The 243,793-nt window shown below is 32.6% G+C and overlaps 5 protein-coding genes and 2 long non-coding RNA genes across 10 annotated transcripts; 4 read left to right on the top strand and 3 right to left on the bottom strand.

Moving 5' to 3' along the window:
* The first annotated feature begins 13,007 nt into the window (after positions 1 to 13,007).
* On the top strand, positions 13,008 to 79,353 carry LOC126882988 (carotenoid isomerooxygenase). Of its 3 annotated transcripts, XM_050648136.1 has the most exons (13): positions 13,009 to 13,239; positions 28,270 to 28,372; positions 33,027 to 33,138; positions 41,825 to 41,971; positions 42,682 to 42,881; positions 50,992 to 51,072; positions 52,998 to 53,087; positions 60,969 to 61,093; positions 62,628 to 62,804; positions 67,291 to 67,519; positions 71,421 to 71,482; positions 71,540 to 71,638; positions 79,027 to 79,353. In XM_050648136.1, exons 1-13 carry the CDS (start codon positions 13,105 to 13,107, stop codon positions 79,201 to 79,203), a joined length of 1,737 nt encoding a protein of 578 aa, XP_050504093.1. In that variant the 5' UTR covers positions 13,009 to 13,104; the 3' UTR covers positions 79,204 to 79,353. The 3 variants fall into 3 exon arrangements, with proteins under 3 accessions (XP_050504094.1, XP_050504093.1, XP_050504095.1); XM_050648137.1 differs by lacking the exon at positions 50,992 to 51,072 and having other exon boundaries at positions 13,008 to 13,239; XM_050648138.1 differs by lacking the exon at positions 33,027 to 33,138 and having other exon boundaries at positions 13,015 to 13,239.
* A 15,027-nt stretch (positions 79,354 to 94,380) lies between these two features.
* LOC126882984 (probable phospholipid-transporting ATPase IIB) lies at positions 94,381 to 170,100 on the bottom strand. Of its 2 annotated transcripts, none has more exons than XM_050648129.1 (16): positions 169,680 to 170,100; positions 158,138 to 158,396; positions 151,380 to 151,529; positions 148,849 to 149,103; positions 136,769 to 136,871; positions 134,045 to 134,252; positions 133,550 to 133,772; positions 124,837 to 124,999; positions 120,400 to 120,653; positions 110,999 to 111,175; positions 107,747 to 107,996; positions 105,325 to 105,533; positions 101,546 to 101,905; positions 97,614 to 97,752; positions 97,195 to 97,398; positions 94,381 to 94,993 (listed from the first exon to the last, which is right to left on the bottom strand). In XM_050648129.1, exons 1-16 carry the CDS (start codon positions 169,823 to 169,825, stop codon positions 94,860 to 94,862), a joined length of 3,234 nt encoding a protein of 1,077 aa, XP_050504086.1. In that variant the 5' UTR covers positions 169,826 to 170,100; the 3' UTR covers positions 94,381 to 94,859. The 2 variants fall into 2 exon arrangements, with proteins under 2 accessions (XP_050504086.1, XP_050504087.1); XM_050648130.1 differs by lacking the exon at positions 169,680 to 170,100 and adding an exon at positions 168,921 to 169,167.
* Positions 169,237 to 184,400, top strand: LOC126883001 (uncharacterized). The gene is made up of 3 exons (XR_007697450.1): positions 169,237 to 169,599; positions 182,929 to 182,985; positions 184,254 to 184,400. It is a non-coding gene; the product is annotated as an uncharacterized LOC126883001 (long non-coding RNA).
* On the bottom strand, positions 174,370 to 189,036 carry LOC126882991 (MYG1 protein). Its single transcript, XM_050648141.1, has 6 exons — positions 188,888 to 189,036; positions 188,676 to 188,835; positions 188,486 to 188,625; positions 183,143 to 183,473; positions 181,171 to 181,412; positions 174,370 to 174,733 (listed from the first exon to the last, which is right to left on the bottom strand). The coding sequence occupies exons 1-6, from the start codon at positions 188,956 to 188,958 to the stop codon at positions 174,556 to 174,558; spliced, it is 1,122 nt and encodes a 373-aa protein (XP_050504098.1). The 5' UTR covers positions 188,959 to 189,036; the 3' UTR covers positions 174,370 to 174,555.
* Positions 189,037 to 189,303: 267 nt separating this feature from the next.
* On the top strand, positions 189,304 to 208,380 carry LOC126882989 (ubiquitin carboxyl-terminal hydrolase calypso). Its single transcript, XM_050648139.1, has 4 exons — positions 189,304 to 190,268; positions 196,924 to 197,236; positions 203,329 to 203,558; positions 207,230 to 208,380. Exons 1-4 carry the CDS (start codon positions 189,384 to 189,386, stop codon positions 207,446 to 207,448), a joined length of 1,647 nt encoding a protein of 548 aa, XP_050504096.1. The 5' UTR covers positions 189,304 to 189,383; the 3' UTR covers positions 207,449 to 208,380.
* Positions 208,381 to 212,928: 4,548 nt separating this feature from the next.
* On the bottom strand, positions 212,929 to 217,489 carry LOC126883000 (uncharacterized). The gene is made up of 2 exons (XR_007697449.1): positions 217,146 to 217,489; positions 212,929 to 213,359 (listed from the first exon to the last, which is right to left on the bottom strand). It is a non-coding gene; the product is annotated as an uncharacterized LOC126883000 (long non-coding RNA).
* A 178-nt stretch (positions 217,490 to 217,667) lies between these two features.
* On the top strand, positions 217,668 to 240,810 carry LOC126882985 (serine/arginine repetitive matrix protein 2-like). Its single transcript, XM_050648131.1, has 4 exons — positions 217,668 to 219,789; positions 219,848 to 219,908; positions 239,748 to 239,789; positions 239,969 to 240,810. The coding sequence occupies exons 1-4, from the start codon at positions 218,188 to 218,190 to the stop codon at positions 240,658 to 240,660; spliced, it is 2,397 nt and encodes a 798-aa protein (XP_050504088.1). The 5' UTR covers positions 217,668 to 218,187; the 3' UTR covers positions 240,661 to 240,810.
* Positions 240,811 to 243,793: the final 2,983 nt, after the last annotated feature.

A 243,793-nucleotide genomic window follows, 5' to 3' on the forward strand; every position in this document is an offset into this window, starting at 1 on the left:
TTCATTTTTTAACTTTTGAAGATCCTAATACAATTTTATAATATAATTTTTATAATAAAATCATCATACAGTACCTCGTATCACCTTTCATTCTATTTACTTTTTCTTCGATTTGTATACAAAATGAGAAAAAGACACACGAAAAACTAAAATTTCAGAAATACATTTAAAAAGGAACTTGTTCTTATTTATTAATATTATTTTTACAGACATTTTCTTTCATGCATCTGTATCGATATATACAGGAAATCTCAGCTTTTTACATCTACAAAGTCTTTAGAACATTAATAAAAACCCTCCTTCACAAACCCTGACAGGAAAGATGGAGCCAAACAGAAGCAAAACTAAAAATTATCAAACCAGATGTTGCTTCTGCTTTACTACCAGTTCCAGCTCAATAAGACATGACCAAGTAGTCCTCAACAGATTGCGGTTAGGTCATACAAAACTCACACATGGATACATCATTTCCAAGGATCCTCAGCCGATGTGCCACAACTGCCAAATCCCAACTTCAGTACAACATAATATAATAATAGACTGTCCAGTGTATTCAACAACAAGATCCACAGCGAAAATACATCCCAATCTGAAAGAAGCTTTAACAGAAGACATTAGTGAAACAATAAACTATCTTAAAAATTGTAAACTTTCACAACATGTATTTTTAAAAATTGCTATGCAAATATGTCATGTATAAAAACTATTTCTAAAATAAAATAAACCACCCCGCTAATAACCCTAGGGGTTGATGCGGTTAAAAAAAAAGTCTTTAGAGCAACTTTTACAGTTACAACATGGTATCACTAAGTCTGTTCTTGGAGGCATTAAAATTAAAACTTTTTGGGGCTTCAGAGTCTCATTATCTATATGATATCTATATAAAAGTGGATATCAATATCTCATTACCGTGCTATTACTTGCACATTACGCGCGAACCTTTTCGCTGTGAGCCGGATCTTGCGCCTCAGAGCGCGCTATTAAAATATTGATATCGTGGCCAAAAATAAACTTACGCACATTTTCCTAAGCTCAAAATGTTTCTTTTCAGTCCTTTCTTTCAGACTTTGTAAACCTCATTTACATTCGTAGAAGCCGAGTTACGGTCGAAAAACCTTCAAAAACTACTTATTTTTCAATTTGCATTAGGCACTAATTTTACAATATCTTAAATTCTAATTATTGGATTTAAATTTGGTAAACGCCATTTTCTTTGTTTTTTATTAAGCGCCATTTTCTTTGTAATTTATTAGAAAAATTTTTGTTTATGTCTTTTAGTTTATGATTTAGAGCCTTATAAGCAATCTAATTGTTTATAACAATTTTTTGTCCCCACCCTTAGTCCAGAAAGCCACTGCGCATCCGCTAGGAAAAATATTCCGATTCGGATTTTTTGCACAAAAAGGACCCCTTTTAACAAATTTGCACGTTGCCAGGACCAAAAGTGGGTCAAAAATTTTTTTAAAGTTTTTTTTTTGTTTTTTTCCTAAAATTATTATTTTTTGCATAGAACAAAGTTTTTTTAGGTTTTTTGGATCATTCCAAACAGAAAAGGTCTTTAGTGACTTTTCTCTAAAGTTGATAGTTTTTGACATATAAGCGATTAAAAATTGAAAAATTGCGAAATCGACCATTTTAAAACTTCAAAAACTATTAGGTCTGGATCCCGCATATGAAAAAAAAGTTGATTAATAGCAAGCTGAAAATTTGTTAATAGCTTAAGGGTGTCTAGTAGGATAAACTTTGATATATGGGAACACTGGAAGAGGGGCAGTTTTAATTGTGGAACAGGTTAAAAATTTGGAACGGTCAGACCACAAAAACGGCACATTTATTTTGTCCGACAGAATAGACTTAAACTCTCCGAACAGAGATTAAACTCTCATGCAAAAATCAGACTGCTATTTATCACCTGTCATAATTCCTGCCATTTGACATATTCTACATGTTCCACTCATTAAAACGCCCATTTGGTGATAAATAGCAGTCTGATTTTTGCACGAGAGTTTAATCTCTGTTCGGAGAGTTTAAGTTTGTTCTGTCGGACAAAATACATGTGCCGTTTTTGTGGTCTGACCGTTCCAAATTTTTAACCCGTTCCACAATTAAAACTGCTCCTGTTCCAGTGTTCTCATATATCAAAGTTTGTCAGACTAGACACCCTTAAGCTATTAACAAATTTTCAGCTTGCTATTAATCAACTTTTTTTCATACGCTGGATCCAGACCTATATGTGAAAAACTTAAAATTTGAATGTTGTCAAGGTAGGTAGATATTCTTTAAACATCGATTGATGAAATTCCGAAGAGTTTTTTGCAATACAGTATTCAAAACTCCTTTGTTTTTTAATTTCTAACCACGCGGGCGCGACACTATTTTCCACCGTTGCATGTGTATACAGTATGGTGCAAATGAATGGAATAAATTCGTTATTTCGTAAACCGGCGGCTTTAAGGAAAAATACCGAAACAGGTCGATTTTTATTTTTAGGTTATGATATTGTGGCATATATGGTATACTAGTGACGTCATCCGTCTGGGCGTGATGACGTAATCGATAATTTTTTTTAATGAGAATAGGGGTCGTGTGGTAGCTCATTTGAAAGGTTCTTCAATTCTCTATTCAGTAATGTAAATGATTATATAAATGTTTATATTACTGAATAGAGAATTGAAGAACCTTTCAAATGAGCTAGCACACGACCCCTATTCTCATTTAAAAAAAATGATCGATTACGTCATGACGCCCAGATGGAAGCTTTATTCGAATTTATTCCTTTCATTTGCACCATACTGTCGGTGGAAAATATTGTCGCACACGCTTGATTAGCAATTAAAAAACAAAGGAGTTTTGAATATTGTATTGCAAAAAACTCTTCGGGATTTCATCAATCGGATTTCATGTTTAAAGAATATATTCCTACCTTGGCAACATTCAAATTTTCAGTTTTTCACATAGTTTTTGAGGGTTAAAAATGGCCGATTTCGCAATTTTTCAATTTTTAATCGCTTATATGTCAAAAACTATCAACTTTAGAGAAATGTCACTAAAGACCTTTTCTGTTTGGAATGATCCAAAAAACCTAAAAAACATTGTTCCATGCAAAAAAAATTTTGGAAAAAAACAAAAAAAAAACGTTTAAAAAATTGTTGACCCACTTTTGGTCCTGGCAACATGCAAATTTGTTAAAAGGGGTAACCTTTTTGAGTAAGATTGTGCAAAAAATCCGAATCGGAATATTTTCCTAGCGGATGCGCAGTGACTTTCTGGAGTACCTCGAAATTCGTAATCAGCAGCCAAAAATTCATAAGAAACCGTTGAGTTTGCCCATCAGAATTGAAAAGGCTACGTTGACGTAGCTGGCGCCTAGACTAATAGTGTGATATAAACCTAAACAAACAACAATTGAGTGGTGGTGGTGTACTGATCTACGTCAGAAGATCTATTCGGTCCCAAATGATAAACATATCACATCAGAACGTGGAACAATTGTTTATTTCATGTGAGTACAATGCATCAAAACTTATCATTTCAGGAGTTGATATTCCACCAAACATGCCTGGATTAGTATACACCTCTCATTGTGAAACAGTAGAGGATGTTCTACAAAGATTTCCAGCACAAAATTTTTATATTTTTGGAGATTATAATCTTCCCGAAGCTATATGGTCAAACGATGAATATGGTTTGCAGGTTGTGTGTCCTGGAACTTCTTCAGCTATCCATATTGCCCAAACTTTTGGTTTTCTTCAGTTATTTCAAAGGATAAGTATTCCTAACAGCAGAAACATTTTCTTGGATCTTATGTTCACAAACGATAAAAGTGTTGAGGTACTGTTAGGAAATTACTCTATTCTAAACAGCAGTTTACATCATGCTAGTTATGAGTGTAGTTTAAGAGATATTCACAAAAAACAGGTAGACGACAGCCTCTTCTGCCAGGATCTGTACTATGATTTCAATAACGCCAATTATGTGGGTTTAAATACTTTTTTAGCTGGAATTAACTGGGAGCAGTGTTTGTCTCGTCTTGATTTAGATTTAGCTGTTGATTACTTCTATGAAATTTTAGCTTTTGGTATTGCTTCATTTGCACCTGTGAAAAAATACCAAACCAGCACTTATCCTAGGTGGTTTTCAAGGGAACTAAGACAGCTTATTTCTCAAAAAAGGAGAGCACACTACACCTATATTCAGTCCAGATCTCAGGCTGACCTCAATATTTTTACTAGACTGCGTTCAGAATGCAAAAAAGTTCGGGAGGTTTGTTGGTCTCAGTATATCTCATTGATGGATATAGAACTCAAATCAAATCCTAGATACTTTTGGAGGTACATAAAGGACTTAAAAACCAACCATTCTCTTCCCCAAACAATAATATACGGCGAGGATAAAGCAAATGATGGGCAAGAGATTGTTGATTTGTTCAAAAAGTACTTCCAAACAGTGTACACCCCAAGTAACCCAGAGAACAAACTAGACCTTGGAACACCCACAAATATTTACCAAAACTATAAGTTTTCGGATATTTCTACAAAAGAAATATACGAAAAAATATCTCTTTTACCTAGTAAAAATACCCTTGGTCCCGACGGTGTTTCAAGTAGCCTGTTAAAATATTGTGTATGTACCCTTGTGGTTCCACTAAGTTTATTATTTAATAAGTCTTTAAGATCCTCAATTTTTCCTGAAAAATGGAAGGATAGTTTTATCACGCCCATCTTTAAAAGTGGGAACAAAAACGATGTTACGAACTACAGGAGTGTATGCATTCAATCATCACTTCCAAAATTGTTTAACAGTATTATCAGCGACCAATTAAACTGGATGTGTCGTGGGCTAATAAATAAGAATCAGCATGGCTTCTGTTCAGGTAGTTCAACTCTAACTAATCTGTTACCATATCAATCAAAAATAATTAAAGCTTTGGAAGAATTCAAGCAAGTTGATGCAGTTTACACAGATTTTTCAAAGGCTTTCGATCAAGTAGACCATAATATTTTTCTCAGGAGATTATTTGATATAGGGTTTGATGTTTCGGCTGTAGGTTGGATCAAAAGTTTATTGTCAGAGCGTAGACAGATGGTCAAAATAGGTGCTTTTAAATCGGATGCAATATGTGTAACTTCTGGTGTTCCCCAAGGGGGGCACTGTTCCCCAATGTTTTTCAATCTGTTTGTGGACTCAATTTTTGATTGTTTTGAAAACAGTGAAGGTCTCGCTTTTGCTGATGATTTCAAAGCCTACAGAATAATGAATTGCCAAACTGATCAACAACTGCTGCAGGACGATCTTGACAGATTAACGCAGTGGTGTCACATTAATAAATTAAACCTAAATATACCAAAATGTTGTCTAATTAGTTTTTTTAAGGGTTCCAGAAAATATGACACTTCTTACGAACTGTGTGGGCAACCATTAAAAACTGTATCAAAAATAAAAGACTTGGGAGTAATTTTCGACAAAAATTTAACATTTGTCGATCATATTAACTCTGTCACAATACAGTCATCCAAAATGTTGGGTTTCATCGTGAGAAATTGTAGACATTTTTCTGTTGTCACGGTCCCAGGCCGGCTCTGTCCACAACAGAAGCTGTCGCGACGAACTGTCTGCGGGTGAGAGAAGCGTGTCTACCTAATTTGATTTATGATGTTCCATCCTTTTCTGGTATATTCCATTTCAACATAACAATTGCTTTCCAACTAATGTTTACCTTTTTTTGATGTTTCTGGAACTCAGTAGAAATTGTATGTAACTATATAAACAGACATTTTTAGAATTAGGCAGTCAGTTAATATATTCGACGCGATATATTGTTTTATTGTTTGATCGGTTTGCTGAAATGTATGTATTTTTAAAGTAGATAAGTCGTATTTGTAAATAAATTAAATGTTAGAAAGTGTAAAATAAATTAGATATTGTTGTTAAATAAGTGTTAATTGTAAGTGTTATAAATAAACAATTTCAAGTAAGTCTTTTATTTATTTAATAATAATTAAAAGTCAATTCGCGTAATATTTCCTAAAAAAACGTAACAAAATGGTGCAGAAGTGAGGATACTTGAAATACATAAATTTAACGTAAATTTTCGGTTTAAATAGAGTGTGGAACTTTTAAAAATAAATAAAATATAAATCGTAATAAATAAAGTGTGTGACAATGTCTTCACAACATAAGAAAATCACTGAATTGATCGTTAAGGAGCTCCGCAATTAGTTAGAAGAGAGAGACATGGACACTACTGGGAAAAAGGCTGATCTAGTCGAACGTCTAAAGAACGCTCTTCAAGAAGAGGGCCAAGATCCAGAAACCTATTTGTTTGAAGACAAGCATGCTGCTGTGATCTCATCGATTTCGAAGGTTTCGACAGACATTACATCGTTAGAGAGCAAAGTTTCTAGTGAAATCTCCCAAGTTTCGACAGACATTACATCGCTGGAGAACAAAGTTTCAACAGAGATCACATCGTTAGAGAAAAAGGTTTCTAGTGAAATTTCCCAAGTTTCCTCGGATGTTTTGAAGGTTTCGACAGACATTGCATCATTAGAGAAGAAAGTTTCGGGTGATATTTCATCCCTTGACAGCAAAATGACTAACGAGATCTCTAAAGTCACTTCGGATTTTGACGACAAGATATCGTCCATAAAATCTACCTTTGAAGAAAAGATCAAGGAAATAGAAAAGAAACTGGAGGAAACGGAAAAAGTGGACAAAGTGGTGGAACCCATCTTAACAGATATTAAAGATGATGAAACCAAATACAAGTTGGAGCCACGGTCGATAGTTGAAGGGAGTGTAGGTCATGCTCGTGTTAAGGTGCCAAATTTCGACGGAAAGTCATCATGGAACAACTACATGAAACAGTTCGAATCGGCGGCCAGAGCGAACGGATGGTCCGAAAAAGAAAAAGCTGTAAACCTCACTATTGCTCTTCGAGGCGACGCTTTGGATGTCCTCCAGACCATAGCCGTAGAGGAGACAGATGACTTCGAGCAGCTTAAAAAGAGACTGAATATGCGATACGGACACGAACATTTAGAGCATGTCTATCAGTCGCAGTTTAAAAATCGAAGACAAAAGAAAGATGAAGCTCTTCAAGAATACGAGGTCGATATTGCCAGGTTGGTACGATATGCATATCCAACAGCTCCCGAAGACATGATGGAAAAGTTGGCTGTTCAAACATTCATTGATGGCCTTCGTGATCATGAAATGCAAAGAACACTGCGATTAGCTCGTCACAAGACGCTGGTTGATGTCTTGTCTGCCGCCCTCGAATACGAATCAGCTACCCAGGCCTCTGGCGGGTACAGTAAAGTTAGGACTGTGAAAGAGGAAGAGGATGAAGACAAACTGGACCAGATTGTCAATATGATAAAGGGCATTTCCTACAAGAAAACAAAGACCATAAGGTGCTGGAATTGTGGGGAAATGGGACACGTACGGAGTTCATGTAAGTACCCTAGGTACAATAACAGTCAAGAGACTCACCAGCAGGAAAACTAGAACGGGTCGGCCTTAGGGGGGCAGCTTCGACCCGCAACTTTTCCAAAGACCCTCTCATACTAATAGCTTCTTTGAAATGTCGTGAAGATAGTGTATATGTGGATGGAGAAATAAATGGTAAAAAGTATACATTGTTGGTGGATACCGGAGCGACCAGGACCATTATACGACCGTCAGTTTTAAACAGCCGTAAGAAACTCTTACCAACGAGGTTGCGACTGCGGACTGCCACAGGTGAAAACGCCAACACCCATGGAGAAATCCAGATACAATTAGGGATTGGAGCAGAAAAGTTCGTCCATACTGTCATAGTTGCAGACATCGAAGAAGATGTTATATTAGGAATGGACGTAATGAATTTGCATGGATTTCAATTGGATTTTAAGAATAGGGTAATCAAAGTTGGCAACGAGGAGGTATTTCTTCATCCACATGATGACAGAACTGTGCTAGCAGCCATTAAAGAAGATACAGTTGTGCCTGCGAGGAGTGAAACGATCATCGTAGCGCGGCTACAGGGAACTGTAGAAGAAGGAACGCCTGTTATGATGGAGCCATGGAACGACGACGAGGAGGTTGGCCGAGGAATCATAATTGGAAAGGAATTGGTTACTTCTGCTAAAGAAATTCCCGTGAGATTGATTAATGTCAATGACTACCCGGTGACCATCAAGAAGGAAACAAAAGTAGGAACTTGTGTACCCGTGACGTCCATAATCCGTCAGACAACAACATCAGATAATTCCAACGACAAGTTCGACCAAATGGTTGTAGTTGCAGGCCAATCTCTGAATCAAGTGGAGAAAAGGAAATTAAGGGAATTTCTTAGGCAATATCGTGACATATTCGTACCGAAAGGAGGAAAGACAGGAAGAACGACAGTTGTCAAACATAAAATTGACACTGGTACCGCTAGGCCAATTCGTCAATCAGCTCGACGATTACCACAGGCGAAGAGAGAGGAAGCTGAAAGGATTGTTCAAGAAATGAAGAAAGACGGGGTGATAGAAACTTCTACGAGCCCATGGGTCTCTCCGGTGGTCCTGGTCAAGAAGAAAGATGGAACTACGAGGTTCTGTTTGGACTACCGTTTGTTGAACAATGTTACCAAGAAAGATAGTTATCCTCTGCCTCGGATCGACGACACGTTGGACACATTAGCTGGAAGTAAATTGTTTTCTACGTTGGACTTGAAGTCTGGATATTGGCAGGTAGAAATGGATCCAGTGGACAAAGAGAAGACGGCCTTTACGACAGGATCTGGATTATGGGAATTCAACGTTATGCCGTTTGGACTCTGTAACGCTCCTGCGACATTTGAGAGGCTTATGGAAAATGTGTTGAGAGGGTTATCTTGGAAAACGTGCCTGGTGTATTTAGACGACATAATCGTTTTGGGAGAGACGTTTGAAGACCACCTGAAGAATTTAGAAGACGTCTTTAATCGACTTAAAGCTGCCCAGTTAATGTTAAATCCCAAGAAATGCCAGTTATTTCAAAGAAAAGTCAATTATTTAGGTCATATAGTCAGCAAAGAAGGAGTGGCCGTGGATAAAGGAAAAATCGATTCCATTAAGGAATGGCCTGAACCAACTGATAAACATCAAGTGAGAAGTTTTCTGGGACTATGTACTTACTACCGGAGGTTCATTAAGAAGTTTGCAGATATCGCTAAGCCATTAACGCGACTTACAGAGGAAGCAAGAGATTATTGCTGGGATGGAGACTGCCAAACGGCCTTTGAAACTTTGAAGAGGCATTTAATTACAGCGCCAATATTAGGGTATCCACTACCAGAAGGAGAGTTCATCTTAGATACGGATGCAAGTAATGTGGGAATTGGAGGAGTGCTGTCGCAGATCCAAGGAGGACAGGAACGAGTCCTTGGATATTTTAGTAAAGTGCTTTCAAAACCTGAACGAAATTATTGCGTCACGAGAAGAGAACTTCTAGCAGTAGTAAAATCAGTGGAACACTTCTATCAATACCTCTACGGAAGGAAGTTTCTAATCCGAACCGACCATGCCGCCCTTAAATGGTTAATGCAGTTTAAGAATCCAGAGGGTCAGATAGCCAGATGGATTGAACGACTTCAAGAATATGATTTCAAGATCGAGCATCGGGCCGGAGTTAGCCACAGAAACGCTGATTCTCTATCTAGAAGACCGTGTCCAGCAGAATGTTCCCATTGCAACAAAACAGAGTCAAAGGAAGCAGCAGTACTAAGAACAACAGTGGTCAACGACGAGTGGACGCCTACCAAGATCAAGGAAGAACAAGAAAAATATCCAGTTTTACAGAAGATTCGAAAATGGAAAGAAGAAAATCGTCGACCATCTTGGCAAGAAATATCAAGCCTAGGCTCAGCAGTTAAGACGTATTGGGCCCAGTGGGACTCATTTATCTTGGAAGACAGCTTGCTTAAACGAGTAATAGAAAATGATGATGGTTCGGTGAGGAGAACACAGTTGGTGATTCCAAAGAGCAGAGTAGCCGAAGTACTTCGTCAGTTACACGACAGTCCATCAGGAGGGCATTTTGGTGTAAAGAAGACCCTTCAGAGAATTCGGGAACGATTTTATTGGATGAAGAGTTCCGACGATGTGAAGGACTGGTGTAAGAAATGTACTACCTGTGCTACAAGTAACGGGCCCTACCGGAAAAGAAAGGCTCCTATGAGACAGTACAATGTTGGAAGTCCGTTTGAAAGAATAGCTTTGGATATTGCCGGGCCATTTCCAGAAAGTGACAATGGATGCAAATACATGTTGGTGGTAATGGATTACTTCACGAAGTGGGTGGAGATCTTCGCAATTCCAGACCAGAAGGCCGCCACTATTGCAGATGTGTTAATCAAAGACTGCATCAGCCGATTTGGAGTACCTCTGGAGATCCATAGTGACCAAGGAAGGAACTTTGAGAGCGATCTATTTCAAGGAATCTGTGATAAACTAGGCATGAAGAAGACAAGAACCACGGCCTATCACCCGCAATCGGATGGAATGGTGGAGCGTATGAATAGGACAGTTGGCAAGTATTTGACAAAGATGGTGTCCAATCATCAACGAGACTGGGACCAGTACCTTCCGTTCTTCGCAATGGCCTATAGATCTGCTGTTAATGAATCAACTGGCCAAACACCAGCAAAAGTCCTATTTGGACGTGAGATGCGTCTACCCTGTGATCTAGAGTTTGGATGTCGACCTGGAGAAGATGTTGCTGGTGAGGATTACGTGAATGAATTGCGAAGAAGAATGGACGATATACATGAGTTGGTCCGTTCTAATCTTCAGATCGCTAGCGACCGAATGAAGAAACGATACGATACCCAAGCCGAGAGGGGATGTTTCAAGGAGAACGACAAAGTCTGGCTTTATAATCCAAAGAAGCGAACAGGTTGCTCTCCCAAGTTGCAGCAGTTCTGGGAAGGTCCGTACCTCATTGTCAAGAAAATCAATGACGTTATCTACCGAATAAGCAAGATTCCTAGGGGAAAGCCGATGATAGTCCACCATAACCGGTTGGCGCCGTACGAGGGAGACCACGACGTAGATGAAGAAGTGGAAGTCAACCAAGTTCGAGAAATACCTGACCTTACCTTTGAAGAGTTCATGGGTGCCTACGGAGGTACCGGTAAAGCAAGACATGGTGTTACCAATGAAGAAAAGCGAGATCTACTCGCACTTCCCGATGACTATTCACTGGCCCATACCATCCCGGCCAGTATCAAAGACACACGAGGGTTGGCATTCGCCTTCCGAAGGAAGTTTGGTCGAGTTGCAGAACTTCAATGCCAACTGCCAGCTCCTGGTAAAGCATTGAAACTCCAAGATGCATCACGTTACCTATTCTATCTGGTAACAAAAGACACTGTCCATGACCAACCTACCTACCAAGATGTATGGGATGCATTAATTCAATTGAGAGAGCACGTGTTGGAGTCCGACGTGCAAAAGTTAGCCATGCCAAAGTTAGAATGCCGCCAATTAGACTGGAGAGTTATCCGAAATATGGTAGAAGAAATTTTTAAAGACACCGAGGTCCGGGTGTTGCAATCCGCATAGTTACTGGTGCGGAGCGAAGACCGTCCCCTGTCACTTTTATACAACTGGGAGTTGTAAAAGAGGGTCCAGTTGCAGATACCAGCATCCAGTTCCAGTCCCGACAAGGTTCCAGGAGGAACCATCTTTTGAGGAGGGGGCAATGTCACGGTCCCAGGCCGGCTCTGTCCACAACAGAAGCTGTCGCGACGAACTGTCTGCGGGTGAGAGAAGCGTGTCTACCTAATTTGATTTATGATGTTCCATCCTTTTCTGGTATATTCCATTTCAACATAACAATTGCTTTCCAACTAATGTTTACCTTTTTTTGATGTTTCTGGAACTCAGTAGAAATTGTATGTAACTATATAAACAGACATTTTTAGAATTAGGCAGTCAGTTTATATATTCGACGCGATATATTGTTTTATTGTTTGATCGGTTTGCTGAAATGTATGTATTTTTAAAGTAGATAAGTCGTATTTGTAAATAAATTAAATGTTAGAAAGTGTAAAATAAATTAGATATTGTTGTTAAATAAGTGTTAATTGTAAGTGTTATAAATAAACAATTTCAAGTAAGTCTTTTATTTATTTAATAATAATTAAAAGTCAATTCGCGTAATATTTCCTAAAAAAACGTAACACTGTTGACACTGTCAGAAGCCTTTACTCTTCATTAGTCAGATCTAAACTTGAGTATGGATCAGTGGTGTGGTCTCCTTACCAAGCTGTCCATAAATATACTGTAGAAAAGGTTCAGCATAAGTTTCTACGATTCAAATTATATATTGGGATCTCTGAATTTGAAAACACTTTCAGAAAGGAGAATCTGTGCTGGATTGAATTTTTTGCATAAAATTGTTACAGGGAAAATTGATAGTGCTGAATTGTTGGAGTCGGTTAACATTGAGATTGTCACACGAAATAGGAGACATAACTACTCTTCTTTTCATATACCCTATCATCGAACAAATTATGGTATGAATTTGCCCATAGAAAGATACTCGAGATATTATGTTAACCAACCTCATTTGGAAATATTTGATGTCTGAGAGTGGGTTCAGGGCTCAATTTAATAGAATCAATTTCATAGAAAAATTAATACTTTAGTTTAGTGTAAAACTTTAATTATAAATTTAGGGTTGTAATGTTAATTGTTGGTTGTTTGAACATTGTTGCAGGTTGAATTATTTTTTTTGTTTTTTGATTATATTTTTTTCTCAATCTATTACATACAACTTACATTTTACTATTTGTTAATTGTAACTGTTAATGGGGTTTTCCCGTAATATTAATAAATAAATAAATAAAAATAAATAAACAATAAATATTTATTTTGAGAAAAGTGAGCATTTGCCTAAACCGTTCCTGTACAAATTAACAAAATCTTTTAAGAGCGCATTAAAAAAAAATCAATAATAGGATGTCCTGCTATTATATAAATTAGATTAGGAACGTACATAATATCATAATCGGTCATCATTGTCTTACAATCCATCGTTTTGAACGGATGTAAATTAAGTTCGATGTACACGTGAAAATTTTCAACAAAAATGAACTCAAGTGATTTTTTAAATTCGAAAGAAGAATCAGAAAAGTCAGGTAGTTGTACTCCGATATTTTCTTGGTCGCCGCTGCCACAAAGAAGAAATCTGGGTTGTATCAAACAAGAAAATAAAGACTTTAAGGTAAATTGCTTTCAATATTTCAGAAAATATAATATAGTTTTAGTGTTTTTCTTCTTCTTCCTGCTTCCTTAATAGGCTCGCGTCTGTTCCACCGGACGTGTCGGATGTCTCCTCATCAGATATACAGGTTGTCACTCCATCTCTTCTTTGTGTTGTTCTGAAGCTATTTCCTTGTGGCATTTTTAAAATTAACTATTTAGATGGGAAGTAAGCCACAATTAAATTGAAAAACATAATTTCATTAACGTTTCGACGCCCAAATCGGGTGTCGTTGTCAAAATACAAAATACTACTAAATTAAACAAAAATGTTATTGCTTAGCAAAAAATTCTTCTAATAATTTATTTAATCCGACTCATTTATATCGGCAATTCAGACATATATTATACATTTTAAAGTAGACGACTTTAAAATGATATTGCCAATATTGATGAGTTGCGTTCCTGGGACGACTTTACTAAAAGATAGTTCATTCGATTACATGAAATCAATCCCAACTCAAGAATATCCGCCACAAAAAAATCATAGCATGTGATCTGTCTTTAAAAACACAACCAAATGCAACGGTGACAGTAAAATTCTCGCGTTAGAGATTCCATAGTAAATCACGTGGAAAAACCAGGAAAAAACCTCGCAATAAGAGAAAAAATGTTAATAATCATCAAATGAATTGTTTCCAGACTGAATATTACAAAATAATGGCCAAAAGATTAAAATTTTATAGATATTGGAATGAATTTTTAAAAAATTTAAAGTCAATGTCCGTGAAAAAGCAGCCCACATCGACAAGTAGCTAGAAGTGGGATATACAGTGTGTCCCCGAAAATAGTGCGTTCCTTTAAGGTGTGGATATAATACACAATTTAGAACAAAAAAGTCTTATAACATTTTTTCCTAAAGTTAACCGTTTCCAAAAAAATTACATTGTTCTCCATATGAGTAAATTTTTATTTTCATAAATTTATATTACCTGGTACCTAACGGCGTAGAAGAACCTGTGACTGTGAAATTTAATCTAATGGAACCCCTTGTTTATTTACTATTTGAGTTGTGATTTTTAGCATCCCTACTCATACTCGTCCCTAGATGTAGGTACCTACTTGCAAAATAATTATTTCTTGCTTTAATAATGTGGCAAAATTGGCATTTTTGAAACATTTTGGTTTGTTTGATATAAGGGGACCAGGACGGGGTGAAAAATGTAAACACTCGCCATTTGGTTGATATTTATATTTTTACTTTACTACCTACCAGATACAAATGACCTACAAACCTACCATTTTTAAATGTGTCAACCTTTAGGGCTTGTTTATATGCAGGCGGTTTTCCAACGTCGACTGCGCGGTTTACCTGTTTTACTTAATCTCACCCTAATGCCGCCTTTGAAGTTTCACCCTAATACCAAGGAAAATAGGGGGAAAACAGGTTAATCGCGACGTTTACGTTGTCAAACCGCCCTATATGAACAAGGCCTTAGATTTTGTGTTGCGCGGTGTTGCCAGACTTCAAGTTACATATCAAAATGTATTTTCGTTTTTTGGCCAAACGGCTGAATTTAGAAAAAAATGTTATAAGACTTTTTTGCTCCACATTGTGCCTTTTATCTATACCTTTAAGGAACGCACTATTTTCGGGGACACCCTGTATTTAACTACATTAATGACGTGATAAGTTTTTAAAAAAAGAAGATGTAAATAAGTAGTAGAAAAAAAATTAAAATTTTTAGAAGAAAAAAAATTATTTTAATAGTTTACAGAAACACAAATGAATGTAACAAGGATATGAAAAAAAAATCATGTTGTGGTGCTATGAATATATTATAAAGAAATTATGTAGTTATAAATTATAAATTTGTCTTGTTTCCGCAGTGTAAGTCATAATTGGCCTAACTAGGCCTACTGTCCTATAAATCTTGGCCTCTGTTTCTGTCTGTAGATGTGTGTTGCGGCAGATATTGTGTTTGCTATTATGTTGGCTTTGTTTATTTGTTGGGCAACTTCCGCTTCTGTATTTCCATAACTGTGCATTAGTACTCCCAAGTAGCTGATACTTCTTTCTTGCTGAATTATTTTGCTGTCCACTTCCAGTTTGCACCTTATTGGATCTTTAGAGATTACCATACTTTTTGTTTTATTTGGTGATATTATCATGTTGAACTTTCTTGCTGTTTTCGTGTTGATAAAGATAAATAATTAGATATTTTAAGTTTGGTTGTCCATTTCCGCGACAGCCTAACATGCGAGCGGTTTACCCCTCAAAAGACCCTTAGAAACAGAATATACAATATACCGACTATTTTTTTGCATTTCCAATGCACCAAACCTTTTTTATTCGATTCTATATATTTTTCTAAGACCGCACCTACAATGGATCCATTTTTCTCCGATCCGATCAGATCAGATCCGATCCGATCCGATAGGCGGCACCTACACAGAGCCGTGTGGTACATCTTTTCAATATGATGCAAGTCTTCGAAGTGCCGCCCCTTAAATGTTATTGAAACAAACTTTTATTTTAATTAAATGAAACTACACAAAATGAACGAAAACTTTTATTTTAAAAACAAAACATACTTTAAGTTAAATAAAATATGTACCCTTCTGACTTTAATTTTGACAAACTCGTCAATCAGATTGGTGTAATCTAGTGGGAATAGATAGGTGTAGCAGCTAGTGAGAACTCTATTGAAATAAGTGCTAATTTTTTTAGTTTTGTTTGTCTCATGGAACTTTTTAAACAACTTTTAGTAAAACATGAAGAGAAGTATCCATAGGTATTACTCAAATGTGTTCTCGAGGTAACCAGTTACAAAATAACTCTGGTTCCTCTACATGCTGAAGTTCTTCAAGATTGTACTATACAATAAGAACAAAATGCTATAAATAGCTACATATTAATGATGAAGTGTGTGCATCTCTATACTATATAATGTAAACTAGCTGATTCTTCCTCCTTCCTGTTTTCTGGTCAGTCCGTTGTTTTCTATGTCCTGTATTTAAGCTGATGATGGCTTGTAAAAGCCGAAACGCGTCCTTTTATGTTTTTTAACAATAATAAATAACCTTGTGGTACCTCTTCGAGTTTTTTTGTAACTGGTTAACTTTTAGTAATTGTTAATTTTGAATAACTTCTTTCTCTACTAGCTTCCGAGACAGGGAGTGTTAATAAAATTCTTAGTGATACAACTACATTAATGGATATAAAGAAATTAGCTCATTTTGGCACAAATATGTAGTTCAAAACCTCTAAAGGTATCATTTGGGATATATGTATCACGCAATTCTTCTAGAAGATCATTGGTCAATTCTTTTGATCAATTTTTTTTTCTATTGAAAGTATTGAATGAAGATTCATACAATATTTTTTAGTGCTTTTTCATCTATTTCCCTCAATTTAAAAATATATAAAAATTTTAAATTTTTATTATGAGTTTCTAGAAGCATCTGAGAGATGTGGTCTGGAATAACCCATATATGAGAATGGATAACAAAGTTAGAATTTATAAAACTTGCATCAGCACTGTTATGACCTATGGTATTGAATCAAGATAAGACACCAATAAAACCAAAATCATGCTACGAACAGCCGAAATGAAGATACTAAGAGCAACAGTAGGGAAGACAAGAAGGGATAGACTAGGCATAGACGAAGAGAATGGTTCAGTTATGTAAAAAGGATGGAGGAGCACAGACTACCAAGAATTGCGCTAGAAGGAAAACCAGCTGGCTAGCATCCACCGGGGAGACCACCAAAAAGATGGAGAGATAGCTGGCAGTCTACCTCTCAAGAAATACTTCAACGTCGGAATTAACAGATCGACAGATCTACAACAAGTATAAGAAGAAGTTTCTAGAAGCAAAAATTGACCAATCAAAGAATTAACGGCAATGTCTAAAATATAGATGAACAAAATTATTTTAAATTTAGCTTCATCTAGCTCGTCCACACATTTTTCTTAATCAAATTAACGCTTTTTTCTCCTGGCTCGAATTTCATTTTCAGCTGGAAATTCGGAACTTATATCAAGATTTTCCGCAATTTCATTAAATTTTTATTTGGTCATTAGTCATATTGTCTGTAACTTTTTATTTTTTCTATAGTTTCTGACAACATTTTTACACAATCTGACAATTTTTTTTATTTTACTGATTATGCCGATGCCGCCCCTCTTGTGATGCCGCCTGATGCTACTGCCTCGCCGCATCAAAGCACCACACGGCCCTGCACCTACATTGGATCCGTATTTCTCTGATCCGATCCGACCACCGACCACCGACAATGAGTTCCGATGAAGATGTGTTAATGTGTTGGTTGTTGTTGGAAAACAACGTTCTTAAAAGACGTAGAAAAAAACGTAGATGGATGCATACATTTAATAAAGACAGATCTGAAAGCGTCGTTTTCACGCTACGTCTTATTGTACGTTTTGTGTGTCATGCAAAACGTACGACAAAACGTACGTTTTGTGAATAAGCGGAATTAATTTTTTCGATTCGACAAGACGTATGTTTTGCTGTTTTCACGCTACGTCTTATTGTACGTTTTGTGTGTCGACAAGACGTACGTTTTGTTTTACACGCCACATTATACAGGGTGTAACGAAAATACAGGTCATAAATTTAACCATATATTCTGGGACCAAAAATAGTTTGATTGAACCTAACTTACCTTAGTACAAATGTGCATATAAAAAAAGTTACAACCCTTTGAAGTTACAAAATGAAAATCGATTTTTTTCAATATATCGAAAACTATTAAAGTTTTTTTATTTAAAATGGACATATAACATTCTTATGACAGTAGCATCTCAAGAAAAAATTATAGGGAAATTTGGACACCCTATAAAAATTTTATGGGGGTTTAGTTCCTTTAAACCCCCCAAACTTTTGTGTACGTTCCAATTAAATTATTATTGTAGTACCATTACTTAAACACAATATTTCTAAAACTTTTTTGGCTCTTAGTACTTTTTCGAAAAGTCAGTTTTTATTGAGATATTTTAAATATTTGTCAAATCCACCACATATTTGTATATGGTTAAGTACGATTATGGATATTTAGGAATAATATGAAAAATTATTGTATGATTTACATTTTTAGGTATATTTTGAACCGTATTAAAAAAGAAGCCATATCTCGATAAAAGGTGCGTTCTCGAAAAAATACAAAGAGGCAAAAAAGTTTTAAAAACATTTTGTTTAACTAATGGTATCGCAGTAATAGTTTAATTGGAGCGTACACAAACATTTGGGGGGTTTAAAGGAATAAAACCCCCATAAAATTTTTATGTAAACATATTAAAAAAGAAGCTGCAACTCGATAAAAACTGCCTTATCGAAAAAATACGAAGAGCCAAAAAAGTTTTAAAAATATTGAATTTAACTAACGGTATCACAATAATAATTTAATTGAAACGTACAGAAAAGTTTGGGGGGATTTAAGGGAACAAAACCCCCATAAAATTTTTATGGGGAGCACAAATTGAACTATAATTTTTCTTTAAGATGATCCTGTCATAAGAATGCCACATATCTATTTTCGATAAAAAATCTCTAATAGTTTTCGATATATTCGAAAAAATCGATTTTTATTTTGTAACTTCAAAGGGCTATAACTTTTTTTCTGTGCATATTTGTACTAAGGTAAGTTAGGTTCATTCGAACTATTTTGGGTCCCAGAATATGTGATTTAATTTATGACCTGTATTTTTGTTACACCCTGTATACTGGACAAAACGTACGGGCGACGCTAGGAAAATATTCCAACAATGCATCTGACCATTTTGTAGTAGTGCAGCCGATATGTGAAACAATTGTGCATTTAATGATAGAAGTATACAGGATGAGGCAGATAACTGGCCTATTAGAAATATCTCGAGAACTAAAAGCAACAGAATCATGAAAATTTGAATTAAGAGGTTTTGAAGAGTCATCTATTTAATGAAAATATTTTCATCTATTTGCCGGTTATACCGGAAGTTGCTTATAATTTCGTTTTTTTAAATGGGACACCCTGTATATTTTTACATTTTTGGATTCTCTTCGATGTCTTCTTTCTTAAAATATGAGGTTTTGTAATGTTATACATGGTATTTTAAAAGATAATTACGTTTTTGTATTAATTTCGTAGCAACATTCACACCCTGTAGAATTGTAGTAGTTTGACATATAAAACACCACTTACGATCAAATGATTTTTAATATAGTCTACTATTGTTAAGAATCATTAGTATAGCTAAATTTTTAATTTTAGTATACAGTATCAGGGTTGGTCGAAACTCGGAATGAGTATTTTCTGAGTTTTCTTAAATGTAACACCCTGTATTTTAGTATTGTAATGAAATGATATTTTATGGTACTTTTTTATTTCTTAAGCATTCCCTATACCTAACTGCTTTAATTTGTGCTTAATTGTTAATCGCACCAACAATCTTAACTACGTAGGTATTCTGATAGCTAAACCATTATTGGTAATTTTAAGGATTAGTCTGGATTAATATGTATTTATTTCTGAAAAATTATTTGTGATTGAATTTTTTCACGACCAACCTAATAAAATTTTACATATTTTTTGTTGCAATTAATGTTTAGCTTGAATCACCAATAACTCACAAATTAAAGCAATTAGGTATAGGGAATACTTATAAAATAAAAAAGTACCATGAAATATCATTTCATTACAATACTAAAATACAGGGTGTTCCATTTAAGAAAACTCAGAAAATATTCATTCCGAGTTTCGACCAACCCTGTAAAGAAATGAGAGTTTTTGGTTACACTTTTTTATTAAACGTATTCGACACAATTAACAACTGAAAATGGATACCGGTTACACACAACCTTTCTGTTTCGAAGCTTGGACTGTAATGCTATTGCGTCTCGCAGGACACATTCGCGCGCTCTATGCGGCAGTTAGACCCAAAAACAGGTTTGAATAAACTGGTAAGCTTACATTTTAGTATATCCATAAAAACGACTATTTGTACAAATAGAAATAAATGTAAAACGGAACAAACCCTGTATACTAAAATTTCAAAATTAGCTCTACTAATATTTCTTAACAATAGTAGACTATATTAAAAATCACTTGAACGTAAGCAGAGTTTTTAATGTCAAACTGTTACAATTCTACAGGGTGTGAATGTTGCTACGAAATTGATAAAAAAACGTAAATATCTTTTAAAATACCCTGTATAATATTACAAAACCTCATATTTTAAGAAAGAAGATATTGAGGAGAATCCAAAAATATAAAAATATACAGGGTGTCCCATTTAAAAAACGAAGTTATAAGCAACTTCCGGTATAACCGGAAGTTGCAAAGAGATGAAAATATTTTCATTTAATAGATCATCCTTCAAAACCCCTATGTTCCAATTTTCATGATTCTGTTGCCTTTAGTTCTCGAGATATTTCTAATAGGCCAGTTATCTGCCTCACCCTATATAAATTGGACGACATACACTGCACATATAAAGGTTCAAATTTTGATATGAGACCATCTCATATTTTGCCTTTTACAAAAATGGCGGGCATTCAAAATGGCGACTATACATATGTGAGTAATAACACGATAACTTTTGAACGAAAAGTCCGATTTCAGCCAAATTTGGCATCATGGTTTTTTTTTATGACTAAGATCGAGGTCTTGAACCGGTAGAATCGATTTACCAGAAGTTGTGTTTTTACTGTTTTTTATGTACAAAATGTTGTTTTTTTCAATTCTTTCACCCAGTATATACTAATTTTTCAAAAAGGTAGTACCGCCATTGAAAAGAGTGTAAAAATATTTTTAGTAAATATTTTAAACTGTTTAGTTATGTTAATTACCATTTAATAAATGCATAACGTATGTTCACATGTACCTATGTGCGGCAGATTCATTTTGAATGCCCGCCATTTTTGTAAAAGACAAAATCTGAGATGGCCTTATATCTAAATTTGAATCTTTATATATGTAGTATGTGTGGTCCAAATTACATGCTTCTACCCATTAAATGCACAATAATTATTCTAATATTATTTGCTCGAATCTGCCGCACATAGGTTCATAGGTACATGTGAAGAAACGTTATGCATTTATTAATTGGTAATTAACATAACTAAAGAGTACAAAATATTTCCTAAAAAATATTTTTACGCTCTTTTCAACGCCGTGCCGGTATTACCTTTTTGAAAAATTAATATATACAGGGTGAAAGGCTTGAAAAACAAACAATATATTTTTTACAAAAAAAATCAGGAAAAACACAACTTCTGGTATACCGATTCTTCCGGTTCAAGACTTTGGTCTTACACATAAAAAAACTTCATACCAAATTTGGTTAAAATCGGACTTTTCGTTCAAAAGTTATCGTGATATTAGTCACATACAGGGCCTATTTTACCACTAGGCCCGTGAGGCACCTGCCTCGGGCCCGCATTTTAAAGGGGCCCGGAAAGATCACCAAAAAAATTCTTATTGCAATAACAAAATAAATTTTCAAAATGCTTTCATTTTACGACAGAAAATGATAAATTTTTATTTTAAAAATTTTAAAAATTTATTTAAAAACAGCTCCGCTGTTTTTCAAGCGACTTCACTTGTCACAAGTACATCTCCGTCATCTCCTATAGAAAACGACAATATCAATTAACCCTTTTCCTAGCGATATGGGGATTGGCCAAAACATTTAAATATGGAATTTCAATAATATTGTATAAATAATCGACCGAACCAATAATATTGATAAAATTAGTGAATGTGTTATTTACAAAACTGGATAATAGATAATAAAACCAGACATTTGCAAAGAGCGATTTTTTCTATGAGTGTACAGTTCGGTGTGCACAGATCGGAAAAAATTATTTGAAAAAGTTGTTACAAATATTATTATAACCACATACCAAATTTTATGACAAAATTCGTACTTTTAATATTTCATTATTTGCAGTGGCAGTGAGGACCCTTGAACTTAATTGGCTGGCCCGAGATGCATCTCGAGACTGCTGAGAAGAATTTTAGGGTCCTGACTACAAGTACTGAAAAAACTAAAATTGTGAATTTTGTCATGCAATTTAGTATATGGGGTTAGAATAATGTTTGGAACAACTTTTTCAAATAATTTTTTCCGATATCTCTAACAAGCAAAATATCGAAAATGTATCCTGTTTGAGGAGTCGCAGTAGGCTGTGTTTAAAACTTAAATTTCAGCTGATGTGTCGTAAAAAATGTGAACATTTCACCTGCCTGACTGTGCAAAACTTCAAATCCTGTACATTATTTTGATAGCCGACATGGACATATATAGAGCTGTCTTCATCTTAAATACAACACACTGTATTTAAACAATGTTTAATTGTTTAAATATAAATTTTATTTATTGTTAATAAAAATTTAAATTTCTAGTACAACTATATTTCTATTAAATAATTAATTCATTTAAAAAAGTTATTATTATTATTAAATCATATTTAGGGGCCCGAAAATTGTGTAGTGCCTCGGGCCTGATTTGAAGTAAAATAGGCTCTGGTCACATATGTATAGTCGCCATTTTGAACGCCCGCCATTTTTGTAAAAGAAAAAATCTGAGATGGCCTCATATCTAAATTTGAACTTTGTATGCGTAGTATTACGCAAGGGAATAATTGTGTATATATACGTGTATTTAATTATGCAAGGGAAGATACAAGGGAAGAGAAACCCAGGACGACGCAAAATATCCTGGCTAATAAATTTGAGAGAGTGGTTTGGTTGCAGTCATTAGAATTGTTCAGAAGTGCGGCTAATAAAGTTAAAATAGCGATGATGATTTCCAACCTCCGATAGTGGAAGGAACCTGAAGAAGATGCGTAGTATTGTGGTCCAAATTTTATGCTTCTACCATTAAATGCACAATAATTCTTATAATATTTGCACGAATCTGCCGAATATAGGTAGGTACATGTGAAGATAAGTTATGCATTTATTAAATGGTAATTAAAATAACTAAAAAATTCAAAATATTTCCTAAAAAATATTTTTACGCTCTTTTCAACGCCGTGCCGGTATTACCTTTTTGAAAAATTAATATATACAGGGTGAAAGAATTGAAAAAAAACAACATATTTTTATATAAGAAAACAGGAAAAACGCAACTTCTGGTAAACCGATTCTTCCGGTTCAAGAGCTTAGTCTTATACACCAAAAAGAGAACCCATATACCAAATTTGGTTGAAGTCGGACTTTTCGTTCAAAAGTTATCGTGGTATTAGTCACATATGTACCTATCGTCGCCATTTTGAATGCCCGCAATTTTTGTAAAGGGTAATCTGAGATGGCCTCATATCTAATTTTGAACTTTTATATGTGTAGTATATTATGTAGTCCAAATTATATGCTTATATCATTAAATGCACAATTCTTATAATATTTGAACGAATCTGCCGCCCTAATCTATTGCTATGAAATCACGTTGTTATTGTTAAATTCCAGTTTTTGCTTGTTTATTTTGGATATGAGATTATTTTTTTGGACTTAATTGAGAGAATAACAACTAAGTTTTTTTCGTTTATTTATTATTTATTACTATATACATATACCTAAATATATAGTTATTTAGTAGGTAATGCAGTACCGGCCCTAGAGTATAAGGTGCCCGCCTGCAAAACTGACATAGGCATCCTTAGTTTTTTTATTATTTATTTCAATTTTGCTAATATGTTTCAATTAACTTTAATTAGATAGATAAATAGATAGATCTTTAAAAGATAAAGTTTTTCAATCCTATTAATATTGAATAATAACAATAATAATATTGAAAAATATTAAAAATATTACTAAAAGATTTTTAAATTGAAAACTTATTGGTATATTTCCCTGGTGACACCTCCAAGGCTTCTACAATTTGCAAGCCAAATGGATGCTGCAGTGAAGACAAAAGGGAAGAAATTCTACACTATGCAATTCACAACCCCAGTCTGCAGCTTGGTAAAGTTCCAACGGAAAATGCACCTAGTTACTCCACGGAGTAATACTACTATAAAATAAAAATATATACCATTTTTATTCAGTTGCAATGCGAGGCCAAAAATGTCTTAATTTTTACTTAGATTAGAGAGCGCAACCAGCAGTCTTATCGACGATTTCACCTCTTGTTAGAGGCTCTTTCAGAGAATGCATAGGTTGCTTTTCTCTAATCCAGTAAATTTTTCGACATATACTAGTCCCACACTGCAACTGAGGTGAATGGATAAGGTGACTAGCGTCATCTGGGAATTGAAAGATAAAGTTTTTCAATCCTAATAGCAACATTAATAATATTGAATACATTTCCCTGGTGACACCTCCAAGGCTTCTACAATTTGCAAGCCAAATGGATGCTGCAGTGAAGACAAAAGGGAAGGAATTCTACACTATGCAATTCACAACCCCCGTCTGGGGGGAATTGCATAGTGTAGAATTCCTTCCATTTTGTCTTCACTGCAGCATCCATTTGGCATGCAAATTGTAGAAGCCTTGGAGGTGTCACCAGGAAATGTATCAATAAGTTTTCAATTTAAAAATCTTTAAGTAATATTTTTAATATTTTTCAATATTATTAATGTTGCTATTAGGATTGAAAAACTTTATCTTTCAATTGCCAGATGACGCTAGTCACCTAATCCATTCACCTCAGTTGCAGTGTGGGACTAGTATATGTCGAAAAATTTACTGGATTAGAGAAAAGCAACCTATGCATTCTCTGAAGAGCCTCTAACAAGAGGTAAAATCGTCGATAAGAGTGCTGGTTGCACTCTCTAATCTAAGTAAAAATTAAGACATTTTTGGCCTCGCATTGCAACTGAATAAAAATGGTACACATTTTTATTTTATAGTAGTATTACTCCGTGGAGTAACTAGGTGCATTTTCCGTTGGAACTTTACCAAGCTGCAGACGGGGGTTGTGAATTGCATAGTGTAGAATTCCTTCCCTTTTGTCTTCACTGCAGCATCCATTTGGCTTGCAAATTGTAGAAGCCTTGGAGGTGTCACCAGGGAAATGTACCAATAAGTTTTCAATTTAAAAATCTTTTAGTAATATTTTTAATATTTTTCAATATTATTAATGTTGCTATTAGGATTGAAAAACTTTATCTTTCAATTGCCAGATGACGCTAGTCACCTAATCCATTCACCTCAGTTGCAGTGTGGGACTAATATATGTCGAAAAATTTACTGGATTAGAGAAAAGCAACCTTGGCATTCTCTGAAGAGCCTCTAACAAGAGGTGAAATCGTCGATAAGAGTGCTGGTTGCGCTCTCTAATTTAAGTAAAAATTAAGACATTTTTGGCCTCACATTGCAACTGAATAAAAATGGTATACATTTTTATTAGATAGATCTTTATTTGAAGTAGGAAAAACCTAATATACATAAATTAAGACCAAAATTACAATATGAACTTATGCTATACATAAAAAGTTATTTGTTACAGGTAATCACAATGTTGAAGTAAGTTACCTATGACATAAAATCATAGGTAATATAATATATAATAAAATAAAAAATATATATATAAAACATAAAGTCAACAAAAAGGTACATCATAACAAAGACACATACATTGAAAAAAGATAACTCTAAAATTTGCAGTTATATTTTCACAAATCTTTTATACTTATATTTCCTTAATTCACTTTTAAATCCTAAAAATGACTTACAATCTTTCAAATGCATGGGTAGTTCACATAGGCGCCCATACCCATCGGGGGGGGGGGGCGTGGTCCCCCTGGCATTTTGGTTGTTTTAAACTGTATATAGTTACTCAAAGTGTACAAAATGTAATGTGCAAAATCTTCACGTCTTCACAATCTTCCCCCTAAAAATTTTTATATGGGCGCCCATGGTAGTTCATTATATTCTTGAGAACTCCTAAATCATAAAGATGACATTGAATTAGTTAGATTAACTCTGTTTTACATAAATGTTGTTTTTATTTTTTATTTCTTGTGTCATGGTCATGAAAACAAATAAATAAGCTGGTGAAAATAAGGTGGATCTAAGCAGTTAATTATTTTATAAATTAACAACATTATAAAATAGTACAGTCTCTGTTTATATTCATATCAGATCTTTTGTAGCTGGAATATTGTATGCGCCACTCATTTTTACGGCGTTTAGCGGTTTTTTATTCTTGTATCAGGAGTTTTTCAAAGTTATTTATAAACTAAATGTATAAACATAAAGTTGAATGCAATGTTTCTCGATTACACGTTAAGCTTTATAAATGGTCGCCTTTGTCGCATTATCTCCCAAATGATCTAATGTCCATCGAATGTACACTAGATTTTTTTTCTATTCGAAATATATTGAAAAAAATATTGGGATGGCCGGTAAATGAACTCGGATTGCCCGTTGCCAGATTAAATTAGCGTCGTAACCACTACAACTACATAAACCATTTAGGGAATAATCGTTAATTGGATTATACTTTTGTAGCTTAATAACTTCTAGACGGCTTAACCGATTTTGTTCACTAAACATGAGTTTGAAACGTATTGACAAGTAGTATCTTATGCATCTAAGGTCAAGTACGATAACTGAAGCTATTACAGGAATTATTGAGCTTGAAAAACCGTTTTTCCCATAAGAAATAGATTTGATCATACTTATGAAGCCTATAACTTAAAAATTCGAATTTTTCCGGATATAAGGTATACACCGTTAGATTCGTCTAGAGTCCTTCTACAAACGCTCAGTTATCATATCAGATCTTTTGTAGCTGGAATATTGTATGCGCCACTCATTTTTACGGCGTTTAGCGGTTTTTTATTCTTGTATACCTACCTTTTACCAGGACAAAATTTTTTTATAAAATTTTACTTTTAATTCACTTGACACGACACCGCCCGGCACCCTGTGTATGTGTTATAAGGACCTCTTTTTAAGTAGGTTTGTACAAAAAATCTAATCGAAATAGTTTCGCTAACGTGGGCGACGGTACAGTTGGACTATAGCGCTAATTGTTAATAATTAAAAATAGCAGCTTTGTAATAAAATAATAACAAAAATCTCTCCAGGACCTTGAAGAAGGGGTTTGAAACTTGATTTGGTCACTTTTTGAATTTCATAATAATAATTTTTAATTGAGTTATTAAGACTTGAAAGTGGCTATTTTCGCATTTTTCAAATTTTTAATCGCATATAACTCGACAACAATCAATTTTAGAGAAAAATGACAATTGACCTTTTTTGCTCAGAATGACCCAAATTATCTGAAAAAATATTGTTCGAAACGAAAAAACTATTTTGGTGAATTTGTTTAAAAAAAAATTGTTTAAACAATTTTTCGACCACGGCACCGCCCGGCACTCTGTGGATATGTTATAAGGACCTCTTTTTGAGTAAGTTTGTGCAAAAAAATCGAATCGGAATAATTTCGCTAGCAAGGGCGACAATACTGGCCGGTCTAACGACGGTTACTTTAATAAAATTTTTAATGCTATTACAAAATTTGGAAGAGATAAATGATTTGAGATTATAAATTTTAAAATTTTTAATGGATTTTCTGGTATTGTTACATTTGTACTAAAGATATCTTTATACTTAGGTATATCAAATTTTCTTTGCGGGCTATGTAGTTTTTGTCGTCACTGTAAGTCAACTGTCTTTGTTGTCACCCTGAGTCAAAATTATTTATAAATTATTATTTACAATGTTTTCTTAAGTCTCCTTTATTTAACTCAAACAGAGTGCATAAAAAGCTAAAGCTATAAGATGATTTTCTATTCTAAAGTCAAAACGTTTAGTAAGAGTAAGCATAAAGCAGTATTATAGTCGCTTCGTTAAATTCAGACACAACTGGCTAGTGATTTTAGTAAGTAACTTTGCCAATTTGGCAAAATTGGCAAATTTTAGAATTTTGACCAGAATTTTAAACTACATACTACTTTAGCCATTTGTTTTCTGCTCTGAGCTTGACCCATAGACTACTAGATCATTCACGGTGAAGTGAGTGCCATTCATAAGTATCGCCTGATTAATTTTAACTGAAAAAAAAACTTAATTGTTTATAATCTACACTTGTTTCAGTCTGAAGATAAATCGGAACGATTATATCCTAACACTGATGCTACAGTTTGGTTGAGATCATGCGAAGAAGAAATTACAAAACCAATAATAGGAAACGTTACAGGTACCTAAAGTTGTGCTCAATACGGAGAGCAATGGATTGTATCCTCGCTCCGACCCTTGCTCCCTGGTATTTATATTCGTTATATTCGTGAATTCTCGCATTTAAAATAATGTATTTATAATTATTTGTATCCTTATTGATCGAGTCACTAGAGAATGCTCCAATAACGGACTTAACATAAATGCAACAAAGACAAAGTTACTTGTGGTTAGTAAACAAGACGTCGGCCCTATGCAACTAATTGTCAGTGATGAATCAATAACAAAAGTTAACCATTTTAAATACCTAGGATGTTGGATAAACGAGACACTAAATCCGGATGAAGAAATTAAAACTCGTATAGAAATTGCAAGAGGAGCATTTATGAAACTTAGATCTATTCTGAGCAACTCTCAGCTGAATTTACAACTAAGAATCAAGTTCCTAAAATGTTATGTGTATCCTGTATTACTATATGGATGTGAAACCTGGATCATGAAGGTTAACATGATGAACAAATTAGAAGCCTTTGAGATGTGGTCGTATCGTAGAATGCTCAGAATATCTTGGGTTCAACGCATTTCAAACAGAGAAGTCTTAAACAGAGTAGGTCAAGGCAAAGGTGACTTAATGAAGATGATAAAAAAGAGAAAACTTGAATATCTGGGGCATATAATGAGAGGTAGCATATACAGGATGCTGCAGTTAATACTCAATGGAAAGATCGACGGAAAAAGAGGAATTGGTCGAAAGAAATATTCATGGCTCCGAAACCTTCGTCAATGGACTGGCTTATCAGCAGATCAATTGTTACATGCCGCACAAGATCGAGAACGATATCGGCAAATTGTTATGGAAGCTACCCACGCCTAAAAATTTGGGCACGGTACTTAAAGAAGAAGAAGATTTATTTTACATAGCGATCGATAATATAGTTTCGATCGCTATGTAAAATAAATACATTATTTTAAATGCGAGAATTTACGAATATAAATACCAGGGAGCGAGGATACAATCCATTGCTCTCCGTAGTGAGCAAACCCTTAGTGTAAATTATAGTGTTTTCGCAATCGCCACGGAGTAATTGTAGAAGCAGGCAGTTTCAGGTATGAGTGCTATATTATTATTATTTCCAGGGTAATGCCCTGTAAATATGTAGGAGAGACCTGGGAGACTTTGGACACGAGGAGACAATGGACGCATTCATATTTCCCGCTCTATTAGTAGCACGTGAATTTTAGTTCCTAGCGTTGCCAGACGTAGGTACGATAATTATCGTATTTGTACTTACGATAATTAAAGGTATTGTACGATGTACGATCAATAATGAATAAATGTACGATAATTTCTGAATATTGATTAAAAAAATATATACTGAAAACTGAAGTACCGCGGAACGGCGGTACCGCGGAACGGCGACTGCTAAACTGTGTTAAAAGTCGATTTCAAACCTACAGATGAAATGATAAAATCTATGACATCCTTTAAAATGTATGGACAAAAGCAATTAGAAGATCAAGGTCAGGAAGAATTACAAGGAGAAATTATTTTTGAAATTTTAACTGAACAAGAATAAGTTGTTATTTTTTTTGTTTTGTGTTAGGTATGTTTATTCAATAAAATAATTTTAAAATTACATTAACCCTAACCTTAACCCATTAATTAACCAGCCTTCGATGACGTGCTAACACCCTGCTAAAATAGAATCTACCGAAATTTGACGATTTCTACTGAAAAATTTAGGGCGGTTGGTTGTACGATAAAATCATTTGAAAAACGATAATTTCTGCAGCCTTGTACAATATTTTCGTCTTGATCATCTGGCAACACGTCCTTCCTTATATGGCGCACGTGCATTAGCTGTTACATTGTTAACTGTATGCCGATCGACCGTGCGAAATTGGAGAAATTTTTGAAAAAATAATATCTGTTTTCGGTAAGTCTGATGTCATTTTGGATTCTCATATTGCAAGGCACAAGGCATATTTTGATCATTGATATAGGGAGACATCTCATATTTTGTACGGTGCTCCTTAAATGTTTACTTTTTGAGGTTATCCCATAATAACTGATAACTGCTCAAATACCATCACCTTGACTAATATTTTTGAAGTAATATTTTGTGCATACAAAGTAGACAATGGACAGTGTCCAAAGTCACCTACGAACTTGCCATTTACCTATTTATTATTTTGAATATTTAATAATTTCAACATGCTGAACATTTATGTAAAAAAAAACAGAAAGAGATTTCGATCCGGAGGTTACGAAACGAGCTGTCAATGATGTATTAATTAATAACATGAGCATAAGGAGAAGCGCAGCTCATAATGAAGTTCAAAAAGCAGACTTGCTATGTATGTAAAAAGGGCAAAAGATGTTGGTACCAAGCACATGGAATTTAAACCCGACTTTTGTAAAAGCCAAATCCTCACTCCTAATATGGAGATAGCATTAGAAGAATATTTACTCAAATCTGGCACCTGGCATTTGAATATGCTTCTATAAACTCAAGAAAGGTACCTAACAAATGGGAAGTGGACAAGATGGCGTCAGAGTCTTGGTTCACCAACTTTATGCGCCGACATCCGAAGCTATCAGTGAGAAAGCCCGAGGCAACGAGTTTGGCTAGAATTACCACAAGACTAATGTGGAAATTTTCCAAAACAAGTTACAAGATGTCTTCGGTCGGTATTCCTTTACACCAGCCCAAATTTATAATCTGGATGAGGTAATTTCGACTTTTCATGATTAAGAAAAGAATATTGTCATTTTACTTTCTCTTTCAGACGGGCGTCACAACTTTGCAGAGGGTTCAGAAGATCGTGGGAAAAAAAGGCGAGCATCAGATCGGAAAAGTGATTTCTAGAGAGAGAGGTGAACTAATGACTCATGTTGGGATAATTGGTTCAGATGGGAAAGCTCTACCACCTGTATGGATTGTTCCGCGCCATAGGTTTGACACTGCTAGGATGATGAATGGAATTTCCAGTGATAGCCCTATGGGGTTAGCATATTCCAGTGGCTGGATGACCTGCGACAACTTTCTGAAGGTGTTGAAACATTTTGTGAAGCACGTTAAATGTAACTCAGATGACCGTGTTCTGCTAATCATAGGCCACTGAAGGCCGTTGAGTTCTGCAGGGATAATGGGATTGTCATCCTCACCCTTACACCGCACACATCCAACAAACTCCAACCATTGGACAGGACAGTTTTTGGCCTATTTAAGACTTTCTTCATGGGGATAGGGCAGCTAATCCAGTGAACATCAAGTCTGGATTTAGGTGCACGGGGATTGTTCCATTTGACCGAAACATATTCGGCGAAGAGGAATTTTTATCTTCTGCAGTTACGGATCGCCCGATATCTGAGCCTGTCAATGTACATTCTGCAACTATAGCTATGGACCACTAGGCGACGTTGGACTCAAATGACAGGTCCCTAACTACTGCAGTCGTACTGCGATCAGAGAATGAATCACCCAACGTAACACCGTGTTCTTCAAAGCAAGCCGAACGTACCTTCATATCTCCAGAGATCATTCAGCCTTTCCCAAAAACGCCTGCTAGAAAAGGAAATTCGAATAGAGGAAGAAAACCCGGCTGGTGCATGATTGCAACGGACACCCCAGAGAAAATTTTACTTGATGAGAAGATTAAACAAAAAGAAGATAAGATTCAAGCAAAAAAGGGGAAAGTTGTTACAAGGAAAGTTTTGCAGGATGAGTCATCTGAGGATGAAAGGAATCTGTTAGAATACGCAGATCATTCTTCATAGGATAGTTTCGACTCTAAAGAAGATTGGGAGGATAGAGATATTTCTAAAGGCGACTATACTTGCGTTCGAAAATGCGTTGCACTTGTTGATGACATATTTGAGAAGGGATATGAAGTAAGATTTCTTAAGAGAAATATTCCGTTAAAACAATTTTTACCTCCGAGTCCGCGGCTATAGTTGGCTTCAAAGAAGTTGTGGCTGTACTGCCAAAACCAATTGAGGACAACAGGCCAAGATTTCAAGGAATGGTCTATTTTAACATTGATTTGACGGAGTTCAGTTTGCAATAACTTGTTTCACTGAATTTTAGGATCAAGATCAATATTTTTTAATCAAGATCAATATTTTTACTTTTATTTATTATATACTTTTTGAGATCAGGTTTAGTTAACAGAAAAATATATATTCGCTTTAAAACATAAATATTTTTAATATCCTTCCACTGTCCAATTTCTCCCTGACTCTAGTCCATTATCTCCTCGGGTGAAGGATACGCTAATAATTTTGATTGCTCTTAAGATTTTGGAATGAGACTATGGAAACAGGACAGCAGTTAATCAAGGTATACAACGAAATCGTCGTCGTTGTTTAAATAGCATTTTTAGGAATTTCAGGGCTTCTAATGTAAAAAGTGGCCAAAGTCTCCCAGGTCTCCCCTATTGATATTATATTGTTATATTTTCCAACACCTGTGGGCACACTGGCACAGATGAAAGTCAAATTCACAACATTTTTAGCAGCAGACTCTATTAAAACGCATATTTTGTTTGAGCCGCCTGTGCTGTCAAGTTCCTTCAAATTTTGATTTAGGTATTACTCAGTCTCGATTACGAAAAGATTATAGATCATTCTCTAAACTATGTAGTATAGTGTAATGAGTTTGGAATATGTTCAGGTATTATTCCTAATTGGTTGAACGGATCTCTTATAAGGAATGGACCAGGTTCCTTAAAAGTTGGACGTGAGGAGTTTACTCATCTGTTCGATAGTTCAGCTCTACTTCATAGGTAAGAACATTATGTTTCTTTACAGTTTGGGTCTTTAAGTAAAACTTTAAAATTCTTGTTTATTCATGTTTGTTCTTTTGAATAGCATATGAAACATACCTCATTATTTAGCAACGATATTCCTTGTTATTGATCGTTTTCTTCTTATTAAAGGAAAAAGGACAAGTACTTGAGAATCATTATGTAAGGATTATAGTTCTCGAGATGGAGTTTTCACAACAAATTCGATTGAAAATGTTTGGTTGAGGCTTTTATAACAGAGGATCTCACCATTAGTATATTACAGGATACCAGCTTTGGAGCTTCGTCGTTATATAGGTACCATTTCTATGTCTATACTGATACCTCGACATCGAGCTCTCCGGCATGTAATAGAGCTATTAAACGAACTATTAACTTCGGTGATATTATAGCAAACAGTGATTCTGATGAAGATATTTATAGCTAGGATAGATTATAGCCACCAAAAATAACAATTTTTCACACCACAACTAAATTTTTGACGCAGCAACATTGCATTCGGAAAAAGCATGAGTATCTACAACAAGCCTATTACGACACGTATCCATGCACGTATCCATACAAAGGCGAACCCCGCTCCGTGTAGCAGCTCCACACAGGGCCGCCGAGAGGGATGAGCGGGCCCCGGCAAGAAGTGACGAACGGACCCCCGGCAAAAAGTGAAGAGCCAAAAAAATTGTTCTACTTTTATAGAAATAAAATTATCAATAGTAAAAATATAGTCCGTCCGCTATAACTTTTCCCATGCGGTACGATTCATTTTCAATCAAATTAAGTCAAAACAGAAAGTGAAACGTACGCCGATGTGTGTAGTATATAGTATACAGTATACAAAATGTATATACACATCGACGTTCGTTTCAATTTATGTTTTGACTTAATTTGATTGAAAATGAATCGTACCGCATGGGAAAAGTTATAGCGGACGGACTATATGTAATAAGAAACATTTAAAATATAAATTTGATTAAATTTTGATTATATTTATAATAGTGAAAATATTTATAATACAGGTGCTTTTCGAGTTTTCTGATTGGAAAAGATGTTTATAACTTTCGAAAAATCTCATGATTTTCATTCCAAATCATTCTCAATGCACAAAGTTGATATGCGAGTTAACCAATCCTGTTTCATTGTATGTAGATATCACAGCCTTTATGCGGGAAAGAAAACTAAAGGATCTTTTCTCTTCTGCGACTGTCACCGGCAATGTGCAAAATATTCTTAACGCAATAACGACGTTAGGAAATAATGAATCTAATTTGTGATGTTTAATTTTATTAAGTAAATCTATTGGAGAAATTGCAGGGAAAGATTCAAGGAAGGCGCAGCATAGGTAAAAGAAAAATGTCCTGGCGGAGAAATCTCAGAAAATGGTTTGGATCCTGCTCAACTGAACTCTTTCGGGCTGTAGTGTCAAAAGTTAGAATAGCAATGATGATTGCCAATCTTCGTCGCGGAAATGGCACGTAAAGAAGAAGATTGGAGAAAGTTGAGATTTACCAATATTATCCTTGTATATCGCTCTCAAATGAAAAATTTCATCTATCAATTCTTCACTGATGTCTTCTTTATAAAACTCGCCGCGCAATATATCAATTTTTTTCTTAATATTCTCGTCATCGTCATCTCGGAATGTCCACAAAATGTTAAATAGCGAATGCATTTCATTTGCCGCATTAAATATTCTGGTTAAAGTGCTTATTATTTGACAACATTAAATAGTTCACAGTGAAATATTGCGTCGGGCTCAAAATTATCAGTAGTAATTGCACAAGAGCTCTAAAATTATTGAATTTTTCCCGAGTGTCACTTTGGCAGTTTTAATTTCACGAGCCGAAGGCGAGTGAAATTATGTCAAAGTGTCACGAGGGCAAAAATTCTATATTAATTTTAGAGTTCGAGTGCAATTTGTTGCGATTATTTCATGAATAAAACTGTTTAAAACCAAAATTTTATTGTAATTTATATATGTAAGTACCAATTAGTGAAATTAAACACACAGTTGTTATAAATATGTATTTGACGGTTGAAAGTCATCACTTTTATAATTTTTAAAACATTTGTCATTAATGTCACTGAATGTATTTTTTCGTAGCAACGAAGGGCATCTGACGTAATATGCTTACGGGAGATTATCAAAAATTATCACCTTAATTTGCATGTCTGTAGCTTTCTATTGGTCAGAATCTCCTATGAATGAAATAATCAGTCACATCACTACTAGGCCCAGGCAATTATCAAAAAATCTCACAGGCTTCTTGCGCCGTTTTTCTTTATTTGATTTAAATTCTGGATTTATTCCATAATTGTTGGTAACTAATTTAGATTCTCCAACAATGGAAGACCTGATCCCTTCAGATTCTGACCCTTTATATTCTTCAATGAATTTTTTATTTTTTGTAAATCTTCTAGAAGCCCTGATATATTTTTAATCTCCATATCCATAGTTATCTGACTGCACTGCAGCATTTGACTTCTGTGATTTATTGCTGTTAAAATTTTACACCAAATCAACTAAAGGTTATGTTAAATATAGCCGAGGATTAATTAAACGTATTATGGACATAAAGTAAAGAGCAAAAAAAACGGAAAATATTACGTCTTTGGTCTGGTCGACGCCGGGCCCCTTACATCGCCGGGCCCCGGTAAAATGTACCGGCTGTACCACCCTCTCGGCGGCCCTGAGCTCCACATAGTGGATACGTCGGGGAACCCCGCTCGAAACTCACCCTCTTCGATCCAACCGGTTTGCGCTCGGACCGAAAATTGAAGACGGTGACTAATACATCTGGAGGGATTTCAAAGTGGAAAATTTGAGAAGTGTCAGTAGCGTACTGTAGTGCACAGTGAACGTTTGACTTTTTGTTACATTTAGTGAATAGTCGAAATTTTTCACTGGAAAGCGTAGTTATAGAACTCTATTATTATTATTGTTATACAGATATTATATTTCGTTATTTCTAGGTGAGTACATTATACAGTTAGCTGTGACATATTTATTGATTTAAAATACTTCTTGTCTTAAATTAAATCATGAAATGACAAGTAAACACATTAAATGCATTGTAAAGTTTAATACAAAACGATTAAGAATTAGATTTCTAATCAAAAAAATCAATAATTAATTATTACATTGTAATAAAGCAAAACCATTAAGTAATACTTATTATTTTTAATCGGAAAAGTAAATAATTATTAATGATTGTATTATCAATAATTAATTTTGAAAATAACGAAAATTTCGAAAAGTGTATATAACATGGGCCGATAAATAATTTTAAAATGGGTCCAGATAGTGTTAAAAACTTTTGTCGCTTGATTCAAAGTTAAGGTAAGAAATATTGTTCATTATGGCCTTTCAATTTTTGATCAAATTTCCTGGGTAATAAAGCAACATTCAATAATTAAAATGCGTTAATTGACATTTCATAGACGTTGTTAAACACAGAAATTAAAACATGTAATAATAATAAAACTCGGCAATATTAATGAAAGTATATTTTTCTGTATTTATAGAATAAAAATGGATGCGGCTGCTGGCACAAGTACGACAAAATCTCATCGACATAAACCACTGTCAAAAGCTGAGAAATAAATCGTGTGGAAAGTGTATGATGGGCTTAAGAAAACACATCCTACAAGGGAAGCTGTAGATCGCTGTTCGTTCTGAAAAGTTGAAAGAATAGGGAACTTGCATAAATTTTTAAATTCGAAAAAAATGTTATAAATCACAACACAACATAATTTAAAACATGTATCAAAGATAAAAAAGTTTTGTTTGTCTTTCGTTTGGCCCCTAAAGACGATTAAAAATTCAAATTAAAACAGGTGGTCCAAAACGCATCGTGACGTCACTTGGTTTTACATTTACATTTTTCCAATAAAGTAAACAGAATTTTAAATTAGACGTTATAAACGTCAGTAGAAAATACATTTATGTGACGTTACAAGTGTTTTTGATCGTTTGAACTATTCATAGAAAAATTCGTACTTTTACAAAATGGTTTTATTTTCAATAGTAAACCTTCGTTCCTTTCCTTCAAAAACAGTATACAACTACAATTTTAACAAACTGGTATATTATTATTACAATGACATACCTACGATAAATGTCATTAGAATATAAATATTTTTGACTTATTCCACGACGATGAGCTTGCCAAATACCCAAGTAGGTGGAGGCCAATAAACTAAAGAAGGAGAAGAAGAATATACCTAAATATAAGGTTGTGTCTAGGTATACGTTACCGTGTACGCAAATAAAAAAGTTAGAGTGTCAGTGATTTCTTATTTTTTATTTGTTTAGTGTTTGTTTTTAAATTAACTACGGAGTGTGGACAATTATTTAGTTATTTTAATAAGTTTAAGAACATTTTAAAATAGTACGAAAAAGATAAGAGACTATAAATTAATATATATTTTTTTTAGTTATAAATGAAATAGTATGTATTACCGTAAAAGATTAAAATAAAAAGAGGACCTAAAGCTTTCACAATAATAATTAACTTGTTCTGAAGCTATTATCCTTGTGGCATTTTTGTAATCAACTATTCTAAACGGGAACTAAGCCACAATTTAACCAAAAAATGATTTTAATAACGTTTCGACGTCGTTGTAAAAATACAAAATATTATTAAATTAAACAAAAATGATGTTGCTTAGTAAAAAATTTTTCTAATAATTTATTTAATCTGACTAATTTTTGTATTTTGACAATGACATCCGATTTGGACGTCGAAACGTTAATAAAATCATTTTTTTAGTTAAATTGTGGCTTATTTCCCATTTAGAATAGTTGATTATAATAATTAACTTACGTATAAAAATTATTTTAACAATATTTTGTACGTGTTATGTCAACTAAATACATATATTTATTTTGCTAACCTAAATATATACTTTAATATATACATTGATTTATTACAATTAAGTTTGAAACATCTAAATAGTTCTGCTTCCCTTTCTTTAACAAATATTTTTCTATCAAACACACGCTCAACATATCAAAATAGCATGTACCAAAATATACAGTCACTGCGCACGCTAAATAATAACGTCACTGGCTTGATGAAGTTTAATTTGCGTGTACATACCTAACTTTTTTATTTGCGTACACGTTAGCGTGTACCTAGACACAGCGAAATATAACCATAATAATAACTAATGTAAAACTATGTGACGTCACGGGTCGTTTGAACTATTTTATACCGCTGAAGACTTTAAATACGTATTTCTAAGTTATTACGAGTTTTTGAAGTGTGAAATTTTAGAAATCTCATTTTTAAACAAAACTGAACATTATTATGCAATAAAAAAAATTGTGCAAGTTCCCTATTGTGCGTGAATTAAAAAGCACAGAAACTTTAAGTGCGCCAAAAACTCGCCAGCGTGGACGAAGATCTTTTCATTTAATTGAATCGCCAATGAATATAATCCGGAGGACTGTACATACGTTCTTTTTAGAAAATAAGTTTCCAACTATCAAAAGTGTCAAGTTGACTTTCAGAGCTAATGAAAAATACGTTCATATTCCTCAAATTCCAAATCGAATATTTTAACCTGAAATAACCGAAAAATGAAGAACTTTTTGGGGAAAACTCATTACAACTTTTTTAAATAAAAAAATCTTTATTTTCGTTTTATAAAAAAAATCTAACATCAAAAGTAAACAAGTTACGCTTAAAATAAAGTTGCTCTCTTTTCTTCGGTAAACAATGGGGAACTTGCACATTTTTTTTTTATTACATAATAATGTTCAGTTTTGTATAAAAATGAGATTTCCAAAATTTCCCGGTTCAAAAACTCATAATAACTTAGAAACACAAATTTAAAGTCTTCTTTATTTTAAAGTAGTTCAGACGGCCCGTGACGTCACATAGTTTTACATTAGTTTTTTATATGGTTATATCAGTGATGTGGGAGCATAGAGTTATATATTAGCATAGAGAGAGTATCTTTCAGAGCGAAGTGACGACACCATCTTTTTTATTTGGATTAGTGCTGTTTCACTCTTACGCATAGTAAAGCTGCTACAGTTGTCCTCCTCTTCCGTGCCTATATTCACACTGAATGTCATCATAGATTTTCGATACAATGTGTTAGAAAGAGATGCAGCAAACCAGTCCATGAGATCTTGTCGTCAGGAAGCGCGGAAGGTAGGCTCTCTCTATGTTAATATATACCTCTATGTGTGGGAGGGTTATATGTAAGTATATTCTTCTTCTTCTTCTTCTTTAGTTTATTGGCCTCCACCTACTTGGGTATTTGGCCACAGCATCGTCGCGAAATATGGGAAAATATTTATATTGTAATGACATTTTTTGATCACTATACTTAATAGGAAGTGTGTACCTACTAAGTTTTATCGTTAAATACTTATGAGAATAATAATCAGAATAAAATCACAGTACAAAATTAGTAGGTATAATGGGAGTATAATATACATAATATATGTACTTACTTATCTGCTTTAACTCCCCGAACTTCTCCGACGGAAAAATTTTCACTCTTTTGAAAATATGTAGCCACCATACAAATAATCAACTATAGGTAAGTTATCAGACTGCCCTTTACAAAAACCCTCTTCGGTCATTTTAAAAAATATATCTTAAAAACACTCAAATATATCAGAAATAGAAATTATCAAATATATTTATAAAACTTAGTGTCAGTGTCAAAACGAATGCCAAACCTATGAGGAAACTTACACATTTTTTATTACGTAATATTATTCAGTTTCCTTTAAAAATAATATTTCCAAACTTTCACGCGGTAAAACCTCATAATAACTTAGAAGATAATTTAAAATATATATATTTTTTTCTGTTTTCTGGCCTTGGTTTAGAAGAACCCTTAGCCAATGTAAAATAGTTCAAACGATCAAAAACGCTTGTGACGTTACATAACTGTATTTTCTACTGACGTTTATAGTGTCTAATTTAAAATTGTATACAATTTTGTTTACTTTGTTGGTGCAGAATGTACATGCACAACTATATGACGTCACTATGCGTTTTGGACCACCTGTTTTAATTTGAATTTTTAATCGTCTTTAGGGGCCAAACGAAAGACAAACAAAACTTTTTTTATCTTTGATACATGTTTTAAATTATGTTCTGTTGTGATTTATAACATTTTTTTCGAATTTAAAAATTTATGCAAGTTCCCTATTGGGAAATTCACCCCCTAATTAGCATCTCACTAATCACGAGTGTATGCAAATTTAGAAACACCAAATCTTAACCAATTTTTGTCTTACAAAAAAAAACAAAAAAATACAAAATGTTCAGAAAAGTAAAGCCGACATTTTTTATTCTTTAAGATTTTTGGTATCTCCATCAATTTTTAAGTTATTATGAAAAAAAATTTTTTTCAAAATTTAAATTTTTAAAAATTTTATTTTAAAATCAAATTTTTTCAAAAATAAGCACTTTGAATCGATGAAACTTACAGATCATATACACAAATCATAAGTAAAGTAACTCGTGAAGCGGTAACAATTAATTTCATTCAAGTTGCTAATTGGGGGATGATATTCCCGATTTTATTTTGCCAAAACAAAAGGGACCAACTTTATTTTGAGCGTCACTTGCTTAGATTTAATGTTAGAAACTTTTTTCAAAACAGGAATAAAGATTTTTTTAAACACTTTAAAAGAGTTTTAATGAGTTTTCCCCAAAAATTGCTTTATTTTTTAGATATTTCACGCTGAAATAGTCTATTTGGAATTTGGCCCAAATAAACCTATTTTTCATTATCTATAACTCTATTCTATTAGGTCTAGAAACCTTATGTATAAATACACCATTTTTTAAAAAATTTTTACGGGCTATATTTTTTCAAAGAACGTTTTTTCGATAAAATACTCACTTTTTGAATTATTTGCGAAAACCGTCTAAAAACGTGGATATTCTGTTGAAAAATGAACATATTTACTCGCAAATAACTCGAAAAGTATTGACTTGAAGAAAAATCTCTATAGAACAAAAGTTGCTTAAAATTAGTCAGTTTATCCATTTCCGGACTTATTTTCGACATATATTTTTTAATCCCCGAGAGGGGGTGAAAATCACCCCAGTGCAAAAGCACACATCGGCACGATATCACTTTTAAGCACACATCGGCACGATATCACTTTTTTCTGGCATATTAGCTATGCATACGCCAAATTTCATGTCAATCGAAGCGGTTATTTAAAATTTACAGCAAAAACCGTGAAATAATGCACTATAAGCTTATTTTTTTGTGATCTTTTGAAATACGCAAACGGATTTTGAAAATTTCAATGTACAATATACAGGGTGTTGTTTCAAGATCACAATGACTATATTTTTTGTTATTAGGATCTGGATTTTTCTTGTGATTAGTAGTTGGTTCGTTTGGGCTCTAAATGAAACATATGTGTACCATATGATAAAAATATGTATACAAGGTGGTGCTAAAGTTATGGATTCAGAAAGAAATGGGCAAAATCGATAAAACACCTTCTAACTCAGTTATAAAAACCTTTAGAGCCAATAAACGTGGTATATCGAGAACCACCTCAGTGACCTCTATTCACCGTTTAAGTATTTCCGTTTCCCAATGAAACACCTGTAGATATTTTGACATAGCTTCGCGTATATTCATTATCTGATTTTTTTTAAAACGAATTTTTTTTCAGATTTGGAATAAAATACGGCAAAGTAGAATATTCATGTCGTTTCGTACAATCAGAAGTATTCAAACAGAATTGGGCAGCCAACAGAATAGTAAAATGTGAATTTGGTACTAAAATTGTTGAAGATCCGTGTCATTCAATTTTTAAAAGGTAAAATATATTTCTATAGTCCGTCCCACCTTGACGTTACAGTATAGGCACGTATAGGGAACATAGGCAATGCAGTCCTTATGAGAGTTTTTAGCGCGGTGATGCCGATTTTATCAAAAAAAATTGTAATCGAACATTAGAGAGATCAAATTAAAACTGTTTTAGAAAGACAATCTACAATTTTAGGATTCGTATGGGTTTAAGTTTATTTGATATACTATAGTTATTACGCATATTTATGAATCCTAAAATTGTAGATTGTCTTTCTAAAACAGTTTTCATTTTATCTCTCGATTACAAATTCTTTTTGATAAAATCGGCATCACCGCGATAAAAACTCTCATAAGGACTGCATTGCCTATGTTCCCTATACTGTAAAGTCAAGGTGTACGTTCTATATGTGTCTATGTTCCCTATAGTACGCTATTATTTGACAGATGCATTTTTGTGCGATATTTAAATAAATCAAATTTAATACGACCAATGCTCAACAAAATAATGTGGTACAGTAGGAGGTACTGTAGACTGCGCGTAATCACTAAGATAAGAAGGGGTACTAACATTCATTTTGTAGATTATACCTAATTTGTTTTAAAACTTATGGTATTCTTGTTATTTAACTCATAAAAATAATTATCTTTAAGGCCAGTAAAAAAATCTGACACCAACACGTTGTTGATTAGTTGTATCAGATAAACTTTGGGTTTCAGAATAGCAGCTGTTTTCCAAGATTCATCAGATAATTCCATGATCTCAGTATATCCATTCGGTGATGAGCTATATGCTTTTGGAGAAACACCTCAAATACATAAAATTAATCCCGATACACTAGAAACCGAAGATAAAGTTGCCGTTAATGATTATGTATCTATAGTTCATCATACGTCGCATCCTCATGTTTTAAACGATGGTAAGTTAATGTAATGTCTTGATTTTCTTACTTAAAGTTGATTATTAGAATATATTATTTGCTAGATATATATTATTTGCTAGATATATAAACTTACGTGCATAGAAATCGGCCCACTTAAAAATTTGGTCATTTTTGATGTCTCATATTTTCTAAACCTGTTGGCCGATTTAAGTGATTTTTTGAACATGTTATAGCCCGATTCTTTAACAATACCACTGTAATAATATTGTTGCTAAACAGTTAAATTTTCATTGTATACCGGGTGTACCAATCAAACTGTGTTTATTCTCAAAGTTCGCATTACCCTGTGGAATAATTTAGCATTTATAAAATACTGAAATTAAAACCCAACTATAGCCTTAGGTTTTCTTAACATTCTGTTTTTTGATTCATTCGTTTATGTTGGATAATAAAAAAGTTAGGTCCTTTAACAACTAGACATGTTATTCATCAATACACGGTGCTTCTAAATAAATGCGACAAACTTTAAGGGGTAATTCTGCATGAAAAAATAATGACAGTTGGCTTTATAAACGTATGTCTGCAAATGTTTCGTTTCCGAGATACGGGATGTTGAATTTTTTCTTACAAACTGACGATTTATTTATTGCTTTAAAACCAGTTGGGATATGAAAATAAAATTTGGTAGGTTTTAAGAGATAGTTATTACGGATTTTTTGACACAAAATTAAGAATTGAATATTCACCATTGGCGTACATATGGGTAATACGATCGGTCATATTACCCGTATGCGCGCCAATGGTGAATATTAAATTCTTAATTTTATGTCAAAAAATCCGCAGTAACTATCTCTTAAAACCTACCAAATTTCATTTGCATATCTCAACTGGTTTTAAAGCAATAAATAAATCGTCAGATTGTAAGAAAAAATTCAACATCCCGTATCTCGCAAACGAAACATTTGCGAACAAACGTTTATCAAGTTAATAAACCGGGAGATATTAACAGAAGTTCAACCACGATTTTCTAAGTCCTGCCCTTTGCAATACTGGAAGGTTAGAGAAGGTACTTACAATTTGTGAAAAAATCCACGGGTTTCCTGTGACATTTTTCTGTGAAAATTAGATTTTCCATGAATAAAAAAATTGGGAGTTGCGATGAATTTTTAAGTCCTGCCATATCCATAGAATAACAGGATACTATCTATTTTATGAAGAACATTTTTTGGGCAGGACGGTCGCAAAAGGACTAAGGGAGTATACATATATACAAACATGTAATGAAAATAATGAAATTTTCGTGATTTTCTAAGTCCTGCCAACTTAATAAATTAATTATATTTATTTCAAAATGACCAAAAAAATATTGGCATGACGTCACCTAATGTTTAACTGCACTTGTTTCTTGGAAAATTTTGTATAAAATTTTCACTCTGGTTCCGTGATTTTCTAAGTCATAAAATAAATTTTGTTACAAAATAAATAATTTCAGTATACATTATGCAAAATGGCAGGATGTTTAGTTACACCTTTTTTACTATATATAGTTAAAAAATTTGTAAGAAAATTCGTGGAAAATTACACGATTTTCTAAGTCATGCCATTTCGCACATATCTCAAGAAGGATAATATTCTTTTTCTCATGATCATCTTTCAGTGCGTCACAGTTTTTCGATTTCTCTCTAACGCATTAAATTGTATGTGACAGAAAAAAAGGCACGTCTGGGAATACTTCGGTAATTATTCTAGTTCGGTGATTATTCTAGTTGTCGATAGATGGCGCCATAATCAAAAAAGAATTATTTATTAAATAAAATAATAATATTATCAATATAATCTGTACAATTTATAAGACTATACAAATGAAAGAAAATACCATTTTATAAATGCAATAGACACAATTGATTTGGTTTTATTCCAAATTGAAAACAAAATTTGACAACTGTCAGATTTAACTAAAATGTCACGTTAGAATAAATGTCATAAATGTGTATTATCACGGACTTACCTTTTTTTCTATAATTTGTGACGCACTGAAAAATGTTCATGAAAAGGAGAATATAAATCTATTTTCAAAGAGGCAGGATGGTTGTATAGTTATTTCGTATAAAAAAATTAAATTATCTGTCTGTAAAATTATTTCAGGGTGTTATACAAACATATTCATATCACCACATTTGTCTTGAGTCATACCATGTCGAGTATGCTTAAAAAACACTAATCTAAAACCGTTTACAACTTTACAAATGTCATCAGACCATCTGGTTGGCGGACGACCTCTACTTCGATATGCTTCTTCTAGAAGAAGCATATCGAAGTCTTGTAATTAGTTTCTTTAAAATAGCTGCAGAACGCTTTTATTTGGAGAAACGAAAACTGGTACACTTATTTATCTTCCAGAGGTCAATTGTCAAATGTCAATTATCAATTGTCAATTTTTAGTATCGGTCATAGGGGTCCGTTTGGGTACGGAAACGGATATATTATCGAATAACTTTTCTGTCTAACTTTTAAGCATCTCTGACACTGGATTATTGAATTCTGGGATAGTTTTGTACTAAAAGGTACTTTTGCTTTAACTCAGAAGAATACGCAGTGTTCTAGAAAAATCGATGTAAAAAAATTTTCGTTTTTTGGTTTTTTGAGTTTAAAAGAATTTAGAAAAATTCTATTTAGAAAAACGAAAACTGCTACGTTTATTTCTCTTCCAGAGATGAATCGATTTTATCAATTGTGAATTAATAGTACTGGTCAGTGGTCATAGGCCTCCGTCTATTTAAAAGTACGCCCACCAATGAAACGAGTGTGATTCATGTGCCTGAAACTTTTTTATCTTCGAGAGCCCCCACACCAAAGAAACATGAAACATAAAACATGAAACGTAAAACACGTTTCATGAAAATAAAACACAGTTAAACAAATAGAAGTCCGCACACACAAGAAGCGAGTGTGATTCATGCACATATAACATTTTTATCTTGGTGAAATCTGTTTCAGGAAAGAGATCGTGTTGTATTTTTCGGTTTCAGTTTCATTGTTTTGGACAGTTAATTACGTGCATAATGTGAATTCCGACCAAGAATTTAATATTGCATTGGTTTCTGCTGTAAAGTAGAACGAAGAGTTGTACAATTATAACCTGGAGAGGTACTCGAATAGGTAATGATAAGAAAATATCAGTTTTCTTTAAACCAGGACCCACAATAAAACAATGTAGATGTTTGAATACTCAGTCTATAAAATGATTTAAATTTGGGAAGATGATTACTTAGTTCGTTTGCAACCAAATACGTACTATGGTTATGATGTTGAGCAGTAATAAAAAGTTGCCACAAGAGTAACAACCTCGTCATCATTACTTTCCATTGTTGGCTATACAAATTTTCATTTTGTTTCTTTGATTAGTATATAATATGAAACGGTTTCGTCCTTCACAATTCATTTTGTTTCATGTTTTACGTTTTATGTTTTTATTTCACGTTTCTTTGATCTGCGGCCTCCCTTAGACAGTAATAAAGGTTTGCCATGACAGCAACGACCTCGTCATAACTTTCCATTGTCGACTATACAAATTTTATTTTTGTTTCTTCGATTAGTATATCACATGAAATCAAATGTTTTTTCACAATTTATTTGTTTCTTATTTCAAGTTTCATGTTTCACGTCTCATGTTTCACGTTTTATGTTATTTTAATCTGCCTTAGGAAGCATTTTCAGATTAGGTGAATTGTGTTAAATTGCCGTAAAATTATCTGAGGAATCTCCGGTCGTCATTTGTTACGAGTTTCTGGACACCCTGTATGTTGTTAGTGGTTATACCGAATTTAAAATTAAATAATTAATTATAATTAATTAAAAAAATTAGATATTAATTCAAAGAAGACATGTGATTAAGAAATATGTTTTATTGTTTTAATTAAGTAACACAAAATTAATTAATTTATGAATTCAACACAAAATTTAAAATAAATAAAAAATAAAAATATATATAAATTAGTCATTTTCGTCACATTGCTCTTCTGCATCCTGATTATACCTAGTATCTGCTTCAGTAAAATCACACTCCTGTTCATCAGTCACCTCGAGCACTAGGTAACGATCTGTTCTAATGTGACATTCTTGTTCAGAAACCCCAAAAACCACCTGAGTAATCTGTCTGTATCAATTTACTGCCGAAATTAATATATAAATATGGTATAGAAAATGCTTAGCAAATAAAAAGGTACCATAAAATATCATTTTATTATAATACTAAAATACAGGGTGTCCCATTTAAGAAAACTCAGAAAATAGTCATTCCGACTTTCAAGTTTCAACCAACCCCGTATACTAAAATTAAACATTTTGGTATACTATTATTAACTGACAATAGTAGACTATATTAAAAATCGTTTAAACATAAATTAATAGAAGTTTGGATATCAAATCACTAACAATATGTATAGGGTGTGAATGTTCCTACTAAATTAAAAAAAAAACGTAATTATATTTTAAACTACCTCGTATAATATTTCGAAACACTATATTTTATTAAAGAGAACATCGAGTAGAATCCAAAAATGTAAAAATATACAGGGTATTCCATTTAAAAAAACATAAATTTTTGTCACCCTGTGAAAACGGGTAGCCCTGTATATTAGAAAATACTGTTAAATTATAGTCCTATCTGTGGCACATGTCTTACCTACATAACTTTTTTCGTATATCTTACGACAAACGAGTAATTGGACTAGCCCACACTAATGCCCCACCCTGTATACAAAATAACCATAAAACCATCCTGCCTCTTTGTATATAGACTTATATTAAGATTCTTGAAACATGTGCAAAATGGCATGACTTAGAAAATCGTTGACTTTTTCACGAATTTTCTTACAAATCTAGGACTCCTGCCGTCTTACAAGAACCGTTTAACCCTCCTGCCGAGTACCGAAAAGGTATTGATTGTATTTGAGTATTATAACTTTTTTAAAGGCAGGACTTAGAAAATCACGGAATCAGGGTGAAAATTTTCCGCAGAATTTTCCAAGGGACAAGTATACTTAAACATTAGGAGACGTCATGCCAATATTTTTTTTGATTATTTTGAAATAAATATGTTTAGTTTATTAAGTTGGCAGGACTTAGAAAATCATGAAAATTTCATTATTTTCATTACATGTTTGTATACATATATACTCCGTTACCCCGTTTGCAACCCTCCTGCCCAAAAAATTTTCTTCATAAAATCGATAGTATCCTGTCTATCTACGGATATGGCAGGACTTAGAAATTCATCGCAAAACCCTATTTTTATTTTTTGGGAAAATCTAATTTTTACAGGAAAATGTCACAGGAAATTTGTGGATGTTTCCACAGATTGTAAGTACATCGTCTACCCTTCCAGTATTGCAAAAGGCAGGACTTAGAAAATCGTGGCTGAACTTCTGTATAATATCTCCCAGTCTATAACTGTCATTATTTTTTCATGCAGAATTACCCCTTAAAGTTTGTCGCACTTATTTAGAAACACTGTGTATTGATGAAGAACATGTCTAGTTGTTAAAGTACCTAACTTTTTTATTATCCAACATAAATGAATGAATCAAAAACAGAATGTTAAGTAAAGCAGAGGCTAGAGTTGGGTTTTAATTTCAGTATTTTATATATGCTAGAATATTCCACAGGGTGATGCGAACTTTGAGGAAAAAACACTGTTTGATTGGTACACCCGGTATACAATGAAAATTTATCTGTTTAGCAACAATATCATTACAGTGGTATTGTTAAATAATCGTGCTACAACATGTTCAAGAAATCATTTAAATCGGCCAACTGGTTTAGGAGATACGAGTCCTCAAAAATGGCCAAATTTTTAAGTGGGCCGATTTCTATGCACGTAAGTTTATTATTTGCTAGTTGATATTATGTAGAAAATACGAGGTTTTTAGTTGCTTATGGAAAAAAAAGAAAACAAACATATACAAAGATGGCATCTCAAAAGTGTATATTTCAAAAATTTGACGATTTGAGCGGGGCGTAAGAAAATGGGCGAGTAACAAAATTTCACAAAAAAAATCGAATATTTCGCGAAATGCACGTCAGATCGAAAAACTAAAAAATACGTGTTCAATATTTTTCAAAAATATATCGAATGATACAAAACACGACCCCCACGAAGAGGGGTGGGGGGTAATTTTAAAGTTTTAAATACGAACCCCGCGATATTTCTCGAAATGAACATCAAATCGAAAAACTGAAAAATATACGTATTCAATATTTTTGAAAAATCTATTGAATGGCACCAAACACGACCCCCCACAGAGGTGGGGTAGAGGGCTACTTTAAAATCTTAAATGGGAGCCCTCATTTTTATTGCAGATTTGGATTCTTTACTTAAAAATAAGTAACTTTTATTCGAGACATTTTTTCGAATTATGGATAGATGGCGCTATAATCGTAAAAAACGATTGTTGGAAATGGAAAACTAATTTAAAAAATGGAAAGTCCCCCACTTTTTGGAAAACTTTACTTAATTTTTTTTTGGTTTTAGGTCCTAATCTTTACAACCCAATAAGTCCTCATAACGTTCGAATAACTGCAAATTTAGCATACTTTCCTCCCCTACTATAGGATTCATCAGCCTAATAACGACAATAATTGTGTCTATTTAACAGTGCCATTTATAAAAAAGGAACATTAAGTCACCTGCATCAGCTTCATTTATTTTCTGTGCCAAGTATGTTGTAGGGATGCAATTTCTAATCTAGTACAGTAAAAACTATATCCTTGAGATATTGTTTAGTACTTGAACTACATTCCAAATTAACATAACATAAGATTGCTACTCCTGCCGCTTCAGTCCTAACACGTTTTCACACTTCTTCTTTTCTGTATCAGCACTGATATCGTTTTATGATTTTTTAAATAGTTTTAATAGGTAGATATATGTATTATATGATTGATAGTTGTTTATCTTGATGAAGATGATTAAATAATTTCGCTGATTTTGTTGCACCTTTTCTATTTTCAAAAAATATGGAAATAATTTCAAAGCGTTCTGCCATAGAATAGCGTTAACTTTAAGGGGGAATTCGGCATGAAAAAATAATGACAGTTGGCTTAATAAACGTATGTCTGCAAATGTTTCCTTTCCGAGATACGGGATGTTGAATTTTTTCTGACAAACTGACGATTTATTTATTGCTTTAAAACCAGTTGAGATATGAAAATAGAATTTGGTAGGTTTTAAGAGATAGTTATTGCGGATTTTTTGACACAAAATTAAGAATTTCGAACGAATTAAAAAATTCTTTTTTAATATTTCTGTTTAGCCCTATCAAAGAACAATCTGACCCAAAAAAAAATAAAGGAAGGATGAAAATTTGGGAATAGGTAGTTGAAATTGTCTATTATTATATAAGAAAAAGTTTACAATTTTACACCCGCTCCATTTTACAAAAATGGAGGGGAATACCCCTTCTCGGGGGTGAAAAAATACGCATTCAAAATAAGTTCGTAATTAGATAAAATGACTAATTCTAAGCAACTTTTGTTCTTATTTGCGAGTTATTTGCGAGTGAATATATATTCATTTTTAACAACAAAAAACATGTTTTTCGACGGTTTTTCGCAAATAACTCAAAAAGTAAGTATTTTATCGAAAAAGATATTCTTAGTAAAAATATAGCTATAAATAGTGAAAAGAATGGTGTACGCATGAAGTCTGTATATCCAGTAGAAGCGGAGTTGTAACTTAAATTAAAGTTGTAATTTAAAAAAGATACGTAACAGACGGGTTTTGAACTCAGGACATCTTGATCTCCAGTCTACCACTCTGCCACTGAGCCACCACGTATCGATTCGTTAACGTACTTTAAAATGGTATTTAAATGTCATTGCATTAGTCACATTTTTAAAATGGTTTGAAAGTAAAAAAAATCAATTTATCCATATAATAGCAATTAAATATTGCATTGTTAGCTAATTCTGAGCTATTCTGAAAAGGAGCTTTCAGGTGCCTAGGAAACATAACTGTAAAATGGATTACAAAATTTGTGGAGATAGTGACAAAGACCAAGCCAAGTGTATTTTAAAAAATTTATATAAAACTAGATTTTTTCTCTTATACCTTTTACTTGCTATAAATAAGTTTTTTTATGTCCAGGTACAATCTACAATTTGGGATTGTCGGTGCGACCTACAGGACTTTACCACAGTATTGTTGAATTTCAAAAGAATGAAAATGGTAATTATGGACGTATTTACTATAAATTATTGTATTAGTGGAGTCACTGAAGGTTTTCACCTCCGATTTCGTTGAACCTGCATCGATTTTCATTGAAAATTGGTGAGTAATTAGAAGATACTTCAAGGAACAAAGGTGACATGATGTCAACTTGCGCTTTTACCCTGGGGGTAGATGCCACCCATTCTCGGGGGCGAAACAAAATTTTTTTTATTAAAAATAATACCAGAAATCGATAAAGGGGCAACTTCTAAGCAAAATTTGTTTTATCAAGTTATTAACATAAATCAATACTTTTTGAGTTATTAAATATCAAAGATTTATTTTTTCTTAAAAAAATGCATGTTTTAAAGCTGTTTTCACGTATTACTCAAAAACTATAAGCTTTTGTAAAAATGTTATTATTACCAAAATTAAACATAATAAAAAATTTAATACACTCCGCACTTAAAGAACTAAACTAATGTTATTTCAAAGTGAGTTATGGGTAATTGAATGTATATTTTTTTCGACGAGTACTCAAATCTAAGTATTCAAGCTTACATAACGGGAAAACGAAGCATTTTATAGAATATACTTGTTGAGCACTTGTCAAAGTACTTCGGAATACCTATCAAATGAGCTCCAGTATAAGTTAATAGCATCAAAATTAAGCAAGTTATGATGAAAATAAGAGAACCCTTTCGATTTTTTTAGGAAAAAGTGAAAAATAAACTATACGCCATTTCCACAAAAATTTGTAGTAATCCTCACAAGGATTTCTTTAGGTTAACATAGTTAATGATTTCAACAATTTTTATCGGTTTAGAATGCATATTTTTGAAAAAAAGATATAATTTAAAAAAATCAGAATTTTTAAAATTATCGTACTTTTCATTTTCTTTTGATAATAACTCCAAAAATACTCAAGAGGCCTAAAAAATGACATATAACTAAATTTTATTTTTTTCTGCTCCAAATGCTTTATCCATTTTACTATTTCCTTAGAGTAAAAAATAACCGAGATAGAAACGTTTAAAATTTCAAGTTTGCTGCGAGAACCATGTAACCGGGGCCATTTAACTTTTTATTTTTAAAAAAAGTAAGAGGTTTAACATACTAAATTCGACGTTTTTTAATAGCTCTTGGAATCATCTTTTAATTAGTTTTTAGGTGAACCTGATATCTGAAAAATTAACGGAGTTATTTACAAAAAACAACAATAACATTTTTTGGAAAAAATTTTAAAAGATAAATTTTGAAAAAAATTTGGTGCATAAATTTTAATGCTATCAACTTGTTCGAGGGCTTATTTGATATATATTTCTAAGAACTTTGACAAATGTTTAATAAGTTTATGTTATAAAATGCCATTTTCCCGGTATTTAATGAATACTTAGATTTGGGTACTCGACGAAAGAAATATACATTCAATTACCTATAACTCACTTCTAGTTAACACTGAAAGGTTTTTCTAGTAAAGAGTTTATTTGATTTTTTATTGGCCTCAATTTTGATAATAGTAACTTTTTTGTAAAAACTTATAGCCTTTGAGTTATTTATGAAAAATCGGTTAACAACATGCATTTTTCTCACGAAAAATTAAAATCTTTGATCTTTAATAAATCAAAAGTTTTGATTTATTTTAATAACTCTATATAAAAAATTTTGCTTATAATTTGTCCTTCTATCGAATTGTGGGGTTATTTTTAATTAAATAATTTTCACCCCCCAGGAGGGGTGACATCCACCCCCAGGGTAAAAGCGCAGGTTGGCACCATATCACCTTTGTTCTTTGAGATATCCTCTAAACACTCACCAATTTTCATGCAAATCGATGGAGGTTCAACGAAATCGGAGGTAATAGCTTACACCCACCTTCAGTGACTGCACTATATCTCATTGTGATCAAATCATTTTAAATTATTGTGATCAAAATATTGTAGGATCCGGTAAACAAATGTTTGAAGAAGCCCAGATAGTAGCATCAATTTCTGCAAGATGGCAACTGAATCCATCATACATGCATACTTTTGGTAAGATACATTATTATCTTTAGTCTACTGGTAAGATCGTAGTTAAACCTATTAGGTAGTATTTTAGGTAATAGATTAAAAGAAAATATACAGTGATGGCATGCTAATAACCGGCAAAATAACGCAAAAGATGGAAAACATATTAAGAGCAAACAATAGCGATCAACAGTCAGAAATATGTTAGTATGTGGAAATTACTCTATAACTAAATAAAATATTGAAAAAGGAGCCTGTACCGCCATTAAGAAAGACAAAAAAATACACTTTCTTCAAATAAACTTTTTTATCCCGTGCCTAGATTTTGTGTCACATTGGAACTACTAAAAATCGATTTTTTTATAACAAGAAATCGAACGTCACTGATTTGGCAACATTTCGTTTCGCGCCTATGTCTATAATAGTTATTTATGAAACAGTTCGTGAAGTATGCTTTTTGCGAACGCACGCGATTTTTAGAGCACGAGCGACAACGGAGCGAGTGCTATACATCGCGTAAGTTCGCAAAAAGTACTTCACGCACAGTTTCATATAATATTTTATCTACGATAAACAAATAAAAAAACTGTAACTCTTCGTCACTTTTCTATTCTACAATTTTTAGAACTTTGACATTTAAAAATCTTAACTACTTTCAAACCACAAAACTATCAAAAATTTTGTTATAAGTCATTGCTCATATTGTCATCACCATGAAATCGTGAAATCGAAATATACATCACGAGTATATGAAAGTGTGCCAAAAAACCCATTAAAAGTGCGAAAAAGTAAATCCCATTTAAAATACATTGTTACTTCACGCACACTTTAAACCCTTCACGCACTGCTATCCTGAATGACAGTTTTCACAAACTAAAAACTTATATGTACATAATATGACATAGAGTAGATAAAAATTATTTTATCTACTCTATATGTCATATTATGTATAAGTTTTTAGTTTGTGAAAAGTGAAAACTGTCATTATAGATAGCAGTGCGTGAAGTGTTTAAAGTGTGCGTGAAGTAACAATGTATTTTAAATGGGACTTACTTTTTGGCACTGTTTTTAACACACTTTCATATAATCAAATATCCTTAACATTCGCGTTGTTATGGTGATGACATAATGAGCAATAAATTACGACAAAAGTTTTGACAGTTTTGTGGTTTGAAAGTAGTTAGGATTTTTAAATGTCAAAGTTCTTTATTTATTTATTTATTTATTTATTTATTCACGGGCAAGCCCTATTCCGATATAAATTTTACAGTGTTCTAAATTATATAACATAATTATACAATTATATAACATTAATGTTAACCAATTATATAACATAAACTATCGTGATATAACATATAACCAAGTGGTTTGAGAAAAAATAACTCGTATGAGTAATACAGTTACAAAAAAGAAAGAAAAAAAGAATAAGATAACATTAGGTCAGTACAATTACAAACAAAAGATATCACCTAAATCAATTCGGAAATGTTGTAAGGTATAACGGTTTTAAGTTATCTAATACATACAGGTCATGTAACACTAATCACAATACAAAAGCTCTGGCCGAAAATATTAAAAAGTTAAAAAGTTAGGGAAGAAATTAATTTTTTAAAGCGGGAAACTGATATATTAAAAATTTCGAGGTTATTTAATGAGTTAGCTAATCGAAGAGTTCTAGGAATAAATGTGTTGTAAGAATAATTGAATCTATGAAAAGAGACATAAAAGGTTTGCACCTGCCTAGTCGAACGACTGGGGACAAATAGAGATATTTTGGAGAGAAGTTCGGGGCAGTTACACAGCCCGTTGATAATTTTAAATAAAATAATTAAGTCTCTTTGTTTTCTGCGTACCTCAAGAGGAGGTAAGTTCAGTATGCGCTCTAATACAGAATAGTCATAGTATACATGCAACTTACTGGCAGTATATCTCAGAAAATTGTGTTGGACAGCCTCAATCTTCAGTTTATGAGTAAAGTAATAGGGGGACCAAATTGTGGAACAGTAATCGAAATGAGATCTAACCAGGGAGAAATAAAGAGATTTAATAGCTGAGATGTTTGTAAAGTCTCTAGTGGTTCTTTTTATAAAGCCAAGCATCTTCATAGACTTCTGTATTGTACTGTAAATGTGTGATTTATAGCTAAGGGCGGAGTCAAGGATCACACCTAGATCCCTAGTTTCAGAGGCAGAATGTAAGGTCAGATTATTTATACTATATTCGAAGATGATTGGATGATGAGTTCGGTGGAAACGAAGAATATGGCATTTGGATGCATTCAAACACATACCATTTTGCATACACCAGTTAGATAGGCGATCAATATCACCTTGTAGACTAAGTGAATCAGCCTCAGATGTGATTATTTTAAAACATTTTAAATCATCAGCGAATAAAAAAGTTTCACTTACTTGGAAACAGGGTATTAGATCATTGATAAATATATTAAACAACAGAGGTCCCAAGTGTGATCCCTGTGGTACACCTGAGTTAACAGAGATGGTATGAGAATAGTGATGATTAACCCTGACAATTTGCGATCTTTGCGTAAGATAGCTCTTGAGCCACTTCAATATAAGGCCATCAACTCCGTATAAATAAAGTTTATGAATCAAGAGCTCATGATTAACTTTGTCGAAAGCTTTGGAAAAGTCAGTATACACAGAGTCAACTTGTAAACCCCTCTCAAGAGCATCTGTCAAAAAATCAACATATGTTATGAGACCCAATTCTGCTGATTTTTTGGATGTAAATCCAAATTGTTGGGCCCCTATAATTGGCGAGAAGTCATAACTTAAATAATCGGAAATAATGCTCTCAAAAACTTTAGGAATAGCACTAAGAATACAAATGGGACGATAGTTACCTATATCCGATTTTCGACCTGATTTATATATTGGAGTGACATAAGAGTTTTTCCAGTAGTCTGGAAATTCCCCTGTTGATAAAGACTTATTAAATATATAAAAAAGTGGGCGCGATAGAATGAAGCTGAATGTTTTAAGGAAAGTGGGGGGAATTCCATCAGGACCAGGACCTTTGTTGGTATTGAGTTCAGACAGTTTTTCGTAGATTTTTGAAATTTCAATGTGATAATTAGACACATTAACCAAAGGTGAAATCTGGGTTACATGCGGATGTAAGGATTGGTTAGTATAGACGGAAGAGAATTGGTTAGCAAAAAGATTAGCAATATCAGTTCCATTGAAGGCAGTACGATCTCCAAGAGTCATTGTATTAGGTATAGCGTTATTTTCCCTTTTACTACTTACAAATTTCCAAAAGGATTTAACGTTATTAACAATAGAATGTTCGGTACGTTGAATGTAATCAGCAACACTGTCTTGATAAAAATTTACATCTAGTTCTTAAGTTACTAAATGCTGCATAACTTTCTGGACACCTTGTGCTCTTATATATCTTGTGCACTGATTTCTTCTCGTGAAGCAACTTCTTCAGCTCAGAGGAGTACCAGCATGAATATTTCTTATCACAGATTTTTTTTAGCGGAACAAAACAATCAATGATGGAATAAAAAATGTCGTAAAATACAGAAACCATGTCAGAGAGTACTTTTCCTTGAAGTGCACCATCCCAATTAATTGCTTGAAGGGATGAACGAATTGCTGCATAGTCAGCATGAACAAAGTCATAATAATACTCTTCACCAGATAAATGATCATTTGTGATTTTGAGTGGCAAACTGCATTCAAGCGGAGGATGATGTGTGTCCACTGGAATTAAAGTGTCGATAGCCTTCAATACATCAATACCCAATGGAGATAAAATGAGATCAAGCGTAACTCCTCTATCGTTGGTTATTTCGTTGGTCTGGAAGAGATTGAAAAAAGCACAGATATTGGATATAGTTTCAATAGAATCAGCTTCAGATTGTGTAGCTGTAGGCTGAGGAGAAGCAACGGAACAATAATCATCGACATCCCAAACTGCAGATGGAAGATTAAAATCACCCAATAGAAAAAGGTTTGCTCTATCATATTGCTCGCTTATAGTGATAAGCTGTTCAAAGTACGATTGGTATAAAGTAGCTATAGATTTAGGTGGAAAATATACTGTACCGTATACTGTATATCTAAAAATTGTAGAATAGAAAAGTGACGAAGGGTTACAGTTTTTTTATTTGTTTATCGTAGATAAAATATTATATGAAACTGTGCGTGAAGTACTTTTTGCCAACTTACGCGATGTATAGCACTCGCTCCGTTGTCGCTCGTGCTCTAAAAATCATCGCGTGCGTTCGCAAAAAGCATACTTCACGAACTGTTTCATAAATAACTAGTTTTTGATAGTATAAACGTCACTGTCAGTGTCGAATTACCGACGCACTGTTACCTCGCTTTTGAAAGTTCGCAGAACTTTCGCAATCTTGGACCGCGTTTGTTGCTACCTGTTGATAGCTATTGTGTGCTCTCAAGTTGTGAGATAAAAAGAAATGAAACTAGTGGAGGTGGGAAATTTAGCGATAAAACCTATAAATTTATATTATATTTATTGTATAGCTTTCTCTTTAATTTTGTATACCTATTATAATCTAATTTTTCGTGTCTTCACTTCGCATTTCATTATTATTTAATGCTGGTTTAAATTAGCGACCAGTGCCACAAAAACAGAAGCAAGATGCTTTTCTGTTAAAGTACAGTGCGTCCATAAAGTAACGCATAAATTCGTTATTTCGTAAACCGGTTACTTTAAGGAAAATTCCCGAAACAGGTCGATTTTTATTTTTAAATTACGATTTTTTGGCATATATATCATACTAGTGACGTCATCTATCTGGGCGTGATGACGTAATCGATGATTTTTTTAAATAAGAATAGGGGTCATGTGATAGCTCATTTGAAAGGGTATTCAATTTTCTATCCAATAATATAAACATTAACATAATTATTTATACAGTGTGTTCAAAACACATTTTTTTAATTAAAATAAGTGAGACAAAAAGAAGAATATAATGTAATTATTTTCATTTACTACTGTCAGTAAACAGAAAAAAAATTTATTTGACAAATAAACATTGTTTTTCGCTTAAACGAAATGTTTAAACTGCCAAGCGACAAGTGGGTGTCAGCTTTAACATGAAATTATTCAAAAAACAATATTTATTTCTGAAATAAAATTTTTTTTTCTGTTTTCTGACAACAGTAAAACGTATTTTGAATTAAATAAATTACGTACATTCTTCTTTTTGTCTCAAATATTTTAATTAAAAAAATGTTTTTTTGAACACTCTGTATAAATAATTAGGTTAATGTTTATATTAGTGAATAGAGAATTGAATACCCTTTCAAATAAGCTATCACATGACCCATATTCTCATTTAAAAAAATCATCGATTACGTCGTCGCGCCCAGATGGATGACGTCACTAGTATGATATATATGCCAAAAAATCTGAATCTAAAAATAAAAATCGACCCGTTTCAGGATTTTTCATTAATGTCGCTGGTTTACGAAATAATGAATTTATGCGTTACTTTATGGACGCACTGTATGTGTTATTCTTCACAGAATACGACACAACAAAAAAACAGGACGCAGGACAAGGGGAATTACTTTTAAGTTATCGATTTTTAAATACAGCACCTAGAGACTTGCTACTTTTTGCATTGTGTTCAGGATGATGTCAGGAAAAAGTTTAGCTACTATATAAAAATGGGTGGAAATGCATAATTGCATTTTAACCCTCCGTTAGTCGCGCGGTCTACGATCGTAGACCACTCTCCTTTAAGTGGTCTGCAATTCCAGAAAACTGCACATACGCCCCCATCCCGCTTAGTAGCTGTCACTTCATACTAATACTTCCAACTTAATTTAATATTCAGTTTGGTAAACGCCGCCGATCTGTTTGCATTATTTTTTTACCATTATTCAAAGAGCACTGGTCTACAACTGTAGACCGCGCGACTAAACGCGTTCCAGTTTTTAGTTGTGTTATATAAAGCTAATTGTAGCCTGCTGTGTATATAAAGCTAATAACATAAATGAAAAAGTTTCAAGAAGCGACTTTATTGAGGGGACTAATCAAATCCCAAATTGAATATGGATCAACTATACCTTCACTGCTAAGTTAACTTAGGCATTCTGCACACGAAGCGTATCGTCATAGACGCGTATAAGTTTCGTCATACAGCGACGATTCCTTTACGCCTTAAAATCCGCAAACGATTCGAGTTGCAAGCGGCATGTGATCGTCTTGTTTTAAGGTTTTCCATGCTTTTACAGTAGTTGCAAAGATGTTAAGTGATGAAGAGGACTTACATTTGTTAAATTATCTTCGCCACCGCAAAAAAAAGAAAGAGGAAATTTTGGGTGCATCTTTATATCTACAAAAACTACAACATAAGGTTATTTATTACCGCCAAAGAGTTGTCGGAAGATGACTCTAAATTCCACACATTTTTCTGGGGTACTCTTGTTTGGGTTTTATTATATAAACACTGATAATTTTCAATCAGTTGGACAAAATTTAATATTTGATCCGCCATTCTCATAAAATTCCGTCAAAAAAGGTGTTCTAACACTCAAGCGTACTACAAGCGACTGACATCGTTGTACGCCTGGCGGCGGCTTGAAGCTTGTCTGCATTGACGATTCCTTTGCCGCTTACGCTTCGTGTACAGTATTCCATAAAGACACAAGTGAGCAGCACGAAAGCGTATGCTTTTCGTACGACGCGTCGCATCTAATAGGCGTCTATGACGATACGCTTCGTGTGCATTATGCCTAGACGACGAGCTCGCGTACTGCCCGGAGTTCAAAAAGTCGTACCCCTCCCCCTAATATTCCAACAAATTACGTGGGATGATGTTGTATTGGTCCACGTACTTCGTATTTGCAATAAGTCAACAAGAAGGTCATGCCAAAAATGTGACAAATTTGGCTGCAAGGATCATCTTAGGGACATTTGTAGTGAATGTTTGACGGACTAAAATTGTGCCAGTTTTACCATTTAATAGTTTTGTTCTTTGTTTACTTTTTTGTTCTGTTCTTTATTATTCATCACTATTGGTCATTTTGTAAGTTCAAAGATAAAAACGATTTGTGTTTTTTACTAGATTGAGCTTATTTTTGTGACCATTTTCATTAACTTGCGAATAAAGACCCAAAAAATCATGACCTCGTCTTTAACTTTACCACTGTCAAAATGACGAAAGCCAAGAAACAAAACATGTCTAATATCGAAGTACAGACATAGATAAACTGTTATTAACCATTAATTTGTTAATTTTGTCAAAATCCGGTATTATACGACAAAAAACTATTGGTCTACAAACGTAGACCGCGCGACTAAGCTCGTCCGCAATAACCGCGCGACTAACGTAGGGTTAAAATGCATCCAAAAGTGCATAAACATGTCAAAATAAGCATATTAAGGGCCAGATTTTGTTACACGGAAGTTTTTGGGGTCGCTGAATACAACTACGCCATCAGAACTGATCTCCCGACCTCCGGAGCATCTGGTGCCCAGGGTCACTCGTCATTTTATGGAGTTTCGAGGGTTTTCGGCATTAAATTGATGCAAATATATTACTAGGGCGGTTTTTGGGGTTGCTGACTCCACTTTTCCTGGCGATTGCTGTTATTCATTTGCTTGTGCTTTTCTTGTTTTTATGTGGTTTTTCTATACTGTTGTAAAGTCCTAGATAATATTTTTGTGTGAACGTAAGGGGATCTCATTCCTGCTGCTTGTCGTTTAGTTCCATTAGTTTTTTTTTTAATTAATGGTTTCTGTTTTGCTAGTGAAGGTCTCAGGCATTTTATTTTTTTATTTCTTTCTATTAGAGTTACGATTTGTTTTTTTGCTTCTTTCGTTTCATAGTATATAGGTATTTATGTAAACGTATGTATCTATACGTGTATATTTCATATAAATACTTAATTTCAGGCATAACAGAAAATTATTATATATTAGTAGAGCAACCTTTAAGCATTTCTGTTCCAAGAATATTTTTATCGAAATTTAATAATGGACCACTTGCCGATTGTTTTAGATGGTACCATGATGAATATGTAAGTTTTAGAGCACTATCTTTACAATTTATCTATTCAGTTCATTAAAAATAACAGTATCTGTATCTGTGATATGAGTTATCAAAAAAAGATTTTATAAAAAACTCTTAATTAAACTCTTAAAAAAATCTTAATTATTATATTTCTTCACTGTCTTCACATGTTTCTATTTTGTGGCTATATAGTATGTACATGTTACATCTAAAGTCGGGTACACATATGCAAGCCGAACTGTTCGCGTGCAGTTTGTTGAAAATTGATTTAGAGCGATTTATTTATTTATCCATGGAAAGCGACGAATCATGACTTGTGAGAAGTTTATATAAATGATTCATTTAATTTCTAATTTGGATATTGATTACATTGCGTTTCTCACGTTTCTTATCTCTTTCAAGTCAGGAAGGAACACGTCATTTACAGAATCTCGATACGACGACACGTACAGACAATATCGCTGCATATGTCTTTCAAATTGAACTGAGTGTTCGTCCCAAAAACCGACAGGCCGTGGATCGTGACGAGCGACGAACGAACAGCTCGCAAACGGTTCGTCCCGCCGCGCGCCGTACAAATTATACGAATATAGCGTTCGCACAGTTCGACTCGCATATGTGTCTTAGACCGTAACAGTCTTCCACCATGGCTTAGCTTCTCTGTCTTTCAGAAACTTGATTTGATGATTGTCATTTCGTTGTTCATCGAGCCTAAAATATCTTAATTATTCTTCCTTTTCTTCTTAATTTTTTTAGATTGTTGACGATCATCATGACTATATATATTTTGTTCACAGCTGCTCTAAAAAACTGGTTATATGAGCAATTAAACTATGGGCCATTCCACGAACATACGCCTGTTTTGGATTACTTCAACAACGAATATTTTACTGTGCAACATAAGAAGTACGAAAGTAAATGGCGCTAATAATTATTCCAATAAACAACAATGTAATTTGCAATTTACTTTCGTTCTTCTTATTTTGCACAGTAAAATATTCGTTGTCGAAGTAATCCAAAACAGGCGTATGTTTGTGGAATAGGGTATACACCCTGAGATTGCGTAGCCATGACAGTCGTCATTTTCCAACGCTACGCTTTCCTAAAATCTTTCCCTGTATGATATTCTGCAAAAGCTGGTATTTTGTTCCTTTTATCACGTGGCCAACGTATTATAGTTTTCGTATCTTGTTTTAATTATGCAGTACTGTCTCTTCTGAAAGTCTTTATTCAAAAAACATTCAAAATTTATACATACTTTGAGTCATTAAAATAAACGAATCTATTTGTGTGAATGTATCATTTTTCTTTTATTAGAAGAGTTTTACATACAATGTTTTATTCCATGGTAGAACGTAGGTCCTTGCTGTGTTAAGTTTTCATAAAGCCTTTGTTTTATATAATTTGTTACTTCTTTTTTCTATTATGATTAAGTATAAAACTGTCAACAAGACAGCGCACGCGTACTTATATTGTGTTAGATATTAATAATAATCAACAAAAGCATCTATTAAGTAATTGATTAAAATTTAATGTTTTAGACAAGAATATCCGTAATATCAAGATCTACCAACAAAATATTTAAGACCTATTTGGCTGAAGCATTTTTTTATCTGCATATAATTAACCAATATGAGTTTGAGAATCATTTAGTTTTGGACATTTGTATGTATAATGACCCTGCTATGTTGGATTGCATGTACGTTGAAGCAATGAAGGTTTGTAATATTGCTTTTATTATGATAAGTACTAGTACACTTTAGAAGACCAAAAATAAGCATTCTTTTCAAGATTTTTTTTCTCAGAACCTTTATTAGAAATGAACATAAAACTTTTTACATATTAATATCTAACTCTTACAGAATACAAAAAATATATCTTTTTTCATTTATGCACGTACACTAATATTGTAGAGGGCGCCAAAGTCGAGGCCTCGAAAAAAGTAGTTCCGATGGCGGACAGTTAATCTCAGGATTGGAATCTCTAAAACAAAAAAATCGTACGGCATTTGAAAAAGGAAGGTTTCTTACGTGACAATTTATCACAGTTAGTGAAAAATTTCGCAAAAGAAAGATTTTACGGTAATTTGAAAAGTTTTTGTGAAAAAATCGCCTGTTTTTCATGGTTAAAAATATTTATTTTTTATTTTTGGTCAAATTGTGGTAAATTGTCACGTAAGAAACCTTCCTTTTTCAAATGCAGTACGATTTTTTTGTTTCAGATATGCCAATCCTGAAATTAACTGTCTGCCATCATTTTTTGTGAGTGCGATCAATGCACTCTGCGCCCTCTACAATATTAGTGTACTTGCATAAATGAAAAAAGATATATTTTTGTACTCTCTAAGAGTTAGATATTAATATGTAAAAAGTTTTATGTTCACTTCTAATAAAGGTTCTGAGAAAAAAAACTTGAAAAAAATGCTTATTTTTGGTTTTTTAAAGTATATTAGTACCTTAACATATACTTTTAACACTTTTATTTTATATATCTACCTATCCTATTTATCGACCGTTTTACGTTACGTAGTTTCTTATTCTTCAGATACCCTGTCCGATGATGGGAACGTTTATATTAACATGGCAATTCTGAACTTGCTTACTGCACTTCTGAATAGTTCGACCGATGCGAGCCCGAACTACTTCCGTTAACTTTGGAGCCACCCACGAATGTCTTCTTGGGCCTAGCCCTCGCCTGCTGTCTATTTTTCTTTGGATCATCAATTGGAGTACGCGGTACTGCCTCAACATTATGTGGCCCAGATATCCAAGTTTTCTTTGTTTAATGTGCTCATGATTTCTTCATCTTTTTCAGTTCTGTGGATTACCTCCATGTTGGTGACATGTTCGGTCCAGCATATATGAAGAATGTCCAGGCTTCCATACCATATAGCAAAATCGGAAAAATGTAGCCTATTACTAGTCGTAGTGTTAGAGGAAAGAACAAATTGTTGCTTATGAGGAGCTTTTTCATATTATTAAATGCTGTTTTCATATTGTTTTCATATTGTTAAATGCTGATCATAATCCTCTTGTAGCACAATTACGAGTCAGACTAAAAACCTTAATCCAGAAACAGAATAACAAAAGATTAGATATGGATCAACTTAGAAATTCCGAGATAAAAGTCAAGCTTACTAATAGCATTAATAGTAATGTTGCATTAACAACAATACTGATGATATTGAAAGAGACTGGATCAACTTAAGGGACGCTATATGCAACGGTGCGAAAGAAGTAATTGGGGACTACGAGCGGAAGAAGAAGAACGAATGGATGACAGATGAAATATTACACCTCATGGACAGAAGGAGGGAAAATAAGAATAATCCCGAACAATATAAAGAACTGGATAGAACTGTCAGCAGAAAGATAAAAGAATCCAAAGAAAAATGGTTACAAGAAAAATGTCAAGAGATAGAAGAGCTAGAACGAAGACATGATAGTTTTAACATGCATAAAAAGATCAAGGAGTTTACTTATACTTACAAGAAAAAACAGTTTGGTAAGTTAATAGACGAGAACAACAAACTTATTGTAGATAAAGAAGAACAGTTACAGACTTGGGCAATTTACATAAAAGATTTGTTTACGGATTATCGTCATATTTCTACGAACACTCTTGATCTGAATGGACCAAAAATATTGAAAAGTGAGGTGATAAAAGCTATAGATCAAACGAAAGATGGGAAAGCAACAGGATGCGATGAAATACCAGTCGAATTTTTAAAAGTTTTTAACGAGAACAACGTGAATGTAGTATTGGAACTGTTTAATAAGATATACGATACTGGTCAAATTCCATCGGACTGGTTGAAATCTACATTTGTGCCCCTTCCTAAGAAATCCAATTCTAAGACGTGTAGCGAATATCGCCTTATAAGTTTAATGAGTCACACTCTTAAAGTATTCTTGCGTATTATCCATTCCAGAATACGAGCAAAATTAGAACACAGCATAAGTAAAACACAGTTCGGTTTTAGATGCAGTTTTGGAACAAGAGAGCCCCTATTTGCAATACAAGTCTTGATTCAAAAATGTCTGGATCAACAGAAAGATGTTTACACCTGTTTTATCGACTATGAGAAAGCATTCGATACTATCAAACATGACAAACCCATAGAACTATTACATCTTTCAGGACTTGACACTAAGGACATCCAAATTATAAAAAATCTATATTGGAATCAAACAGCCCACATAAAGAATGGACATATGGTGAGTGAAAACATAACCATTTCTAGAGGGGTTAGATAGGGCTGTATTCTTTCGCCACTGCTTTTCAACCTGTACACGGAACAAATATTTCTAGAGGCACTGGAAGAGGACAATGAGGGCATCAAGATTAATGGCGTACCAATAAGTAATTTTCGATATGCAGATGATACTGTTATACTGGCCGATAACATCGAAGATTTACAGATAATGCTAAATAGAGTAAATACAACTGGCAACCGATTTGGACTGAAGATCAATAGAAAGAAAACTAAATTTATGGTGATCAGTAAAAAGAACATTCAACATATCGACCTGAATATTGAAGCCGAACATATTGAAAGAGTACACCGATTTAAATATCTGGGATATACAGTAAATGATAAGTGGGGCCCAGACGTAGAGATTAGGATCCGAATTGAAATAGCAAGATCCAAATTCATAAAAATGAGAAAGCTCTTAAGCAACCGCAACCTAAGCGTTAACCTTCGATGGCGCGCCACGAAATGCTACGTACTCTCTACGCTACTTTACGGAGTAGAAGGGTGGACGTTAACAGCAGCAACTATAAAGAAGTTAGCGGCTCTAGAAATGTGGCTGTATCGACGCATACTGAGAATACCTTGGACAGACAGAGTGACTAACACAGAGGTATTGAGACGAATGGGTAAAGAGGTGGAATTGTTAACAACTGTTAAAAGGAGGAAAGCGTCATACCTGGGCCATGTGTTCCGTAATGTGAAGTACAATCTGCTACAGCTTCTCGTGGAAGGCAAGATTGAAGGTAGAAGAGGTTTGGACAGAAAGAAGAAATCCTGGCTGAGAAACTTGAGAGAATGGTTTCAAATACCAGAAGCTGCGAACATAATACATGCGGCACAAAACAGAGAAACCTATCGTTTGATGGTCGCCAACCTTCGGTAGAAGACGGCACATAAAGAAGAAATGCTGTTTTAGCTCATTCTATTCTCGCCTTAATTTCTGTCGGCTGTTCCCATTTTGCATTTACGTTGGTACCAAGGTATACATAAGATTCTACATGGTCAATTAGTATGTTGTTTATCCGTAACTGTCGAGCAGGTTGTTGCTTTTTGCTTATCAGCATCCACTTTGTCTCTTGAAATTGAGGCTCAGGTCATAGTCTTAACTGACTGTATTAACCCTTTCCATCGCCTGTTGTCATTGATCGCTGCTACTGGCAAGGATCACCGTGTCATCGGCATATCTTATGTTGTTTGTTAACTCAGCGTTTATTTGTATGCCCTCTGTGGCATTTTCTGTTTGCTGCTTTATTTTTCCAATTTGGGATTTTAATTTCTGTCTTTTTCAATATCCTGCTTACACCTTCTTTTTGTCCCACTTTCCTTCTTTTCCCCTATTCCTCCCGTTAGTATTCTTTTAGATAGTCTCGAGTTTGGCATATTTTGGATATGTCCCAACCATCTCAGTATTTGTAATTTTATGATCCATATGATATTCGGTTCTCCATAAATCTTCTCTAGTTCTATACCTATTTGGTCGTTTTATCCAAATTTCATTCCATAGTTCTCCTGATACTTTTCTTTCTTTGGAGCTTGATTTGTTCTAATTTGTTCATCGTCCAATTTCACTGGCATATGATGTTATACGTATTATTGGTGCCTTATATTCTTATCTTGGCCCTTCTACATAGATATGGTTTTACTTCTTAATAACTTAATAGGGCAAAGATCCAACGATTACTAGCCATAATTTTTGCTTGGATTTCTTCCTTCATATTTAGTGTCCTAGTGAATGTCGCTCCTAGTACTGGAATCTTTCTACTTCTTCGAATATAATAATACTGTTATAGTAATGTTGAGTCAAAACATATTAGGTATATATTTTTTCAAAGTGTGGAGTCCTACAGAACTACATTGAGAGTACTATAAAAATTAATAACGTTTACTGTCAAAAGTACTATAATAAATAAATAACTTTTAAGATTAACTAATTACGTTTATATTTGCAGACAATGCAAACAAACCCAGATTATGCAAAAATGTTCAGAGGTAGACCGGGAAGATTTGTGTTGCCTCTGAACTCCAATTCAAATACAGATAAAACCAAAAATTTAGTTGGGATAAAAAATACAAGAGCCAAAGCGTATTATATGTCCGATGGAAACATATTTGTTAAGCCAGAAAAACTTTGCGATTTGGGTTGTGAGACTCCCAGAATACATTACGAAAAATATCTTGGTAAGTTCTTTAGTCTGATTAAAACAATTTTAATGTTTTGGAAATATTATTTTTATTCTATATATTATGTACCTATTTGAAATTATGAATTTTTTGTTTAACTTTAAAATTTAAACATTAATTTAATATTTTATATAAGATATGCAACCTAATGAAGTCGAGCTATTTATTATCAGATTGGTTTCTTCAATAACGATTTCGTTTTAATACACCTTACTATTTTGTAGCAAAGTTAAGCTTTAATGCCAACTCTTGTCCTTGTACTGAACTTTCGTCTTTAGCATTCATTGTTCTTATATCTTCTTCTACATCATCCAGCCATCTTCTACACCTAGGCCATAGTGGTGTCCCGTTATATAGTTATCCTAATAGTTAGGTATTATATATTTCAATAAAGTGAGGCGACACGTATGTACCTACTCTTAATATAAATACTTACTAATATTATATTATTTAGTTATATTATATTGAGAAGAGTCCCTCTCTATTACCCGTTGTGCATTCAAAATTTGATATTAATATGCCTAATTCTTCATTTATTTCTACCCTGTACTTCCATTATTCTATTTAGTTGTGGTGCCGTTTTTTGACATATTTATATTTCATCGTACTACCATATTTGTGGTCTTCTTAGATTCCTTTCTCATTATACAGTCTTCATTTAAAAATATACGTATCTACTCCGTCTGTTATCCTCTGGTCTTGCAATTTGTCCTTTAAACTTCCACGTTTGTGACTTTTTCTGTTGTCACTTTTGATGTATTTCTTATCTAGTCTTAAGTTAGCTCAACTACAAATAACGGCAAACTTATGAGACAATAATTCTGAAGGTGCGTGTTATCACGTTTTTTGTACACTCTTTTTGGTTACTCTCTTCTTGAAAGAACAAGTTATAGGTATATTCGTTTCAATTTCTGAAATAATATTTCTCCATATTATCATTTAGATTATGACATTATCCTCACCTGGGGGTTTACTACTTTCGTGAATAGATATTTCGCGGGTTTCTTATAATTTTTTTAATGCCCCAGTCGGAATAACATTGCAATCTGTTCACTGGTGGAACAAATAACAATGAGTAACTTAATTTTAACCTAACTACATTTTTCTAAGCTAAAATCTTACTCATCAGTATTTTTTTAGGTTATATTAGCATTTCGCCTAATTACACTGCAATTAATGTGTACACTACCGCACTACACTAGCTCATATGGTTTAGTACCGCACTATGCGCACTATACTAGCTCATATGGTTTAGTTCTTTTGAGTCGTCTGGTCTGGTTCTTGTTGTCAAGTAGCTGGAGGGTCTCAACACTCACGTGACAATGGAGCCTATCTTCGTGGTTCCGGGCAAGTTTAGATATGGTCTGTCTAACGGTGTCGATCCCAGGATCATTGTGGATGATACTGTTTCTAATGTACCAGCGGGCATCTACGATGTTCCTTAGTACCTTATAGGCCTGGATCACGCGTACCAAAAAAAGTTGAGTAATAGCAAGCTGAAAATTTGTTAGTAATAGCTTAATGGTGTCTAGTCGGACAAACTTTGATGTAGGTACCTACGGGAACACTGGAACAGGGGAAGTTTTAATTTTGGAACAGTTTAAAAATTTGGAACGTCATATTACAAAAACGTCCCATGTATTTTGTCGGACAGAACATCCAATTGATTTGTTACCCTTTCATTAAACTCTCATGCAAAAATCAGACTGCTATTACTAACCAACATGATTTCTGTCATTTGACATATTCTTCGTGTTCCACTCATTAAAATGCCCACTTGGTGATTAACACCAGTCTGATTTTTGCATGAGAGTTTAATGAGAGGGTAACAAATCAATTGGAAGTTCTGCCCGACAAAATACATGAAACGTTTTCGTAGTCTGACCAGTGGCGTAACTAGTCTGACCTGCGCCCCAATGCAAGTATTCCTCGCGCACCCCTATTCCCAGACTTATTCCCCCTACACAACCTCCTACGAAACTAACGATATTTCTCCGTACTTTCAGGGAATACTATTTCAGTACACACTATATTGTACAAGCAATATCCAATCATAGAACAATTATTAATTATTCCAAGAAATATAACAGTAATTTTAAAATAAAATCAATGGGAAAAACCCAATAGTTGGCTGTATACTATAGTTTAAAAAACTCATACAGAAGTAAAAACTTCAACTTGTATTCTGGTATAAAATCGTTTATTTAATACTATCTAAAAGTCGTCCAAATAGATTGCAAAACGTTTTCGTTCTAATTCAGAACATGTTCAGTGCATTCTGCAGAGTAATTTGAAACTAGCACACCATTTAAAGTGGTAACCCCATAATATATGGTTTAAATATGTTATTTTAACAAAACATGGTGACTACAAGTCGATGTTATTAGATATAGTAGAACACATGCTCAAAGGGCAACATGGTTCCCTGCTCGAAAATGCTAGGTACTTGCCAGTACAATGGGCACAGACCAACTGAGAGTTGCAAGTACAAGTACATTTTCGAGCAGGGAACCATGTTGCCCTTTGAGCATGTGTTCTACTATATATAATAACATCGACTTGTAGTCACCATCTTTTGTTAAAATAACATATTTAAACCATATGGGGTTACCACTTTAAATGGTGTGCTAGTTTCAAATTACTCTGCAGAATGCACTGAACATGTTCTGAAATAGAACGAAAACGTTTTGCAATCCATTTGGATGACTTTTAGATAGTTTTAAATAAATGATTTTATACCAGAATGCAAGTTGAAGTTTTTACTTCTGTATGAGTTTTTTAGTAATTTTAAAGTAAATTATTAAAAAACATTATTCAAAAAATTAATTGAAAGTAAAATTAAGGGGCTATCCTAGTGTAAAAGTACGAAATTCACATACTTTTTTGTTAATTTCTAAAATAAAAAGAACTGTACCAATTGTTTTGAAAGATTGCATGACCATTTATTATAAAAAGAAGTACATGTAAAATAATTTTCATAAAAAAATTTCGAAAATTAAACGATTTATGAGCCATCTACTTTCACCGTGAAAATAAAAACATAGCTCCACTGCTGCAGTAATTGGGACTAATAGAGACCCTGAAATATGAAATTTCAAAGTTATTATTGAAATATAACTTATTTTCTATACCATCAACTAGGGGTATTTGTGGCCGGCCACAGTTGCTCGTCTGTGATTCAACGTCCACGCCACATAATAACCTACGGTCAATCATCGGAAACTATGTTTGTGGATCCACAGAGTGCCCGGCCACAGTCGCCCTTCTGTTATGGCGCTAACGGAATAAAATACCACGAATATTTTTTTACATTTTTTATTTTCGGGAAGCTACAGGGAGTTTTGCTTCAACATATTTTTTTGCTAAAATTTTTCCAGAATATCAGTTTTTTACGCCCCCCTAAGGCCTGCGCCCCAATGCACCGCATTGGTTGCATTGGCGTTAGTTACGCCACTGAGTCTGACGTTCCAAATTTTTAACCTGTTCCACAATTAAAACTTTCCTTGTTCCAGTGTTCCTATACATCAAAGTTTTGTAGAGATAGATACCGTTAACGACTAGATACCGTTAAGCTATTAACAAATTTTCAGCTTGCTATTAATCAACTTTTTTTTTGGTACGCGGGATCCAGGTCTATTATTTTGGAAGCGTTGAATTATTTGTACATATGCCATAACTCCAGACAGGCTTGAGGATTTGATTGTAGAGTAGTAACTTATTATGAATTTATAATTTGGAGTCACGTCCAAGCAACCAATACATTTTTTTTATAATTAAATATATTTTATGACGTCACTGCTACGACTGTTATCATGGTTATCCTATTGTTTGCTCTACATAAACCATTTCTTAGAATTATTTGCCACTCAATTTGAATGTAATATTTTAAAATTTTCAGGCAAACCATATAAATATTTCTATGCAATAAGTTCAGATGTTGACAGCGAAATTCCAGGAACGGTAAGAATGTATTTTTCTATCACCACAACAATTTAAATCTTAATAATTAATTTTTAGTTAATCAAAGTTGATGTTGAATCAAAAACTACCAAAACATGGGGAGAACCGAATTGTTATCCTAGCGAGCCGATATTCGTACCTAATCCAGAACCAAAGGTAAATTTTATTCTAAATTTGTGAATTTCCTATCTACGCCTGTCAATGAGAGCAATAACAAGATATTACCTCCGAATTCTATCCTACTGATGGATTTTAATGAAATTTCGGGAATAGCCTCTACTTATCTCCTAATTCCTTTCCTTCAAGAGGGTGAAAATTTTTTTGGTCAAAATAAGCACGGAAGTGGCTAGAAAAACTAATTCTAAGCAAAACTGTTCTATAATTTTTTTTTTGAAAACTCAATACTTTTTGAGTTATTCGTGGTTGAAAATTGGCCATTTTCATTGAAAAATTACACCTTTTCGGATGTTTTTTTACGAATACCTTAAAAACTCTGCATCTAATTAAAAAAACTATGAAACACATTTTTGTAGCTTATAAAATGATTAAGAGATTCGTTCTTTCGCAAATACTCCAGGGTAATAAGCTAGAAATAGACCATGTTCGGGACACTCAAAGATCCAGGTTTTTCAAAGATCTACTTTTTTAGTTATTGTAGACCTATAAAAAGAAAACCTACCTGTTTCCTGCCTAGAGTTCGCGTCCGTTTTTAAATTATTAATAATTTAGTGCAAAAAATCGTTATTTGTTAATAACTTTTACTAAAAGAAATTTTTTAGAACTTTAGTGTTTCACCCAAAGTTGGGTATTGGGGTACTTAACAAACCCTCAAAATTTGAGACCGATCCATTAATTAGTTTAAGAGTTATTGTAATTGTTTATCCCAGAGACCTTTATTTTGCAGTAACATAAGACAGAAAATAATGAAGATAGGGCAATTCTGCGTATGCCAAATGAAAGTCGATGTCAACTGATGCTATCAAAATGTACTAAAAAAAGATAAAAACATTATCTAATATAGTCAAAAATACCAATGCCAAATTTGTGAAATTTTGTAGTTTATAAACATTTAGAATAACTTTAAAAATATTGTCCGTAGAAAAAATCATTTTACATAATATATTAGAAAAGCTGGCATTTTACACGAATTTTTAAAAATGTAGTCCAATTGGTGACTAGTAGTGATAAGTGAAGGGGGAGCTGGGAACCGACAAATGCACGAGTTCAAAAACTAAAAAAGGCAACTTAAAACTATGTACTATCATTTTCTATATTTCGGAATCTACTGAATATATTTTGATCGTTCTTTTTTTTTAATTTGTATGTAATTTAACTGTACATTACAAATATGCAATTTGTCTAGACATTTATTAATTAATAAACAGTCTAATTTGTTTAAACAATTTTTGAAAAAATAATTTTTTCCCAAAAATCCACGATTTTAATCACACTATCGTTATTAATCATAGAAAAAGTTAAGGTATACTTTAATAAATAAATTATCTTCAATAAATAATTATCTAATAAAAATCATTTATTTATTAAAGTGTACTTTAACTTTTTCTATGATCATTAATGATACTATGATTAAAAAAATAGATTCTTGTAAAAAAATATTCTTTCAAGAATTGTTTAAACAAATTAGACTGTTTATTAATTAATAAATTTATAAACAAATTGTATATTTGTAATGTACGTAGAAATTACATACAAATTAAAAAAAGAAATATCAAAATCCATCGAGTTGATCCGGAGATACAGAAAATTATATTCGTTTGAAATTGCATTTTCGGTATTTTAACTCGGTGGATTTGTAGGTTCCTCCTAGTAATCGTTTGAACTACATTTTTGAAAAATCGTAGAGGGTGCTGTGAAGGTGCAATGTTTGTGCAAATTTTTTAAGAAAAAATACAAATCCCATTCTTTCAAATGGCATTAATGAGATTCCTTAATTATTATAAACAAATTAGCTGTGAATTAAAAAAAAAACATATGGCTAACTTTGTCCCAAATGAACCCAGGCTAAATTTTTTTATTTGAAAATTCGTGTTAAAATACTATCTTTTCGAATATATAAAAATATTGTTTCTACGCATAACATTTTTAAAGTTATTCTAAATGTTTATAAACTACAAAATTTCAAAAAATTGGCATTAGGATTTTTGACTATATGTATTCATTTTTTTTTATCTTTTTTAATACATTTTGATACTATGGGTCATTCCACGAATATACGTCTCTCTTGGATTACCGCGACAACGAATATTTTAGTGTACAACATAGGAAGTACGAAAGTAAATGGCTCTAATAATTATTCCAATAAACAGCAATGTAATTTTCAATTTACTTTCATTCTTCTTATTTTACACAGCAAAATATTCGTTGTCGATATAATCCAAGAGGGTCGTATATTCGTGGAATAGGGTATATCACTTTTCTACTTTCATTTGGCATACTCAGAATTGCCCTATCTTCATTATTTTCTGTCTTATCTTATTGCAAAATAAAGATCTCTGGGATAAACAAATAGAATAACTCTTAAACTAATTAATGGATCGGTCTCAAATTTGGAAGGTTTGTTACGTACGCCAATACCCAACTTTGGGTGAAACACTAAAGTTCTAAGGTAGTTTTAGTAAAAGTTATTATCAAATAACGATTTTCACTTATTTTGCAGTTTGCGTAGCAACAAATTAACTTTTTAACTTTTAAAAATCGGCATTTTGAAGATTTTTCAATGTTAAAAAACTGAATTTTGTAATTTTATGTCAACTATTTAGCTTTTGATTGGAGTGCAAAAAATGGGAGTTGTGTATTGTCCGTCTCCAAACATCTCTGTCTCTGGTCATTTATTTTAACTCATGCATAGGTCTTTTGCATATTCCTGTAATTTGATCGATCCATCTTGTTGGGGATCTTCCTCGTGATCTTCGACCTTCCACCTTTCCTTGTATAATGACTCTTTCCATGTTTTATGTGTTTGCCCTCATAACACGTAAAGTCCAAAGATGGATTTTACTGGAGAGTTGTTGGCTAACTTTTAGTTCTCTTAAAATTGAATTATTTGTCTTACGTTCGGTCCAAGGAGTTCATAATATTCGGCTCCAACAGAATATTTTAGTGGCGTCTATCTGTCATATAGTTCTTTATCTTCAATTTCACATACCCCCACTTTGCCACAAGATTCTCTAAAAATTTTTGAAAAATATCTCGTAATAATTACAGTACTTTTCATTTACATATTTCATACTATTATATTGACTGTATCCTAACTCAAATCCATTATTTTAACAATTTTCATTTACATTTAAATAAAAATAATTTCCCTTTTACATATACAACCACCAATACAATATAGATATAAATAATTGTGCCAAACTGTTAATTCCTTTGTATAATAATATTCCAATTTAAAATTGATTCTTTCTCTTCTCTCACCATCATCTGTTTTTATCTTTTTGTTTATCATTATTAATAGCAGCTCATACTTCCTTTTTAATCAATTTCATCAGTTTAATTTTATAGTATACAGTCAAATTAAAATAATTTTATATTCAAAAATTGTGTAAAACACAATTTTCTTTTCAAAAAACAATAGGTTTAAATGTTAGACATTTTCAGATACTAAAATCTTTTTCATATTATCAATGTATTGGATCATGACCTTTTGTTAAAAACCTTTGAAAATCGACTACCTTTTTCTTTACTGTCAATGTCACTTCAAACAGTTCCTTACATACTTTTGACACTTGGTAGTCAACGTTGGCCTAAGATGGTTAAGTTTCCTGGTAGGGTTTGCCCATGTTCCCGGAGGTTATATCTTTTAACATCGGCGTTTAGCCTGTTCAATATTACTTTGACATAATGTAGATCGAATTATAAATTCAACCATTGTTTGGTTCTGGGGCTATTTAGCAAGTACATATTCAAGTAAGTAATCATAACCACATTTTTTTAACTTTCAAAATTTCAACCATCTTTCAATTTTAATAGTGGGATTACTTATTTTATTGTAGATTCACTGATGATGGACTGATAGGTCCGAAAACGTTCTGAATTGGACACATTTTATTCAATCCATTGGGATTTTGAAATTTTAATAAATATACCAATTACATAGAAGTGGTTTTTACTTCATGTTACGAGTTTTTTTAACTATATGGTACAGCCAACCTAGGGAACTTCCCTTTTTAGTTTATCTGTCTTCTTTCCGATTGTCTCAGGGTCCAAGATTTACATCCGTAGGTCAGTACTGGGAATATTAAGCAGTTGATTAACCTCATTTTTAACCTCTTAAAATTTAACAGTCCTTCCATATTTTGGCCATTTTTTGCTGTGGCAACTTTTCGTAGATCACATCTACGTTTAATCTCTTTTTGTAATGACCTTATTATGTTTGTGATCAATGATCCCAGATATAAGTATGAGCTCACCACCTCAAACTAATTAATTGTGGTATATTAGGGTTACCATGATTTATTAAGGCCAAATCCGGACAGGGGTAGTCCAAGGGATTGTAGAAAATGTAAAATGTGAATTTGACTGTGTTACTACCTCTACATTGTACATATAATATGCGAAATGCTTAGTCTGTACTGACTAAGTATAATAATACTTTTCAGAAGACATAATTTTTCTCAAAAGTGGCTTGTCATTTTTTATTTTGTCATGGAATTCGGAACATGGCATTACAGAATTTGCTTTAATATTCAGAAGCTCCTTTACAACAGGCAGAGATAATCTTCCTCTTTCAGCCGTCCATATAAAATTCATCATCGAAAAGATACGTTCAGTGGAAGCCGAAGTACCAAGCAGACAAAAGATCAATTCTACTATTTTAAAAATATTCGTAAAGGAAACGTTGCTTTTAGAAAATGATTCAAATATTTGTTGGCATTTGTCATGAGTGTTTGGGGTTTCTTCTTTAGGTCCACATGGGGCTTCATCCACATTACAGCATTCGGTACAACGCTGACTATAGTTAAAGCGCTCTCTTCCATCTCTTTCCAGGTAGGATCACCTTGTAGCCTTAACCATTTGATTTAGCGCAGAATGAAATTTCCCACCGTTGGGCCAAGTTTTTTCCATTTTTTTAGTAAAGAAAAAAATCCGGACGCCAATCCGGACATGTCCTTTAAATCCGGACTGTCCGGACGTATGGTAACCCTAGGTATATGTGGATGATTGTTCTGTAGTCTATCCACTATCATGATTTTGGTCTTTGATATGTTTAATTGCAGACCAAATATTTGACTTTCCTTTTCGACCAGTTTATAAGATCAATCAGATCTGCTTGATTTTTTGCAAGAAGGCCTTTTCCCATCCTTCAAGTGCTCTTCTCATCCCCATATATATTGAATAATTGTGAAGATAGTATACATCCTTGTCTGACACCCCGTTCTGGATGAAATTCGTTTGAATGTGTGTCAAACACTTTAACTGATCCAGGAGTGCGTTGGTATAGTCTTGTCTTCATAAAGAACGTATTAATCACAGCCAAATACCATGCCACTGAAAAATAAATCACACTAGTAGTCCAAGTAATGAAGCTTAAAATAGGACAAAACCTCGCAATTTTTACAGAATGGATCGATTTGCTTGAAAAATTGAGAATAAGTAGTGGATAGTCCAAGGATCCAAATCTATATTATGCCGAAAGGCGCTTTTACCATGGGGGTGGTTGCCACCCCATCTCGGGGGTGGAAATTTTTTATTATATTTCAATCACACAAGTTGGTAAAAACGTTCATTCTTAGCAAAAAACGTTCTATACATTTTTTTAATAAAATTGATAGTTTTCGATTTATTCGCTATCGAAAGTGTTGGTTTTATATCGAAAAAATTAATGTTTTTAGTAAGTTTTCTGCTAATAACTCCAAAAGTTTTCGTTTTATCAAAACAACTTTACTTAACAAAAATGTACCTTCTGAAAAAATAAACAAAAACTTGTTTTTAGATTTTCTTTAAGACCAATAGTAATCGAGCTATACTTTATTGTATTTTGACTCTTCTTCGTCAAATGCTAAATATTGTAGTTTCAAAGTCAAAAGACGAGAAAACTATGCATTTTTCGAGGACAACTTGTTCAAACTAATTTAAAGTATTAAAAATATCTATCTCCAAAAATAAAAAAAAGTCTCTAGCTCAAAAATTAAGTAACTTATAATGAAAAGAATGTCAGTCCCTATTTTTTTCAGCGAAAAAGTGATTGGAAGCAACCCTCTAGTCACCACCCTAATTAAAATTAGTCATTGACCTTATCTGGTCTTTTTTTATTTATATATTATTAATAGGTTCTAGAAGTTTGACCGGCTTAAAATGAATAGTTTAAAAAAAATGAAGTTAAAAACAAATAACGAATTTTTGTAGTTTGGAAAAAATTGCCTTTTCTTCGGAATAGCAAGATTAGCATCAGAGATACGAAAAAATGTTCTAATATGAAATTGTAGCCGATTTAATTTCCAAAAACCTGGTTTGCAAAAATTTTTTCTACGGCAAAAATTGAGTTAGCTATCGACAATTAAAACTTGTAATAACATGCAAAAACCACCTTTACCAACCCTTTCAAAGTCACCTCTTTTTGCGACTGAGGATTTTAACAAGAATTAATATTAATAGCCTTATAGACCTTATAAAAAACTACAAAATTCTTCTTTTATCAAACTTCTAAGATCAAAATTAAAAATGTTAGGGTTAAAAAATCAATATATTTTTTTGAAAAAAAAAAAGGAGAAATCCAATTGGAAGCATAATAATGTAAGTTAGCGGTGTTTTTAGTCATTGGCCTTATTCATTCTTATTTATTTATGTATTATTAATAGATTCTAGATGTTTAACTGGCTTAGAATGATTAGTTTTTAAAAACAGGAATTAAAAGCGAATAACGAATTTTTGTAGCTTGGTAAAAAATGCTATTTTCTTCAGAATATAAAGATTAGCATCAGAGATACGAAAAAATGTTTCAATATAAAATTATAGGTTATGCAATTCTCAAGAACTTGGTTTAAAAAAATTTTTTCTACGGCAAAAATTGAGTGAATCGTAAATGAGTATACCTATCAAAACATTGATTTTTTCGATATAAAACTAACATTTTCGATGGCAAATAAATCGAAAACTGTTAATTTTATCAAAAAAATATATAGACCATTTTTTGCTAAGAATGAATGTTTTTATCAACTTTTGCGGTCAAAATATAATAAAAAATTTTCACCCCCGAGATGGGGTGACAACCACCCCCATGATAAAAGCGCCTTTCCGCATCATATAGATTTTGATCCTTGGTCTATCTACTACTTATTTTCAAATTTTCAAGCAAATCCATCCATTCTGTAAAAATTGCGAGGTGAAAAGCTTCGGTTCCTGGCCTATAGTTCCTTTATCATTTCTTATTCCCATCCCCTGACCTCCATGAATTCATTCTTCCATCTAAATTTATAAGTTCAATTAATTTATTAATTATTTTTGTTGATATTTTCATTAATGTCTTATAACTGTGTAATAATATTAATGAGTAATAAATAAACATGTTCTAATGTCAACAGAGTGAAGATGATGGAGTAGTTATATCTGCTATGGTTTGGGGCGAAGAAGACACCAACCACGTAGGCCTTTTAGTTCTAGATGGCGAATCTTTCATCGAACTAGGAAGAGCTGAGTTTCACACTCCAAGTCCTGCACCAAAGTGTCTGCATGGTTGGTTCTTACCATCAAAAGAATAATAGTCACTACTAAATTAAAATAAGCATTTTTTATTTATAATCTCAATAAATTAATAAACTGTATAATAAACAATAACACAGTTAATAAAATATTATAACTACACCTACATACAAATGTTTCTTTAATAAATAAAATGTTGAAGAAATAAAGTTTTAATTCCAATAAAACAAATTAAAAAATGTGAGATAGTTATATGGGGTGTGCCGAAACTAATATGAAAAAAGTAGGAAGCCTATAGGTTGAGCCAAAATAATGTTTTTCTATTCTCATACTTTAATATATCAATTATGATTTCAATGTTTGTATCATGATCACGTTCTGTCTTGAATATGGCACATGCGCAATAAGCAGTGTTCAAGTCAAATGCATAGGGATATTGAAAATTTAACATCAAATTAATTTTCATAATATTCAAAATATTATTGTGTCAACAAAATAATTAATTTAATCGTATAACTATTTAATTTGTTTGTATTATAAAATAAATAAATTTGAATATATTTTTTTTGTTGTGAATGATCATAGAAAAAATCATGTATACAAGTTGCATTGAATTATTATGATGGTCGTATTCTATACGAAACTCGCCGCTTTGCGGCTCGTTTCGTACTTTTTTTTTTAATTTTTTGTAAATTGTATCGAGTGACCTTAGATATATTTGTTAATTTTTCTGATGAAATAATTATTGTTGGTATTTGTCAGTAATTAATTAGTAAACAGCTTGCTACATATTGTTATACTGAATTCGTTCAGCCGAGATTCATTTTGACACATTCGGAATAGGAAACATACAACATAAAAATTCCTACCTCACACTATTAACTGCTCAAATCAACTTAATCTTTCATTAAAAAAGAAGATAATGGGAGTGTATACTAAACTCATAAAATTTTGTGAAATTTATTTCTACAAAATATGTTTATTTTGTACAATAAATAATTTTCTCATTTGTTATCAATACATTATAATGGTGTAAATAAATAATTATTGAGGTTTATGTCATTTATGTCTGTTTACTATTAATAATATTGCCTATGGGCCATTCAACGAATATACGACTCTCTTGGATTATCTCGACAACGAATATTTTACTGTGCAACATAAGAAGTACGAATGTAAATGGCTCTAATAATTTTTCCAATAAACAACAATGTAATTTTTAATTTACTTTCGTTCTTCATATTTTGCACAGTAAAATATTCGTTGTCAAAATAATCCAAGAGAGTCGTATATTCGTTGAATGACCCATATGAGCAGGTATGTTTACTTGTGTAGTAATTTACAGTCACGTCTAGCAACCTAACTTCCCAAAAAATAAATTGCCAACGTCACTAGACAGTTGTCTAGTTTCTCAAATTAGCGAAGCGATTTTACCATATTAACCTGTAGCTTATACTCATGAAATAAACAGTATTAAAATTATTCTAACCTAGAACTCAAAAACGAGAGCCTGAATTAAAAGTTTGTATGAATGTATGAAGTCCGACATTATTTTGGCTAAAACAATATGCTTCTGACTTTCTTATCGTTCGTTACGAGACACCCTGTATACCGACCAATTATAAATGATATTTCTAATTCACAATAATTGTATAGGCCTTAATTAAAATTAAAAATAACCGTACAGCCTAAAAGAAAACAAAATTTAATCCAAAAAAGAAAATAAAGTCATCAATTTTCTAATAAACTTAAAACTTCTACAGAAAATTCTAGGTTACATTCTCAGATGTCTCAAAATTCAAAAACTTATCTAGTGTTCTGATATATTTCCTTACTGTTGTATAAACTTAAAACATTACTAGGATCCGAACAGCTATCAAACAGATATTTTTGTCGTGTCTATCATATTCTGAGACTTTTAAAATCTATTTAATTGTCTCCTTTTGGATTTTAACCCAGTCTGTCTTAAATATAATTTAGCACAGTTTAATACACATAAAGAGGTATAAAAATGTGTATAGATATAAAATTTAGAACTGTTCATTCAAGTATCATAATGATACTCATAGGTTTGTTCTAGCATCAGTTTCAAACGGTTTGAAACCATCAGCGAATAGTCGACCAGCGCTGAGTAGAGGGGTTAGCACTGGTGACTGTATTATGTTCTCTCACTGACCAACTGTTTGCTGACGGTTTCTGACTAGTTTGACTGTTTGCTAGAACAAACCTATTATCTCCAGATGGTAATAGTGGAGATGGAGATAATTAAGAAAATGTTTCCTCGATAGAAAATGATACCGAGGAATAACTTATTAGAAAATTAGAGAGTTTATAAATCTGTAATTTTTCGCAGTGTTCAAAAATACTGGTACGAATACTAAAAGTGTTCAAAAATACTGGTACGAATACTAAAAAGTATTCAAAAATATTTGCAGATGACAAGGTCGTAAACAAACACTTAAAGTGAGGAAGTCCGATTTATTAGAAGTGTGCTAACAAATGACATTGCGACCATAGACATAATAAAAATAGACTAGGTAAGGTATGGGCCGCTCTGTGCATCGAGGTGTGACGCCGATATCAAGGACGCCTTTGGTCAATATTCACTTTGAGTGGTCTAGCCATATTTGTCTGTCACATGCAGGGGATCGCTTGGTTAAAAGAGATAGATAGATCACCGATCGACTGCCCGCGCGTTACGCTATTTTGCTCAGTATGCCTTGTCTATCATTTATTATGTCTATGATTGCGAAATCTTCTAAAATCAGAAGTACGCTTCAAATATTACATTTGGCTGTTGGCGGCAAAACCATAAGACGACTTATATGGCAGGGATAGGATCATAGTTGCCGCGGAGCTGGATGATAAATGAGTCAGACGAGTCTTATGGTTGTATGATGAAAGTCTTATAGTTGTAGAAAAGTAATGGAGTAACGGAGACAGATTTGCACAGTGTAACATTGTAAGATGAAAGTATTATAGTTGATAGTTAAAATTGGTCTGGGGTAGCATTTGGAGCACGTACATTTCATAGGAAGCGTATCACTGACTGCCCTAAGGTGGGTAACAGACATATTGGAATATATTATGATACATTTCACCCCATACATTGGAGATTTTCTTTTAGTACATAACACTGCTTAGGTACCCATACTACAGCAACTATTTTGATTTATACTGTAAAGCTCGAAACAGGTTTTGAGTGACCACAACACCAGTACGTTATTGAACCCAGTTTGATGCGACAACCCACCAAGAGGCGGTAACACCAATTAAATAATTAGTAGTGTGTCACAAAAAAATCGGTAAAGTTTTATGCATACGGTACCACCATAGAATAAATGAGCGTTTAATACGCATCTATTTAACTATACTATTACTTGAACAGGCATTATTTGAAGTTGACGTTACCGGATACCTGAAGATGGACAGTAGATTGTAATGTCCGAAACCGGTCGTCCTATTGTTTAATAAAATAAATTGTAAGTCTGAATTTTATTTTTGAAACCCATTTATAATAATACACTTAATCAGCCCTGTGATGAATCACTCACGTTAAATATAACGTAAAGTTATCCTGTAGCTAAGTTATAATCCTCGAATTGGTGTGATGTATCATATTTAACTTAACTACTTGCGTTATTTCTTGACAGTTCTTGAGTTATCTGATATATCAACTGTCACTTTATAACGCGACGTTAAACCTCAAGTTATGAGATAACTCTGTAGTTATGTAAAGATGTGTAAGGTTAGGTTTATCTTTTGACTTGTTTTTAGATAGAAATCAAGTGATTATTCAACGAAAAACGCTGCTTCAGGTTGTCCTAGGATTTTGTGCGGCATGTTATTAATTTAATATCAAATATAAAGCAGTACAAAATTAAAAATATCAAAAAAATAGACCTCAAATAACAATTGAAAGCACGTAGGTAATAATAAGATTAAAACAATAATTAAAAATGAAAAGTAAAGCTAATAATTTAGGAGATAGAAGAGTAATACAATTTTAAAAATCATACAAAAATCAAATCGAGATATAATTGTTGAATATAAGTTGAAATTTATAAACATAGAACCATACCTACTTATATGCAGTGTTGCCAGAGAAACTTTTGTAAATGCACTGGAATGACTGGAATAGTGACACAAAATGTACTAAACCAACACATTTTGTACAAAAACTTAAAAAAAACGTCGTTTAATGTTATTTGAAGCAAATTTCTTATATCACAAAATTTTAGGTTTTTACTTTAGGATACTTTAGTATCAAAAGTTTGGCTGTTAAATATATCAAATTGGTACAATTGTACCAACTCTGGCAACGCTGCTTTTATGGTTATCTTCTTATCCTGTGCCATGATCCGATCAATATCTCGCACTCACTCCAACTTGTACTATTTCTATATAAGGTTCTCTTTGTTACTTCAAACTTAGTTACTCAAATGTTACTTCTCTTTTAACGTTTAAGAAATAACTCGTATCATAGCGATGACGGATACGTCACACGAAATTTACGTAAATAGTTATGGAGATAGTTATCCGTCATAGTTATGTTAACTTTAACGAAAACGTTAAAGATAACTTCGGTCATCCATCACAGGGCTGATTACCAGATGTGATGTTACAGTAAAAATTATGTAACACAACACGTTCCTGGATTCAACAATGCTTTCAATCTGCAATCCGATGTGCGCCTACCACTTGACACTTGTAAATATATTCAGAACATTAATGAAAAAAGTTATAAAGATTTATAATATCTAACAATACATGTTCTTTGAGTCTTTATTGGCATTCTATATAAGTCCTAATGTAATAGGAGGGTAATACTTTTTATACATACATCAATAATACAAGTATTATTACAGAAATGTCTAGCTACTATAAAAATATAACATCAAGATTTAGTTGAGCGTGAACTCTCCAAAATGTTCGACACAGACACATTTTATTACAGCTATAATACAATCATTTATTGAAATATATGAGATGTAACTAATCAATTGAAACAACAAAAGAAAGCAATTGAATGTTACTGGTATTTGAAACATGTGCCTAACTAAACAAACAATTTAAAGATGTTTTTAGATGTATGTTTCTGCCGTCGTACATACGAAACTGTTTTGCAGAAATGTTAAAATTAAAAATTATTCGACTTCAATTAAAAGGAACTCTGCAACACTCTTAACACTGTCATCAAAACCTCGATCTTTCCATCAATTTGAAGCATTCACGCAGATGCAATAGAGCTACTGGGAATACTTCAAGGCATAAACGCACAAACACGGACACATGTTTTTCCAGCTATCTGCACCGACTCTCTACCATCTCTTAACTCGATAAAACATATTTACACTTGACACCCAATTGTTCAATCTATCCATAACTATCTATCCAATTTCTCACCTTACAAGAAGACACAATCATCTGGGTACCCTCCCCTATCGGAATTCAAGGCAACTAAAACGCCGATCGTGTAGAAAACATCAACCACCTATCCCGATACAATCCAAATTGAAACAAAGATCTAAAACTACACTGTCATCATCTTACACTTAATTTCTGACAAATTAACTGAAACAGGCTGCCATCAAAATTGAAAGAAATCGAACCACACATAGGTACATTTGAAGCTCCACAAAAAATTAAATGTAGCAATAAGAACGCTACGAAATGGATATAAAGTGGAACCCCGATAACCCGGAAGTCCGGCTAACCCGGACCGATTTTCATCAGACAAACATTTCAACAATTCAAAATAAAAATGTATGTAATATATAATATTTGAGAGATAATGTGTATTTGTGTAATTTAAGCTATACGATAGTAAAAATTACTCATGGCACACGGCGGCAGGTTTATTGTCTGGAATTATCGAAAACAACAGGCACCTGTTGTAGTATTCCTTAATTTATTTCAATCAAACTGTCTTAGCATTGTTTAAAAAAGCCTATTTAAAAAATTATTTTTTAAACAATGGTCTTAGTTCTTCACTGTTCTTAAATAACATAACATCGTTCCGATTGTGACTGTATTGTGTGTAGTACAGTCTTGTATTGTTCGCTTCCGTTTGCTTAGGTTTGTGTTTACGTGTTTTTAGTAATTTAGATGTGTACTGTGCATAATATATTTCATGTTATTTCAATTATAACGGAGTTTATCTGTATGTATACCGTATTTTATTAATTTTTACCATATTCTCCGGCTAACCCGGATTTTCGATAACCCGGATCGGCCGCGGTCCCGATTAATCCGAGTTATCTAGCTTCCACTGTACCAGGATATCTGATGTGTTCTGGGGCCCCACCCTTGTGCCATGACTACAGGGATTAAAGGATAACCTAAATGAAGCTCTAAATTTTGACAGTTTCTAAAAAATTTTCATCAAAAGACTAAACTCAATATACACTATTTCTATTTATTATCAGAATCTTGGGGCAATATGTAGTAGACTAGATGAACTTTGAACCGCCATCTCCCAATGTAACTATGATGTAATCATTCTGGTAGAAACCTGCCTAAATCAAGATTACTCAGAAAATGAATTGTCAAATTCTGACTACCGCATCAACTTAAAAACTAGCACTAAGCATCGTGTAGAAGGAGTTTTAATTTTGTTACGAAACCATTTTAAAATTAAACAAATCAAATCTCAACAAATAATGTTTGATCACCTGTTTGATTAAGTAGATTATGAACAATAGAATAGAATAGAAATATGCTTTATTGTCATGAAAAATTGTACAATTTTATCGACAAAGCTTATAAAAAGTGAAGAAAACAAACTTGCATTCTTTATCTTGGGTGGAGTATACATTTCTCCGAACTCATCACAAGATATTTACCATAGTCATTGCTCGGGTGTTGAAACTATTAAAAACAATGTACCTGTATATTCATTTGGCAACTACAATTGAGGCCATGAGAGCCAGAGTGGCCTAACTGGTTTTAACATTACTTTACAATACATAATCAAAGAAAATGATCAGAAGCTAACAATGTCCGATTGTTTTAGTAGTTTTATGTTGACCAAGAATCATTATTGGTCAACATACAATTACTAAAACAATCGGGACATAGCTTCTGATCATTTTCTTTCATTATGTAAAGTAATGTTAAAATCAGTTAGGCCACTCTGGCTTTTATGGCCTCAATTTACAACTGGCTTCTTGGGTTTACTTAAATGAAGAAGGCTTGGTCGTTAAATGTCCACAAAACTATCCAGAAAGCTACTACGTGAATGCTTCTCTTTCCTAAACCTGTGGCAATCAAATAACACCAAATCACATGGAGTATTTTTGGATCTAATTTTCCTGAGTATTGAAACTGTCAGTTTACGAGACATTTGACAATTTGCTTCCCAATAACTTTCATCATTTGGCGTTTATGCGCCAACTGCTGACAAAAATGAAGAAGAAATAGAAAACTTTTATAGAGAACTCCAGAAAACATTACATCTCACAGCATCTAGAGACATAACAGTGATCATGGGTGATTTCAACGCAAAAATTGGCGAAGGAAAATGCTACCCTAATGTAGGATCATATGGGCTTGGCGAACGAAACGACAGAGGAGATCGCCTAATAGAATTTTGCCAGGAGCATAATGTTATAGCCGCAAATACGTTCTTTAAATTACCTAAGCGACGCCTGTATACATGGAAATCACCAGCTGACAAAGAGCACAAAATTGTCAGAAATCAAATTGACTACATCCTAATAAAGCACAGATATCGAAACTCAATTCAGGCAGTAAAGGCATATCCAGGAGCAGACGTATCCTCTGATCACAGTCTTCTTATTGCTAGGTTTCAACTTCAACTAAAAAAGACGCAAAAAAGCCGCAACAACAATAAACTTAACATACAGAAACTAAAGTCAGAAGAAACAAAAGAAAATCTGAAACACGAAATCAACACAAATCTAGACAGAAACCCAGGAAATAATTGCAACGTAGAACAGCAGTGGCAATTCTACAAAACCTCTACATTAGAACCAAGTAAGAAAGTACTTACTACAACCAAATGTAAGAAAGAAGAATGGATGACGGAGGAAATTCTAGACTTGATGAATGAAAGAAGAAAAAACAAAACCATTAATAAGACCCGCTATAAACAGCTTCAAAACCAAATAAGAAGAAAAATTAGGGAGGCTAAAGAAACCTACTTCTCTGAAAAATGTAAAGAAATAGAAGAACTGCAAAACACATATGACAACTTCAACCTACATAAAAAAGTCAAAGAACTAGCCGGAATAGGAAATAGAAGAACCTCAAATATATTGCTCGACAAAAATGGAAATATTATAATGGAGACAAAACGAACACTACGACGATGGAAAGAGTATATCGAGGAACTATTTCATGACCAGAGAGAAGCTAGTACATCCGTAGATAGCCAAACGGGAGATGTAGGCCCAGAGATAACCAAATCAGAGGTTAGTCAGGCAATAAACTCTATGAAAACCAATAAATCTGCTGGTCCAGAAGAATTGCCTAGCGAGCTGATAAAGTTGGTCAACGAGAAAAACCTGGACATAATAGTAGAACTGTTCAACGCTATCTATACTACTGGAATCATCCCTAGAGAAATGTTGACATCAGCCTTTGTGTGTTTGCCAAAGAAGGTGAATGCAAAAGAATGCAGTGACTACCGAACCATAAGCTTAATGTCACATACCTTGAAAATTCTATTGAAAATTATCCACGCCAGAATACACTCTAAACTGGAGATGGATATTAGTGACACTCAATATGGGTTCCGCAATGGTATGGGTACCAGAGAGGCATTATTCTCCTTCAACGTGCTGACACAGAGATGTTTGGATGTTAACCATCCTCTTTACGTCTGTTTTATAGACTACAATAAGGCGTTTGATAAAGTAAAACATGATCGACTCATGGAAATCCTAAAAAATAAAAACCTAGATGAAAGAGATTTAAGACTAATAACACACCTCTATTACAATCAGCGAGCAATAGTAAGAATTGAAAAAGAAACATCTGAAGAAATGGAAATAAAGAGAGGAGTCAGGCAAGGCTGCATACTATCACCTCTATTATTTAACGCTTATTCTGAAGAGGTAATGCGAGAAACTCTGGAAGATGAAACAGTCGGCATAAGAGTAAATGGAGTCTTAGTTAACAACATCAGATATGCAGATGATACAGTAATAATAGCCGATAGTTTACAAGACCTGCAAAGACTCATGAGTAAAATAGTAAGGTGTAGTAGGGAGTACGGACTCTCTCTCAATATCAAAAAGACGAAGTTTATGAAAATTAGTAAAAACAACCATAATACTAACGAAATCTTGATAGTAGAGGGCCAGCAGATCGAAAGAGTAAAAAAGTACACTTACCTAGGAACACTTATAACAGAAAATAATGACTACACTGCAGAAATAAAAGTCAGAATCGAAAAAGCACGTTCTAATTTTATAAAAATGAAAAAGGTCCTATGTAGCAAAGATTTAACATTAGCTCTTAAAGTACGCCTAACAAAATGTTACGTCTACAGTGTTCTATACTATGGAGTGGAATCATGGACGTTAAATGTAGAGACAATGAGACGACTTAACGCCTTTGAAATGTGGACCTATAGAAAAATTATGAGGGTTTCCTGGGTAGATAGAGTTACAAACAATGAAGTACTGAGAAGAATAGGTAAAGAAAAGGAAGTTGAACTTACAATTAAAGAAAAGAAGCTACAGTATCTCGGACATGTGATGCGGGGCGAGAAGTATGGTATCCTACGACTTATAATGCAGGGAAAGATAGATGGCAGAAGAAGCATCGGAAGAAGACGAATTTCATGGTTGAAGAACCTGAGAGAGTGGTTTGGATGCAGCTCGAAACAACTATTTAGAGCTACTGCCTCAAAAATTAAAATAGCTATGATGATTGCCAACCTCCGTAGCGGAGATGGCACCTGAAGAAGAAGAACTTTCATCATGTTGCAATTACTTGTGATCTTAGTTGTAATGGTAATGTTAAACAATTAAATTATAATTTTAGGGAAATAAAAGGCAAATATCGAGCATTGTAATTTATTAATTCTTGCCAAAGTATACTTTCGCATTCAGAACATCATCAGGGGCATTTCGTCAGATAGGAAGATATCCCGGAATGTCGTAGACATTTGTTTGAAATGAATGGTAAAAACTAACATAAAGGGTGGGGCATTAGTGTGACAAAGTTCAATTACTTGTTTGTCGTAAGAGATACGAAAAAAAGTTATTTAGGTAAAAGTTGGGGCACACATAGTACCATAATTTAAAAATATTTTCAAATATACAGGGGCGTGCGTATTGACAGGGTGACACAAACTTATGTTTTTAAATGGAACACCCTGTATATTTTTACATTTATGGATTCTCCTCAATATTTCCTTTCTTAAAATATATGGTTTTGTAATATTATACGAGGTAGTTTAAAAGTTAATGACTTTTTTTGTTAATTTCGTAGTAACATCTACACCCTGTAGAATTGTAGTGATTTGACATCAAATTTTTGTTTTATCTTTAAACGATTTTTAATATAGTATTATACTATTGTTAAACATTAACAGTATAGCGAAATGTTAACTTTTAGTATACAGGGTGGGTTGAAACTCGTAATGAGTATTTTCCGAGTTTTCTTAAACGGAACACCCATATTTTAGTATTGTAATGAAATGATATTTTATGGTAATTTTTTATTTCTTAAGCATTCCCTATACCTAAGTGCTTTAATATGTAAGTTATTCGTGATTCTTTAAGCCAAACCTTAACAATTGCAAGAAAAATTACGTGAAATTTTAATAGGTGGCCGTGAAAATATCCAATCAAAAATAATTTTTCGAAAAAAAAGTACATAATAATCTAGCCTGATCCTTAATTTATTAATATTGGATGAGATATCCAAATACATTCGCAGTTAAGGTTGTTGGTGCTTAAAATATTAATCAAACATACAAAATTCTCCCTAGTTCTATGACACAAAATTTGCTTAAACATTTGACATTATACTATTTATATAGTTCCAGCTGATTTGTTATCATTACTAATATTAATTTTTCTAATGAGGAACTGATTAAAATGGCTTTGTGCACAAAAATGAGCTACTTGCAATAAAAATTTATCAGCAGCAATTCCCTGATAGACGACAACCAAAAAGAGACACTTTTGAAAATATACTAAAACGGTTTCAAGAGACTAGATACTTAGATTGTAAGAACGGTTGTACTAATATGCAGATCCTCAGTGACACTAAGGATTGCATTTAATTCCTGTTTTCTTCACTTACAATAGTTTTTGTTCGATCAGATTTATCATAATCTAAGTGTCCAGTCCGTTAAAACCGTTCTAGTATATTTTTAAACGTTTCTCTTCCTAGTTGTCGTCTATCAGGGAATTTCTGATGAAAAATTCTTAATGCTAGTAGCACATTTTTGTTATACTCCATTAGCACAAAAATCTTATCAGTTCCCCATTAGAAAAATCCATATTAGTAATGGTAACAAAGCAACTGGAACTATAAAAATAGTATAATGTCAAATTTTTAAGGAAATTTAGAATCATAGACGACTGGGTAGAATATTGTATGTTTTTATTAATATTTTGCGATATAATAACCTTAACTACGAATTTATTTGGATATCTCATCCAATATTAATAAATTAAGGATCAGGCTAGATTATGATGTATTTTTTTTATCGAAAAATTATTTTTGATTTAATATTTTCACGGCCACCTAATAAAATTTCACGTAATTTTTCTTGCAATTAATGTTTGGCTTAAAGAATCACGAATAACTTACAAATTAAAGCTCTTAGGTATAGGGAATGCTTAAGAAATAAAAAAGTACCATAAAATATCATTTCATTACAATACAGGGTGTTCCATTTAAGAAAACTAAGAAAATACTCATTCCGAGTTTCGACTAACCCTATATACTAAAATTTAACATTTTGCTATACTGTTAATGTTTTAAACTACCTCGTATAATTTTACAAAACCATATATTTCAAGAATGGAAACATTGAGAAGAATTCAAAAATGTAAAAATATACAGGATGTTCTATTTAAAAAAACATAAGTTTGTGTCACCCTGTCAATACGCACACCCCTGTATATTTGAAAATATTTTTAAATGATGTTCCTATCAGTGCCCCAACTTTTACCTAAATAACTTTTTTTCGTATCTCTGACGACAAACGAGTAATTGGACTTTGTCATACTAATGCCCAACCCTGTATAACACACACTGGACAAAGGACAGACAGATCCAAATTAAATGCTGCTACTACATTGTTCGAAAAACAATTTCTTAGAGGTGGGTCCTCCTCTGTGTAACTTGTTTATTAATGATATTTCTAAGGTAATAAAGTTTTGTCAATTTTTGCCATTTCAAGCTTTACTTTAAAGTTTCAAACTTATCTAGCTATCTATCTAAGGATCAAAGACGACCTGACTTTCTCAAGTAATTGGTGTTTTTCCAATGGTCTCCAGTTGAATACACATAAGTGTTATGTTATATCCTTTAGCAAATCTAAAAATAATGTGTTAGACTATCACATTATGGACAAAGAGAGCAACGTCGAAAAAAAAAAATCATTTTAAGACGGCTGATTCTTTCATATAATGTTCCCTATGCTTCCTCGAACACCGTACCGGCCATCTGGCTACTGATACAGGTTGCGTTCATTACTGCGCAGCACACTTGTACAGGTAAACATATCGAATTTAAAATTATTGTCAGACGAAACATTTTTTTGTCATTACTTTTTAAACATTATTAGAAATATGAACTGTAATTGCCAGAGATTTCTGTGGTTTAAAAAGTAATGACAAAAAAATGTTTCGTCCTAAAATAATTTAAATTCAATATACAGGGTGATTGATGAGTGTGATAAAGCTCAGTAGCTCCGCTATAGTAATAGATAGCAATAAAAGTTAGATTGTTACAGGGTGTTCGATAACATAGTGGCAGACCAAACTTATGTTTTTTTTTTAATGAAACACCCTATATTTTATTTTATCGAAATCCTCTTAACTTCCCCATCACAAAAATATAAAGGTTTGTTATTTTATATAGGCCTTTTACAAAGTTATAACCAATTTTTTATGAAAATCGTAACAAGTTCAGCTCCCTTTATAAATAAAAAAAAGCACAACAGCGATGGTTTATTGGTGCCATATGTTGTTGTTGATTGTGAAAATTTTTAAGAATTGTTGATATTGCTAATTTTTCTTATATCGAATATAGGGTGAGTCAAAACGCAAGTACATTCTTTTCTCAGAAATTTTAAATGGAACATCCTGTATTTTATATTACTATCGAAAAATATCATTACCGTAATTTTATTTTTGTATAATATTCCCTATGCGTAAATTTGTCAGTTTTCGAGATATTTTCATTTTTCAGAGCAAGTTATTAATTAGGGTGTTCTATTTAAAATTACTGTGAAAATAATGTACTTGCGTTTTGACTCACTCTGTATTCGATATAAAGGAAATTAGCAATATCAACCAATTTTATAAATTTTGACAATCAACAAAAAAATATGGCACCAATAAACCATTGCTGTTGTGCTTATTTTTATTTATACAGGGAGCTGAACTTATTACGATTTTCATAGAACATTGGTTATAACTTTGTAAATACCCTGTATAACATAACAAACCTTTATATTTTTTTTTGATGGGGAAGTTAAGAAGATTTCGAATATAAAATAAAATATGGGGTGTTCCTTAAAAAAAAAAGAATGTGTGTGTACTTTGTACGCACGTAAGAAGATATTCTTCTATTATATAATAGGTAATTTAAACGAAGTAAATATACTTAAAAGATTATTTGTATTTTATTTAAAAATCAAACTAACTTTCTTATCTACCACTTTCAAAAAATTTTTATTAAAACAACCAAAAATAAAAAAAAATATGAATCGCCCAGGAATTGAACCCGCGTCATTCCAATCTCAGAGCTAACGCATTACCCACTACTCCAGCGAGGCCCTAGGAATTGACATGTAAGTTTCGGATATAATTACACAACACGGCGACATATAGTGTAAAAATGTTATGCTTACATAATATTTTATTATTTTACTACAGAGAAACACAAATCCAAAAACACAAGAATTATAATAAATAATACATTTCCTAAAAACACTAATATATTCTTTTAATGACTTATTTGCACGGTTACAGATACATACATACCTATCTTAAAAGATTAGCAATGAACTACATACTGTCAGAACTACATACTGTCAGTGTGCGCAGGCGCGCAGATCTATGTACAATTTTACCCTCAATCGTTTCGCCGCTAAAGAAGAATATCTTCAAAAAAAAGTTTGGTCTGTCACTGTGTTATCGTAACATTCTAACTAATTTTGTAATGTGAAGCGCAAAGTTAGCTACAATTTTTTTTATTAACTTTTATTGCTATCTATTACTATAGCGGATCTACTAAGCTTTTTCACACTAATCACTCACCCTGATTTTGTGTTTACATGTACAGGTGTGCTGCGCAGTAATGAATGCAACCTGTATCAGCAGCCAGATGGCCGGTACGGTGTTCAAGGAAGCATAGGGAACAAAATATGAAAGAATCAGCCGTCTTAAAATGATTTCTCGAAAACATTGCTAGCTCTTAGACCATTAATACAAGCCTCTCTCAAGAGATTTGGGGGTGTTATTTGACAGTTCCTCGTGATGTATCCCTCACATCAAGAATTTGTCAAATAAAGCATATCCCAATCTAGGTTTTATTACAAGAATCTCTCGAGATCTTTCGGAACCCACATACAGAATTTTATATCTTACTTTCGTCCATAGCATCCTGTCTTATGCTTCTGTAGTATGGTCACCGTACTATTTTACTATATTTACACCCTTAAAAAATTCAAAATAAGTTTCTCCGGATTTGTGGTTATAGATTAAACTTAGAGAACATGTCTTTGGTGGAACTAAACTCAAGGCTAACGATCTAGTTCCCTAGATGACTACAGAACTAAATGTGATCCAGTAAACCGACTTAGCGGATAAGGGGATAAATTGAAGTATGAAATATACGGACATATCTTTTCACTATTTTTCTGAAATTTACAATTTTATTAAATTGTGTAAAAAATTCTAATCTTTATGGATTTGAAAAAAGTTAGACTAACACAATTAATCTTAGAATGATGAAAAATTAAAACTCCACAAAAAAACATTAACGAACATCTGAATTTTGTTAAAAAAAAGTATAAGAAAATTAATAAGATATATTTAAGACTATTTGATTACATCACCTTGGATAAAAGTTTTGAAAACACTATTATTGAGTGTGTACATATTTTAAATAAAAAAATATATATAATGTATCATCTATTAAAATTCTTAACATAATTATATGGGATTAGTAAATAAGGAAAACGAATAAATAAACTAATTAAAAGATAAAAACCCAATCTGTACATTTTTGGAAATTCGGTATTAATCAGTTACATAACACATGTTTCAAAACATCCCTTATTATAGAAGACTTCTTTTCACCAACCTTACAAGTTTTGAGACATCTTGAATCTATACAGGAAATCGGGGTACTGTTAAACGTGCAAGTTTTGTCACGACTTTATCACATTTTTCTTGTTTTTCTTCTTTGCGACAAAGCTAATCACATTTCATATTTATTATGGAAAACTAGTAATAGTGCTTCTATATATCACATATTCGTTTTTTGAAGTGTTTTATGATAATTTGCTGTAACTGGGAGGTGAGAATTTCTTCCTTAAGAACTTGAGGATGTATAAGGGAAGGCATGATATCAGAGTTATTAGAACTACTTTCCAGAAGAAATCTGTCGTCCTTATAAATTCAGAATCTGAAAAAAAGATACGGCTGTAAGTTTCATTATTTAATTATTATACATAGAGATACACGCAATCAAACTTATATGGAATCATCTGATATTTCTAATAGTTTCAAGTGAATTTCAAAAAAAAGTGCGTCTCTTGCATAATATAGGTAGTATAATACAATTATATTCGATTCGATCCGATTCGATTTATTTTATTTAATTTCATTTTATCTAAACTGTATTAATTTTATTTATTTATATTTAATTGTATATAATTTTACATGATTAGTTTTATCTACTGAATTTTATTTATCTTTATTGAATTTTATTTCATTTTATATAACTTTATTTAATTTTATTTAATCTTATTTATATTTTTATTTCATTTTATTTAATTTTATTCAGTTTTATTTAATTATATTTTGATTTTATTTTATTTAATTTTATTTAAACAACACCCATAGGGTTGAAACTACCCCGAATCCAGTCAATAATAGAAAATTCTGAATCTATATCTAATTTTACCATAGAAAAATGTGAAACCAGTCGAGAATTGAAAATTCGGAATCTATATTTTATTTTTAGGTTAATGCCAGACAAGCGATAATTTACGGCGCCGTAAGAGTAGTAAAATGAAGAAGAAATGTAGAATTTTGGATCAAAGAAAAGTACTAGTAGTCTAGGATTTTTTCCTGGTTATCCAATGGCGACCTTTGCTTTGACCTTGACCTTCAACGGACGTCATCTTCTAGAGTTTCGAGGGTTTTCGGCATTAAATTGATATAAACAGATTACTCATGGGTTTTGGGATCGCTAAACACGAATATGTCATCAGAATTGACCTCCGGAGGACGTGGTGGCCAGGGCTACTGCAAGGGATGTCATCTTCTGGAGTTTCAATGGTTTTCGGCATTTAATTGTGATGCAAATGAATTACTGGAGGTTTTTTGAGGTCGCTAAACACGAATATACCACCAGAACTGACTCCCGGAGCACCTGGTTTCTCAATAAAAGGCGCTCCTGGAGTTTCGAGGGTTTTTGGTACTACATTAATGGAAACGGATTAGTTATAGGTTTTTGGGGTTGCTGAACACGACTGCGTGATCAGCAGAGACACAGGAGCACCTGGCGCTCAAGACAGGTTATCTTCTGGAGTTAAAATCCTAAGAGTAATCCATTTGATTCCCCCATTTGATTTCTCAGAAACTCCACAATAGAGAATTTAATAACCTTTCAAATGAGCAATCACACGACCCCTATTCTTATTTAAAAAAATCATCGATTGCGCCATTACGCCCAGATGGATGACGCCACTAGTATGATATATATGCCAAAAAATTATAATTTAAAAATAAAAATTGACCTGATTTGTAATTTATCTCTAGAGTCACCCATTCTCAAGAAAATGAATTTATTCCAACTCAAACGTCCTCACTGTACCTATAACTTCAGAGGCATATATCTTTAAACCATGATTTTTTGGAGCTATGCGCCCATTGAGTCTTTTGTTCTACACATCAAAGACTACCAGAACCCAAAGTTTCAGAGCATTTGACAGAGAGCCATTTCCCATAAGGTTTCTGCGGGGTCCTTTTCCAAATAAGCAATGAGTTACTCAATACAATGTTATCAGTAATAATTTTAAGCTTATTTAATATTCTTTGTTATAATTCAATTTAGGTGAACTGACCATCAACAATTATGATTGATTTATTCTCAACTGTAGGACAATATAAAACTTTACTTAAACTTGACTGACAATCTATTTTATATTTTTCTTGACATTTCTTGACTTCAGAACTGTCTATACTGTCAATACATAAATTAACAACCATAGAACAACATCCACTTTTAATGTTGAATATTCTAACATTCTTAACCAAGAAACGTTATTACGCATATCGATTATAAAATTGCTGATTACTTTTCGAAAATGACTATCACTCACAAAAAACAATGAAAAATATTGTTTTACTACAATGCTATTGACTGTAACGGGTTAGTTTTAATTTAACATTTTTAGGGACCTACATTTTTAGGACCTTGGTAATGTTCGATTGAAAATTCTTTTGAATAAAATCGGCATCGCCGCCCTAAAAACTCCCATAAGGATTGTATTGCCGTATGTTCGTGTACTGTAAAGTCAAGGTGGGACAGACATTAGAGGCGCTGTTACCTTTTTTTGAAACACCCTTTATTGATTACAAATAATAAAAAGTACTTACCGAAATAATCGTGAAGTATGATCAGAGACAGCGCATATAGACCTAATGAGAAGAGTTCTGCTAATACCATAAGATAGTGCCATGTTCTAATATTTAAGGCAACCATAATTAATTCGGTTAATATAAGTGAAGTAAAACTGATGGCTACAATGTGTATAAATTCGTCTTCGAATAAGAGTAAAGCACCATACATTATTACACCACCTAAAATACAATATAGTTAAAGTTAGAGATGTTACATTATCGAACTAATTTGTGCCAATTTTAAAGAAATTTCTGTTGATAGATCAATACAAAAACGAGATATTTTAGCATTTTACTGATGTTTGCCTGTTTAACTATTTAGTATTACATTCAACACTACATTCCTACTGTAATGATTCCTCTTTGTATTAATTTATAAAAAGATACTTTCATACCTTGGTAAATACTGATGAGAACCCACATAAAGAAAGTTTTATAGGATAAGCTTCTTCCTTTCGCTAGATCTTTATATAATTCTGGATAAGTCAAAGCTATCTCAGGACTAACATCTTGGTCGAGAACTAAACTAAATACCTAAAAGAAGAACAATCATTGGGACATTGTTATAGTACTTCCATTCTAACTTTTCACATGCACGAAATTATTTACGAATTACTTTTTATACTAGGTCCCTTTTTTACTCACAGAAACTAGTATCGCAAAATTAAGCCGCTTGTCCATAGAAGCCACAATAAGTTAAACAAGGATAAACAACATGGCATGTCGTTGATATAACTTTTCGTTTTACTATGTTTACTATAAATTGTGACGTTTATATTTTTAAGGGACAGTGTCATTAGCGCATGTGTTGGTTATTATTTGAATTTATTATTTATTAGTTTTTCAAATTATTTAACTTTTAGTCTTTATATATGTTATTGTAATTTTAATGTTCAAACATAATTATTGTTAGAACGACTACTGTCCTCTCTTAATTTAATTACTTCCGGTAAGTATCTATTTATTCTTTAAGGAAAAGTGACAAGTAATTTATGAGTGTGGCTACAGTTCTGTCGAATGGAAACTTAATTGTTTATTTTCGAGATTACTGTTGACCTGTTGGTTTTTTTAATTTATTTATTACCATTCTATATTTATCTCTATACTAATAATAATCGGTATGATGTTCAAGATGTTTTAATGCTGAGTCGATCAATCTCTTCAATAGTGCAAAAAGATTAAACACTTCAATACAGTAACTTTATAAAATACGCGCACCGGATAATAGCCATTTCCTAATTATTAATGAGAAAATAATACATATCGACGTACATTTCAATTAATGCTTTGATTTAACTTGTCTGAAAATGAATCGTGACGCATAGGAAAAGATAAAATGGAACAACTACACTGCGGGGCAAAAAAATCGATCTACTAAAAATTTCGTCATTTTTGATGATTCGAATTTCCTAAACCTGTTGTCCGATTTAAGTGATTTTTTACCACGTTATAGCCTTATTCATTGATAATATCGTTATAATAATATTGTTGCTAGACAGTCAAACTGTCATTGTATACCGGGTGTACGAATCAAACCGTGTTTTTTTCTCAAAGTTCGCATCACCCTCTGGATTATTCTAGCATTTATAAAATACTGAAATTAAAACCCAACTATAGCCTCAGGTTTTCTTAACATTTTGTCTTTCGATTCATTCGCTTATGTTGAATAATAAAAAAAGTTAGGTACTTTAACAACTGGCCATGTTCGTCATCAGTGCAGGGTGTTTCTAAATAAGTGCGACAAACTGTAAGTGGTAATTTTACGTGAGAAAATAATGACAATTTGATTTATAATTATATGTCCGCAAACGCTTCGTTTCCTAGATACGGGATGTTTAATTTGTTTTACAAACTGACGATTTATTTATTGCTTTAAAACCAGTTGAGATATGCAAATCAAATTTGGTGGGTTTTAAGACGTAGTTATTGCACATTTAAACGGGTATTACGACCAATAATATTATCCGTACGCACGCCAACGGTGAATATACAATTTTTAATTGTATATTAAAAATGTGAAATAACTACGTCTTAAAACTCACCAAATTTCATTTGCATATCTTAACTGGTTTTAAAGCAATAAATAAATCGTGTGTATTCGCGGTGTGCAAGTACTTGGAAAGGGAAACGAGAAACGACCGTGCGCGAGTCGCGGAGAAATATTGCAACTATCTTAAATAATTCATATTGTCAATTGAAATTGTCAAATTGACGTATATTTCATACCTTCTGTCATTGACGCAGAAAAATTATATATTGCTCCACAATATTGATATGATATGCAATTATTATATAAAGGTAAATTTAATTAATTGTATTTTGCTTGCAGTACTGCATTTTAATAACTGATTTTATTTACTACATACAATTGTTTACGTTTGCTAAACATAACCTGCATCTTATTTTTTCTTCTTATTATTTTTTTGGATTATGGTCTTGACAATTATCCAGTAACCAGGACTAATATAATTGGCCAATATAATTAAAAGCGCGAATAAAAGTACAGAGCGTAGAAATAGAGGTCGCTTTGCCGAACTTGCACGGTCCCAATACCGGTAACCTGGTATACAATGACAGTTTGACTGTCTAGCAATAATATTATTACAGCGACATTTTCAATGAATAAAGCTATAACTTGGTAAAAAATCGCTTAAATCGGACAACAGGTTTAGGAAATTCCAAACATCAAAAATGACCCAATTTTTAGTGGATCGATTTTTTTGTACCGCAGTGTATATGACCGTTGTTAGGAAGAAATAATTCCAGACAACGGTCTAACAACCCAAAAACAATGTGTGATTATGGACTTAACTTTCGGATGACCAAGCGGGGGAAATTGTGACCCCAGCGTATGTTTTTCTTTGATAAATTCAAAAGTATTTTCAATTTTTAACTCATTATTTTTTTTATTTGACTTTAATATCATTCTAGATATCCTCATATTTTGAAATAAAAAAAATTCCCTATATTTTACGAATAAAAAATATATTCTGAAGTTGATGTTTAGTAAAATACCGTCAATGTGTAATTCCAAGTAGTTTTACGCTAATGACGTCGACTTTGCAAAGTAACAAGACATTTACTCAACATACACACTACACATGACACTAATACTCATGTTGTGACTGGCTGAATGACATAAAATCCATGCAATAAAAAAAATTAATAAAAAACTTATTTTTTTTGTTAAATGTCATTTTTGACATTTTTGACCTGAGGTCATTTTCCCCCCCTTGGTCATCCGTGTTACAAAAAAAGGTTGGTCATCGGAAGGTTAATACAGTTTAAGTCAAAACAAATCTGTATTATTTTTAGAAAAATTGAGTACGTACCATTAAGGAAACTACTTTCTAAATTTTCAAAAAATCGATTTTTATTTTTTTACGTTAAAACATTCCTTAGTATACTCCGTCTAAAACCTTTTTTTCGTGCGTAATTAATTTTGACGTCATATAGGATTTTAAGAATTTCGCAAATCATTACATGACATTTTAGTTAAATCTGACAGATGTCAGAATATTTATATTTATATAAACATCAATATTTATACAAATATTTGCCAGAATATTAATATTTAAAATAGTTTAATGCAAAATTAAATAAATGTATTATCAAATTTCACTATACAATGCCCGAATATGCCAATGACATAAAATATTTATATTTACGTAGTTGGCAAATTTCTAACCTAGAAATTACAATTGTCATTTTACCATAAATGTGATCGATTATTTTTGGGTCAAATTATCTTACTCGCCTCACTGATTGGTTATTTATTTAGAGTATTGTAATCGCCAACCAATTATACATCTATAAGTATAAATCCGTTGTAATATGCAAATACCCGTCAAGGAATACATAATTTTCTAAGTTCAATGTACACAGAGGTACGTTTATTTCTGTCGCTACTAACTGTAATGCGTTAGAGAGAATTCGATAATCTGTGATGGACTGAAAAAAGGGTTTGGGACGGAGTATGTCATTGGAAGACTGTTCTAAAATTTAATTAATACATTCGAAATAGAAAGTTATATATGTATGTATTTATAAGAGAACCTACAGAGATAATTTCTTTAGAAACAAATTTGAGTGTGTTCTTCATGTAGACAAGCGCATTTATCGGCGATTTTTAGATGTAAAAAAGAAATTGATACTTTGAAAAGTGTCAAATTTTTTTTTGTATATCTCAAAACCTTCTTAAGAATGTTTAAAAAAGTTATAACCATAAATATAATATTTTTTTTGAAATATTTAAAAAATGTCTTTTTTTAATTTAGAAAGTAAGTTTCCTTAATACATTAAGCATATATTTGCTATTGTTACTTACAGGGAACATGGTATATACTGTAGCATATCCAACCATTAGGAAGCCCTGATACAAAGCCACTGAGCTCAAGTAAAATACACTGCTGAATACTGCTTGCATTGTGGAAATTATCAATCCTCTATGTATCACAAACTGAGCCAAGGAAGCTGATCTTTTGTAAGATTTTCTTCCGTGCACTAACAACAGACGGGCCAGATGTGAGAACTGAGGTATGCTGAAGTCGCCTGCAAGACTCGCCTGTTTACCTTCTCTACCTTCAATACCAATACCGGCATCGGCTTGTTGAATCATGCTGACATCGTTTCCACCATCGCCTACAGCTGCTGTACGTTTACCTGTATGTTTTTGGATTAGATGGACCTAAAACAGAAAAAATTAAGATCAGTAAAATCTCACATTTAAAAATTATATACAGAGTGATCAAACAAAATCAAAAGTAAAACATGAATAGAAACGGACGACAGAAAAGAAATTCTTGACGTAATCGAAAGTAACACTTCTAACTGTAATGCGTTAGAAAGAATTCGATAATCTGTCACGCACTGAAAAAAGGGTTTGGGATGATCTGTACCTACTATTTAACTACTCTAGAATCTACAACTCAGAGATTGGACATTCTTAATGAATCGCCCTGTACGATAAACAGGGTGATTAATTGAGAATGTCAAATCTATGAGTTTTAGACCGTCCGCACATGGGGCAACGCTCGAACTACTCGACTCGATTCCAGTCACGTAGGTCTCTCCCCGCCAGTAAAGTTCCTTCGTTGTGTCATTGAGCTCCGCACACGGAGCGTTTAGGATTGCAAATCTCCTCGTCTTGTACGGCTCTCGTCGCATACGATCCGTAGTGCACGAGAAAGTTCGAGTGAGACGCACGTTTTTAGTCATAATAGGTAGTTTATTTTATTTGTTTCCTTCGTTTTTTGTTGTTTTTTTTTGCGCTGAATGAAATTTTACTTTTATTTAAAGATCGGTGCATGTTCGTTGATTGTAATACTATTATTAGCTTTGTGGAAGTATATAAATATATTGTTTGTAATGTAAAATTCTGAAAACATTGAACTTCTGTTTCTAGATGTTTAATATAAAATTCGTTGGGGAAGTAGAAAAATACCCTCAATTGTATAATGCTTATTGTATACAAATTGTACTAAAAATGTAACAATACCGTACTTTTTAAACGCTTTTATTTAGTTCAATAGATTGCGTCAAATCTTTGGATGATAATTTGACTACCTTTTCTTCCATGCAAATGAATGAAAATTTGCAGACATATGCATTCGCGGTGACAATACACGAATAGACAACAAAAAATTTTTGTTTATGTTTATTAATTGTTTAAATAAAAAAAAAACGATTTTAATGGAAAAAGGCCTAATTCTCTTGTTTTTTACAATGTAGAAACTTAAAACTTTTACGGATTGTAGCTAATGATATAACCTATACATAATTTCTTTTTTTACGTTAATTGTTTACGTTTTGCGTCATAAATAAACAATAAAGTTTTAAATTTTGAACACTCATATATTTGTTTATACAGTCAGATGCAAATGAAAGGAATAAATTCGATATTTCGTAAAAAGGCGACTTTAAGGAAAAATCCCGAAAGAGGTCGATTTTTATTTTTAAATTATGATATTTTGGCATATATGTCATACTAGTGACGTCATCCATCTGGGCGCGATGACGTAATCGATGATTTATTTAAATGATAATAGGGGACATGCGATGGCTCATTTGAAAGGTCATTCAATTCTTTATTCAGTAATATAAAAATTTATATAATTATTTGTGCAGGGTGTCCAAAAATAATATTTTAATTACATTATTTGACAAAAAAGAAGAATGTATGTAATCTATTAAACACTTTTCTTTAGTTCAATCGTTTGTGTCAAATATTTAGACGTTAATTTGACTGCCTTTTCTTCAATGAAAATGAATGAAAATTTGCAGACATATGCATTCGCAGGAACAATACACGAATAGTCAATAAAATTTTTTTTATTAATTGTTTAAATAAAAAAACACGATTTTAATGGAAAATGCTTAAATTCCCTTGTTTTTTACAATGAAGAAACTTGAAAGTTTTAGAGATTGTAACTAGTTATATGAACTATACATAATTTCACTTTTTACGTTAATTGTTTACGTTATGCTTCATAAATAAACAATAGAGATTAAAATTTTTTGCCGATTCCGACTAATTTTCATGTTTGTTGATCATGTTATGTTTTATACATATATTTTAATAAACATGATGATATATTTTAATGTTTGAAAAGTGTAAGACTAAAAAGTAAAAAATAAAAAAATATAAAAAAAAATTTTTAGGAAACGCTTTTCTTTAGTTACGAGTGACTAAAATTAAAAATATTAAAAAAAAATCAACTAAAAAGCAAAAAATAAAAAAAAATTCAAACATATTCGTTAAAGAAAAGCGTGGGGCGCATCTTCATCGAATAAACGGTCTTCGCCCCACGCTTTTCTTTAACGAATGTGTTTGAATTTTTTTTTATTTTTTGCTTTTTAGTTGATTTTTTTTAATATTTTTAATTTTAGTCACTCGTAACTAAAGAAAAGCGTTTCCTAAAAATTTTTTTTTATATTTTTTTATTACAGATCGAAATAGTCGTTTTGGTTAATATATAAAAATGCGTTCTTCCTGGTTGGAAGATGTGAGCAAACTGAATCGACAAGTGTGCGGAGAGCAATCGCTTGTGCCGCAGGGTTCGTACAAGACGAGCAAGACGCGCGAACTTAGAGACGTGTCTTCGATCGACCCATGTGCGGACGGCCTTAGATTCTATACCTCAAAATATTAATATTTAACCCTTATCACTTACAGGGTGTTTTATTTAAAAATTATTTGTACCCGGTACTTTAAAACCATTTAACATATCCTTGGAAATTCATAACGAATCACCCTGTATATCATCCTCATCCTCTTTTCCTTTATCCCGCTATAATCCACTTTACCGACATGTCTGAACAAATTCGATATTGTATCGTCGCCTTAGTACTATAACTTGATAACTCCAAAATTGACGTTTTTGAGATAACTAATTCACACGATGTATTTTATTTGCCTCCATATTGTGTAAAAACTTGATAACTCGCTCCAAACGGGTTAAGTATTTATTTATGATTGACGAAAGTTGATAAAACTGAAATGCCTTAATATTCAGTGCTAAAACTTGACAAGATAAGTTATCAAGCTATTGTTTAATCGAAATAATCGTGAATACGACATACACTGAATGCTATAACTAGCTAACTCTAGTTATCTAGTTGTAGCACGTGTTTTTCTGAAACCATTGAGCTTACCACGTAATTGCTATCTGTTTATTCGGTTCATGTTAATGCAAAAATTCGAGAATTGTTAGCAGATCTGGCAACCCCCATGGCAGAAAGCTAATTTTCACAAAAATAATGCTTAAAATATTAGTTTTGTTAAAAAATTCACTTCGATGCAACTTGGCACGACATGCAACATTACCAAATGTTAACATTATGGTAGTGCTAAAAGTTGATAACTTTAATATTTCATGTTATTTTCCATATTGGAAAACAAATTTGCACCGTATTCCTAAATAGATCAGTAGCCAAAAAGTTAAGGAACAGTATTTTAGAGCTGCAGAGTGAATTCCGTATTTACCAACATCATGGTAGCAGCACAAATATCTTTAAAATCTTTAAACCCATTTATCTCAAAACTACCAATTTCGAATTATAAAGTTACAGTATTAAGGCGACGGTATTATTTTGTATATAACTTACCACTTGAGCTTTTTGTGTTGGCGAACAACGGCAACATACAACCGCAGGTGCTGCTGTAGCTAATTCCATGAATTCCGGTTGATAGTAAGAAAGGCATACTTCCAAACTTTCTCCGCTTATAACCAATGCACAATCCTGTTTCCTCCTAAAGGCGTTCAGTTCTAAATGTGCATCAGACCTTGTCACAACCTTTTTCAAAATATGCAAACCTACAAATTACCATTTATAAGAAACACTTTAAATAATTTAAAATATAAGAAATTATTTAACATAACAGGAATCTACAGTTAAAATACTACCAATTATTATTGAAACGCCCTGTATAGGGATATTTTGTTGAGCTGAACTACACTTAGGAGCCAAAAAATTGACTCGCTCAATGAATTGTAGTTTATGCTTAGTAATTTCATGTTGTCTTCTTTGAATGCAAAAAAATATTGTCTATTATGCTGGGGCAACAGTAACGTTAACGTCTAACGTCCATTATCATATTAATTAACACACCAAAAATGATGGAATAAACTGCGCGTTAAAGTGACTGGCCACACTTATTTTGGCGCGTAGTCAGCAGAAAACGCGTTTTTTAATCCAATAATTTCAATATGGAAGTCGAAGCTGTTACGCTGTTATATTTTATGAGTGATATTTTTGTTATTTCATAAACGGATCAAGTAAAAACTCTTTTTTCAAATCTTCTACCGTCGCTGGAAAATATAATGATTGCACAATTCGACACTAAGCGTCACCATGAACACCACGATGTTTATGTGATTTTTGTCGGGGATCCCATAAACAAGGTTCTGTTTCAAACACTGTTAAAAATTCAATTATTTTCTCATTACTCCACTCCATTTTCGTAGAATAGTATGTACCTATTTCACAAAACAAATTACTATGCTGCACTGTAAGCTAGAACTTGTTGAAACAGTGTAACTGTGGCCACAACAACGCGATAAGTAACGGAGTAACTCCTTTGTAGTTATGAAAGAAACCGCCACCCGATCTATCGTCTAACGTTTAACGGCTTTATTAATGGCATTAACAAATTAGCGCGCTAAGTCATGGCTACACCTAACGCGTTAGTCAAATAACCCGTTAATTAACGGCATTAGACGTTACTGTGGCCCCAGCTTTATAGAGCTTTCAAGAAATAATTGTTTTATGCAAACTAGCAACGTGTTGTAAAATTTGCCTACTTATGTATGGTATAGGGATAGGGAATGCAGCAAACATTGTAGCGGGCATGTTCTACGCAATTTAGACCTCTATGAATTTAACGGTAGTGGCGATGTTACCGGATGTTACCGATAGCAGCGATAGTGGCAGCGCTAAAAATATCGTTAGATGAAGAGTGGGAAGCGATTCTTCAGGAATCAGTCAGAAAACTAATAAGGTCCTTAAGATCGCACACGGAAAGTGTAATTCAACGCAGAGGTGAAAATATAAAAAATAAAAATAATTTACTTTTATATTCATTATACAATGACTTTTATCCATAATATGTTTTCTCACATACAAAATTAAGTTATCTTTGTTATCTTCTTTAGTTATTAACTATACTCCTTCTCAGAGGCATCTTTCAGTGCGTCAGTTTTTCGATTTCTTTCTAACGCATTAAGTTGGAAGTGACGGAAAAAGGTACGTTCGTGATTGAAAGTCATTTATAACATTTATTCTAGTTGTTGATAGATGGCGCTGTAATCGAACAAAAAATGATTTAAGTATTATCTATACGACTATAATCTGTACAATTCATAGGACTATACAAATCAAAGAACTAAAGAACATACCTTTTTATAAACGAAATAAACACAATTGATTTGTTTTTATACCAAATTACGATTACGATTCTGACAACTGTCAGATTTAACTAAAATGTCATTTCTCTAAAGTGTGCTTCTCTACATTCTTAAAAAGTTTGTTCCAACTCGATACAAAACCGTTCTTGAACGGTTACGAGTATGTGCAGTAACGAAAAATGTGTTACTGCGCATAATTATTCGTTATTCAAGAACGGTTTTGTATCGAGTTAGAACAAACTTATAATCATATATTACGTCATTAATGACACACTGAAAGACTGAGAAGAACTTTATTAAAGCCGTATAGATATGTAATAGGTAAATAATGGGTAAATACCTACAAAGGTGTATGTATCACGAACGTACCTTTTCTTCTTTCACTTGTGTCGCACTGAAAAAAGCCTCTGAGAAGCACCATATATAAATATTGGTGTCATTGCCATCAAAATTACTTCTATTCACAATATTTTTACGTCTAATTTTACATATTATATGTGGTTCGACACTTACCAAACAGCGTATACATATTTTACTATTTTACTTTTGAGTCGATTTTTTGCTTGCAAGTGTACATTAATATTGTCTATTTAAAAAAAAATAGAATTATATGTTTATCTTACCTTGCGTTCTAGACACCAAACTTGAACTTTTAGCGATACAAGTAGCAGTTTCTAGTTTGTCACCAGTAAGCATCCATATTTTAATACCTGCATTGCGCAATAATTCCAGAGTAGCACGTACATTATCCTGTAATTTGTCTTCTACGCCAGTAATGCACAACAGTTCCATTTCTCTCTCCAAAGATTCAACCACTTGAGCCACTTGGGCCACTCTGTCAGTTGTTGAACACTTGGCAGCATTATAACGGGCCTTAAATATTAAAAATAGTGATAATTATTGTATTAACTGATTTTATTAAATTGACTCTTTAACACTGACGTATGAAATAATGTATGTTTATTGTTTAAAAATCTTACTAAAATAAATAATGAGATTTTTTAAAATATACTCGAATATAGGTACACTAATCACAAAAAGTATCACATAGTTTTTGAAACAGAAAAAAAGTTTAAAAATAATTTTTAATTTTTAGCAGAATGTTGTAATACTCGACTATCGTCTTCTTTAGGTGTCTACAAACCCATAACATTTCAAGTTGAAGCGTGTGTTTGCAGAAGAAAACAGTAAATAAAACCTCATAAATATATAAAAATACTGGGTATTTTCCCATTGATTTTGATTTAGTAAATAAAACGTTCCATCAAAACGTAATATCTTGCTGATGTTATGGGAATCCACCAATCCAGTGTTTGAAGTGCTTTAAGCAGGTACAGAGAAAGTGGAGGATACACAAGAAGACCAGTTCCAGGACTTCCCAGGTGCACGAACCCCGCAAAGAATGTTATTTACATCTGCAGACTTTGCGTACACATCATGTTACAGCTAGACAACTGCGAAATGATCTTTACACATCCCGTGGCCCGTAATGTTCGGTTCGTAAAGTGCCAATTCGGTTAGAAACAGATTTAGGGAATTTGGAATCAGACCCAGAATGCCTGCTACTGCTCCACTGTTAACGAGTGCACACTGTATAGCTCGTTTAAGTTTTGCACCAGAACATGTCGATTGGGATATTAACGACTGGACTAAATATTCTTTTTACTGATAAGTCAAGATTTGCACTTTGTGGATCTGCGCCAATGGGAGCAAGAATAGGATATTACCTCCGAATTCTACTGCATGGATTTTAATGAAATTTTGGGCCTAGTTTCGGCCTAAAAATTTTGGGCCAAAATCGACAGTTTCTCTGTTATTTCAAGTTGAATACACCGATTTGAGCATGCAACAAAAACACAAACTCTTCTTACCTACCATATCCCTCTTTGTATTTTCACTAGAAGATTTATGAAGGAACGAATCTCTTTGTTTTTTTATAACCTACAGAAATAGTTTATATAGTTTTTTTGTTAGATGCATAGTTTTTAAGGTATTCGCAAAAATCCGTTAGAAAAGGTGTAATTTTTCAATGAAAATGGCCAATTTTCAATCACCAATAACTCAAAAAGTATCAAGTTTTCAAAAAATAATCATAGAATAGTTTTTGCTTAAAATTAGGTTCTCTAGCTTTTTCCGTGGCTATTTTAACCAAAACATTTTTCACCTCCGAGAAGGGGTGGGGACCACCCTCAAGATAAAAGCGCACATCGGCATAGGGTAGACTTTGTTTCTTCAGCTATTCCCTACTTACTGTGAAAATATCAAGTAAATCGATGTAGTAGGATGGAATTCGGAGCCAAATACCCTCATTGACTGCCCTAATCCGACAGACACTCTGCATTGTCGGATTCACAAAGTGGAAACCTAAACTCATCAATAAAAATAATATTAGTCGTTAATATCCCAATAGACATGTTCTGGTGCAAAACTTAAACGTGCCATATGGTGTGCCCTCGTTAACAGTGGAGCAGTAGCAGGCATTATTTTGGCTCTGATTCCAAGTTCTCTTAATCTGTTTTCTAAACGAATTGGCACTTTATACGAACCGAATATTAGGGGCCACGGGCTGTTGAAAGATCATTTAGCAGTTGTCTAGCTGTAACGTGATGTGTACGCAAAGTCTACAGATGCAAATAACGTTCATCTGTGGGGTTCGTGCACCTGGGACGTCCTGGAACTGGTCTTCTTGTGTATCCTCCACTTTCCTTACAACTTCTTAAATCTCTTGAAACGCTGAATTCAATTTAACCCACAATTTGAGCTGCTTGTTCTTTCTTTCTCCCCTTCCTTGTACCCTATCAGGGTGTCGGTTTTGGGATCGCTATTTTAATTTACATTCACCCATATCTTCCATTCTTTTCTGTTTTCCGCCATTATTTTTAATCCCTCGAGTGATTTTCCTTTAATTTTTCCCGCCTCTACTATTTCCTGTATCCATTTTTTTCTTGGTCTGCCTCTTTTTCTTTTTGCAATGTTCCTTGCTTCGTGGACTCTTCTCGTAATTCTGTTGGGTTGCATCCTCATCAGATGCCCATACCAATTCATTTGTCTCTTTTTTAGTTTATTCATTATTGGTTCTTGGTTGGCCATTCTCCTAATAGTCTCGTTGCTTAATCTATCCCATTTTGTCTTTCCAACTATCCTTCTTAAATGTCTCATCTCCATTGCATTTATTCTGCTCTTATGTTTTTCCAGAATTGTCCAGTTTTCACTTGCGTAGAGCACAGTCGGTATCACTATTGTGTTATATATGTTTATTTTTGTCTCTCTTGCAAGTTCTCTTTTCCCCAGTATTGGGGCTAAGGCATAGTATAACTTGTTTGATTTCTTTGCTCTATTTATTATTTCCCAGTCTATTTTTCCGTCGTTAGTAATGATACTTCCCAGGTATTCGTAAGTTGTAACTATTTCCAGTTCTGAGTTTTTGCATTTTATCTTCATTTCATTATCTTCTTTGCCGTTTTATCATTATCTTACCTTTTTCCTCGTTTGTTCTAACGTTATATTACTCATTTTCTGTAAGAACGTACCTCCTCATTGAAAACTCAGCAGATCAAATTTTCGAACACAAATGTCCAAAATAAATATTTTCCTTTAACAACATTTTGTTTACTGTTTGTTCTTTCGGCAAAAACACGCTTCAACTTGAAATGTAATGGATTTGTAGGCCCCTAAAGGAGACGATGGACGAGTATTATAACATTCTGCTAATAATTTAAAATTATTCTTAAACTTTTTTTGTTTCAAAATTATGCGATACTGTTTGTAATTAGTGTATAAAACTATTAAAAAAATTAAGTTTAACCCCACCTTTGAAAATAATATGCCATGTCGCTAAACAAGTGAGTGTGAAATCTGTCGAATTCCATTCTTACCTCAAATTCCAAATATTGCTCTTCTGTAAGATTTTTCTTAGCAACAACTAATGTTCTCAAACCATCCCTAGCCATATTTCCAACTTCTTCGTCTAGCCAATCTGTATATTGGACGATTGCGGACATGACCATATCGGCACCTTTCAGGTAGAAAATAATTTCTCCCGTATACAAGCTCTAAAAATATTCATTTATTATGGTTTTCATAGTTTTACATATTTTTTGTTTAAAAAATTGTTAAATTCCTTTGTAAAAATATTTATAAAAAATCACTAAAAAGGGCTACATCATAGAATGTTTTCGAAATAATGATTCCATCATCAGTGCTTATCACCTAAAATAAGTATAACCTTTTAAGTTAAGACAAACGTGAGGTTATATTTTGTCTAAGGTTGAAAAAAATTTACAAATTGGTTATATTTACAGGTCACATTACATGTTCGAGCCACCAATATATGTGTGTAAAAACCCTTAGGTATATATAAAATTTTAAATTGTGTACATTATACACTGCGGTGCAAAAAAATCGATCCACTAAAAATTTGGTAATTTTTTATGTTTTGAATTTCCTAAACCTGTTGATCATCATTTAAGTGATTTTTTACCACGTTATAGCCTTATCCATTGACAATGTCGATGTAATAATATTGTTGCTAGACAGTTAAACTGTCATTGTATACCGGGTGTACGAATCAAACTGTGTTTTTTTCTCAAAGTTCGCATCACCCTGTGGATTATTCTGGCATTTATAAAATACTGAAATTAAAACCCAACTATAGCCTCAGGTTTTCTTAACATTTTGTCTTTCGATTCATTCGCTTATGTTGAATAATAAAAAGTTGCATACTTTAACAACTGGCCATGTTCGTCATCAGTACAGGGTGTTTCTAAATAAGCGCGACAAACTTTAAGGGGTAATTTTACATGAGAAAATAATGACAATTTACTTTATAATCATATGTCCGCAAAGGCTTCGCTTCCGAGATACGGGATGTTCAATTTTTTTTTACAAACTGACGATTTATTTATTGCTTTAAAACCAGTTGAGATATGCAGATCAAATTCGGTGGGTTTTAAAACGTAGTTATTGCACATTTTTTTACATACAATTAAGAATTTTATATTCACCATTGACGTGCGTACGGGTAATATTATCGGTCATAATACCCGTTGGCGCGCCACTGGTGAATATTAAATTCTTAATTGTATGTCAAAAAATGTGCAATAACTACGTCTTAAACCCCACCAAATTTGATTTGCACATCTCAACTGTTTTTTTTTTATTTTTTTTTTATAATTGGCTTTGGCATAATCTCAACTGGTTTTAAAGCAAGAAGTAAATCATCAGTTTATAAAAAAAATTGAACATCCCGTATCTTGGAAACGAAGCGTTTGCGGACATATGATTATAAAGCAAATTGTCATTATTTTCTCATGTACAATAACCCCTTAAAGTTTTGCGCAAATATTTTAGAAACACCCTGTACTGATGACGAACATGGCCAGTTGTTAAAGTACCTAACTTTTTTATTATCCAACATAAGCGAATGAATCGTAAGACAAAATGTTAAGAAAACCTGAGGCTATAGTTGGGTTTTAATTTCAGTATTTTATAAATGCCAGAATAATCCACAGGGTGATGCGAACTGTGAGAAAAAAACACAGTTTGATTCGTACACCCGGTATACAATGATAGTTTGACTGTCTAGCAACAATATTATTACAGGGATATTGTCAATGAATAAGGCTATAACGTGGTAAAAAATCACTTAAATCGGACAACAGGTTTAGGAAATTCGAAACATCAAAAATGACCAAATTTTTAGTGGATCGATTTTTTGCACCGCAGTGTATTATAAAATTAGATGTGATGCTTAAAATATTACTGGATTTAAATACCAGGCATCACATGACTCACCCCATGTGGGTTGCAATGTCAAGAGGGTAGACCTCACATAAATAAATTCAAGTAGCAACCAAATTTAATGGCATTTCTTGAACAATGTCAGAACTAGACTGTCAATGTACCATGAAAAACTGTAATTGTATGTATTGTTACTTTAGCCAAAGAATTTAAAATTTTATGGTGATATATAAAATAATGACGGTATCAGACATCAATGTGTTGTTGAATTGCCAGCTTTAGTTAAATTGTGGCTTATTTCCCATTTAAAATAGTTGATTACAAAAATGCACAAGGAAATAGCTTCAGAACAACATCAATGTGTTGGGGTTAAAATTAATCTACCCTAAATATACCAGATGGAAAATAGCCAATGAATGTAAAATCAAATGTGAGTGTGATAATATTTAGGTTATAGGTAAGCAATTATCATTACTACAACCTAAAAATATTATCACACTCCCATTTGATTTTACATCCATTCTCCGTGTCCTTTTCAATTCTGATGGAAAAACTCAACGGATTCTTATGGATTTTTGGCTGCTGATTTCGAATTTTGAGGGTGGATTTCGATCCGAGTGGTCAAAAAATTGTTATAAACAATTTAATTGTTTATAAGGCTCTGGCTCATAAACTAAAAGAGATAAAAAAAATGTTTCAAATAAAATTTGTTCCTTAATAAAAAACGAAGGAAAAAACGTTTACTAAACTTAAATCCAACAATTAGAACTTAAGATATCGTAAAATTAGTGCACAATGCAAATTGCCAAATAAGTATTTTTCGAAACTTTATCGATCCTAACTCGGGTTCTACTCAATAAAATGAGCCTTAGAAGGTCTCATTTTAAAGCTTAATTAATAGGCTTTCAAACAAAGTTTGTTAAATTACTTGATCTTCATTTATTTTAAAGTTATACCCGTTTGAAGTTATAATTTTCTTAAAAAAATTGTACATTAATTGGTGTATAAGAGTTTTAAGCAAATTTGAGCTATAAACATTTATACTTTAATTAAAAATAATGATAGAACTCAGAAGGAACAATTTGAGCTTATGAAAATGTTCGTAAATTTATTTTTGGCCAAGATGTCGATATTTTAATGGCGCGCTATGAGGCGCAAGATTGGCTCACAGCGTAAAGGTTCACGCGCTAACTTCTCGATGCAAATTATAATTTCTATCTATATTGTATTTAATATACGTTATCTTCATTTTTCATTTTTGAAGATCCTAATAAAATTTTATCATATAATTTTTATAATTAAATCATCATACTCTACCTCGTATCACCTTTCATTCTATTTAATTTGTCTTCTATTTTTTGTATTAAACGAGAATATTAAAAACTAATATTTCAGAAATACAACTAAAAAGTAAGTTGATATTATTTATTATTACTATTTTTACAGACATTTTCTTTCATACATCTGCATCGAGATATACAGGGAATCTCAGATTTTTTACATCTGCATAAGTTCTTAGAGCAATTTTTACAGACACATGGTGGTACTAAATCTGATCTTGAAGGCATTAAAATTAAAACTTTGAGCTTCAGAGTTTTGTTATCTATAGGCCATTCCACGAATATACGACTGCTTTGGATTATCGCGACAACGAATATTTTAGTGTACAACATAAGAAGTACGAAAGTAAATGGCTCTAATAATTATTCCAATAAACAACAATGTAATTTTCAATTTACTTTCGTTCTTCATATTTTGCACAGTAAAATATTCGTTGTTAAGGTGGTATGACACAATGTTAAAATTTATATAGTTTTTAGGTACAGTTACCGTCACTATTTCAAAACCAATCTTCAACTTAGGGATATGTTCGTGAACTGTAGACTTTCTATTTTAATAGTATCTAGTTAAAATTTCCAAAGAAAGCAGTATATTTTTTATAACTGTACTTAAAGGAGTCCATGTCATAACTTACGTCGTAACTTGTTGTAAAAATTCGTTTTGCATAATAATTTTTGAACTTGGGTAGAAAATAACTATCAGAAACGATTAACTATGCAAAAAGCTTTATTTTAAATAAAATTTCATTGTCCGTACTGCCATAATTTTTAAATTAACTGTACCTAAAGGTAAAAATTATTGTTAAAAGCTGCAATCTGGGGATTTTGTTCATATTACAGCAATAAGTTGGCATTTTTCTAGTGATAAATTAGTTCCGCTGTCACTTAATAGATGAGAAGATGAGTTCACGTGTCATTTAGTAGATGGCAGCAGTGATGTATTAAATGACGACAGATGCGCGTTTGCCGGATTTTAAGAAAATCTGCAAACAATTGAAAACGAGTTTTATAACCACGGAAATATGATGAATCACGCGGTTTTGTTTAGAAAAGTGGCCCCACCCCCTCCCAGCACACATTTTGGGCCTTGTTTGACTTTCAATCATGATTGTATAACGTCACAGTGTCTTAACAATACAAATATACATTTTTTATGCTTGAAACCGTGTGGTTATACAAATGGTTGAAAGTTAAACGAGGCTCAAAGTGTTTACTGGGGGATTATACTAGTTTTGACATAATACATAGATAACATAAGCTCTAGTATATATGTTATGTGGGGCGTATCTAAAAAACAATTTCAGTTTTATTCACTTTCTGGCAAATTTAATTTTTATAGGGCCGCAAATAATGCATTGTTCGGATACAATTAGCGTCTCTTTGTAAAGACGATGACATCGACATTTTTACACACACTACACATGCCAATGACCATTAGTATTTGTTGAGGCATTATCCTAATAAAAAAATTGTAGACAAAACAATATTGTATAGTCATTGATTAATTTATGTCAAATATTTCAGTAAGTGAAAAAAAAAATATTGAAATTTACTGGATTAATAATTAGATAAACCGATATGCAGACGATACAGTTGTGGTTGCTAGCAGTATTGATGAACTTCAGCATCTTATGGACAGGGTACCTACAAAGAGCGAGTAAAAAAAGAGAATTTAACCTTCAACAAAAATGGACACTGGTGAGCAAAACTCAACAACCTGCCAGACAATTGAAAATAAAAAACCAATTCAACACGTACAATTATATGTATACCTTGGAACAGTTGTCAACTCGAAATGGGATCAAACAACCGAAATACGATGTAGAATTGAAAATGCCAGAGCTACATTTAACATGAGAAATATATTCAATAATTGCGACATATATGTCCCACTAAAAATATGGCTGCTAAAATGCTATGTATTTCCAGTCTTGTTGTATGGAGCAGAGACCTGGACAATAACGGAAACATTATCGAAAAGGCTAGAGGTATTCTAAATGTGGGTGTACCGACGTATCCTCAAAATATTCTGGACGACCCACACCACCAACGAAGAGGTATTGCGCCGAATGGGAAAACAAAAAGAAATATCTTTCACAATTAAAAAACGAAAACGTGAACACCTCGGTCATATATTATGAGATATGATAAATATCGTATACTGCAGCTGATAATATAGGGTAAAATAGAGAGTAAACGTGGACCCGGAAGAAGAAGACACTCATGGCTTCAAAACTTACGCCAATGGTTTGGACTAACATCGATCGAGTTATAGACACGCTGTAAACAAAATTAAAATTGCTATGATGACAGCCAACGTCCACAACGGACAAGGCACATGAAGAAGAAAAATTAGAAATGAGATGAAAATGTAAAATTTTCCGAGGAAAAAACTTCCCGTGTTGACATTCCAACATACAAATCAATGGTATCACCCTTTAGAGTTCCCAAAGCTTCATATACCTGAGCACAGAGCTAAACAGTCAGCTAGACTAGACCACTCAAAAAATGCTCTGTAACCCCAAGCTATCAGTCACAATAAGATTGAGAACACTAAAGTGTTTATGTGTGGTGTCTATTACTGTATGGCTGTGAGACCTGGACATTAAAACAGTATGATGTCAACAAACTGAATTCATTCGAAATGTGGATGTACCGCAGAATGCTAAGAATAAGCTGGACCAGCAAAACTACAAATGAAGAAGTACTGGAAATAATGAACACACGTCCTCATCTGGTCAATACAATCAAAATTAGAAAGACGTCATATCTAGGACACATAATGCGCCATAGGGAATTTGAGCAGTTTCAGGTAATATTAGAAGGCAAAATCGAAGGTAAACGGGGTATAGGAAGAAAGAAAAAATCCTGACTCCGAAACATCAGAGATTGGACCAACACAACAGGGAATGACTTAATCCATCAAGCCCAGAACAGAGAGAAATTTGCCATATTGATCGCCAACCTCAATAGAGAAGGCACTTAGGAGGAGGAGGACAACGCAAGAGACCCTAAGAGGTAGTTTTCTGTCCCGATTAAACCCCGATTAGCTAACCAGGACATAAAATACCGGTCCTAAGGCTCAAAGATAGATAGAAAGTAACTTGTGAAGTGGTTACGATTGATTTGATTTAAGATGATAATTAGGGGCTGATTTTCCCGAGGTTTTTTATCAAAAAAAGGGACCAACCATATTTTGAGCATTTGCTTAGTTTTGATGCTACAAACTTAAAAAAAAAACAAAAATAAATATTTTTTAAATACTTTAAAAAAGTTGTAATGAGTTTTCCCCAAAAAAGTGCATCATTTTTTGGTTATTTCACGTTGAAATATTCACTTTGAAATTTGACGGATATGAAACTACACTTAGCTACAACTTTGTTTCAACTGGGTCCATAGAGTTCATACATATATAGACCTGGATCCCGCGTACCTAAAAAAAGTTGATTAATAGCAAGCTGAAAATTTGTTAATAGCTTGACGGTGTCTAGTCGGACAAATTTTGATGTATGGGAACACTGGAACAGGGGAAGTTTTATTTGTGGAACAGCTTAAAAATTTGGAACGTTAGACTACGAAAACGTTCCATGTATTTTGTCGGACAGAACTTCCAATTGATTTTACATGTAAAAATCAGACTGGTGTTTATCACCAACTGGGTATTTTAATGAGTGGAACACGAAGAACATGTCAAATGACAGTAATCAAGTCGGTTAGTAATATAGTAATAGCAGTCTGATGTTTGCATGAGAGTTTAATGAAAGGGTAACAAATAAATTGGATGTTCTGTCCGACAAAATACCTGGGATTTCTTCGTAACCCCTGTTAATTATAATGCCCATTTGGTGACAAATAGCAGCCTGATTTTTGCATGAAATTTTAATCAACGGGTAACAAATCAATTGGAAGTTCTGTCGGACAAAATACATGTGACGTTTTCGTGGTCTGACCGTTCCAAATTTTTAAACTGTTCCACAATTAAAACTTCCCCTATTTCAGTGTTCCCTCCCGTACATCAAAGTTTGTCCGACTATACACCGTTAAGCTATTAACAAATTTTCAGCTTGCTATTAATCATCTTTTTTTTGGTACGCGGGATCCAGGTCTAATACACCATTTTTTTATACTTTTTTAGAAGCTACATATTTTTGCTAAGAATGTTTTTTCGGATAAAATACTTTTTGAGTTATTTGTAAAAGCCGCCTAAAACGTGTTTTTTACTCGCAAATAACTCAAATATTAATTAAGTGAAAAAATCCTATAGAACAAAAGTTGCTTAGAATAAGTCAGTTGGGTACCCTGAGATGGGGTAAAACTCACGCTCAGGGCAAAATCTTACATCGGCACACTATCAGCTTTTCTTGGTTGACATGTTACCTATGTGTATGCAAAATTTCATGTTAATCCAAGCGATTATTTAAAATTTAGAGCAAAAAGCGTGATTTAATGTATATATTTCCTACTTGTATTTCAAACAATTACAAATTTCTTTATCAGTTTAAAATAAATATTTTTGATGCTGTTCTGAATAAAATCATTTTTTTGGTAAAATTGTGGCTTATTTCCCATTAAAAATAGTTTATTATAAATATTTTAGACCAGGTAAAGAATTAATAATTATTGTCGTCTGAAGACAAATATTACAAATATAATCTAAATACAATAAGTGATCAAATATTTTCAAATGAAACGTTTTGTATCTATTACCATTGTTTAAAAAAAGATAAACATTTGTCTAGTTATACAATGCTATCTATTAATAGTAACAATTTACCATTTCCAGGTAAAAAATTAAACACCCTCATCAAGTACAATACAAGTACGATTGAAGGCGAACGGTACCGATCGATCGGTATAACGATCATAAGTTCTCTTTAGTAGGTACTTGGCAATGGCAACAACGCCGTCGTTAATAGAATTAAAATTCGTCGTTATTAAAATGTTCGAATATATATACGTGCTGCCATCTACTGAAAGAAATTGTTAAACGTTAGTTCCTATGATCAACAACCATTTTGACTGCGGCGTTTACATACCCCCTTAAGATAATCCAAAACAGTAGTATATTCGTGGAATAGGGTATATATTATCCATATACAAGTGGATCAAGTTCTTTTGCAGTATCTTCGAGGCACGTTAATTGTGTGTACACCACTAAAATGCTCGTTTTATATGCAATTGGATTGAGTTTGATGTTGGTGGCATATCTTGCAAACTTTGTTTGGAAGTCTATTAATTAAGCTTTAAAATGAGACCATGAAAAGCTCATTTCAATGCGTAGAAGCCGAGTTACGATCGATAAAGCGTAGAAAATACTTACTTGATTGTGAGCCGATCTTGCGCCTCATAGCGCGCCATTAAAATATGGACATCTTGGCCAAAAATAAACTTACGAACATTTTCATAAGCTCAAATTGTTCCTTTTGAGTTTTTCTATCATGATTGTTAATTATGAGTATAAATGTTTATAGATCAAATTTGCTTGAAACCCTTATAAACAAATTAATGTACAATTTTTTTAAGAAAATTATAACTTCAAACGGGCATAACTTTAAAACAAATCAATAAAAAGTAATCTAACAAACTTTGTTTGGAAGCCTATTAATTAGGCTTTAAAATGAGACCTTCTATGGCTCATTTGCATGCGTAGAAGCCGAGTTACGATCGATAAAGCTTCGAAAAATACTTATTTTGCAATTTGCATTGTGCACTAATTTTACAATATCGTGAGTTCTAATTATTGGATTTTAGTAAATGTTTTTTTCTTCGTTTTTTATTAAGGAACAAATTTTATTTGAAACATTTTTTTATCTATTTTAGTTTATGAGCCAGAGCCTTATAAACAATTTATAAACAATTAAATTGTTTATAACAATTTTTTGACCACTCGGATCGAAATCCATCCTCGAAATTCGTAATCAGCAGCCCAAAATCCATAAGACACCGTTGAGTTTGTCCATCAGAATTGAAAAGGACACGGTGACCCCTCTGGCGCCTAGACTATATACTTATTTTAGGTGATAAGCATTGAAGATGCAATCTTTATTCAGAAAACGTTCTGTGATGTAGCCCTTTTTAGGATTTTTTTTTATAAAAATGCCTTTTACAAAGAAATTTAACTATTTTTTCTAACTTATGGTATACAGCCAGCTACAGGAATTTAATTTCCTCGAGGATTTTAGATTTTGTTGATTTACCTTAACAATAATTCCCATTCTTTTAGTTTCGCTGGTAAAAGGAAATATCTGTAAAATGGCATAGTTCATAAATCTACCATTAGGGGTTCTAAGTTGCATCGAGTTCAAATCTCTGTTGCTCAATGTAAGTCCAACTTGATGAGTCCAATGGACCAAAGCTACTTCGTCTGGACTGGAAGCTTGGTACGTGACATCCTTATCTGGCATTTGTAAATGTTGATCTGCTTCAGTTTCAGAAGTAAAAGATCCAGAATCTAATAATATTAATAACATTAATTTGTTAAATTTGAAATTAATTCATAACTATGTATTATTTTCTTACACATTGCATAAGACTTTATATTGTTTTTGGTATCAAATTTTATTTGAACTATTATTTAATATTACTTTTAATAAAAGTACAAGTTTTAGAAGTCTGAAATAAAATTGGGATGAAAGTAGTCCATTGTTAGAGTGCGGGAATATCTCGAAAAAGTTACAACTCAAGAGGCAACATCAGCGCGCGGAAAACGCTTTCCAAGATTGCGGCTTTAATTTTCAATATTTTTTCGAGATATTTGACACACATATTCGTAATACATATAGGAAAGAATGGCGGTACAGAGCCCAACTTGAGAAATATGTTAGTATACAGGGTGATTGATTAGTGGGGTAAAGCTCAATAGATCCGCTATAGTAATAGATAGCAATAAAAGTTAATAACAAAAATTTTAGCCACCTTTGAGCTTCACATTACAAAATTAGTTAGAATTTTACAGGGTGTTCGATGACATAGTGGTAGATCAAACTTATGTTTTTTTAAATGGAACACCCTATATTTTATTTTATATTCGAAATCCTGTTAACTTCTCCATCACAAAAATATAAAGGTTTGTAATGTTATACAGGGTATTTACAAAGTTATAACCAATTTTGTATGAAAATCGTAACAAGTTCAACTCCCTGTATAAATAAAAATAAGCACAACAGCAATGGTTTATTAATGCCATATTTTTTTATTTATTGTCAAAATTTTTAAGAATTATTGATATTGCTAATTTTCTTTATATCAAATACAGGGTGAGTCAAAACGCAAGTACATTATTTTCTCAGTAATGTTAAATGGAACACTCTGTATTTTATATCATTATTGAAAAGTAACATTAACGTACTTTAATTTTTATATAACATTCCCTATGCCCAAATTTATTAGTTTTCGAGATATTTTCATTTTTCAGAGCAAATTATTTTAGGTGTTTAAATTTATCTAAATTTTAAGTAAGCCATGACGGAATTGACAATTGACGATTACTGATTACCAATCCGGTAATCAAGTGGTAGGGGAGCAAAGTATGCTAAATGTGCAGTCACTCGAGCGCTTTGGGGACCTATTGGGTTGTGAAGAGTAGGTCCTAAAACCAAAAAAAGAGTAAAGTTTTCCATTTTAGTGGGCGCTTGCCATTTTTTAATTTAGTTTTCCATTTCCAACAATCGTTTTTTCCGATTATAACGCCATCTATCCATAATTCGAAAAAATGTTTCGAATAAAAATTACTTATTTTTACGTAAGGAATCCAAATCTGCAATAAAAAATGAGGGCTCCTATTTAAGATTTTAAAGTAACCCCCCGCCCCACATCCATGGGGGGTCGTGTTTAGTACCATTCGATAGATTTTTCAAAAATATTGAATAAGTGTATTTTACAGTTTTTCGATCTGATGTTCATTTCGCGAAATATCGCGGGATTCGTATTTAAAATAATAAATTTACCCCCCACCCCTCTCCGTGGGAAGTCGTGTTTGGTATCATTCGATAGATTTTTAAAAAATATTGGGCATATATTTTTTAGTTTTTCGATCTGTCATTCATTTCGCGAAATATTCGCTTTTTTCTTGTGAAACTTTGGTACTCACCCATTTCCTTACGCCCGGCTCAAATCGTCAGATTTTTGAAATATACACTCTTTTGCATGTACTTAACTTACCTTATCTTAAAATATAAAGGAAAAGATTCCTCTCATTGGCTGTATACCATAATAAAAACTTACTAATGAAGTAAAAACCTCACATGTAGGTAGGTGGTATATAATTTATTAAAAAATTTTTTCTAAAAATGATCCAAGATGGATAAAATCACAAACGTTTTCGGACCAATCAGTCCATCATCAGGTGGTAGAAACTTCAGATCCAAAGTAGTTGGAACTAGCTACATATTTAGGTCAAAAGACCTTAATGTAATAATAATTATGCCATTTAGGCTACAAAAAGACAGTCTGTCAGTTTGAGGCCAAGATGAAGACCACTTTGTAATACCGTTGCAATTTAATTTCTTGTGACATCGACTTATTGTCGACATTTTTGTAGCCTAAATGGCATAATTATTATTACATTAAGGTCTTTTGACCTAAATATGTAGCTAGTTCCAACTACTTTGGATCTGAAGTTTCTACCACCTGATGATGGACTGATTGGTCCGAAAACGTTTGTGATTTTATCCATCTTGGATCATTTTTAGAAAAAAATTTTTAATAAATTATATACCACCTACCTACATGTGAGGTTTTTACTTCATTAGTAAATACCTTATCTTAATCTGGCAATTTCGAGGTTTTTTAAGGATAGATTTTTTTTCGGACCCCCTTAACGAACTCCCCTGTGTTAAGAGCCAATATATGGTAGAGGTACATCTGCAGGGTACCAGGTTTCTCCCATATGCTAATCTGACGCGCTCGAGTAACTGCAAAAATCCCCGCTTGGGCTCCCCTACCAAAGGTAACAATGTAGCAAATAAAGAAATAAAAATAATTTATTAGTAATACACTCGACAAAAAAAAAACACAACCACAACATGCAACAGTTTTGAAACAATTAAAAACTACTTTTTTATGTAAATGTAACAAATAAAAAAAGAAAATTAGAAATAAAATTTACAAAAAAACACACAAACACAAAATACAACATTTTGTGAAGACAATTAAACACTACTTTTGTATTTAAATGTAACAATGTAACAAATAAAGAACGAAAAATAATTTATCAGTAATACATTTTGTAAAAAAACATGTTTGAAAAAATTAGAACTACTTTTAATAAAATATTTTTAATATTTAATTACATAAGGTGTTCAAAATTACCTCCTAACACATTTATGCACGCCTATAAAAACGATCATTGAATGAGCTACTTACTCTACGGAGCATTTGTAAATTAACACATCGAAATACACTTTGTATTCTATTTTTCATCTCATCCCTTGTTGTTGAAGGTATTTCATAAACTTCATTATTAACGTAACCCCAAAAAATCAGTCCAGTTTATTAAATTCTGGTGATTTAGGTGGCTACGCTAATGGTCCATTGAAAAATGAAAATATCTAGAAAACTAATAAATTTAGACATAGGGAATGTTATTTAAAAATTAAAGTACGGTAATGGTACTTTTCAATAGTGATATAAAATACAGGGTGTTCCATTTAAAATTACTGAGAAAATAATGTACTTGCGTTTTGACTCACCCTGTATTTGATAAAAAGAAAATTAGAAATATCAATCATTCTTGAAAATTTTGACAATAAATAAAAAAATATGGCATTAATAAACCATTGCTGTTGTGCTCATTTTTATTTATACAGGGAGTTGAACTTGTTACGATTTTCATACAAAATTGGTTATAACTTTTTAAATACCCTGTATAACATAACAAAACTTTATATTTTTGTGATGGAGAAGTTAACAGGATTTCGAATTTAAAATAAAATATAGAGTGTTCCATTTAAAAAAACATAAGTTTGGTCTGCCACTGTGTTATCGTAACACTCTAACTAATTTTGTAATGTTAAGCTCAAAGGTAGCTAAAATTTTTGTTATTAACTTTTATTGCTATCTATTACTATAGCGGATCTATTGAGCTTCACCCCACTAATCAATCACCTTGTATGGAAATTACTCTATAAATAAATAAAATATTACAAAAACTAGTCTGTACCGCCATTAAGAAGAACAAAAAATACACTTTCTTCAAATAAACTTTTTTATCCCATGCCTAGATTTTATGTACATTGGATTTACTAAAAATCGATTATCTATAACAAGAAATCGAACTTAACTGACTTGGCAACATTTAGCGCGCCTATGAGTATAATAATTATTGTTATCACAATATTGTGCCTTCGTTTTTGATAGTATAGTGTCACTATCACTACCGTACTGCCGACACACTGTTGCCGCACTGTTGAAGGTTAGCAGAATTTTCGAAAAAAAATATTAATGATGCGTTGATGCAGCCTCTTAAAAAAGAAAACCAAAATTTCATTTTTTGTTGAAACATCTTATGTTAAAGCGGAGAATCTTCGGTTATTCTCTATTCCATTCTTAATTGAACACTCTGTATATTGTAAGTGTAAAGATTCTTTGATTATTTCTAGACTGGGACGAATTAATAAAATAAATAAAATAAATACCAGTATCCTTCTTTTCATTGGTTTCATACATAGGAGTAACATTGTGACATAAGGCCAACGCCTGTACTGCATCTTTGATTCTTGTATTTTCACTTCGTCTAAATTTGTCAGAGTTTACTTTTACATTTTCGTTATTATAAGAACTGCGTAATAATGTGCCGACCTGCAATACAAAATAAGGTTAAATACAAAATAAGAATAAATAAAGTTAAAAATATATTCGCTCCGTGCGTGACCACGGTGGGAGTACCCTGAAATGATGACAGCGTGAGGAGCGGCAAAGTATGACAATAATGGAGCTATCTTTGTAATGTCATTGTCATTGTTAGTATAACAAATTTTACCAAGAATGGTAAATAAATGTTGCGTATTTAATTGTGCTACTAATTATAGCCAAAATAGTAAGTGTAGTTTTTATAGATCTCCCATAATTTCATATAAAAATTAGAGAAAAGATTTAAACTAGGAGTAAATTCAAAAGTCAGATTCACACCCAATAATGTCACTATAATAATCACCAGATTCATCTTCTTTTTTGGTTGACCATGTCGGCCTTCGAAATAGTGCAGTAATTGAAGAGTAAAATAGGTTATTACCTCCGAAATTTTTCACTATGAACCGATTTACATGAGATTTTGGAATTAGGCTTATCCTACCCTTAACTTCAAAAGTGATATTTACCCGAACTCCGTTTTTTATTTTTTAATGGAAAAATTGACATTGAGCCATTTTATCGCCAAACGTGTTTAATAATAAAAAGTGACATTGTGAAGTGTTTTCTGACATAATAACCTCATGTTAAACTCATTTTCATCCCCTTGAAAACCGTACAACCCTTGCAAAAAACTCCTAAATTTAAAAAATTTACATATAAATTAATTTAGTATGACAAAAAGATTTAAATATAGAGTAAAAATGATATTTTACGTTTTCTATCTTAATTATCATATTGTTAACCCCCTTTCAACCCTTAAAAACAACCCCTAAATAGAAAAAATGTAAAAAAAATTAATTTGGTTTGACAAGAAGACTTAAATATAGAGTAAATAATATTTTACGTTCTCTATCGTAATTATTTAATTGTTAACTCTTTTCAACCCTTAAAATCAACCCTTCGATTAAAAATTGTATAAAAAATTTCTTTTGATAAACTAAAAAGGATTTAAATATCGTTCCACGTTCTCGAAAAAGCTATGCTGGAAAATCATATGCTCAAGTTCTTTAACCCTTAAAACTACACCTAAATTAAAACATTGAATATGTATCATTTAGTTTTTGGGCCATAACTACTTTAATTTTGAAGCTATCACAACTTATTAAAAAGCATTTGGACGTAATTAAAAGAGCTACACCTTTTTTCTGTATAATATGTAGTAAAAAACCTTTTATTTTGAAATGGTGAAGGGTCAAAGGGCTCGAGAGAGACTGTGGTTGCGCTACCGCGCGCTCTTTAATCATAGTACATTCTTTCACGGTTTTTGCTGTAAAGTTTAAAGAACCGCTTGGATTGACATAAAATTTGGCATACGCATAGCTAACATGTCAAAGAAAAAAAGTGATATGTTGCCGATGTGTGCTTTTGCCCTGGGGGTGAGTTTCACCCTATCTCGGGGGGTGAAAAAATATATGTCCAAGATAAGTCCCGAAATGGATAAACTGACTAATTGTAAGCAACTTTTGTTCTATAGAGTTTTTTCACCAAATCAAAACTTTTCGAGTTATTTGCAAGTGAATATGTTCATTTTTCAAAAAAATAATCACGTTTTTAGACGGCTTTTCGCAAATAACTCAAAACGTAAGCATTTTGTCGAAAAAAAAAAATATTCTTAGCAAAACTATAGCCTATAAAGAAGTGAAAAAACGTCTCTATACCTAGCAAAAGCAGAGTTATAGCTAATGAAAAATAGGTTCATATTCGAAAAATTCCAAATAGAATAATTCAATGTGAAATATCCAAATAATGAAGCATTCTTCGGGAAAACACATAACAACTTTTTTAGGTGTTTAAAAAAGCTTTATTTCTGTTTTTATAAAAAAAATTTCTAGCATAAATGTAAGCAAGTTACGCTCAAAATAAAGTTGGCTCCTTTTGTTTTGGCAAAAAAAAATCAGGAAGATCACCCCCCAATTAGCAACTTAAACGAAATTAATCGTTACCGCTTCACAGGGTACTTTACTTATGTTGTGTTTATATGATCTGTAAGTTTCATCGATTTAAAGTGCTTATTTTTAAAAAAATTTGACTTTAAAGTGAAATTTTTAAAAATTTTTATTTTGAAAAAAATACTTTTTTAAAAAATTAAAAATTGTTAAAGATAGCAAAAATCTTAAACAATAAAAAAGTCGGCTTTACTTTTATGAATATTTTGTATTTTTTGATTTTCTGTAAGACAAAAATTGGTTAAGATTCGGTGTTTCTAAATTTGCATACACTCGTGATAAGTGACTCGTTCAAGCCCCTTTAACTACAGCTTTTTCAAAAATAAGGACTTTGAACCGATGAAACTTACAGATCATATGATCAATACATACGTGAGTAAAAAACTTGTGAAGTGGTAACAATTAAGTTCATTTGAAATGCTAATTAGGGGGTGACTTTCCCTATTTCTTACCATAAAAAGGGACCAACTTTATTTTGAGCGTAACTTGTTTACTTTTGATGCAAAAAAATTTAAAAAAAAAACAAAAATAAGCATTTTTTAAACACTTTAAAAAAGTTAAAATTAGTTTTCTTCAAAAAAGTGCTTCGTTTTTTGGTTATGGCACGTTAAAATATTCCATTTAGAATTTGACGAATATGAACCTATTTTTCATTAGCTATAACTCTGCTTCTACTAGGTATAGTGACCTAATATATACACCATGTTTTTCACTTTTTACGTGCTATAATTCTGATAAGAATTTTTTTTCGACCAACTATTTACTTTTTGAGTTATTTGCGAAAAACCGTATGAAAACGTGGTTATTTTGTAGAAAAATTAACCTATTCACTCGTAAATAACTCGAAAAGTATTAACTTGGTGAAAAACTTTATAGAACAAAAGTTGTTTAGAATTAGTCATTTTATCCATTTCCGGACTTATTTCGAACATATATTTTTCACCCACAAAAGGTGGTGAAACTCACTCCTAGGGCAAAAGCACACATCGGCACAATATCACTTTTTTCTTTGTCTTTTTAGCTATGTGTATGCCAAATTTCATGTCAATCCAAGCGGTTTTTTAAAATTTAGAGGTTTTGCAATATTTTACCTTTAAAGAACGTACTATCAATCATATCTTTGTCAATTTTTTTGTGAGAGGAAAAACAAACAAACCAAAATTTTTGTCAAAAAAAACCTATTTTTTATTATTACACTTTTTTACGTATCTTTCATCATTTTTGAGATATTATGAAAGTAAGGTGTTTTTTTTTAAATTCGAATTTTTTCCCTTAAAATCGTGATTTTTTTTTAATGTGTCCCATGTCCCAAAGCAGCGAAACTGCTAGAATCCATCAAACTCTTTATAGTAAAATTGATTCTAGACGGAATACCATTAATTTTAATTTTGGTGGAAATGGCACTTATGAAATGAATTGATTTAAAAAAAACCATTAGATGTTCCTCTTTTTTCATTACAGCTCACTCATTTTACGTACAAGACTTTTAACAATGCTCATTTCAAAGCTTATTTTAAGCACTATAAAATCCTTTTTCATTATCATGAATAAAATTTATCGCTCTCCGCTAGATGGCATTGAATACATCGATTAATTTCACACAAAATAAAAAACGGCTTTGATCTTCAATATCTCGCTTAATATTGCACTTAGAACACTCTTTAAAAAACCAATTTGTTCATTTTTTTTACCTGCTACAATTTTGTTCAGTATAATACTATCGTTAAAATGCATATTTTTGAAGATATTTGCAAAAAACTGTTGAAAATCGTGAGAAAATTCCGAATTTTCAATTGAAAAGTATTGGGTTTTTGAAAAAACTTTATACATTTGTTGCTTAAAATTAGGTCTTCTATCTATATCTGAGGTTATGTTGAAAAAAAAACAATGTCCACCACCGAAAAGGGGTGGCAACCACCCCCAGGGTGAAAACTGAGTTCGGGTCGATATCACTTTTGAAGTTAAGGGTAGGATAAGCCTAATTCCAAAATTTCATGTAAATCGGTTCATAGTAAAAAAATTCTGAGCTAAAAATCTTCAATGACTGCACTAACGGTAATCCAGTAATCAGTATTAGACAACTTATAATACTAATAACAATAGTACCTCGCTAAAGAGTTCTAAAAACAATAGTTTTTTTTATATAAATGCAACTAAAAATCTAAAAATTAAAGGAAACACAAAAAATCGGCATATAACTTAATAATTAACCTATTAATTTTAAATATCAATACTGTCAAAATTTCATAATTTAATGGAGTAAACTGGCCTGCAGTTGGACCAGTTACAAACAACGAGGGGAATTTGAATTGCTCCTAGTTTAAAAACGAGGATAGATTTTGCCCCTTCTGTTCCGTTTGGCGTTGAAAAGATAAATTATTGTGATGAATTTTTAGAAACCCAATTTTTAATACTACATCCATTTTATACATAAATTGTAAAAATATCGTTAAAAAACTAATTTATTAGGCCGCGGATTATATGTAAGTTACATATTTTTACATATATTACATATTTATAGATTTTTTGAAAAAAGTGCATATTTAAGTGGTAAATACATATATTTACATATTTTCGTCACTTTACTCTGCAATGGAAATCCTGAAAACCATTAAGATGTAATTATGCAGGGCCTGTCCGTTTATTGGGAAGTTTTTAATCAATGTTTCTAGGTACTATTTACCTGAGATCTTAACAATTCTTAATCTCCGCAAATTGACTTGACCGACTTGGATGTGGGGCCTGGCATTAACCAGAAATAGTCATAAAATGAACTAATATTTATTTTTCATTTATAATTTGAATAGACTTACAGCTCCCGGAACGAGTCAGTATAGCTTTCTTGGGCTTCAGTTCAGCGATGCTTTTAGTTGGGTGCAAACGTGTTTAAATTGTTAAGAAAATGTCGAAAGTGAAATTTAATGTGCTGTGGATTAAACCGTACGCAGAACTTCAAATGGAAAGTAAAAATGTGTTCTGCACGGCATGTTCAAAAATTGTAAGTAACTTTTAATGAAACAAAAGTTTGCATTTCGTTTATTTTTAATTCGCGTATTTATTAAACATACATCACTCTAAATATTTATTCAATTTCTTCTTGCTTCAGATTAACGTCGATACAAAATTTCACGTGCATCAGCATGTCAAAACAGCCAAACATACTGCAAATACAAAAAGGATTAGAAATGGGAAAAAAATCAACAATAATTGAAAAAGTGTTTTAATTCGGGTTCATTAAGCAACGACAAAACACAATTTAATGAAGATATGTGCAAGGCAATGGTTGCTTCTAACATTCCATTAAAAAAATTGAATAACGTTAATCTAAGATAATTTTTGGAAAAATATTGCAAGTTTAATATCCCGGATGAATCCACGTTGAGGAAATCAAGTGTCGACTCTATACACGGTGTTAGTAAATAAGTATGAAAAATTTTAAGGGCTAATGCTATGTGAAAAAATAATGCCAATTTGCTCTATAAACATATGTCCGCAAATGCTTCGTTTGCGAGATACGGGGTGTTGAAATTTTTATTTCAAACTGTTAATTTATTTATTGCTCTAAGACCAGTTGAGCTATGAAAATAAAATTTGGTGAGTTTTAGGAGGTAGTTATTGCGCCTTTTTTGACATACAATTAAGAATTTTGTATTCATCATTGGCGCCCATACGGGTAATAGTCTGAATTTTTTTAAAGAAAAAAATAGTACGCCACAGAGATATTTCAAATTAAAAATTATTTTAAAATTCCACGTTTAATTTTTGATAAAAAACCTTTCTTGCCTTTTTTTCATCTGATGCACCGTTTTTATGCAGAAAAATAAAACATCTTGGCGCGTATTTTTCATTTCCTAGTACATCCTCAAGAACTATCCAATATAATAATACTAAACTAGAACAATAACAGAAAATATTACTAATAAGATTTCAACTAGGTGCAAAGCTGCAAAAAATGTTTAAAATGATCTCCTTTACACGTAACAGAAGAATTTTATATTCATCATTGGCGCGCGTACGGGTAATGGTCTGAATTTTTTGAAGAAAAAAATAGTACGCCACTGAGATGTGTCAAACTAAAAATCATTTTTGAATTCCTCGTTCAATTTACGACAAAAAATCTTTCTTACCTTTTTTCATACGAGGCGCCGTTTTTATACAAAAAAATAAAACATCTTAACGCTTACAAAGTATTTGAGGTAGTTTTCATAATATGCATAGAAACTTAGTTCAAATACTTTGTAAACGTTAAGATGTTTTATTTTTTTACATACAAACTGCACCGCATATGAAAAAAAGGCAAGAAAGATTTTTTGTTGCAAATTGAACCAGCAATTCAAAAATGATTTTTAATTTGACATATCTCAGTGGCGTACTATTTTTCTCTTAAAAAAATTCAGACCATTACCCGTACGCGCGCCAATGATGAATATAAAATTCTTCTATAACCTCTAAAGGAGATCATTTTTAACATTTGTTGTAGCTCTGCACCTAGTTAAAATCTTATTAGTAATATTTTCTGTTATTGTTCTAGTTTAGTATTATTATATTGGATATTTATTGATAATGTATTAAAAAAATGAAAAATACGCGTCAATATGTTTTATTTTTTTGCATAAAAACGGTGCACCATATGAAAAAAAGGCAAGAAAGGTTTTTTATCATAAATTAGACGTGGAATTTAAAAATAATTTTTAATTCGAAATATCTCAGTGGCGTACTATTTTTTTCTTTAAAAAAATTCAGACCATTACCCGTAGGCGCGCCAATGATGAATACAAAATTCTTAATTATATGTCAAAAAATGCGTAATAACTACCTCCTAAAACTCACCAAATTTCATTTTCATAGCTCAACTGGTCTTAGAGCAATAAATAAATTGGAAGTTCGAAATAAAAATTTCAACACCCCGTATCTCGGAAACTAAGCATTTGCGGACATATGTTTATAGAGCAAACCGGGATTAATTTTTCATGTAGAATTAGCCCTTAAAATTTTTCATACTTATTTACTAACAACCTGTATATAAATCAACAATGATCCAAATACGGGAAGTCATACGTGATAATTACTTTTATGTTATTGTGGACGAAACTACAGATGCATGTGGAAGATCATTTGCTAATTGGCGCACTAGAGGAACATGGTCCAGGAAACTCATATTTAATATCTTCAAAACAACTTGAAAAAGCCAACAATTTGACCGTTACACGATTCATTCAAGACACTTTGACAAACTTCTTTTTGCCAGATGCCATTCCATTAAATAAATTTGTGATTTTCTTATCGGATGCTGCCCCGTATATGGTTAAGGTGGGGTAAAATTTAAAAATATTTTATCACAATCTTTTTCATATTACTTGTTTAGCTCATGGAGTTAACAGAGTTGCAGAGATTATCAGAACTCAATTTCCTCTTGTGAACGAATTAATTAGCAATGTAAAGAAGGTGTTCCTTAAGGCTCCTTTGCGATTTCAAATATATAAAGAGATGCTTCGTGACGTACCGCTACCTCCCCAACCTGTGTTAACTCGATGGGGGACTTGGCTAAGTGCAGCTATTTTTTATGCTGAAAATTATGATAGAATTAAGGATCAAACTCTTCACAAGCTGTCATATCATCAAAAGCAGTTTTAGATAATAAGGAGGTGCATAAAAGTCTGATATTTATTAAAACGAATTATAGTTTTATCCCGGAAACAATTACGTTACTGGAAAAGAAGTCGCAATTTCTAGTTGATTCTGTGGAACTAATTGAAAATTTTCAGAAGAAATGCCAAAAAGTAAAAGGCGACATTGGTACAAAAGTTTGGGCAGGTTTTAGAAAATAATGAAGGTTTCAAAATTATCCAGAATGTGTCATCCATTTTTAGAGGAAACTTTGATATAGAAACGTGTATTGAAACCTGTTGCCAAAATTAAAATATGGCCCTTACCTCAGTAGATGTGGAGCGAAGCTTCTCTTTATATAAACATATGTTTTCTGATAAGATAAAAGACAAACCTTTACCCTAGAAAATTTTGAAAAATATTTAGTTGTAAATTCCTTTTACAATATCAATAATTAAGATATATGGTATAATATGTAAAAATAAAGTTGCTGAGTATTAATGGTGTTTGTTTTTAACTCATTATTAGGATAGTTACATCAATTATATAATTATTGCTTTAATTTATTTAATACATATTTTCGACGAATCCTTACATATATTTAAAAAATCTTTACATATATATGTACATATTTTTATACATTTTCATACATATAATCCGCCTTTTACTAATTATTAATAATTTGCAAACTTCACAATATGTATTTGATGTCATATGCTTAACCTCAAATTGTGGGATCCAAAAATGTCAGGTGAAGGCGCTAGGTGTCGCGTCAGTCATGCACGGAGCGAATAGTAGAAAAATATTATTCCAAAAATAAATGATACACTTTTCAACAAGAAATAAAATATTAAAGAACAAAATTGCAATTATTTTTAAATTATCGATTATTCGAAATTTATCGATTATTACAATCGATAAATAGTGTCTTTAACTTTGTTATTACCTCGTCGAAGCTGTCAGTTGCAAAACTGACGGTTCCCATGTGTAGCCTTTTTAGAACCATAGAATTTTGTGTTAGAGTACCAGTTTTGTCGGAAAGAAGGTAAGAGATTCTACCCAACTCTTCTGGGATTGTGGTGCAACGTACTGCAGTCCCTTTCATAGCAGGATCCTTTCCTATTGCCCATGAATAAAACGATTTGCCCATGTCCAAATTCACTCGCAAACTAAAAGAAAAATAAATAGGTTAATTTTATAAAAAAAATGTTCATGAATGAAGTTCATATAAATTTACTGTTTTGAATATTACTTTTAAATAGTTGTATGCTCATTTAACTGATTTCAGAGGAAATGATGATGTGTATGGATTAACATACGAAACGTTCTCCAAATTTTGACTGACAACCCGTAAGTATCCTAGCGAACTACAGATTGTATCTAAATTTGACGGTCGTACCCCTTTCTCAGATGTTAGTATTAAAAATAATTATAAACTTACCTAATTGGAATGATGTATGAAAACAATAATATGAATCTGAACATGTATCTGTACCATGGACCGCTAAATCCTTTCAAAGCCATCATAATTAAAGCAAGACCTATCACTGCTGCGAATAGTAGTTTAGTAATGGTATTGACTTCGATATCCAATAGCCCAACTTTAGATCTGGGCGCGGAATTGTTCATTACAGATCTTGTTTCGGGTCCTAAAAAAGATTAGTTTGTTCAAACTTTGATTAGAAGTTATGTACTATTCTATAACAAGTCTTTTTTGTAGTGGTATAGTGCCAAAATTTTTTTCTACAACCACTATTCAAAATGCACTTTTCTGCACAGTTTTATGTTAACAAAGTTCATATTTTCTCACAGTATAACATATATATGACATTTGCAGAATTTGCAGAAACGTCACTTTTCTGCACAGTATCATTGCATTCCACAATAAAATCATAAATATAATTATAACATGTTTTGATGAAATGGTTTTATTCAAGACATTAGATTTGATAGTGCTTTTAGTGATTTCTATGTAATTTGTTTAGGTATAAGGAATATAAATTGATTAGAATTAATTAAATACAGTTTAAAATTTATAATTTATTATAATAATTCTTCGTTTGGAAATTGTGATTTTAATTTTTAGCAAAAACTGTGGTTGTAGAAAAAGTATAGTGTGTAACACGTGCAGAAAGGTAATTTCTCACTCGTTTGAATTGCGGCACTCGTTTGCGCTCGTACCGCAACTTTTCAAACTCGTGAGAAATTAGTACCTTTCTGCACTTGTTTCACAATATACCTACTATTTATTTATTATGATGCTACCCTACTTACGAAATAAAATGAAAAGAACTAACTCCTAACAACAGTATGTGATTAAAATAAAACGCATTTGCTATGTCCATACTGCGTTCCTTTTTGCGTGCGCTTAACGCATGCCTTAACGATTTCCGCAGCGCATGCCTTGTCACCGAAGTGAATGCGCTAAAGGCATTCCTTTTTACAGTTCTCGACCCGGTTTTTCATAGAGCACAGCGTAGCGACCGTAGGTCCACCGCAGTTTCAACGTGCCTTTTATATTGATTTTTAGTCACTTTTATATTGTAGCGTAATTACGGTTAAAATAATACTCTTGGTTCGTTTATACGAATTTTTTATACTAGTTACATATCGAATTTATATTATACACTAACACTATTTACAAAAATTGTACCTTATATACCCTAGCCGTTATTTCTGGAACGTTCTACGCTCATCTCTAGCTATCATCTCGGCCCGCCTACCTGAGGTACGTTCTCGAACACCGTTCCTTACCCCTCCGCCGACGCCACGAATATTCGATTGCGTCATTCTCGAGTTGTGTATCGTTTTACGGGGGTCGGCCAAGAGTTCTCTTTCGTTACAATATTATTTTTCGTGTGTGTTTATTTTGGTGTGTTTTTTGCTGGTAAGGATGAATAACAAACAAACCCTCGAATTCATCGAAGACTACCGGTCTCATGAATGCTTATGGGACATAACTAGCCAGTCTTATACCAGCAAAAATAAAAGGAGCGATGTATACCGGAATTTAGCTGCGAAGTATGGAATCACTGAGAAAGCAGTTAGAAATAAGATAAAAAGTTTGAGATCTTATTTTTCAAAAGAGCACCAAAAGGTAACGGTGAAGAAGAAAAGTGGTGCAGAAAGTGAAAGTCAACACGACCCTACCTGATTTGCATTTAAGCAGGTGATGTTTATAGCTGATTCTGTGACGATAAGGCAGACAAGAGACTCTATGATGGATACACCCAGCAGTGCAGATGGAATCCTCCCAGACTATTGAATAACAGAATAGCTGTCTCAGTTGCTAGGAACCGCAAAGTTATCGCCAATCTTACCTCAGTAGGTATTGCTTTTCTAAAGTTGCTGTCACATTTCTCTATTAATGGTCTAAAGTCTAACCACGGACATTAAACACATGGACAGAGAACTCTGCTATATCATATGCATAATCGGGTGTCAGCAAGAACTATCGACTGGTGTTTACTAATAATATGTTTACATTAATTTAGCCTAACAATATACATTTCAAGAATAACTTACTTGAAAAGAGTTTTCAAACTTCTGCGACCACAAATGAGACCAATAAAAGGCATTTTACTAATATAATTCTAATATGTTAAGTAAATAACTCCCAAAAATTTAAAATAAAATTTGTTTTTCACGTAAACAATGACAAAACACAACACAAACACGACCAATGACGCGTATACAAACAAAACGATCTTCGCTCGTGTCAAGTTCGTATCAAAATAATAAACAAAATTACCTCGGCGAGGTAATCATGTTGCTCCCACCTTTTACAGCAGTTGCGGAGTCTACTTATTTTACGTCATGGAAGACTGTCATACTGTATCAGATACAGACAGATGACTGTCTGTTAGATACAGACAGATGACTGTATCTAACCATATACAGAAGACTGTCAAAGTTGTTTTTTGACATCCTTGTAAAGTTTTTAAACAACACATTCTCGTTGCCTTCTAAATTCTTAGAATACAAACATTTCGAGTTTTAAAATAACTATTCATCCAAGTTGTTCGGTTCAATATTTTACAAATGAATGCGCTTAGCGCATACCAGAAGGAATGTCTTAACGCATGTTGAAAGGAACGTTGAAACGCATGTTGATAGTGAAATCGCACCAGCTATTGTTTATAAAATAATATATTTATATATTTACCTGTATAAATGACAACTCCTGTAGCTTGTCCTGAAGCAATAACACAGTTTGTCCATAGAGTGTTGTTTAGATCTAAACTTTCATCGCCATTAAGAGAATCAAGCTGAAAAAAACAGTTATAAAAAAAATATATGAGACTGGTTTTGGTGGTTTTAGGTTGGTATCAAGCATCTTGGAGGCAGTATGGGTTACTGATACTCATACTGTCATAAAAAACTCTGAGTAATGTCTACTGTTTCCGAAGAAAGAGTCGGAGGTTCTAGAAATAGAACTCAGCTTTTGATTGATTGATCATTCTTAATAGAAAAACGCTGGACGGAAGGGCCGCCCGAGAACTTTATCGTGCCGATCTATTATCGTTATGGTACTAGATATTGGCATTCTATAAAAATAACAAAGTTATTTTGATATTTTAGAAACACCTACTGTACTTAAAAGTATTTTATGGTTCTACGCATCATTAATTCCTGCATTTGAGAAAATGTTCGATGCCATATTTCGGGGACACACTATAGATGTGTAGATTATTGCATAAATCAATAGAATATTATAGTCATACTTTCATTTCAAATTAGTTCATTTTTCTGAGAAATTAATAGTTTACAATATTTGCATTTCATTCTATTTCGATTACGCCAGTCAATGCGCGAGATCAAGAACAAGATATTATCTCCAAATTCTATCCTACTGCATGGATTTTAATGAAATTTTGGGAGTAGCCCAATCTCCTAATTCAAAGTCTATCCTATATACTATGGCGCTTTTATCATGGGGGAAGTTCCCACCACTTCTCAGGGGTGAAATATTTTTATTTTCGAATTACATGGAGAAAAAGGAAGATTTTTAAGAAAATTTAAAAATTCATTCTATAATTTGATCACATTTTTTAAAAAAACCATTCATTTTAAACCCGTTTAACTTTTTGAAAGTAGAAATAACACTATATTAAAAGGTATTGAGAAGAAAAACAATGCATTTAAATTATGGTGGATGGGGAGTTAAATGTATATACTTTTCATTTTTCCTTAAAGTACATTAGTCATTATATTTTTTGCACCATATCTCGCTTAGTTTGTAAGTAACCGACATTTAACGGTGCTCGTTTTAAAGGCCTTTTCAAACACTACAAAAGGTGTTGGTAGCATTATACACCTAAAACCTACCGTTCCTCTGTTATTTCAAGTTGAATACACCAATTTGAGCATGCACCAAAAAACAAACTATTTTCACCTACCATATCTCTTTTTGTATTATAAATAGAACATTTACGAAGGAACGAATCTCTTTATTATTTATAATCTAAAAAATGTTTTATATAGAGTTTTTAGTTCGATGCATAGTTTTTAAGGTATTCACAAAAAATCCGTCCGAAAAGGTGTCATTTTTCAATGAAAATGGCCAATTTTCAACTACGCATAACTCAAAAAGTATTGAGTTCTCAAAAAAAAGTATAGACCAGTTTTTGCTTAGAAATAGGTTCTTCAGCCACTTCCGTGCTTATTTTGACCAACAAATTTTCCACCCCCTTGAAGAAGTGGGAACCGCCCCAAGATAAAAGCGCCATAGTATATAGGGTAGATTTTGTTTCTTGAGCTATTCCCTACTTACTGTGAAAATATCAAGTACATCAATGTAGTAGGATGGAATTCGGAGCCAAATACCCTCATTGACTGCTCTACAATAATGCTCTGCTATGAACGCGTAAGAGAGGACACACATAAGATTATAGCAAAATTTCTATTTACGGTAACTTTTCGAGTTTTTGAGCTACAGCAATAAATTTTATGTCATTGGAAAGGTAATTTTGCATTCTTTCAAAATGTGTTAAAATATACAGGGCGTATCAAAAAAATTAAGATTTTTTATTCATTTCCGGTTCAACCGGAAGCCATGTTTTTGGTAAAATTTATTGTGATAATAGATAATAAAATACCATATATGTCTGCAAAATTTCAGATTTTAGTTTCTATTAAGAAGGAAGTTACGGGCACTCGAATATTTTTTTATAAAAAATTCATAACTCCCCTCCTATGGGGAGTTAAGATATATGACTAATGTCATTCAATTTACTGATAGGATATCAAAAATATATCAAAAAATAAAAAAATTCCTTATTTTTGAGAAAATCTAGTTCAAATTTATGTTAAAATTTGACCCCTTAAATATAGGCAACCCGTAACTTTTTCTGAAAAACGATAACATCTTTCTTATAGCCCCATCTTTAGGCTATATAACGACTTTTTCAAATTAAACTTATCTTCAAAAACTTTTTAGATAGATAGGGAAATGTGTCGGGGGGGCGGTCGGCCATGTTGGCCGCCATTTTGAATTTGGAAATGTCAAATTTCGTACTTTTATTTACCTATCGATGAGCTTACTTTGAGTTGAATTTCATTTATTTCTGTCAAAATTTGCAAAAATGGGCCCTAAATAACCCCCCTATTTCGGCCCCCCTTTGAGAGATTTTTTTTAAAAGCTTAGTTTCTCGACAAAATTCTCTTAAACTTACTCATACCGAATTTCATCAAAATCGGTCCAGTAGTTATTGCTGGGCGGTGGCGACATACGTACGTACGTACATACTTCCGACATGTTTTTTTTATTTGCTTTTTAGACTCAGGGGGACTCAAAACGTCGAAAAAAAGTGAAATCTGAAAAAAATTTTTTTGCACGATCCTATAACTTTATCTATTATACTATACTACGTATATAGTACGATAAAGTAAAAAGAGCCATAACAAGTATACAAGATGTGAAGTGCCAAAGAGGAGAATGTTGCGGATCTGACCATCTCCTAGTACAGATAATATATAGATGCAGAATGCAGAGAAATAGAAGGGACAAAGAGAAACAAACAAGAGAACAACTACTAGACATACAAAAAATGAGACAACGTATCAAAGAGAACTATGAGACAGAAATAACACAATGACAAATGTAGGCAGTCTAGACACTGCGGAACATTGGAAAGAAATCAAAACAAAAGTAACTAATGCAGCAACAAAGATCATCGGCACAAAACAGAAAATGGTTAATGACGAGTGTGAAGAGGCCATACAGAAAAGAAATCAAGTACACAAGAAATATATGGACAGAAGAACCAGAAGAAAAAGAACAATTTACGAGGATGCAAGGCGGAGGGGCGATAAAATATAACGAACAGAGAAAAGAAAATACGAAAACGGTAATATTACAGAATATGGAAGAGAATTTTGAAAACAACCATATAGGGCTTTTCATTCACAGTCATTTGTTTCGAGCTTCTGTCATATGTCGTATAATCCGTGTATATTAATATTATACACAGATTATACAACATATGACAGAAGCTCGAAACAAATGACAATCGATGAAAAGCCCTATAAGAGAAGCATATTATTATATACGCATATATACAGGTGTCCAGAAACTCTACCGACAAATGAAGACAGGAGATTCCTCAGGTAATTTTAAGATATTTTAACTAAATTCACCTAGTCCGAAAATGCTTTCTAAGGGAGCTAGAGCTCTTTGAACATGGCGTCTTGTAATTAGTTTTTCTTAAATAACTCCAGAACGCTTCTATTGAGAAAAACGAAAATTGGTACACATATTTATCTTCTAGAGATAAATCGACTCCATGCATTGCGAATTTCTAGTACCGTTCCTAGGCGTCCGTTTTGGGTAGAGCAACAGTTATTTTATCGCATAACTTTTTTATCTGTAATTTTTAAGCATTTTTGACACTGGATTATTAAATAGTGATGTATTCTACAACTCTTGTTTTAGGTAGATAGGATACACCGTTTGCTAAAAAAATTGATTTAAAAATTTTTCCTTTTTGAATTTCCAAAAAAAAATTTCAAAAAAAAACTATTTAGAAAATCTGAAAACTGGTACGTTTATTTATATTTCGTAGATGAATCGATTTCATCTGAATTTCTAGTACGGGTCATATGCATCCGTGTTGGGTAGGTTAACGGTTATTTTATCGCATAACATTTTTGTCTTTAATTTGTAAGCATTTTTGACTAGAGATTATTAAGTTATGAGGTATTCTAGTACTTAAAGTTACTCTTGCTTTAAGTTGGTAAAATACACCGTTTTTTTTAAATTTTTTTCCAATTTTTATTCAAATTCAAAAAACGAAAAATTTTCAAATCTTTTTTTTTTTCTGGAAAACCGTGTGTCCTACCGACTTAAACCAAGAGTACCTTTTAGTACTATAATACCTCACAATTTAATAATCCAGTGTAAAAAATGCTTAAAAGTTAATAACAAAAAAGGTATGTGGTAAAATAACCGTTGCCCTACCCAAAACGGACGACTATGATCTGTACTAGAAATTGGCAATGGATGGAATCGATTTATCTCTGGAAGATAAATACACGTACCGATTTTCGATTTTCTCAATTGAAGCGTTCTGGAGGTATTTAAGAAAAACTAATTACAAGACGCCATCTTCAAAGAGCTCTAGCTCCCTTAGGAAGCATTTTCGGACTAGGTGAATTGGGTTAAAATATCTTAAAATTATCTGAGGAATCTCCTGTCTTCGTTTGTCGGTAGAGTTTCTGGACATATACGCCATTTAAGAAAAGTATACAAACCACAAACAAATCTGTGCAGAAATCAAGAAGGACAGATAACCAGTGATCTAAGAGAAATAAAATCAGTCTGGCAAGTATATTTCCTCGCTCTATTAGGGATACGAGAAAATAAAGAGCATATGGACTTACATCACATTGAGGGAGACACCGAAAATATAGAAACCTTGACGGAGGAAGAGGTAAAACAAGCAATATGAGGGCAAAGAAATAACAAGACTCTAGAATTGACAACGTCCCCTCTGAACTATGTATATAAATGTGATTGCTAACAAATGCATTTGCTCATAAACAAGATTTGGAACGATGAAAAGATCCCTCGCGACTGGAAAACAAGGATTAATATGCAGAATTTATAACAAAGGGAATAAAATGAAATGCAAAAATTATCGCCACATAACCTTGTAGCGTATGAAGTTTTAAATTATATACTTAACCCGGGATCGGTCGCTCCGTTAGAAAAGATCTAACATTTTATCCTTTTCCGTGATAAATTAATGCAAAATTTTGCAACATAACGTTCCACTCGTAAATGCCTCGAGGAAAAGTATAGTAATGCACAGGGCTTTTTTCGGGGTATAGCTTTAGCGAGAACCAATTAGCTTTATTAATTGTTAGAAATAGATATTTTTAACATAAGTAAATAGAAATAATATAAAATAAAAATTTGTTTTAAATTCCTATTGTTAGATTTAATCCAACGCGCTACTGATTACGTGACAGAAAATAGCGCGACTGTTCCCGGGTTAACAAACGACTGGAACAATTAATTGAAAATATTTAACAGGGTTTTGACAAAGAAAAGCTACAACTGATCAGCTATTCACAGTGAAAGGTCAGATTTATAAAAAAAATTATGAGAAACGCCACTGACAAAAATAATTTCTTATGCATTTTGAAACCAATTGAACCTTGTTGATCTTTTGATGTATACCTTATGTTAATTAAACTACTTACCTACATCAATTTACTGATAGTAAACAATTATAATATTATAAACTGATAATGTAATGAATGTTTTATTTTAATATTTATTCGAACTTAATTGCACTTCTCCAAGAAATTGACGCACCACCTTAAAAATTGGTAATTTTTAATGTCTCGAATTTCCTAAACCATTTGTCCGATTTAAGTAATTTTAACACGTTATAGCCTTATTTTTTAACACTATCGCTGCAATAATATTGTTGCTAGACAGGTAAATAGGGAACTTGCACATTTTTTTATTACATAATAATGTTCAGTTTTGTATAAAAATGAGATTTCCAAAATTTCACGCTTCAAAAACTCATAATAACTTAGAAATTTAAAGTCCTCTGTATTTTAAAATCTTTCAAACGACCCGTGACGTCACATAGTTTTACTATATGGTTCCGTTTATGGTTATATTTAGGTATATTCTTCTTCTTTAGTTTATTGGCATCCACCTACTTGGGTATTTGGCCAGCTCGTCGTCGCGGAATAAAGGAAAAATATTTTAGTCGAGGAAATGAAACATTTTGGCTCGCAATTTTTTCGTCCAGCATGGATTTACTTGAAATTTTCGCAGAAGGTAGGGAATAGTCCAAGGATCATTTTCTATATCATGCCGCTGTACGCTAAAACCTTGGGGGTGGTTGCCACCCCATCTCGGGGGCGGGAATTTTTTATTACATTTTAACTATGTAAATCGATGCAAAAAGTGATTATAAAAAAAAATGTTTTATGAATTTTCTTCGTAAAACTAATATTTTTCGAGTTATTCGCGCTTGAAAGTAACAGTTTTTCGATGAAAAAATCGACTTTTTTAGAGGGTTTTTTGAGAATACCTCGAAAAATATGAATTTAATCAAAAAAACTGTAGATATCAAAATTGTATCTTTTAGTAACACAAACCAAATTATTTTTCTGTAATATCGCTAAGACCAATACAAACCGAGATACGGCATGTTAAATGTTAGCTTTTTTCGTCAAATGCATAATTTGAAATATTCAAAGTAAAATAACGGAAAAACTTTGCATTTTTCGAGGAAAACTTAAACAATCTTTTTTCAAGTATACAGTTAAGCCTTTCAAAAAAAAAAATAATAAGTTTCTAGTCTGAAAAGTAAGCGACTTATGATCAAAAAAAGGTCGGTACCTGCTTTTCTCTATGAAAAAATCAGTGAAAACAACCCCCTAACTACGCTCCTGATTAAAAGTTGGTCTTCACCTTTCTGTAATTCCTTTTATATTTGTATTATCAATACACCCAAGAAGTTTGACCTATTTAAAAGGGCTAATTTTAGAAAAATTGGAGTTTAAAGAAAAATTATTTTTTTGGAATTTCCCATTTTTCACCGTTTACTTCAAAATATCTCCGAAAAAACTGGAGATACGAAAAAACTGATATAATACTAAATTGTAGCCTCTTTAATAGCTAAAATTCCCTCGTGCATAGATTTTCATTACAGTGAACAGTTAGCGAGATATAGCTGTTTAAAACCTCTATTTACGAGCAAACACCCCCTTATTCGAGCCCTTTAAACCCACCCTAATTAAAATCTGAGGGATCTTACGGAATTTAGTTTACACAGTCTTATAACTCTTCAAAAATCCTACATAGTCATTTTTGAAAAATCTTTTCATCGCCAAAAATGAAGGAGCTATCTTTATAAAACGAATTTTTTTTTCGAAAAATTCGGATAGTCCGCTTATGGATAATTTTCAATGTATGTATAATACCACAGAACGGGTTCATATACTGGAAGATGACTAAAAAACTATTTGTATTTGTATTTGTACATATTTGTAAATTCGTATTTTTGTGTAAATAAATGTTTTTGTAATTCTTTAATTCTACTTTTTTTTTCCGTATAGACCTATTAAAATATCTATTTATAAAAACTGTAATTTTATTAAGAGTGGTTTTTGAGGGTTGAAATATTATGATATTACAGTAAAACCTGCCATATCCGGATCAATGTGGCGACAGACCGATCCGGATATGAAAAAATCCGGATATCAAGACTACTACTTCTTTTACAGTCTCTGAAACGTTTTCTCCTTCATACATTCCAGTAATCAACGCCGTCAATAACTTTCGTCGATAGACACGTTTTATAGATTATATAAATACATTATTTCGCCATCTTTTAGTTCTTGTTTTAGTGCGTTATCCAACAGCAGGACTGCCTTTCTCGGTAGATTTCGGTAGATCCTGACGGTGCAGAACCATCCGGATATGGGGAGGTCCGGATATGACAGGTCCGGATATGGCAGGTTGTACTGTATATCCTAAAGTATAAAACAATCATTATTTAACCGTTCAAAACCAAATTTTACCCATATTAAAGTTTACAATGTTTTTATATAATTTTTGACAACAATTGGTTGTTTACACCTCTAAAAATAATCAACGCCCTTAAGAATGATATAGAATATGAAGTACAGGGTGAGATGATCCTAATCCCAAATTTTTATGTAAATCGATGCAAGCCGAAATTATTCTTTTAGGATAAGTAAATTTTTTATATATAGCTCCAACAAGGGTGGTTTTAAGGGTTGAAATATTATGATAGTATAACTTAAAGCATAAAACATTCATTATGTAACTAATAAGAACCAAATGTTGACAATATTAAAGTTTAAAATGTTATTTTATAATTTTTTACAACTAGGGGTAGTTTTCACCCTTATAAAACCAAAAGCGTACAACGGCTCAATATAGAAAATGAACTAGAGGGTGTGATGTGCCTAATCCCAAATTTTTGTACAAATCGATGCTGGACGAAAAAATTGCGAGGTTTTGCCATTTTTTCAGCTTCATTTCCTCGACTATTTATATTCTACTGACATTTATCGTATGTAATTGTAATAATATATACCAGTGCGTTGAGATTGGAGTTTGATATAGTTATTGAAGCAAAGGAAAGAAGGTTTACTATGGAAAATAAAACCATTTTGCAAAAGTACAAATTCTCTATGAATAGTTCAAACGATCAAAAACACTTCTAACGTCACATAACTGTATTTTCGAAAGACGTTTATAATGTCTAATTTAAAATTATATACAATTGACCATTCCAAATCACGTGATATAATATGGCCGGCAGTGGGCAAAAATTTAATAATATCGGGTTTACATCAGTTTTTGTAAAGAATGTCCTGTTTGGTTTTGTTTTTTATTGTTAATTGTGCACCGAAATTGTGATAGCAAATAAATATAAACTAGTTTATCGCCTTCATAACTGAATTATCCCATAGTAGTTATTGACACAAACTGGTAACTAATATGGGATAATTCAGTTCTGTAGGCGATAAACCACTTCATATTTAATTTGTTATCACAATTTCGCAGATTTCCCTACACAATTAACATAAAAAACAACCAAACAGGATTTTCTTTACAAATTAATCTCGATGTAAGGTTAGATTTTGCCCACACCCGGCCATGTTTGACGTTTCATTGGAATGCCTAATTGTGTTTACTTTGTTGGTACAAAATGTAAACATAGCCGGATGACGTCACGACACGTTTGGGCTGGCTGGTATAATTTGAATTTTTAATCTACTCTGGGCTAATTAGCAAAATACAAGGAAAAGTTATGCAAGGAATCGAATCTTATGATTGTATATATTAATAATATAGGTATGCAAAGTCCCCAGATAGTGTGCTACTTTTTTTATAAACAAAATGGCGCCCGAAAATAGTGTTTTTTCTAGTTTTGCTCTATAACTCCAAAGATTGTAACTTTACACCAAAAACACCCAAATAAAAATTCACCGTAATTAAATTCTGCATAAAGACGTGTTTTTCCCAATTTACTTCGAAGAAAATTTTCCCCGAAAAATGCGGGTATTTCCAACAAAATCTTTAATTTTCAACTAAAATTTTAGATAAGTAGTTGTTTATTAATAATTAAATAACTTGGTATTATAAAAGCTCTTTTCGTATAGATTATAACTCCAGAAGCCGATGGAAATTGAATGAACAGTTTAGCAACAATTGAATTGTTAATTAAAAATTTACGGTCGCTATTATAACCACAATAATTACGATACATAAGATTAACTATGATTTTTGTATAAAAAGACACTGTACCTATCTAATATACTTTACAGAATTGAAATTGGACTATTTAAGAGGCCTCAGGAATATTTTAAATTTATAAACAATTTTTTGGCTTATAAACAAATAGGATATCTCGGGAAATACTAAATTAAATTAAATCATGAAAACGGCATTGTAAAAAAAAGCGACAGGAAGCTTCTTTTAAAAGAAAAACCGTTTAATTGTGATGAGTGGTTCCTGAGATAAAACCGATCAAAGCTGACCGGCATTTACGGCAAAGATATAAGCAATTGAATCATAATTTTTAAACCATCGCCTTTTAATTTTTGTCCTCTTTCTCCACACCAATTTTCATATCTTTAAAATACTCATAACATATATTAATATATTAAAAACTATCGATATTACGAGTGAAAATTGCCAAAAATAGCAAAATTCCAATCAAAAATTAGGTTGGAGAAAATGTAATCTCAAAGTTCAAAATCGGTATACGTTAAAAAAATGCATTTTCTCGGCTTCCCATGGAGTAATTTTCTTCATTCTTTTTTTGTTCCCAAGTAACTCGAGTAGAGCCATCTAACTAACGCATTAGTAAATGTCAAACTTGCTTTTGTTTTGTTATAATAGGGTAATTTATTTATAAGAAAAGAAAACTAGGTACATATGTATTTTTGTTTATGTTGTAGACTTTTTTTAGATAAACTTACTACAAGTGTACCTTTTAACGTTAAAAATACAAATATTCTCATTTGAAAGCTCTATAATTATTTAAACAATATTTATTTAAACAAATTAAAAATTTTTGTTATAATAAATAAATTAATTTATTATAACAAAACAAAAGCAAGTTTGACATTTAATAATACCGATTTTGAACTTTGAGATTACATTTTCTCCAACCTAATTTTTGATTGGAATTTTGCTATTTTTGGCAATTTTCACTCGGAATATCGATAGTTTTTATTATATTAATATCTGTTATGAGTATTTTAAAGATATGAATATTGGTGTGGAGAAAGAGGACCGAAAGAAAAAGGTGATGTTCAAAAATTATGATGCTACTGTTTATATCTTTGCCGTAAATGCCGGTCAACTTTGATCGGTTGTATCTCAGGAATCACTGATCACAATTAAACGTTTTTTCTTTTAAAAGAAGCGACCTGTCGCTTTTTTTCCAATACTGTTTTCATGATATAATTTAATTTAATATTTTCCAAGATTTCCTATTCTATTTGTTTATAAGCCAAAAAATTGTTTATAATTTTAAAATATTCCTGAGGCCGCTTAAATAGTCCAATTGCAATTCTGTAAAGTACATTAAATAGGTACAGTGTCTTTTTATACAAAAATCATAGTTATTCTTATGTATCATAATTATTGTGGTTATTATAGCGACCGTAAATTTTTAATTAACAATTCAATTGTTGCTAAACTGTTGGAAATGGACTGTGTGGAAATGTTCGTCGAAGGAAATCGGGAAAAACACATCTCTATGCAGAATTTAATTGCGGTGAATTTTTATTTGGGCGTTTTTGGTGTAAAGTTAAAATCTTTGGAGTTATAGAGCAAAAATTGAAAAAAACACGATTTTCGGGCGCCATTTTGTTTATAAAAAAAGGACCACACTATCTGCGGACTTTGCATACCTATATTATTAATATATATAATCATAAGCTTCGATTCCAGCAATAAAATTGCAGGTAAATAACTTTTCCCAAAAATGGCCTATTCTCCGATAATCTGCCCAGACTAATCGTCTTTAGGGGCCAAACGAAAGACAAACAAAACTTTTTTATCTTTGATACATGTTTTAAATTATGTTCTGTTGTGATTTATAACATTTTTTTCGAATTTAAAATTTTATGCAAGTTCCCTATTGTTCTTGTATAGCGGGTGTACCAATCAAACTGTGATTTTTTCTCAAAGTTTGCGTCACCCTGTGGAATATTCTAGCATTTATAAAATACTGAAATTAAAACCCAACTATACCTCATGTTTTCTTAACATTATGTTAATAATAATAATAATAATAATAATAATAATGACTTTATTGCTTTTTTTCAAATGTTTTTTGATTCATTCGCTTATGTTGGATAAAAAAAAGTTAGGTACTACTCTTAGTCTACTGATCTCTATACAGGGCGTTTCTAAATAAGTATGGCAAACTTTAAGGGATAATTCTGCATGAAAAAATAATGACAGTTTGCCTTATAAACGTATGTCCTCAAATTCTTCGTTTCCGAAATAGGGGCTGTTGAAATTTTTCTTACAAACTGGCGTTTATTCATTGCTCTAAAATCGGTTGAGATATGCAAATGAAATTTGGTGGGTTTTAAGAGGTTTATGCATTTTTGACACACAATTAAAAATTTTATGTTCGCCATTGGAGCACATAAGGGTCATATAACCCACTTTTAAGGTGGTGCGCTAATTTCTTCTAGAAGTGTATTAAAAAAGACACTCACCCTACTGAATGTTCCGATAAATGAATGTATATCTCTCTGTGGTTTTTCGGCATATATACTTGCATTAATTTCAAATAATTGACGATCTGAAGCTAATTTCTGAGTGACTGGTACGGCCAATCTCAATTTCCAATCTGTTTCTCCATCCAGTTGATCCGTTCTCACAAATACTTCACCGCTACTTTCTGAAGTTCGAAGTAGTACTAGATCTGCTGGAACCCTTTCATCTTTATCGACAATGATAAGATCACCAACCTGCAATATTATTTATTACTATTGTAATACAGAGTAGAATATTTGCGAATAACGCAGAAGATTAATTACTGAACTTACAAATTATAAACGAATTGAAAAACACGTGCTAAAATGTAACGACCAGAAATAGCCTGAGACACATTGTTATACTATGTTCTTTATAGGCCAGGGTGATAAGACAAAAATATACCCTGTTCGTGACACTTCATTTTTCGACAGGTAATACCTATACGCTCTGAGCTTCGCTGGTGGCGCTCCTAGCGGATTTTTAATTCAACTTTCAACGGGTATTTTTAAATTTATTATTTAATTGTTATCGCTTAATATTTACAACGCAAAAAAGTAATTAAATTGTAATAGATTTTTTTAAGATTTTGCTAATCATTTTGACGTTTTATTGATAAAATATGAATTTCTTACTTCGGATACTTTCACAATTATCGTGTAGATGGCGCCAAGATTAATAGAATAATTTATAATTACATATTACGGAACAGTAAAAAAACTTAAATTCAGTATTTAAAACGTAAGTATATTTAAGGTAAAAATATATACCACAGCTTTGACCAACTAATATTTTTTATAATTAATGTTTTTAATTTTAATTTTAAATTCATCACTTTGACATTTATGTCAAATTTCCGGTAAAGGTTTACAGACTTGTTACTACTGGCGCTCGCGAATTTGTAAATATCCCCTCTACGTACGAGCTCACAGCGTATAGGAACAAATTATAACTATTTCCTGCGTAGGATCTGGCGGCCATTTTTATTTATAAACAATTAACTGTCAAAAAATGGCATTTTCCCCTTTTTTTTTCAAATCAACGGAAAACAGTGAAACTTATGATTTTTTTAGTACAAATATCTTCGAGATTATGGAAAAAGCTTTAAAATGACGTATTACTAAGTTCGATATACTCATTTATTGTTAATATAATTGCGAAAAAAGGTCGGAATTGCAAAAAAACATATTTTCTCAATAACTGTTGTAAAAATTAGTGTACAGCTTTGAAATTTTTGTCAAATGAGGGTTCTTTGGTGTTTAATGTGTGATAAAAATTTCAAAGCGATTCATTCAATTGTTTAAATTTTATTCAAATTGTTTATCCCAAAGAGCATTTTTTTGCAACAAGTCAGAAAAAAATGACCTTAGAATCATTCCACAGGTGTCAAATAAAAGAGCATGAGCTACATTTTCAACATGGTTTAAAAAAGTGAATAAAAAATGCATTTATTAGTAATAAATAATTATGCAAAAGTATCGTCAATTTTTCTTTATAAACTTTTTGAATAACTTTTTCCAAAAAAATTAACTTTTTTGGCCTGTTTTAAGTGCACAACTACCAAAAATGTTATCTATATCATAATTGATAAATAATTGTAATAAATATGTATAATTTTTTACATAACAAAATAAAAAGTTTATAAGGAAAGATTTACGATACTTTTGCATAATTATTTATTACTAATACATGCATTTTTATTCACTTTTTTTAAACCAAGTTGAAAATATAGCTCATGCTCTTTCATGTAACACCTGTGGAATCGTTCTAACGTCATTTTCTTCTGACTTATGTTATTGCAAAAAAGATGCTCTCTGGGATAAACAATTTGAATAAAATTTAAACAATTGAATGAATCGCTTTGAAATTTCTATCACATATTAAGCATCAAAGAACCCTTATTTGACAAAAATTTCAAAGTTGTACACTAATTTTTACAAAAGTTATTGCGAAAATAATTTTTTTTTGCAATTCCGACCTTTTTTCGCAATTATATTAACAATAAATGAATATATCAAACTTTGTAATACGTCATTTTAAAGCTTTTTCCATAATATCGAAGATATTTGTACTAAAAAAACCATAAGTTTCCCTGTTTTCCATTGATTTGAAAAAAAGTGAAAAATGCCATTTTTTGACACTTAATTGTTTATAAATAAAAATGGCCGCCAGATCCTACGCAGAAAATAGTTACAATTTGCTCTTATAGGTATTACCTGCCGAAAAAACGCATCAGTACCCTGGTTGTTCAAGTGTCATGGAAAAACCTTATTGCCCTGGACTATTATACTGTAAAGTCAAGGTGGGACGGACTATGGATAAATATCTATTTTTCCCGTTTTGTAATATTTCACATACACCAATTTTACCAGAAAAGTACAAGTTTCAAACTGCGAGAGAGCGCTACCGCCGAAACTCACAGCGAATTAACAGTCATATTCCAAGTATATTAGATGAAATATGTAGGTAATATTAAATTTGTATAACTTACTTTTAGTTTATAGGCTGCAACTGTCTCGTATGGTTTATTGGGATCATTTAGTAATCTCTTACATTTCTGATTGTTGACTTCTTGATCTCTTTTATGTCTTCTTAAATCGTCAATAGCTTCTCTTGAGATTGTAACCAAAAGAACAAAACACTGAAATTATAAAGATATTTATTAATTTTATTTGTACATTTTAGATTATCAACAATATTGAATTCATGTACCATGTCCTTTCAGAACGTTGGTTACCATCATAGCTATCTTAATTTTATTCACAGTCACCCTAAATAGCATGCTTGTATCAACACCATACCAATCTCGCAAGTTCTTCAACCATGGGGGGTGAAAAGCAGGGGTGACAAGAGGCATCCCTGCCGTACTCCTCTTTTAATATTAAGAGCCTGTGATTCCACACCATCTACTAAAACTGATGTTGTTTGATTCCAATATAAATTTGCAATTATTGGAACATCTCTGCCGTCCAAGCCAATGTCTTTTAGAGCTTCGATCAATATAGAGTGCTTAACACGATCACATGCCTTTTGGAAGTCAATAAAACAACAGTATATGTCTACAGATATATCTCGACATCTTTGAGCAAGTACGTTCATTCCAACCAGTGCCTCTCTCGTTCCAAACCCGTTACGGAAACCAAACTGTATGTCATCCAGGTATTCCTCGGATTTATTGTAGATACGACCATGTATTACCTTCAGAAAAATTTTCAATAAGTGGTTTAACAAACTGATGGTTCTATAATCAGCAAAGGTATTTGCTGTTGTCTTCTTAGGTAGAGCTATAAACAGTGAATTAGACCAACCATTAGGTAGTTTTCCACTGGTATAAATGGTATTGAAAAACGAAGTTATAGCCTGTAAAACATTGCTATCATTTATAAGCTTGTATATTTCAGTTGGAATTTCATCAGGACCAGTCGCTCTGCCATCTTTTGATGATTGTATGGCTTTTATAACCTCAGAGCGTGTTATTAGGGGTCCGTCGCAGTTAGTAATATCGGGAGGTGAACTACTCCTATCGTCTTCGAATAGGTTCGTGACGTAATTTTCCCATTCTTTAAGTTTGTCCTCTACTTCAAATATTACTTTACCATGTTCATCCTGTAGCAATGCAGTTTGTTTCTTATTGAAGATACCAGCCGCTTCTTTCACTTTTTTATACATGTTAAACGTGTCAATATCTGTTTTCAAGTTCTTCAATGTCATGACACTGTTTGGCTAGATGTTGACTCTTTGCTTCTCGTATTTTACGTCGAATTTCTTTTTGTATGTTGTTATGAAGTGTTTCGTTGTTTTTCGCTAGTCGCCGTTGTTCCATCAAATTCTATATGTCATCTGTCATTCAAACCTGCTTTTTTAGCTTTGACCTGCCTTGTAAATTTCTCACACAGATTTCTTTTACTGTTGTTACTATTTTATTTAAGCCCTCATCGACATTTGCACCAATATTTTCCCAAATTAAATTTTCGTTCAGTTGTCTTTGACTGATTCCTTAACTTTCTCGTCTTGTAATTGGGCTGTATCAATATTTTTGCGAGACTTCTTTTTGATCACCTTTTTAATTTTAATTGGGTTACAGCTACGATGGGATTGTGATCAGACCGAATATTGAAATGAAGGACATAATAATATGAAGGAAAGAAATATGAGCTACCTAGTAAGCCACATCCTAAGAAATGAAAGATACGTGAAGTGGAAAAACAGCAATAGAAATATTTTGAAATTGCTGCAGGTATTATATGGCATAATAGACTGGGAGATATTATACAGAAGTTCAGCCACGATTTTCTAAGTCCTGCCTTTTGCAATACTGGAAGGGTAGACGATGTACTTACAATCTGTGGAAACATCCACAAATTTCCTGTGACATTTTCCTGTAAAAATTAGATTTTCCCAAAAAATAAAAATAGGGTTTTGCGATGAATTTCTAAGTCCTGCCATATCCGTAGATAGACAGGATACTATCGATTTTATGAAGAAAATTTTTTGGGCAGGAGGGTTGCAAACTGGGTAACGGAGTATATATGTATACAAACATGTAAGGAAAATAATGGAATTTTCATGATTTTTTAGGTCCTGCCAACTAAATAAACTAAACATATTTATTTCAAAATGCCAAAATAAAATATTGGGATGACGTCTCCTAATGTTTAAGTATACTTGTCCCTTGGAAAATTCTGCGGAAAATTTTCACCCTGATTCCGTGATTTTCTTAGTCCTGCCTTTAAAAAGTTATAATACTCAAATACAATCAATACCTTTTCGGTACTCGGCAGGAAGGTTAAACGGTTCTTGTAAGACGGCAGGAGTCCTAGATTTGTAAGAAAATTCGTGAAAAAGTCAACTATTTTCTGAGTCATGCCATTTCGCACATATTTCAAGAATCTTAATATAAGTCTATTTACAAAGAGGCAGGATGGTTTTATAGTTATTTTGTATACAGGGTGGGGCATTAGTGAGACAAAGTCCAATTACTCGTTTGTCGTAAGATATACGAAAAAAGTTATTTAGGTAAAACATGGGCCACAGATAGGACTATGATTTAAGAGTATTTTATAATATACAGGGCTACCCGTTTTCACAGGGTGACACAAATTTATGTTTTTTTTTTAATGGAATACCCTGTATATTTTTACATTTTTGGATTCTACTCGATGTTCTCTTTAATAAAATATAGTGTTTTGAAATATTATACGAGGTAGTTTAAAATATAATTACGTTTTTTTGTTAATTTTGTAGGAACATTCACACCCTATACCTATTGTTAGTGATTTGATATCCAAACTTCTATTAATTTATGTTTAAACGATTTTTAATATAGTCTACTATTGTCAGTTATTAATAGTATACCAAAATGTTTAATTTTAGTATACGGGGTTGGCTGAAACTCGGAATGAGTATTTTCTGAGTTTTCTTAAATGGGACACCCTGTATTTTAGTATTATAATAAAATGGTATTTTATGGTACCTTTTTATTTGTTAAGCATTTTCTGTACCATATTTATATATTAATTTCGGCAGTAAATTGATACAGACAGATTACTCAGGTGGATTTGGGGTTTCTGAACAAGAATGTCACATTAGAACAGATCTTTACCTAGTGCTCGGGGTGACTAATATACACTTTCAGACACTAAAGTGATGCAAGTAGATTACTCGAGGAGTTTTGTGGTTGCTGAACATGAATACGCCATCAGAATCGACCTCCAAAAACTCTCTAAATTCGAGATCAGTCACCCTGGGCACCAGGTGCTCCGAGGGTCGGTTGTAATGTCATATTCGTGTTCGGCCATCCCAAAAACCCTCGAATAATCTGTTTTCTTTAATTTATTGCCGATATCCCACGAAACTCCAGATGACGTTCCTTAGCAGCAACTCTGGGCACTAGGTGATTCGGAGGTCGGTTCTGCTTGCGTATTCGTAACTCCATAAACCTCCCAAATAACAAAATGTTGCCCTTAATACACTGATTTTGACAGGTTTATGCACTTTTGGATGCATGTTATGCACTAAAATGCAATTTCCACCCATTTTTATATTGTACACCTTTTATTTGAATTTGAAAAAAATTTTAAAAAAATTAAAAAAATGGTGTATTTGCCGACTTAAAGCAAGAGTAACTTTTAGTACTAGAATACCTCATAATTTAATACTCTACTCTCAAAAATGTCTAAAAATTTAAAGACCAATAAGTTAGTCCTAACTTATTGGTCTTTAAATAACGGATATTTTATCTCCTGAGATAAAATATCCGTTGATCTACCCAAGACGGATGCCTATGACCAGTACTAGAAATTCACAATTGATAAAATCGATTCATCTCTGGAAGAGAAATAAACGTAGCAGTTTTCGTTTTCCTAAATAGAATTTTTCTAAATTCTTTTAAACTCAAAAAAACCAAAAAACGAAAAATTTTTCAAATCGATTTTTCTAGAACGCTGCGTATTCTTCTGAGTTAAAGCAAAAGTACCTTTTAGTACAAAACTATCCCAGAATTTAATAATCCAGTGTCAGAAATGCTTAAAAGTTACGACAGAAAAGTTATTCGATAAAATATCCGTTTCCGTACCCAAAACGGACCCCTATGACCGGTACTAAAAATTGACAATTGATAATTGACATTTGACAATTGACCTCTGGAAGATAAATAAGTGTACCAGTTTTCGTTTTTCCAAATAAAAGCGTTCTGCAGCTATTTTAAAGAAACTAATTACAAGACTTCGATATGCTTCTTCTAGACGAAGCATATCGAAGTAGAGGTCGTCCGCCAACCAGATGGTCTGATGACATCAAACAGATCGACAGAAACTTGATGCAGACAGCACAGGACAGAAATGCATGGAGAAGACTGAGGGAGACCTATATCCAGCATTGGATAGATCTGGGTTGAATTATGACGATGATGAATTACAAGACGCCATATTTAAAGAGCTTTAGCTTTCCACGGAAGCATTTTTGAACTAGGTGAATTGTGTTAAATTTTCTTAAAATTATCTGAGGAATCTCCGGTTTTCGTTTGTTATGAGAGCTTCTGGACACCCTGTATAATATAATGGGTAGGTAAATTCCCTACTATAACCAATAAATTGTAAAAATTGTTTATTTACTTTTATTGCGTTTACTTAGATAAAAATATGATCTAATCACTTAAAATAAAGATGTTACAGTTTGCTATTAGATTTGAAAAGTGTGTAAAAATTCCGAGACATTATTCAGGAAAATAATATTTAATAGGATACGATTGTTTTAATGATATACAAATTAATTTTTTGTAATATTCATCTTTGCGGTTATCCTGCCAAGTTGTAAACGGTTTTAGGTTAGTGTTTTTTAAGCATACTCGACATGGTATGACTCAGAAAATTGTGGTGATATGAATATGTTTGTATAACACCCTGAAATAATTTTATAGACACACAATTTAATTTTTTTATACGAAATAACTATACAACCATCCTGCCTCTTTGAAAATAGATTTATATTAACCTTCTTGAGATATGTGCGAAATGGCATGACTTAGAAAATCGTGTAATTTTCCACGAATTTTCTTACAAATTTTTTAACTATATATAGTAAAAAAGGTGTAACTAAACATCCTGCCATTTTGAATAATGTCTACTGAAATTATTTATTTTATAACAAAATTTATTTTATGACTTAGAAAATCACGGAACCAGAGTGAAGATTTTATACAGAATTTTCCAAGAAACAAGTGCAGTTAAACATTAGGTGACGTCATGCCAACATTTTTTTTGGTCATTTTGAAATAAATATGATTAATTTATTAAGTTGGCAGGACTTGGAAAATTATGAAAATTTCATTATTTTCATTACATGTTTGTATATCTGTATACTCCCTTAGTCCTTTTGCAACCGTCCTGCACAAAAAATTTTCTTTATAAAATAGTGTCCTGTTATTCTATGGATATGGCAGGACTTTAAAATTCATCGCAATTCCCAATTTTTTTTTTTCATGGAAAATCTAATTTTCACAGGAAAATGTCACAGGAAACCCGTGGATTTTTCCACAAATTGTAAGTACCTTCTCTAACCTTCCAGTATTGCAAAGGGCAGGACTTAGAAAATCGTGGTTGAACTTCTGTTAATATCTCCCGGTTTATAATGATCGCCAATATTCTTAAGGTGGCCGTACACGGAGTACAGCAGTTTACCACTGAGCGACATATACGGACTGCTCGAGCGGTCGTCGTCGATATCGGAAGTGATCAATTATTGACTAACTGAGTTGTCCCTTGTCGCTCTAGGGCTGTCGACAGCACGATGAAATTAAAGGCGCGTTCCAAGTGACATGAAAACCGTCCTTCGTGTTGCCCTCGACATGAGCATTATAAAAAATGCGTTCGTATCGTACACTGTGTTGTTCCAAGCGATCCAGGTACCGTTTCGAAATCGGTAACTGAACGGTCCTTTTGATACATGCCTTCAAGCAGAAACTATTTGTACTGACTTGCGCAGTTAAGATTGTTTTCATTTTTACTAAATAGTCACTGCTATCAGATCAGCTGATGATTCAATAATAGAATAATCCACAATCCACGCTATTAATACCTGTGAATCTTGATTTTCGTTTAAATATAATTATTAATTCTGTTTTTTTCAAATTAATCTTAAAAATATGGATAATTTATTATTTTTTTTCATAGAAGACAGTGATGTTATGTCAAATATCGATTCTGAGGAAGTTGAAATGATAAATTTCATAAAGAAGGTAGATAGATCTTTATTTAAAAAGAAATGATAATTTCTTTCTAACCATCTAGCAAACTACTAGTGGTACTCGTACTGAAAATTTTTCCGGCGCATCTCGAACTTGAAATGGTACACAAATACGTTCCAAGAGGGTTACGTACCGGTAATCGGTTCGGGATCGAAAGAAATCCGTTCAAGGGCGATTCTGCGCATTAAAACAGTCCAATCGATTTCGTGACGGTTCAAGGGATCGTACAAATGTGTCGTCTTGGAACGAACCTTAAATCGTGCTGTCGACAGCTTGAAGCAGTTGTGACTGCTCGATCTGTCATGTGTATGGCAGCCAATATAAGATCATAGTTCACTGCGCTGTCGCTGCTTCAAGCAGTCGATCTCAACTACTTGAAGCAGTCCGTGTATGGCCTACCTTAAGGAATGAGGCATACTAAGATTACAAATATATATTTAATTAATACAAAAAATATGACTTAATTAATACAAAATATATAAATATTTAGATATGATGATACTTACCAATGGTCCCCAATATGTATATAAATATCCTATACGAATATCAGGCACAAATTGACTGGTTGCCATTATCAAAAAATAAAGATTCAAGAAGAATTTGAATTGTTGGTAAAGGACAAGGGGTAAGAAGGTTATAATATTGTATTTTTGATTCCTGATCGCATTTGCAGGAAATTGACCAGGAGTAGGTTTTCCCAGTAATAAAGTGCGAGATCTTAACTCCCTCGGTGCACAACATTTTGCAAAGAATGAGCACCAACATCTACAACAACAAACTATATTAATATGTGAAAGCCAGAAGAAATTTTACAACATGAATATGAATGTTATAATATATAGTTATAATATATTATATAAAAAAGCATTCTTTGACATACAGAAATAAAAATAAAACTACAAATACAACACATTTTTAACCCTTAACTGCAGATGAGGAGTCACATTTACTCCGTCCAAATTAGTCCTGTAGGTTTAGGCGAAAAAAAAAGACTTAACCTTACATGGCGAGCTACCCCAAATGTTATAATTCTAACCATAGACATATAAGACCTAGACTGCACGCTGCTATCTAAGACTATCTGACGATTGCGGCAGAGAAAACTGAGGCTATTAGGCCAGAAGTCTCTTTCTAATAGGATAAGTTTATCAAATTGGAGACTGCTGACCTAATATCCTCAGTTTTCTCTGTCGCAATCGTCAGAGAGTTTTAAACAGCAGCGCTCAGTCTAGGTATTGTATGTCTATGATTCTAACCTTAAAGCACAGCACACCCCCACATAGCAATGCAAGTTCCGTGTTAAAGAGTGAAACGACGATTGTCGCATCAGCCAGTGGTCGGGAGCGTAACTATATGCCATATGGCGGTAAATTCAAAAGATTTGTAAAATTAACTGGGATTGAGAACTCATTTTAATGTAAAGGATAATCAATACAACCTTAAAATAACAAAAGAAAACAAAATCCTTATACTATACGATAATATTTATATCGTTGATTGATAAAAATATACATGTATGTATTTATCAATCAACGTTTATAATTCGTATACTATTTGGATTTTCTTGTGTTATTTTGAGGTTACATTTATTTTCCATTACATTAAAATGCCAAAGTGGTCGAAAAATTAAAGAATAAAACATAGAATACAATCTTTATTTATAAAAATGTTTATATGTATGTTCATAAAATATGTTTCTTATCAATTATCAATGTAAAAACTTAAAACACAACTACCTTATTACACATAATATATATTTACACAATATTATTTATTCATCAGTTTAAACCACACCAAAATTGTATACATTTGGAATAAAACACAACTGCTGTAATTCACTTTACACTTTTTGTTGTTGGATGCATGATACTATAAATAACAAGATAATATAATGCACATCCGGAAGTCGTGACGTAACTGGAGACCGGCAAGTTCGTAATGGTTCGTAATCATTCGTAATGTCCGATTACTTTGAATTGTTCGCGGTTGTATTTTATATTTTATCTTTGACAGTTATTTTGACTGGAATCTCGACACTAAATTCTTTTCGAATACATTGAAGTTTAATGTTATTTTGCTAATTCAATAATTTCATCACATAATGCATACAAATCCCATTTAACTTTAACAAGAATTCAAATTCAACTTCCGGTCTCCAGTTACGTAATCAATGCGACAACTCGGACGTATTTGAGCTACGGGACAATACTATCTCTTTATTTATAGTATCATGGTTGGATGCACTATTTAAACGCTATTTATTAAAAAATAAAACAAATAAATATGGCGTCGTATTTTTCTCAAGGAAATGAAAACACAACGAAACGAAAGTGACAGTGGTGACAGAACGAGCGAACGAACAACGTGCAGAAATCTGCAGAAATGAGACTAGTATCGCCATCCCGTGCCAGGGAGCGAACTAGCAAACGTGCGTTGACCTTGAATATCCCTGTTACATTGCTATGTGGGGTTCTGCTGTGCCTTAAAGGACCGTTTTTGCACAATATCTCAGCCATTTTCAACTTTTCAACAAAAATGGTAAAGGGCGCTTTACAGCTTGCAATTCTACCTACAAGACGCAAGAAAGTTGCCTAAAGGCATGCGCAGTATGTCGTCAGTTGATTATTGCATGCAACTTCTTGCAATTGCGCGATAATCGGTTTGGTGCCATTTTTTCTGCAAGTTTTCATGCAAGCCTAGGAGAATTTGATTTTTCCACAATATCAAATGTCATTGACGACACGGATTCACGAATACATGCCGATCAGCTGTTTTCTGTTTGTGAAATATATCAACGATGGAAATGAATGAATAATGAAATGGCACTTTCTGAGATTCTATAATTATTTTAAATTGTATATTAAGCTACGGAAGCTCTCTCTCCTCTAGCTAAGTACCTTAGGATAATAATTAATTTGTGTTTCGCAGAAATAGTATTTCGAAATATAGATTTCTTTGTAATTGTTCAATTTTTCCCAAGGGTTTATTAAAATGTACATTCATTCCTAGAAAATTAGAGTCATTTTCATCATCTACTTGGATAAATTCTTCTGTTGGGGATACATTATTACCCCTCTTCTTGTTCAACTAAGATCTTACTCACCATCTCCGATCTCGGCGTTCTAAATTAGTGACTAAAAGGCTGGCTGCAGCAATAATAATACTTAAAGTTGCTGCTACCGCCTTTTTCCTTTTATATTTGGTTATTTCTGATAGTCTTGGCATTTCGAAATTTACCAAGTTAAATAAACAGCAATAAAGTAATTAAAAAAAAACAAAAGTTTATAAGTTAGGTTAAGGGTAAAACTTTCAAATTGCATGCAAGCCGGGTTGCAAGCTGTAAAAGACCATGCAATAGACTTGCATGAAAGTCTTGCATGCAAGAAATTGCAGCAAGTTTTCTTGCAAGCTGTAAAGCGGTCTTAAGGACTGAAAGAATTGTAAATGTGATTTCCTACAGTTTCTTTTTTACAATTTTTTTTGTGCAATCAATATTTTCCGAGTTAAGGAGGAAGTGATAAAGCATATTTATCGAGTTTCTTAAAGTGAATATGATTTACTATATACGCTGCACCAATTTAATACAACTACCAAAAAATTTAATATGATAATTTCCCCACAAAAGACAAAATGCATTGTTATGACAGCAAATCTAAGACCTAAATTAGAGCTAGAAGGTCAGATAATAGAACAAGTGATGGAATTTAAATATCTAGTCATGTCAGTATCTAGGTATGGAAAGCTCGAAATCTCGAAACAGAAGAGGAAGATCAAGTGAATCGTGCAAACAGGTTGCCTGAATGAAACAAATTGAGGTATTTTACAAGATGAAATATTTAACCCATTTAGCGCCAACGGTGCGAAAACGCACCATTTTTTTGTAGAATTTTTTTTTGACAATTCGTTAATTTTTTTTAAATCTTTGTATTTTTTAAGCAACCAGAAGATATAGGTGTAACTAAATTTAATTTTGTTTAATTTCCAAACTCATATTTTCATCACAAAAATATTTTCTAAATGTCCGACATTTTCAATCCTTCGACACAACTTTATTTTTACTGTAGTAATTTTATTGGCATAACACTTTTGTGGTCAAATAAATTAAAACATTATTTTTTTAACCTGTTTGTACATCAACTGTTATAAAGATTTTAAAAAAATTTCTGAGTCATCAAATCTTGTGTTTGAAAATAATGGTTCGATAACGAACCATTGGCGGAAGTCTACTTATAATCCTGTCTGATCAGGAATTTCAAGGTGACGCACAGGCAGTAATTTGTTGGGATATTTTTATGTGTAAAATGTGTAAAAGCACGTATCCACTATGCTTGCGCTCTGAGCTCCTGCAACTGCCCCACATAGTGAATACGTGTGCCGCTCCCGGACTGTGCAAAGGGGGCGCATACCCTATCGATTGGAGCAGTTTCAGGGAGCGCGGAGCGCAAGAGGTTCGTGAACATAGTGGATGGTTGGCGCTCTCGGACCGTGCAACAGTGTGCGCTCCGTCTCAACGGTCCAATAGGTGGATGTTTATATGTAGAGGAGCGGATACCGTCTCGATGGGAGCAGTTGCAGGGAGCGCGGAGCGCAAGAGGTTTGTGAACATAGTGGATGGTTGGCGCTCCCGGACCGTGCAACAGTGTCCGCTCCGCCCCAGCGGTCTAATAGATGGCGGTTTATATGTAGAGGAGCGCATGCCGTATCGATTGGAGCAGTTGCAGGGAGCGCGGAGCGCAAGAGGCTCGTGAACATAGTGGCGCTCCCGGATCGTGCAACAGTGCGCGCTTCGCCTTGGTGGTCCAATATTACGAACATAGTGGGTACATACCTTTAGAAAGACGGGTATTCTTGTATTCAGTTTTGTTATAATCTAGGGCTGAAGGGGGGGGGCTACATAAGGCAGGTTGTGTAGTGTTGTGGACAATATGTCGATTTGTCGAATTTATGCAACTGTCATAGTGAGAGATACAGGATTGAAAACTGTAAACTGGAAACATCTAAAATAATTTCTAAAAAAGGTAGAGGGTCATTCGACTTCGTTTTTGACAAAGAAGCTGAAGAAGGTGTAGGCAATGTTCTAACCATACTATTTTTGTTTATCAAAAATGCCAGGTCCATTTACACTTTAAATGTTTTGAGACTTTTCACAAAAAATAAAATTGTGTTTTAATTTTTATAGCTCAGTCCCGCCAAAGGTTCGAAAACAAACCATTTTGTTGTTCTGACACCTGCCATTATCAAAGTGTAAAACAATTTTTTTACGATTGTTTAATAGTTATTTATGATATAAGTGTTAAAAGTAAACGTTTAAGGCACGCATGTGAAAGTTTGGAGAATGAGCGATAGCGAGTGCCTTAAAAATTTACTTTTTAACACGCATATCATACAATATTTTTTCTACAAACGTAATTACAGGACAATATCTACAAAAACTTTTACTTGAACTTGACTGACATTCCATTTTTATATTTTTTTGACATTACATCAAAATTGCCTATACAGTCAATACGAACTGCAGTACCTTAAAAATTTTAAAGCACTAGTGCCTTAAAGTAGCATTTTTAACGCTCGTATGGAGTGCTAAAAATTACATTTTTAACACGGTTGTAGAAAAATTTATTTTACTCTAGTTAATCAAATATATTACATATTATTGCAGTATTTCTTTGCTTGGCGGTTAATGGGTTAATATGTAATGATTTGTCTAATTGTGACATTTGTATTCCATAATTGTATTTTTGTAGTTTACATAAATGCCTATTATGATTTTAGATTTACTGTTCTATGTTTAGTTGTAAATTCAAAAGTTTACTATTTCTGTTTAAGATTTATCAAACCTAACTTTTTCTTTATTTTTCTTTACTGTTATTGGGGTTATCCCGTTAATAAATAAGTAAAAAATAAATATGGAGAAATAAACATATCAGAAATGAAATGAAAGACATAATTTACAAACAATAGTCATACCAATAGTAATACCTATATGCGGCAGAAACACAACTTGACATGACAAAAGGAGATGATGACATGAAAAGAGAAGACAAAAGGAATGCTAGAAACGGCAGAGATGAAACCCCTCGAAAAATAATTGATGGTAAAGCACTAAGAGACAGAGCTAGAAATGCAGATATATGATGCAGAAGCAAGGTGAACAGCACATTGAAAAAACAGACAGTCATGTCAACACAAAAAAAGGAAGAATTATTAAATTTAAAACATAAAAGTACATAAACAAGAATGGAAAGAATTCTTTTTTATACAATTTTGGTCTGTTTCATTTTTTTTTTGTAAAATCATTATTTGGGGTCACACATATGCAGTAGAGTTACAAATATAAGAGTTTGCACGGAATGTTTTTATAGGAATTATTGTTTTTGTTGAATATCTCACTTATGCTCAACTTTTCAACAAAACGGTAAGGACTTAAATTGTTGCAGTTCCGATTTCCTGTGATTTCTTCTTTGTCCAGTCATTGCTAACCTAAAAATGGGAGCAGGTTTTTCACCACATCAATAAATCTTTGTAGAATTGAATTTAAAATTTTTTGTTGACTTTCTAATTTTTTGAAACATATTCATTGTACATATTATTATCTTCATAAAAAAAAAACAACATGGATGATCGAACTGTGAAGACTGTTATTTTGTTTCAGGAATCATTTACTCATTACCAGTATTCATTATTTTAAGAATATTTTCAGTATCAGCCATCAGGTCTAAATGGTTTGGAGTGATTTCTGAGCAAATCTTTTCTGCTCTGCTGTGAGCAATTTTGGAATGAATTTGTCACAAATGTTGGAAAAGTCATTTCCAAATTGTAGGTTAAGATTATCCAAATTTTCAGAATTACAATATAGATTCCTAGTTCATGTATTATAAAACAACTGTCACAGACAGGCAAATCACAAGTGTACATAAATATACTATATTTTCTGGTGTGCTAAAATGTAGACAAGAATGCAGGTCACTGTTAACTTTCTTTTGCCCAAGAGAAGAAATCCTCAAGCCATGATAATTTTCTTTTAGCATTTTAAAAGTAAAAATCATATTTAAAATTATTCCCCCCCCCCCTTCCCACATATGCTGCCTAAAGGTACATTTTTTAAAAGTATATTGCAAATAAACCAGAAAGTATTAGTGCCTAAAACTTGTAAATAATTAAACTTAATTAACATAACAATAAGTCACTTTAATTGGTTTTTATAAAAAAAATTTATTAACAGCAGGTAAACTGAATTTACCGCTTGGGTTGATGGCTTGAAAAACGCGCACACTCACGGAACAAGAAACTAAATCAACATAACTTAATACTTTGAAACCTTTTAAATCAAACAAAGATAGCCAACTGTATAGAGAAAGAACAGCTAATTGTGACAACCAAAGTTTGAACTATTTAAAAAGCCCCCGATATTTAAAAAATCAATTATAAAGTCATGTATCTTGCGAGATACATTGGGCTAAAGAGGGTTAACAGACGAGCAGTCATTTAAGAACAGATTTAACCATGCTTTTATCACTGATTTTTCCTAAATTCATCTCTAAAAGACTTTTTTATCATTCGAATAGTTTACTAATACAATTTTAATTGGTTTGATAGTGACCCAGATTTGTAAGTAACTCATGTGAAACTGATTCATTCATTCTAATTTCACTTCAAATTATTTTTATGTTTGAATAATGATGAATAGAAGACTCAGTTGTCCTGATGACTATGATGATAGTGGTTAATGCAAAACTATTCATGAAAATTCATATTCAATAATACATCTAACATCTACATATATCGATGCCTCAGAACCTAATCGGTATAAGTCAATAAGTGTTTAAAATGAGATACTAAGATGTTTCTGAAAGTAGTTGCAGAAATATAAGTAGTTATTAAAAACAAATAAACCGTCTTTATTTATCATAATATGGATAACATATTCATAAATACAAACAAGGAAATAATAATATTATTATATGTAGGTATATAATATCGTCCCTACCATTTCCAACTATTGAAGGTGAAAAATCAGGTTTTTCAGATTCAATACCTTGTCCTTGCATTATAAGTGATACATCTTGTGGCAAATTCTCGTTATTGTAGCGTGATTAGGAGCCCGGGAAATATGCTGTTTAAACTATCAAATATGAACATTTTTCCATTTGGTGGACTGCAAACTGACGAAAATGGTACAGTAAAACCTCCATTAACCGAAACCTTTTTAACCGAAACATCGTTTAACCGAAACGGATGGCAGTTTCAATAATTTTGTCAATAAAAAGTAAATTTTTATCGCAAAATGGAAACAATTTGATGTTAATTTGTCAACATTGCTTTTATACAACTAAAGAAAGGAATTAAATATACAACACATTACGAAATCACCTCATAGTATTTTTTAATACCAACTTTGACCAAGAATACTATGTAATTTGATACAAGAAGAATACAAAAACAATGTTATTTTTAACCGAAATTCTTATTATCCGAAACGGCCTCCTCCTCCCCCCAATTATTTCGGTTAACGGAGGTTTTACTGTATATTCAATACTTTTGACAGAAATTTATATTCGTCATAATTTTTGAACGGTCAGATCGATGTATCTCTTATTTTGGTCAATCGTTACATTATTACCACGTAATCAACTGATTTATTCAAACTAGAAAAAAATCAGGTCCGGCTTTAAAAAATTAGTTCGTTTGGGTCTTAGAAAAAATTTCACCCTGTATACGCTTTTTGAAAACTCTAATATTAATTTTACAAATTAGACAAATAGGCAATTAAAATGACATATTTATTTTTCCCCACACGATTACTTAATTTTTTATAAAAAAATCAAATTTGACTATGAATTAAAAATTTGGTAAAGTGAACCATAGATTTAAAAAAAATTAACTTTTATTACAAAAATTAATTTTTTTAAACAAATATTTGATTTATGTTACCACCCAATCAACTGATTTATTCAAACTAGAAAAAAATCAGGTCCGGCTTTAAAAAATTAGTTCGTTTGGGTCTTACAAAAAATTTCACCCTGTATACGCTTTTTGAAAACTCTAATATGAATTTTACAAATTAGACAAATAGGCAATTAAAATGGCATATTCATTTTTTCCCCACACGATTATCTAATTTTTTATTAAAAAATCAAATTTGTCAAAATCGCAATTTTACCATAAAAATAAAAAAATTAAACAACGTTTTTCTTAAAATTAAAAGTTTCACCATTTTTTTTTTTCTATAACACGTCTAGATCTAAAACTCCCCATAAAACTTCTCTTTGGACTCTATAGTTTAACATAGACGTGATCAAATAGATAAATTTTAAATTTTTTCACTTAATTTTTGCCATTTAACTTTGCAATTCACCAATCTGCACCTTTTACTTTTAAAATTCATAACTTTTACGAGAAGAAGACTGAAAGTCTACAACAATTGTCATAGTCTTCACAATGGTAAGATATGTGCTGTAAAAATTTCAGAAAAAAAATTTAACATGGAACGTTGCAGCGAGTTAAACCGTGATTTCATCTTTTTTTTTTTCATTTTTAGGGTAAAATTCCTATTTTGACAAATTTGATTTTTTTAATAAAAAATTAAGTAATCGTGTGAGGAAAAAAATAAATATGCCATTTTAATTGCCTATTTGTCTAATTTGTAAAATTCATATTAGAATTTTTAAAAAGCGTATACAGGGTGAAATTTTTTCTAAGACCCAAACGAACTAATGTTTTAAAGCCGGACCTGATTTTTTTCTAGTTTGAATAAATCAGTTGATTAGGTGGTTATAGTGTAACGATTCACCAAAATAAGAGACACATCAATCTGACCGTTCAAAAATTATGACGAATATAAATTTCTGTCAAAATGCGAAACTCGCCCTGTATATTATTAAACAAGGGGAGCAGACACTTTTTAATGGTCATTTGTTATTCCCCATAGGAGCCTCTATACGAAGTAGGAGTATGTACAGTTCCTCATGACTCACCATGTATAAACATTACAACATTTCGTTGGCTTTCGTGTGAAAACCTCATGTCTCATTTTTTTCAAAAATGACATTTTGGTGGTTTTAGTTTGAAAACCTTGTATCTCACAATTTACAACTGTTAGAAAAAAATCCAAATACACCAGACTATTTTCTACAGCCGAAAAAAGAAACCACATATATAAATTGCTCTCTTGATTTAGTGTGAATACCACATATATTATTATAACCAAGAATTTGGTACTTAATTTGGAGTGTTTGTTTGAAAGATTCGATTTGGAGAAGTGTTTTTTGTGAACAATAGAAGGTAGTCTGGCATATAGAAACATTTTATGAACCTTAAATCAAAAGATTTGTATTGTATCAACCTAGTATTTGGAAGTGTTCAATAAGTTATGAAAAATGAAAACCTCGTAAATAATCATAAACACAACCTTATTTTAGATGAAAAACATGTATATCAAGGTATACGAGGTTATCATAGTTACTTGGGCAAAGGCTCTATATCAGCGGTGCTCAAACGGTCGATCGTGATCGACTGGTCGATCGCCAAAGTTTTTGTAGTCGATCGCGATTCACGGAAAAAATACATATGGAAAAGGTGGAGACTGCTTTCACTTGTGGATGATATGAAGTGCCATGCACTTCATGAAGTGCATTAACATACAAGTAAAATTAAGATGAAAAACATCTTTAATTACAACTCTCTGTAGTTACAACGTTTTATCAAATAGAAATGTGAAATAAAGTTTTTTATTTTCAATTTTTTTTACTAGCAGTCGATCGCTGGACGCTTGCAGTTTATGTGGTAGAACCCACGCAGTGTAAGTCTGAACACCACTGCTCTATATACTGCAAGGATATTTATATGTTTTTCATAGTTAATATTTGTATTTCCAATTTAATAGCAACATTTAACACTTTTAGCTCTGGGCCAATATCAGATATTTGTCTCAATGTGCTAAAATTAAAAATATGTAAGGGTAGTTTCGTTTTTAGGTTATATTATGCAGAAAATCAGTTTTTTGCCTCTCCTGTAAAATTGTAGCTTAATGAGATACGAGGTTTTCACACTAAGCCATCGATTTAACATAAAAACATTAAACTTTACAAACTAATCTAGGTATAGGGCTCTGGAATCTTGGACTTTTTAACAAAAGGAAACCTTAATAAAATATTTGGCAAACCAACTAAATCCTTATTTAGAAACTGGTATTCTAATTATTATGTGTTGTGCTAGAACTACAGTTGTATGGTAACGAGTAAATAAAACATGAAATATAATGAATAAATAACTAAAGAGATAACAGCATACCCCCAATTGGAATCTACACGGGATCTGCTTATCAATGGAATATCTTCTTTTGATGTTTTCAGAATATTACTCTGAGATTCCATGTTATCCATCACTATTTGTTAAAAATAATGTCTGTTTATTAAGATTTAGTTTAACCACTATCAACACTATTTTACGCCTAATCTAACTTTACATTTACATATTTATTTAACAAAAAACAAATAATCAAATTATTGAAAAATTGCTTCCTCCCATTAATCAAAGAATTGACACTTGACACTGACAGCTGGGATTGTTCATCTTTGTCTACTACGTAAGACATCATATCCTTTATTTCCTTTTAACATTATAAATTCAGTGAAGTTAGTCACATCATTACATATGATTCACCTATCAAAACAAAGGAGAAAAATAGTTTTGATATCCCACGTTAAAAACAATAATGTTATTAGCGCGCTCATCACTGTAATTAGACTATTAAAAACTGTAAAAATGAGAATTTTAAAACTCCATGCCCACATGTAAACCTTAAAATATTACCATTATAATACGTAAAAATACAATTTAACGTTGTTGATTAAAATAGTGATCAAAACTGCTTTCTAAAAGTAGAGTAGAGTGGGAGTTGTGATAACACTGCAGAGAAGGAAGTTGTTCCAACAATTAAAACGGTGGTAAATTCAAAATCACTATCAATGTAAGATTTATTAAATTTATTCATTGCCACTCTGTTTATTACTTTAACAATGTTATTGGAACTAAGGCTTATTTACTTACCCACACAAAATATTTCCTATCCTGCGACGCCGTTTAGGATTTCGGTTTCTTACTTGTACGTCCATTTCATAGCCATTACTTGAAGAATTTGGTAATAAGAACGTGGTTTCTTGATCACAATCGAAGTCTTGCAAAGGAAATTCCATAACAAACCAAATGTTTATCTTACGTCATTTCAATAAGAAATGAAACAAATAATTACTTATTAAAAGACCTTAAGGAGGTTAGGGTGACAACTAAGCAAAGAAAATAATGATAAATTCACGAGAACTTTGCCACTGTTTGCTTTTATTATTTATGACATAAATAATTCTGCTACATTTTACCTTTCAGGATGAATTAAACATAACCACATAATATTCGTATTTTCTTTAAATTTTTGGCAGATATCAGAGTTGACAGTTCTCACCAGTGTGAACAGAGCAAGGTCAGAGATTAGGAAGTAGAAGAATGTCGTGAAAGATTAGCCTTGTGCCTTGTAGGTAGGGAAATCCGCGTTGAGTCATAGGCGGACACTAAATTCTAATTTTAAAAATGTGTAGAAAGAATATTATGGGAAATTCAAAATTGTTAAACGAAGGAAATTGCAAATTCCAAGTTTATTGTTTTTTAAGTAATATACTGAATATATACCCCTTCTCGGTGGGTGAAAACATATACGTTCAAAATAAGTCCGGAAATGGATAAACTTACTAATTCTAAGCAACTTTTGTTCTATGGCGTTTTTTCAATAATTTATTTGCGAGTGAATATGTACATTTTTCACCAAAAAAATCGCGTTTTCAGACGGTTTTTCGCAAATAACTCAAAAAGTTTGTCGAAAAAACTCTTCTTAGCAAAAATATAGGTTATAAAAAAGTGAAAAAGATTGTGCATGCATGACCCAGTAGAAGGAGAGTCGCAGCTGTTTCATATGTTAATTGTGGAGGATCTTAATATTTATTAAGATAAACTAAAACCATAATTAAAACAGCGCCATTTCAAACAACTTTTATTAACTGTCATGATTGAGCTATGCTTTTTCTCATGAGAATCTTTCAGTGCGTCACAGTTTTTCGATTTCTTTCTAACGCATTAAATTGCATGTGACAGAAAAAAACGCACGTCAGTGATTACATTTCGTCGGTGACATTATAACATTTATTATAGTTGTCAATATATGGCGCTATAATCGAAAAAAAATATTTACAAATTATATAATATATCTACGAATACAATCTGTACAATTCATAAGACTATATCTGTGACTATAAAAATTAAAGAAAATACAATTTTATAAATGCAATAAACACAATTGATTTGATTTTATGCCAAATTGCAAATAAAACGCGACAACTGTCAGATTTAACTAAAATGTCATGTCACTAAAATGTATATTATCATGGACTTACCTTTTTTTTCTATCATTTGTGACGCACTGAAAAATGCTCATGAAAAGAAGCATATTACATTGAGAGTGTCTACTGCCACCTATGTACGTAATGATACAAGTATGTAACAGCAGCTAATCAAAAACTAAAAACAGGTTCATAGTCCATGTGGTTAGACCGCTCCCGGCTGAAAAAATTTCTGATTGGGTTTCTTTATGGATTCCTATTCAAAAATGTCATCTTTAAACAAATCTGAAGGGTGCCGGGCGGAATTTTTGGGCAGAAATTGTTTAAACAATTTTTTTAAACAAATACCTAAAGATCAAATTTTCTTGCTCTAGAGCATATTTTTTTAGGTTTTTTGGGTCATTCTAAACAAGAAAGGTATGTAATGATTATTCTCAAAAATTGATAGTTTTCGAGTTATAAGCGATTTAAAATCTAAAAAATGCGAAAATACGCATTTTCGAGGCTTAAAAACTCATATTTAAAATAGTATTTTTGAGATTGCCAAGTACTTAAATTGTAGTTTAAACATTAATTTTCAAGATTCTGAAGAGTGATCGAGTCTAACTTCAATTTACACCTTTGTTTTTGATTTTTTTACCGGTGCGGCGCGCTCTGTCTGTTTCAACAATCTCCTATTTTCCTTCGAAACATATTTTTTTTAGATTCTTTGGGACATTCTAAATAAAATAGGTTTCCTGTGATTTTTCTCAAAAGTTAATAGTTTTAAGTTATAAGCGATTTAAAATCCGAAAATGTGTATTTTCGCTTTTTTCGATTTTAAATCACTTATAACTATAAAACTATTAACTTTTGAGAAAAATGACAAGAAACCTATTTTATTTAGAATGTCCTAAGGAATCTAAAAAAATATTTTTTGTGGTAAAATAGGAGATTGATGAAATAGAGTGATTGATGCACCGGCAAAAAAATCGGATGGACACGCATATTTAACAATTAAATAACAACTGTCTAAATTGAAGTTAGACCCGATAACTCTTCAGAATCTTGAAAATGGATGTTTAAACTACAATTTAAGAGCTTGGCTACCTCAAAAATACTAATTTAAATATGAGTTTTTAAGCCTAGAAAATGCGCATTTTCGCATTTTTCAGATTTTAAATCGTCTATAACTCAAAAACTATCAATTTTTGAGAAAAATCACGAGATACCTTTCTGGTTTAGAATGACCCAAAAAACCCTAAAAAAATGTTCCAGAGCAAGAAAATGTGATCTTTGGTATTTGTTTAAAAAAATTGTTTAAACAATTTCTGCCCAAAAATTCCGTCCGGCACCCTTCAGATTTGTTTAAAGGGAACGTTTTTTAATAGGAATCCGCAAAGAAACCGAATCAGAAATTTTTTCAGTGCGGAGCGGTCTCACCACATGGACTATCATACATACTCGTCAATTCCAAAGTGAAATAACCAAAAAATAAAGCAGTTTTTGGGGAAAACTCATCACAACTTTTGTAAAGCGTTATAAAAAGCGTAAATAAAAAAAAAGCTTTATATATTAGGGTTTTAGTTCCAACTTCAGTTTTTTTAATGCTACCGTTGTTGGCTAATATTTTCTCAATGACTTGCTTTATAGAAAATATACTGTCTACAGTTGAGCCCATGATTCTTTACCCGTGCGTATTATCATTTAAAGCATACGAAATAAGCCGGAAATCGAAATTTACTAAACGCAACAGCAAGTCATTTGCTGTTGCGTTTAGTAAATTTCAATTTCCGACTTATCATCGACTTATTTCATATGCTTTAAATGATGACGCACGGGTAAAGATTCCTGTACTCAACTGTTTACAAGATCTCTCTGCACCAAAGCCATTTTATTCTTCTAAATCTGTGAGGTGAGGGGGGAGAACGATGAATGTCTCTCTGCAAGAATTTTCGGTAAAATGAGAAACAAAGTTACATATTCATTGGTTTTACCCCTTGCATCCAATCTTGTGACGTGATTTTAAGACGATTATCATCTTTATTTACCCTTGTCCATTAACAGGTTGATAGTACTCTTTCTAAGCTAACAGATTGCATAAAAATCTCAAAATGATCAAAAATTGACATTCATCGTTTTTCCCTCTGGCCCTTCATTTTTTATTATTTTTCCGAGGCTTCGCATTGTTTCTTTGAGCAGTATTCGTTTTTACGATTGATAGGTTGCTAATGGGAGAATGGGAGAAAAACAACTTAGAGTGATCTGCTATGCAGACGACGAAATACTAATCTCTCAAAGTGAAGATCATCTACAATGTATGCTGCACCAATTTCTCGTATAACCGCTAGAAAATTTGAAATGTTAATTTCCCCAAAAAAGACCAAATACATGGTTATAATAGCAAATCTAATAAGATGTAAATCAGAGCTGTGAAGGGTCAGATAATAGAACAAGTCATGGAGTTTAAATATCTAGGCATCACACATAAGATCAAGTTAATAAAGCAAACAGAGCCACAGGCTGCCTGAATAAAACATACATACATACATACACAATCGAAAGCCTCTTATACCCGTAGGTGTACAAGCTTTCTTAAATTTTTGTCTACAAATTTACGCCACTCTTTTCTGTCTCTAGCTAGTTCTTTCGCCTCACTCCCTGTCTTCCCTCTTTCTTCGAGAATCTCACTTATGCTATTGTTCCATGTTTTTCTTGGTCGTCCTCTACGATTTTTCCCTATTCTTTTGGCCTTCCATATTTTCTTCACCTGTCTAGTTTCGTTCATTCTGATCATGTGCCCCCACAATTTCAGTTTCTTTTCTTCTGCTTTTACCTTTAGTGATTTCGTTCCTAGTTCTTGTCGGCCTTCGTTTCTTCTTCTGTCTGTTCTTCTAACACCCAGCACTTTCCTCAAGTATTTCATTTCACTTGCTTGCAGTCGCTTTGTTTGTTTTTCGTCAAGTACCCAGTTTTCTGCCCCGTAGGTTAATACAGGTTTGTACACTGTTTGGTATACGATCATTTTAGTTTTTGTTGTTATTTCTTTTCTGTTCAAGAAGTTTTTGTATAGTGCATGATATAATCTAGTTGCTGAGTTTATTCTGGCACCAATCTCGTCTTCTTGTGTCCCTTTGTTATTCAAACTTATCCCTAAGTACTTGAATACTTCTATCTGTCCGATTATATTTCCTTCAATAGTCACTTACTGTCACTTGCTGTTGCGTTTAGTAAATTTCAATTTCCGACTTATCATCGACTGATTTCGTATGTTTTAAATGATGACGCCCAGGTAAAGATTCAGGGACTCAACTGAATTTGTAGTTATTCGTAAGTAATAATAAATAATAGTAAATAAGTAAAGTAATACAATACTCGGTTAAAAATTAATTTATTAAAATCAGTGTGATTTTGGGTTAAAAAGTTGAACTGCGCTCGTAATTAATAAAACCTACACAAAAAGAACCCAAAAAGTGCCAACTAAATTAATTCTTACATTTATTTCTTACTTTAATTTAATTAAAGTTTGACAATCATACACACAGTTTTGATTTTAAGTTTTATTCCTGATCTCCAACAGGTGCAGATAGACTTCGTAACGCCATCTGTAACGCTCCTTCTTTCGTCTTATTTCCTCCTATAAAGCCTGTTGCATGACAAAATATGCAATCTTTTATGCCCGATATAGTGCTGAGTTGGTCATCACGAACGCCTCGCCAATCTTTATGTAGAAAAACTCTAAAATGAAAAAAGTCTAATAGTTGAGTGTTATATAAACCATAACTCGATAAGTCCCAGGCCTAACTAATGAAACATTGGGCTCAAATTGGTGATATTTTAAGAATGCTACTGTCCAAATTATATTAACATATTCTAAAGTAGAGTTATCTATACAGAGAGGTTCAAAATTATGGAATAATTTCATTTTTTTCGAGAATAGGCCACTTTGGAGCGAAATCCCGAGCCAGGTAGATTTTTATTTTTTAAATGATTTTCTGGCATATATATCATACTAGTGACGTCATCCATCTGGGTGTAATGACGTAATCGATGATTTTTTTTAATGAGAATAGGGGTCGTGTGCTAGCTCATTTGAAAGGATATTCAATTCTATATTCACTAATATAAACATTAACATAATTAGAAGACTAAGTTTTTAATCTAATGGCATATAAAACAACATAATGTTACTCTACATCCCACCAGACTGAAAACAATGGGAACCTTCTCTGGTTACACCTCCGAGGCTTCTACAATTTGCAAGCCATAACGGATGCTGAGACTAAGGAAGATGAGGGAATTTTACAATTTATAATTCACATCCCATCTGCTCAGTGCGGTAAAGTTCCAACGAGAATGGTTCCCTTTGTACTCCAATCAGAGTAAACATGTAAATCAAAAATGAATAACCATTTTCAATTTCGTTGCAAAACGAAAATACAGCCGCACCATATTCTAGTCCAGAGGTTCTCAAAGTGGGTGACGCGGCACCCTGGGGTGCCTCAAGCATTTGCCAAGGGTGACGTGGAACATTTAAGAAAAGTCGAACAACCGGCCGCTGCGTCACTGTCCAATCGAAACATGTTGACTAATTGTGTACTTGTGTATTCTCGATGGGGACCGAGAAACACACAGCCGAATTCGACCGACGCCACTGCTACCTGCATTCATTCTTGCAGCCGATAAGTGAGTTTTGTGAAAATTAGAGTTAGATTTCTAAGTGGAAGTTTTAGATATAACTGCAGAAGAAAAGTGACGACGTAACTAATTATATTCATTGGAATTAATATGTATAATATTATGTACTTTTGTTGCTATTTTTGCCATAAAATATGTCTTGCACTATTACGGTTGGAAAATGCCTTTCATTGTTGGCAATGTTTTGCTCTCTTTCATTTGGGACATTTTTTTCATTCCAGAATAATGGAGAATTGGCTGAAATCTACGTCTTTGAAAAGGAAATGTAGTGAAGTCACTGAAGCGTCTGAATCGAATCAACTGATTCAGTGACAACTAGAAGAGAAAGAGAAGGTGCAAATGTCCACGAGATCCATTCGAGTCCAGATCATCCAAGTTGTTCTCCCTCAATTCGTGGAAAGAAGGTTCCTTGCCAAAAAGAAATTCGGGGAAAAATAAGAAGGTATGATCCAAGCTATCTCACGTTATATGGCTTTATTCAAGTTGGCAACGAACAGGCACCAGAAGGCAAATGCGTTAATTGTCACAAAATTGTTGCTAATGGTTGCTTGGTTCCATCTAAATTAAAAAGACATTTGGATAGTAATCGTCCTGATTTAGCCGATAAGGCCGAAGAAACCTTCAAACGTCGTGCTTCATCTCTTCAGGCAGGGCCATGCATGGTGGAAAGAGTCTGCAAAAATGAAAACGAAAACGCCACTGAAGCATCATTTATTGTTGGTTTGCACATTGCAAAAGCTGGAAAATCCCATACCATTGCCACGGAACTGATTAAACCTTGCGTGAAGGATGTCGTACAATGCATGTTAGGTCCAGATATGACCAAAAAGATTTTAATGTGCAGATGTCAAACAGCACTATAAGCAAGAGAATTAACACTATTTCAGACTTTGTAGAGAGAGCTTATAAATAGATTAAAAACTTGTGAAATTTTCAGTTTACAGCTTGATGGAAGTACCGACGTTGCTGGACTTGCTGTTCTGCTTGTGTTTGTGAGGTTTCCATTCGGGATGAAAATATAAGAAGAACTCCTTATATGTGAAGAGCTTAAAAGTTATGCCACTGGTGAAGAAATTTTCAAGGCTATGCACGAGTATATAAGAAAAAATAATGATATAGAGTGGAGTAAATGTATGGATATTTGCAGTGATAAAGCGGCTGTAATGGTTGGTAAAATTAGAGGGGCGGTGTCTAGAATAAAGATAGTGACAGAAAATGCCACCACCAGTCATTGTATCTTACATCGCCATTCTTTGGCAACTAAAAAGATGCCGCAAGATTTAAAAGACGTATTGGATGGTTCTGTGAAAATACTTAACCACGTGAAGAGCCGTCCGCTTCACGCACGCCTTTTAAAGCTCACCACTGAAGATATGGGTATGGCTAACTTCAATCTTTTGCTCCACGCAGAGGTCCGGTGGCTATCGAGGGGAACAATTTTAGGGAGACTATTTGAACTAAAAGATCCACTGATTATCACATTTCATCCAAGAATTAAAAGATGTCAATTGGCTGCTAAAATTGGGGATACCTTACAAACTTACAAAGATTACCATAATTTTAAAGTATATAACGAAAACATCATCGAAACAGTTTGTTTCATTCATCACATTATGTAAGGATATTTGAATATCAAATGTACTGTATTTTATTGATCTGAAATAAAGTTTATATTGAAATCAAATGAGCCTCAGAATTGTATTTTTTTTATTTTTTGTCGTTTCCCAAATCGCTTCAAGGGTTGGTGTGCCTCGAAATATTTTTAGCCCTACAAGGGTGCCGCGACTAAAAAAGTTTGAGAACCGCTGTTCTAGTCCAATCAGAGAGTGCAGCAAGCACCTCTACCGGTTTCGAAACTTATTAGTCTCTCATCAGGAGGCATATATGCTGCTCTCTCTGATCCAACCAAAACAAACCCTGGCGTGCAGTCACGGATTGCAACGAACGAAATGGCATAGATGCCCTAGCGGCAACTGCTATCAAAAGACTAAGTTTTCAAGCTAATGGCATATTCTATGCCATTTCGTTCGTTGCAATCCGTGACTGCACGCCGGGGTTTGTTTTGGTTGGATCAGAGAGAGCAGCATATGTGCCTCCTGATGAGAGACTAAAAGTTTTGAAACCGGTAGAGGTGATTGCTGCACTCTCTGATTGGACTAGAATATGGTGCGGCTGTATTTTCATTTTGCAACGAAATTGAAAATGATTATTCATTTTTGATTAACATAATTATTTATACAGGCTTGTCCAAACAATATTTTTTAAATTAATATAGGTAATTGACACGAAAAGAAGAATGTATTTAATTTATTTAATTCAAAATACATTTTACTGTTGTCAGAAGACAGAAAAAAATGTTTAACAAATAAACATTACTTTCGCTTAAATTAAATGTTTAAACTGCCAAGAGGCAGGTGGGTGGCAGCTTGAACATTGAATTTAAGGAAAAGCAACGTTTATTTCAAAAACACACATTTTTTTCTCTTTTCTGACATTAGTAAAATGTATTTTGAGTTAAATAAATTACATACATTCTTCTTTTTGTGTCAATTAATTTAATTCAAAACAAATTATTTTGGATACTCTGTATAAATCATTACGTTAATGTTTATATTACTGAATAGAGAATTGAATAACCTTTCAAATGAGCTAGTACACGACCCCTATTCTCATTTAAAAAAACATCCTCGATTACGTCATTACGCCCAGATGAATGACATCACTGGTATGATGATATGATATATGCCAAAAAATCATAATTTAAAAATAAAAATCGACCTGTCTCGGTATTTTTCTCCAAAGTTGTCTATTCTCGAATAAATGAATTTATTCCATAATAGTATAAAGTTGGTATATCTTTCGTTCATTATACGGTATGCAGCAAAATGAACAGTATTGAAATTCGTATGTGTCAGGCGCCGAAACGTAGAGTGGTTTCCGAACGTCGTTATAACGTATGTGAATGTCGTGATAATGTTAGCTGCTTCAGAATGGTTCTCAGTTTTGCAGAAAAAATTTTTTATGGTGGAGTACTATTTTCGGTCGTACCGAAAAGGTCACGAAAACAGTCCAAGCTTAAAATCAACAATGGTTTCAGCAGGATGGGCCAACCTATCACACTGCCAGGGAGTCTCTTCGAATACTGCGCGATCATTTTGGGAGTTGTCACTCACCAGGACTAACGCCACCAGATGCGTAGATATGGGGAATGCTGAAGGAGTCAGACAGATCCACCGTCTGGCATTTCCGAATTGCGAACTAGAATTAAAGATTTTTTCAGGCTGAGGCAGTGGCGGATCTAGAAATTTGCCTTGGGAGGGGAAATTTGCCTTAGGGGGGAACTTCCATTAAAAACCAACCAAAAGACAAAAAGATAAACTTAGATTACATAAAAAATATAAACAATAAATTATAGGCAATAAATTATAGGCCTTAATTTTCCTAACTAGCGTGTATATTGGGTTGAATTTGTCTTTCTGTGTGGTTTCGGTTTTATGGCAGCTAATATATTTTTGTTATTTTTTTTCTTTAATTTTGGACCTTGTTGAGGGGGGGGGGGGAATTTCCTCATTTTCCCTCCCCGTAGAACCGCTACTACTGGCGACATGGCATCTTTAACATCTGTTTTATCAAGAACGTGCGTTGTCGTGAGTAATGTTTACAAGGCGATATCATGTATACTAGTATACTAGATTATATAAATAATCAACATTTCAATATTCATTTCGGTACTGTTTATTTTGCAGCATACGAATACTGTATGTTAATTTTCGAATTAGACATAGACATAACCCACGTAAATCTTGCTATAAAATGTAAATTGTGCCAGCGAGGACATGTTTACATTTTTAGGACCTTGTGATAGTGCTGCATAATATAAAAATTATTTTCTAATAATTATTTTGAAGAAATATTAAGATACTAGAGCTATTGAACCAAAAAAGAAGATGAATCTTGTTTTTTTGCTAGTGACATTATTGGGTGTGACCCTGTCTTTTGAATTTAACTCCTCCTAGTTTAACCCTCCGGTAGCCACGTCTCGTAAAGTTAGATGAGTGGACACACTGCGGTACCTAATGCTGCACATATAAAAAACGGTATTAGATGTTAAAAATTTCAAAAATTTGTTAAAAAACGAAAGAAAAGCGTTATTTTTAACATTTTATTGTATGACTTTAACATAATGTAACAACTCAGGCGCAAAATAAAAAAACGAGTAGTCAGTCTTACAATGTAATCTGAACAAAGAAATCGTTTAATACAAAAAAAAAATTCACAAAAATCCCAAATATCTAAATAGTAAAATACCTAAATACAGAATAATTGAATTAGACTTATAAACACACATTACACTGAATTTTTTCTCACTTTGATTTTTGCAAAAAAAATTATTGAACAACTCTCACTTCAACGCTCAATATCAAACTGATAAGACACTTCAGAAAGTAGAAATTGAAATTCTTTATTGAAATTGAAATCCTACTAACAATATTTACATATGAATTTGCTTAATTAAATGTAACATACAATATACAATACATGCAATATTATACAACACATACAGATTTATTAAAAATTATTTTTTTTTATCTAGGTAAAATATATGTCTTCAGTAATTTTTTAAAAATTTGAACTGTCAGTGCATTCTTAACACTGGGGGGAAGATGGTTAAATTCATTCATACATTTGTAAAACAGGGATGTCATTGTGCTATGTTTATTAGTTTTTTGAATATCAAAATCTTCAATATTTCTCATGGTATATGAATGAACATGTAACTCAATGTAACATATTCATTAAAATATTCAGGCAGCATTCCTTTTTTTAATTTAAAAATGAAAACCATAGTAAGCCTTTGTTGAACTGAAAACCAACCTAAAGTAGAGTACATCATCTCAATTGGCGTGTAGGATTACATCGAAGAATTGTTCTCATACCTCTGTTATACAAAATTTGCAATGATTGAATTGATCCTTTATCACCTAAATATAAAGCACTTGAACAGTAGTTAAAATGGGGCTGAATTATACTTCTAAATACAGTGATCCTTGAAAATAAATAGATCTTTGCTAATTCTATTAAAGAAAAATAATTTTTTAGATATTTTCTTGCAAATATATTGAAAATGAGGTTTCATAGAGAGTGTGTTATCCAGTATAAATCCAAGATATTTAATTTCATTGACCCATTTGATGCATTCATTATTAACTTTTAGTTTCAAATTTTCCATACTTATATTATTTAATTTATATCGGCTAGAGACTATCATTGACTTTGTTTTACTCGCAAGCAAGTTTTACTTAAGTAGGTAGTATTTTAAGGATAGTCACTCGCACATATCTAAATAAATAGTGGTATGTACGAAACAATATTGGTAAAACTTCTGAAAACTTTAAAATGCAGCACGGAGTACCGCAGTGTGGCCACTGGACGGTTAAAAACAGGGTATAGTCATAATTAGAATTGTGTTTATTTACCGGCATATAAAACTATCAGGTTGGATAGGTATAGCTTGTACTCTCCATGAATCGCCAGCATCATGAAAAATAACAAATTTAATTTGTCCGGAAATCCCCAAATCTTCTTCTAAAGCCAGAAGATGATCTTTCCATGGACATCTTTCGTTTAGTAAAACTATCTGTCCGTTTTCATGTACTTGATTTCTGCTTTCTATAGATTTTTTTACAATTTCTCTAGCTGGCCACCAAACAGTTGCGCTCTAAAAAAATTACAAAGATTTATAACTAACAAACTTATTTAATTTATAGAGTGCTTTTTAGATGTATAGACCTTTAAAATTAAGTAAAATGCATTTAAATTACATTAACATCATGAAATTTGAGATAAGTTTTCCTCATTTTTATTTGATTACGATTTCTAGCATGTGGTAACTGCTGTTAATTTGAATATAGTTCATCCAGCAGGTCTAAATTTCAAACACTTTTGTATCTTTTGATGTCCTTATGTGTGCAATATAGTATCAAATGGTTTTTTCCACCTAGTCAATCGTCTATGATTTACTCACCAAACACATCCTTCACCTAGATCAATTGTTGCAACCTTTCTAACATATTTTGCCATATTGTTGAAATTAAATCCTACAGATCAAAGTCATTCAATGTTTCAGAAATGAATATATCATCGATTGTGGTGGTATAGCAGCAACTGGTTCTTGGTCTACAATCCTTGATAAGACTACGGGAGGAATTTCAAGACAAATCTGTCACCTAGAGGAACTTTTCAAGAAAAAAGCACATTTAATGTACTTCCTTGCACTTAACTGTGTTTTATTTGCAAATTTAACACAGTCTTTGATTTATGATTACATCTCCTATCATGTCTTTTTGGCCGATGAACATCAAGGAATTTGATACTCAGCTATTCTTCTTATTGGGTGATTTAAAGTTGGATTATGAATGTGCCATAACTACATAAACCTATGTGCTTTCAATTTGCTATCTTTCTTATTTCTGAAACATGTATTCATTGTTCTATATTTTTAATATTCAATGCTGTATATCATATAATATTTATATAGTCTTACAATGTGTATCCTTCAGTTTTATTGAAGTTTTTTTATCACATTACACTGCTCTCTTCTTTTTATTCTATCTATCCTACTTTGAATAACAAGAATGATATATTCCATGCCATACATATTTTTTCTGAACATCTGAACTACATTTGAAACATGTTTGGTCAGAGATTTTTGGGTTATTATGTAATAGGCCCCTTTTTTGTCGACAACCTCACCGGCACTAAATACCTTGAACTGCTATAAAATCAAATTGTTCCAGCAATTCGGCAAATTCCTATGAATTTTGGAGAAATTTGGTACCAGCATGACGGATGACCCAGTCATAATACCCGGGCAGTTATCGAATATCTCCAAAGTACATTTCCCAACCTCTTAATTGCAACAAATGGTACAATCCAGTGGCCTCCAAGATAAGCAGATTTGTGCCCAAATGATTTCTTTTTTTGAGGCTTTCTTAAATCAAAGATTTATGGCATAATTTTGAACGGGCAGAAAATTTAATGGAGTTAAGGGCGAGAATTGTCCAGCATTGTGCCGACATTACGCTGGATCAACTCAGAAATACAAGAGTATCTTTGTATGATAGATTAGGCTATTGTTCGTATAAACAAGGTGGATTTTATAAACCTTTAATCCATTAAATTTTTTGCCTAAATAAGTTTTTAAGTTGTTTTTAGAATTAAACTAACTTTTACAGGTGGTGGGAGGGGCAACCTATTTGTGTGGAATTAGTTCAGAATCCAGCACAGTCCACGTGAGTATTGTACTTTTATAATACAATTATTTGAAAACCTTTTGTTGGCCAACCACCTAGAGCACAGTTGAGCCGAACTACATGTAATGCGTATGCCCCGTTTTTATTGGGCGTATTCTGTATATATAAAAAATGTACTAATATCTATTTAACTTACATCTATAACTCTTTCATTAAATTCTGTCCCTACTAACTCCATAGCTTTAAAGAAAGTTTCATTGCTAGGAACTGGATTTGGAGAATTCCATTCTGGATTTAATCTGTGTATTCTTGCACTTAAATGGGTGTTTATTCTATATTTTGGTTTACCTTCAGTAAACATTGGAACTCCATTGTCTATAGCATCTAATTCTTCCACAAATCCCTCATAAATAAAAACAAAAATAGATCTTAAGCATTCAGTATTTGTAGGTATTTTTTCCTTTTTTAAAATTGCGTCTAATACTTCAAAACCAAAATGAGCATAAACTAAACCAGCAGAACTTAACCTAAAATTAAGATTATAAATTAATATACAGTAGAAACCCGCAAATCCGAACTTTCGGCAAATCCGAACCAACGGAAAGTGAAAAAAAATTTTAAAAATTCAAAATAAAAATTTAAAAACATGTTTATTATGTGAGAAAATAATTACGTAAGATGCTAGCTACAGTATTAAACACTGCAACACTAATGGGTGAATAAAAGCGTCCAGTTAGACTAAACATAATCAATAAAGGAATGTGCATAATACACATTTCCCATGGTATACTATCAACGAAAACATTGAAAAAGATAAGAAACATGAGAAACATAGTGTAATCGGTGTAATCAATATCCAGATTACAAATTAAATGAATCATTTACATGGCCGAATTCCCATGTCCCATGACGAAACAAAACTACTGGCATTAGCGATTTAATATTTCAGTGATCTAAATATTTTTCAGCTTTAGAATATTGGGAGGCATAAACGTGCGGATAAAGTTTCATAAAGGGATCGGTGGCAGTCCAAATCTTTTAAAAATCATCTTCGTTAGCTTCTTAGGCTAACTTTTGGATAATCCGAACTTTTCGGAATCCGAACAGGCTGTCCCCCCAATTAGTTCGGATTTGCGGGGTTCTACTGTAGTCATCAAACACGAAACATCAAATCAAAAGTGACCTCAACGAGAACTAGTGTTCAACTTTTTAACCATCTAAGTGCAACTTATTGTAAAAGTGTATTTTAATGTCATATGTTAGTATTTGATTTCGATTGGTTTGAATTTTATATATTATTATTTAAGGAAATATTAAAACTCTGGAAACAATGCATCATGTCTTGGTCTATGTAGATGACCTGGTTAACTTAGCCCACAGTAAATTTAATAAAACAGTCAGAGATAGAATGCTACCGATTCCCACTGAAGTTACAGAATGGACTTCAAGTTAGGGGTTAACATAAGTTCCCAGAAGTATAAATCATTAACAAGGAAAAATTTGTAGGTACTGGGTTCTTTAAGCCTAAATGGTACAAATCTAAATCAGGTGAGTGAAGTAAAGAGTATCTTGCGGTAATATTAGACTTGAGCATTACTTGGAATCAACAGATAGAATGAATAACCAAGAGAGTGGTGACAATGTTATTGGTAGCTAGAAGCAGTCATAGAAATATGTGTGGTTTAAGACTAGACATATTATATTGAATTTATAATATGGTGGTCTTCTTCTTCTTCCTTCTTGTATGTAGGCTTTAAAGCCTGTTTCTTCTTCAATATTAGCCGCCTAAATTGTTTAAGTTATCGCATCATCTTTTTCTTGGTCTGCCAATACTTCTTCGTCCATTTAGTGACTTATCTCATGCTATTCGTACTATCCTATCCTCTGCCATTTTATTAATGTGTTCGTTCCACTCCTGTTTCCGTTTTGTCACCCATCCATTTATGTCTCCTACATTGCATGATCTTCCTATGTTTTCGCTTCTCTCCGTATCCAACAGACTTTTACCTGATATTCGTCGAAGTATTTTCATCTCTGTTGTTTCTAGTAGTCGTCAAGTTTTAGATTTGTCAGGTCTTGTCTTCACTGTGTATGTCAATATAGGTCTAATTGCTGCTTTATAGATTCTTGCTTTTGTGTCTTGTCTTAGGTGTTTGTTCTTTCAGACTGTGTCATTAAGAGATCCTGCCACCAACCAAATATGGTGGTAAAACCAACAATTACATATGTATCAGATGTATGGTATGGTGGCCAAATGTGTAGCAAAAATAGTGCTATCGTTAAGCTAAACAAGGTGCAAAGACCTTAGAGAACTGTGAATATGTCCTTTCAGAAGTTTTGTGTAAAATCTTTAACCTATCCTTGAAAACTGGAAAATTTCCAGCTGTTTGGAAACAATCTTTTGTTACACCCGTTTATAAGGATGGAGATAAGTCAAATATTAAAAATTATAGAGCTATATCTAAGACCTCACTTATTCCAAAGGTTTTCGAAGCAATGGTGGCAGATAAATTAATTCCACTTTTTAGAGATATTATTAGGTTTGTTCGTAGAACGATCAGCAACCGTTGCCAACCATCAGACGCATGCGTGTTCGTAGTCTATGATCTCTAACTGTTAACTGCGCTGCACTAACTGTTAACTGTGCATGCGTCTGATGGTTGGAAATGGTTGCTGATCGTTTGGATCATACTACGAACAAACCTATTATTGTTGAACAGCACGGTTTCACCAAAGGTAGGTCAACAGTTTCTAATCTTTTAAGTTATGAGCATATCTTGTTAGGTGCCTTGGAGAATGGGTACCAGGTTGATGTAACTTATACCGATTTCTCTAAGGCATTCGACAAAATTGATCAGAATATCTTACTTGGAAAAATGTCTGCCTTGGGCATTCATGGATCAATGTTTGATTGGTTTCAAAGTAACCTTAAAGAAAGAAAACAAGTTGTGAAAATGAAGAACTTTATCTCATCTGAAATCATTGTTACTTCTGGAATTCCACAGGGTGGTCACTTATCAAGTTTATTATTCAATGCATTTATTAATGATATCAAGAATGTTTTTAATAACTGTTTATTCAAGGCCTTCGCAGATGATGTCAAAATACTGAACATCATCAAGTCTCCAAATGATTGTCTAGACTTACAAAGAGAACTCAATATCTTCTCAAATTGGTGTAATACTAATAATCTAACATTAAATATAAATAAATGTAAAATCATTACATTTAGCAGAATAAAAAAACCTGTTCTTTTCAATTACACTCTGAATTCGGTAGGCCTTGAAAGATGTTACCTAATAAAAGATCTTGGTGTATGGTTTGATAGTGAATTAAATTTCTCAAACCATATTGATCTGATTACAAATAAAGCAATGAGGTTGTTAGGGTTTGTTTTTAGAACATTAAAATGTTTTGACAATATATTTGTTTTAAAGGAAGTTTACTGTTCCTTAGTGCGATCAATTCTAGAATATGCAGCACCTATATGGCATCCATATTACACTGTGCACAAAGAAAAACTTGAACGAGTTCAGAGAAAGTTTCTGAGACGAATAGGTCACAAACTAAAAATACCTTATGAAGAGATACATGTTAATGACATCATGAGGCTTTTGAATTTAACCCCTTTGGAAACCAGAAGGAACTATTTAGATATTTGTGCAATATATAAAATCATAAATAATATTATTGATGACCCAGATCTGTTGGCCTGCGTGTTCCATCTATTAATTCCAGAAATAACCAACTACTTAACATTGAGTTTCATAGAACCAATTATGGCATTAACTCGCCTATTTGTCGAATGAGCAAATTAACAAATGAAATGTTACAAAAGTGTGATTTGGATTTATTTAATGATGGTTTTAATAAATTTAGTGGTAAAATAAAAAAGTTTCTATCAAATTAATGTTAAAATTATTATGGTAAAATGTGTCTTATTTATTAAATATGTAATCTGATTTCAAATTTGTTACCTCCAAACTTTTTGTTATATATATGTTTCAGTGTTTTTATAATTATTGAAAAAAAAAATCTAGTCACAATGACATCTTGTTATTGTTATAGTAATCTTTTAATATATTTTGACTTGTATGTATATTCTAATGATTTAACTTTGTAAGACTATATAGGTTATACTTATAACTATCATTTGTACTTTTATAATTATTGTTGTTTTATACCTACTTACTCTGTAAATGCTATATGCGTAAATAAAATTTTGACTTTGACTTTGTTCTTTCAGACTGTGTCATTAAGAGATCCTGCCACCAACCAAATATGGTGGTAAAACCAACAATTACATATGTATCAGATGTATGGTATGGTGGCCAAATGTGTAGCAAAAATAGTGCTATCGTTAAGCTAAACAAGGTGCAAAGACTTGCTTGCCTTGGAATCTCAAGTGCTCTACTCTAAGGAATGCAGCAACAATGACTATGGAGGCTCTACTGGACTTCCATTCTCTACACATCTTCACAAAGAGAGGGGGTGAGAATGGGATATTATATAGTGCAAGAAAAACGTAAGCAATGTTTAGATCAAGATTTAGTAACATCATAAATGAAAAAAGAGATGCCAAAAGGATGATGACTCCTAACCATATGGTACCCAGATATAGACCTAAAGAATCTTTTTAGGTAGACATAAGTCCACAGGAGGGATGGTTAGAAGAAACACAATTAAACTGTATTACAGGCAGATATTTATTTAATCTTACATTGTGCAAGAGAAATTAACATGAGGACTTTTATACTGAATCAGAGAAGATCTCAACTGACTGGCAGAACTTAACAGTGTCACATTGCTATTAGCTCCAGGTCACCATGGAATATATGACATACTCAGAGCAACAGTGGCCTAAGCCACAAATTGAGCATTTTTAGATCAATATATCAATAAAAGCACTAACATTCAATCTTCGGATCAACAAGGGTCTACACAACCTACCACTATATTTGGCTAAATGGCGCTACATAATTTGTAGCACCATCCCATAAACACAATGGAAATACGAATGCATAGGTTGCATTTATCTCAAAACTTCGTTTTTGGGCGACTGTTGCTCTCAGCGCCTCATATAGCAATGAAACTGCTAATGAACTTATCAGAAGGGGATCAAAAAGATTTGGATCTAATGTCAGCATATGAGATCCAAAACACACCATCCATGAATGGACAAAAAGCTTGGATCCAAACACAACAGAACTCTTATGGAGAAAGTATACCTGGTCAAGCACTTGACATAATGTATACATTTTGGACAGACATGCTAGTATGCCTGAACAGAACAAGCAGGAATCTGTTGAGTCATAACAGCTTCCTCACTGGGCTTGTGCCAGTCAAGGTAGACCTACAGATAATCGAAAACAGTCAACTATATCTTGCATGATGGTGAGACATTAGTTCGCAGGCTGTAAACACTTACAGTGTTATAAAACATTTGCTGATTGATAAAACAAGTTTGTAGAAGGGATATTTACAATTACATACTTACCTATAATACAATTTACACATTTACACCTAAAATAAAACTTACTTTATAGATTTGTTTTTTATAAGATCTGGACGTACAGTACTTATCGTTTCTTCAAAACCTCTTTGATGATGATCGTATCTATGTTTTTTGGGATTATATTCTCCACCTACATCTACTACAATGTCACATTCATCTAAAATCTAAATGAAATTAATTATTGTATGTAAACTAGTGTAAATTCACAATTTACCTTCGGATCCCTGGTTCTTATAATCTCTGCATCCGCATATTCAGGTAACTGTCTTAACATATAACATGCTAAGGCTTCATCACAATGAAAAACGCCACTATGGGTACCTATTCTTTTAAGAATACGAGGAGTTTTAGCGTCTGTGGCCATGGTCGAAAATCTATAAAATGTTATTTAATAAATATGTATTAAAAACTAACACCAGAGGTTACCCGTTCCACACATGGGACGCAATACTTGAAGATATTCGTAAAACTTTATCAAATTTGGCGCTAAGAGCCATGAACTTTCTTTTTTAACACCTTAACCACACTTTTAAAGTTGTACTTGACAATTGACATTGACATTGACAATTAACAACGAACACTTATGAAAAAGAAGAAGAGCTATAGAGCTTTTTCTGCTTCTTTTTTTTATAAGAGCTATTTTTCATACATACTTTTTTTATAAGAGCTATTATTATAATATATCTAATATAACTAAACCTTAATATAAATTAAACAAATTTCTTTTCTTAAATTTTAATTTATTCTCTATATTATAAAGTATTCATTGATAAAATGAATTATTTAAATTAAATCATTATCCCACAAAAAAAGAATTAATAAAAAAGAAGAAGAAGAAAGTTATAGGTTATAAAGTTGATTTGTTTACGTTTATATAAATAATTTTGTAAATTAAGTTTTAAGTTAAAATATATTAGTAAGAATGCCTGTAGATATAAAAGAACTTACTGAAGGATGGCTGGAACTGGAAAGTGATCCTGGTCTTTTTACGCTACTTTTAGAAGACTTTGGCGTGAAAGGAGTTCAAGTTGAAGAAATATATGATCTTAACAAACCTTTAGATAGTCCTGTATATGGCTTTATTTTTCTATTTAGATGGGTTGAAGAACGCCGGTCACGACGCAAGGTCGTGGAACAAAATGAAACGTTCGTTAAAGATGAAGATATTGTAAATAATATATTTTTTGCTCAGCAGATGGTACCTAACAGTTGTGCCACCCATGCACTGATTTCAATTTTGTTAAATTGTCCAACTATACACTTGGGAGAGACTTTAACCAGATTGAAAGCACATACACAAGGAATGAGTCCAGACAATAAAGGGTGGGCAATTGGAAACACCCCTGAATTAGCTTGTGCACATAATTCACATGCCATGCCACAGGCTAAAAGAAGGCTAGAAAAAGGTAGTGGGGTATCAACTGGTAGATTTACAGGTGAAGCATTTCATTTTGTAAGCTTTGTTCCTATTGGTGGTAGACTTTTTGAATTGGATGGATTAAAACCATTTCCGATAGACCATGGGCCATGTAACGATATGGAATGGACTGACAAGTTTCGTAGTGTCATTACCGATAGACTAGGAATTACAGCTGATGAATATAACGAAATTAGATTTAACTTGATGGCTGTTGTGCCTGACAGAAGATTAGCTATTCAACATAAGTTAAAAATGTTAAGAACTAATAAGCAAATAGTTTTAGATGCATTGCAACATTTAGTTAAAATCAAAGATAAAGGAGGCGGTACTAAGTTAGAAAATCAAGGAGAGCATGTCAAGATTTCAATATCTAACAGTGCTGAAGAGGTAAATATACAATTCAAACATAAATTATGAAGTATTAAGTATTGAATGAAATTATGATATTGTCAGATTTCTTTAACACATTCACGGACACTACTGCGTATTCCAGACACTTACTCCATATGAAATTTTACTTCTATTTTTCAACTATTTTGATCATCATAATGTGATGTAATGTTTATTTACGGACTTGCCGTTTTTACAAATCAACTTAAATTTTTACAAATCCACTTAAATTTAACTAAACTATTAAAGCACAATGTGATTACATAAAAAGGTATTTTCGCTCTTATACTTAATAGTACTTAGTGATAAATGAAAAAAATCATTACTATTAAATTTGTTTGCATTTCTACACATTTTCTGTAAGGGTTTATTTACAGTATAAGTTCGATTATGAAATTCTAAATAAAATAAGTCTTCAGATCTGGTGTCTCTACAGGGAGTATGGAAGTAAACCTTTTCCAAAAGAGCACTAGCATGAATGCCTCCTCCTATTAATTTATATATAAATGCTACATCTAGCAATATTCGCCTTTCTTCAAGAGTAGGCAATTCAAGTAAAGATTGTAAAACAATGTATTCAATTTCATTTGCATACAGGTATTCTCAATTTAAAAGTAAATCTTAAAAACTTTCTCTGTACTCTTTGTAATAGATCTTTGTAGCAGTTATAATGCAGAGACCAAATATTGCTACCATATTCCAAAACCGATCTAATAAGGGAACAGTAGATATTTTTGAGACAATAAATATTATATCAAATTCAGAGAGACTATGTTTCATGAAACCTAAAAGTTTCATGGATCTATTAAAAACGTAAGAAAAGTGGTCCCTGAAGCTTAATGTAGGGTCAAAAATTACCCCAAGATCCTTAAATGTTGTGATTACCTCCAAAATATTCGGTCCAATATGGTATTCAAATGAAATCGGATGTTTGTTTCTAAAAAATCGCATTACCTTACATTTATTTATTGTTGTTCTGAAGCTATTTTCTTGTGGCATTTTTACAATTTTAACTATTTAGAATGGGAAATAAGCCACAATATTATTAAAAAATGATTTTTTATTAACGTTTCGACGCCCAAATCGGGTGCCGTTGTCAAAATACAAAATACTATTAATATAAACAAAAATGTTGTTGCTTAGTAAAAAAATTCTTCTAATAATTTATTTAATTTGACTCATTTATATCGGCAATTCAGATACATATGATACATTTTAAAGTAGAAGACTTTAAAATGATATTGCCAATATTTATGAGTTGCGTTCCTGGGACGACTTTACTGAAAGATAGTTCATTCGATTACATGAAATCAACCCCAACTCAAGAATATCCGTCACAAAAAAAATTATGTATGGGCCTAGCGTGTGTCAAAATTTTAGGAAATTGGAAACTTTCTACGAGAAACTGGCACACTGTCAAAATTCTATCAAATTCTTAAAACGATGTAGAGATAACAACTTAATACCGAAGGGCTTGAGGTTACGGCCAGCATACTCAAGCAGAAGACTCCAAAATATTCTACATAGAGCCAGTTTGTCAATGATCCGGGAAAGGTTACAATTTCACAGGTCAAATTTATTTTTTATTGAACAAGACATCGTAAGTATTAAAGATTTGCTTTTCGGAATGATATCAAATTCTGATTTTGATCGAATTATTTTTAGTTTACACATAATTTATCAAAATTCATATCAGAAACAAAGAAATATACATTTAAATAAATTTAATATTCTTTTAGAACAAAATAGTATACATACTTTTGATAACCTAAATAGAAATAATGACATATTAGCGACAGTTGTCAATCTATCAAATAGACAGTTAAATGCAACGGAGAATTTGGTATTGTCAAAGGGTTTAAACTATGCTGTTACTCATCCATCTATTCCAAAATTAGACATAATTAGTTCAGTGGAAAAAATATCACAGTGTTTACCAACTCATGAAAAAGAACAGTATAGGGTACTATGTAAACTTGAATTGGAAAAGACAAATCAAATTGAACAGAACATCAGTAAAGAGGAAATTAAGCTTTAAAAACTTTAAAAAATGATGACTCCATAACGATCCTACCAGCGGATAAAGGAAATGCAACTGTAATAATGGATAAAATACAATACGAGGACAAAATTACAGATCTAATTACAAATGGACCTTATACCAAATTAACGAAGGATCCAACGAAAACACTGGAAAACAAAATCTATAGAACTTTATTCAAGTTTAAAAATGATCTAACATACTATCAACGAAAATTAATTACACCTCATTACAGTAAGTCACCACATTTTTATGGAGTACCGAAAATTCATAAAGCGAACATACCACTTAGACCCATTTGTAGTACCATCAGTTCTCCTTGTAGTGAACTATCAAAATTTTTATTAAACATTATAAAACCATTTGCTAATAATGATGACACATTTATAAAAAATACAAAACATTTTGTAAACAAATTATCAACTATTGAGTTTAATCCAAATAATATTTTAGTAAGTTTTGACATAAACAGTTTATTTACAAATGTGCCATTAGATAAAACTTTAAACATAATCAAAACGAAATTAGAGAATGATGATACATTGACAACTAGGACAAAACTAAATGTATCAGCTATAATGGAGTTATTGACATTATGTACTAATAATACCTATTTTCAACTAAATAATGAATTTTATAAACAAAATTTTGGTCTAGCAATGGGCTCCTCTTTATCTCCATTATTGGCTAATATATTTATGGAGGATTTCGAAACTAATATCATTTCTAAACAAAATTTAAAACCCACTGTATGGTGGAGATATGTAGATGATGTGTTTTCAATATGGCCTCATAGATCAGAATTGTTGGATACATTCCTGAATATTATAAACGATCAAGAAGAGACAATAAAATTTACAATGGAAAAGGAATATAATAACACCCTGCCTTTCCTCGATGTTTTAGTCTTAAAGAAGGATACTGGATATGAGACTCAAGTGTATAGAAAACCAACACATACCAACAGATATCTCAATTACAAATCAAATCACAACATCAACGTTAAAAAGGGAATCATAAAATCCTTATATGATAGAGCCAAAATTACTTGTTCTAACGAAAATTCCTTTTTAGAAGAAAAACAATTCTTAACATCTGTTTTATTAAAAAATGATTATCCTTTATCGTTTATAAATAAGGAATTGTCAAGATTGGATCGAATGGAACAGAACAACATAGAACGGGATCCTACAACATTCACAAGAAATAATACGAGGAAAATATCAATACCATACATAAAAGGACTATCCGAGAAACTTAAAACAATAGGAAATAAATTCAACATTTCAACAACATTCAAAACAACCAACACATTGAGATCTATTCTATCTAAAACTAAACCTAACAATGAACAAGAAAGGACAAAGAATTGTATTTATAAAATACCTTGTGAATGCGAACAGTTTTATATAGGTGAAACATCAAGACCATTAAACGTTAGAATAAGTGAACATCAATCTTATATTAAAAATAGAGAATTTGATAGATCTCAAATATGTCAACACGCATGGGATAATGAACATAGAGTTCAGTGGAGAGATTCAAGTATAGTCCTGAAAGAAACAGATAGTAAAAAGAGAAAAATCAAAGAAGCGGCTCTAATTATGCTAAACGAAACCAATTGTGTCGCAAATTCCTCGGTGGAATTCAGTAGGATGTGGATACCCATACTGAAAGAGGAAGTCAATAGAAAGAAAATACCACAATTAGTAAGTCAATAGTCGAGTTAGTACATATTTTATATTTTAGTATTACTTATATACCCATGTATTATTGATATTATTTATAATTTAAACAAAATTATAGTAAAGTCAGAATTTGGTATTAATTTTGAGAGTAAATTAAATGTAAGACCAAATACTTACGATGTCGGGATAGTATCACGAGGTTTTTCCTGGTTTTCTCTCGTGATTTACTATGAGATCTCTAACGCGAGAATTTTAATGTCACCGTTGCATGTGGTTGTCTTTTTAAAGACAGATCACATGCTATGATTTTTTTTGTGACGGATATTCTTGAGTTGGGGTTGATTTCATGTAATCGAATGAACTATCTTTCAGTAAAGTCGTCCCAGGAACGCAACTCATAAATATTGGCAATATCATTTTAAAGTCTTCTACTTTAAAATGTATCATATGTATCTGAATTGCCGATATAAATGAGTCAAATTAAATAAATTATTAGAAGAATTTTTTTACTAAGCAACAACATTTTTGTTTATATTAATAGTATTTTGTATTTTGACAACGGCACCCGATTTGGGCGTCGAAACGTTAATAAAAAATCATTTTTTAATAATATTGTGGCTTATTTCCCATTCTAAATAGTTAAAACATTTATTTATGTTCAAATTCAAAGCATTTAAGTTACACCAATCCAATAATCTACTTAAATCATTCTGTAATAAACTACAGTCATTGGAATATTTTAGGACTCTATAAATTTTTAGGTCATCAGCATAGAAAAGAATATTACTATGATAATAACAATTTTTTATATCATTTACAAAACAATTAAAAAGCAGAGGAGATAAATGTCCACCTTGTGGAACACCAGAGGTTACATTGTTAGTAGATGACAAAAATTGGTTAATTTTTACAACTTAAGTTCTATCTGTGAGATAGCTCTCCATCCAGCCTAATAATCTTCCATGTAAACCAGCATTATAAAGTTTAGAGATTAGGACAGTATGATTAACTCTATCGAATGCCTTCGAAAAGCCAGTATAAATGACATCAACCTGGTCATACCCTTCAAGAGCATCCAACAAAAATTCTTGTAAAACTAAAGGATTGGTAGTAGTAGAATGTCCTGGAATAAAACCATGTTGGTCGGGCAGTAAAGTAGGATTCAATAATGGACCAAGTTTTGCAGCTACAATCCCTTCAAAAGATTTAGCAAAAACTGAAATTTTAGATATAGCTCGGTAGTTTTCAATATTTTCTCCACCTTTATTACCACCAATATTACCACCTTTATGGACTGGGGTAATATAACTTCTCTTCCATATCCCTGGAAAGACACCTGAGCCCAATGACAAACTAAATATTTTTTATAAAATATAACTCAGAATAAATCTACAATTAAATATGAACAGAGGGGATATATTATCAGGTCCAGAACTTGCTTTTAGATCAATCTTAGTTATAAATTCAAATACATCTAATACAGTAATATCACAAATTTCAACACAAAGACTATTATCAGAGTTTACAGCAAGATAATCTGTATTACTAGTAACATAGGTTGAATTAAAAAATTTACTAAACAAATTTGCTATATTTTGGGAATTATCATCAATGGCATTATAACTTTTCATGAGTCTTTGCCACATTTACTATTGTCTTCCATGTTTGTCAGTCCTGTACCACTGCTTCCCATTGTCTCACTCCCATTTTCTCCAGATCTTCTCTGACTGCATATTTCCATCATATTCTAGGCCGTTCTACAGACCTTCTCCCATCTGGCCTTTCCCAAAACACACTGTTTATAAGGCAGTTGTCGTTACTACATATCACATGCACATGCCCTGCCAATCGGAGTCTATTGGCCTTTATGTATCTGACTAGATTTTCCTTTCCGAAGAGAGACTAACTCGTAATTGTATCGGTGTCTCCATTCATTTGTCAAGCTGTCTCTACAAGGGCCTTACATTACTCTAAGAATTTTACGTACCCACATCAGCAATTTATTTACTTCTCTTTTTGTTAATGTTCATGTTTCGCTTTATATGTGACTGCTGGTGGTATTATGGTCTTATATATTATACGGATTTTTTCACCTTCTGAGAGAAGTTTTGACCTCATTAGATGATGCAGTGCAAAGAACTTTATTATTTTGATGATTGGGCTATATGTTTGGCAATCTCTGTTGTCTTTCCGCTAGATATAGTGTTTTTCTGCTTTTTTTTTAATGAGTAGAAACATTTACAGCCTGCAGGTTACATGAATGGAAGATGTATAATAAGTTATGTCTTATAGTACATCATTAGAGTAATAGTATGTTATAAATGTGAAACATGGGATAACAGAAACACAAAAAGAAACTTTTTGAACGGTTTGGCAAGACAAATTATTTTTTCCCCATCTCCAAGAAATCCATTTATGGGATATGAAGATTGAGATATAATTGTAACCTATACCAACTTAATGGCTTTGTATAGTGATGATGACAAACTGTTAAGAAGAGTTCTAGATTCTAGATGGTAAAATGCAAGACAGAATACTAGAAGGAATGCCACATAAAAGATGGAAGAGTGAATTGGCAGCAGATGTGCACAGTTTGCTAAATGATAGAACTTGGATACTATTTGGACTGTAGCGCCATTGGAAGAAGAAGAAAAAGACTATAATGAAAAATGTTTTGAGGATAATATACAAATTTAGCAACTATATATAAAGTTCAAACATGTGTTCAATACAACGGATAGACATGAACATGTGGAGAAGTAGCCTACTAGATAGAATGGAAGAATATTCTGAAGCAGGCCAGAACTCAGAGTTGTGGTGCCAAGTGAAGGAGAATAGTTAAGACTATAAAAGCACACCCAGATTTTAATTTATTTTATATTGTATGCCTCCATTCCTTATTTTTATTGATTATAATTTTTAGCAATGTACTGAGGTATCTAAAGAAGGCCATTCTGAAGATGACTCAAAAAATGTCAAACCTGAAATAGTATCTGCAACCAGTAAAGTAACTCTATGTCCCCTAGATTATGCAACACCTTTAACAATTCAAACTTCTCCAGCTCCTAGTACTTCAGGCACTGACACTCCTTCAGATATTGGATCAGCTTTTAACTCTCCAACACAAACTTGGAATTGGGCTAATTCTTCAGGAGGACAAAATAGTCCCACATCCAAAGATTTAAAAAGGTTTGTTGTACTAAGAATGGCAGAACAGGAAGATAAGGAGAGAACTAGTAAGTATATTATGTTTAGTAGAGTTTAGATAGGAATCTAGTTTGTGAATTCTTAACAAATTTTATTTTAAATCTGCATGAAACAATCAGTAAGTTACATAAAGATCACAACTTGCTGACCACACATTGACTCTATTGCAGCTGGATGGACCCTATAGTGTATATATGTCATGAAACGACAAAACAACAAATAATCTTAATTTTAAACTTGGAAATCAAAAATGAATAACCATTTTCAATTTCGTTGCAACACGAAACTACAGCCGCATCATTATTCCAATTCAATCAGAGAGTGCAGCAAGCACCTCTAACGGTTTCGAAACTTATTAGTCTCTCATCAGGAGGCACATATGCTGCTCTCTCTGACCCAACTAGGACAAACCCCTGCATGCAGTCACGGATTGCAACGAACGAAATGGCAGGGATGCCCTAACGGCAACTGCTAACAAAAAACTAAGTTTTCAATCTAATAGCACATGAAAGAACATCCAAAAATGTTACTCTACATCCTACCAGATTGAAAACAATGGAAAACTTCTCTGATAACACCTCCGAGGCTTCTACAATTTCCAAGCCATAACGGATGCTGAGACTAAGGAAGATGAGGGAATTTTACAATTTATAATTCACGTCCCATCTGCTCAGCGCGTAAAGTTCCAACGAGAATGTTTCCCTTCGTACTCCAATCAGTAAACATGTAAATCAAAAATATATAACCATTTTCAATTTCGTTGCAACACGAAACTACAGTCGCATCATTATTCCAGTTCAATCAGAGAGTGCAGCAAGCACCTCTACCGGTTTCGAAACTTATTAGTCTCCCATCAGGAGGCACATATGCTGCTCTCTCTGACCCAACTAGGACATAATAATAATAATAATAGTATTACTATCAAATAAACATTTACATATATTTAAATAACTATAACTTAAAAACGAAAAATCAACTAATTCTTAAAATACAATTTTTTTAACCTACTTTTGAAGACTAACATTTGGTGAATCTTTTATGCTAGATGGTAGACTGTTATATATTCTTAGTCCTTCAACAAAAAGAGTTTTTTCCATGGCACTTGTATTGAACCTTTCAATATGATAATTATCAAATCTTAAATTATACTGACCTAACAAAAGTGATCTTTTAATGACATAATTATTGAAGTATTGAGGAGCTTGCTTGTTAATAATTTTAAATATTAACACCAAACATGACTCAGTAATAAGCTGATTAACATCTAAAAAATTTAATGTTTCCAGCATAAAGTTTATAGAGGTATACTTGCTACATCCAAGGACAATTCTCATAGCTTTATTTTGAAGCAACTGCAAACGATATACCTGTTCATTTGAACATGAAATAAACAGTGACATACAATAATTAAAATGCGGAAATATTATTGTATTATACACAACCTTCCTAGACCATCGGGAAAGCCCTTTAGATATTCTAGAGAAGTGACCGATTTTTTTACCAATTTTTTTACACAGAAAATTTATATGTTTGGTAAAATTTAACTGTGGATCAAATAAAATTCCAAGATATTTAATTTCATCTACATAACTTATTATATCTTCACCTATTTTAATACTAAAATTTCCTTGATTAAATTTAGAACAATTTATCTTAGTACCCAAAATCATACACTTAGTTTTTTGAGCATTTAGTTTCAATTTATTTGCCATCAACCAATTGTTAAGAATATCTAATTCATCATTTATTGTTTGAACTAAATTATTAAAATCTTGTCCAGAGACAGAAATTAATGTATCATCTGCAAACAGATTTACAAATGAATTTTTAAAATAGAGATGTAGATCATTTATATATAAAATAAATAATAATGGTCCAAGAACGATTCCTTGGGGAACTCCATATATAGTACCTATTTCGTCTGAAATATTATTATTTACTTTAGTTTTTTGACATCTACCGTTTAGATAATTTTCTAGCCATTTGAACACAACTCCAGTTATTCCATAATTTTTGCATTTCGTTAATAACATCTGCCTGTCTATTGTTTCAAAAGCCCTTTTTAAATCTACAAAGACACTAATTACTATTTTACCGTCATCTATATCTTTCTTTCATGTGTTACATACTAACTGGCATGCAGTTTCAGTAGAGTGCCTACATCTAAAACCAGATTGATTTACAAACAGCCTTTGTAACCTTTTATCTGGTATTCAGCTTCAATAATATCATTAGTTATGTGAGTTTCCGTTACAACTACAAGAACCGGTTGAAAATCTGTTAATAACTGTTTTTACTCACAAAAATGGGTTGTTAGACCTTCTATATTAACACATAAGATTAAACCATTTGGATTTGAATTGTTCTGATGACTTACCGGTAGTTGCTAGATGTATTTCGTTCTGGCTTTTGCTTGGTCACATGCTCGCTTGTAAGACACGCATGTCTTATCGAAGACCGAATGATTAAATTTTATTCCAAGGATTTTTAAAACTTCGTGCGCATACTTACAGTTTGTACACTTTTTTTCATCTTCCTTACACTCACTGCTCTTGTGTGGACCAGCACATTCTGCACACACAATATGGGGCACTGTACAGTGTTCGGCTTTATGGTTAAAGCACCAACACTTAAAAAACACTGTAACACGTTAATATGTTCGTACACACGACAACTTTCCCAACCAATGAAGATCTTCTGTTTATTAATTAAGTGCTTAAACACATCTGCAGAAGTTCCAACAATAACACTATAATAATTTTTATTTTTAGGGACGTATTTTTTAATAATTTTTATCTCGTTGGTCGACATCGATTCTAAGAAATTTTGTTTTTTAATATTATTTAAAAACACGGTTTCATCAACCAGTTCATTTTGTTTAACCCCCGTAATTAGAATTTTTGGGTTTACCATTTGTGGCGTTTCAATATCATATTTCTCCGAATAATTCATTAACGGCGGCATGTTGAAGTTTTTGCAATGATTCTTTATCTTCACATTCAATTAGTAATCTACCTTGGCTGACTGGTTTAATTTTAGAGACTGCTACAGAAATATCTGCCGGTTTAATTTTTTGTGCCACTTCATTTTTAGTTTCTTTACTGGTTTGATTAATTTTAGGTTTTATTATCAACGATGACTGCCCTCTTGATACTACAGCTGAATAGGATGCTTTTTTCTTCTGGTCACTATCAACTTTTACAGCTTCCATCACTCTTTTGGTATCTTCTATTAATGATTCAGTTTTTGACTCTACACTTTTTATATAACTTATTATTTTAATTCTTTCTTCCAACCTAATGACACAAACATCACAAAACCAGAAAACATTAGGAGAGTCATTAACAGCTTTAATTACTGCGTCCTTAACTGTAACACAATGATAATGATACAAATTTTCGCAGAGTTTACATTTAATTCGTTTTGTATTAACAATAAAATTGTCATTACAATGAGTACATGTACTCGCCATGACGACTAACGACCGACTTAAAATTGATCTCCCCTCCGAGGACAAACCCCGGCATTTCGTTCGTTGCAATCCGTGACTGCACGCCGGGGTTTGTCCTAGTTGGGTCAGAGAGAGCAGTATATGTGCCTCCTGATGAGAGACTAATAAGTTTCGAAACCGGTAGAGATGCTTGCTGCACTCTCTGATTGAACTGGAATAATGATGCGGCTGTAGTTTCGTGTTGCAACGAAATTGAAAATGGTTATTCATTTTTGATTTACATGTTTATTCCCATTGGAGTACCAAGGGAACCATTCTCGTTGGGACTTTACCGTGCTGAGCAGATGGGACGTGAATTATAAATTGTAAAATTCCCTCATCTTCCTTAGTCGCAGCATCTGTTATGGCTTGCAAATTGTAGAAGCCTCGGAGGTGTTACCAGAGAAGGTTCTCATTGTTTTCAATCTGGTAGGATGTAGAGTAACATTTTTGGATGTTCTTTTATGTGCTATTAGATTGAAAACTTAGTTTTTTTTAAACTTGGAGTTTATTCCGAACAAAAATAGTAAATAGCATTAAGTTCACTGTGTATGGTACAAATTAGAAAAACAAGGATGGAAGTCACGTTTTTTTTTTAGGAATTGTATAAATATGCGTCCTCTAGTGGACTTGCTCTGCGTTATTTTGTCACAGAGATTTAATCTCCACTAGAATTAACTTCACAAGAAGAAGAGAGCCTCTAGTGTCAGAACTTGGAGGCAAGCTGTGTGCGACTGTTAATCTTTGAGGTAGATAAAATACAAGAGACCAATAGACCAGGGCGCATCTGTAAAAATATTGGTACATTTGGACGTTGAGAGGTGACTCAAATTTTTTTGCAGAAATTGCTTGAAAATAAATCAAATAATAATATTTGAGTTATCCTCCCTCTCAAAAAGGTCCGGAACATTGTTTAAATAATCAAAATATCAAAAAATTAAGGAAAAATTCTATTTTTTTCTTGGTTTTTTGATTATAACTTTAAAAGTATTCATTTCCGAGAAAAGTTGTACTGAAATAAAAGTTGCGTAATTAAATTTCCTTCAATATAGAATTGGTTAAAAATTTAAAAAATAGTCATCCTTGTTGCAAAATAGCAATAATTGTGAAAAAAACATACAAAAACAAGTATTCGCATTTTACGTTTTTCAACCATTTATGCTACACTTACGACCTTCATATTTCACGCTGAAAAACTTTATGATACAGTAAAACAATACTGTAAATTTCATTAAGATCGATTCAATAAATTTTGCAAAATAAATTTTGCAATCCAGCTTTCGTAAAAGAAATTCATTTTTTCAAAATGTTACAGGACTGAAAATAAAGCAGATAGCAAGTTGAAATTTTTTTTGCATATAGAAGTGTACTGTACCTTTCATTTGCAATTTTGCCAAATTAAAATCGATTAACACCACGGCGTCAGGAATTTTTTTAAATAAACAATAATTATTGGTGCTACGCGCAGGACAGCGGGTAGTTTGCTCTGATTGGGCATTCCAATGACCTTTGATAATGATTGATAAATTTTAATTTTTATTACATTTCGATATAAATAAATACATTTGTTTATTGCAAAATAAAAACACATACTCTATCCTTTGAAATAACACTTTTATTCGCAAAAACTTTCTTTGTTCATATATTTTAACTTAAATAATAAAAGTTTATTATTTTTAAACATATGCAATTGTTTAAACAATATTTCACAAACAATAATAAAATTGGTTTGATTTTTGTGGAATTAAAATATTAAAATACAACAAAATATAGAATAAGATAATAAAATATTAGATAAAGATTGGAAGAAATTTTGGTGGAAATCAACTTGTGTGAATCGAACACCGCTGTCCTGCGCGTAGCACCAAAAATTATTGTTTATTTAAAAAAATTTCTGACGCCGTGGTAATTAATCGATTTTAATTTTGAAAATTGCAAATGAAAGGTACAGTACATTTCTATAAGCGAAAAAAATTTCAACTTGCTATCTGCTTTATTTTCAGTCCTGTAACATTTTGAAAAAATGAATTTTTTTTGCGAAAGCTGGATTGCAAAATGTATTGAACCGATCCTAATGAAATTTACAGTATTGTTTTACTGTATCATAAAGTTTTTCTGGGTGAAATATGAAGGTCCTAAGGGTAGCGTAAATGGTTGAAAAACGTAAAATGCAAATACTTGTTTTTGTATGGTTTTTTCGCAATTATTGCTATTTTGCAACTAGGGTGACTATTTTTTAAATTTTTACCAATTCTATATTGTAGGAAATTTAATTACGCAACTTTTATGTCAATACAACTTTTCTCGGAAATGAATACTTTTAAAGTTATAATCAAAAAACCAAGAGAAAAATCGAATTTTTCCTTCAATTTTTGACATTTTGATTATTTAAACAATGTTCCGGATCATTTTGAGTGAGAGGATAACTCAAATATTATTATCTGATTTATTTTCAAGCAATTTCTGCAAAAAAATTTGAGTCACCTCTCAACGTCCATCTCAAAACAGATGCGCCCTGGACTACAAGGCGCTATTTGACTTGTAGAGCCACCGGAAGGAGGGAGAAAGCGTTATTTCGCATGTTGTTTTGGAACCGTGAAATGTCAATTGAATAATAAACTTTTATTTTAGTTTCCAGATCAAATTCTGACAATCCTGAACGAAAATCAAGTGGAGGTCATGCTAGAGTACACACTAGTGATGGAGATCCAGTTGTAGCTGAAAAAAAGAACCAAGAATTGTTAGAACCTCATACATTTGCCCCAAAAGATCTTCTAGCATTATTACGAAACTTAGAAAATGAAATTTGTGTATGTGAAATGAGTCTAAAGGATGAAAATGATAAGCAGAATAAATATAAGGTATGTGCTATAGCATAAAATTTTTCTTCATCATCAGTAAATAAATTTCTTAAAATTTTTCATTATAATAATAATAATAATATTAATAATAATATTTATTGTTAGAAAAAACTTTGTGTTATCTTAAACTATTATCTTAAACTATTGTGTTATTTATTGTGAAAAAGTGCGCGCCTGGATGGGTAAACCTCTGCACGTGCGACATCCCAATGAGGTCAGCCAAGATTATGTCGACAATATAGCGTCGAACTACTGGTTGACATCAGGAAAGATGTTCCCTGAATCGGAGGGTTCGTTACTGGCCATTCAGGATCAGGTTATACCAACCAGAAATTACCTGAAATATATCATCAAAGACCCTCAGGTTCAAAACGACAGATGCCGATATGGATGTCAAGCCCAAGAAACCATCCAACATCTTACAGGGGACTGCCAGGCATTTGCTGCAACTGAATACAAGGAACGGCATGATGCAGTGGGAAAAATCCTTCATCAAGAGATAGCTATCAAGCTGGGACTTCTTTAAACAGACCATCTCCCGTATTATCAATACGTCCCTGAGAGTATGCTTGAGGATGGCAACTACAAGCTATACTGGGACCGCACTGTGCTCACAGACCAAACAGTGGCACATAATAGACCAGATCTCATACTAGTTAATAAATTAACAAGACAAACAACACTAATTGATGTGGCGATACCTAACAACAATAATCTACGTAGTAAATTTACTGAAAAGATCGCCAAATACAGAGATCTAGAAATTCAAATACGAAGGCAATGGAGAATGGAAAGTACCCAGACGATACCGATTATTATTTCTACTACTGGAGTCATTCCGAAGACCCTCCTCGAAAGCATAAAAAAGCTGGGTCTGAATGAACATCTTTATAAGACCATGCAGAAAGCTGTACTACTCGCGACGGCCAGATGCGTACGAAAATTTCTGGGAGATACACCTGCATTCCAAGTCACCTAGGGCTCGATAACACGGAAAGAGTCCCAGTGGTGTGTTGTGTGACAGAAAAATTCCAATGAAACTGAAGGGAAAATTCTATAAAACAACCATAAGACCGGCTATGATGCACGGAACTGAATGTTGGGCAGTGAAAAGGAAAGAGGAACAACGAATGCATGTGGCGGAAATGAGAATGCTTAGATGGATGAGTGGAGTGACAAAGAAGTATAAAATTAGAAATGAGTATATTAGGGGAAGTCTAGGTGTGGCACCAATTGATGCCAAAATGAGAGAGCATAGGTTAAGATGGTTTGGTCATGTTCAACGTCGAGACGTTAATCACCCAATACGAAGAATAGCTGAAGTGCAGATTCCTGGAAGGAGTAGGAGAGGAAGACCAAAGAAGACCTGGGGGGAGACGATAAGGCAGGACATGTTGGTAAAGGGGATTAACATTGATATGACCCAAGATAGAATTGTGTGGAGAAATGCAATTAGGGAAGCCGACCCCGCATAGGGATAAGGCAAAGAGAATGATGATGATGTTGTTCTACAAAAAGTATTCGACCAAAAAAAATTTTAGACTCCTAGTCCCATCCATCTTCTTCTTCACGTGCCATATCAGAATTATCCGACGTTGGCGATCACCATTGCGAAGGCTTCTCGGTCTTCTTCATGGAATAATTGTCCTGCATTTGATATCTGAGTCCATTCACGAATGTTTTTTAACCAAGAAACTTGTTTTCTTCCTACACCTCTACGGCCCTCTATTGTGCCTTTAAGGATCAGTTGTAATATTTTATATGGACTTCCCCTCACTATATGTCCCAGATAAGACATTTTTCGATGTTTAACAGTCTTTAGCAGTTCTCTATCTTTGTTGACCTTCCTTAGTACTTCTTCATTAGTTTTTCTTGCTGTCCAGGGTATCTTCAGCATCCGTCTATGAATCCACATTTCCAATGCTTCAATTCTGTTCATGATCTTTACTTTTAGCGTCCACACTTCTGCACTATACAAAAGTTCGGACCAAACATAGCACTTGACATTCTTTGTCTTAGTTCTAAACAGATGATTATTGCAAAGAAATGACTTCATTTTCATAAAAGTAGTTTTAGTCATTGCTATTCTACGTATTATTTCTATGTCTGGATCTAGTTGGTCCGTTATCACAGTTCCCAAATATATCATTTTGTGAACTTTCTCAACTTGGACTCCGTTTAATTGAAGCTTTGCATCGGGATGTGGGTCACGACTAAACACTAAAAATTTGTTTTTGTTTGAGTTTATTTTAATGCCCATTTCCTCTCCTACCTCGTGAATACGATCAAGCAGAATTTGGAGACCTTCAATATTATCTGACAGAATTACTGTATCGTCTGCATATCTTATCACATTAAGTAGTTCTCCTGATTTTTATTCCATATGGCTGTCTCTCAAGTGCCTTTTTAAATAACTGGTCCGAGTAAACATTAAACAATGTTGGTGACAAAATTCAACCTTGTCTGACTCCTCGTTGTATGGAGATTTCGTCGGTGTAGTTATCTCCAATTTTGACCGTAGCAGTTTGATTCCAGTACAAATTTTTAATGACACGAATATCTTTGTCATCTATTCCGATATTTTTCAGTATTTGCATTAATTTTACATGCTGTACTTTATCGAATGCCTTTTCGAAGTCCACGAAACATGCAAATACATCTTTTCTTTGATCACGGCATTTTTGTAATATGATGTTAAGCGCAAAAAGTGCCTACCTGGTACCCATAGCATTTCTAAAACCAAATTGGGTATCTTCGAGATCTTCTTCGCATTTGCGTCTAATTCTGTTGTGAAGTATTCTTCATCCATAGTCCCATCCCTAGCCCACCAAAACTTAAAACGAGTTTTTTCGTTTTTTGGCGTTATCTTCGGTTCAAATTATTGTAGAAACTTCTATTTTCTTTCGTTTTGTAGAGTTTTGATTTCCCAAAACACAGTTGTTTTTGCAAAATTTTAGGCGCAAAATCCATTTTTTTTTTAATTTCGATATGTATAATGGTAAAGGGACAGAACAGCAAACGTGAGCTTTTTCAGCTGATCATAAGAATCACTACTATTCCAAGCGTTGAATATGATCATGTATTTCTTCTTGCATTCCAGGTCATTCAAAGCAGACCACTTGTGTTGTGAACAAGTTCACATTTTTTCTTGTCCAATATTTCCAATTCAAAACAAAGACGTTTAAATTTATAGCGCCATACCTCATTGTTTTTTAAATCCAGCAATTGTACTACAAAGCTACCAATGCCAATTTCAAAAGGAGAAAATTTCAACTCAGTTACCGTAGCATTAAAAGGATTTTTGACAAACGCTAAAGTTTGCAAGTTTGGTAAAAGCTAATGTATCAGAATCAGATGTAATTTTTTTCCTGCCAAGTTTTTTTTAAATGAAAACAGTATTGTGGTTGCCGTGGATATTTGTGACAGAGCCGCACTTAAGGAGCCAAAGATCCACATGCCGCTCTGGAGTAGCACTTTGCCGACTACTCTAGTGCAACACATATATTTGGTCTTTTGAACATTTATATTTAGTCCCTTTCTCTATGCAGATGCTCTTAACGACCGAAATGCTCAGTCAGAGATTCTGTGAACCTACCTATGATGTCCTGATTTGTTAAAAAAAAGTCAAGTCTTAGTTAAAAGAATTATATCATAAATTAGTTTTATTTCAGGTAGATGACAGTCGAAGAACTCATAATTATGATGAATTTATTTGCACGTTTTTATCTATGCTTGCTGAGCAGGGAAAACTTGCAGATTTAGTGGAGCAAAATCTCGTATTGCCAAAAAGACCTAACAACTCCACACCAGTGCCTAAGCCACCTAAAAAGAAAAAAGATGGAGGAAAGAGAAAGAAAAAAGGACGCTCAAAAGTTAAAAAACGAAGATAAAATGATAGTTTATGTGTAGATGTTTATATAATGGTAGGGGAGCAAAGTATGCTAAATGTGCAGTCACTCGAGCGCTTTGGGGACCTATTGGGTTGTGAAGAGTAGGTCTTAAAATCAAAAAAAGTTAAGTAAAGTTTTCCATTTTAGTGGGCGCTTGTCATTTTTTTATTTAATTTTCCATTTCCAACAAGCGTTTTTTCCGATTATAACGCCATCTATCCATAATTCGAAAAAATGTTTCGAATAAAAGTTACTTATTTTTACGTAAGGAATCCAAATCTGCAATAAAAAATGAGGGCTCCTATTTAAGATTTTAAAGTAAACCCCCACCCCACCTCCGTGGGGGGTCTTGTTTGATGCCATTCGATAGATTTTTCAAAAATATTGAATAAGTGTATTTTACAGTTTTTCGATCTGATGTTCATTTCACGACGAAATATCGCGGGATTCGTAATAAAAATATTTAATTTCCCCCCCCCCCCCCTCTCCTTGAGAACTCGTGTTTGGTATCATTCGATAGATTTTAAAAAATTATTGAGCACATATTTTTTAGTTTTTCGATCTGTCATTCATTTCGCGAAATATTCGCTTTTTTCTCGTGAAATTTTGGGACTCACCCATTTCCTTACGCCCGGTTCAAATAGTCAAATTTTTGAAATATACACTCTTTTGCATGCACTTAACTTACCTTATCTTAATCTGACAATTTCGAGTTTTTTTTAAGGATAGATTTTTTCGGCCCCCCTTAACGAACTCCCCTGTGGTAAGAGCCAATATATGGTAGAGGTACATCTGCAGGGTACCAGGTTTCTCCCCATATGCTAATCTGACGCGCTCGAGTAACTGCAAAATCCCCGCTTGGGCTCCCCTACCATAAGTACTTGAACTCATACTAAGCATACATGACATTATATATATATAATTTTATTTTTTTATTGTGTTTTATTTAAATTATGGTCCATACCAAACTAAACATGTGTTGAAGTGTGCGATTTTAGTCGTAGACGGAAAATTCACGGAAAATAATTCACTGAATCATAGAATTCACCGAAAACAATTTCACCGAAACACAGTTTACCAAAAGCACAATTCACCGAAATTATATGAACAAATTAGTATAAAATTAATTTATTTTAAAATATTATTATCAGGGATAACATAATAATTAGAAATGATTTCAAATTTTGTTTGCTTCTATAGTGGAATAGATTTAGATTTATTTTATTTCACTACGTTACACATACAGGGTTGCGAAAAAGTCTGGCAACACAGTAATTTCTCGGAAACCGCTAGAACGATTTTTATATATTTTGGTGGGTAAGGGTTTTCAAATGCGGCCGATATTATAGTGGTAATTACATTGTTGTCAAATCTTCCGTTTTTCTGGAAATCTAATTAACTTTCTTATTTCAAATGGAACACCCTGTATATTTTTTGCGTTTTAAAATCCTTAAGACTTACTTATTATTTTTCATGTCATATTCCCTATACCTATATGCCATAATATCGGAGTTATTGCTACATTTATTAAAAAAAAATTAACAATATATAAAAAACAATTTTTTCTGCCCGGGTAGACATTATTTTAGGTTCTTTGGATCATTGGGAACAAAAAAGGTTTTTTAATTTTCCTCTAAAGTTAATCGTTTCCGAGTTATAAATAATTTAAAACTGAAAAAAATGGAAAAATGACGATTTTCTAGGTTCAAAAACACAAGTAAAAAATATTATTTTTGAAACTACGAAGTGCCTAAATTCAGGTTCAAAGCTTATTTTATCAGTTACCGATAAGCAATTTTGTCATATTTTATTTTAAAACATAATATGTGAAAACGGGCGATCGGGGGCTGCATTAACAACTAAAAAACAATATTTTACAATAAAATAAGACCAAATTGCTTATCGGTATCGGATAAAATAAGCTTTGAGCTTGACTTTAGGCACTCGTAGTTTCAAAAATAAAATTTTTTGCTTGTGTTTTTGAACCTAGAAAATCATAATTTTTCCAGTTTTTTCAGTTTTAAATTGTTTATGACTCGGAAACGATTAACTTTAGAGGAAAATTAAAAAAGACCTTTTTTGTTCCCAATGATCCAAAGAGCCTAAAATAATGTCTACCCGGGCCGAAAAATTGATTTTTATAATTTGTTAAAAAGTTTTTTTTTAATAAATGTAGCAATAACTCCGAAATTATGGCATTTAGGTATAGGGAATATTACATGAAAAATAATCAGTATTTCTTATGGATTTTAAAACACAAAAAATATACAGGGTGTTCCATTTGAAATAAGAAAGTTCATTAGATTTTTAGAAAAACGGAAGATTTGACAACAATGTAATTACAACTGTAATATCGGCTGCATTAGAAGACCACTACCCACCAAAATTTATAAAAATCGTTCTAGAAGTTTCCGAGAAATTACCGTGTTGTGTGTGTGTGAGAGATCCTGGCATCAGACAAAATCTATTTGCCACAAAACATGTAAATTCTTAATTACATTAAATGATTTCATATTGTCTATTTCTAAACTATACCGCTATTTTTGAATTTCTGATAAAATTAATGATGGAATCTAGTACCGCTTTATCTGGGGAAGAAAGGAGAGCTGTAATATTTAGTGGCAATGGACACTCGTGATGAATTAGTTCTTGATACAGAATTGAAGATTGAGAGTTCAGAGAACATTCTAGAAATATATGATTTAGATCACCAATGGATACATTGTCACAACTACAGACAGGAGAGTTAAGTATTCCAATTTTATATAAGTGAGATGGAAAGCGAGCATGATTCAATTTTAAACGAGTCAATACGGACATTTGTGCTCTATTATAATTAAAGGTGAAATGAGGAATGTCTTTTGGAAGTGTAGGGTGAATTCTGAAATAAGGGTTTGTAGATTTATTTGCAATTCTTTTGTAATCAGTTTCCCATTTCCTTCTGATATTAGGTTGGAGAGCATTATTCAAATCTTTTAAATTAAATACTTTGTCCATATGGTGGCAACTGTGACTACTTTTTGCGGCTATATCCGCAATTTCATTACCTTCGACTCCGCAATGTCCTTTCGTCCAAATAAACGAAACAGTTACATTATTTTGTTTAAGATCCATAATTAATTTTTTAATGTTCAAAATTAAGGCATTTCGGAAGTGGTTTATTGGGTGACCGCTAATAGCTTGTAATGCTGATTTTGAGTCTGAAATTATTGCCACATTCGTGCATGTTTGAGTTGCACACCATTTTAGTGCCTTTTCAATAGCAAAGGACTCGGCGGTAAAAATGGAACAATAATTTGAGATTCTGTACTTTTCAATATGATTTATGTTTGAAACAAAAAATGCCGAACCTGTGTTTAGCTCCGTTTTTGACCCATCTGTATATATTTTAGTTAAGTTCGACCCGAGACCATTTACAATGGATTTTATCATGGCTTGGTTTAAGATATTACAATCTGAATACCGAGGGAATATGGTGATAGGTTTGTCAATTATAGAATCGAAACTGTATGCATACAATGGTATTTTATTAAGTTTAACAATATCCAGGTGCGGAAATCAGAGTTGGGGATGAGGGTAGTTTTAAGGGGTCAAAGTCGCAGTTTGTATTATTTTTTTCGTGACCCTGGAGATTTTACTTAGTAATGTCATGATCTACTTATTCCCAAATTTTGGTGCACTATCTCAATCATGAACGGCAAAAAAATCCCTTATATTTTTATGCTCACCCCTGCCTACCACCCCTTTGTACCCCAAGTAGCGTTCCGCCCCTGGATATTTTACTTAGTTACGTCATGACCTACTTACTCCAAAATTTTAGTGCACTATCTCGATCATGAGCGTCACATAAAAAATAATAAAAACCGCGACTTTGACCCCTTATAACTACCCTCGTCCCCCACTCTGGTTTACGGCTCTGCGGATATTACTTAGTTATGTCATGGTCTACTTATTGCCAAGTTTTGGTGCACTATCTCAATCACGAACGTCGCAAAAATCCCCTTATATTTTTTATATTCACCCCTACCCCCACCCCTTCATCGGCCACGCAGCCTTCCGCCCCTAGAGATTTTACTTAGTTACCTCATGACCTACTTATTCCCAAATTTTGGTGCACTATCTCGATCATGAGCGTCACAAAAAAAATAATAAAACCACGACTTTGATCCCTTATAACTACTCTCGTCCCCCACTCTGGTTTCTGGCCGTTGGGGAAAGTCATGTACACAACTAATTCAACATATCCCCGTATAGTTTTTCCATATTACTTATCACGCACAAAATCCGCTCCCAGCTCTTAGACTATAATAATGGGCGAAATAATACAAGCAGTACGTAAAGGTTATGGTTACAGAAACGGAGAACAAAGAAATCCAAATATTACGTTATGCAGACGACGCCGCATTAATCGCCGAGACAGAAGACGATCTCCAAAGATTAACACACGTCTTCAATACAACAGCCAAGAAATACAGTATGATATTGTCCTTTTCATGAGCATTTTTCAGTGCGTAACAAATGGTAGGAAAAAAGGTAAGTCCATGATAATACACATTTATGACATTTATTCTAACATGAAATTTTAGTTAAATCTGACAGTTGTCACATTTTATTTTCAATTTGCAATAAAAACAAATCAAATGTGTTTCTCGCATTTATAAAATGGTATTTTCTTTGATTTGTATAGTCTTATAAATTATACAGATTATATTTGTAATATTATTATCTAATTAAAAAAAAATATTTTTTTATTATGGCGCCATCTATCGACAACTAGAATAACTAAAATAAATGTCACCGACGAAATGTAATCACCGACGTGCCTTTTTTTCTGTCACATACAATTTAATGCGTTAGAAAGAAATCGAAAAACTGTGACGCACTGAAAGATGATCATGAGAAAAAGAATAATATCAGCAGAAAAAACCAAATGTATTACATCTAAATACCCACTACGATGTAAAATCGAAATTGATGGGAAATTAATAAAGCAGGAAGCAAGGTTTAGATATAACTAAATAGTTACCTACTGAGATGTTGATGTTGAAGAAGAAGTACGACAACAAAGCTTAAAAGCAAGTAAAGCGGCGGGATGACACAATCTGGAAGAACAAAGCAAGAATATATAAAGCAGCAATAGGGCTTTTCATTTACAGTCATTTGTTTCGAGCTTCTGTCATATGTCGAATAATCCGTGTGTATTATTTACACAGATTATACAACGTGTATGACAGTAGCTCGAAACAAATGACAATCGATGAAAAGCCCTATTAGACCTATATTGACATACCTACACGGCGGAAACAAGACCTGACACATCTAAAACAAGACGACTACCCTTTCAGAGATAACGTGGCATGATCGTACATAAAGTGTAACGTGCGGACTCACAATCCGCACATCCAGAAAAGGTCCAAAAAACAAATATTTTCGGAAAACGGTCTGAGAACTTGTCAACTGTTTAAATATAAAGACAAAAAAACATTTGCAAACAAATTTATTATAACTTGCACTTAGACTCATGCTTCAAAAATAAAAGTGAACGGATATATCCTTTTCACATTTTGAGTCCTATAAATCGCAAAAACCTAAATTAAAAAAATACAAAACAATTATTTCTAAGAAACTAAACAATGACTAAATAAAAAACAAATGTTTGAGCTGCGCAAAGTAGATACATGAATGAACGGAAATAAGTCAATCTTCGCTGCTGTCTTCCGAGATTCTAAGATTCTCTCCTCAATGTCTTCTTCTATCTCGGTATATCGTGGTCCTGTCCTTCTTCATAATCTCCTTCCAAACTAGCATCATCATCGTCAGGTTCAGCTTCTGGCTCAGAATCAGAGAGAAATTCCGCATGCAGCTTTTCAAGATATGCTAGAGTTGCTTTTCGAAACTCATCTTAAAAAATCTGTAACAAAAATAAGTTTATATTAATCAAATATACAGAAAACGTAATCAGTAGATCACTCCCAATTATAAATTACATAAATATTTTTATATTTACCCTAAAAACAAAATATTTTAAAATTGCATCTTACCTGAAGATTTGTGACAACTTGTATAACGTGCGGACTCACGTTCCGCAAGTCAATATAGCAGCAGAACTAAACGCACTAAGACAGTTCTCACAACAGTACTGAATAGAGTATCCCCTCACTTGAAGCTAGCGAGCACGCCACAACCGAGATCGTAATTAATCGTCAGAAATCGACAAATATTTAGACAAGCGGAATCATAGTCCGCACGTTAACTCTGAAAGGCTAGGTACTATTAGAAACAGCAGAGATGAAAATACTTCGACGAATATCAGGGAAAAGTCTGTTGGCTAGGGAGAGAAGGAAAACATAAGAAGAGAGTAGATGAATGGAGAGCGATGTAGATAAATGTATGGGTGACAAAACGGAAACAGGAGTGGAACGAACACATTAGTAGAATGGCAGAGGGTAGGATAGTAGGAATAGCACGAGACGAGCTAAGTCATCAAATGGACGAAGAGTATTGGCAGACCAAGAAAATAGTCCAAGTAATGAACCTTAATATAGGACAAAACCTCGCAATTTTTACAGAATGGATCGATTTGCTTGAAAATTTTAGAATAAGTAGTGGATAGTCCTAGGATCAAAATCTATATGATACCGAAAGGCGCTTTTACCATGGGGGTGGTTGCCACCCCATCTCGGGGGTGGAAATTTTATATTATATTTTGACTGCAAAAGTTCATAAAAACATTCATTCTAAGCAAAAAATATTCAATACATTTTCTTGATAAAATTAATAGTTTTCGATTTATTCGCTATCGAAGGTGTTAGTTTTATATCGAAAAAATCAATGTTTTTCGATATAAGCTCATTTACAATTCACTAAATTTTTGCCCTAGAAAAAATTTTTTTAAACCAGCTTCTTGTAAATTAAATAAACAACAATTTCATATTTAAACATTTTTTTGTATCTGTGATGCTAATATTTCTATTCTGAAGAAAATGGTATTTTTTACCAAATTACAAAAATTCGTTATTCGCTTTTAACTCCAGTTTTATAAAAAATAATCATTCTAAGCCAGTCAAACTTCTATAATCTAATAATAATACATAAAAAAAGAAGGATAAATAAGGCCAATGACTGAAAACACCGCTAACTGACATTATTATGCTTCCAATTGGATTTCTCCTTTTTGTTTTCAAAAAAATATATTGATTTTTTAGCCCTAACTTTTTTATTTTTTATGTTAGAAAGTTTGGTAAAAAATAATTTTGTAGGTTTTTGCATAGTCTTTAAGCCTATTTATATTAAATCTTTCTATAATCCTCAGTCGCAAAAAGAGGTGACTTTGAAAGGGTTGGTAAAAGTGGTTTTTGCATGTTGTTACAAGCTTTAATTGTCAATAGCTCACTTAATTTTTGCCGTAGAAAAAATTTTTGCAAACTATTTTCTTGGGAATTAAATAAGCTACAATTTAGTATTTAAAATTTTTTTGTATCTCTGATTCTAATTTTTCTATTCTGAAGAAAAACCATTTTTTTCCAAACTACAAAAATTCGTTATTCGCTTTTAACTCCATTTTTTTTAAACTAATCATTGTAAGCCGGTCAAACTTCTAGAGCCTATTAAAAATACATAAATAAAGAAGACCAAATAAGGTCAATTACGAATTTTAATTAGGGTGGTGATTAGGGAGTTGCTCCCGATCACTTTTTCGCTGAAAAAAATAGGGACTGACATTCTTTTCATTATAAGTCACTTAATTTTTGAGCTAAAGACCTTTGTTTTATTTCTAGAGATAGAGATTTTTAAATACTTTAAATTAGTTTGAATAAGCTATCTTCGAAAAATGCATAGTGTTCCCGTTTTTTGACTTTGAATCTACAATATTTAGCATTTGACGAAGAAGAGCTAACATATAATAAACTATAGCTCGATTACTATTGGTCTTAAAGAAAATTAAGAAAAACGGTTTTGTTTATTTTTTCAAAAGGTACATTTTTGTTAAAACAGGTACAGTTTTGTTGTTTTGATAAAACGAAAACTTTTGGAGTTATGAGCAGAAAAATAATTAAAAACATTGTATTTTTCGATATAAAACTAACACTTTCGAAAGCGAAGAAGTCGAAAACTATTAATTTTATTTAAAAAATGTATAGAACATTTTTTGCTTAGAATGAATGTTTTTACCAACTTTTGCGGTCAAAATATAATAAAAAAATTCCGCCCCCGAAATGGGGTGGCAACCACCCTCATGGTAAAAGCGCCTTTCGGCATCATATAGATTTTGATCCTTGGACTTTTCACTACTTATTCTCAAATTTTCAAGCACATTCTGTAAAAATTGCGAGGTGAAAAGCTTCGGTTGCTGGACTAAAAATATGGTGCGATAATTTAAACTTTAAACAATTTAGGCCCGGTCTTTTCACCTCCGAATAAATCAGGAAGTTTATCCGGCAGATAAATCTGTCAAATAAACTTCACGATAAACTACATAGTTATTCGGAGGTGAAAAGACCGGGCCTTGATGACATCGAACCTTAGGAGGCTAATATTGAAGAAAAACCGGCTTTAAAGCCTACATACAAGAAAGAAGAAGACTTAGGTAAGGTAAACTTTTATCAAAAGCGGAAGGAAAACTCATTTTATTAAAAAAAAATAACGTTAAAGTTAGTTGTTGTCATTCTGTTTTTAATCAATCTCCTCTAAAAAACGTTACGCCACTGGCAAACCGGAAACTTAAAAAGAACATGATTCATTGTAGCCAACAGTTCAAGTCCAAGAAAAAAAACATTTATTTCTTGCTTTAAACTTATTTTATATTCATATTCTCACAGTGTTTGCAGTCCATACATAGATAATAATGATTATTTTACTAATTAAACATTTTTATACATACTATAATTAAACCACAGCTGGATAAAAATATTTGTGAAACATCAAATAAAAAGTTAAATCACAGAACACCAAAATTGAAATAAAGTTCAAGATGTCGCGACGCGACGGCGCGCGGTGAACTTCAAGGCCGCGTCCCACCATCAAATAATTTGATCAAACTGGTTTGAGCAAACTGAAAGTGACAGTTAGTGACGTCACATCCTGAATGTTCATTGTGGATAAGTGAAAATGAAAAATTTTAATTTTAAATAAAGTACAAACAAGTTAGACAACTCAATACAATAAATTTGATCAAACTAGACTGATAATGAGAGCACAGATTTTTAGAATTTCAAAAAAACTGCAATTGTGACGTCACTTTGACGTACTTCCGGAGTTTGCTCAAACTGTTTGATCAAATTATTTGATGGTGAGACGCGGCCTTCACAGTGATCAGTGCTTAGAATATAAAATAAATCAGGAAGGAGTACAATGCGAAATTACTCCGAGCCAGGAAGGAGGTTGCAAATGGCGATCAGCTGTCAGATTTGCTTTCTATCTCCAGTGACGTACCTTTGAAAGAGGGAAGAAAATAAATTCTTAACGATTTTATTACATCTTTGATGTTAAAGAAACAGCTATAGATCAAGAGAAAATACGTATTAATATAATATTTTGTTGAAAAGTCAGTTAAATAACGTTTTATTATACTAATAACTTCAGTTAATTGATTGCATATACAGGAGCTTTACCAGATGGTACGCCTATGCACACAGCTGATCCAATACACAAACACCTTCTACCCATAGAGGTAAATATTAACATAGAGGGAGCCTACCTTCCGCGATTCCTGACGACAAGATCTCATGGACTGGTTTGCTGCATCTCTTTCTAACACATTGTATCGAAAATCTATGATGACATTCAGTGTGAATATAGGCACGGAAGAGGAGGACAACTGTAGCAGCTTTACTATGCGTAAGAGTGAAACAGCACTAATCCAAATAAAAAAGATGGTGTCGTCACTTCGCTCTGAATGACACTCTCTCTATGCTAATAGGGCTTTTCATCGATTGTCGTTTGTTTCGAGCTTCTGTCATGTATCACATAATATTAATATAGCTACGTCATACGTCTTTGGTTTGTATCATTTGTAGCTTAGACAAGGAAAGAGAGACTCTTTTTTCCTTGTCTAAGATTTGTAGATACCAATAACGTATGACGTAGATATATTAATATTATGTGACACATGACAGAAGCTCGAAACAAATGACTGTAAATGAAAAGCCCTATATATAACTCTATGCTTCTACCTCGTCGACAAAAACTTATGAGTCATCCACAGACGTTCAAGATGGCCAGAAATTTAAGGTGTTCCGCTAGAAATTTAAGGTGTTGTTGATATATGACAGACTCCTTCCTGTTTTTTTATATTCTAAGGATCAGTGATACAAGAAGAAGAAGAAGTTGCAAAGTGGACAAAGTGGTTGTTCCATGTCCAATGTCTATAAACTACTTTAATCGAAGTTGTAATAAATAATGGCAAATGGCAATACTTGTGTAAACATTTTATGAATATCTTAGTTTATTCTATTGTATTTATTTACATAAATTCACCTAAATGTTCTAAATATTGTTAGAAAAACCGTATAAATAAAACAAAAGACAATTGAAAAGAATGTGTCGCCATGTCACTGCGGTGATTTCAGAAACTAAACGTAATAAATATGGCGATACTTGTGTATAGATTTTGTTAAATTAATAATAATTTAATTATTCACATAAATGTGTAAAACATTTACATTTCTAAGTATAATTAAAATAAAAGAGTGGTACGGTTTGTATAGTGTATATTAACGTATCTTATAGGAAGTAAAAACATGGAAGTCGAAAAGAAATTGAATGAAGATACCGGTGAGAAATCTGATAAAATAATTTCTACTAAAGTACCAAATTCAGAAAAGGACGAAAAGAAAAGTGAACTTACTAGTAATACAGCCGAGGGGACTGAACCTCCTGTTAAAAAAGTAAATGAATCCGATAAAAATAAACCTAATGAGAACAATGCTGTTCCCAAACCTTCCCCTAAGAAAACTAAAGAGGATATAAATAAGTTAAAATTATTAGTTGCCGATGATGATGACGATGATGATGTCCCCGGCGATTTTTTCGATGATTTTTTAAAAGAGGATTTTATGGCTGGATTGGATATAGTAGATGATGATGATTGGGATGAAGAAAAAAGTAAAAAGATGCATGAATCCAGATTGACTAATAAGACGCAGAAAGAGAAGCCTGTTGAAATAAAAACACCTCAAAATAAAAACGATATTGTGAAAAAACGAGAGTTAAGAAGAGATCCAGAAAAAACTAAAAGGGCTATTGAAAAGGATAAAGCAAGTAAAATATTATCTGAAAAAGTTAAGTTATCTCAGACAGGTTTAGTGCCACCAGGAATGGAGATGGAAATGGACATACCTGAAATGAAAATAGATTCACCTTTGCAGACGAAGAAAGAAGAATTATCGAAAGCTTCACAAGAAAAATCATTTGTGAAATCCACTTCGATAAACAGTTCTACCTCGAAGGATGTAAACAGTTCTACCTCGAAGGATGGAAGTTTGTTCCCTAAAAAATTAAATAAAATTCCAGTATCTGTAGAACATAGTACGTTAAGTTCCAGAAGTCCTAGTCGTAGATCTAGAAGTCCAAAACCTATGCATAGAACTTTTAGGAGATTGGTAAGTCCTAGAAAAAGATCTAGAAGTCCTAGAAAACGATCTAGAAGTCCTAGAAAACGATCTAGAAGTCCTAGAAAAAGACTTAGTCCTAGAAAAAGATCTAGAAGTCCTATATCTGCTTATGCACCTAGAAGTCAGAGGCGCAGATCTAAGAGTCCACTATATAGAGGTGATAAAAGATTAGAAAGAAATAGAAACAGTAGGAGTCGTAGTCAACCTAGAAAACGTAGACGATCTAGATCTAGATCTCGATCTTTATCAAGGAAACATGCAGAAAAGAAATCATTTTTACAAGAAATTGCTGAAAAACTAAATGAAACCAGACCTGTTAATGTAGTATACCAGCCTCCTTTACCAACAGGATATCCTAACGTAACAAATTCAGTTGGGCCTGTAGAAGCAGGTAAACCTCCCCACATGTCAGTACCTCCTCCAGCAGTATTCACCAATGTTAGACCTCCAGTTGTGTTTCCTCAAGTTCCACCTCAGCTGTCTACTCAATATCCTACTCCAGTTAGGTATGAGAGGTATGATCAAAATTTCTTTATTGGTGGAGCTCAGGTTCCTTCAAATGTTGCCAATTCATTTAATATACCTATGCTGAATACTCCACCTCCAGTTAACAATATTCCAGTTCCTCCAATGAGGGATAATCTTCTAGAGCCTACAAACATCCTGATGTCTACTCCTAATCCACCAAGCTTTCAAGAACCAAGTAATAATCAAGGAGATATACAAAAGGTAATAACTGATAAAACTATTGAAAATGTACTTATTTGAAATACTTCAATTGTTTTAGCTATTTGAGGAGAAGAAAATTTCTTTGACTGATTTTCTGGCTGTAACTGCAAAACCTGAAGGTTAGTTATATTTTATTTCTTACACTTGTGCAATATATTAGTGCAAGGTGAATATATTTTTTTGTCGTCTGATATTTCCTCTTTGTAACAATAATCTAGGGTCAGTCAAAAATGGTTAGGACAACAGAACACAGGGTCTGTGAAGATAGCTATAAATTAAACCAAATATTTGCGTTTTGCAGTGTTGCCATGTCCTTATACAGTATATGTTGTACGTTTCAAATATACAGAGAACACTTTGAAAAGTATTTTTTTATTATCCTATTTTATGGACTCTGCTATTTTTTGAGAGCGTAGGCATAAATAGTTTATGGCTATCCCTACTTTTTCTTTCTTTACACTGCAAATTACATGTAGTACAATTCTCACTGGTATGGAGTAGTGATGTAACGAATGTCATTTTTTGAACATTCGCGAATATGAATGCGAATGCGAATATCTGCTACCGACATTCGCGAATGCGGATGCGAATGCGAATGTCCAGTTTTTTTAGATTTGTTTCTATTTTTGTAATGTTTCCTAAATTTATAATGAAAAGTTAATTGATATTTAGTGTAAATCAATCTGAATCTTAAGCTTTATTACATAATACCAAATAATAAAAAAAGTGAAGGATGATAATGTGATTATATCTATTGCCCTTCATTTGTCCAAAGTTGAACGTAGGCCTCCGCCTTATTTTTCCACTCTTCTCGGTTCAGTGCTAATGCTGTCGATTTGGTCTATGCGTATCTTTTTAGGTCATCCGACCATCTCGTCCGTGGTCTGCCCCTTCCTCTTTTGTAGTCCCAAGGTCTCCAGTGAGTTATCGCTTCATTCCATCTTCCGTCTCTTTGTCTGCTGTTGTGTCCTGCATATTTCCATTTGAGAGTAGCTGCATGTTTGAGGTTAAGTTACCTTTTCTTAATAAAAAAATATGAGAAGTGAATAGATTTTGATTTTATTAACCTAATATTATCTTAAAATTTTATTTTTTTCTGGTTTTCATATTCGCAAAACATTCGCACAAATTTCGCGAATGCGAATGCGAATATTCGCGAATGCGAATACGAATATTCGTTACATCACTAGTATGGAGATTTAAACATTATTTTGACAATGACATCGTCATCATTAACTTAGAGATGGCTTTGTATAATTGCTTAAATTATTAATTCAGGTAATTAATACGATTATTTTTTCACTAACTATGTATTCAGTGACTACAATAGTTTATATACTATACAATAAAAACTAATAGTTAATGGAGAATAGAGGAAAGGTGATAAAGTGATTTTTTAATTTATTTATTTATTTATTTTACTGGCAAGCCCAATTCTATAAAAATACATTACATTTTTTAACCTTTAACTACCCGCGCATCAAGTTATAACATAACTACACGCGTGGCATACTTTATACGCCACATGAAAATACACTTAAAAACAGCGGATTTGTTTATTTTTTTTTTGAAAAATACACTTAGTTGTTTGTTATAAACCTTATTCTGCATCAGTGAATACTTGGTGTTCCTTCTCAGTAAGCCAATTGGGATTTATAACTGGAATCATGGAATAACTGGATTCCATGATAAATAAAATTACTAATAAACAGTTTTTTGAAATGTGATTTTTTACAGAAGAAAAACTATTGTTTATAAAGAAAAATATATTTGTGCCATAATAACTAAAAAACAATTGAAATATGTACTCATATTACGACTTATATCAATATAATCGTGGCGTATATTGTCCACCACCGGAAACAACAAATAATAAACTGTAAATTACGATCTTCCCAGAACGCCGATTATAACGAAACTAAAACCAAATTGTAAAGCACATTCCAGTGATAGGCTAGAGAGATAAACAAGGTAAAAAATTAAATTTTTAAATATATTTGCAGTGGAATTCTTATATCTGGCATACAAAATACACCAGCGCGTGTAGTAAAAGGTTAATTGAACATAAAATGTTACATAAATACATAGTGTACAGATAAAAACAATAACATAATATAATATAAAAAACAGACATACAGATATATAAATATAATATACAAGTAAATTTGTAATAGGAAATAATATAAAAACAAGTTAACAAATTACAGACATTTCACTCAAATATTGATCCCATGTAAATTTCTTTTAAAACGACTGGTGGAGTTGTCGAACAGTTGTAAATTGTAAAGGGAGTTTGCTAAATTCAAGACTATGGGTACGAACGAAAGAAGTGAATAATTAAAAATATGGAATGGAATAGAATAGAATAGAATACTTTATTGGTATAGCTTTACAGCTGCCATCATAAAGATGGATATACACGTCAGATATACAACACAATATAGTCACAGACACATAATCAAATACCTATACATACACTTAAATTTTAGATTTAACATAATGTACATTGATAAATATGAAAATTATTAATATTAGACAGAACTCATAACAGCAATCTAGTTGCTAAGTATTCTTCTACACTGTAGAATGCATGTTTACATAGTATACTTTTCACAACTCTTTTGAATTTCACCGGATGCAAAGATCTAACTTCATTTGGAAGATGATTATATAGCCTGACCCCCACATAATCTGTGGACTTCTCAAATTTGGATAGTTTGTGACCAACAGTAACAAACTGATTGGCATTCCTAGTTGAGTATGCATGCAAATCAGAATTTCTCTTGAATGAATGTAAATTATGCTTAATATACAATATGGATTTCAAGATATATATGGAAGGCAACGGTAAGATATTGTTATTAATGAAAACTTGCTTACAAGTATGCCCAAAAGGAATATTGAAGATAAGTCTAATAATTCTCTTCTGTTTAATAAACACTGTGTCTGATTTTGTGGAATTACCCCATAACGTAACATTATAAGTAAGGTGACAATAAACCAAAGAATAATATACATTAATGAGAGTTTTAATACTGAGTGTTCTCTTCAACTGTACTAAAGCATAGAATGAACAATTTAGTTTCTTATTAACATATTCAACGTGAACATCCCAACTCATAAACTGGTCCAAGAATACACCTAAAAATTTTATGTTTGGAATATTTACAATTTCAGGAATAGACACAACTGGCATATTTCGTTTGCATCTAAAATGTATATACGATGTTTTATCAATATTCAGTTGTAGCAAGTTTTGTGTACACCATGTTTGGAATAATCTGATAACCCTTGACACTCTATTTTGAAGCTCTACGTATGTATGTGCTGATACAATCACAGATGAGTCATCTGCGTACATTACAATGTGGTCATGAGTAATATGATCGGGTAGGTCATTGACAAAAATAAGAAATAGCAGTGGTCCCAACACAGATCCCTGCGGCACTCCTACATCTACACTGAAGATGTCTGACCTTTCCTTGTTTAATTCAACATAGAATTTCCTCTCCAGAAGATATGAGTTCAATAAATTTAACATGTTACCTCTTATTCCGTGGACATACAATTTGTTAAGGACAAATTCAAATTTAAGACTGTCGAATGCTCTGGAAAGATCAAAGAAGATACCCACTACAAGAAGACCATCATCAAGATGCCTATAGACAGAATATGGTACATAAAATGGTACATAAAATGTTCTCACTTGTCTAGTGGTGGGAGATGGTACAAACAGTACGATCTTATTAAGTAGTTGAGAACAACTGCATATACCATTTAAGATCTTGAATAATAGCAAAAGGTCCCTTGGTTTTCTCCGACTTGCAAGAGAGGGGATCTGTAGTTGATGCTGCCATACAGTGTAATCTTGATAGGTATGAAGCTTAAAAGCAATATAACGGAAGAAACTATTTTGGACTTGTTCAAGTTTCCTAATGTAGACCAAGTAGTGTGGGGACCACACTGAAGAACAATACTCGAGGTGAGACCTGACCAAAGAGAAGTAAAGAACTCTAATACTGGATATGTTTGTAAAATCACGAGTTGTTCTTTTTACAAAACCCAGCATTTTCATAGATGTTTGAATGACATTGATGATGTGAGTATTGAAACAAAGAGAATTTTCTAGTGTAATCCCCAAGTCCTTGATTTAATAATATATTGTTACTATGGAACGCTTAGATACAATTTGAACATCTTTAACAACAAAATTTTTGGATCACAGAATATATCCTGGTGTATTCTCTGCTTGGATCTTCCATAAATAATAAACAATAAATAACTCTTTATTAATTTCACGTCTTAAGGGGCTATCCTAATGTAAAAGTATGAAATTCATATATTTTTTTTGGGCATTTCTAAAATAAAAAGTAAAAAGTACTGTACCAAATATTTTTAAAATTTGCATGAGCATTTATTATAAAAATAAGACATGCAAAACAATTTTCATAAAAAAATATTAAAAATAAACGATTTAATATGCAACTGCTTTTTATAATAAATGCTCATGCAAATTTTCAAAACAATTTGTACAGTACTTTTTATTTTAGAAATTCCCAAAAAAGTATAATAAATTTCGTACTTTTACAGTAGGATAGCCCCTTAAATCAATTATTTATCAAATACACTATGGGCCATTCCATGAACATACGCCTGTTTTGGATTACTTCGACAACGAATATATTCTACTGTGGAACATAAGAAGTACGAAAGTAAATGGCGCTAATAATTATTCCAATAAACAACAATGTAATTTGCAATTTACTTTCGTTTTTCTTATTTTGCACAGTAAAATATTCGTTGTCGAAGTAATCCAAAACAGGCGTATGTTCGTGGAATAGGGTATATCAATATTATTTAATAAGCAACTCAAAATATTCCTGAAGCGGTGTCAAATATTTAGTAGCCTTGTTTGCCACTGTCTTTCCACCACATTCTGTTCGACTGAGTGTGTTGTAAGACAAAGATAGCGAATGTTCGATTTGGAACATTCCACCACGGACATGGTGTTCACTTTTTTCGAATCCTGGAAAAACTAATAGATATTTTTGAAAAATTTAAAGAGAATGAAGGATTACATCATTACCGAGAGTAGAAAGTCCCTTAGAATAAACAAAGTTTCTTTTGAGTGAGATATTTGAAATTAAAAATCAGACTCAATTTTCTCTTATTTTTCACCCCTGTAACTTATTAAAATAAACAGTATACAGTGGCGACGCCTGGTGTAAAATATCGGGGGTGCACACATAATATTAAGATATAAAAGACCTTGAAACTATTTCCGTAGGTAAAATTTTTTGAGTGTCGTCAAATTGTAAAAATTAAAGGACCTTATTAAAAATTACAATAAATAATGTATTTTATTGACTTAAAATTATAATTTAGTGTTTAAATGTTACAAGCAAGTTTTGAAACGAAAGTCAGTCGCCTTTTTTTAGATAAATTATTCACAACCAGGTTCAGTAAAATTTGGAATTTCTTGAATAATTTTTTTTAATTGAAAACATTGTGAGTGCATTTAATCGATCCTGGCCCATAGCTATTCTAAGGAAAATTTCGATACGTTTCATTGCAGAGAGACATCGTTCTGTTTCTGCAGCTGTCACTGGCATCGTTACAAGTAATTGAAGAATTCAAATTATTTCAGAAAAATCATCTTGTAAATTATTAAATTGTACATACATAGATTTAAATACCCTACATACCTACATAGATTTAACTTAAAAGACAATCAATATTGTGAATTGTGTGGAGAAATAGGCACACCAGAACACATAGTATTTATTTGCGAAAGACAAACAAATACACAAGAACTACAAAGAATGAGAAGGGACCTTGTTGGCATAAATATAGAAAATATAATACAAAATGAAGGATTATTTAATACACTAAATAATTTAGCGGATATAATATTAGACGAAGAAGAAATCAAGTAAATAATATCCAACCTCTATGAATTTGAATAAGAAATTATACAAAAAAAAATTAAAATTACATATAAAAATATAAAATAAAATATTGGAATAATTAAATAAATATTTATGTAATAAATAATTAAAAATTAATATCAAATATAAAATAAAATAAAATAAATCAAAAATCAAAAAAAAATATTAATCAAACAAAAAAAAAAATTAAACTAAAAACCTGAAATTTTAAAACTCAATGGTCTGAGGCTCACCGAAATACCATTGAGAATACCATAAATTCGATTAGACCTGCACTTAAAATTAATTATTCGTGACTATTTTTAGATGAATAGTGGGCATTTCTCATCTGAGAATGAGAAATGGGAGCACTTTTATAAAAATTATATGTTCAAAAAAAAAGTAATAATTTATCTTTTGTTTATTAGTTTTTGTTTAGTTGTTATTATTTGTTCATTAGAATTGTTTATTAGAATTGTTTACAATTTGTAGTTTTCATAATTAGTAGTAGATTAGGGCTATTGTTAATTAGTCAAATAGAAAAAATTCTTAAAGTAATAATATTGTAATAAACTACTGTAATCCCATCAGGAAACGACCTGGATTAGTCACAAGAGGCCAGGTCAATTTTATAGTACTATAAATAATAAAAAAAAAGTAATTGAAGGATTCAAATTATTTCAGAAAAATCATCTTGTAAATTATTTTTAATCCAAAATTTAGTTAAGTGGACTGCGCCCGATAGTTAAAATCGTAACTTCTATTTTATTCATTATGTGAATATATGTGCTTCCTCTTCTCCAAATATGTGCTTCACACCTACACAATTTTGTAAGTTTTTACACAAATCTCCATTTTAAATAATCATTTATAATCCCGACCTTTGCACTTTGGTACATTTTTAATTAACAAATTTGGTTTCGGCATTTTTAATTTTTCTTCTAAATATAATGAAGAAAATTTAATTGATTTTAAATATTCCACGCTAACATTTACATCCACAAATCCTTCCATGCTTAATATTGTTCCGAAATTCGAAATTCACAAAAGCAAAATTTAAAGGTACGTGTGCCGTGCACGTTAAAAACACCATAAGATCACATCCAACTTGTGCTCTTGTGGCCATCTAAACTTGTGGGCTCTAGCGGGTAGCGGGGCGGGTGGTGAGTTGTATTTTGCCTTATGCAAAGTCATTGGGATAGGAACCACGGTAAGAGCGGTGATCGAGGGGTTCTGTCTAAGGCCTCGCATCCGTGAAGTTTCTCCTTTGAAATAGAATAAAAATAATTAAATGTTACCTATTAGATACTTATAAACTCATTGGATCTGTTATTTCGAATTTCAATTATTACTGTATAGTTAGATTAAAATGTTATTTACAGAATGATAAATTTTACATTGGTTGGTGTGAAAATAATTTTGGGGGTTCACATGTACATGTGCACTTATGGAGAAACCGCCACTGACAGTATAGAAGTTTTCAGGGACTTTCTACCCTCAGTAATGATGTATTTCATTCTGCGTTTAAATTAAAAAAAAATACTTCTCAGGATTCGAAAAAAATGAACGCATTTAAATAGCGTTGGAGCCGAAAGTTTGTGCCAATCCCCGTAATTTATATAAAATATGAAAGAATAAATATTTTTTGTTTGTTTTAATATTAATTGCCGAAAAGTGTTAGAAATTGTTTTTTTTTTGGCAATTGCCTTGATCGATTTGTGGATAGATTGGGCAATCGAGTCAGAACCTTTGAATTTGCGGTTGCCAGATTGCCACAGATGTTCAGCATATCGCATCCTCAGTGCAAGACTGCAGTAAGTCAAAATAAGTAAGTTTCGAGATAAAGACGATTTTGTTTATTTTCGTGCTAATATCGGTGAAATAAGACACAAGTTTTAAGAAAAATTAACATTTAATTATGATTTTGCATGCTTTTCAGCCTATATTACCTTAAACCAAAAATAGAAATTTAAATAAAATAATATTAATGCAAAAAAAATTAGGAATTTCAAAGTTACAACACTTTTGCACGGAAAAAATTGTTAATCACTACACATTTAGTATTAGAATTTCAAAGTTACAACAGTTTTGCACGGAGAAGATTGTAAAAAGTGTAGACTCATTTACTTTTACAGTAAAACCTGTGTTACCGGCCACCTGCCAACATCGGCCACCTGTACTAACGGCCAGTTTAAAAATTCCCCAAACCAATTATGTATATCTAGATTACAAAAACTGGCAATACCGGCCACCTTTCTATATCGGCCAATAGTTCTTTCATTTTTAGTGGCCGTTGCTGACAGGTTTTACCGTAGTTGTTGTCCTCTTCTCATACATTATCTTGTGCCAAAATATTTTTATAAAACTATGGTGGGCTTCTGGTATCATACCCGAATGGCATAAGTATACCAAATCTTCCTTTTTGGCTATTCTTTTTCAAGTTTTCTGAGAATATATTTTTTGACCTCTCAGTATTATCAATACACAAGTTTTAAGATAACTGTTTTCCTTTCATGAGAAAAAATACTTTTTGGTCGTAAATAATTAGTCTTAATTTATGTGGTTTTAATCCAATCTAACAAATAAATGGTCAAACGACATCGCACACATCTTATGGAAAATAAATATAATATCACACAAAGGACATAAAATTTACATGAATAGATTGGTCTCGAAAATCTTTGTTATTGTCTCAGCTATTAATGGATTACGTCGACGCTCTGTATATTAAAAGTAAACACCACAGATATAGATATTAAAATAACAAATATCTTACTTTTTTCATTGCTTGTTATCGAGTCCGTTACAATGTTCCGTGCAAAACTGTTGTAACTCTGTTACATTAGAGTTACAACAGTTTTGCACGGAACTTATGTTCAAAAACGCAAAATAGTTAAACTGTTGTTGTTGCAATATTTAGCCCATTAAGCATTTGAAAGTTACTAAAGTTTTACAGGGGACAGATATGCATGTTTACAATTGAATTCCATGATTACTTCATTTTCATAAAATTTTGAGTTACTGCAGTCTTGCACTGAGGGTGCGATATATCAATTTTATGGCCATTTCTTTATTATTTTGGAATGAATATACCTGAATACTTTGTTATTACTGTTAGTTAAAATTTTTAAGATTAACAATTTTTCTCCCTAGTTTATGCTTTCCATGTTAATAAATCAATTAATAAATATATGTATCACATGCTCTTTCTCTATTTATTCTAAGAACATGGCAACACTGCTAAACAATAAATTTCGTTATATTTGTAGCTATCTTTATAGACCCTGAATCTGGATGTTGTCCAATGGTCAAGTTACATTTTTATGTTTCTGAGTCTTAGATGTTTGAAAGTTTTAAGTGGTTCATCTAGATTTTCAAAAGCCAGTACATGTAATTTTTTTAAAGACAAATACACCTCTACAGCCTTATTAATAAACACGGACTAACGCCCGACTAACTTTAGTCCGAGGACTAAGTCAATACCATTCATTTTCCCTATTAATAAACAGCGACTAACGATGGACTAAGCTAAACCCTCTCTAGTCTCGAACTAAAATTTAATCCGAGGTAATAGTAGGTTTAAACCGAGACTAACTTGTCGTTTTGTATTCATAACCTTACAAACTTGCTAAATGCATTATTTGCTTTTGCTTGCTTGTATAATAAATATATAACATTATTAGGTATGTTGTTATTGATAATGGTGAGATATTATTTTATTAATGATTTAAGATAATTAATAGACGAATTAAATGAGGATAGAAATCAGCGGAACGATATTCCTCTTGTGAGTCACATCAAAATATACAAAATTGTAAAAAAATCTTTAGTTTAGAGGAATTAGAAGGTAAATTTAAAGTCAAATACCGATTTTCAAAAGGTACAGCAGTTAATATGAAATACAAAACAATAATATAAAATATAAAACACCAGGTAGCACCTTCTCAGAACGAAGTCCAACAAAAATTAACTAAAATTTATGCAGAAATGGCACCGACCGAACAGCTGTTTGGTTTAGAGTTTAGAGGAAAGAGAGGTTAAATCCTCTACATTTTCTTCTTTTTCGCAAGATTCTCTCCATTTCTCTTCTTTTTCGCAAGGGTTACCAACATAAATTTGTTGTAACTAGGACTAAGGAAGGTTTAGTTAGTCCGAGCTTAGTCCGTGTTTATTAATGACAACCTTAAAATGAAGTTAGTACTCGCTTAATCTCGGACTAAGTAGTCCGAGACTAACGTCGGACTAAGCAATTTTTATTAATAAGGCTGCTAGGAGTGCTAGCCTAAGTCTAAAGTCCTCTCCCCCTTTATCTTTTCATATCTTTTGAAGGGTTATACTTAGTGATGTAAAATTTCCGGGAAGATTCAAACGCCGGAAACTTTCCGGGAATATTGGAAACTTTCGGAAACTTATGGAAATATTGTATTTTTTCTTGTTAGTCTATTGTATGTTAGTGTGCATTGTATGTACAGCTGGTTCCTAAAAAAACTGATACGACTCTTAGTAAGATTTGATCATTTTGAGCAGTGTATTATTGGTCTGACATTAAATTATATTTATTATGACAGACAAATAATAAAAAAAAATAAACAAACAAACAGCCATTTTTTGAGGTTGAAGTTATCTGACAAATTTTAAGATTTGGCAGTGACAGTGACAGTATGTAAATGATAAGTATTTGATAATTGACTAACTTGAATAAATTTTATCCTTCAAAATATAATAAATTAATTATAATTAAACTTATATTCATTATATCACACCTCATCAAATGCTTTTTACAAGAACATAGTCAGCGATTTTGACATGGCTTAGAGCCAGACTACATCAAGATCCTCTATAAATCGTGCTGGTAATTGCCTTGCAGCGAGACCAAAAACAAAAAGAAGAAGAAGAAAAAAGTACACTGCTCAATTTTCTACAAAATGCGCTTTAAGAGTCGTATCAGTTTTTTTTGGAACCAGCTGTACCGGGTGTCCCAATAAGAATGGCTCTCGGCCATATCTTAGGAACCGTTTATAGTAGAGCTTTGAAATAAAAAATTTTATAACAAAAGTTGCCTCAGGTAAAGCCTGGAAATTATTTTCATAATTCTGGGACCACCACTAGAGGGCGTAATTGAATATCAAAAATTAAAAAATCTAAATTTTACAAAATTTTCCTAATGAAGGGGCACTGGAAATCCGATCGTCGTATTCTTCATAAAATTCTACGCATACTTGATTTGACAAGTTTAGGTCTACCTTTGGAAATAAGAGGTGGGGGTGAGTGGGAACCTTGTTATGAAAAACTGGCTGTGAGTCCGGTTCTGCTTAATCAAATTTTGCAAACTTGGTCTTGTTGAAGATAGATATTTTTCATCAATGTAAAAGTTATAATTTCGAACCGACTTACTGAGTAATATGCCAGCTAGAAGGCGTTATTTAATTTTTTTCAGAAATCTAGTGTTCCTTGGAAAATATTAAATACAAACATGCATTTTTAATATCATATTACAAAATTAGACAAAATTAGCAACAGAATAGCGAAAACCGCATGTTAATACCTTTTTTCTATCTCGAGATATCTTACAAAACGTGTAAATTTAAAAACATAACTGTTACTGTCACCGGTAAACGAAATAATTCATTAAAAGTAGTGTGCTATGGAAACAACAAAGAAACATTTTCCAGCTCTCAACGTATATTAGGTCTTTTCAACGCTTCTCATTTGTTTCGAGCCTCGTTCATATCTCGTATATTAATATTATACACGGATTATACGGCATATGACAGAGGCTCGAAACAAATGAGAAGAGTTGAAAAGCCCTATTACAAAGAAATAAAAACAACTATTTAGTGATGACATAAACTTTCAAATTTTTGCCCATCATTTTCGTTGCAAACATTTACTCTTTCAAGAGTAGATTGAACAGCAGTCTCAATTTCTGCTCTCGATATGCTTTGAATGGCGTTTAGTATTCTCTGGATAATGTATTCTAGAGTAGTGTATGATGGGCAACAATATGAATATTTAGGTCGTCACTAAGTAGTTCTTTTTTTTCTGTGTTTTATTTAATTTTAATAGTATTGCTTCTCTTTATATTGTTGTTTTAATTAATTATATTTTTATACGTTGACATCTGGAAAATGTTATTTTGTTTTTTTCCACAGCACACTACTTTTCATTAACTTAGTTTACCGGTGATAGTAACAGTTATGTATAAAATTTACACGTTTCTCGAGATATCTTGAGATAGAAAAAAGGTATCGACATGCGGTTTTCGATATTCTATTGCTAATTTAATCTAATTTTATAAAATATGATTAAAAAGGCATACTTGTATTTAATATTTTCCAAAGAAAACTAGATTTCTGAAAAAAATTAAATAACGCCTCCCAGCTGGCTTATTACTTATTAGGATGGTTCAAAATTATCACGCTTACATTGAAGAAAAAGATCTGTCTTCAACAAGACCCAGTTTTCAAAATTTGATTTAGCAGAACCGGACTTACAGCCATTTTTTCATAACAAGGTTCCCACTCACCCCCACCTCTTATTTGCAAAGGTAGAGTTAAACTTGTTAAATCAAATATGCGCAGAATTTGATGAGGAATACAATAATCGGATTTCCAGTGCCCCATTATTAGGAAAATTTTGTAAAATTTAGATTTTTTTATTTTTGATATTCAATTACGCCCTCTAGCGGTGGACCCACAATTTATGAAAATAATTTCCAGGCTTTTCCTGAGGCAACTTTTGTTATAAAATTTTTTATTTCAAAGCTCTACTATAAACGGTTCCTGAGATATGGCCGAGAGCCATTCTTATTGGGACACCCGGTACATATGTTGTATGTCTATTGTATGTTAGTTCTGCAAAAATGGTTTTTTTGTCAATAAACTTGGGATGGTTGGTTAATATTTTGTCTATACACTGCTTAGCTAATATATTATGCTCTTTACCAGTGATGCTTTGTCCTGTTAAAAGAATCAAGTAAGTTGGCAGCATAGTGCACAGGCTTCACTGCCATTTTATTCTTTTTTTTTTCTAATTTAGATATAAGCATTCCTTTTCCTCGGGCTTACTGATTGGAAGTAATGGAATATTCTCGGTAAAAATATTTGCTATGTCCTTAAATGCCTCGACAACCTGGGATATTTTAAACATATTATTGCCTTCCAATAAAGTAATCCATTTTACAATTATTATTGGTGTTAGCACAACTGCTACTTTTTGCAACTTTATTCAAAATATTTCATCATCCAGACAGTTTTATTTAAAATTCCGTGAAAATGTTAAATTTTCTCCCTCTATGACCATAAGCATTTGTAAAGCACTTTCAAACACAATAAGGCTATTTTACAATTAAGGATTGAACCCGATCTAGTTTTTACAGGAAGTTTTAATGATATAACTTTATTGTAGTTTTGAAGCTAGATTGTATTAAGTCGGGCAAGAGATATGTGGGAATTAGTTACCTTTTTAACAATTTCTTTACAACATGCCTCAACATTTTTAAGAGAATGTATGTTCATCGAATCAGACACCAGCAAATTTAATGTATGAGAAACACAGGAATATGCTTCAATAAAATTATATTTGTTTTTTATCGATCATTTTGCCTTTGGCAAAATGATCCACTGATGCTGCATTGTATGTGACAATCCCACAAAATTTTTCTGGCCGACTTCCTTTATATTATATCATTTATTATTTCTTGTGAAAGATATTCAGCTGTGTCCCTTTCACAATCCGTAAAAAGTGTTAAGTGTACACATTACTGGTTCAGGTGTTGTCAAAGCAGCGTTTAGACACCGCTATAAATCGCAGCAATTTATCGATATAAATCCAGTTGTTTCAATTTATCGTTGAGTGTAAACTGTACATTGTAGCGATTTATCGGAATTGGAGGATTGGAGTTGGTATCGGATTGCATCAATTTATTGTAACGATCGAGTTGTTTCAGTTTATAAGGCAGCGTTTAGACACAGCGATAAATCCGTGCAATTTATCGATATCAATCGAGTTGTTTCAATTCATCGTTGTGTGTAAATCGTAGCTATTTATCGTCACAATAAATTGCTCGCATTTATCACGGCGCCTAAACGCCATTTAATTGATCGCAACAATTTATCGCAACGTATAAACAGCTTTAAAAAATCAATAAATCGTAGCAATTTATCGTCACAATAAATTTCTCGCATGTATCGCGGCGTCTAAACGCCCTTAAAGTTAATAACAGATTGGTTTCTTATATTTGACCAGCCATCACACTGAATGCCTAATGTAAATGCTTTATATTCTCAAAAGTTCTCGGAAATATTATGAAAAGTTCTCGGAAAAGTTCTCGGAAATATTCTAGAAAAATTCTCTGAAATATTCTCGAGAATTTCCCATTGAAAGTCTCCGGGAATATTCGCGGTCAGGAGAATATTTCCATTTTTTATAGGCGAATATTCTCGGAAACTTTCCAATGTTCGCGAATATTCGCTTGGAAATATTCTCGACTCACATCACTAGTTATACTTATAATTGTGAAATTTAGAGGAAGGAAATAAATGGATGTAGGCTTCTCAACTAGTAATAATAGGTGACGTTACAGAGCCACTGTGACCGATAATTTTAAATGGGACATGCAAAACTATAATTGAAGGGTTTGGTGCAATAACCAGTCAAAGACCTCTTTTGTCAAAAATTAAATTTATGACATTTCTTGCCTTCAAAAATACCTCCACACAGTTTGAGCAAAAACCATACACGTAGTGTGTAAGAAATTCAATGTAGTACAACGTGGATGGTTATTTCACCAAAAATTTTAATAGCATAGTCAGTGCTGCGCCAAATCATTTCATGGCGCCCAAAAAATACACAATTTTTCAAAGAAATACTAAAATTCTCTAAAATAACTCTAGTGACGCCCCTTAATTGCAGGCGCCTGTGTGTAATGTGTGTAAAAAACTGAATTCTGGGAGTGAGGGCATTTTGCCTATCTTAACGGGGGGTTCCATTTTGTAGTTTTAAAATTATTTTGAATTTGGTATTTAAAATATTATATTATTTTTCCACTGTTGTATTTAAGTAAAACTCCTTTTATTTTATTGCCTGACTGTGGTTCGCACATTTATCATTCAAACAGTATTTAAGATTTCCAAAGTATATCTAAGTGTTTCAACGTTTTTAAGAAGTGTTTATATGGGTACAGAAATCCCTTCCCGTCATAAGAATATTGAAATGCTTTGTACCATACCTAAAAAATGAGATATCATTGAATGCTCTAACCACAGAGGAATTATTATATATAGGTAGCACTATATATGCAGAACATTAGAATACAAAGATTGCAATGGGCTGGACATGTGATAAGAATGGGAGAGAATATACTACCAAAAAGATCACTGAATGCTAGAATGTAGGAAAAGAGACTGGTTGGAAAGGCAAGAAAGCACTGGAAAGACAGAGTCAGCAGGGACGCACAAGCGCTTTTATGAGTCCGTGTGTGGAGAAGAGCAGTCACAGACAAACAAGGGTGGAGGCAAAAAATAAAGGATGCCAAGGCTCAATTTGGGCTGTATTGCCGTAGAAGAAGAAGATATGTGCACAATGAATATTAGAAAAATACCCGGCTTTTTTCATCAGATTGCAACCCTGATACAAATACAAGGCAGCCTACAAGGCAGCCTACGACTGTAAAAAGAAGAGAAATGTTCAGAGCAGTGAAAGTGCTAGGAGTACCAAATCCGTTGGTAAATTTAACAAAACTAACCTTTGAAAAAGTTGAATGTAGAGTACTAATCCAGGGGAACTGTCTGAACCTTTTAGAACAAATAACGTGCTGCAAGAGTAAGACCCTATCTCTTATACACTGTTCAATCTGGCTATGGAAAAAGTAATATGATTTTATCTTTACCGTCTTCAAATCTCTGAAACAGAAATTCATTAAGGGAAGTATTTTAATGTTATTTGCTTATTATGCAGGTCCTCAGGGCTCGGCAGATCGGCTTTATATGAGATCTCCACCAATGTCTGACAGACCTCTTATTTTGCCTTTGTAAAATATTTTGGAGTTATCGAGCTCTGTAATCATCTTGAAAGATACCTTTCCAAGTCTATAATACGCCTTGAAATGAGCCTAAAATGAAAATTAACCACACGTTTAAGCGATCTAGAATACGCCAACGATGTCTGCCTATTAGGACAAAGGTTCCAAGATGTGGCTGGCCAATTAGAAACACTTTCCACTGAAGCCAATAAAATAGGTTTGAAAATTATAATAATAAAATTAAGTCCATAAGAATAAATGCAAGGAACAACACGCTATTTACTATCGACAACATGCAGATTGAAAATGTGGAAAACTTTACGTATCTTGGAAGTGTCAACAGAAAACGGAGGTACAGAAGACGATATTCGTATGAGGATACGAAAAGCTCAAGCATTCAGCATGCTCAACCCTATTTGGAGGTCTAGCGAGACCCGTGTTGAGCTGCCCCCCCCCCCCCCCCCACTTGCAAAAATTAAAAAACAAATAGCGCAGATTTATGAGCTCTCATATTCCGCAAATTAAAAATTTTGAGCTCGTTACCCTGGGCAGGAATTGTAATATGTTAGTGGGGGGTTGACTCAGCCCACCCACTACTTAAAAATAGGGATATTGAATTGATCTTTGCGGCAGAATTACCAGCTATTTATGAGCTCTCGAAGTGACAGTTTCGATTGTCGAGCTCATCCCCTTCACCCCCAAACAACCCTTTAATTGATTTAACTTAAGAGAAAAATTAAAATACGTCGTATCGCGGATATAATTCGTATAGCTTATATATTCTAAGAATAAACTTTTAAATTACGCGCATTTCGATTATTGAGCTACAACCCCTTCGCAAGAAAACCACCCCCATCTTCCCGTCTTAAGAGAGTGTTGTGCTTAAAATGATTTAAATTCATTATTTGGCGACTACATATCGTTTAATAATTTATGAGTCCCCAAAATACGAGCATTTAGATCATTAAATTGCAATTGCTTTTGTATAGTGCAGTCAGTGAAGGTAAAAATCAACTATTACCTTTAGTTTCGGTGAACCTTCATCAATTTTCACGAAAATTGGTGAGTGGGTAGAGGATACCTCAAGAAATAAAGGTGACATGGTGCCACTTTGCGCTTTTACCCTGAGGGTGGATACCACCCCTTCTCGGGGGTGAAAATTATTTTATTAAAAATATTTTAAAATATCGATCGAAGGACTAAATACTTGTCAAAGTACTTAGAAATACCTATCAAATGAGCTCCAGAAGGAGTTGATAGCATCAAAACTTATACTCCAAAAATTTTTCCACAAATTGTTTTTTTTTTTGAATAATTCTGTTAATTTTTGTAATATCAGGCACATCCAACTATTTGAAAGGTAGTTTGAAGAGATATAAAGATGTATTACATCTAGTTTTTCTAATAACTTTATTTTTTTAGAATAATATGTTATAAAGCTCCAGTTACATTGTTTTCGCAGTAAAATTTAGGCTTAAACGTTTCTATCTTGGTTATTTTGATTCATACAGAAATAAAAAGACAAGACAATAAAAAAACTCAAATTTCGTTCTCTATCATTTTTACGTGTATCGAGTATTGTTGGAGTTATTATGAAAAGAAAATAATTTACGAAAATTTGAGAAATTTTGATTTTTTTTAAATCATATATACATACATCTTTTAAAAATATGCATTCTTAATCGGTCAAAATGTTTAAGGTCCATTACTTATGCTAAAGTAAAGAAAGTCTTATAGGGATTACTAAAGATTTTATTTTTTGTGGAAATGACGAACGTTTTATTTTTCACTTTTTCCTAAAAAATTCGAAAGGGTCCGATTATTTTCATGTTCACTTAGGTACTTAATTTTGATGCTGTCAACTTCTTTCGGAGCTTATTTTTTAGGTACTTCTGAGTACTTTGACAAATGTAGGTATATTAAGTACATTCTATAATATATATATATTCCCTGTTATTTGAGCTTGAATGCCTACTTAGATTTGAGTACTCTCTTACTTAAAAAAATATACATTTAATTGCCTATAATATGTAACTCACTTTGAATTATTAATATTAAAAGGTTTTTCAAGTAAGGAGTTTATTCAATGTTTTATTAGCTTCAATTTTCGTAACGATTACTGTTTCGTAGAAATCTTACAGTTTTTGAGTGATTTTCGAAAAACCGCTTTAAAACAGGCATTTTTACGAAAAATTAAAATCTTTGATCTTTAATAACTCAAAAAGTATTGATTTATTTTAATAACTTTATATTATAACAAATTTTGCTTATAATTTGTCTCTCGAGCGATTTGTGAAGTTATTTTTAATAAAATAATTTTCACCCCCGAGAAGGGGTGGTATCCACTCTCAGGGTAAAAGCGCAAGGTGGCACCATGTCACCTTTATTTCTTGAGGTATCCTCTAACCACTCACCAATTTTCATGAAAATTGATGAAGGTTCACTGAAATTGAAGGTAATAGTTGATTTTTACCTTCAGTGACTGCACTATACAAAAGAAATTATAATTTAATGATCTAAATGCGCGTATTTTGGGTGCTCATAACTTATTAAACGATATGTAGTCGCCAAATGATGAATTTAAATCATTTTAAGTACAACTCTCTCTTAAGCCGGGAAGATGGGGTGGTTTTCCTGCGAAGGGGTTGTAGCTCAATAATCGAAATGCGCGTGATTTAAAAGTTTATTGTTAGAATATATAAGCTATACGAATTAAGTCCGCGATACGATGTATTTTAATTTTTCTCAGCATCTTTCTCTTAAGTTAAATCAATTAATGGGTTGTTTGGAGGTGAAGGGGATGAGCTCAAAAATCGAAGCTATGTCACTTCGAAAGCTCATAAATAGCTAGTAATTCTGCCGCAAAGATCGATTCAATATCCCTATTTTTAAGTAGTGGGGGGGCTGACTCAGCCTCCCCCCACTAAAATATTAAATTCCTGCCCAGGGTAACGAGCTCAAAATTTTTAATTTGCGGAATATGAGAGCTCATAAATCAGCGCTATTTGTTTTTTAATTTTTGCAAGTGGGGGGGGGGGGCAGCTCAACACGGGTTCTGGCGAGTTTACTACAAGGATAAAGATCCGAATATTCCAGTCAAATGTCATATCTGTTCTACTCTACGGATGTGAAATCTGGAAAGTGACAAAAACCCTTACAGACAAATTGTAGGTCTTTGTTAACAAATGTCTACGAAGAATTGTTCATATTTTCTGGCCAAACATCATCAGAAACGAAGATCTACTACACCTGCCCAATTAAAGAGGGTAGAAAATGAAATACAGTCCAGAAAGTGGGGTTGAATCGGTCACACACTCCGAAAAAATAGTTCCAGTATTGCAAAGACTGCCCTAGAGTGGAATCCCCAAGAAAAAAGAAAAAGAGGTCGCCCAGCACAAACTTGGATAAGATCCATCATGGACGTGATAAGAGGTCAAGAAAAGTCTTGAAATGAGGTGAAGACCTTGGCTCAAAATAGAACCCGATGGCGCATTTTCACTGAAGCTCTATGCTCCACTTAGGACTTCAAAAAAATTATTTATATATATATATATATATATATATATATATATATATATATATATATATATATATATATATATATATCAAACAAATGAAATAGAGAATGTGGAAAAATCCCCTTACGAATAATTCACACATCCACCATTTCGGGCTGGGAAATTTTTTTTGAATAGAATCAAAGATCCAAACACCAGTTCTTAGAAATGTGTTTCGCCCTCTTCAATATATATATATATATATATATATATATATATATATATATATATATATATATATATATATATATATATATATATTGCTTCGTTTCCTCCTGGAAATCGCGATTGCCAAATCCTGAATACAGCTAAATGTTACTTATTTCCCTAGAGTATTATCATTTATGGAATATTGCGAATAATGATTTGTTTACTAAAAAATGTAATATAGTCTGAACTGACAGACTAATCTTAAGTTGATGCTGTTTTTGTATCCACAACTTTTTTTTTCAGTTTATGCTGCCAGTCCTGAAAATTTGAAAGAGAAAATAAAGGGTAAGTTTAATAGTTTAGGATTTAAAATTTGTTTTCTTTTTATGTAAATAAAACAAGAGGACCATGACACTTGTCGTTAAAGTGAGTCATTATTTCCAAAGTTTTACCTAGTATTATAATTTGTATTTATTTAAATAGAATATTTTAATATTTTACATAATGAATGTACTGGATTGCAGTAATAAGACGTTGTCAAGACGCCATTGAATATCTGGAACAAAGCGAAAAGAAATTTTCTGGACCGTTATTGATTCAAAGAAAAGCCAAGTCAAGCTCCAACCCCCAACAGTTCCAATCTCCTTTGGTGAAGAGTTATCAATTGAAGGTTCCATTCACAGAAATTCCTACACCTGCGCAACAAAAAATTGCGTTTAGTGAATATATACAAAAGCTTATGGATCAAGTAGGACTTACTGAAGAAGTAATTGTTATTGATGATCATAGCTTCTCAGATGATGAAACTAGTACTCAAAACAAATCCTCCCCTCCTCCAGCTCCTATGGTTTCCCCTCACAAAACACATCCAGTTGAGATAACAAAATCCAATAACTATGTTAAAAATCGTCTGCAAAAGCTGGTCCAAACTGAGCCTTCTACATGTAAATCTTGTGATGAACGGAAAAAAAGACTTGTAAAATCTGTTGGTGTCCAAACAGTATCATCTGCATCCTTTTCCTTTTCTATTAGTACACAAGTTAGAGAAGAAGATTTTTATGATGCAATTCCTAGAAACCAGTCATTGGCTTCATTAACTCCTGCTCAGTTATTGGGAAGATCTTCTGGAAGAGGTCCCGAATTGGATAACATACCGCCTAGACCTGCAGGCTATCCTTATTTTGATCAAAGGAATCTTAATCTTAACCGATGGTAGATTTAATTAATTTTAAGAATTTTTGTATTATACATTTCTTATGTTTGACTTTGGAATATGTACAAAATAAGAAGTATGTAGTTTTAATTTTTATCTGGTACAATGTAATTGTATGTAATGTCACTTCTGAATATAAGTTAAATAACCGGATGTTTTTATTTAATGTTTCCAAACAAACACATTCGCGTATTTATATGTAAATTTCATTTCTTGATCCATTTTCTTTTATTCTATTCTTTATTTTCTGTCTTCACTTTAAAAATCACTACTTAGCCCTAGAAAAGGTAACCTTCGCAGAATACGTGTTCAAAGTAACAGTAGATTTTTGACATGCTTTTCGGCAGCAGCAACAAAAGTTTTTTTATCAGCATTTATTAACAATCAGAATTAAACATTCTATAAGTTAATTTGATAACAGGCACAATAACTTATATTATAAACTATACTATTGTGATTGTGAACTAATATGGCGTTATGAGGTACATCACCCAGCGGTTTCGCCTAAGGGTGGAGATCATCGCATCGTATCCTAGCCTAGAGGTTAGTATCCTACTCTTCATTTTGGTGAACGTTCGCATTTAAAATAATGCATCTGGCGATCGATAATATGGTACGAGCAGTACGAGGGATACCAGGGAGCGAGGGTCGGCGCCTCGTTGTGAGCACAACTTTAGTTTCAGCGAAGATCTGTGTGCCACACCCTTCGCAATCTTCTATTGTTAGTGGCTACAGTAGTGGTAATATTAATTGGTTGGGGTGGTCTTCCAATTTCTCATGGTGTCTGTTGGCTCTTTCTTGAATAACTGTGCTGGCTAACGGGATGTTTAGGTCTCTAGTGTTTGGTTGGAAATGTACCACGGGGCATTTGCAAACCACGGGGCATTTGCAATGGTGCGTAGAATTTTTGATTGGGTTCTTTAGATTATTTTTGTATTTGATTTGCTGGCACAACTCCATAGTTCGATTCCTTACCTCCATATAGGTCTAATGACTGTTTTATAAATGAGCAGTTTGTTCTCAATTGATAGTTTAGATTTTTGACGTATAAGCTAATTAATTCCTTTTACTTTCAACTCAATTTGTTTCTTTTCTTTAAAATGTGTTGTTTCCTGTTTAACACATTCATAGACACGACTGCATCTGAAGTCACTTTCTCCATAAGAAGACGTGTCTAAATCTGAATGTGTTAATTTAGAATCAAGATGAAGCCCCCAGGTATTTGACGATATTCTGTTGCGGTATGTTGACTTTATTAAGGCTAATATTTGGGCATTGGTCTTTCCTCAGTGTGAAAGTTATATGTGTTGACTTAGTTTCATTAACTTTTATCTTCCATTTCTTTAACCACTGCCCGATTTAGTCTAGGTGTTCTTGAAGTTTTAATACTGAAGCTGTTGGATCCTCTTCAGTTGCAAATATTGCTGTGTCATCAGCGAAAGTTTCAACGGTGGTTTGTGGGGAGGTTGGTAAATGGAATGTGTAAAGTACATAAAGTAGTGGACCCAGTATACTACTTTGTGGGACTCCTGACTGAATTTACGGTTTGATAGTTCATCGTCCACTTTAGTTTCAAATTCTCTTTGATTCAGATATGATTTTAATAAGTATTTGTTGGATATGTATTTTCTTCGGCAGCGGTAACAAAAGTGAGTAGACATCTGACGTTTCTTTGTAGAGCAGAGGTGGCACATGCTTCTTTTTGAAGATCCAGGTTCCGAGTGTCTTGAACTGACACAGGTACAATTCTGCGAATATTTTCACGGACTGACATGACGTTGACAAAGTTTTTATTTTCAAACGTTGTTCAAGCCATTGCAATTGTGCAGTTCTAACAAATAAGCTTTTCTGCTCATCGATTTACCGTTCGATTTAAGAGTATTATGACAGTATACAGGGTGTTAGTAAATAAGTATGAAAAACTTTAAGGGATAATTCTACATGAAAAAATAATGACAGTTTGCTCTATAAGCATATGTCCGCAAATGGTTCGTTTCCAAGATACGGGGTGTTGAATTTTTTTTTCAAACTGCAAATTTTTTTATTGCTCTAAGACCTTTTAAGCTATGAAAATTAAATTTGGTGGGTTTCAAGAGGTAGTTATTGCGCATTTTTTGACAAACAAATAACAATTTTATATTCATCATTGGCGCGCCTACGGGTAATGGTCTGAATTTTTTTAAAGAAAAAAATAGTACGCCACTGAGATATTTCAATTTAAAAATTATTTTTGTATTCCACGTTTAATTTACGATAAAGAATCTCTCTTATCTTTTTTTCATATGGTGCACCGTTTTTATGCAAAAAAATAAAACATCTTCGCGCGTATTTTTCATTTCGTAATACATTATCAAGAACTCTCCAATATAATAATGCCAAACTAGAACAATAACATAAAATATTTCTAAAAAGATTTTAACTATGTGTAAGGCTACAACAAATGTTCAAAATTACCTCCTTTAAAGGTGACACAGTAATTTTATATTCACCATTGGCGCGCGTACGGGTAATGGCCCAAATTTTTTAAAGAAAGAATAGTACGCCACTGAGGTATGTCAAATTAAAAATCATTTTTGAATTTCTCGTTCAGTTTACGACAAAAAATCCTTCTTGTCTTTTTTTCATATGAGGCGCCGTTTTTATCCAAAAAAATAAAATATCTTAACGTTTACAAAGTATTTGAAATAAGTTTCTATGCATATGGAATCTACCTCGAATAATTTGTAGGCGTTAAGATGTTTTATTCTTTTGTATTAAAACGGTGCGCATGTGAAAAAAGACAAGAATGATTTTTTGTCGTAAATTGAACGAGGAATTCAAAAATGATTTTTAATTTGACGTTTCTTAGTGGCGTACTATTTTTTTCTTTAAAAAATTCAGACCATTACCTGTACGGGCGCCAATGGTGAATATAAAATTACTCTGTCACCTTTAAAGGAGGTAATTTTGAACATTTGTTGTAGCTTTGCACCTAGTTAAAATCTTTTTAGTAATATTTTCTGTTATTGTTCTACTTTGGTATTATTATATTGCAGAGTTCTTGATAATGTATTAAGGTGAAACAGTAGCGATCAACAGGTAGCGAAAACGCGTTCCAAGATTGCGGCTGTAATTTTGAATATTTTTTCGAGATATT

Source organism: Diabrotica virgifera, chromosome 4 (assembly GCF_917563875.1).
Source record: "Diabrotica virgifera virgifera chromosome 4, PGI_DIABVI_V3a".
NCBI lineage: Eukaryota > Metazoa > Arthropoda > Insecta > Coleoptera > Chrysomelidae > Diabrotica > Diabrotica virgifera.

What these genes read in the sequence shown, in the direction of transcription:
- LOC126882989 (XM_050648139.1), top strand. Translation starts at nt 189,384, where the DNA reads ATGCCTGTAGATATAAAAGAACTTACTGAAGGATGGCTGGAACTGGAA. An exon ending in GGAAGATAAGGAGAGAACTA is followed by an intron (nt 197,237 to 203,328) that starts GTAAGTATATTA and finishes CTTTTATTTTAG; the next exon opens with TTTCCAGATCAAATTCTGAC. An exon ending in ATAAGCAGAATAAATATAAG is followed by an intron (nt 203,559 to 207,229) that starts GTATGTGCTATA and finishes GTTTTATTTCAG; the next exon opens with GTAGATGACAGTCGAAGAAC.
- LOC126882985 (XM_050648131.1), top strand. Translation starts at nt 218,188, where the DNA reads ATGGAAGTCGAAAAGAAATTGAATGAAGATACCGGTGAGAAATCTGAT. An exon ending in TGTAACTGCAAAACCTGAAG is followed by an intron (nt 219,909 to 239,747) that starts GTTAGTTATATT and finishes TTTTTTTTTCAG; the next exon opens with TTTATGCTGCCAGTCCTGAA. An exon ending in TTTGAAAGAGAAAATAAAGG is followed by an intron (nt 239,790 to 239,968) that starts GTAAGTTTAATA and finishes ACTGGATTGCAG; the next exon opens with TAATAAGACGTTGTCAAGAC.
- LOC126882991 (XM_050648141.1), bottom strand. Translation starts at nt 188,958, where the DNA reads ATGGCTCTTAGCGCCAAATTTGATAAAGTTTTACGAATATCTTCAAGT. An exon ending in GCGTCCCATGTGTGGAACGG is followed by an intron (nt 188,836 to 188,887) that starts GTAACCTCTGGT and finishes AACATTTTATAG; the next exon opens with ATTTTCGACCATGGCCACAG. An exon ending in TTAATGAAAGAGTTATAGAT is followed by an intron (nt 181,413 to 183,142) that starts GTAAGTTAAATA and finishes TAATTTTTTTAG; the next exon opens with AGCGCAACTGTTTGGTGGCC.
- LOC126882988 (XM_050648136.1), top strand. Translation starts at nt 13,105, where the DNA reads ATGAACTCAAGTGATTTTTTAAATTCGAAAGAAGAATCAGAAAAGTCA. An exon ending in AGTTCAGCTCTACTTCATAG is followed by an intron (nt 33,139 to 41,824) that starts GTAAGAACATTA and finishes ATTTTTTTTCAG; the next exon opens with ATTTGGAATAAAATACGGCA. An exon ending in ATCATACATGCATACTTTTG is followed by an intron (nt 53,088 to 60,968) that starts GTAAGATACATT and finishes ACTTAATTTCAG; the next exon opens with GCATAACAGAAAATTATTAT.
- LOC126882984 (XM_050648129.1), bottom strand. Translation starts at nt 169,825, where the DNA reads ATGGAATTTCCTTTGCAAGACTTCGATTGTGATCAAGAAACCACGTTC. An exon ending in AGCAATATTTGGAATTTGAG is followed by an intron (nt 107,997 to 110,998) that starts GTAAGAATGGAA and finishes TTAATATTTAAG; the next exon opens with GCCCGTTATAATGCTGCCAA. An exon ending in CAGTATATACCATGTTCCCT is followed by an intron (nt 97,753 to 101,545) that starts GTAAGTAACAAT and finishes TTCTTCTTTTAG; the next exon opens with GTATTTAGTTTAGTTCTCGA.